The sequence below is a fragment of the Puma concolor genome, chromosome A3 (assembly GCF_028749965.1).
Source record: "Puma concolor isolate L17-30 chromosome A3, mPumCon1.1.hap2, whole genome shotgun sequence".
Lineage (NCBI taxonomy): Eukaryota > Metazoa > Chordata > Mammalia > Carnivora > Felidae > Puma > Puma concolor.
In genome coordinates, this window is record NC_141669.1 from 31,318,044 (window position 1) to 31,606,401 (window position 288,358).

Sequence of the window (288,358 nt, forward strand, 5' to 3'; positions counted from 1 at the left end):
TCCTGACTGTCCCTGCACCTCCCATCCCCAAACAACCACTGTCCTGCTTTCTGTCACGATAGATTGTGTTTTCCAGACTTTTATAAAACTGGACTTGTACATTATGTTCTCTCTTTTGCTGCCTGATTTCTTTCACTCAACTAAATTATTTTGAGATCCGTCCATGTTGCAGTGTGTTCTGATAGTTCATTCCTTTTTTGCTGAGTGGCATTTTACTGCATGGACAGACCACAGTTCTTTCTTTCCACTCAACTGTTGATGAGCCTTTGGGGAGCACCCAGTATTTTATTATCACAAACAAGTCTCTGAATATTCATATGAATTCTTTAAATGGACCTCTGCTTTCATTTCTCTTGGATAAATAGGACTAGAATGGCTGAATTATGTGGTGGATCTGTGTTTAGCATTAAAAAAAAAACTGTCAAGCTGTTTTCCAAACTGGTTAGCCCATTTTACATTCCCACCAGCAATGAATGAGCTTTCTACCTCCTCCACCTTCTCAGCAGCACTTGGGATGGTCACTCTTCATAATCTGAGCTACTGCTCTAGATGTGTAGTGCTATCTAATTGGGGTTTTTATTACCCTAGTGACAAATTACACTGAGCATGTTTTCACGTATGTATTTGCCATTCGTGTATCTTTTTTGGTGAAATGGCCCTTCCAATTGTTGGCCCATTATTTTACTTGAGATCCTTGTTTTCTTCTTTATTGACTTTTAAGAGTTCTTCATATATTCTGAAAGATACAAGTCCTTTATTAGATACGTAATTTGCCAATGTTTTCTCTCTCTCTGTGGCAGAGAGAATTCCCTTCATGTTAATTCCCTTAACGTGTCTTTGACAGGACAAAAGTTTTTCCTCTTGGTGAATCGATTTCTACTTTCACGTATGTTGTTTTTGGTCTTGTATCTAAATATCTGTGCTAGTCCAAGGTTATAAAATTTTCCCCCTATATTTTCTTCTAAAAATTGTATATTTGGGGTTTTGCACTGAAATCTGTGATCCATTCTGGGTTAATTTTTGTATACGGCGTGAGGTATGGATTGAGGTTCACTTGTGTATATGGACAGACAATTCTTCTAGCACCATCTGCTGAAAAGACTATTGGTTCCCTACTGAATTGCCTTTGCACCTTTGTCAAAAATCAGTCTTCCATATATGTGTAGATCTACGTATGTACTTTCTAGTTTGTTCCATTGAACTATTTATCAGTATTAATGATTAGAATCAGCTTTTTAATTTCTAAAAAAAAAAAATCTAGCTAAGATTTTGGGATTTTGTTGATCAATTTGTCTCCTCAACTCAAGGAGACTGTGGGACTCCTTCAGGGCTCCCTCTCTGTGTGTTGTCTGGAAACTCTCACAAGGAGTAATCTGGGGCAATTGTAGGGCTTTCCTCGTTTGTTACAATCTCTCAGGGATTATTGTCCTTTCTTTCCTGCTGTCCAATAGCTTGAAAGACACTGATTTCTATATTTTGTCCACGTTTGGATTTTGAAAAACAGACATTGTAACTTCAGGGACTTGTCATTCTAGAGCACTTTCCAGGCCTCTAAACCATTATTTCTTATATGGCAAACTCAAACATATTAAATTGCTTTTAAAACAAGTTCCTATTGTGTTCAAATGTATGCATTCTATAATATAAAACAAGTTGAGCAAGTGTACTATGAAAATCATTATTTCCTGAGACTTGGGTTAGAAGCCAGATAATTTTTTTGTTTGTTTTTAAATAGCATTCTTAAACTTTGGCAAATTAAGTTAACAGATGAAGAATTACATTATACCTTTCCTCCTTCTTGAATACTTCATATTTACACAACCTGACTAATTTTAAATTGGGAAACCTGACTGGAAAAAGAAGCTGATGAAAGTTACGAGTAGAAAGAACATTCGAAATTATTGTGACATAACTATGTTGCTGGCAGAGTCCTAAGTGGTCAGCCACTTCGAGTCAGGTAGGCATGGTGTGTGTGGAGTTCATCTGGAGCCCAACATGGGCTGTCCCAATAGTTTCCCTTTTTGAGAGAGAGAGCACACGCAAGCAAGCAGGGGAGGGGCAGAGGGAGAAGAAGAAGAGAATCTTAAGCTGGCTCCACGCTTAGCGTGAAGTCCGACACAGGGCTCTATCCCACAACCATAGATCAGGACCTGAGCTGAAATTAAGAGACAGACGCCACCCAGGCTCCCTGGCTGTCTTAACTTTTAAAAGGTTTCAGTCATGAAGACAGTGACTTTCCAGCCAAGCTACCATTTCAGTTATTTATTTAGTCTTTTCATTTGAAATGTACTTTACTTCCCTAGGGTTCTTCAGTCCTAGGAGCTCCATGTACATAGCAGTAGTAATTACTCAAATATTTATTGAGCTAATATTATGGAATCATCCAAGGGCTGACCCAAGCTTGTGAGGCCTCAAGGTTATTCAATTTGGAGAATCGTTAAGAAAAAGAATACAAAAATTCCAATACAAAATTAGGTATGAAAGCAACTTTATTTAGAATAAAAAAGACAGGGGTGCCTGGGTGGCTCAGTTGGTTAAGCATCTGACTTCAGCTCAGGTCATGATCTCACGGTTCGTGAGTTCGAGCCCCACATCAGGCTCTGAGCTGTCAGCTGGAGCCTACTTCGGATTCTGTGTCTCCCTCTCTCTCTGCCCCTCCCCTGCTCACACTCTGTCTCTCTCTCTCTCTCAAAAATAAATAAACATTAAAAAAAAAACTAAAAAAGACATCACAATAAGTTACAAAATTTTAAAAGCTGACAAATGTCACAAATACTACAAAATCCAGAAAAATAATGTATCATTATGTACTAAGGGTGCGACACACCTCGAAGCCACTTTTTTCCCCTTCATTTTGCCATGTACTATTTGTTCATCACATAATATTAATTTAACATCATTTTCTATAGAGAGGATAGAGTATAGAAAAACTGGTCTTTCCTCTAGCATGATTGATGTTTATTCTTTATTGCTGATGGTTTCGAAAAGCTCCTCTCAGCTTCACTTCTTGTTGGTAGTGCCCGTGGTGACTTCCTCCGCAGCACTGCTTGCCCAGGGTGAGTGGGCCCCGGAGGACTCCAGCCCTTCCAGCACACTGGGCTGGGCCCCGATGGTCTGTTCAATGGGTCCAGTTCTGCTCCGCCTTGGCACCTCTGATGCCCAGCCCGTCTCACCCCAAGCCATGAGGAGGTCCCGGTGAGCCTCGAAGCCTGGGTCATAGGGGGCCCTGAGTAGGGAGCCAAGCAGTACCTTGTTCATATCCTTCTCCTTGGAGTCAAAGTCAAGGTCAGAAGCTTGATACAGGCCCCAGAAACGAGCTGTCACTAGGGCCGGCTGATGTGGAGGTTGGAAGCCAACCACTGACCATCCCTGCTACCAAATCCTCCATAGGGTATGTAGTGGACCCTCTCACCAATGCTCCCCAACCCTTCTTCCTGGGGCTGAGGATGCTCCTGTGTGGGGAGGGAACAAGGATCAGGAGGGGGTGGGCACAACCCATGCAGGTGAGGTCCCCCGATTAGGAGCAGACTTGAACCAGTATTTCTCCATCTTCTTCCGACTGCCGTCAGCATAAAGGCCAACGTCTTCAGCAGGACTTTGAAGACAGCCCCCCTTCCCGTCCTCCTACCCAGTCTGTTTTCCAAGGGGGCGCCCTATACGCCCCCCGCACTGCGCATGCGCCTGTGCCCACACACGCCCTGTCTGCATTTCCAGACCGAACTGGTTGTCGTGATTCTCTTCTGCCCCCTGGCTTGGGTGTTGCCATCCTACGGGGCCACCTTCCCTCCCCCGTGCCCACTGTCTCCCCACTCCAGGCCTGGCTCGAGCGACAGAAGCGCTACCACAAAGCCCTCCTGATGCGCATGAGCAGAGGTGCTCTCTCCTTAGAATAGCAAGACACGGGTGTATGTCCTTTTTCAGCCTGACTGGCCCTCAGCTCTCCAGCAGGTTGAGGGCAGGGACCATGTATTATTCACCTTCGTATTATTCACCTGTGTAGCACGACGTACTCAATGAACATGTGTTCAGCTAGATAAGAAACACGAAAGCACTTCAAAAGTTTCCTAGGGTTCCTAAAAGAAAATTAAGGGTCATTCCACCCTCGGGTGCAATGCGACAAGGAGAGAGCAGACGGAAGGAGGGGAGAGCAGGGCTGGAAATGGAGAAGCCCTGCAGCTCAGGGCCTAGGCCGGAGGCAGTAAGCTTGAGTCAGTGCCAAGACCAGCCCTTGACTTCAGATCCATAGTGCTCTTTTACTCCAAGAACAACCCAGACATGTGTACGTTCTACTTTATTTTTTAGTGCTACAGCCCGCACTGAAAGGACTATGTACCATTACACTAGGCTTAATCATTGTGGCATTTCTAGGATCCAATTCTTGTTTCTTTTTGAAATTTTAATTCGTATTCTATTTCCAGGCCTCAGTTTGCAGTCTGTTGGCTTAGTAATAAAGTAACGGCAATGTGGAACGTAAAACGATTTAGAGCAGTCCGTTCCTGTCAACCTCGTGAGACTGAGCGTTGGTTTTGGAGGACACTTAGCCCTTCTGCTTGTTGCTAACAGATTGGGAAATTTTTTAACGAGATGATTTTTATTGCTTTAGGGACGGATCCCACAGCACGTACATATAGTGATAGCACATGTATTATGTTTAGAACATTTTAAAAGTTTTCTTTTAAATGCAAAAGAAACGCTGCTTTATAGTCATGTCCAACTTCTTAACTTTTCGAAGTGTTAGCACTAGATGTAAAACTTCAGTGAAAGCTCTTTGCTGGCTGACGTTGCTGACATCGGTAAGGACACGGCGCCCATCCTAATTTGACCGTGAGGAAACCGAAACAAGAGCAGGCTGGCTGGAGGTCACGGACAGACTTGCTGGAGACTGGACCCAGATGCCCTGACCCCCAGCCCCGGCCTGTGCCGTGAGGGCAGAAAGCAAATTCAGGGCCATATAATCAGCTTTAAACCATTTCAGGTTTAGCGCACTTAGGAACTCTTAGTTTCTTTTTCCTTTGTTTCTATTTACCTAAAAAGCGCTTACGGCAGCTACAAAAGAGTCTTCTAAAAACAAAGATAGACTTCTTGAAATTTGTGTAACTGTTAACTTAGCCAACAGCACACAAGTATCTCCCACGGTGGGGGAAATGGTTCATTGGAAGGGAAAACAGTAATTAAGATGGGCTTTAGATAGGGATGTCAGTGTCCATGTAATATAAATTCATGGGAATGTCCTGGAAGGTTGCCTTATTCTACTTAGGGAACAATTTGCATACATCTGGTTGTGGTAATTTCTCTACAAGATGTTGTTCACACCCATACTTTCCCTTTTAATTTTGATATAATTATGTGATTCTTCACAGTTCCATAGCTATAATTTACATTTCCGGCCATACTTGGTTGAGATTATGATCTCTCTCAGGGTCGCAAATCTTCCCTGCCCAAATCTAGACTGTTTCAATTTGGCCCACTGAGTTGGCCGAGAAATCTGGGGGGGAAGGGGAAGTTTCTTCGGATTTTCCCCAACACAGCCATGCATTATTAACACCCAGTCTCTCTACAAAGAGGGTAGCTTGCTGGGGGTGCAGAGGCTATAGCTGCATTCTGATTCCCCACCTTATCCCGCACTGGAAATGCTCTCAGGGCAGGGACCCTCTTCAGCATGCACAGAACCCATGAGAAATGCTCTTTCGAACCACAGTTAGCTAGACCCCAACTCAAGTCTCTCGCTCAACAGAGGAGCTAGTGAACTGCGTTGGGTCTCAAAAGAAGCATCCACACAAGCAGACTGTGCAGATCGCAGATGCCAGCCTATGGCTCAGCCTCCACCCTTGTGCAGCGCGGTAGCCGATTTGGAGCTCACTGCTCCATCACCCCCCCCCCCCCGGGCATTTCTCAGAAGTGATGCTGTCTCTCCCTGGCTCAGCGTCCTGAGACCCATTCATGAGAAGAGGGGCCTCCTCCTTCTCTTCCTACATCAGCTTTAGTGAAGCATACATTATATACAACCAAATGCGTTCATGTTAAGTGACCAGTTTGATGAGTTTGGACGAATTTATACACCAGTTTAACCTCCACCGCAATATCAAGGTATAAAATTTGTGCATCACCCCAGAAAGTTCCCTTGTGTCCCTTCCCACTCAATCTCCAACCTGCACTTCAGCCTCAGGCAACCAGAAATCTGCTTTTTGGCACTATAGGTTGATTGTCTTTTAGAATATCACACAAATGGGATCATTCTTTCTCTGAGCACATTTTTTGAGATGTGCCCATGTTATTGGGTATATCGACAGTTCATTCCATTTTGTTGCTGTATAATATTGTATCACGTTGGTATGTCATAAATAGTTCATCAACTCACCTATTTGGGGTTGTTTACAGTCTGGGGTTACTATGAATGAAGCTGATAGGAACATTCATACGCTAGTCTTTCAAAGACATGTTTTTATTTGGAAGGTGGAGGCAAAAACCTAGGCGTGGAGTTGTCACATGGTAAGTATTTGTTAGCTTTACAAGAAACTTTTTACAAGAAACAAGAAGCTTTACAAGAAAACATACTGCTTTTCAGATGACGGTACCATTCTGCATTCCCATCAGAATGGATGGAATGAGAGTTCCAGTTGTTACACATCCTCACCAACACTTGGCATGGTCAGCCTGTTTTTAACTGCAGCCACTCTAACCTAGGTATGGCGGCATTGCATTGCGGTTTTAATTTGCTCTTCCCTAATGACTTGAGCATCTTTTCATGTGCCCATTGGGTATCTTCTTCCTTGACTCAGTCGCTCTGACTAACCTGATGGCACTAAATTCGATGATCCTACAGCCAAAAACATCCTTGCCGCTTTCTAGTAGGTTGTTACCCTTTCTTCCTTGCCTTAACCCTGGCAGGACATAAGAAAACTGACAGAAGCTCTGATTTGCCTCCTGTCCCAGGGTGAGGTCATCAAAACAGACCTTCAGAAACTCCATATATAGAAAGTTGAGCAGGTAGATTGAACCTGTGGCATTGGAACACTGCTGGGAGAAAGAAGATATAAATCATATGTGTCTCTCCCTTGCTCTGCTATACTTACAGGGACCCCCCCCACACACACACACAGAGAGAGAGAGAGAGAGAGAGAGAGAGAGAGAAATAGAAGAAAGGGAGAGAGAGGAGGGAGGGAGGGGAAGGACACAGAGGGAAGTAAAGAGGCTGAGATTGAATTTACTCTAGATTGTAGTCATTCCATGTGGACCCAAACTTTTCATTTCCAGGATTTTACAAGATTCCTCCTCTGACTCCCTACTCTTGTTGACAATGTAAAACAAACCCACAGTTAGCCTGGGAATTATCTTTATGGAATAAATCAGCATATTGTTTTGAGTTTTTGCACTGCATGTATTAATTTAAAAAGAACACATGTCTTGGTTCAGTAAAAATTTGCAAAAAGCCAGACATCCCATAAAAAGAATTTGTTGGTTGAGATGTTTATCCCTCTAGCCATCTTTTCCCTTTTATGACTACAAAGAATACTTGTGTTTCTTTACTTGTCAGAATCATCTACTCGGGAAGACTTCTGGCAGTGGGCCCAACAGGAAGTCCCACTGCGCTGAAGCAGGGTCTTTATGAGGTCTGCTTCCTTCCCATCCTTTGGTCTGCACATAGGTGTGTTACCACCTTGCCTTTGCCAGAGAGAGCATCTTTCAGCCAGGATGCTCTCCTTGTCCAAGGCACGACTCAGAGAGGCTGGACCCAGGCTACGCAGGCTCACAGTCTACGCCTCCTCTGTCTTGTTGTGGTGCCTCTGCAGTTGTGGGTGTGCCTGGGGAAACCTGGCGTGTTACTGCTTCACCAGAACACTGTTTGATGTGGAGGAAGACACCTAGAGGGCCACAGAAATCAGAAGTTTCCGGAGGTAAACTAAGACCTTCCAGTGATCAATGCTTCGTTAACCAATCTCCCATCAACTGTGAAAATAATCAATATTCATAATGATGAGCCTAAAGCATTCAAGATCCCCAAGTGCTTTCTGCATTAAAAAAAAAAAAAAGCTAAATTGCATGTGGTTAATGTTAAAACTTTAAGTAATTTTGCTATAATCTTGTAAACCCATTGGTCTCCAAGCTTTTTTGATTTCATTCATTTTATCAGCTTTTAAAACATCTTCTGAACATCCTGCTCAGTGGTACACCAGGGCTTGGAAAAACCGTGCTAGGCAAAGAACTTGCATCAAGCTTGGGACTGAAATACATTAATGTGGGTGATTAAGCTCAAGAAGTCTGATCAACGGACATCATGGAGTCTGGCAAGAGGGCTTGTCCCAAGAGCATGCCTGAAGATCCATGGATGATGGCACAAATCCTGAAGGATAAGAGCATTACAGAATATGAGCCAAGAGTTATAAGTCAGATGTTGGAGTTTGCCTTCTGATACGTGACCACAATTCTAGATGATGCAAACATTTATTCAAGCCATGCTAAGAAAGCTACTGTTGATGCAGATGGTGTGCGATTGGCGATCCAGTGCCATGCTGATCAGTCTTTTGCCTCTCCTCCCCCAAGAGATTTTTTATTAGACATGGCAAGGCAAAGAAATCAAAGTCCTTTGCCATTAATCAAGCCATATTCAGGCCCCAGGTTGCCACCTGATATTGCTTGACTGTTCCAAACTATAGACTTAAGTCTTTACAAAGAAAGGCATCTACTTCTGCGGGAAGAATAACAGTTCTGTGGTTATTACTAGCGGACCAAGTACTCCCACGCTTGGCACACCAACCCCACACACCATGTCTATGTCAACGAAAGTAGGGACTCCAATGTCCCTCACAGGGCAAAGGTTTACAGTACAGAGACCCACTTCACAGCCCCCAACTGCAAAAGCATCAATTCCTGCAACATCCGCGGTTCAGAACGTTCTGATTAATCCATCATTAATCGGGTCCAAGAACATTCTTATTACCACTAACATGGTGTCATCGCAAAATACAGCCAATGAATCAGCACATGCACTGAAAAGAAAACAAGAAGATGATGACGATGATGATTGTGATAAACTATGATAATTTGTAATCTGGCCTTGATGCTTGTAACACGTATACTTGGTCTTGAATCCATTCCACTGAGATTAAACATGTATGCTGGGTGTTTCCAAGTTGTGTTGTAGGAAATGTAAATGGCATTTAATGAGTAAATACAGTTATCCTTTCTGATTGAGATGTGGGATTTTCTTTAGCAGGATTAGTAATGGTTTTTCATCAGCCTTTCAGTATAAAAAATAAAGTCGTTCACCAAATAAATAAATAAATAAATAAAAGTTGGTATCCCCTCCACATATTTATGTCCATGTATTTATAAGCAACAAATGCTAATTACTAAAATATTCATGATAAAACATACACACAGATAGAACATTTCACAGTATAGAATTGCCTCCTTTCTTGATTAAATAAGAAACTCTTGGGGCGCCTGGGTGGCTCAGTGGGTTAAGCGTCCGACTTCAGCTCAGGTCATGATCTCACACTCCATGAGTTCGAGCCCCGCGTCGGGCTCTGTGCTGACAGCTCAGAGCCTGGAGCCTGCTTCGGATTCTGTGTCTCCCTCTCTCTCTTCCCCTCCCCTGCTCATGCTCTGTCTTTCTCTGTCTCAAAAATAAATAAAAACATTTAAAAAATACAATACAATACAATACAATACAATAAATAAAAAAGAAACTCTTAACAAAATAGAAATAAAAAGATACTTTCTTCAAATGATAAAAGATATTTATCTGAGTCCATCATGCTATTAACACAGAATTTAGAAATATTTGTACTGAAGTCAGGAGCAAGACAAGGATGACATTAATCACTACTATTATTTAATATTGTTCTGGAAGTAGCAGCTCTAATTTAAAAAGACAAATAAATGACAGTATCTATTTAGAAGTAATATATTAACAGCGTATAATAAATACCGTTATTTATGTAGGTAAATTAATCTGTACACACGAAAACAACTGAGAGAAGTAGCTGAAGAACTATTTTCAAAAATAAGAGAGTTTGCTAAGACAGTGTAATAATACATCAGTGTGTAGCAAGCAATAGTTGAATAGATGGAATGGAAGGTAATGCCTTATTTACCATAACCACAATATAGAATCAAATTTCTAGGAATACATCTAAGAACTGCTTGATAGACAAGCAGAAATCTCAGGGCCCCAACAAGTAGAAAGACATACTGTATTTTGACTAAGAAGACAGCATCCTAAAGTTATCAAAGTTTCCTCAGTTAATCTACAAATGTAGTGTAATTCTCATTAAAACACCAACAAGTTTCTTTTTGTGTCCTAAAATTCAAATGGAAAAACAACAGCAAGAATAGTTATGGAGATTCCGAAGAAGTCAAGTAATGAAGGGCAACCATACCTACCAGACAGGAAAAAAAAAAAAAAAAAAAAAAGTATTATTAAGCTCTAAGAAGTCAACCAGTACTGTGAATGAACAGATGAACTGACCAGTGAAACAGAATGGAATGGCCCGAAGTACACCCAAATACACATGTAAATTTGGTGTACGATAAAGAGGGCACGTAAAATGGATTATACAGTACGTGGGCCCTTAGAAGAAAAGGAGAGTGGGAAAAAAAATGGACTAGCCTGTAACATTATTAGCCAGCAGGAGGCAGCAGCCTCCTGAGATCGATCCTCCCGAGGCACCATTGTCCACAACCCCGCGTCCGGGCATCACCCGCGATGCCCGGATCATTCCAAGTGTGCCCCACTGTGTCTGCAGCCATACACAGTAACTGCTCACTGGGAGCCCTTGCGCTTTAGCCCGGAATAGCACAGCAGGGAAAGGCATGCCAACCAGGAAGGAATTCAAGGCTTAGAGGAAAAGAAGACAAGGAGAAAGTGAAGAGCCTAACGGAAGAGCCTTGTTGATGGGCCCAACTTGGGGATAAAGAAAGAGGTGCCTATGATAGAGAATCCTGGAGATCTCATCACAGAGAGATCTGAGGTGTCATCCAGGAACACCCATCACCTGCAGGACAGTCTCGTCAGGAGCCCAGAGGCACGGCTCGGCGTGATCTCAGCAAGCCGAGTACGTGTTGTTGGGAATACTTCTTCTAGCTGTGCCAGCTCACAGGATCCCGGTGGGAAGGGCGCGAGATGACAAATGTGGGTACACTTTGCAGACTCTGATCTGAGGCGATTGTCTGCTTTGAGTTGAGCACGCACTCACCTCGCCGTTGTTACCTTCTGTTTCCAGAGGAGCCACGGACTATGCAGACCCAGCAAGAATCCAGATACCCTCCCCCGAAGGAAGTTAAGGTTGGGAGCCACAGAGTAATCGACACCCTGTCCAAAGGCAGGTCCCGTGGAGGAGCGTTGACCCTGTGAGTGTCCTGCTTTGTTTGCCTTCATCCCGGCAGGCGGTGAGGCGTCTTGCGGGACTTGATGAAAGACACAGAGCTCCAGCCAGAGCAGGGCAGCAGCGAGGCTTTCCTAGATGCAGGGCCAACATCAAAGCTCTCCTGTTCCGCGCTGACATGTGCAACTCTTGAGCAGGTCTGATAACACATGCAGAGACAGACTCTTGGGTTCCTGAGGGGAGAGAGCAGACCCAGAGATGTTCCATACCGAGCTGGCAGAGACGCAAAAGCCTGATTGGGAAAGCCATGAGGCCCCAAATCCACTGTGCAGATGGATGGCCACGGCTGCCTTGGGGGGTCCTGGTGGCTTCGTTATCTATTTCCAGAGAAAGATTAGGAAAGTGTGCAGAGCACAGGGGAAATGTGCTGCTTTCTCCCTGGGGTTCATTTGTTTTCCATAAATTGAGGCTTCCAGGGAAAGGTGGCAGGATATAAAATAAGTACTGTGCCCAGAATCGGATTCAGATCCAGACCCGGCACTTGCTCCGTGGACAAAGTTGCACGAGGGACTTAAACTCTGTGGGCCTTAGTTCCCTCATTCATAAAATGGCGCTGAAAGTTCCCGCCATACAAGATTCTGTTAGATTAAATAAATGTACGTAGGGGCGCCCGGGGGGCTCAGTGGGGTTAAGCACCCGACTCTTGACTTCGGCTCAGGTCATGATCTCACAGTACGTTGAGTTCAAGCCCCGCATCGGGCTCTGCACTGACAGTGCAGTCTGCTTGGGATTCTCTGTCTCTCTCTCTCTCTCTCTCTGTCCCTCCCCTGCTTGCTCTCACTCTCTGAAACTAAACTAAACTAACTAAATAAATAAATAACCACAAGATAATTGGCCTGTAGAAATGGGACTTTTTAGCCACTTCCCTTCTGAGGGGATAGAGATTCTTCTGGCTATTTACATCTTCCCTAGATATTTCCACATTGCTTTTTATCCCCATAACCCTGTAGTGACACAAAAGTTGCCCACACAAGTGCCTGTTGACTATTCCTCTCGATTCTGGTGGTTGAATAAATATCCACAGAGACAGGCACAGCAATGAGCCCACCGGCCGGAAGCCCAGGGGAAGGGCACGGTGGCATCCAAGGACTCTCCACAAATCCTTGCACAGAGGACATCGTCTTGCCCCGTATCCCGTGTGGCACACACACTAGTTGGGGAATCCGTGTCTGTTTTTTGGACCCAACTGGGTCTCAAAAATAGTTCAGAATCCTGGTGAGTCTTTCCTGAATTCACATAGTTTGTTCGACAGCGTTTTCCGTTTCCCGTTGGCTCCTGAGAGCCCGAAAGCAAGTCAAGGCAGGAAACCCACAAACTGCTCGTGCAAGACACCGTGTGAAACACTTTCACACTTTGGCTCTTTGAATTCTCCCCACAAGGTCATTATGGCCATTTTACAGGTGATAAAACACAAGCTCCCTGAGGCGAAATCGCTCCCGCAGTGATAGCCTGAGCTGGGGGTCGCATCTGGCGCTTCCAGAAAGAGAAGAGGAGGGAATGAGAATTTTACGGAAAGATTAAATGCCATACTTTGGAGCGTTTTGTAAGCCTGTAGAAGCCTCTGGAACCTGGCAGTTTTGGCTTCGCTTGCAAGTCTGGCGTCCAGGGCGCTGGCTACTTTCCTTCGTTTGCCTCTTCTCTGTTCTCCCTCATCCTCTTCTTTGTTTTCCATTTCTTCCCCCAGTTAGACCTTAGAAGGCATTTACTGGCTCCATTTAGCCAGCAGAAATCTCCCACGCCCAGAGGGAGGCCTTCGGGTACTTTCTGCTGAAGGGCCTCAGCCTGGACTCAAGGGGAGCCCTTCACAGCGGCGTGCCTTGCATCCAGGGGTGCAGGGAACATCTGGGCTGGGCTGCCGCGATCTGCCAGTCTCTTTCCAAGGCACTTTGGCCTTCCTTCCCTCGGGGTGTTTTTGGTTTTTCCCAACAATCAAATAAACGGAGTGTTCTGTGTTACTGGTTCGGTTATCTTGGTACATGGGGGAAGGAGCCAAGGAGAAAACTGATACTCCGTGTTATGCAAGCTGTTTTCTGGGAAATTCAGAACCGTCTCCTGTGTGGCTCAAGGCTACGGCCCGCTGTCTGCATCCTGCACTGGGGAGCCACCCAGGCGGGCAGGGCAAGGACCACCGCGTTGGGGGGCATGGTCTGTGGCTTCCTTTCATCTTCCTGAGCTGTGGTGCAGCCCACAGAAACCAACATCTTCAGCCTTTGTACACACAGCCACCTAGCAGGCGCTCGGGAAAAGAATCAAAAGGGAAAGTGGCTCGATTGCACCGGGGGCTTCCAAGAAACTCACGGGGTTGAGACTGACAGGTAGACCTCGGACAGGTGGAAGCAGACACTTCGATCTCGCCAGAGCCCCCTCTGGAGTCCCTACCGGAAGACCACATGTCATTTCTTGGCATCTCCTGTGCCAGCCATGCCCTGAGAGGTTCTGCCCGTCTCGGCGTTAGGGGATGCTCAGGCCCGTGTCCCCTGGAAGCCAAGGATTTTTGCACCCAACCTTGATTTGAAATTTTTAAGTGATAATGAAAATACAGTAATGATTTTTTCAAGCAACAATGAAAAGCTAGATGCTATTCAACACCATATATATTTAATTGTAATGCACGTGATTGTCCTGGAAAGGTCAATCTTCATGTTAGGATTGTCCTTTGGGGCTTTAGTCATTTGGAATTGTTCTCATTTTACAAGCGCAAAGACTATTGTCCAGAGAGGCTAACTTGTCCGAGGTCATACAACGAGTGAGCCACAAAAACGCGATTCTAACTCAGAACTGTCCGATTCCTAAGTCCACAGATGGGCCATGGCTGGAAGTGTGTGCAGCTTTTCCTGAGCATCCCTGGGCATTCCTGTTTTTTCACTGCTTCTCAGAAGCCCTGACTTCCTTTACTTAAGGGGCACGGTCCTTCCTTCCTACACTCCCTGCTCCTCTGATACATCATTTCTGTGTTGATGGAAACATTCACCTTCCCTTTCACCCCTATTGTTAACCAGAAGGCCCTGCCTCCATTCACAGAGGAATTAGGTTTGCAGATGGATGAGAAAGACCCCTCTTCCTCCCTTGCCACAAAATCATCCTTTTTCTGAGGCTGAACCGTGTGTTTCCTGAGGAGTCAGGTGGGACAGATAGCAGGGAAGGCTGCTGGGCTAGCCCTGCCCTCTCAAGGCCCTAATGTCTCCTGTTCCACCATCCGCCCCTGGATGCCAAGGACCAGGCCTTGCCGTGAGAATTAGAGGAGGCAAGGAATATAAACATGACCAGCACCGTGTCTGACAAGCACACAACGATCCCTACTTGCCCCTTCCCCCACTTCCTAGTATCCCCTCCTCTCCGGCTGTCCTGCCATCCTGCCCTCCCAGCTGGCTCCCCGCTGTCCCCGCACAATCTTGTCCCAGGCAGGTAAAGACCCAGCAGACCAGCATCAAGGAGCAATTGCAAGTTGGGGGAAGGCCAATGAGGGTTGGGAGGACAGAGAATGACAGAAGGCAAGTTGTGGAAAGATTGAGGACCTAATCTTTCATCACATATGGGTGACTCATGTGCAAGCATGCGTGCATGTATGTGCATGCGCATGTGTGTGTGTGTGTGTGTGTGTGTGTGTGTGTAACTCAGGGTAGGGATTTGAATTTGAGACCTTATTCCCTCCATTTTGCATATAAGGGGATGATCACTTAGAGACTTTAACTTGCACAAATTCACACATTTCTACAAACTGGCAGAGATAAGATTTGAACCCCCCAAGTTTTTTAAATGTTTATGTGTTTATTTGGAGAGAGAGAGAGAGAGAGAGAGAAAGAGTAAGCACGAGTGGGAGGGACAGACAGAAAGGGAGAGAGAGAATCCCAAGCAGGCTCTGGGCTGTCATCGAACCCTAGATTTGCTGAAGGCCCTTAGCCCCACATGACACGAACTCCATGATCCTGGCACAGCATCCCCACGTGCCACACACCCCATGACCTGCTGTCTTCTCAGACTTCACTCCTACAGCTGGCTCCTTCTGTCCTGCCTCCCCCTCTCCTCCCTCCGTTTTGGACCACCGTGGCCAGCATAGACAACGCCTGAGGATTACCTACTTTGAAAAAAGTGTTCCCTTGACCACATAGCTCCTTGCCCACATCCCCGCAGAGAGCCCCAATTTCTCTGATTCTCCTCTCACATCCCTGAAAAAGCAAGCCGTGTAACCAGTCCACTACATTGTTTTCAGATCTCAGATGTTCTCCTGGAGTCTTCAAAAGTCCATAGGGCCTCTGCCCTGCCTGACGGGGATGCAATCTCGTTTTTAATTGGGTGGATATCCCACCATGGTTCAATGTCTAATAGGGCTTCTGGTCACCTCATGATGAACTTGAAACCGAGAAAAAACATGACTCTACATGAACTCCACATACATTTCTTTTTTTTTTTTTAATGTTTATTTATTTCTGAGAGAGAGAGAGAGACAGAGCATGAGCGGGGGAGGGGCAGAGAGAGAGGGAGACTCGGAATCTGAAACAGGCTCCGGGCTCTGAGCTGTCAGCACAGAGCCCCATGCGGGGCTCGAACTCACAAACCGTGAGATGATGACTTGAACCGAAGTTGGTCGCTCAACCGACTGAGCCACCTAGGCTCCCCCACATACATTTCTTAAAGTAAGATCAAAGGACCATTTCTCTACATGGCTCTGAGTGATTACTGTAACCTCCTCACCTACTGTATTGGTATAATAACATGTTGTTCTATTGAATTATTGTGATTTATGTTGTTATCCATAGGATCTACATAAATAAAAAAAAATCAGGCAATTAATATAAAAAGACCTTAAAAGTCAGGAGCCTTCTGAAAGCAAGCTGCTATTTAAAAGACATGAGTTCAAGAAACTGAAATGTAGGGGCACCTGGGTGGCCTAGTTTGTTGAGCATCTGACTTCTGCTCAGGTCATGATCTCACAGTTTGTGAGTTCGAGCCCCGTGTCGGGCTGTGCACTGAGAGCATGGAGCCTGCTCGGATCCCCTGTCTCCCTCTCTCTCTGACCCTCTCCTGCTCCCCCCCCCACCCCCTCCCTCCCCCTCCCTCCCTCGCAGGCCTGAGCCTGCATAGGTGCTCTCTGTCAAAAATAAATAAACGTTAAAAAAAAGAAAGTGAAATGTATTCTTAATTAATCCTTGGAGATTATGCCTAAAATCATTATTTAGGGTCTCCTCCCCATGTGCCCCAACAGAAGCATCACAATTTGAAATTGAATCGTAATTCTTAACCTGAGTCTAGCTTCCTGGCCATGAGAGAGATTCACCAAACTTCACAACTCAAGGTGGACAACTCCCAGTGGCCGATGCCTAAGCATCAGAAGGGAACGAGAGAGCGGAACAGCATCCAAAGAAGGCTCATGGGTAATCCTGTGCTTTTGCCAATCTTCCACCTGGAAGAATAACCTGGAAAGTGTCACGAAGGGCACATTATTTTTAAGTGCCAAGATCGGAGATGCAGAGAGGAGGAGCATGTTGCAACGCAGCCTCGTGGGGCTGGCTGAGCCCTGGGGAGTGAGCCTCTTCAGGAAAGACATCCCCAGCCCCGGTGACGGTGACGGTGACAAGGATTAAGACTTCCTTTAGGGCATGAAACCTCATTAGCTCAGGCTTCATCAATCTGGAATTTATGCAATTAGACCAAGTCTGGTTTGATGTTTATCTTTGATTTGTCAACTCTTTCTTCAGGGTCACGCAGATTCACAGCAAAAACAAATTGCCAAGGGAGTGTTGGGGGATATGGCTGACCCTTCACAGTCAGGTGGGATGTGTCTGGAGGTGTTTGTGAATGGCAGCAGAGTTTCACATGCCCTCTGTACCATGCAGTCGAGTGGAAATGAAAATTTTGAGTGACCTTTGTATTCTTAATGATTCTCCATAGGCATTTATGAACCTGCCCCAGGATCCTTCTTTGTCTGACGGCTTCTCTGTCTTAATGTCATCACCAGCAGCTGCTGTTTCTCCTGGGGCCATTTTCTACAAACTTTTGCTCTCAATCAGTTCCCAAGGATCACAGGGACTCTGAAGTCAAGTAGAAAATGTTAATGCTACGTGGACATGAGCAGGTGGGCAGTGGGCCGGGTTCGCTAGCTGATGGAGGCACTCCCATCCTGTGGCCTCACTGGCCATGGGATTCAAATTTGTGCTTCAGAAAAATCACCATACGGAATGGATCCTCAGTCACTAAGTCCATGACTGTAAATGTCATGGGTCTATAAATGTCAAGGCTTTTTGTAATACAAAGTAGTGGCTCGTAAACCCAGTTGTTAGATATTTTTGAATGTTTATTTTTGAGAGAGAGAGAGAGAGAGAGGGCTCGCATGCTCACAAGCGGGGGAGAGGCAGAGAGACAGGGAGGCGCAGAATCCGAAGCAGGTTCCAGACTCTGAGCCATTGGCTCAGAGCCCGACAGGGGGCTCGAACCCACGAACACTAAGATAATGACCTGACCCAGAGTCAGATGCTCAACCAACTGGGTCAGCCAGGCGCCTGCAGTTGTTATATCTCAGTTCACTGGGAGATTGAAAGTAATTTGCTCATGAAAAGTGCCAACAAGCACAAATAAGGTCCCTTAAAAATAAATCAGTGAGAGCAGTTGATTTAAGATCAGTGCCATTATAATATAACTTGCTCACTCGAATTTCGATATGCTTTTTTGAGCGAGAGAAACAATAGTGCCTTCCAAATACAACAGCCCTAAGACCACACAGCCCACAGGTGGCTGTTACTGACATGTCATTAACAGCTGGGCATCTCAGTACTATTAGCCGAATGCCCTGGGCCATTTTGGAGGTGTCACGGGAACGTGAAACACGCGCACGACGTCTACCACATGTGCCAGAGCAGGAGAAAGCTTCAGACATGCCACTGAAGAACCAGCACAAGCTGTTTCCAGGGGTTCCACGACGAGCTATTTATTTATCCACAGACGCGTGAAATAGCATGTTAAACGTCGGCCCCATCTCATCCCTACGATGGTTCCCCAATAGCATCCACACACCCACCCCCACTCCTTCTGGATTAGCACCACCCCTAAGCACATCACCCTCATTCATCCCACAGGTATTTGTTGCACACACATGAGACGCCAGCCCCATCCCCAGCCCTGGAGACCCAGCAGGGAATGAGACAGGCCCTTCCATACCTCAGGGCCTCATCCAGAATCTTCTCATCCCCCTTCCCCAGTACCGTGTCTTTCTGGTCAACCCAAAGCATCTCTCTGGGCCCAGTGCGGAGCCGTTTCTAACCCTCATCTCCCCCACATTCCCTGGGAGAACTAGGTAATTTCTAACCTTTATTCCAGGAGTGCTTCGTGCGAAACTGCTGTCACATCCAGCCCACTGTGTTTGGGGTGCTTGAGTGTGTTTCCTCGAGCAGGGAGAATGAACACCACTGAATCAGGAAATGTGTTTGTTTTTATAATAGTTTTCTTTTATAACAAAATCTAACAGCGCTTAACAATGCTTTAGAAGCATCAATCGGATGTGAATAAATGATGGCCTGGCTGATCTAAATGTGTATACAATTACGCAGGATTTACTATGCTCGGCCTATAAGAATGTAAGAGAATTGCCCCAAAACGCACTTCAGAGAGTCCCCTGTGACTATATAAGAGGAAGAATTTCATTTATTTCATTGGTTGCATTGTCTTAGGCTCTGTGTCATAATTGTGAAGGGCCCCCTCTCAAATGATATAAACTTACAGAAACCAAATGGTTTGGGAAGAGGGAAATCATTGCTTTTCGATTCTGTTTTAGTGATGCTGGTGCACTGCATGGGTCTGAATTTTGCCTGAACGTAGCTGTTGTGAAAAATGCCTTTGACCTGTTTCTGTTTCCTAATGACCTCATTTGGGGAGTTGGCTCTGTGGGTTCATGTCTGTCTGTGAAAGCAGCATCAGCCTGCCGGGGCTCTGGCAGAGCCCAGGACAACTCAAGACACAGGTGAAAATGGTGCCCGGGGAAGTGTTTTGTCAACCACAAAGAGCTTGAGAAGCAAGAGAAGGTTATTATCAATATTCGTCGGTGCCTCGAGATGTTGATGGTCCGGACCAGGATCGGCAACCTTTTTCTGTAAAGGGCCACAGAGCAAATATTTCAGGCTTTGCAGGCCACCTGGTCACACTGTGTCACTTCTGCCACCGTAGCAGGAAAACATAGACAGAAAGTAAATACATGAATGTGGTTGTATTCCAGCATAACTTTGTTTACGGATATGGAAATGAGTTTCATAAAAATGTTCATGTGTCGCTAAATATTATTCTTCTTTTGATAGTTGCCAACGTTTAAAAGTGTAGAAACCAGCCGTAGTTCACAAGCTGGAGGAAAGAAGCCATAGGCCAGATTTGGTCCATGGGCCATGGTCTGCTGACCTCTGGTGTAAAACACAGAAGACTCATCTATCTAGATGGCTGGTGGCCGGGGCGGGGGGAGGGGGGGGCATTGTGGCTGGCTGAACGATAGCCGATGAAGCACTCCAGAAATATTCAAACTGCATTAGAGGCATGACAGAACTACACCAGCTCTTAGAAATGTAATTTTCTGTGGAAATAACTGTTCTCCCCATATGCCTTGTTCCTTTGACCTGGGTTTATTTTCCACTGGGAGTATTGGGTTCTCCACCTGTGAGCGAAGGCCACGTTGGTCATGAGTCAGCACCTATGGGCTCAGGGGAGAGGGTAAATGAGCCCAGGTGAAGAATCTCAGATACCCGAAAAATCACATTCAATCACTCATCATCCTACGATATAGCTCTCTAGGTCAAGACGTCTTTGTTCCACAGAAGGAAGCAGCATCAGAAGATTCTCCAGGGATTGCAATTCCCACACAGAGGTGGAGAATTCGAGAAAAACAGCTATTCAAGTGCTGTGAGTTTCCACCTGCTTTTCTCAGCTCTGTGTAAGCAGAGGACATCAGGACCAGAAGTCTTTGTTTCTGCAGGTGGAAGACTCATCCCGAGGCCAAGGTGAGGGAGAAGTAAAGGCAGAACTCCAAAGCCATGGGAACTATCGTTGTTAATGTCCTTGTTTGGAATTAACTTTCCCACCAGGCTATTTCCTTATACAGGTCCTCTCCTCTAGTTATCTCAAGGTGTTGAGTGTTCTGAGCTTCCGAAGCGCAGTAATGGGCAGTTTTCTGTTTCAGACCCACCTCCTCCAAGAAGTCTTCCTTGATTTCCTACCCTGAACTGAAAAATATAAATCTCTCCTTCCTTTGAATTCCCGCAGTACTTTATCTGTATCTATCTCAAGGCTTTTGACCCATATCTTTTCATGCTGTATTTATCTTCAGACCCACTTGCTGAAAGAGGCACGTTCTCTGAATCCTCCTTGCGCAACACGTATTTCTTATCATGGTACCTTACTCCGAGTAGACACTAAGTAGACAGCTATCGCTTGAATTAAAAAAAATCCAATATACTGACAAACTGATTCATCTATAGCAGCACTGTCCAATAGAACTTTCTGCTAGGATGGAAGTGTTTTATACCTGTACTATCCATAAGAGTAGCCACTAGCCACTCGTGGCTATGGAACACCCAAAATACGGCCAGTATGACTGAGGAGATGACCTTTAATTTTTTCAATCTTAATCACTTTAAATTTATTTATTTATTTATTTATTTGAGGTTGGGGGGCGGGCAGAGGGAGAGAGAGAGGATCTTAAGAAGGCTCCACACCCAGCATGGTGCCCGTTGTGGGGCTCGATCTCACAACCATAAGATCATGACCTGAGCCCAAATCAAGAGTCAGACACTTAACCCACTGAGCCACCCAGGTGCCCCTTAATTACTTCAAATCTAAATAGCCATGTGTGACTAATGGCTATCTTATTAGACAGCACAGGCCTATAGGACAATAATGAACTCATTTTGTGTGTGTGTGTGAATGGATTGTTTATTTAGGCAATAATCAGATCACACAAATGTTGTGTAGAAAACCTTAGAGGGATGATTGGATATTTCGCTTTCCGAGCAACATAAAGATGCCCGTTCTTATATTCTGTGGAGCGAGGTCCATTAGAGACAGACAAGAAACCACAAACAAGATGGAAAGGTTAAATTTACATTATATTAACAGGAGGTATGTGCTATGAAAAAGAAAAAAAGAAACAGAAAAAGCGGAGTAAGAGAAAGTGAGCTGAGAGTGTCTGGGAGGAGGTCAAGGTAGGCTTCATTTAGAAGGTGAGGTCTGAGCTCAGGCTAGAGGGAGGGACAGGGGGCAGGCTGGGCAAAGAAAATGGCAAAGGAGCTGAACTCTGCAGGGCCAAGTAACAGCTCGAGATCATGGGCTGGACCCCTTACGACACGGTCACAAAGAAAATGAGGCTGTGGCGGGCACTGAGGAGGGAGAACGGTTTTTATCGTGTTTTGTTAACAAAGCCTTGATAGATGTTTCCAGAACGATCTCTTGAAGTTAAAAATTAAAACTAAGTGGCAAACTGGCTCACTCCACTTTTAAGCACAATGAGTTTCTGGAAACCACACTGGAAAACACAACAGTGAAAAAATCAACTTTATTCTTCCCCCTCTTTGTCCAGCCTGTGTTTCCCCACTTTTTTCCAAGCGCTAAGAAAGCAGAGTGCCAACTGGATTTGCTCAGAGGCTGTGGAAATGGCAGAAGCAGAGTCTTAAAATGATGATTGCTGGGAAGGGCAGTGGGAAGAACCGGAGTGCACTCCTGGCCCACTGACGAGGCAGTGAAAAGTGAGGGGGGGTGGTGAGTACGACAGGAGGCATCAGAGGGGTCAGCACAGAACCTGCCAGACCCAAGGCAACACTAGCAGCTTTCTCTAAGTGTGGGGACGGAACTGTGTGACACTCTCAAAGCTGGGTGTGACCTGAACTCAGAGCTGAGTGATACAGCAGTAGAGCGAGTCACAAAAGAAAGCAATGCCCAGACACGCAATACAATTCCGGGGATGCGAGGTCCTGGACACCGTAACCCCAGGCTGCTCCGTCTTCCAAGCAAACACACTGACGTTAGAGTGGCAATCCTTTTCAGCCACAGATAGTAAACGTTTCACTCGAGGCCCAGCGGGAGAGTCTGCGAAATATTCCAGAAGAAGATCCATTAAGCGCTCCAAAGAATTCATCTGAAATCTTTTGCTGCCTGTGAAGTTAAAAAATCCACAGGCTATTTTAACTTGTATTTTTCAAAGCATAGTTGTCAAGAATGTTAGCGCCAACATAACTTACGTACATAGAGAGCCTGCTCGCTGGTAATTCTCCAGGAATTGGAATTGTTTCAGCGCTCCCAGGGGAATATGATCACGCATGAACTGGGAGTCAAAAGCAGGAAACCGTCTGGACCATAGTGATACCATGCGACAAAACCAAAAGCCAAAGCGAATTAAGGGCTTGCCAGCAACATCTGTCATTGGGTGTATTAAAATTATTTTATTTCAGACTGTGGGCTATGATTCATTAGTGACCATAGAATCAATTTAATGAGTTGTAACCAGCTTTTTTTTTTTAAATTAATTTATTGTCTGAAAACTCAGTGCTATTTCCTTCACATAAGGTGGGAGGAAGAGGATGCTTCTCCTTAATTCTCCTCCCTCATGCCACCTCCTTCAGAAAAGCTTCCCTGACTGCTCATTCTAGATTCCCCCGCTACACACATGCACACACACACACCACCTGTTCATTTTCTTTACAGCACGACAGCACTTACTATTAACTGGAATCTTCTTTCTTTTCTTAATTTATACGGAAATTTATAAATATTTTATTTATTTAAAATACAATGTTATTTTATTTCTTTCTCCACACCCACTCCACTAGAACATCAGCTTCAAGAGCTCAGAGCCAGGTATCTTTCTCACCGTTATATCCCCAGTGCCCAGAACAGTGCCTGCCACCTAGTAGGTGCTCAATTAACACTTAAGGCATTGAATTTAAATTGCGCCGAGTGGCAGGTTCCAACCCATGGCTGTTAGCTGCTCTTGTTCATTCCGGATGCTGGCGTACTACCTCCCTGTTCTGCTCTGAGAACCTGGTACCACCCTTTTTCCTCAGCCTACAGGGACTCAACACAGGCCATGACCCTGGTTCACACACCTGGACTTGACCTTCTTCATTCAGTGCTTCTACATCTGCCAGCAGCCGCTGTGCTATCTGCCAACCTCGATTCAGCTTCATTTAAGCTCATTTGGACCAACTCTCCTTTACAAATATTCTTCAGTCTATTGTAATGTACAGTTTTATAAATTTTAACACACCGATGGATCTGTATAACTATTGCCCACAATCAGAAACCACCCCGCAAAATTCCATCGAAGCTCTGTAGTCACAGCCTCCCTTCACTCCTAACCCTTGGCAACCATGATCTGCTTGCCAACACTTTAATTTTGCCTTTTTGAGACTGTCACATCCCTGGATTCATGCAGTATACAACCATTTGAGGATGGCTTCTTTTACTCAGTGGTACGCCCTTGAAATTCATCCAAGAGGCTGCACAGAGCAGTTGAGTTCACAGCTTTTTATTGCTGAGGGTCAAGTCCTTTGTACGGAGGAACCAAGGTTTGTTTAGCCAACACCTGACGCAACACACTTAGGTCATCTCCAGTCTTTGGTGATTATGAATAAAGTTGCTGCAAATATTAATGTAAAGCTTTTATGTGCACAAATTTTCACTTCTCTAGCATAAATACCTAGCTGTGAGATTGCTGAATCACACTGTACCGTTTTGGACTCCCCACCAGCAGTGTTTGAAAGTTCTAGTAGCTTTACGTTATCTCTAGCACTTGCTATCATTAGGTGTTTGGATTTTAATTTAGCTTCTATCATAGGTGTGTGGAGGTATCTCATTACGGTGCTTTTTTTTTTTTTTAATTTTTTTTTAACGTTTATTTATTTTTGAGACCGAGAGAGACAGAGCATGAACAGGGGAGGGTCAGAGAGAGAGGGAGACACAGAATCCAAAACAGGCTCCAGGCTCTGAGCAGTCAGCACAGAGCCCAACTCGGGGCTCGAACTCACGGACCGCGAGATCTTGACCTGAGCCGAAGTCAGACGCTCAACCGACTGAGCCACCCGGGCGCCCCACGGTGCATTTTTAATGAAAACTAATGAAACAGATTTGGAAATAGATGGCGTCTATTTCCAAAACAATGGCGAAAATACTATTTTTCTATAAGTATGTAAGCTCATAATTACATACATAGGTACGTACTAAGTCATAATGCAAAATAGACCTACTGTGGATTATGGTAAAAAATGTTTGAAAGCCATTGTTCACTCCACAGGATGAGGACCCAGCGTTGGCATTTCTGTTTGTTTCAGAGTGAGTTAGACAGAACCTAAAAACCTTAAATAAGCTTAACACTGAAGCAAGGAGAAGAAACTGAGATCAGATTTCAAGGGCACCGACTGAAAATGGAGTCTGAGGAAAGATGAAGGGATAGTGCTGAGAAGCAGATTTAATAGAATTCACTCATTTGTTCATTCATAATTTGCATGAAAACTATTCAAAAACAAAGTTGTTGACGCCTGGTATCTGCTTTTAATGAATGTAACGCCTGAGAGAGGAGATGTGGCTATAAATGCAAATATATCTACAGGACATATTGAAAAAATGAGCGCAGACATCTCTTAAAAAAATCGATTAGGGGCGCCTGGGTGGCGCAGTCGGTTGGGCGTCCGGCTTCGGCCAGGTCACGATCTCGCGGTCCGTGGGTTCGGGCCCCGCGTCGGGCTCTGGGCTGATGGCTCAGAGCCTGGAGCCTGTTTCCGATTCTGTGTCTCCCTCTCTCTCTGCCCCTCCCCCGTTCACGCTCTGTCTCTCTCTGTCCCAAAAATAGATAAACGTTGAAAAAAAAAAATTTTAAAAAATAAAAAAAAAATCGATTTAATGCATTATACCTCCCTACATGGTATATTTCGTGTAAAAAAGAACGAGGTCATTCCATGTGTTGGTGGGGACGTAGGTTTAAGAGGACCGTCATGCACAGCTGACGGGAGTGTGGCTCGTTGGCATTCTGGAGAGTGTGCTTACAGTCCTTAAATTACGTAGACACAGACTTGCTGACCTAACAATTCCAATCATGGGCGTAATGTGTATTGCACATTTTTCACGGGTCCGTGTATTTCACGGGACATACACGAAAATGTTCCTTGCAGCATTATTTGGGGACACATGAAGTTGGCGGCCATTTGGGTGCCCATCCCCAAGACTTGGATAGAAAAAAATGTGATGGATGAATCCCTAGGGGCAGTAGGCAGTGGTTAGAAGCCATGGGATTAGACAATATTGAAAATATTGTACTTAGAAGACTAAGCAACAGGATGAGATCTAGAGAGCACCCACACAAATTAAAACCACATGTATATAAAACAATAATCCAAATTTTGCTGGAACACATGCAAACAAAAAGTACCCATCCAGCGCCAAGAGAGGGAGACAAACAAAAGTAAGCAGATGGGAATAAAAAACAGAATTAAGAATTTTTTAAAGAGCCTGGAAGATTTTTCAGGCTGGTGGAGTCCAGGTTGGACTCCAACCTGAAGGGATCTCAGTGGCTGTTGGGTTTGTGCTATTATATTGTGCAATTTGTGTAATACTGTGTTGTTTATTTAGTATACTATTTATTTAGTTAGTGACTTTATTTAACCTCTCTATCACCTAGGAAGAGGTGCTCCAGGAAGTGATTTTCAGGAGCGGGCTTTCTGTCAACATGCCTGTCTCATTCATGCCTTGGTTTTGCACTCCCTCTGGCTAATTTTCTGTGTTTACCCTACCCAAGTTAGCCGAGAGCAGGAGAGGTTCCGACTGGTCACATGAACCAATATCCAGGGTGGTGCACCCCAATCAAAGAGAGTTCTTGAATCAGGCCACTTCATGGGCAACTGGTCCAACCTACAGATGGCCTTTGGTTCAGGCAAAGATCCCTGGCCCGAACAGATTATTAGGACTGAGGTTTTAGGCTTATAAAACAAAGCATGAGCTTCCTTCCTTCCTCCCTCCCTTCCTCCCTCTCTCCCTCCCTCCCTTCTTTCTTTCTTGTTTGTAAGGAACAGTTTGAGGATGCTCTTCTCAGAAGAGAAGAGTATTGGGAATCTTCCTGACAGTTCCCAGTGCCAGTTCCACCCTGACTATAGTGTGGAATGTGCCCTAGACAAAGGATGTGGGCCGCTGTGAAACCCAAGCATCACAGGACTGAAAAACAGACTAGACTGTCCACCCAAGCACAGCCACACAGGGAGGTGACATCTTACAGCATGAAGACAACAGGCTTTGGAGTCCGTTCATCTCTGGGAGGCATCCAGACCCTGCTATTCCTGAAGATATACTTTTGACAAGTTACATGACTGCCTCTTGCAGAGAACTATTGCGCGATAATGCTTAGCATGGTGATTCGAAGATAGTACGTGCTTGGCATGTCCTAGTTCCATTTCTTCCCCTCATACCTGACACATGTTGAGGAGTGTTCCTGAAGACCACACAGCCTGTGTAAGTGTATTGGGAGCCGCAGACATAAGCTGGTGTTTGCCGATAGCTTGCCCGTATCTATTTAAACTACATTTTCTCCAATCTTCCCCATTAAAAATAATTGCTTCAGAATGTGTTCTTTTTTTTTTTTTCCTTCCCTTCTCTGTGGATCATAACTAGCAGGTCAAAGCTGGAAAGCAGAGAGCATGTGAGTCACTGAGGTGAGGTAAGAGATTGTTAACAGCCAAATTTCTGTAGTGCTTGTGCAAAAAAAAAAAAAAAAAAAAAAAAAAAAAATGGTCTGGCTTCAAGGCTATAGAAATAACCTCTATGAGTTTGCAACCATCAGGCCTGTCTTATGCCTAAAGCCAAATGCATTTCCCACCCCGCACTCCAGTCTTTTAGTTTAGTGGATTGACTGGAGAGAATTCAAGTCTGCTGGACACTTTTGCAAACACCTGACCCCAATTACAATTTTGTTAAGATTTCACTTGGGGGAAAATTCAGTTCATTTGTCCTAAACCTTTATGACCATTTTGAAGATACTGTGTTAGCACATCTGGAAAGCGAGTTTTCTCCTAAACCAATGTATACCTTTCAGCTGCTGAAGCGATACTGTTAAAGCAAAGTATCAATGACATTGTGTGTGGTTTCGCTTCACGATTTCTTTTCCTGTGTTCACAGTAATGGGAGCTTAGGTCTGGGAGAAGTAAGAGGCCTTGGTACTGCACCCCCTGCCGTCTTGTGAGGGTTCACAGCAGAGGCCCTGTGACGTCACATCTTATACCCGGTAAAAAGGGCAGCAGAAAATATTTCCACATGGTATGTGACACAATGCTCTCATCCACCCTATTTTTACTGGACCTGAGATGTATTTGTTAGTGAAGGCACATGTGCCTTCAAAATGAATGAATGAATGTGTATCAACCGAATTAAAAAGAAAACCCTTCGGGGCACCTGGGTGTCCCGGTCGGTTGAGCGTTGACTTTGGCTCAGGTCTTGATCTCGCATTTGTGGGTTCAAGCCCTGCGACAGGCTCTGTGCTGACAGCTTGGGAGCCTGGAGCCTGGTTTGGACTCTGTGTCTCCCTCCCTCTCCGCCCCTCCCCTGCTCGTGCTTTCTCTGTCTCTCAAAAAATAAAATAAAACGTTAAAAAAAATTTTTTTAATTAAAAATTAACTCCCACTTTGCTAGGTGTTTGCTGTTGAATTGAATTTTAACTTCTGTGTTGGGTCTCATAAATTCAGAAACATAGAGATCAGGAATTTGGTAGGAAACTGAACGCTGGAAGCCTATTAAAAAAAAAAAAGCAAGCAGCCTATTACGTAATATGGGCAGATAAAATGTTCACAAGGCAACACTTTAATTCAAACACAAGTAGTAGTTGGAATGGATACATTAGGCTATATTTGCTACAACATAAAGTAAAACTTCATAACAAGATTATGAAAGTGATTTTTATTATTGGACAATGGTGTCCTGTTATAGACAGTTACAGGTACAGAATGCTTTTAATTGGGCATATCAAACAGCAAAAGATACATATGAATGCTGTGTCCCCAAAATGGATTTCACTTACAACTATGTGTTATAGTTGCTCTGTACATATTAAAAGCATAAGTGATGAAGTAGAAAAATAAGAAATGATTAAATAAAAAGCTATCATAGAGTTATAAACATCTACTAAAGTATCACACTGTGTATCATAGCTAAGAACATACAAATTAATATAAATGCTATGCAACTATTTGATCTAATATAGATCTAATAAGGAAATGTTAAAGCCATAATAACACTTCACAGGTGAAGGCTAAGTTCTGAGACATGAGAGCTTTCAGGAAAAAAAAAAAAAAAAAAAGCTTTCCGATAACCCACAAGACAAACCTGAGACATCTTTCTGTTTGGAGAAAAAGCAATTTTCTTACAAAGTCAAAGCTTCATATATAAAGGAAGCATTTAATAAACAATATACTTTATTACAATAACCTGGAGCAGATATTCTGACTACAATAGTGACCAGCAAATAGATTCCTTCTCCGGGAGCAATAAAATAAGGTTTTCTGATTAAGCCAGTAGCCTCATTATTGTAGTCTCCAAGTGTGGTTATTTTTGCTTATTTTTGGTTTTGCTTTCCTTCCTTTAACGAGGTTATAAAATATACAATCAACTAGGCTGTATTAAATAAGCCAGGTAACCTCCAAGAGCCCACCTTATTTCTTCATATATAAGCTGGGCTTTTCCCTTGCCAAAATTGTTGGATGAACTGAGCCTACACACACAAAACAAGATAACAGCACATCTGTATTTGGTTGACTTAATGAGGCGTCCAGATCGGCACACGATTGCTTTTGCTACCATACGTCTCAGAGTCAGCGGGCTAGGGCAACCTAAAATCATGGTCTCAGCCCTGCTTAGGGCAAGGGGGGTGATGACGTTTTGGAATAGCTGGTGACCAAAAAAAAAAAAAAACTGAAACACATTGGGTAAGCCTGACCTCTACAGTTGAATTTAGTTGCCTTTAAAAATAACTGGCACAGTTGTCCATATTCAAGAGGCAGCACTATGAGATTTGATTCCATGAAATTTTTGTTAACAAAATAATCCCAAATCACAAAACAGATCTTCTGTGTTGTAGATTTTTCTTAAAAGTCTACTTGGGATTTAACGTTGGCCCACAAAGTATCTTATTTCTAAATGTTCGTATTTCAACTTTCGTGCCTCAGATTAATTAATGTGGAACGCGCGGGGAAATGCGTAACCATTTTTCTTCCTTTTCATTTCTCGCTCGTTTTTCTTACCACCCCTCCACACAACCGCCAAACACTCCTTCCTTCCTCCTTTACAATTTTGATGAAAAGATTCCAAAGATCTTCATACAATGTAAGAAAAGCAAGCTTTCAGGACACTGCATGTCTCCTCTGAAGTCCACACGCAATGAAAGCTAAAGCTCTAACCTTCACTTTGTACTCCTCCGATCTTCCAGCACTTTTTTTTTTTTTTCCGTTTTTAGGATCCTTACATAAACAGAACCTATACATTTCGTTCAGGCTTTATGTTTTCACAGTTTCCAAAGTGACCACTCACTGGGTTGACCATCCTGAACAGCCCGCCTGATCTGATCAGCTCCACGGGAACATAATGGAATCTTCAAAACAGCCTCCCAAGACTACCTTCGGATTCTGACTTCCCAAACACAGACATGAATGCTATTACAAAAAAAAAAAAAAAAAAAATCATTTAAAAGAAAAACTAGGTCTGTTATGATGGGAAGTTTCTCCCTTGGTCTCTAATAAAGAGAACATCCAGATAAGTCACTGCATTTTTCACTATTCATCAGGCAGACACTGGTTACATTTCTCTGCCTTGCACAGGCTAATAATGGCCGTATTTCCAGTAACTTCGACTGGAACTCAACAATCAGAATGGCTTTACGATTAAATTCAATTTGAAGCATGCCAAGAGTTTAGAATTATGGCATATTCACTACGTCAATTTCACAAGGCGATTCTGGATTGAGGATATAATTTTAGAAAATATGTTGTAAAATAATAAGGAACACATCGTACAGACCCAATCCTGAAAGTATTCAGTTCTCATTCAAGTTGTGGATCAGAGAACAGACTTTGCTTCAACTTGGTTTTCATGATGTCGAAACAGGCTTGTTTCCTGTATCTGAGCCAAAATTGGTTGAATCGAACTTTTTGATTGGTCTTTCTTTTGGAAAGACAAACATTATTCAAACTTTACTTAACAAAAATAATACTATTTAATAATATAATAACATACATATTGCTTCTGAATAATTATATATGTATTGAATAGTATTTGGTGACTTTATTTTTAAAGTACGAGACAGACTGATATCAGTGCATTATAATCACATCAGTTAAAGCTTAGCTGGGCTGGTAAATCTTTTGTTGTTGATTTGTTTTTTGTTTTTATTTGTTTGTTTGTTGGTTGGTTTTTTGTTTGTTTTGCTCATAACTGAAATTCTGTACTTTGGCCACCAACAGAAGTATGACTTCGGCTTGGAATTTTTTACAGTTGAACAACTTACACTTTAAAATTCATCGTAAATCACTGAAACTTACTATAATCACTAAATCAGCCACTATTAAATTTCTCTGTAAGCAAATGAGTTTATGACTTTTGCAAAAAAGAAAGCATATCGGTAGGCAAAAAGATAAATCCATCCATAGACGCTAGAGCTTAACTAAACTATTTTTTATTGAAAAGGTGAAGAAAGGAATTTCTGGTCTTTACTTTTCCCTTATCACCCTCAATCACATGGCTTATACTGAAATTATCTGCCTTTGTGTATTCAACAATATATTTTGAAACTTTGCTTAATGTGATTTTCTAAGGACCAGATCTCAGCACACAGAACATCAATCTTGGATCTCACCCACAAGGGCATTTTTACTGAAACACTTCTTCATCAGGTCATTTGTGTCTATGCTTATGTGAGTTTAAATCCAAAGGATGCTCCCTCAAGAAATTATTGTTACCAGCCCTTGATTTATGCATAAAAATTCTTTGGACCCTTTAATTCTTTGATTCAAAAAATCTTCTAGAAGCTCCTGCGTAGCCCAGTGCTCGTCTGAGCACACATGTGTGAAGCTCATCATCTGGGGGTCAGCTGGTCTATGCTCACTTTAGAGGCTAACCGAGAAAGTGACACAGAGGAGCTAGAAAATTCTACTCCCTATCCCCCCAAACCTGAGTACTTCTAACATTCCAGCTTGCTTCTGGCCTCACACTGGCAGTCCTCCTCAGCTTGTAACTTTTGGACAGCACTATCGAGGAGCTCCATGGACTCTCTGAGAGTGACGTTGATTTTAAATGACTTGGGTTTAATGGTCAGACCGTAATCAAAATCCATTTTCGGGGGTTCGTCTGGATTGGCCTTGAAATTGCACTCGTGAGCCAGGATGGAAATGAAAAGAAAGAGCTGCATCTTGGAAAGCTCTTCCCCAATGCACCGCCGTTTGCCTACTGAAAAAATCATCACGCTGCTGGCCAGGTCCTTGTCGATGAAGCCGTCCTTGTCCAAGAACCGGGCTGGATCAAAGTCCTCTGGGTTAGGCCACTTCTCCGGGTCATGATTCACGGACCACTGGTTAACAAAAACCACTGTGTCCTTGGGAATGTGGTAGCCCAGGACGGAGGCACTGGTGGCGGTGGCATGAGGAATGGTGACGGGCACAAAGCTGGAGAAGCGCATGGCTTCGTAAAGAAAGGCCACGACGTAGGGCAGGTTGGGCTGGTCTTGCAGGCAGGGTAGGCGGTCTCTACCCACGACTTGATCCAGTTCTGCCTGGACCCGAGCCTGCACTTCAGGATACCTGTTTGGTTAATGCGGAAGGAGAAAATGAGTGGGGAAAAGTAATTCTTCTTTCATCTACAAAGCACATGACCATTTAATTCCACTTTCTTTGTCTGAATCAGTGGCTGAATTAACATTTCCAGACAAACAAACACACAAAAACTAAAATGGTTTCCTAATTTCTCACTAAATTACGGGATGGATGAATTAATAGCTCTGTTTCCCATAATAAGCCTCACATGGCTAATGCTCTCTTTCCTACTGTAAGTCGAAAAAAGTCTAAGTTTTCTCAGCCTGAAAAAGCTCCAGACAAGGCCAACTTCTCCATGAGGCACAGCAGACCATGCCAAGGACCCACAATACTTTTCAGGAGCCCATGGAAATGTTTTCCTTTCTTTTAAAATCAAAAAAAAAAAAAAAAAAAAAAAAGAACGTTTAGGTCAAAGAGAATATTTTAATATATAATTTTAATATATTTATCTTTAAACAAACAGTAATAAAATATCATTAAAAAGTTTTCATGGGGTAATAAATCTACAGGGGCAAAACCATCCAGGACCCATAAAAATAAAAAAGCAGCCCCCCAAACGGGTCCTTCCCCCGCCCAACACACACATCTTCCTTTTAATTCCAGCAGACACACTGCCCTCACTTCATACAAACTGGTATCCCAACAGATAAAGGTACAGATCGTCTAAATTTAAAAGAAAATTCCCAGCGTTCAAGAGATTATGGTACAAGCTGTAATGCTTATTCACTGTCGGCAATACAAATAGTACCGTCGTTTTGGAAAACAAAATCTTAGCACTAAGCAAGATGCATAGGAGTTAACTGCTCCCCACTCCTTTTTTAAACCCAGTAATCCACGTCCAGAAATGTATGTGCAGGAAACGACAGGTGCAAACATATCTGACTTCAACAACAGCCAAAATTTTCAAGAGGCAGTCAACAATGTTAAAAGAAGCGATTATATATAATGGTGTTATTACGGCAAAAAATATTAGATAACCGTCAAAAGTCACTACAATAAAGTTTAAAAGATGGGGAAATGTCCATTTCAATAAGTGAAAATGCCAGAAGTTAAAAAATAAAGTAAATAATTATTGCATCTCTGAAAAATAATTCAAGCATGTATGGGATGAAATTATGGGTGATTTAAAAAACTGCTTCATGAATAGCATACTTCAGGAGTCTGGAAACTTTTTCATAAAGGGCCAGATAGTAAATACTTCAGGCTTTGCAGACCAAACCCTCTGTCACAACCAGCCAGCTCTGCCTTGCGCTATGAAGGCGGCCACAGACAATACATAAATGAGTGGGCATGGTTGTATCTTGATAAAAAACTTACATCCAAAAATGAGCAGTGTAATTTGCCAACCCCTGTCCTACTGTCTTCGCTAAAATGAAGAAAAACGTATTCACCAGCTACATTGAACTGAAAGTGACTCCAAAATTGTTTTATTTACTTTTGCTGCCCAATTCAGTCTCTAATGAAAAAAAAAAAAAAAGGCAGTTTCAAAAGATGTTTATGGCGGGTGCAAACGACCCATCGCTCTCATTTGGGGATGTCTTCTTCCTGATCTGTTACGGACTTCTTTTTGATTTTTGCTCATTGCTCATAGTGTTTCTGGGGCCTTAATGCTGAAAAGCAATTTTAAATATACAAAAACTTCAATTTATAAAAGCAGTTGCACAGTCTAAGGACACACAGGTTGCAGGATTCTAATAAGAAAAGAAGTGCTCCTTGCCTTCCAATTTCTGGGTTACCAACAAATTCAGCACACCCCCCCCCCACCACCACCACTTCCTTGCACACCAAGAAATGCCACAACCAGGATTTCTGCTCTCTCAAGGCAACCAAAATTTGCCTTTAGTGAGACATCTGCCCCTGGAGCAGAGATGCCCACAAAACCTGGCTGCTCTGTTAAATCTAAATTTCAGATAAACAATGGCTAATCTTTTAGTAGAAGTATGTCCAATGTGGAATTTATTTTTAGTTTCTACGTCTGGCAACACCCCATGCCAGCAACCTGTTTGCTTCCTGCGTGCAGGGCTTCCTTCCCAGAGGTCGGCGACCTTAATCAACGTGGGCACTGCCGACCGGCTCGCAAACCAAGCCTGGCCCAGGGACCAGAAAAGTCCGTCCGCGGGCGCCTCCTGGATACCGTGTTTGCCTTTCGAGACGCTGCTCTGCGCTCGGTAAAAGTGACTGCTTCTCCGGTTTTTTACCCAGACACTTCTCACACTGCTAGCGCGGCGTTTTCGTTAACCCAGCGCAACCCGCTAGTTTCTGGCCGCCTTCCTAAAGCTTCCGTGCGGGTTCACGGTTGGCGGTGCCGGCCTCCGAGCACTTCCTCTGCCCAGGAACAAAGCCCGGACGCGCGGCTGGCTTGCAGCGCCGGGGCTGGGCGGCCTCGGATCTGCGCCGGTGACAGGCCGAGCCCATCAGGCTCGTGTGTTTATTGAACATATTTGCCCGTTACCCTTTCTTTCGGAAGCGTGCCAATTTTGCCTCTGCTGTGTCAGGGAGGCAGAGATCGGGGCTGATCTGCAGACACTTAAAAGATCCTGCCTTTCGGGGCTCTCACGAATGTGTCCCCACTTGGAGAGGCAGCGGGCGACAAGATCAAAGATGCGGGCCGCGCGCGGGGTCTCAGCCCGCACCTTGCCTTCCCGAGCTGCGCTTTCCGGCCGCGATCTCTGCTTCGAGAGACGGGGACCTGTCGCGAAACCCCAAACCCTGCCCAAACCCTGGGCGTCCGTCGCGACCTCAGCACATTCTAGCCTTTTCCAGGGGAGGAAAGGAATGCCCGGCCCACGCCTCCTGGAGGTGTTACCTGGTGAAAAGGATGAGCAGCCACTGCAGCGCGGTGGAGAGCGTGTCCTGGCTGGCGCCGAAGATGTCGGTGACAGTGGCCGGCACGTACTCCACGTCCAGCCGCGCGCCGCCGTCGTCGGAGCCCTCCGCCGCCTCCGCCGTCCCCGCGGAGAGGATGAAGGCGTCCATCATGTCGCGGGGGGCGGCCCCGTGCTGCAGGCTTTCTCGGTGCTTCAGGAACTTGTTGAGGACGAAGTTGCTGAAGTTGTGGTTGAGCTGCTCGAACTCGCGGAAGGCGGTGCGCACGGGGTTGGGGAAGCGCTGCAGCCAGGGCAGCACGTCCACCAAGCTGCCCGCGCCCACCGTGCGCCCAAATTTGTCGTTGTGGCTGAGCAGCTCGCGGAACTCCGCGTCGTCGTGGCTGTAGCGGCAGCCGAAGCACACGGCGCTCATGACGTTGGCCACCGCCACCACGGTCAGCGGCCGCGGGTCGACGTAGGCGCCGCCCGCGCTGCCGCGCACCAGCAGCTCCACCAGCTCGCGCGCCTCGCCCAGCACGTGGCCCTCGAGGACGCGCCGGCTGCGCGGCTGGCGCGTGCAGAAGGCTCGCATGGTGCTCTGCGCCGCGCGCCGCTGCGTCTTCCATCTCTGGGAGTACTGGCCGAAAGCCAGGCTGCGGCCGCCCGACACCACTCGAAAGGAGGCGAAGCGCGGCCGGTCGGCGAAGGCGGCGCCCTGCTGCACCAGCGCCTGGCGGATGGCGCGCTCGCCGTTCAGCACCACCACCGGGCAGTTGCCCAGGCGGATCTGGAAGACGTCGCCGTAGCGCCGCGCGAGGCGCGCGAACGAGAGGTGCGGCGCCGGGCCCATCGCCGCCGCGTTTCCGATCAGCGGCCAGGCGAAGGGGCCGGGCGGCGCGGACCCCGGCTGCCGCCGCCGCTGCCTCAGCAGCCACTGGCCCACGTGCACCGCGGCCAGCACCGACAGGAGCAGCAGGAGCGTGGTCTGCTGGGTGGACAGCGCGCTCGGCTGCAGGGGAGCGTCGGGACCGAGGCCGGTGGCCATGCTGGAGAGAGAAGGGCCAAGGCGTGACACTCAGGTGTGTAGAGAAAGGAGCGGGCGCCCCACGCCCCTACCCTCTAGGCGTCGGGTTCCCTCGCGCTGTTGGGAAGAGAGGAGGACCGGCGTGGGGCAGGTCAGGGAGGGCTCACTGGGGAAGCAGCAGAGGACGCGCCTTTCCCGAATCCCAACCCATTCCCCAAAGGAGAAGGGAAGGAGCGCGTCCTCTCAGTGACCCGGACTGTCCGTCCCCACCCCAACCCCTTCCTCGTAGCGGTTCCGGCAATTCGGGGACAACCCGAAGGGCATCAAGGCGGAGGCGCTCAGTTCCCTTCTCAGTTCCCCCTGAGGCCGGGGGAAGGCGGCTCCGTGGGTAGACTGACCTGCGAGGTGGCGCGGTTTCCAGCGGCGCGGGATGGCCGGGTCCGAAATAGGGCTGGAGCCTTCGTGGAGAGCAAGACGTCTCCAGGAAGTCGGAGGCCTCGCCTGGACACCTGCTGCTCTGGGAGCTTGAACACCCACTCTGGAGCCTCTAGGTGTCGTCCGAGCCAGGGGCGCTGGGATTGGGATGAGGACCGAGAAGGGTGCCTCCTTTGCCCAGCCCTGCTACACCTGGGGCCTCGGCAGAGCTGGGGTTTTCTCACAGCATGCGCCCTTGAGACTGGGGTCGACGAGTGGAGTCAACTCCTAGCCTTCACGCCCCCCGCTCGTCCCTGACAGCTGGGGTCGCAGAGGTGTGGCCCGTTTGCACACAGTCAAGCCCGAGGATCCGAACGCGCCACCCCTCCTGTCTGGCTGCTAAGGTCTGTGTGTAGCGGAGTAGAACCTGGTGGGGGGCGGGGCTTACGGGGGGCGGGGCGCCGGGATGGGCCAAGTCCTGGGTCGCCGCGCTCGGGAGGTCACGCGAGGCGCTCGCGGCGCTCCCCGACGGCCTTGGCTTTACGAATTTACCGTCCGCCAGAAAACCAGTCTTAATCAGTCCCTCCCGATCGAAGGTGCAGTTTCCCGGAAGCGCGCTGGGGACACCGAGAACCTGCCGGTCGCGCGGCATTTTCCATGGGAGCAGGCCTCCCTCCCGGAGCGCACGACCTTCACCCCCACCCCCACCCCCCTCTGGGTGACTGAGCTTGGTTCTCGAGACAAACCCGCTCGGAATCCTCGGGCTCCCGGGCCGGGAGAGGGAACCTGTCAGCTTGGGAACATGGAAAGCCGGGTTGTGGTGGCGGCTTGCCTTACAGCCTCCCTAGTTATTTTATTTTAACGTTCTTGCAAACAAATCGGCCCCTCGGATGAGGCCCTTTGGCATGCAAAGTTCTCCTTCCACCTCGGGCGGCGAGATCAAGAATCCCTGAAAGACGCGGGGCTGCGGCCCCGGGGCCCCGACCGTCCTTAGCACACAAAGGCCAGCGCTGGCGGGACGCAGCTGGCCGCGAGGTTTCCCGCGCAGCAAGCCACCACCCCCACCCCAGGTGGCGCCGCCCACTGCCAGGCTCGGGGCCCAGCTGGCGGAGTCCTAACGCCGCCGCTGAGCCAAGCCGGGGCGAACAGGGGGGCGAGGAGCAGAGAGAGGGAGGAGGGAGAAGGGGGAGGAGGAGCGGGAGGCAGATCGCGCGCCTGCGAACTTTATGGGGTTGAAAAGTTTCCTCTGCAGTCGCCTCCCCCTTGCGTGCGGAGCTTTGCCTCGCGTGCGCGGCTCCTGGAAAGTCGTCTCCGGTCATATCCCTCTGCGCTTCTCACGGCACCTGCCCCGCCGAGGAGGCGGCGGGGGCGGCGGCCCAGGGATGGGTGGAGGCCGCCACCACCCAGCGCGGCGCACGCACCCCGGCGGGTCAGGCAGGCGGACCAGTGCCCCGAGCGCGTGTGAGCGCGAGATGGGGACGCTTGCTTCAAAGGGGAAGCCGCAGGCGTTCGGGCCGCGGTAGCTTCCCCGGCCCGAGGCGTCCTTGCTTACTGGCTGGTACCGAGCATTTTCAAGACCCTGGAGAGAAAAGGTCTTCTCTGCCAGGCTGGGGAAGGGTGGGACGGCTGGTGGTTAACCAGGTAGGAATTGTATCTCCGGGCCTCCGGGATCTTCAAGTGGCCATGTCAAAGTTGAGTGCTTACCACGTGACTCCTCCAGAGCTTTGAGTTTTACGGGTGACGGGAATCTCTATCGTTCTATTGTGTCTCCGTTTACACATGTGGGGTTCAGAGAGGTTATGTGACTTAACCAAGATCTCACACACGCTGTAAAAATACGATTACAGCCATACAGTATAATCTTAAATGATTCCTGTTTTCAAGAAAGTGATTGAAATGCTTGCATGACCCGTGGGATGATTTTCTCCCCTCCCCATCTCTTACCGGCTATCAAGAGGTGAAGCCAGAATGTGAAGCCACCGAGTCCTTTTCTAGATCCATCAATACAAGTTTATGTGGAAGGAAATCCTTAGATTTAAAAAAAAAAAAAGGCACAAATGCCTTCTTTCCTGCCTGCCTTTAAAACAAAAAATCAGCCTGGATGGCTCAGTCGGTTGGGCCTCCGACTTTGGCTTAGGTCATGATCTCACCCTTGTGGGTTCCAGCCAGGCATGGTGCTCTGTGCTGGCAGCTCAGAGCCTGGAGCCTGCTTCAGACTGTGTCTCCCTCTCTCTCTTCCCCTCCCCTGCTTGCTCTCTCTCTCTCTCTCTCAAAAATAAACACTAAAAAAAAAATCAGCTAGAAGAGTTGTTTTAAATGGTTGTTTTTGTTTACAAAGTGAGGATTCTGAGGACCACAATGAAGAAATAGTGTGGTCACCTTTTGCAATTAAATGGATTTTGAATGAGGGAGGCCTATGGACTATGCCTCATAGCTGCCCTTGAAATAAGTGGTTAAATTTTAAAGAAGCATAAAGAGGTGTCTGAAAATCAGACTTTGTGAGAGACTGAAACCCAACAATAAACTGTCTGACCTGATAAGAAAACACTTTTTTGTAAAAGTCTCCATTCAGTAGTTTTTGAGAGGACCTCTGAAAAGGACTTCATGCACTATACTGGAGTACTCAGATCCCTGATGAGGTTGTTTTTGAGCAACTGGGTAAGTAAGCATTGGTTTCTCAGAGCTGTGTTGGCCTACACATCCTTAGAAATAAGTTTCATAACCTTATGATGTTCAGCTTTAGCAAGACCCTTGCCTAATAATTCAGTTCGAGACTGCTGAACACATCAATCTCTCAGTAGGCTTTAATTTAGTAGACGGGAATTGTCTATGGGCTAATGCCAATTCTGAGCTATCAACATTCCCGAAAGCCTCTAGCACAGTATCTCTACTGGAAGCAGAGCAAATGCAGGTTGCCTTTAAACCAAGTAAATTACTGTTTTCAAAAGTAGAACGCAAGGCTGTTCTGAAGACCGGTTAATAATTCCTGAATAATGCTGTGTAGTTTTTAGATAAACTGGATGCGTGCCATCTTTTTTAATTTTTTAAATGTTTATTTATTTTTAAGAGAGAGACAGAGTGCAAGCAGGGAGGGGGCAGAGAGAGAGGGAGACACAGAATCTGAAGCAGGCTCCAGGCTCTGAGCTGTCAGCACAGAGCCCAATGCGGGGGCTTGAACCCACAGACCGTGAGATCATGCCCTGGGCGGAAGTTGGACACTTAACCAACTGAGCCACCCAGGTGCCCCTAGATGCATGCCTTCTTGCCATAGCAAATAGTTTAAGCATAGCCTCCAAGCTGTGGTGCCTTGGGCTCAGCTCTTGTTCTAGGACATGCTTTAAAAAAGCAGAAGAACCAGGGTGCCTGGGTGGCTCAGCGAGTTAAGCGTCCCACTCTTGATCTCAGTTCAGATCTTGATCTCAGTGTTGTGAGTTCAAGCACCACATTGGGCTCTGCACTGGGTGGGAAGTACTTACTTACTAAATAAATAAATAAATAAATAAATAAATAAATAAATAAATAACAGAGGAACCAGCTGAGCCAATGCTGTCAAAAAGACAGGTCCTTATCGATCATGACAAACCAGAATGACTGGCTATACTAACACCTTCAGAATTTGCAGGCCTCAGTTTCTCTCTGGCTTTGTGGTATAGAGACCTCTGTTAGAGGACCCAGCTGGTACCTGACAGAGACCTAGGGTAAATCCAAAGTGGCCAGCCCAAGGTAGGGCCCACCCTCTAGTGAGAATCCCCAGCAGGCTCTTTAGTTATCCACACAACTTCTCAACCAAAGCCAGTAGGATTTAGGCCTGGTATCTCCTTTCAGTCAACAACCAGGGTATGGGAATAGCCCCCGCCCAAATCTCAAACTTGAATTGTTTTGGTGCAAATAACTTTCAAAAAGAACAGCTCAGCTAGAGAGAGAGTTTAAAGCAGATTGTATTGTATTGATTCCAAAGAACAGAAATCCCGCTTAAGCTTGTTTAAACAGAACAGGAATGTACTGTCTCATGCGCAGGGAAGGGTAACCGTGGTACCTTACAGGATGGAAGGATGTGGGGCTGCTCTCCCCAATCTCTATTTGCTGGTGTCCAGTTGGCTTTTGTTCTGGAGACTCTTTATGTGCTAGGAAAGCTGGCCATGAGCAGTCCTGGAAGGACTCCCAACATGCCCACCCTTGTGGTCAATTGTCTGGGTCTGGTATCAGGAGAAGAGGGATGGGGGAAGAGGGAACATGCTAGGAAGCCAGAGATAAAAGCCCCCCTCAGTCCTCATGTGCCTCGCTTCCATCCATTACTCCCTAATGGGTTGAGGGATACCCCAAACCTATTACCACCACTACCACCACCATCATCATCATCATTTTAAATCAGCAAATCAGATAGATGCATTACACCTGGAGCCAATAGCCAGGAAATGATGACCCTTATGTCATCAGGCTAGAAGTTGGTTTTCTATTTTTTTTAAAAATTTTTTAAATGTTTATTGGTAGAGGTGGGGGGGAAGGGGCAGAGAGAGAGAGAGGGAGACACAGAACCCGAAGCAGGCTCCAGGCTCTGAGCTGTCAGCACAGAGCCCAGCGCGGGGCTTGAACTCACAAACCCCGAGATCATGACCTGAGCCGAAGTCGGACACTCAACCAACTGAGCCACCCAGGCACCCCAGAGGTTGGTTTTCTTGATGGGCTTTTTTCCCTTTAGCAGAATCCCCATGTCAATTTCGTGGCTGAACCCTGTGCTCTTCTAAGCCCCTCCAAGCACACATATACACAGGCCCTGAGAGGAGAGTGGAGTAGAAGCAACGGTCTCTGGCAAGCCTTTGACATGGGGGATGCGCAAGAATCAGTAGTCAGACCCGTGCTAGTAGGCAGAGAAACAGAAATCGGGAGATGTGCCAGGTGTCCGAGGCAACTGAGAATATGGCAGAGGGAGCAACCATATGTCAGTAGGAAGCTGACATCACGTGCTGGGAATTGAGAGCATTCTTAGGAGTTCACACCCAAATCCTGTGCCCCACCTGACTTCCTTCTATTCCCTTCTTCCTGGTAATACACAGGCTAAGAAGCATAGAGCTAAAAAAAGAAAAAAAAATCTATCTCATTTCATCGAACCTCAGAAGCTATCATTGGTGGGATGCACTGTTATTTTATGCATTAATATAAAGGCAAGGGTGGGGGCTGCCATTTGTAATGATGCCACTGATTAATAAGACATATTCTAATTTCACAGACGTTAAAAAAAATTAAGTGTGTTTTAGGATCAACAAAGCCCTGTGCATGCTGGCAATGATTGGATCCTCTGCCTTTGTATTAAGTAGTAATGGTCCTCGGAGCTCTTAGAATGAGACAGGTGGGGCCAGGAGTGTTACCTACCAAAACCATCTCCCCTTTCATTTTTTAAAAATTTGATGTGAACAACTAATGTTTTCTCAATTCCATGTCAAGCGTGGGAAGAAACTGCTTTGGAAGATTTTGCTGATTTTATTGGCCTAAACAAACTGAAGAAAACAGTGCAGCTTAAGGCAAGTTTCTTAGCCCTCCTCCCCTTCCAAATGGAGTGCGCCACTAAGCTCTTTCCCTATAGTCTGGTATCAGTGACAGCCACAAAGCTACCCTGTATTGTTCCGGGTTCCCACCCAAATACTTTCATGTGTGTTTAGAAGTAAATGGGCATCAGTGTTTGCAACTTAGTCTCAAACAATTCAAGGCAAAAAGATAGGCGGGGGATGGTGTGGGGGGGGGGGGCGAGAGAGAGAGAGAATGGAAAATGATAAAGCAAACATGGTAAAATGTCCCTAATTGGAGAATTTGGGTAAATGAGAGTTCCTTGTGATGTTCTTGCCACATGTCTGTAAATTTGAAATAGTATCAAAATTAAAAGACACTCAAGAAAAAGTTAAAAGTTACTAAGAATAAAAAGTAGGAGCATGGGAAAGAAATATCTTTGTAACCTTACGATCTTACATGTCTTCTCAGTTTTTATTGAGAGTCTCTTATAAGAAAGGACAGTGAAAATAACCGCGGGACTGATGAGTCCTGCAGAGTCCTTCATCTGATACGGTTTTCTTGGAGTCCAGGGGCTAAGAAAAAATCTGTGCTCCACGGGAATGGTTTTCCTCAGCGCTATCTGATTTGACCCTTCCCTTCTTTGCTGCCCTCACTCTTTGAATGCTCTAAGTGTATCTGGGCCTATGATCTCCTCCAATTCTTTTTGAAGATAAAAGGAACATAATATGTAAACAGCTCCTGCCCTTGGTTTCACTGTGTTCTTGTTTTCAGGAGACAATCCACTTAAGATTTCCTGCACTGCATAAAAGTAGCCAGGGGTGCAGTTCTCAGATTGCTTCTTCATGCTTCCTATGGTTTCCTTCCTTCTCCGCCATCTTTGTTCCCCTTGCTCTTCATTTTTCCTTCTTTATTCTCTCCCGTTCTCCTTCCTTCCCCCTTTCCTTGGCTCCACTCTTATCCCACTTCTCCTGCATTCCCTCTGAGACCTCTATTCTTCCCTCAAGCTACCGCCATCTCCTTCGTCCCCCTCTCTCCCCACCTCCTACTGCTCTTTTCTCTCTCACGGGACAATAAAGAGTGAGAAGCAGAGGAGAGAAGAGGAGTGAAGAGAGCAAGAAAAGGGGTCAGAGAGATAGAACAACTAAGAAAAGACAAAGGAGCAAAATATCCAATGCCGGGGCTAACAGATAACCTCGGCGATCAGCTAGTATGGGCTCCCACCCAACGGGACTTTCCTGCTCAGTGTTTGTGGGGTAAAGCAGCCTCTAACTCAGGACAGTGATGACTTCAGAGGAAGGGAAGGGACGCCAAGGTCTGGGGTTGCTTCTGTACATTTGTACCCTGAGTTTTGACTATCACCCCATCCAGTTCCTGAAACTCACCCTTTTGACAGTAGGACTAAGCCTGCTGTCCACTACCTTCCTTGGTCAACAGAAAACAACTTAAAATTTCCTAACCCTTTGATTGGGCAGAGAAAATCATTAGGCAGATGAAGGATATGGTTTTTCATCTTTGTTTCCTAAAAAATGAATATTTACCAGGTTACCAAGAAAATGCATAAGACAGCAGCAAGAAAAGTACAACAAACAAACAGGCAAACAGAAATGTGCAGTGGGGTTCAGCTAACTGACGACATCTAGCCATAGGCATGCTGACTGGTACAGCTTCCCAATCTGGAATAGATTCTTGGTTGAGGATCCAGATCCCAGTCTTCTTTTACTCCATTCACCTCTTAGTTTTTAGGGTTAGATCTGTATTCCCTCACACGTTCTCTTCTCTTTCCACAAAGGAACAAAAATTCAGGTCAAGAACTGTAGTCACATCCAGGCTGAAGAAAATAATTGGTAGATAAATAACTCAAGTGGTTATTCCTCCCCTACACATTGCCAAAAGGGAACACGAGGGTTGGATAATTGTACGTTGGCTTGTTGACCATTGACCCCCAACAGGATTTTCCCATTCTACCAAGGAAGTGGTCATTTCTCAGCTGTCGCCTGTTTCTGTGGTTGGACTGCTCTGGTTAGAAAGCTCTCGATGTTGAAAGTTTCTTCCCAGTGTTACGAAAGAATGTGGAGTGAACGTTGTTGTCTTCTGCTGAACTTAGAGCTACCCTTTGGAGAGACATAAACCAAAACTAATTTCCCTTTCACACGACAGCCCTTCACATGTTTGAAGATGGCTATTGTGCTGCCACTGAAACATCCCTCCACCAACTATGAAACACCCCAGTCGCCTCCATCATCCTTGGAATAACTCGGTTTCTAGAACTTTATCCAGCTTATCTCTGCCTTCTAGACAATGCAGTTTTTCAATATGCCTAGGTATGTCCCTGCAGCTGAACACGATACTGCCAAAGGTGACAGCCTGTCTAGCACAAGGGGACACAGTTACTTCCCACCAGACACACAGTGTTTCTTTCAATACAAACTAAGGTTTGGGGACTGTTTTAAAAATCTGCATCCCACTGTTATGCCCATACTAAGACTTATGATCAAGCAAAGGCTTCATCTTTTAAGATTTGATTCTATTCTGAGTCTTTAATTGCATTTATGCAATTGATTTTTTAAAAAACTAAAAGTGAGATTTGCATTCATTCCTATTAAATGCATCTTAGGGCTTTCAGACAATGTTCCAGTTCATGGAGGCCATGCTGAACTCTCACTGACCCTGGGGGCCAGAGACTAGGAGCCGATATAGGGATCTATATGCTATATTTTTATTTGATATGTATATATATGTAAAGTATATTTTCTGTTTTGGTCAGATAGAAGTTCTTAAAACACACACACGTAGTACATAAATACATTCTTGCTGCAAATGATTTAATCAGAATATAAGAACGTGCAGGAAGATGGGAAAGCCCACACTCCCACCCCTTCTCGGATGGAACCACGGGAACCGTGTGCCTTCTGTTTCTGTATGTGCATGTGTTCGTACCTATGTGTGAATTTGAATACAAAGGAGATCATAGGATTACTGTTCTGTGGCTTTTTTCCCCCACCTAATATTGTCTTGGTGGCCACAACAGACAGTCTAGATCTACCTGATGCTTTTAAACTATTGTATAGTATTGGGGCCCCTGGGTGGCTCAGTCGGTTAAGCATCTGACTTCGGCTCAGGTCATGATCTCACGGTTCGTGGGTTTGAGCACCAGTTCATGGGTTCGAGCCCCGTGTCGGGCTCTGTGCTGACAGCTCGGAGCCCAGAGCCTGCTTCGGATTCTGTGTCTCCCTCTCTCTCTGCCCCTCCCCCACTCACGCTGTGTCTCTGTCTCTCTCTCTCTCTCTCTCTCAAAAATAAATCAATGTTAAATAAAATAAAAATATAAAGAGCTATTGTTTTAATTTAGCTTTGCAAATGTAGGAAGAGAACAAACAAAACAAAACTACTATACTTGTCTTTCAGCCCTATTCCTGATTTTAAAGCATACGCATGCTTGCATGCAGATGTCACCTCTTCTTGACCGATGAGGGAAATCCCCAGATTAAAGTCCGTGAAACGTCAGAGGTGGGGAACATTCTGGATCTCCACATCCCTACGGAAGACATCACAGAAGCCAGGGTGGGAGAGTGACCTCGGTGTGCCTTGATGTCCCCTCTGAGATGATGACAATTCTTCACAGGCCCCTGGGCACAGACCCAAATGCCTTCCGGGTTTGTCTAATCCTCCCAAGGAGATTAAAAGCAGTAAAGCCTGGGGCGCCTGGGTGGCTCAGTCGGTTGGGTGTCCGACTTTGGCTCAGGTCATGATCTCATGATTCATGGGTTCCAGCCCCGCAGGGGGCCCTGTGCTGACAACTCAGTGCCTGGAGCCTGCTTTGGAGTCTGTGTCTCCCCCTCTCTCTGCCCCTTCCCTGCTCACGCTCTGTCTCTCTCTCTCAGAAATTAATAAACATTAAAAAATATATATATTGTATATATTTACATATATTATTATATTATAATATATTTTATATATTATATATTATTTATATATTATATATTTATATATATATTTATACATATATTTATATATAAAAGCAGTAAAGCCTGCATGCCACCACTATTAGGAGTTTGGCTCCTGGGGCCAGGCACTCTTGGGTGTGAGGCCAGGCTTTCTTATCTATAAGCAGTGACCTCTGCCAGGTTATTTAACTCTTCGGAGCCCACATCTCCATGTTTGCACAAGAGAGAGAACACTATCCCAGCCACAGAGGGTACTTGTGAAGAGTTAAGGAGATATTGTGAGGACACCAGTCAGCGTGGCTGATGGTACAGTGAACTGTCAAGAGCCATTACTATTACCACTGCTGTTGTCGTTTACTCCTAGTCCTAGCAAGCCGTTACTCCTTTCCAGTAAAATCTGAGTCATGCAAGGACTTGGAGCTCGCAGGGATAAAGATGTGGTCTTCTTTTTTTTTTTTTTTTTTAACTTTTTTTTTTTTTTACATTTTATTTATTTTTGAGAGACAGAGACAGAGCACAAGTGGGGGAGGGGCAGAGAAAGGAGGAGACACAGAATCCAAAGCAGGCTCCAAGCTCTGAGCTGTCAGAACAGAGCCTGGCGCGGGGCTCGAACCCACGAAACGACCTGAGCCGAAGTTGGATGCTCAACCGACTGAGCCACCCAGGCGCCCCAAGACGTGGTCTTCTTGGTTCAGTGTGATGGCTCCCAGGGCGACACGCCCTTACCTACCTGCAAGCCTCTGAAAGCCTAGGGTGACGTGAGTCACCTGCTCCTTGTGTTTCTGAGGCAGCTCGTTGAGTGGCTACCAGCACCTTCCCAGAGCCGGCCAGGGTCAGAATCTGGCTCCGGTTGCTGCAGATCACTGCTGTGGGCCCAGGTGACGCTCGGGAAAACTGGAAATGATGCCAGTACCTCGTTCACAGAGTTGTGGCGAGGACTCAAGGAGCTGACACTGTCCGAGCCCCTGCAGGGGCTCAAGTGTCCTTTTTCTGTCGGAGGCCATTCGCTGCGGCCTCTAGACGGCCTTTAGAAGGCTGACCTCAGAGCCATCTGCTTTTGGCAGAAAGGCTCAGCACCAATAGCCAGTTGGCATTTTCCTCCAGCTCGCGGGTGGTAGCCGAGCAGTAGTCTGTCCCTCACCTCGCGTCACCCCGCCTTGGACGTGCTCCCCTTCAGGACCCCAGTGCAGAGGCAGGTCTTTACGCAGGCAGAGGCCACATTCCCAAAAGATTCTGGGCAAGGCCATGCTAGGTTTTTTTGTTTTTTGTTTTTTTTCCCTCTAAGCTCGGCTTTGGGCCAGTCCCACCATGGCTTCTGTGAATATTTTGCAGCCCTGCGGTGATGAGGCTCCGGGACGACACTCACGCAATTCCCTGCCAAGGGAAGTTGAGAAAGCACCAGTCCACGTGGTAAAAGTGGGAGAGAACTCCAGGGACCTCCCAGCGATTTGTGCAAATGAGACCATGCCATCTAGCTTCCCAGAAGCTCCGGCCCTCTGTTCCGACGTTACAGGTGTGGCTCAAAGCGGGCCGTGGCCCCAGACCTGCAGCCCCGGGCACAGCTAACAACTACACTGAAGAGGCTGAGGCCACCCCAAGAGCCAGAACCAGAAGGCAGGGCGGGGAGGCTCTCAGCGTCCCCCTTTTTTTTTTTTTTTTTTCAACGTTTATTTATTTTTGGGACAGAGAGAGACAGAGCATGAACAGGGGAGGGGCAGAGAGAGAGGGAGACACGGAATCGGAAACAGGCTCCAGGCTCTGAGCCATCAGCCCAGAGCCTGACGCGGGACTCGAACTCACGTACCGCGAGATCGTGACCTGGCTGAAGTCGGACGCTTAACCGACTGCGCCACCCAGGCGCCCCATCAGCGTCCCCCTTTTTAAAGGCCAGGGGGTGGGAAATTGTCCAGAATGCTCCCCCATCCAGATTGCAAAGTTAAAGTCAATAGTGTGTACTTTAGTGGTGACTAACCTCCAATTTTCCTCTTCCCATTGCGCTGAGTCAGTCCCTGGCGACCTGTTCACTTTAAGTGTTTGGATGCAGAAGGAAGGAGGGGCCCATCCGTTTCTGGGCTTTGAAAGCATGGCATTCTAGTTTGTTCAGGTGTGGCCGGGGCTTCTCATCACTGACTGTGCTGTCTGGGTCCTTGCTGTCTGTTCATTATTTCAGGGACTTGACGCTGTAAGAATGTGACCGAGCCCTGAGTTTCCAGGCTCCCCCCCCACCGCCAAAGGAATACCTGGGGCTATGGAGTAAGATAGAAATCTACCTCCGCAGCCAGGACACATGAGGCATCCAGACTACCAGGAGCCCTCATTTCTGTTCTCTTTCACTGCTGGGCCCTGAGCACCATACCCGAGGCAGAGCAGAGAGGTAGAAACCCAATTACACATATCATTTAGTCCAACAAGGAATAAACACACCAACTGGGAGTGCCACTGTGTCCGGCTCAGGAGGATGATCCTCCTCTCTGTTTCAGTCATAAAGAGAGCCTGTGGTTTATGCCCCTCTATTCTCTCAGGGTGCCTAACACCACAGAGCGAGTTGGGACAGAGAAAGAAAGGGAACTAATCTTCCCCCCCGCCGGTGCCAGGAACTTTTTTCTATGCTTTACATCTACTGTTTCATTTACTTCTCCTCATCCTCCTGAAAGTATTGCTGCTTTTAGCTTACATTACATATCAGGTGATTAAGGTTCAGAGGCAGTGAACTGTTTGCCCACCGTCACACAGATTGCAAGAGAGGGGGCAGAGATTTGAACTCAGGGCCGCAGGCTGCAAAGCTCATCCATACCCCAGCAGTAAAGATGCACTAACTTTCGCCTATCGTCCAGAATCTTATAGAAGCCCCTCCCTCTTAACTGTATGCTGAGTACAGACTTTTCTGCCCTATTATGGCTGCTGAGGGCCTGGGTGACGCCAAGCCTCTCCACCCACCCCCATCCGGCCAGGAGAGCTGACTCCCTTGGGGGGGGGGGGCAGATCCCCAGCAGGCAAACTATCTTGGTTCCAGTGAGGGATGCGATTCAAACCCTGTCCCTCCCCTCCCAGTGGAGACTACCCCTGATGTCTGCCCTGCACAATTTAACCTCTGTAATTTACAGTCTGGTCTTGGGAGAGCTTAGAAACTTTTCCTTTAAAACAGTGGCTGGAACATGCAGAGAGCTGGAATGAAGATTCCACATGGGTTTCATGACTAGATCTACTACACTCGAATCCATTATATTGAAATTACTATAAAATTCACACTATTCCAAATCCCCAGAAATGATGGTTTTATTTAGAAGTCAGTCAGCAAAGGGATGATTTCATAGATCCCAGTGCCAAAATCTGAGCTCAGTGCTTCTCAAATGTTGTGCTTTCAGGACCTCTTCATACTCTAAAAAATTACTGTAGAAACCAAAGAGCTATTGTTCGATCTAAGTTACATCTACCAATATTTACAATTTTAGAAATGAAAATGCAACAAAACTTAAAATATTTATTCACTGGAAAAGAATAAACCCAATACATTTATGTTAACATAAATAACATTTTTAGGGAAAATAACTTTATTTTCCAAAACCAAAAAGATTAGCAAGGGTGGCATTGTTTTACATTTTTAAAAATTTCCTTTATTTCTGACTTAACAGAAGATAGATGAATACTCATATCTGATCCTGCCTTCAGTCTGTTGTGATCCCAAATGTGATGCAGCCCCTGAAAGGACCGTGACAGAAGGAGAGGGAAAAAAAGGCAAAGAGTATCCTATGACCATAGTTGTAAACTTGTGGATCCTCAGACGGGGTCTCAGGGACCACCCACCCTCCCAAGGAGTCCCAGCACCACACTCTGAGAACCACTGTCTAAGCTTAAAAGTGTGATTTTTCTTTGTTCTTTAAATTTTTTAATGTTTATTTATTTTTGAGAGAGAGAGACAGAGCATGAGTGGGGGAGGGACAGAGAGAGAGGGAGAACAGAATCCAAAGCAGGCTCCAGGCTCTGAGCCGTCAGCACAGAGCCCGACGCGGGGCTCGAACTCACGGACTGCGAGATCATGACCTGAGCTGAAGTCGGATGCTTAACTGACTGAGCCACCCAGGTGCCCCAAAAGTGTGATTCTTCTTTTGAGTGTCTCCCCACCCAAGCAATATCGAAGCGACTATGGCCTTGATAGAGGAAGTTGGTGGGAATAGGGGTCAATTTCAGAGGCAGCAATGACCCAGCTACTGGTTTGAGGAGGAAAATCTTGGAGACAACCACCGTGTTCAGCCAGGCTGTACCTGGCTGGAAGTACCATCCATCCCCAGGGGTCTGGCTGGGACGATGCACCTTAACCACCAAGTGGGGCCAGGAAGAAGAGATAGAGTGATCCCCCAATCTCTGCTGCCAGAGCCCAGGTGATGTCTGAATGAGGCACTAGGAGATCATGGCAGAAGTTGGGGGGCGGGGGGCGGATCCTGTTCAGTTGTGGGACCGCGAGGGCCTCAGAGCCACAACCTGAAATGCAGCAGCTATTTGGATAGTGGACCTGCCAATCATAACAATGGCAACAATAATAATATACTACTAATAATGTAGAGCTACCATTTATTGAGCACTTTGAGCCAGGCAGTATGCCAAGGACTTGACAGAAATCATTTCATTAATCCCTCACAACCAACCCTTTCAGGTAACTATTAACCATAATCCCTTTTCGACAGACAGAGGAAGCAAGGCCGGAGGAATTAGAGTTATCAGCCAAAGGTCACACAGCTCCTGTGGTAGCTGAGCCAAAATTTGAATTCAGGTCTACCAGACCAGAAACTCTCTCCCAGCTCCCAGCCACACCAAGTGGGCAACCTCTTGATGGAGAACAATCAAAGTTTGAGGGCAGGAAACATGAACGTTACTGCTTTTCAGTGGATGATGCATGGGGACAGGATAGACACCCTTTCCAGCTCTAACCACCCTCTCGGAGGCCCCAGAGCCGAACTGTATTGGGGTCATCAAAGACTGAGGAAGGTGATGAGCCAAGGTGACAGCTCTGGGCGTATGGCCCCTTGCTTTCAGGGCCCTCCAATGACCCTCCTCCAACCCAACTCTGCCCCCCGCCCCCATAAGCCATCTTGCCATTGTTGCCACCAGCGGGACAAGTGTGGGAATTGGCACTCCCACCCGAACCCTCCTCCGGAAGGTCTATGAAAACTAAACCCCTTCAAAGCTCTGCCTTGCAGTCCTTCAGAGCCCTGCTCCCCAGCAGACATCTGGCACGAGGCCACCTCCACAGCCCGCCCCTTCTGAGCTCAGCCTCCCAGAGGTGTGAACTTCTCATAAACAAGCTCTATCTCCTATTCCCTGCAAAAATAAACAGGAAGATTGTATGAGAATCCTCTTCCAAGGCATCCTCCCTTCTCCCTAATCAGAGGCTCCGAGGAGTTCTGCTTTGCACGAACTTTTAATACTTTTAATTTGCGTGCAGACAAGCACAAAAGACTCAACCGGATATACCTGTTATTTCCCAATGACCTGAGAGCCCAAGTTTATATTAAGCCTTGGGTTATGGCTTAGCTTGCACGCAAGGTTCCAGGACTCCTGCAGGCAATTGAGAGGTGGTGGTGGAGAGGACAGGAACAACTCTGAAGTGACAGCACATAATTTAATTCCCCTTAAGCTTTCCAGGCGTGCAGACTGTTCCTTTTTTGTCAGCATATAACCTAAGTGATTTGTTTTACTCAGGCAAGAAATGTCTAATTTAAACCATATTGCAGCTAAGCCTTCAGTGAAGAAAGAGAGCTCCCTGCAGCTTGGCGTGTGTGTGGAGAAGCCGCACGGGCGGCTGAGGCAAAGCAAACCCCTTACAGCCCCTGCATTTCTTACCCGGGTCATGATTGGAGAAGCATGCATTCTTGGGCTCTAATCGCCACGCTCACTCTTCGTTCTCGTGCTTCGTCCCTCGTGAATGGGTTTAATTTCAGTAAGAATGTTTATAGGAGCACGTTGACTCATTGTCCTCAACGTCCTAGGTTTGGGTTCCATCTGAGCCACCGGGGGCTGTGGGACTTCATGCAAACCTCTTAAACTCCCATCACTGATTTTTCTTCTCTGAAATACAGCCGGGAGTGGTGCAGATTGACACATTTTGGTGGCGAGTAAGCTGGTTTAAGAAGGAAGAGATCTGTGCCCCAACCCTGCTTTACCCCTTACTAGCTGTGGATCAGAGACAAGAAATTTTCTCTGGGCGTCAATTTCCTCCTCTGTAAAATAAGTGAGTTGGATGAGTTGGTCTTCAAAGTTCCTTCAGCTCTAAAAGACTATATATGCCCTAAATCACTTCCAGTTTGATAAAATATCAGTAGCTATTATTACTATATTATTATTATTATCCGTGATTCCCTTCTATAATTCCAAAGAAGTCACTAGCCAGACAAATCTTCTTTTGAAGTTCTTTTCAAAAACTACTTTTATATGCCTAACTTCCATGAAACAAGGAGGATACTAGCCCCCCTAAGCCCTCCATGGTGGGATTTGATGTGAAAGTTCGGTGTCCAACTCATTCCCATCAAATTATTGAATTTCCCCTGTAGCCTCGCCAGGAGGCTAAAAAGGGTCTGTAAATACAGCCTACATTTCAAGGCTGTTCCCTCAGCCAAAATTGCCCCCTCCCTTTCTCTGCTGTGGAAAAGCCTCATTCCCTTTGGCTCCTTTCCCCATTATGGAACGAATTGTTTTCTCCTCTTGATCCCTTGAGCACTTTGCACTATTATTTCATTGACTTCATTCGATCTGGTGTTATTTTTGGTTTCATATCCAATAGATCGCTGCTCAACTAGACCTGGGGAGCAGGGACTTCGTCCTCTGTACAACCCAGCCTCGCTGCCTTCCTTCCCTCTCCCTCCCTCCCCCAGGACCTGGTATACATTCAGTGTTGGTGGAAGAATTAAACTGTTGAGCCCCCGTGGGTTTTATCACAATGGGATAAGAATGCTCCAAGGGTTAGAAGTTCACAGCCTGGGCTGAGCCGCACTGATCCCCACCCCCTCAAGGATCACTGATTAGGCTGGTGATCAGAAGGAGGATGTGGGCTTGGGAGTGAGTGGGTGGTTGGGATCCGAGGAGCATGTGTTGTGGGGTGCAGGAGAAAACTGGCTTTCTGGGGGTGAGCAAAGGTTGGCTTAGCCTCACGTGATAAGAGGGGCTACATATTCCCTTCGCCATAGCCAGGCTTAGAACCAGCTGGTCGGCCCTCCTGTTCAGAATGCTTTGTAAACAGCACCCAACTCAGATTACAGGGGAGCTTTTCTGAAATTTAAAGAACAATTGCTATTCAGTTTTACTTGCCCCAGGCCCTTCCTTCTTGTAGTATACGGTAACTCTCTTATGCACATTTCCATTTGCCCTACTCTTTGTCCAAGGTGGACCCTTGAATGCATTGATGCCTTCCTTGCCTTTGGTGTAAAGACATGTCTGGAGGCATAAAGCCCTGTGTGGGCTTCTCTTTTTCTTGCTGAATGTAAATTCTAATTTAAAACAATTTTTTTGATTTTGACTAGACAGAGATTTTGCAGGAAATCTGATTCTCATTTTAAAATGAACAAGGGTGGCACCTGGGTGGCTCAGTCGGTTAAGCGTCCGACTTTGGCTCAGGTCATGATCTTTTGGTTTGTGGGTTCGAGCCCCACATGGGGCTCTGTGCTGACCACTCAGAGCCTGGAGCCTGCTTCAGATTCTGTGTCTCTCTCTCTCTCTCTGCCCCTGCCTGGTGCTCTGTCTCTCTCTCTTTTAAAAATAAAAATAAACATTACAAAAAATAAAAATAAAAAAGTAAAATGAACAAGGATTTGAGGTCAGCCTAGTTAAGACGAGTTTAGAAAAGGTGCTTTTTTTTTTTTTTCCAACGTTTATTTATTTTTGGGACAGAGAGAGACAGAGCATGAACGGGGGAGGGGCAGAGAGAGAGGGAGACACAGAATCGGAAACAGGCTCCAGGCTCTGAGCCATCAGCCCAGAGCCTGACGCGGGGCTCGAATTCACGGACCGCGAGATCGTGACCTGGCTGAAGTCGGACGCTTAACCGACTGCGCCACCCAGGCGCCCCTAGACAAGGTGCTTTTAAACACAGTGTAGAGAGATAAGGAAGAGCTGTGTTATTGGAAAGGCGAATTACTTTCAGCAAAGCCTTTTTCCAATGAAAATGAACAAACAAAAATTTTGTAACGAAGAGTAGCAACCACCCCCCAAAAAGGTTCTGCCGCCCACCCTTAATTGTTGCCCTCTTGTGGAAGGAGTCATGGGTGCTGCAAACTTTGAACAGTTTCTTCAGAGAAGGAGCACTCTACTTGAAAAGCTGAATATCTTGGTAAAAAATATTGTAAGTAGTGAAATAATTAAGAGCTAAGATAACTGTGTCCTTGGAGTTACCTTTTTCTTAAAATATATGGATTATCTCATGAAGCAGAATCCGTGTGGCTGTTGCATGTAAGTAGCTAACAGCAAAGAAAGTTGGAATTTCATCTCTCCCAGGCTCAAGAAAAGCCAGAGGAGGAACAGAGGTCATTTGTGGTGACCGGGAGAGCACTGGGTTGGGGCTTCAATGGATGTCAGGTTAGTGTCCTTGTGCTTTAATAATTGGGAGAAACGTGACAGCCGCAACTTTATAAAACATTCCCAGAGAGTGGGAGAGCCAGAGAAGGCTGAGACAACTTCCATAAAAGCTTGGGAAGCAGAGCAGATAAAACCTGTGTGCTACCACAAGAGCAGATGGGGAAGCAACATTCCAGAAATGAAGGGGAAATGAATGAAATCTCAGGTCCCAGAGGAGAAAGGCAACTAAAGGCTGACCTTTCCCCTCCCAACTGGCCTGGAATGCTGGCTCAGAAGAAAAGGAAGGGTCGGGGGTTTCATTTCTTAAGCTGATGTCTCAGCAATGATAGTGAAGTGGGCCCAGCTGGCTTTTGAAGATGAGGAGGGGAGTGAGAAAGGTAACAGTGGCCTGTGGGGAGTGTTGAGGGTGGGGGGGGGGGGTGGGGGAGGGAAATGGACTTCTGAACCAGCATCTGGCAGCTTGGGTGGAAGGACTCTAAGCATTGAGGTCCACAGACCAAGCAGAGATCTGGAAGGGCAACAAACACAACTTTGGGGGAAAGGCAGCAGAGTGGGGAGGGGTTCTCCCTTCTGAATCTGAGGAGGGCATTTCACCCTGAGGACAGCTGAGCAGGAGGGCCAGGATGGCCACCAGCAATGCCAGGAAACGCGTGTGGTATCCACCTGACTTCCAGCAACAATTTCTGCAAAGATTGTGACACCGCGAGCATGTGTCCCTTCACCTCTGCTCTAAAAATGCCATTAGATAAATGCCTGTTTTATCAGCACTATGTGAGATTGGCTTTGTTTGTGGAATTCTGCAAGACAACTTGCAGTCATGGGAACGTCTATGTGACCCAAGGAGAAGCAGGCCCTTCTCTGAGGCCCCAGGGCCCTGGGGTTTGGAACATTTCCTTGGAGATTTTGTGAAGGGTGAAATGGGAGAGAATGTTTACCTTAGAGTAATGTCGGGGAGCAAGAATACCTGTCCTCGCAAAGGTCCTTCCAGCTGGACTAAGAATCAAACTGACATGGATGGATCAATAGGAGAAAATCAAATTTAATAGCATACATACAGGGAATCCACACAGACATGGAAATTCCAAAGACAGTCAGGCCAAATGAGGTCTGTATGCCATCCTGAGGTGAGGAGAAGGGATAGGAGTCTGGGACTTTGAAGGGAAAAAATGCAGTTGACAGGGCAGTAAGAAAAGGAGCAGGTGTTTGGTACTTAGATGTCTGCCCTGCCCTACAGATGGGTCATGCAGATAAATGTATCTGTGGTAATAACCGTTATTCTGGGAAAGATTTCCAATTTAGATTCTCCTATGCAGCTCAGGGAGGAGCAAGGACTTCCTCTTGACCTAGAGGGTCTCGACTGCTTTCAGCTCAAAATAGTCTTCACACCAAAGTGGCCCATCTTGGGACAGCCTGTCTTTGGCCCTCACAGTTCCGTCCCCTGAAACTTCCTGATGGTTCACACATTAAAAGTTGAGCTGGTAGATTGTTTCGTCTCACCGAACCACTCCCCTGAGTCTTGATAATAGGTCAGCTTAGTTGAACTCGTTTCAGAAGGTGGCGTTTCTCCAAGCTAAGCCTATGGTTCAAGTAATCAGGTATTAGATAAGAGGCCTTTCTACGGAAATAAAAGAAAAGCAGCGGTTAATGATTAGATCAGATTATAAACCTGTCTCTGAGTTCTGAGCCAGCCAGCTGACAAGACTTCTAGATGTCAGGCTCCGAGCATCTTCAGACAGAGTGAAGGCAGGCCGTGGCAATGCGACAGATTCTCCTGGTTTGTAGCTCACATGTCTCTAGCAATCTGTTGAGTGGCCCACAGTGCAGTAGGTACAAAGATTGTCTAGACATGAGCCATTGTGGCAATTTCTCTGAAGTTTACACCAAGCCATTTTATATTAAGTTTGCAGGGCTTCAAGGAAGAGGGAAGTTTTAGTTCTCAAATGATTCCAAGTCAGAAAGGTGGGAGAACATTCAAAAACATTAGTTTGGAGAGTTGTAGCCTGGCACTGGAGAACACTAGAAGAAATCAGGATTTAGGCCAGCTAGTAATAAATAGTGTTAAAATTTACTATTTACAAAGATGTGTTATCGAGACATATTTTCTCTATAATCACCCTCATTTTTACCAACGGTAGCCAGATTAACACTAGTTTGTTTGCAAAATAAGTCTAGTTTCCAAAAAAAAAAAAAAAAAGTGGCCTGATTATTTACACATATAGGCTTTTAAAACTCTGCTTTGTTGAACTTTTCATAAGGAATCTCTAGAATGAACTTTTAATAGCCTCTTAAGGCCAGAAGTCAAGCCAAATACGTGCCATCTGACTTAATCTGCAATACTTACAGACTTGGGTGAATTCCTCTCTTCTCGAGGTCCCCAGAACATCCTGAGCTTCCTGCACCTGCCAGGGAGTGACCTTCTTTATTCACCTGGTGAGGCTGCTGGGACCTTTGTAAGCAATGCACCAGGCTGATATTTTCCAAGGGGTTTTATTGGCTCCATAAAGTCAGGCTTAGTTCCTTAAGGCTGTCTGTTCATATCTGAGTCTATGCACGCCTCTCTCAAATACGACATTCCAGCCAAAGCTTTTGTAATATAACTAAGGCTTCCAATCATGTCCTGTCATAAAGAGAACAGGTTCTTGTTGAACTTAGGCAAATAAATATATTGCCATAAAAATATAAGAATACTCACTGAGAATTTCTGAATTCTGGGGCGTTCGGGTAGGGAGAAAAGATAAATGTTACAATTTATTCACAAAGGTATATTTTATCAAATTGCTATCAACTAGTTAGCCTAGAGAAGTTTTCTTTAATCTAGAAAAAAATGTATTTTTAAAAACTCAGCAAGGTTTCAAACAAAAAGTCATAAAAATTATAATTAACCTCCTTAGTTTATGCAGTTCCCATGTTATTATTAATTCTTATTCTGCTTGAATCCAGGTTTTTCACTAGTTCTGGATTTTTTTTTTTTTTTTTTTTTTTTACTTAGTTCAGTTTGATGATCTTGAGCATATCAGGAACCTGTATTCAGAGTTCTTTCCATGAATCTCCCTGAAGATGAAGCATGTTTGCAGGAAGCTTTTATAAAATCACCTGAGTAAAAGTATAATTGCCAGTAAATAATAGAAGACTTAAAAATGGCACAGTTAACGATCTGATTAGACTCATTACAATGCAGTTGACATGGAAATTTGGTTAGCTTTGGGACCCACAACACGTCAAGATAATAACATGCCAGGATGTCAGATTTTTAGGACTTTCATAAAAGTCCTAAACTTTTTAGAACACAGATTTAATAATAATGATAAAAAGAACACTGATTTTCATAGTTTACCCGCATAAATATCATCTAAGAGGCTTTAATATCACTGATTGGACAATGCTACCCATGTAATTTAGCACACCATATAAGCCTAATTAGTTTAATTTCTTGCAAACTTGATTTAATTTCTTGGAAATGTTCTAAGGGCCCCCTGTTCAGTTAGACTGTGGTCAAAAACTTGATTTTAGAATTTGATTTTGGGAAGTATATAAAAATTGATTAAATAGGATCACAAATCATTACGAAAGAACACCTAATGATACAAATAGCCAAAATGACAATATAAGATTTCACAGGCAAGGTTACACAGTGGTAAGCAAAACATAGCTCTTTTAATAAAGACTCAGTTTTCTTAACTAATCAAAGGCCTGATAAACTTAGGAAATTATTTTGGCAAAAGAGAATTATTGTTTTTTAGGCAGATAACTTAAAAGCTAAAGAAAAACTTTTGTTTACAGTTTCTCATTAAGAGCAGGCCAATAGTTTAAGGAAATTTAGTCCTTTTCACAAAGAGAAAACAAAATTTTAATTTTGCCTCAGTGTGTTTTTGATATTAAAATAAATTTACTTAATTTATCTTGATCTTAGCCAGGACTGACCACACGTAAAATTTCTTTCCAAAGATTCTTTGTCCAAAAACCTTCTGCAACGTTCTTTTTTGCATTCAGCTGTTGCCCCAAGCTTTCCAGCTTTAAATAACTAAGTCTCACTTTAGGACAAAATTATTTTGTTTTCCCTCAACAAAGATGTGTTCTTTTTCCTCAGACTTTTTCTTACCAAAAACACATATCTTACTTTCCTTGCATACAGGGTTGTTTCCCTTAATTCCAGTCATCTTAATTACATTCATTAGAATTCTTCATGCTTAGAAACCTTAATTTTTAGTGAAAACTAAATAATAAGAAGTTGCAAATTGTCTGCTGTACCATAATTCTTTAGATTGGCAAATGTATGAATATATTTCATAATTTCTAAAAAACATGTGTTTTTCCATAGTATTATCTTTCAATAAAGCATAAAGCATGCTTATTAACAGACCCAAATTCATTATTAGCTTTTCTGTAATAAAACAAAAGCAGATAAGTTATATTCAGTATAAAATGTTCATTATGTTATCTTATTTGGAGATGATCTAGATAATCGATGAATTTAAACTTACGGTTCAACCTAGCAAAATTTTAAAGTTTTAGGTTACCAAAGATTTTGGAAGCTATTTAAAAGTTTATCTACAAACTTTTTTGTTTATCTTACTGACATCTATTTACTTGTTCCTAAGGATTATGCCTAGACTACCCACAAAACTTCATGAAGCATTAGACAAAGTCAGCCATTATTCTAAGGTTTTGTTTTGTTTTGTTTTTTTCCCCTGACAAATTTGGCAAGAGAGAGATAACCTGAACGTCTCTTTTAGTCAACACACGCAGAATACAAGTTTTCTATTTAATGCTGATAACTCTAAAGATCTATTTTAATTAAACCAACAACCTTCAACCTGCTTTCTTTTCAGATATTTTCCCAAATCATATGAACCTGAAAAACATTTAGGTTAGTTTCTAACTTTCTGAGTTTTAGAATGCCCAATCCTTAAAAGTACTTGCCTTCAAACCAGCTAAAATACACCTCTTTTACAAATTAATTTTAGCAATACCACCCGGAGATAGAGAAAATATTTCACCTTTACAACATATGTGGATGCAAAAATACAAAGACAAGGTACAAACAAAATCTTTCCCAGCTTTTGCTTTTTTTTTTTTTTTTACTAATATTTGTGTAGCCGACATTATAGACTCAATTTCTAAATACTTCTCCCCTCCCTCCCAGGAGAAACTTCTTGAAGTTTGCATTTCAAGGAATGGCTCTTAGGTTCTAGAGAAGAAGGGGTAGGAGGGAGGGAGTTTACATCACAAAGACACAGAGAAAACACCCAAATTTTTTTCCAAGGTGGATATTTAGAACCTATCTGCCTGTTCTCAGATGTGATAGTTGGGACATTAGGATCCTTTTAGCAGGTTGGATTTTAAAAGGGCCTCTTGGGGCGCCTGGGTGGCGCAGTCGGTTAAGCGTCCGACTTCAGCCGGGTCACGATCTCGCGGTCTGTGAGTTCGAGCCCCGCGTCAGGCTCTGGGCTGATGGCTCGGAGCCTGGAGCCTGTTTCCGATTCTGTGTCTCCCTCTCTCTCTGCCCCTCCCCCGTTCATGCTCTGTCTCTGTCTGTCCCATAAATAAATAAAAACGTTGAAAAAAATTAAAAAAAAAATAAAATAAAAAAAAATAAAAATAAAAGGGCCTCTTCCCTGCCACCACCCTGCCTTTTTCCCTCCAATCTCAGGAGACTGTGGGCTGTATGTATATTTCAAAGGTATGATAAGATTTATCATTTCAAGGGATAGAGAAAGAATGTAAAAAAAAATGTTTTTTTCCCTTGAGTTTCAGGGTGATTTCTATTTAAAAATTACATTTTTTCCCCTTAAAATACAGGACCATTTTGTTTCAGTATCGTGGTCTTTTATAATATTCACAAACATTCTGAGAGGAATAGTGAGTTTTGGAGATGGGTAAAGATAGGTGGACTTTGACTTGCTTCTAAATTTCATTTCTGGTTTCGTAGAGATTTGTAAAATAAAAACAGTTGTCCCTAATTCCCCAAAGACCTAGATCACAGCCTGAGTATCAAAGGACTGACCCACCTTTTAAACTAAATTTGTTTCTATCAGCGAGATTTTTAACCAAAGTGGGAACCAAAAGATTTATGCCTTTGTAAAGTCTGTATAAAGCATTTTAACAAAGGCCTTTTTTCTGGATAAGCCTTTTTTCTGGCTTCTATTAGCCCTTGATTAGTGACTTTTTGCAGATTATTTCTAGAAGGGCTTGTGAGAAATTTTGGTCCTCTGTTTCCTCTGTGAAGAGAAGGTTGTGAACATAGTCAAATAGTCTTTGTGATTTCCTTCTAAATTTGGTTGTGTCTTTGGCAAGTAGAGGGAAAGGGCTTTACAGTTTAAAAAATCCCCCGCTGTTCAGGGGACATGAATTCTTTTGCAGTAGGCCCTCTCAGATACAACAGCAAAGGACATTGTATAGGAATGCCCAAAGCAGGTAGAGCCTGACTCCAGAGTCCTGGAAGGTAGGGAGCCTCACTGCCAGTCTCACGGGCTTTTGCTAAATTTGTTTTTCTAGCTTTCAACATTTACATGAGCAACCTGTGTTTTTAGAACCTAGAGGTGAGGGCGGAGTGTTCTCTGTAGATCTTATAGGGAAAGGGAAATTAAAATAGGCAGATCAACCTGGATTTTAAGAAGAGAAATATATGTTGGATATGGACATTTATTTTTAAGTCTTATTCTAATTTCTACTTTTTTATTTTGTCAAAGGAGTCCTTCAGACTAGTTATTGTACTAATAAGACAATTGAGAGACCTTCATTTTATACACACACACACACACACACACACACACACACACACAGGTATATATATAATTTAAATCTAGCCAATTTAAAGGATCCATTGTCTGGCCATTGATGAGTAGGATCTATTAAAAGTTACTCAAACCAATAAGCCTTCTAATGGCTTCACCGAAGATGCAGGAAGTGTCCGCAGAGGGCATAGATGGTGCAGCCCCCATGATTCAAAAAGTTTACTCCTGGGGCGCCTGGGTGGCGCAGTCGGTTAAGCGTCCGACTTCAGCCAGGTCACGATCTCGCGGTCCGTGAGTTCGAGCCCCGCGTCAGGCTCTGGGCTGATGCCTCAGAGCCTGGAGCCTGTTTCCGATTCTGTGTCTCCCTCTCTCTCTGCCCCTCCCCCATTCATGCTCTGCCTCTCTCTGTCCCAAAAATAAATAAACGTTGAAAAAAAAAAAAATTAAAAAAAAAAAAAAGTTTACTCCTGCAATTAGTCTAGGAAGGCAAAAGCTTTCGTTGCGTAGGCGGGAAGGATGGTGTAGTAATAACAGTGTCTCCAGCCTCCCACAAAGTCGTGGGATGCCTCCAGCCATCGACCTGCTCATCTGTGACACTGATGATTCCAGGCGCTACTGGAATTGGGCTTTCCAGCAAGAACAAGCAATGAAGGGTGAGGTGACAAAGGTTCCTACAGGCTGGGGCTGCTCATGACAAAGTCCCCTGAGAGCTGGAATGGCTGGACAAAGAGAGAGAGAGAGACTTAGATCCCCAGTCTATTTGACAGGCCGCCAAGGTGCCCCTCCACCATTCTCTGGATGGCGAAGACCAAAGAGAATGTTCTCACTGGCCACAAAGCCAAACTTTTGGGACATAAAACAAGACGAAAGGAAAAATCTTATCCAGTATGTGCCCATTAACAGTTTTTTCTGAGCCCTGGAGCCAAACTAATACTTACTTAGGAGGGATGTGCCACAGGGTTGGGGGTTTTGTGGCATTTCACAGTGTACCTCACTGCATGGAAGTTTTCTTGAGGTTCAGCACTGTGGCTATTTAGGGAATAAAATAATTTATACATATATAAGCGTATTATTTTTTCTATGTATTTAGTCCAAATGTTTGTTAAGCTAACCTGTTCCAGGGTCAACTTATCCTAACACAGGAGTCTTCTTCAGGTGGTGATTGCTCTAACAGTGTTTCCATGCTCGACCCCTGCCCGCTATTTTGTGGCTTTGTGGCTTTGGCTGAGATGTCTCACAGCAAAGTTTGTATGACAAATAATGTAAAAGACACAGGGACAGGAAAACAAAGACCATGTCTGGGAGGGAATGGATCAGCAACCAAAGAGTATTCTATCAAATTTAACCAAAGAGTCACTTAGCCCAAGGAACTAGTTTTGCAAACATTTTCTCCTGTTAATCTAAATTTACAAAGAGAGAAAAAGGACTCTCATCTTGTCATTCTCACTTCATCAGACTCCGCAGATAGAGATTCCGGCAGGTTGACATGGTAAGAAATCTTACCTTCTGCCAGCTGTGTGTCAGATGTCCCAGGAGATTTCAGCTCCAGCAGCGTCAGAGCGACTGGTGTCCAGTGACTTAAAACATCCTTTTGACTATGCCAACTGTCAAGGAGCCAGAATTCCTGTCCCCTCAAAGTCCCTTCTAGCTGGACTAAGAATCAAATCAACATGAGACAGATTAAAGGGAGAAAATCAAATTTAATAGTGTACAAATGGGGAATCCACGTAGTCACAGAAATTCCAAAAACAGTCAGGCAAAAGGAGGTATATATGGCATCCTGAACTCGGGGGAATGGAATAGGGATCTGGGACTTCAAAGGGAAAAAATGCCATTGACAGGGCAGTAAGAAAAAAAGCAGATGTTTGGTAGTTAGATTTTTGCCCTGGTATACAGATGGGTCACTCAAATAAACTTTAACTCTGGTAATAACCATTATTCTGGGAAAGACCTCCTCTAATTTAGATTCTTCCATGTAGTTAAGGGAAGGGCAAAACATTTCTTTAGAGTTCACAGGATCTTGATTACTTTCATCTCAAAATAGTCTTAATGCCAAAGTGGCCCATCTTGGGGTACCCTCTCCTTGACCCTCTAGCCAAACTCTTGGGACATAAAACAAGACGAAAGGAAAAATCTTACCCAGTATATGCCCATTAACAGTCACAACAGCACCAACCAGTGCCCCAGTGTCCAACAGGCTTAAATCTGCTGGGATAATTAGTCTTAAAAATTCATGAGTCAAGATATCCACACAGTGGACCCCACAAAGTCTGAAGAGGATGGAAAGATAAAGCCAGAAAGCTAGTAGACTAAGTGTGTGTACTGCAGAGACTTTCATCACTATGGCTATTTAGGGAATATAATAATTGATACATATATAAATGTATTATGCTTTCTATGTATTTGGTCCAAATGTTGGTTAAGATGTCTGAAAACAAATCCAGGCCAACCCCTGCCCCACCTTATTCTTATCCTAAAGGCAGTATTATGGGATATCTGAATGTTCAGAGAGGAAGATCTTAAATACACAAGGATTTCCCAATTTATCACTACATGCATGATGTAAATAAACCCCTACAGTGCTGATTTGGGTAATGTCCTCTTAACTCTGAATTATAATTTAATTCAGGATGGGGGCCTTACATTTCAGACATTAGTTGCAGCAAATTGTAGAGAAAAAGCTATGATTCATGACCTAGAAAGAGCAGCAACAGCTTCTAATTTCCACTCATCCTTGGTGTCATGTGATATGTCTCAGAAACTCATTTAAAATTGAGAAAATAAGCCATTTCTAATTGTACTTAAGTAAGGAAATAGTTCACTTCTGACTCTAAGAAGATTAGAGAATCTTTAGAGTGTTTGTTTAGAAACTATGCCAACATTTTTTTCAGAGGTACAAACCGGGCTTTCCCTTTTCCTTAAAAGAAAAAAAAAAGGACAAAACAAAAACAAAAACAAAACCTTTAATAAAGCCAAATATTTAAAAAAAAAAAAAAGCCTTCACATGCAATTATACCATATAAGGATCACTTCTGCTTTGAGCGTGAGATTTTGCACGTTATGGTATGTAACTTTGGAACAGAGACTTCCTATCTCTTTCACCATAGTCTTCCCTCAGTGCTCAGCACAAAGTAGGTGTTCAATAAATATGTATTGAATGAGTGAATATATGATATGCCATTGATCTGTATTTATTTCTTTTTGAGCTGTCTTTGTCAATTTTTGGTATTGATTTTATGTGATGATTATTGAGACAGAGAAGGGGGTGGGGATACAAGAGGAAGGGTCTCCAGGGCCAAGGACTGAGCCCTGAGGTGCTCCAATCTTCAGAGTTCATGTGGAGGGGGAGATGCCAGCAAAACAATCTAAGCAGGAGAAATGTGTAAGTTAGAAGAGGAACCAGCGGAGTGTATTATCCTAGAAGTTGGGGTGGTTGGGTTTTTCAGGAGAGTGGTTCGCTCTAGACACTGCCTCTGCCACTGGGAATCAGTCAAGACAAGGACCAAAATGTATCCCTTAGATGTGGCAACATAAAAGGAATCAGTTGGATAAGAACAGGTGGGGTGAGTGGCAGGGCTCACTGGGAGAGTGTGGAGAGTGGATGGACAGTGAGGAATTTGTGGCAAAGAGTGTAGACAACTTGTTCCAGAGGTTTTGCTGGGAAGGGAACCGAAGAGAAATGGGGTGAAGGCTAGAGGGACCATGAAAGGAGTTTTGTCTTATTTTGTTATTTTTGATTTTTGATTTGTCTGTATTTTGAGATGGGGGATGAGAGAGTTCATTTTATGCCACTGGCAATCATCCAGGAGAGAGAAGACAGAGATGATGATGAGGATGATGATGATGATGATGGTGGTGGATGGTGATGATGATGTAAGAAGGAAAGGGGATATCGCAGGACAGAAGTCCTTGAGCAGTTGGACAAATGTGGTTCAAGTGAGGTGTTAACCATGGCTAGCCACGTGGACACTGCTACAGTGAAAGAGGAAGGCAGAGACAATGGGGTTCTGGTACATAGTGCATGTGGCAGGGTTGGGGGTGTATTGATTTGAGGGTGGACAGGTAAGAGTGTTGCCCTCTATGCCTTCAATTTTTTTGCGGGGCGGACAGGTATGAAACCAGGATATCAGCTGGGCATGTGGGAGGGGAAGGGATGCAGTAGGGTTAAGAAGAAATGAAACCAATTTAAAGGACTATCTTGAAAAGTAGGAAAGCAAACTATGGAGGAATGTGTGGTAGGATTGCAGTGCTGAGGGTCCATTTGAGTTTTATCGTCACGAATCTGAATGGAGACAGACAGATTTGGGGATTTTCCCAGTACTTGTGGTGGGAATAGAAATTGTTAGCACTCTTATGGAGACCAGTATCTTTTGACCCATCAATCAGCCTCTAGGAATTCATCCTAAAGATAGTTGGACAAATTTATGAAGATGTATATACAAAGATGTTCAACAAAGTATAATTGATAGAAAATAGTTGGAAAGTACCTAAATATTCAACAATAAGGAATGGGATAAGTGAATTATGAGATATCCATGGGATGTTTTGCAGCTGTTGAAGACTATATGTCTACACTCGTAGGGATGATATGGATGGAGAGCCAAGATATGATATACTGAGAAAAAAATTGTGGTTTTCAAAGAGGCACATAGAGTAAAAACCCTATTTGTTGAACTCTGATGCAGTTGCTACAGCATTTCAGCTGATCCTACAGGGTGTACAGGAGCTGGGATGGCCCTTTCCACATGTCTGGAATCAAAGCAAGGGCCCAGAGAAGGAGTGAAACGTTGGTTGAGGCAGAGCTCTTCAATGGAGAGCAGTTCCCAGTGGGGGTGGGGTGGGGTGGGGGGAACTCAGCAGTGGACACTCCTACAGCTAGGGGGATGAGTTTCTCTGTCCTGAGGTAACATCTGGGTAGGACACAATAGCATCCATTAGAGACCTGCAATTCTAAGTCTATAGTTGTGGAGATAATGGTAATGTCTGTGGTGTAGTCCTCTTCGGACTATTGTGAGGAGCTAATGAGATAATGGATATGGAATTGATCTTTAAACTGTGAAGCTATCAACTGTGTTCTTTTTTTTAAGTTTATTTATTTTGAGAGAAAGAGAGCGCGAGTGGGAGAGGGGCAGAGAGAGAGGGTGACAGAGGATCCAAAGCGGGCTCTGTGCTGACACAACAAGCCTGATGCAAGGCTCGAACTCACGAACTATGAGATCATGACCTGAGCCGAAGTCAGATGCTTAACCGACCGAACCACCCAGCTGCCCCCGTGATGTTTAGTTATTCATTATTATCTGTGGCTCTAGCCTGCCTTTCCTCACCTTCCCTAGGCCTGACCAATCACATTTTCCCTTTCTCCTTAGTTTTATTCTTGGGTCACTGACACAGAGAAAAAATAAGAACAAGAAACAGGGTATAATTCTGAAAAAGAAAAGGTTCTGTGCTTTTCTGCCCAGTTTATGTACAGTCCTTAGTGGTCCTGTCAGGAGCCTGGGCCTTCCCGCTTGTCCAGAGGCAGACCCCCTCTTCCAGGGTGGGACTGAGTAGGGTCAGGAGAATAACCCTGTGAAGGTCTTCTTACTTCGCCTCCGGAGACACGGCCCGTGGATTATCTTGCAAAGATGGGAAAGAAAGGAAAAGTCACTTGAGCCAACCACATTTCACAGTAGCAAGAGGAAGTTGTGAGGGAAAACCAAAGCCGAAGTGAAAATCTGAAGCACGCTTGAAGAGAGGCTACAAATACCTCTCGTGTGGAGAGTCATACAAGGGGAAAGCAGAGAAAATGGAGAATATTTTCTTCAAATTTTCTTTATGGCGAATTTTGTTTTCCTGCGAAGCTAGTAAATATCTCTTAAAAGAATGTGTGTGGTCACACAAGTTGAAGGGCTGAACGAATTTCCTCCCTGCCTCCAGATGGTTTTAAATGGTAGCAGAGAGGAGGAGGAGGAGCGGTTAAGGCTCCCCACCCACACCACAGGCCTACTGTCCTGGTCCAGCTCTAGAAGGGTGAGTGCTGCTTGTTAGACCCTGTCGGTCAGCCTGCAGGCATTCAAGAATCAGAGGTTTGTGTTTCCCAAAGTGCTCCCCACCCCACTACCCCCCAGCCAGTCAGAAATGCTAACACACAGACATGGGGATTCATGGAAAACAATAGACAACAAGTGAGCAGAGAGAGAGAAAAATCCCATCCAGTCACAGGAGGGAAGAAAAAGGTCTCTCTCCTCAGATACACACACACGAAAGAGAACACAGCTGCCAGTGAAATGCTGGTGTCATGGGACTTTGGGGGTCATAGAGCCAAGCGCAGAACCAATCATATTTACTTATGCCTTGAGCCAAGGTTATGAGTAAATGTGCTTATCCCGATTGTAGTTAAAGTATCTGGCTGGGTGCATCCAGGCGTGGACTACTAGACCAGCATTGAACATATCATGGGATGGGGCACCTGGGGGACTCAGTTGGTTAAATGTCTAATTCTTGTTTTCCGCTCAGGTCGTGATCTCACAGCTATGAGACTGAACCCGATCTTGGGCTCAGGACTGAGCATGGAGCCCACTTGGGATTTTCTCTCTCCCTCTCTCTCTCTGTCTCTTCCCTACTCACGTGCTCTCTCTCTCTCTCTCTCTCTCAAATAAATAAACACTTAAAAAAATAAATTATGGGAACATGGGGGAACATTCACAATACACCCTTAACTTAAAATGGTTTAATAGTACATCGTTAACATAAACCAGTACGTTGAGTAAGATCCCAATTTCGGAAAACTAAATGAAGAACTCTCCATCTGCCACGTGAAAAGACGAGAGTGCCAGATACAAAATGTTTAAATGTTTCTCTTGGTGATGGGATTGTTTTCTTCTCTGTGCTTTTCTGGGTTTTTGGATTTTTTTTCCTCCAATGATCATGTTTTTACTGTCACCCGAGAAAGAGAGCACGAGTATAGTTTGGGGAGATTCCGTGATTGTGAACACTTCCCAAACATACATTCACATGCACACACAGTATAATATGTGGGGTGTGGGCATGCACATGTGTGCAAGGCACGCACACGGGTGCCCCAAAGCTCTGGGCTACTCCCTTCCATTCAACCACAATCCTTTTTGTCTCTGGTGAACTCTCAAACCCCACGTAACCTCAGACCACACTTCTGGAAAGATGATCTCCTAGAACTGAACCCCCAGCCTTCTACCAAGGGTTCCTGGCAGGTGGCCATTCCTAGTTGAACAGTCGTGGGGCCACCAGGGACCCTGCCTTTGGTCTCCACCGTCACACTCTGGGATGGGGGAAGGAGGAAGAGGAGAGGACCACGTTTCGCTGGCCTGCAAGTTTGCTCCTATGCCCTTTAGCAGGAGGGCTCACAGGTGGTGCTGCATTCTGTAGGATTAGAGAAAACACCTCCAGGGAGCAGAACCCTCAAATAGCCGAGCTCCAGGGATCTGAGGGAGACTCTGCCAGATGAGCACCCACAGGCTGTTGGCTCAGCTGAAGGAGGAAAGAGACGAACTGCCTGATGCTCCAGCCTTATGTTCCCATCCTCTCTTTCACACGGTCTGGATTTCTTCTGACAGTGACTGCTTCCCGTCCTCACAGGCTAGTGCCGCCTCTTCTAAGCATCTTAAAAGGCAGTTTAAACCGAACAAGGTATTAGGTGAAGGTTCATATTCTCCTGTGCTCTCTTGCTTTTGTGCCCCGTTGGCCCTTCTCCCATCCTATTGTTCTCTTGTCAAAGCCCATAAATCCTTAGCAGCCAGGGCATTGTCTTTGGGGGTTTAACTCTACCACCATCACATACCTGTAAATGATTAATAAGCAGTGTTTGGTTAATAAGTAACATTTGGCTCTGATATTAATAGCAGATTTGAAAAGCTAGACACAGCTGGTGATGATTTAGTGACACCGAGTCACCTTAGTTTTTTGTCCATTAGCTTGGAGGAGGGACTAAACACTGCCAGATGTCACCAAGCTAAAAAACAAAACAACACACACACACATACACACACACACACACACACACACACACACACACACACACAGATACAACTGGGTCCTAAGAGAGGACCTTGGAGGTTGCGTGTGTGTGCGCGTACATGCACAAGAGATTCCTGCTCTTCCCAAATGCCACCCCTTTTGTCATTTCCTGAGACCCGTAGGTCCGTCTCATTGACAATGACTCTCCGCAGCTCTTCACATCCCTAGAGCACGTACATTCTCCTGTCAGGGTTCACTGGTCGGCCATGAGTCAGAAATTAAGAATGCCCTAGGAAAGTTGGGGAGAATTGGTTGTTCAATAGTGAAGCATCAAGCAGCATTCCCAACAGGCCATATTTGTTCAGCCATATTGAAGAGCTTACTCAATGCTAAGTATTTCCAGGGACTGGGGTTACAAGAAAACTCCTGTCTTCCTAGGGCTTTGCTTGTGTGTGAGGGTGCCCTGAACAGGAACTCCATTCTGGTCCGTACAAGATGTTTGACCTTGCTCAGCTGTGGCAGATGGCTCCCCTGTTCAAGCCCTTCCTGGCACAAAGAAAAATATCTTTTTCCTAACTCTTACCCAGTAGGGACTAGAGTTCTTGCTTCAGTCAGAGAAAGGAGGTCCTTTTGTTGGCTTTTTCCAGACTGTAGTCTTGAGTTCAGTCCAACAGGATATCTCTCCTGTCCTCACTGTTTACATAGGAGCTTCTTTGGGTCAGGCCAAACTTTCCTTTTCCATCCCTCAACCTGGCTCTTCACACACTCATGGACTGGCTGCTTCTTGAGAAACTCATCTTCTACTTGTCCTGGTGTGATATTGGCTTTGCATCCATTCTTCAAGTTTCTCCCATCATACCCTCCTTATCATAAATGAAGATCCAGAAATGTCTTCATGTGTATTAAATATGTAACATATAGAGAGGGACTCCTTTCTTCTCAACAAAAATGAAAAGCTATAGGGACGATGTATCTAGTCCATTTTGACTACAAATGCTGACCTTACTGGGGAGTAGGGATGGGGGGGGAAGATCCCAGCCCACACCCACTACCTCTTAGGGGGTCCATAGTTTTTCTGTTTGCAATTCAAAGCTCCTGAAAAATGATGACAGTGAATTACTTTCCTCTTTTGAAGACAGAAAGAGACTCCTCTTTAGCAAGATCAGAGTGCTCACAAATTCCTGCCCCAATTCCCTTTTTTCCCCATCTGGACCCATCTCAGCATCTCTAAGGGCGGCTAATCTGCTGCCAGTGGTGCAGCCACTGCCAGGAAAAAATGCCTTCCCTTTTCTCACTCCACCGCTTTCTTCATAGATCAGCCCCCGTCTTCCCTTTCCACATGCTCTCCCTTCCTTCTCTTAGGAAAGAATGTGATATGTGATGGCACGTTGTCAGGCATGGGAGTTCTAATTATAGCTCCATCAGTCTGTGCGTGTTGGGGAACAGAACTCTAGTCAGTAAGAGATGACAACTTTCGCTGTGTAATTTAGTTCTTCATATCACTTCGTCATTCTGACTCCTTCCTATTTAACCAGATGCTTTGTCAGAAACTGCAACTTAACCATTTGAAGGGCTAAGAATAAAGGATTAGCAAAACCCTTTGGCATGAACATTTGCCTTTTGATTAACTTTCTCACTCTACTTACCTGAAAACCTGACAAAAGAAAGTAAAAATGGCCCTGATCGGTAAACTGTATCCAGACTGGGACAATTGTAAATACAGATTGGAAGCCATACCTTTGGGTGTCCCTTAGTGGGGTGACTCGTGTCACTGGCAAGATCTCACAGGGACTACAGAAGCTATGCCCATGGAGTATGGGGCTTCTAATCCAGGGTGACTTCCACACCTTTCTGACATAAGTCTCATTTCTTCACACCTGAGTCATCGCCTGGGGGCCAAAGACCTCGGTGGGGATGGCTTTGTGGTCCCGCAGAAGAGCAGAGTCGGTGCCCTGCATTCTGGCCTGTGCCTCCTTCTGAGTCTACTGGTGTCTGTGTGGCAAGGCAGTTTTGTAAGTCTGCGTGTTTAGTGGAGACTTAGAAGACCTCCTGGTGGGCATTACAGGGGAGGTCTTGACTTTCACGGGTTTGAACGAGAGCATTTGCTTGTGAAGCTGTCTGCACGAATCAATAGCCAAGTCATCTGTTTTTTTTTTTTTTAACAGTTGCCAATTTTTCTTTACAAATTAAAAGATAATATTGATGGGGCACCTGAGTGGCTCAGTTGGCTAAGTATCCGACTCTTGGTTTGGGCTCAGGTCATGATCTCATGGTTTGTGAGTTCGAGCCCTGTGATGGGCTCTGCGCTGACAGCTCCCCCTCTCTCTCTCTGCTTCTCCCCCAAGCCCCATCTCTCAAAATAAATAAGTAAATATTGGGAAAAAAATATAATACTTTTGTAAACATTGATACATTCCTCTTCAGGACATTACACTAAATGAAAGAAGCCAATCACAAAAGACTAATACTGTAAGGTTCCACTTATATGAAGTACATAGAGTAGTTAAATTCATAGATACGGAAAGCAGAAGGTGGTTGTGGAGGGGTGCTGTGGGAGGGGAGAATGGGGACCTGTTTAACGGGTATAGAGTTTTGGTTCTGCAAGATGAAAAGAGCTCTGGAGACTGGTTGCACAACAATGTGAATGTACTTCAAACTACTGAACTGTATGCTTAGAAATGGTCAAGATGGTAAATGTTATGTCACGTGCATTTCACCATTAAAAGAAAAATTTGACTGCATCCTCAGAATATCACACTTAAATCATACTTTCAATGACTGGGCCAATGCTAAATGTTTCCAGATTTTACTATAAGTAGTATAGGAAAAGTTTTGGGTCATTTTCCCAATACTGTCTTCTAATTGAAGTGACATACTTATCATTTGACCCCCTGACAGTTTCAGTGATCAGTCACCACCTCCCAGGTAAATGGTTACCATGCCCCTTGCTAACAGGACACCATCTAGGGGTCAGTTGTGGAACTACAGGCAACCAGGCAGAAGAAGAGTAAGGCCTGCCTACATCTCCCCACCCCGCCAGACTCCACTCCTGGAAGTACTTGGAAAAGGAGCCAGACCTAAGTGCCACCCTTTCCCCATCCTCCATCCAGTCAGTATAGTTTCCAAGATCTTGCTGCTATGAAAAAAAAGATCTCCCAATATTTACAGTACTTGAGGTTAGAATAAATAATCTTTTATGGATAGAGTACTAATATCTTGCTAATAAAAGCTTCAGCTCCTAATCCTTTGTTATTCTCTTAAAACAATACAACATCTCCAGTGCAAATAAAGCTAAAAGTTCCTGCATAAATTCTTGTACCTACTTAGGAATGAAACAAAGTAGTTTGGGAGAATGGCCAAATGATTTTGTGTTTGGTAAATTTGCTACAAGCCAGTATTGTATTATGGAATCCCAGGGTCACAGACTTTTAGACCTTAAACAGCTTTAGAGACCAGCTGGGTTAGAGACCCTCTAGAGACCAGTGATTCTCAACCGTTTTAGTGTCACAGACCCCTTTGACACTCTGCTACAAAATGAGAGGCTTTTGTCCCATGAGAGGCTATTTTACACAGAACTTTGAATATAACTTTAAAGTGTTTGTGGATGCCCAACCTCCACCCCAAGTTCATGACAGATTGAGAATTCCTGCTGTAGTGCTACCCCATCATTTGGAAGTGGGTTTTCTGAGAAATACTACATGTGAAGAAGCAGCCTAGCAGAGCGGCATTCTGCAATGGAGATGTGGCCCCACACAGAGTGGTGCTGTGTCAGAGCCAGTCCTGGTAAAACCCATTCCATTCCAGGAGGGCACATGTCTTCTGTAGAACAGCAGGCTAAGAGGGTGAAGTCCAAATGGGGGAACCCATTCAGATTCCACAGCCAGGAAAAACAAACGTTGTCTTATTGACTGAAGAGGAAGAGGGACAGGAGTAGGTGGCCATCCAGGACGGTTACATGGAGCATGAACAATGAATGACCCATGGGCTGAACAGAGATGACATGTGGGGGAATTTGGCAGCAGCATGGACTGTGAAGACAATCAAAATACAGGAATAGGGGACAAATAATAGTTAAAGTGGCAGAAGGGTACCAAGAGGTGCAGACCAAGAGCAGAGCAGATGCTATACAGAACTGCAGGAAGAAGTCTGGATTACTTGCCAGACCTCTCCCCAGGGACTTCTACAAAAAAAAAATCACTAGGAAGAACTGGAAGAAGACTGGACTTCCAATGAGGTGGGTAGGAATGTTACATCTTGGGTTCTTGCTACAAATGGGATACTTTGATTTACCAGGAAATACATGGTGGGGAAAGAGCCAATGATGATCCATTTTGGCTTAAGTTCCCTGCTGAAATGTGGCAGGAGTCACAATGGCTCCCAGGTGAGCGCTCAGCTGGCAGGGACTTTGTAGCATATTACCATAAATCTTTCTGAAGTTCGGTTCCCTCCTCTACAAAGCAGGATCGGGACTTGGTGAACACCAAGTTTCCTTCCAATGTGGAAAATCTTCTGATTCTATTGGAATCAGAATTGGAAGGCCAGGGTTGGGCTGTTTCAGTTCAGCAGATCTAAGTGAGTCATTTCTGAATTGTTTACGTGAGCACTAGCCTCTTCGCTCAAATATTCCCTTGAGGCATAATTTCTTGGATATTTGGGAAAGGGAGGATATAAGAGGCTGGAAGGAAACCTATAAGAGACTAAAAAACATTTCCTGTAACTAAGAGAGAAAGTAAAACTGATGATGGTCAGAACTGGAGTTATATCACGTTGATGGATTCCAAGAGAATACGCCACCAGGCGTGGGTCTCACTGGATAACAGAGGTGGGACAAGCTTCCAGGGTGACTGATCCAGTGGCTCCAGTCCCTCTTCCACATGATGTACAGCTCTGTGGATGGGGTCATATAGCTGTTGCAGCAGTATGGCCAAGCTTGATGTTTGCATATTTCAGTGTCCAGAGAGAGAGACTCTTCCTTCCTATGACTCTCTCAAGAGTGGGGAATTTGCTAGAAGCCCCAGCCAACTTCTCCTTGAATCTCATGAAACCACACTGGTTCACATGCCATTCCTGAACCTATCGCTGGCAGGGTTGAGGAGATTACACTCAGACAATTTAGGCGTCCCCTAAAGGAACAAGGACTACAGTGGGTGAGGGGTGAATACCTGACAAAAAAAAACAAGATTTGTTGGAATGACACAGAACAACGCTGAGCAGGCAAACATCAGGTTGTGCCTGCCACATGCTGTATTTCAAAAGTCTTACTGTATTCTCCTCTGCAGAATCACTTTTTGAAATACAGTGGGGGTGTGACCATGTTCCCCATTTTACAGATGGAGCAATTAAACTCAAGGTCACGCAGTTGGTTAGAGCTCGGGACAACAACATCCCTACTCAGAAACCAGAGCTCCTTTATGTACATTCCAAAAAGGTTTAAATTTTTGGTGTATCCTTTCACCCAGAAACTGTACTTCTGGAGATTATTGTAAGGAAATTATTATAATTCACCATATGATGAATGGGAATAAAGAGTTAAGAGATAAAGAATATCTGTCTATATTTGTGAAAAAGTGGAAACAACCTGAGAGTCCAATAATATGCAATTAGATAAATCAATGACAGTGCATACATAACAAAAGAATATCATGCTGGCTGTTACAATTAAATTGTAGGAGAAAAAGCAGTCGCAATGACCTGGGGAAACATTCACAATATATTATTACTTAAAAAGCAGGCTACAGAACTGTTGTAAAAGAAAATCGTGTCTAGAAAAGTGAAGAGATGTAATCGCCAACATTTTTTAAAGATTATTTATTTATTTTGAGAAAGAGAAGGAGCAGAGGAGGGGCAGAGAGAGGGGGAGCAAGCGAGAATCCCAAGCAGGCTCTGCACCATCAGCATGGAGCCCAATGTGGGGCTCAAACCCATGAACCAGGGGGTCATGACCCAAGCCTTAACCAGCTGAGCCACCCAGGCACCTCTGTAATTGCCAGCATTTTATCCATACTTATCTTTGCACAGTGAATAATAATAGATCATTAATTTCCTGCTTTGTGCTTACCTCTGTTTTCCAAATTTCTTTGGTAAGGATCTATAACAAAGGATTTCTTCTGTGGGAATATTATAATTAGAAAAAAATGTCTGTTAAGTTTAAAATTTTTTTAAGTGAAATAATTTTCTTTTCACTAGAACACTGATTTTCACTCATTGCTGCCAGGTATCAGAGGGTTCCACAAGGGATTTCTGGAAATTAAGTTGGGGACTAGTGACAAGAGCCCTCACAGTGGCCCGTGCAACAATCCCCACAGACCTCTCCTCAGTGCCAATGAAATCTTAGGCTAAGAAACATCATTCGGGAGGATTCTAAAATCTCTTGCCCTCAACTGCCTTCAAAATCACTGTATCCATGGCTGATGAGCGAAGCATAATATGTGCTTTGGGGACCATAAGGAGAACAAAAAGGTACAGATTCTCCTTAAGACAACACTTATGATAATAATTATTTCTGCAGTTCTTGGCACACGTTGAATGCCTAATAAATATTGCGTAAATGAAGAGATGCTAGGCCAGGAAAAATTATTTGAAAATATTAAGCAGTGAAATCACTAATTTCTAAATACTCAGCACAATCCCTTCTTCCAATTATATTTAGTAGAGGACAGAATGACTCTCATGCACTCTGCTTTTTCTGGCCTCATTCCTGGGCCTCCTGACCACCCAAGTATGCAGAGTTCTCCCACATTTATCCCAGTTGTCACAGATGAGAAGCACTTTCTTTTCTGTTGACCTTCTAGCCCCTGGTGATTCTGTCTCCTGATTATGGAAAGTACCCAGGAAACAGCATCACCAAAAAATTCACATTTTCAGCCTGAAAGCAGAACCCCATAGGAAAAACAACAACACCACCACCAACAACAACAAAAGCCTGAAGGAATTTCAGGTCCAAAGTTACTCAGGTCAGAAGCTAAAATGAACTGGCCCACCCCACATTCTTCAAATAGGTAAAGACTAGAGTCTGCCAAATCCTGAGCAAGTATCTTTAAAAAAGAGCCCATCCAAGGGTACCCCAGTGTCCGCTCTGCTTTGAAGACAAACAGCCCCCCATAATTAGAAACAGCCTTAATTACATGCCAGATGTCCATGCATCCCTTCCAATTATTTTCAGAAACATCATAAAGATCCATTAATGACAGTGTCAAATGCCCTTAAAAAAAAAAAAAATCTGTTCATCCTTGTGAGTTAAGTCCGATAGGAAAATTGCAACCTGCTTATTCCTGTGAGTTGGGTTTTGTTTTTTGAGTTTTATGATGAGCATGTGTTTGACTTCAACTTTTGTCACCAGAAATACTATCACATATTTGGTTCAGTCACAAAGAGCAGTCTTACAAAAATTTTAACCAAATGTCTTCTATCACACAGACACACACACACACACCTGAGTATACCCTGAGCACTTCCTAAAAATAAAATGAACAATCAAAAGCTCTTGGAAGCACAGGGTCCATATCACGAAGTGATAGTTCTTCTGAACTCTGCCCTGCTCAAACCACTTGGGAATATACTGTCAAGTTCTAGAAACCACACTTGGCCCATTCAAGAAACCCCAGAAATTGGAATAAACGGCACAACCAGTACGCACTTCAGACTTCTTTAGGGCAGGGTCTGTGTCATGTCCCGTCTGGTACCCAGGGCCACTGGCACAGTGCCTTATACATAGAACATGATCAAAAATGTTTGTTGAGGGACACCTGGCCGGCTCAGCTGGTGGAGCATGCGACTCTCGATCTCAGGGTTGTGAGTTCAAGCCCCACATTGGGCGTAGAGCTTACTTATAAATAAATAAATAAATAAATAAATAAATAAATAAATAAATATTTGTTGAGTGATGTGTAAGTAATGAATCCATATTTTAAGCATAACCGTCAAGAAGCACATATATTTAAGCTGGAAAATAAAAGATACAGAGGATGTGACAGCTCATTTCAAATACTTGAAGGGTTCTCGTAGAGTACAGAGGAGGGACTTCCTCTCTTTTGTTCTTTGGACCAGAACAAGGGCTACTTAGTGCAAACCACAGGTAGGCAGCATTGATCCAAGTCGTCAGTGTTTTGTGTATCTACCTTGGACAACTGTGGGGTGCTCAGGTATGTTCCAGGTACTCGAGTTTAGTGTGAGTATCACAGAGATTTGGAAGAAGACATTTGGGCTTGTGGACGAATTAATAATTTATTCAAGAGACCTTTAGGGTGCTTGGTGCCAGATGATCCCGAGAGCAAGGTATGTAGCTAACAAAAAGAGGCAGGGCTTCTTCCGTTTCAAAGCCTGCTGTCTATTCAGGAATGCAGATGAATAAACAGGTAATAATAGTAACCTCCGGTGGGGGGGGGGGGGGGGGAGGGAGGGCTGTGAAGGAGAAGTCCAGGCACCTATGATGGCCCTTGGGTGCTCAGGAAACCCTGCAGGCTTAGATCAGGTGATAACGCAGTGGAGTGGAGGGCAGAGGGGCGATGATTCAGCATGTGTAAATGCCGCAGGTCCCAGAAAAAGGACACCACGGAGAGCCCTCCACCACCTAAACCCTCAGTCTTGAAACCAACCACATTCGCCACCTTCCAGTTCTGTTCACTCTTGGCCTCCGGGAACCTTTTCAACCTTCTCCTATGTTAATCCCGCAGCTCAGCCCTGATGGCTGAGTTTTTCTTTTCAGGTTCTGATTCTCATTGCTAAGGCTTATTTTGAGACTCAATGTCTATCTCATTCCTGGTCTATCTCAGAGGGAATCAGGCCTCGGGCAGATACACAGCTCTCCAAGTTGAGAGGGAACTTGGGATATCTGATCTCAGCCAAGATGATCACTACACCAGGGCTGGATGTAATATGCTGAAACCAAGAGCCAAGCTTCAAGGGAAGCTACACTCAACCCGACCAGACTGACATCTGAAAAGCAGCAGAGCAATGAAAATGTTCTGGAATTAGATCCTGGTGATGGTTACACAGTCTTGGGAATGTACTAAAAATCACGGAAGCGTACACCTTAAATTGGTGAATTTTATGGCATGTGAATTGTATCTCAATGATAACGATTTTTTAAAAAGCAACAAGAGATGGCCACTGTAGGAGACTGAGCTTAACCTCTAATTAAACTTGTATTTACTGGAAGGGGAAGTATTTGTCTTTAGATGTATTTTTTTTTAATTTTTTTTTTTAACATTTATTTATTTTTGAGACAGAGAGAGACAGAGCATGAACAGGGGAGGGTCAGAGAGAGGAAGACACAGAATCTGAAACAGGCTCCAGGCTCTGAGCTGTCAGCACAGAGCCCGACGCGGGGCTCGAACTCACGGACCGTGAGATCATGACCTGAGCCGAAGTCGGCCGCTCAACCGACTGAGCCACCCAGGCGCCCCATTTTAGATGTATTTTTGCCACCTTTAGAAATTCCTGACAACCTATAGCCCTTTTAAGGCATGAAAAAAAATGGATTAGTGCTGACTCTATACACAGTGTATTAATAACTAAATAATTATATGTTGTCAGATTCATGACTTACCCTTTTAAACAAGCTTTCGTATTTGTCATCATGGGCAGCACTGAATTGTAGAAGATCACCTGGGGAGGATCTGAAGCTTCGTGCTGACTTCGCCATTCACCAAGACCTGGCGGGGGGCCAGGTGTCACAGAACCTCTGGGTCTCTTTTTCCTCAGCTCTGACATGAGGGGTTAGACTCAGTAGGCCCAGTTTGGCCCCAGGATCCTGTGTCTCTCCAACTTGCAAAATCTGCAGAACAACCCTGAAAGGTAAGTAAGCAAAGGTTTTTTTGTCCATTTAAAAAACTAAGGGCCAGGACTGATTAGTGTTGGAATCAGGACCTGAAGTGAGTTCACCTGAGTTCTAGTCCAATATTTCTTCCAGTGCAAGAGAAATGTGGGCCCTCCATCCCAAGAATTTTCCATCTAAGGTTATTCAGCTGGTGAGGGTTGGAGACAAGATCATAGGCTCTGGAGAGAGAAATCAGGGGAGGCAGAAACATCTGGAAGGGCCAGTGGGACCTGGGTCATGGCCACTGTGGAGGAGGTAAGTCAGGAGAGGTTGTTGGCTGAGGAATTTCATCCCCAAGAGCACCAGGAAAGTGAGAGTTGCCGGGAAACCCTGAGTTTTCCAACTTGGCAATCAGTACACAACTGAGTTTTTATAGGAAATTGCTCAGTTCTTTGGAAATTTTGTGTGGTATAAAGATGGCCTTGGAATTCTATATATGTGCTTAGCAAGAGGCAGAAACATTTTGGAACCCCTGCCTTTGGGAGGTCTGCTTGCATTATTATTATTATTATAATTACTTTCAGTAGAACTGTATAATATGAAATTCTATTGCTAAAAGCAGTTTAATTTTCTGATCTTTGTGACTTCTTAATCACAAGTAAAACCCAAGCAGAGGGAAAGTGGAATGCAAAAAGCAGTTTATTCTGAATCAAAAAAATTAGGTCACGGGCTGGCATCCAGCTAACTGTCTGTGTCCTTAGACAATTCACTTGCTCTCTCAGATCTGCAGCTTCCTCACCTGCAAATAAAGGAATTTGAGATTATCTTGTAAGCCCAGTTCAGCTCTAGAATGCTATGATCAGATACCATATATCTGGTACCTTGACCACATCCTTCCTCCTAAATCTTGGGGATCAGTCTCCTCCAGCCTGTACATATCACCCTTATTCCTCTTTGCCCTGGGAGGAGAAAGGCCAGCACCGTCTGGTGCCACTTCTAAGAAACAGCTATAGCAGGTGACACCCAGGGTCTCTCCCATGACTGTCTGCACTGCTAAGGCAAGTTACCTTGGAGCAACACATTGAGGTGGACCTTGGCTAGAAAGCCAGTATAGTGCATAGGCTCTGGAGTCAGACAGACCTGGGTTGAATCCTGAATCTGCCACATACTAGTGACCGTGGGCAAGCAAGTTCCTCCCCTGGTATCTACTGAGCACTGCGTGAAGGTAAGCTGTGTAGGCCTCTGTTACGGAGGGACAGAACAACCGTATAAAACCATAGCGAGATGGGAAAGGTCACCAGGCCGGGTTTCTAAGAGGAAATGCCATCCCTCTTTTCTCCAACATCTCTGGCAAAGTTGTCACCCAAAGGTAACAGGCCCAGCCAGTCGTGGAGGGGAGGGAAGTGATCTCCATCCAAAAGGAAGAACGTTTGACTTGACATTTGAATGAGTTACTTTAATTCTTATGAAGGAGTGGTGCAAGAGAAAGGCAAAGAAAGCGAGGGGGTAGATAAGAATCGAAGGAACAAGAAACAATAAGTGGTGAATGCGGTTGATGCTGATAATTTCTGTTTTATGATTAAAGGCATTTCTAAGCGACTTCTAACCATTTTTATCAAGAAGAGGGAATGAATTAGCTAACTTATGTTCCACTTAGAAATGCATGTGTATTTTCTCTGCATGTGGAATTTGTTTAAAAATTAGGCATTGCACGTTTTAAAATATATGGATATATTCTGGACACACACAATCCATCTGATATCATCTTTCTTCTTCTCTTCCACGTACCATTGCTTTTCCTGCCAGCTTCGGACTCAGAGCAGATACTACACCTGGTAGTTTGACACCTGGTAGTTTGTCAACCGTTGTGGAATAGCCTAGCAACTCAGAGTCTAAGACGAGTCCAGGCAGGCCTGCAGCTGCCACACTGTGATGCATTAAAACTACAACAAGTGGCTAAAACATGAGCTCTGGATCCAGATGTCCTTGGCTCAGAGTTTTACTCGATCATTTCCTAGACGTGTGACTATGGCAATGACATACTTTTTTAAGACTCAGTTTCTACATCCGTAAAGTGAGGCTAATAATAATACTTGTCTTAAAGGGCTGAAGATTGAATGAGATGGTACATGAAAAGCATTAGCCCAATACACAGCAATAATGTTCAATACATAGTTAATTACTAGGTTTTTTTTCTTTTTCTGGGAACCCTGAGATATAGACCTTTATGATTGGTCCCAAGTTCAAGGATATAGGTAAATGTAAATGTAAGATTGTGGAGGAGATGGGTTTTAAAGGATATATGCCATGACCCCTACTTTACATCCATTTAATACCTACTTTCCACTGGAATCCTAGAAGACAAAAAAAAATTTTTTTTGTAACAATCAGGAACATGATAGAACTATCAAAAGTATATTCATTTAGTCAGGCACATTGTAAAATCACAAGTAATAATTTTATTTGGCCACAATTTAAGAGAGGAAATTTCCTGTAAGAGGAAGTAAATAAAAGCAAACAAAACAAAACAAAACAAAAAACAAAAAAACCAACCCAACATTGAATGACATCTATGGAAGAACCACTAATCCAATTTTTTTCAAAACTTTTTCATTGGGGTAAAATATATAATAACGTAAAAGTTACCATCTTAACCGTTTAAGCATACAGTTCAGTGGGATTAAGTACATCCCTATTGTCACACAACCATCATCACCATCCATCTCCAGAACTCTTCATCTTACAAAACTGAAACTCTATGCCCATTAAATAATAACCCCCTATAACCCTTCCCCCACCAGCCCCTGGCAACCACCATTCTACGTTCTGTCTCTGTGATTTTGACTAATTTTAGTACCTCATATATGTGGAATTAGACACTATTTGTGTTCTTGTGATTGGCTTATTTCATTCAATGTCCTAAAGTTTCAGCCATGTTGTAGCATGCATCAGAATTTCTTTCCTTTGTAAGGCTGAGTAGTATTCCATTGTGTGTATATACTACATTTTGCTTACTCACTCGTCCATCGGTGGACACTTGGGTTGCTTCCCATGCAGCTATGAACATGGGTGTACAAATATCTCTTCAAGACTCTACTTCCAATTCTTTTGAGTATGTACCCAGAAGGGGAAATTGCTGGATCGCATGGTAATTCTATTTTTAACTTTTTGAGGAGCCACCATAATGTTTTCTACAGTGGCCAATCCAATTACTATTACCCTGTCCATTTTCACCATGTTTTCACAACACGCTCATGAAAAATTAGAGGGATGCCTGTGTGGCTCAGTTGGTTAAGCACCTGACTCTTGATTTCAGCTCAGGTCATGATCTCATGGTTGGTGAGATGGAGCCCCATGTTGGGCTCTGCGCTGACAGTGCAGAGCCTGCTTGGGATTCTCGCTCCCCCTCTCTCTCACTCTGCCCCTCCCTCACTTGTGCTCTCTCTTTCTCCCCCAGAATAAATAAACTTAAAAAATCAATCATTAAAAAAACTTAAAAATTAGAGTCGCCATTTATTATACCAAACAGCGTGCTATCCAAGACGTATCTGAAATAATGGTGCGCTGTTTAGACTCGAGTCTTCTTAAGCAGCTTGATACTGCATGGAGTCAAGTGTTCTCTGGGCCAAATCACTTCCCCCCAAACATTGCAATATGCCTAGCCTTCTCATCATATGAGGTTCCCATATGATTTCTCCACCGTTTCTCTAAGATTCAGAATGTTTTTACATATAAGCCTTCATGATCTGACCAAATCACCTGAGAAATAGGCAACAGACAGGTAGTATTATTTTCACATTATGGACTGGGAAACTGAGATCTACAGAAAGGAATAAAGCAGCCACGTTTGGAAAACCGTCTGCAATGCTGTAAAAATGTCTCACCAGACTCTTGACCACATAGATCATGACTTTTATTGCCCTCTCCCTAGATGAGATACGGATTAGTTGGAGAGAGTTGTTTATAGTTTGGCAAGCTACTAAGTAAAAGAACCTAATTTCGATGCTCCATTCTGGTGGGTGGTAGCAATAAAGGGAATTTAGGGAAGAGAAATGCTAAGCATTGGAAGGAAATGTTAGACCTGAAAGTTTTGTTTAGAATCCTACCGGATGGTCCACAGATTTAATTTAGCCAAGCATGGGTGTGGGGTCAGGTGGAGTTGGTTGAATTCCCAAGTCACCATTATGACCCTCAGTTAATGCTACTTCTTACAACCTCCTTTCCACAGTAACAGCTCAGTGAGTTAACGCGTGACTAGGGTGTCACAAAGGAGAGGTCCAGAGGCAGAGGACAGAAAAATAGCTCATTTCTTCCATCTTTCTCAGTGTTTTTTCCTCCCTCTATGTTGTTCTCATCCATTTTTCACTCCATCCCATTTCCTCTTTCTTCCCTTTCATTTCCTCATTTGGGGACAGTTAGAAGTCACAGTCTTGCTGCCAACAGTTGCGACACTCTCAGGAGTCATGGCAGCCACGAAACCCGGGTTGGACCCTGCCTAGCAGCCTTGAAGGAGTGTCTGTCTGGAAGAGTGTGGGGGAGGAGGTGGGGGGGAGGGCCCCCAGCTGTCATGTAGATCCTTCATTTTAATTTGGCTCACAATGTCTTTTGCCAAAGAACATTTAAAATTTAAGGGTGGAAAAGTCTAATCAGTCAATCTTTATTGTTTCCAGGTCTGTGTCTTTCTTAAGAAGACCTTGTCAATACTAAGATTATGTATTTAAATAGATATATCATATTTCTCCCAACAGAAATTTGGGCAAACTGACACACTGGAAACAGGGTTATCTCATAACATTTGCTTGTGTGGATATTGTGCATGTACTTGCACTCTAAGATTTAGTCTCTCCAAAATGCGGCCCGAGTTGTCTTTCCTCGTGGCTCTTTCACTCACTCCCTGCCCTGAACCCCCATCTTAGGGTAGGGGAGCATTCAGTTGCTGTGACCAGAAACCCACTGAGACTAACAGAAGTAAATGGGAATTTCTTATACTTTTGTAAGGGAATATTATGCAACCTGATTTTGAGAATTCTTCCTGTGGCCCTGAAGAGATAGCATTCCCAGGTAGCTACTCTTCCTTCTCCCTTCCTCTCAATTTTCTTTGTCTCTGAACATCTGTTCTGTTCTTCCCTCGAGTCCAGCTTCCTTCATTTATGCATGAGTGAAGATGGCTGCCTGCCTCACACGGGGAGCCACAATGTCTCATGGGTTCAGCACCTACAGACAACTAACAGTTTCAAGGCTCTTGGTGTCCCAACTCCAAGTTCTACATCAAGAGATCTGATAGGCTCAAGGTGGGTCAGATGTCCACATCTGGTTCAATCACTGACGGCCAGGGGCATCAGCCATGTGGTTGTCGCTCAGGTAAGTCTAGGTAAGCTGGGTAAGCTTCTAGAAGAAGGGAATATGGCAGCGAGGAAATGACTGGTGTAACTAGTCCAGATCCCACATCCATATTACTCTGTGACTTCTGTTCCCTTCAAGTTTGCCCTTGATGTTGTCTCTGATTGGATTTCCTTTCCACCCATGATAGGATTTATACTAGATCCAGGACCTTTCCAGGACAGATTTTAGTCCCATTGACCCGGGACACTCTGACCTACCATTACATCCTCCTGAAAGTTAGGGAGAGGGGGGGAAACTCCTGGGATATAGATGGAGGAAGATGAGTAATTCCAGCGGTTCTGGCCATGGGCACCTCTGGTGACTGTCTCACCACCATGCCGGCCACCAATGGGGGTGGGTGTAGGAAGAACGGCTGTTTTAGTCCATTTCTGTTTTTTCTTTCTTCTGCATGCTACTCTTGTCACATGGCTGGTGGAGTATGGTGGTGGCAATGAGCAGAAAAAGATGAACTAAGAGTTGCTTCCAGAATTCTCTCCATAGAGTCAATACAGCCTAAATAAATTTTCCTCTGAAAAACCTTTCCATTTTTTGCAACCAGACTAAGGATTTGGTTGCAAATCCAAAAGGAAGGAGAGGATATGGTGGACCCTTAATCAGGCACACAGCTTCCATAATGCTCTGTTTCCTTATCTATAAAAGCCTGGTGATAGAGGCTCTTTTGAGATACCACTAACTTCAAAGTAACATTGTTGTATTAGTATTATTTATAACATAAAAATGATTGAATTAATATGCCACTTTTTAGCGCACCAAAAAATATTCACTGCTGAGATGCTCTTTGGAAAAAAATCTGAGGGCTACATGTTGAGACGAAATACATATGGAAACTTTGTTAAAATGTGTGTCTCCAGTTTGCCTGTTTTTAACCAACCACCTTCCTCCAGAACATTCCTCCAGAGTATAAAATGCTTCATCAGCATGAGAGAAAAGCAAACGTTTGTAGTGATTCTCCATATGGAGGCTGTTACATAATCACCACAAAGGCACAGTTGGGTTTGAAAACCTCTTCGCACACCAGTTTTAAGCATTGACCCAGATTCTGTTGCTTACACAGGAATTGGCAGATGACTTTGGAAAAATCAATCATCCTCTGTTAACACATGATTCTTTTGGGAAACTCTGATACGACAATGGCAGTTACCTGCATTTGGATTTGGATTTAGAACCTCAAGGTGTGAGTGTGGTGAATATTCAGGAGCTCAGCAGGGTGTAAGGTTATCTGGTATCTTCTGAGCCAAGGTAGGTGGAAAGGGTTTGCAGTTCTGTCGTTTGGGCTACCTCTGACTGAAGGCACAGGCCTGGTTTGTGGAAGTTCTGAATCACATATGCCCAAATGTAATCCCAGACGCCTCCAAGTCAAAGTGATTGTAATAGGCTTAAATGGATTCATGGCATGTGAAACACAATCATGAAATGCTTATTCTTTTTCTTTTTATGTGAGTGGGCCCCAAAGAGTCAAGATTCCCTACTGTGAGAACCTTTTGTTCTTTTTTTAAAATTTAACTTTATTTTTTATTTTTTAAAATTTACATCCAAATTAGTTAGTATATAGTGAAGCAATGATTTCAGTAGATTCCTTAATGCTCCTTACCATTTAACCCATCCCCCTTCCCACAACCCCTCCAGTAACCTTCAGTTTGTTCTCCATATTTATGAGGCTGTTTGTTTTGTCCCCCTCCCTGTTTTTATATTAGTTTTGCTTCCCTTCCGTTAGGTTCATCTGTTTTGTCTCTTAAAGTCCTCATATGAGTGAAGTCATACAATATTTGTCTTTCTCTGACTTTCACTTAGCATAATACCCTCCAGTTCCATCCATGTAGTTGCAAATGGCAAGATTTCATTCTTTTTGATTGCCGAGTAATACTCCATTCAATATATATACCACATCTTCTTTATCCATTCATCCATCGATGGACATCTGGGCTCTTTCCATACTTTGGCTATTGTTGATAGTGCTGCTATAAACATGGGGGTGCATGTGTCCCTTCGAAACAGCACACCTGTATCCCTTGGATAAATGCCTAGTAGTGCAATTGCTGGGTCGTAGGGTAGTTCTATTTTTAGTTTTTTGAGGAGCCTCCATACTGTTTACCAGAGTGCCTGCCCTAGCTTGCATTGCCACCAGCAATGCAAAAGAGATCTTCTTTCTCCGCATCCTCACCAACATCTGTTGTTGCCTGAGTTGTTAATGTTACCCATTCTGACAGGTGTAAGGTGGTATCTCATTGTGTTTTGATTTGTATTTCCCAGATGATGAGTGATGTTGAGCATTTTTTTATGTGTTGGTTGGCCACCTGGATGTCTTCTTTGGAGAAGTGTCTATTCATGTCTTTTGCCCATTTCTTCACTGGATTATTTGTTTTTTGGGTGTTGAGTTTGATAAGTTCTTTATAGATTTTGGATACTAACCCTTTATCTAATATGTCATTTGCAAATATCTTCTCCCATTCTGTCGGTTGCCTTTTAGTTTTGCTGATTGTTTCCTTCGCTGTGCAGAAGCATTTTATTTTGATGAGGTCCCAGTAGTTCATTTTTGCTTTTGTTTCCCTTGCTTCCGGAGACGTGTTGAGTAAGAAGTTGCTACAGCCAAGATTAAAGAGGTTTTTGCCTACTTTCTCCTCGAGGATTTTGATGGCTTCCTGTATTACATTGAGGTATTTCATCCACTTCGAGTTTATTTTTGTGTATAGTGTAAGAAAGTGGTCCAGGTTCATTCTTCTGCATGTCGCTGTCCAGTTTTCCTAGCACCACTTGCTGAAGAGACTCTCTTTATTCCATTGGATATTCTTTCCTGCTTTGTCAAAGATTAGTTGGCCATACATTTGTGGGTCCATTTCTGGGTTCTCTATTCTATTCCATTGATCTGAGTGTCTGTTCTTGTGCCAGTACCATACTGTCTTGATGATTACAGTTTTGTAGTATAGCTTGAAGTCTGGGATTGTGATGCCTCCTGCTTTGGTTTTCTTTTTCAAGATTGCTTTGGCTATTCGGGGTCTTTTCTGGTTCCATACAAATGTTAGGATTATTTGTTCTAGCTCTGTGAAGAATGCTGGTGTTACTTTGATAGGGATCGCGTTGAATATGTAGATTGCTTTGGGAAGTATCGACATTTTAACAATATTTGTTCTTCCTATCCAGGAGCATGGAACCTTTTTCCATCTCTTTGTGTCTTCTTCAATTTCTTTCATCAGCTTTCTATAGTTTTCAGTGAGAACCTTCTGTTCTAACTGCATGGAATGAGCAAGATGAAGAGCCCAAATCAGTAAAGGCTTGTGACATCTCAGTCGACCACCCTGGTTGTGCTCACCAGAATCCACTGGAGAGATGGCCTACCTTTCCCACCCCTACCAGGAGCACTGGCTGAAAGCAAAGAAAATCCCGGACCCCCAGAAAAAAACTGGTCTTTCTCTGAAGCAGGGGCCACCAAACGGTCTCTGTAAAGGGCCAGATACTAAAATAGTTTTGCCTGTGTGAGCCTTCCAGTCTCTGTTACTCAACCTTGCCATTTGCAAGCAGTTATTAGACAAAATATTTATATGAATGAGCATGATCAGAGCTGGCCTGTGACCCACAGCCTGTAGTTTGCCAGCCCCTACAAGAGACGAACGCTTTAGGAACTAGAGCACTCTAGGTGTGAAAAATTGGGTGCGGAAAATAAGGGAAGGCAAACTTCACACAGCTGATGTCATGTGCCTCCTAAATAACCTGTGTCACTGTTGGTCCCCAGGAAGGTCTTGGGCACCAGCCACGTGTTGGCCTTGGGAAGAAAGGGCTATTGGAGTAGGAATCAGAGGATGAGTACCTTGTCTCCCCACCCCGCCCAGAGCCTCACTCTCCAGACTGGCACAATAGACCACAGTCTCCTAAGTTCTCTGACTTGAAGTGTAAGAAACACAGAAGTATAGGAAACCCCTGCCAGGCGGGGGCCCCCACCTCTGGGGTGGGGCTGACAGCAGCAGTGAGAGTTGGGCATGCACTGTGGATGCTTAGCTTGGGTCTAGTACAGGGGAAAGAGTGCTGAGCGGCACTCAGTCAACAACTTTCAAGTATCACGTCTCTTAATTGTGTTACCGGAAGTGTATCATCATCCTTTTTAAAAAGAGAAACAATATGAGCCTCTTCCTGCCAGCTCAGACTGTATCAGACAGCAGTCTTCAGAGTAGGATCTTGACATGACCACAGGCCAGCAGCTTTCCGCTTTTGTGTCTCTCCTTCAAACTGCCTGCCTCCGGCTCTGTCCTGCAAGGACCTATGCTCTCCTGACCACTTGTATGGAAGCATATCATCTGCCCGCCTGGCCCCACCAAGGATCCAGGCTGCCTGTCTTTGTTCCTACGTGGGTTGGGGGAGCACCCCCTATTTGGGACCTCTCTCCTGGGGCTCACATTCCCACTCAGTTCAGAAAAGCAACAAAGTAGCAAGTGTATGGGCCGGCTTCACATATATCCTTTCAAAGAATGTCCTGGGAGCTTCCACTTTTCAAAACATTTTCAGAAACGTTTCACTGAATCTTTTACATTATTGCCACAGGGAAGCCCCTAAAACTAAGCCTAGGGTTACAAGGAACTTAGAGGCTTCTCTCAATGTGTTTCTTTTTCTCAACAGGCTGAAGGAACAGAATCCAGGAAGGTATCACATGAATGATGCCGGAGATGCAATAAAAAGAGTGAATATCTATAGTATTAGTGGAGAGATTAAAGAGGTTGGGAATTACCCTCTAAGTTCATGTTTTAAAAGCTCATTATTTACTTTGCAAGTACTGTTTGCGCAGAACCCAAGGACAGGAACCCACTGAGCCATCCTTCCTCTGGCTGGCTGCCTTCCTGATGACCGTAAATATAAACCCCAGCAGCAGGGTAGTGCTAAACCGCCCAGTGGAAGCACAAATTGGAAAGTACAAAAAACGAGCTTCTTCAAGCCTCTGACTTTGCCAGGATCATGAATATGTAAGACGCAATGGTTCATTAGCAGACTCCAAGACATCGCAGATGCTGGGCGTGGGCGAGCGCCACTGACGCAAAAGTCAGGGTGTGTGGGACTCTTTGCCAAACTCTGGGGCCCTGTCTCTTTTGTGGCACACATGTTGGGGTCTCCATTAGGGCTGGGCAGAGGCCAGGGAGAACTCAGTGGCTGGGGTTGGGGAGAACAAGACAAAACTGAATGGATGCCTCAGAGTTCAGGATGCAGAGTCGTGTGTTTGAGAAATGTGTCTGCCCAGAGTCCTCTCCAGCTGAGGTCCTAGGGTCCCCAAAGAAGCAGGATGATGTCAGCAAAGAGGGGCCAGGAAGGCCAACCTGCCTACAAAACTTAACAGGTTCTCATAGGCCAAAGATCTCAAGGTTTCAGGCAGTGGGGCTAAAGGAAATGCAGTTCAAGACAGCACTGAGTTCAGGTGCCTTGTTCCAGGACCAACGTGGGATTTCCCTGAGGTCCTTCAAAAGAGTGCAGTTGACAGGCCTCTTGTGAAGACCTGCCTTTTTTTTTTTTTTTAAGTTACCTTTTTATTTTTGAGAGAGAGAGAGAAAACAGAAGTAGAGGAGGGGCAGAGAGAGACAGAGAGAGAGAGAGAATCCCAAACAGGCTCCACACTGTCAGCACAGAGCACGATGCGGGGCTTAAACTCGCAAACTGTGACATTATGACCTGAGCTGAAGTCTGACGCTTAACTGACTGAGCCACCCAAGTGTCCCAAAGATCCACCTTTTCATGCATTCTCCGTTCCATTCTCTTTGTTTTTTTTTTTTTTAATTTTTTTTAACATTTATTTATTTTTGAGAGACAGAGAGCACAAGCAAGGGAGGGGCAGGGAGAGAGGGAGACACAGAATCAGAAGCAGGCTCCAGGCTCTCAGGTGCCAGCACAGAGCCCCACGCAGGTCTCGAACCCATGAACTGCGAGATCATGACCTGAGCCGAAGTCAGACACTTAACCGACTGAGCCACCCAAGTGCCCTACTCTCTTTGTTTTCAAGGCAGCATAGGTTTATAGGTGAACTTGTATAGAAGCACAGCATTTATGCAAGGGAATGTTCATATTCTCTTAGTGTAATATCATCAAGAAGCTAGTAGAAATCAGAGATTACTGGATGGGGATGGGGATGAGGGTGGTGGTGGTGGTTCAGAATATGCCCTTAAAGCTGCCACAGATCTCACACCCAAGAAACATTTGGGAGGCAGAAGGGATCTAGATTCCATAGCTCAGGCTATGCGGTCTTCTTACTAGAAGTCCTATAGCCTTTCCTCCTTCTACTCCCCAAGTTGTGGTACAAGAGTCCCCCCTGCATTGCCCCGGTCCTAATGTAATTTGCGATTAGCCACAGTGCGATGACATGGCAGTGGGGCTGTTAGAAGCCCAGGATATGCTTGTCTCTCATCATGCTGCAGACTTTTGCAGACTGTTGTTACTGGCAGGGATTCCAGAGAGCTCTTCTGCTGGCCTTTCCGATTCTCCAACGAGATCCCTTACTTGGTCGGTCTGAGAAGCAGGTGTCTTCTTTCGGGACTCTTCATTTCTTCAGAGTTAGTTACAGGCAAATTCACCATTGCACTCACTGTTGTGAATGCCTGTACAGGCAAGTAGCACAAAAGTAGCCACTCCTCTGGGCTATAGGCTGTTGAAGGACAGAGGTGATGAAGACAAACAATGGGCTACCTACCATAAAGTAGCAAAGATACTCTGCCTTGGGGTCAAACACATTTATACTTCAAGCTTGGTACCGTTTCTTTGGAAGTCAACTAGTACTAATGAACATCTCTGCTTCTCAGTTTGCTCATGGATACAAATAACGCCTCCTTCTGAAGTGAAGCATGACGTCTTACTATAATGTGGCCCAGCAGGCACTGACATAGGAGGCGATCAGTGCAAGGCAGCTGCTGTCCATTTTCTTAAGTTTTCATTCGATTTAAGCACATTAGTGGGTCTATTCAGCTGTTCTGTGAGCAAAAGATAAGTTGTTTTTCAGGATAGTTTAATTTTCTAAATGAAACACTTGGTGTGTGGGAGCCAACCACTTGGGTTTAATTTCCTTGTTTGGGACGAAGCTAAAAACTAAAAAATCAGCTCCCTTTGTTTGTGGCAGAATTTCATTTCCAAATTTGTTTTTAAAATGCTCTTTGTAACATGGAGATGGCTAAATAGTTTTCCTTGTTTTTTTTTTTCTTAAAAATGAATAAAAAATAAAAACCCCCTTTTGGGTTTGAGACGAATCACACTTTTTCAGAAATGTGGCTTTAGGGTGGGAGAAAGGAAGGGAAAGAAAGGGCTCAGTGAAAATCTATTTGTCCCCTGGTGGTTCCCGGCATGTTGGTGGCTCAGTAACTCACTGACTTACCTCTTCTTAGCTTTTGTGATTCACAGGAGGGAGTCATCCTAAATTATTCTTTACTAGGATTCTGGTGTCCCTTCCTCCCTCCCTCCCTTCCTTCCTTCTTTCCCTCCCTCCCTTCCTTCTTCTTTCTTTCCTCCCTTCCCTTCCTTTTCCATCCTCTCCCCTCCCTTCTCCTCACCCCCCTCCTCTCCCCTTCCTCTTTCCTTTCTTGCTTTCTTTTTACAAAATTATGGCCATAGATACCAGCTTATCTGCCCTTTTCTTGCACACTAAACACACATTATGAGAGAAAGCGTTTGGGTTTTGTCCCCTATCTCTACCCCACTTTACAGCAAAACTCTCTGTCTTAGCTTGGGCTGTAATAAAAAATTCCATAAACTGGGTGGCTTATCGACAATGGACATTTATTTCTCACAATTCTGGAGGCTGAAAGTCTGAAGCCAGGATGCCAGCCCCGTCAGGTTCTGGTGAGGGCGCTCTCTCAGGTAGGCTGTAACTAACCGTTGACTTCTGACCTCACATGGCAGAGAGCAGGGAGAAGAAGCAAGCTCTGTCCTGACTCCTAAGGGCTCTGGTCCTATTCATCAAGGCTTAACCCTCAATTGGCCTCATCTAATCCTAACCTCCTAAGGGCCCCACTTCCTAATACCATCACATGGGTGGGGGATAGGGTTTCCACATATGCATTTCAGGGGGAAACAGACATTCAGCCCACAACACTCCTATTGTCTATAATTGCTATCTTTAATTCCTCTTCTTCTATACGGGGCTTTGAGGACTGTGGGGAAAGTGTGGTCTTGTCCCACAAGACCTATCTATGTTTATGGTGCTTTCGGCCAAAAGAAGCATGAGGTCCTTGGACATGGGGACCCCTATGTCACAGGGCATGCTCATCTGGGTGACAAGCCTTTAGACTCCCTCAGTTTACTCTTATGGAAGGTGATGATATGCATTTTCAGTTCTCCAAATTTACTGCCACTTGGCTCTAGGCAGTGGCCAATTCACCATCTACACAGCAGAGAGAGCAATCAGAGACAAAAGACCAGGACGTCTGCAACTGCCTCATTGCAGGCCCTCCTGGGCCCTGGAGCCTGCACGATTCTTTTGTCCTCCCTGGATCTCCCATCTTCCTGGCATCTGGCCTATTTCTTATTTAAGTTCCAACAGATCAGCTTCATGTATTTTGAAGCTCTGCTATCAGAAGCATGTACCTATAGAGTTGTTATATCTTCTTGATTAATTGGTTCTTTTATCAATATAAAATGCTCTTTAACACAATCCGATAATACTCCTTGGTTTTACCAAACCTCATCTCAGTAAGATGGCAGAGCTCTGTTTGAGCTGTCCCTCCCTTTACTGCAAACTGCAGACTGCCTCCAGACAGTTAGCGGGGGCAGTCAGGGTTCACTTTGTTTGTTCGCCTCCTCTTAATCACTACAAATCATGGGGCGCCTGATGTGTGGCTCAGTTGGTTAAGCATCCGACTTCAGCTGAGGTCATGATAGCGTGGTTCGTGGGTTCAAGCCTTGCGTCAGGCTCTGTGCTGACAGCTCAGAGCCTGGAGCCTGCTTCAGATTCTGTGTCTCCCTCCTTCTCTGCCCCTCCCTTGCTCTGTCTCTCTCTCAAAAATAAATAAACATTAAAAAAAATTAATCACTGCAAATTGTGCTTTCTGTCCAATGCTTGAACTTTGTTTCATGTATTTTGTATACTCCTCCCATATTCTAATAACTAAAGGCTGGGAGTGAACATCTCTGTTTTTCCCTTAACAGGTAAATTAAGCATTTTCATATTTATTGATGTGACCGGTATTTTTGGACCCAATTTTGTCATATCATCTTACATTGTCATTGCTATGAGATTGTGTCATATTTACTGAGTTGATTATTCTATTTGGTGTACTTATTTACTTTTTGGAAAATTTCTTTTGGGATTAAGAAAAATTTTTAATTTTTTTTCTAATGATTACCTCTAGTGTTAATTGCTTTTATTTTAAATTTATTCTATTTTTAAATATTAAAAATTTTTATTTTATTAAAAAATGAAAGCAATTTTCAAAAATTAAAAAACTTTTACTATCTAGTCTGTCAATTTTAAACGGTGTCTTCTGACTCCCACCTATTACTTCTAGGTGTAAAGTCAATAATCTTATTCTACTTTCTTTTCTCACTCCCTTCTCTCATTTTTAAAAATTACATTCTCGGGGCACCTGGGTGGCTCAGTCAGTTGAGCGTCCGACTTCGGCTCAGGTCATGATCTCACAGTCTGTGAGTTCAAGCCCCGCGTTGGGCTCTGTGCTGACGGCTCAGAGCCTGGAGCCTGCTTTGGATTCTGTGTTTCCCTCTCTCTCTGCCCCTCCCCCACTTGCACTCTGTCTCTCTCTAAAAAATGAATAAACGTTAAAATTTTTTTTTAAAAAAATTACATTCTTGGGGCACCAGCTGGCTCAGTCTGAAGAGCCTGAGACTCTTGATCTCGGGGTTGTGAGTTTGAGCCTACCATCATGAGTGTGAAGATTACTTAAGAATAGAATCTTTAAAAAAAAAAATACATTCTTTCTATTCTATCCAAAGATACAGTGTTTATATAACATTTTTATACCTATGTCTTCAATCTTGTATTAGTCCTCACTCTACAACATGTGAACAGCTCACCCTCAGTCCTTTTGCTGAAATGTCCCCAGTAATCTCTTGGTTAAAGGCAGCTCACTCTCTTGTGGACTCCTCAGGAGGGGCACTTGTGTTCAGTTTTCCTGAGTTCTGGCATGTTTGACCCATTTGTCTACATCCTTGATACTTGAAGAACAGCGTGGCTGGTTATCAAGTTTCTTGGAAATGCTACGCCATTTTTGTTTTGCTTGATATGTTGTTTTTGACCAGTCTAATTCTCTCCCCCTTCCAGCTATTTCTGTGCTTGTCAGGACCCTCTATGGATTATTTTCTGTCTCCTTAAACCTAAGAAGCTTTGCTAGAATACATTTCTGGGCTGATCATTTCAGGTCAATTTTACCAAGTGGACTTTTTCACTGGTTAGGTTCAGTGTGTGACTTATTTCTGGAAAGTTTTCTTGGACTATAATTTTAAGTATTAGTTCTGTTCCATTGCTTTGATATTCTTGTTCAGGAACTCCAATTGGACATGCCTTGCCTGTCTTTCATTTCATTTGTTTTCCTCTGACCCTTTTTACTTATTTCTTTATCTCACTTTTACTCTCTTGGTTGTTTTCGTGCTTCTCAGTAATGTCTTTTATTAAATCTCTTTAAATGTACTTTTCCTTAGGCTTTATGGTTTAGTTTTCAATTCTGGTAAGATTTGTTTTTTCTTTTTCTTTTATATCTTTCCTATTTCAACAACTGTAATTTCATTTCTTCTGCTTTTCTTTTTTGGTCCATTTGTGTTGTTAGGTTTTATATTTTTTATTCAAAAACATTTAATAACTCCTCTTTAAAGATAATTAATTTTTACTAGACTGTTCTGCTAAAGTTTTCCTCGGTTTCATGGAGGCTTTGGAGTGATATTTTCTTCAGCTGAATTACTTTGGTTTGCATTTTTTTTAAAAAAACAACAGTTTGGATATCATCTCTTTTTTCCTATTTCTGGTCATTTTGTGGAGGGGGTTTCTAGAGTGAAGGCAGCATCTCTTATGGGTTCTGCCCTTTTCTGTTTAGGCTCTTTAATGCAGGGTGTTGATGGTGAGGATGGGAAGAAGGAAAGGGTTTAATGTGTCTCTTTTTCCTTCAGGATCATTAATTTTATCTTATTTCCTTCTTTCCTTTTACTGCTTGTCCCTCAAAGATACCCACAGCCTCTCATCTCTTATCCTCCCCAAGAAGCAATGCCCCTCCAATGCTGATGCTTCTGGTCTCACTCATGGTCATTTCCTTTCCCTGGAGCTGGTGGTGTGAACTACCAAGTTCCAAATCACATCCAGTATTTTTTAACTTAGTTGGATTTTCTCTTTCTGGGTCTGAGATTGTCTGTGCTTCAGGAAAGTCCTTGATGCCTCTCTGCTCTTCTCAGATAGCCCTTTAATCCCCACTACTCAACTCTTCGTGGCCACAGGCTTGAAGCAATGGACACAAGAGAACTCTGTTGGCATTTGGCTCATTTTTGTACTTGCTGATGATTTGAAGCTTATAATATTCTCGGATTCCTTAGTAATGCTGAAGGCATTGTGTGTTATTTTTAATTTTCTCTCCTTATTTATTTCGTGGGTTTTGATTTTGTTTTTTGTTTTTGTTTTTGAAGTTGTGTGGGGAGATTCAAAGTGAGGCAGCCACCATTGTTTTTCATACCTGGAAGTCTGTAAGTTTGAAGTTAAGAAGCAAGAAATTAAAAACTTCTGTATTTACAAGTATATTTCTTTTTCTAGTGTTTTTTAAATTTGTGTAAACATGAGTTTATATTTGACATAATTTTTCTTCAGCTTCAAGAACTTTTTTGTGGAAACATTTCTTTTAGTGTATATCTATGGGTAAGGAAATCTCTCAGGTTTGGTTTGCCTGAAAAGTCATTATTTCACCCTTCTTTTTTAATGATTACATTTTTTTTTTTTTATTTTAGAAAGAGCGAGGCGGGGAGAGAGGCACAGGGGAAAAACAGGGGAAGGAGAGAGAGAGCAGGGGGAGAGGGAGAGAGAGAGAGAGAGAGGGTGGGGGGAAAGAGAGAGAGAGAGGGAGAATCTTAACAGGTTGCACGCTTAGCACAGAGCCCAAGGTGGGGCTCAATCCACAACCCTAGGATCATGACCTGAGCCAAAATCAAGAATCAGACACTCAACTGACTGAGCCACTCAGGCACTCCAAAAGATTTTTTTCCTGGGTGTAAAATTCAGAGTTGAGAGTTTTTCTTTTAGCACTTTAAAGATATAATACAAATTTTCAGTTAAAAGTCAACAGCTCTGCTCTCAGAGAGCGGGGAGAGTGAAAGGACGCCAGGAAGGAGAGTTGTTGAGCCCAGAAAGACAGAGCTCAGCACTGGGGATCAAAGGTGAGGGTAAGCACCATCTCCCTCTCCCATCCCCCAGCCGAAATTTCAAAGGGAACCAATTCCCATCACCAAACTTGCTTGCACCACGCAAACACCCAACGCTGTGCTTCTGTGGATCCATCCCTCCAATGGGTCTGCCTCCCTCCCAGTGCTGCAGGGCCCCTCCCAGAGGGGACCACCGATGGCAAAGGAAGCTAAGCCTGCCCCTCCCGCCCCTGTGCACCTTGTGGATCCAACCCGGCTAATATGCCAGACCCCACTGAAGCAGCACCACAAGCCTGGCAGTGTGCAAGTATCCCAGACAGGGGCCACATCACTCCACAGTGAGTCCTGCCCCTGGGAGAGGCGAAGATAAGGTACACACTAGTCTGACTGTGGCCCCAGCGCTGGGCTGGGGGCAGACACCGGTCTGACTGCAGCCCCGCCCACCAACACGAGTTACTCCAGACAGCACGAGGGAAGTGCCCTGCAGTTTGGAGTCACCACAGGGACTGCCCAAAATGACGAAACGGAAGAATTCTCCTCAAAAGAAACTCCAGGAAGTAGCAACAGCTAATGAATTGATCAAAAACGATTTAAGCAACATAAAGGAACAAGGATTTAGAATAATAGTCATAAAATTAATCGCTGGGCTTGAAACAAGCATAGAGGACAGCAGAGAATCTACTGCTACAGAGATCAAGGGACTAAGAAATAGTCGTGAGGAGCTAAAAAATGCTATAAATGAGGTGCAAAATAAAATGGAGGTGGCCATAGCACAGATTGAAGAGGCAGAGGAGAGAATAGGTGAATTAGAAGATAAAATTATGGAAAAAGAGGAAGCTGAGAAAAAGAGAGATAAAAAAATCCAGGAGTATGAGAGGAGAATTAGAGAACTAAGTGATGCAATCAAATGAAACAATATCCATATCATAGGAATTGCAGAAGAAGACAGAGAGAGAGGGGCTGAAGGTGTACTTGAACAAATCATAGCTGAGAACTTCCCTGATCTGGGGAAGGAAAAAGGCACTGAAATCCAAGAGGCACAGAGAACTCCCTTCAGACATAACTTGAATCGATCTTCTGCATGACATATTATAGTGAAACTGGCAAAATACAAGGAAAAAGAGAAAATTCGGAAAGGAGCTAGGGATAAACAGGCTCTAACTTACAAATGGAGACCCATAAGACTAGTGGCAGACCTATCTACTGAAACTTGGCAGGCCAGAAAGGAATGGCAGGAAATTTCCAATGTGATGAGCAGAAAAAATATGCAGCCGAGAATCCTTTATCCAGCAAGTCTGTCATTCAGAATAGAAGGAGAGATAAAGGTTTTCCCAAACAAACAAAAACTGAAGGAATTCATCACCACTAAACCAGCCCTACAAGAGATCCTAAGGGGGATTCTGTGAGTGAAATGTTGCAAGGACTACAAAGTACCAGAGACATCACTACAAGCATGAAACCTACAGACATCACAATAACTCTAAACCTGTATCTTTCAATAATAACACTGAATGTAAATGGACTAAATGCTCCAACCAAAAGACATAGGGTATCAGAATGGATAAAAAAAACCAAGACCCATCTATTTGCTGTCTACCAGAGACTCATTTTAGACCTGAGGACACCTTCAAATTGAAAGTGAGGGGATGGAGAACCATCTATCATGCTACTGGAAGTCAAAAGAAAGCTGGAGTAGCCATACTTATATCAGACAAACTAGACTTTACATTAAAGGCTGTAACAAGAGATGAAGAGGGCATTATATAATAATTACAGGGTCTATCCATCAGGAAGAGCTAACAATTATAAATGTCTATGTGCTAAATATGGGAGCCCCCAAATATATGAAACAATCACAAACATAAGCATCTTTACTGATAAGAATGTGGTAATTGCAGGGGACTTTAATACCCCACTTACAACAATGGATAGATCATCTAGACACAGGATCAATAAAGAAACAAGGGCCCTGAATGATACAGTGGATCAGATGGACTTGACAGATAATTTAGAACTCTGCATCCCAAAGCAACAGAATATACTTTCTTCTCGAGTGCACATGGAACATTCTCCAAGATAGATCACATACTGAGTCACAAAACAGCCCTTAATAAGTATAAAAAAAATTGAGATCAGGGGCCCCTGGGTGGCTCAGTTGGTTGGGCATCCGACTTCGGCTCAGGTCATGATCTCACAGTCTGTGAGTTTGAGCCCCGCGTCAGGCTCTGTGCTGACATCTCAGAGCCTGGAGCCTGTTTCAGATTCTGTGTCTCCCTCTCTCTCTGACCCTCCCCCATTCATGCTGTGTCTCTCTCTGTCTCAAAAATAAATAAACATTAAAATAAATAAATAAAAATAAAAATAAAAGAACTGAGATCATACCATGCACACTTTCAGACCACAATGCTTTGAAACTTGAAATCAACCACAGAAAAAAGTCTGGAAAACCTCCAAAAGCATGGAGGTTAAAGAACACCCTACTAAAGAATGAATGGGTCAACCAGGCAATTAGAGAAGAAATATCACTCTATGTTTCATATGTCTTTTACTCTCTGACTTCTTTTAAGATATTTAAAAATATTTGCTGTACAACTATTCGATTATGATTTCCTAGATGTGGCTTTCTTTGTTGTTGTTGTTTTTCCAGTCTGTTGTTCATTCAATGAACTTCTTAAATCACTGAGGTGATATTTTTCATCAAATTTGGAAAAAAACGGACTATTATTTCTTTAAGATTTTTTAAAATCTCAATCTCTCTTCTCTTTTTCCTGAACTCCAACTACATTTACTCCTGAGCATTTAATAGTGTTTTACAAATAATAGAGTCTATGTTCTTTTCATTTTCTCCAGCCTTTGTATCCTCTTCTTTTTAGGTCAGATGCTTTCTATTGCTCTGTCTTTAAATTCACTGGCCCTATCTTTTGCAGTATTCATTCTTCTGTTAAGTCCATTCAGTGAAAATTTTCATTTCAGATACCTTATTTTTCAATTCATTAAGTTCTTTTTAAAATAATTTCTATTTCTCTATAGCAGTCTCCAATCTGTCAACTTATTATGTCTATCTTTTCCTGTAAACCTATAAACATATAATGGCTGTTTTAAAGTCTTTGTTAATTCCAACATCTCTGAATCTGTCCTATTTTCTGTTATTTTTTTTCCTATGTATAGGCCACATTTTCTTACTGCTTTATGTATCTAGTAATTTTTTATTGTGTGCTAATCATTGTAGATACTTGAAATTTTCTTCTCTTAGCCTCTGTGACACAATAATCTTAGGGTTTTTCTCCTACTTCTCTGGTATTCTGTCCATCTTCTTTAAGTCTGTCCTCTTCCTGACCTTTTAATGTTAGAAATCCTCATGTCTGAATCTTATATATTGTCTTTTATCACACTACATTTTCTCCCTAAGCAATCTCATCTGCATCTTCTGCTGTAATTACCACCTATACACTGATGATTCAAAAGCCTATAAATTCAGTTGAGACCTCTCCTCTGAGCTCCAAGCTAACTGCTACTTGTCTTAATGGTACATCAAACTCAATATGTGCAGGGGAGCCCAGGTGGCTCAGTCAGTTAAGCACTGAACCTTGGCTTAGGTCATGATCCTGCAGTTTGTGGGTTCAAGCCCTGTGTCCAGCTCTGTGCTGACAGCTCAGACTCTGGAGCCTGCTTTGGATTCTGTGTGTGTGTCTCTCTCTCTGCCCCTTCCCCACTAACACTCTGTCTCCCTCCCTCTCAAAAATAAATAGACATTTAAAAAAAAACTCAGTATGTCCAGAACCAATCTCATGATCTCTCTAGCCTGCCTGTACACACACATACACACACACACACACACACACACACACACACACACACACAGTTTAAAAGAAGACTTCACTGTAATCATCAAGACATATAGTATTGGCACAAAAAACAGACACATAGACCAATGGAATAGAATAGAGAACCCAGAATTGGACCCACAAATGTATGGCCAACCAATCTTTGACAAAGCAGGAAAGAGCATCCAATGGAAAAAAAGACAGTCTCTTTAGAAAATGGTGCTGGGAGAACTGGACAGCAACATGCAGAAGAATGAAACTAGACCACCTTCTTACACCATACACAAAAATAAACTCAAAATGGATGAAAGACCTAAATGTGAGAAAGGAAACCATCAAAACTCTAGAGGAGAAAGCAGGCAACAATCTCTTTGACCTCAGTTGCAGCAATTTCTTACTCAACTCAACACATCTCCAAAGGCAAGGGAATCAAAAGCAAAAATGAACTACTGGGACCTCATCAAGATAAGAACTTCTGCACTGCAAAGGAAACACTCAGCAAAACTAAAAGGCAACGGATGGAATGGGAAAAGATATTTGCAAATGGCATATCGGATAAAAGGCTAGTATCCAAAATCTATAAAGAACTTACCAAACTCAACACCTGAAAAACCAATAATCCAGTAAAGAAATGGGCAGAAGACATGAATAGACACTTTTCCAAAGAAGACATCCAGATGGCCAACAGACACATGACAATATGCTCAATGTCACTCATCATCAGGGAAATACAAATCAAAGCCAGACTGAGATACCACCTCACACTGGTCAGAGTGGCTAAAATGAACAAATCAGGAAACTACAGATGCTGATGAGGATGTTGAGAAATGGGAACCCTCTTGCACTGTTGGTGGGAATGCAAACTGGTGCAGCCTCTCTGGAAAACAATGTGGAGGTTCCTCAAGAAAATTAAAAATAGAGCTACCCTATGACCCAGCAATAGCAGTACTAGGAATTTACCCAAGGGATACAGGAGTGCTGATGCATAGGGGCACTGTACCCTAATGTTTACAGCAGCACTCTCAACAATAGCCAAGTTACAGAAAGGGCCTAAATGTCCATCAATTGATAAATGGATAAAGAAGATGTAGTTTATATACTTAATGGAATACTACTTGGCAATGAGGAAGAATGAAATCATGCCATTTGTAGTAACGTGGATGGAACTGGAAGGTATTATGCTGAGTGGAACAAGTCAGTCAGAGAAGGGCAGATATCATATGTTTTCACTCATATGTGGATCTTGAGAAACTGAACAGAAGACCATGGGGGAAGGGAAGGGGGAAAAAATAGATACAAAAAGAGAGAGAGGGAAGCAAACCACAAGAGACTATTAAATACAGAGAACAAACTAAGGGTGGATGGGAGGCTGGGGGAGAGAGAAAATGGGTGATGGGCATTGAGGAAGGCACTTGCTGGGATGAGCACCAGGTGTTGTATGCAAGCCAATTTGACGATAAATTATATTCATAAAACAATAAAAAATAAAAAAATAAAAGAAGGCTTTGATTGTTTTTCATTTCTTTTTTAGGATAAAAATAAAAATTATTAAGATGGACTGGCTCCCGTTTGACTCCTCTTAATACGGCTTCTTCTCCTTATGCCTCTCTGTCATGCTAGTCCTGTGTTTGCCTGTTAGCTTTCATCCTGCCTCTGGTCTTTGTCTATACTCTTCCTTCTGTATGAAATGCTTTCCTCTCTTCATCATATGGTTAACACCCTCTCCTACACCAGATTAGAACTCAACTGTCCTTTTCCGGAGGAAACCGTGCCTGACCCCCCTTGACGAAATCCAACCCACTCTTCTAGGTTCACATTGGCACAATGTACTTCTCATATATTGTGTATGCTCATGCATTGTGTATTGCTTATAACAGTTGTAATTTTATACTCGTGTTCATGACTACTTCATTCATGTGTGAACCTCTACTGAATTTTGGACCCCATGAAATTGAAAGTTGTCTGTGTTTACTCACTCTTATATGTTAAGCATCAAGCATAGTATAGATGTTCAATAAATATTTATGGGACAAGTGAATAAATGAATCAAAATGCTCTTCCATTGTTCTTTTTTTAGAATCATGGTTAGATCTGTCTCTGCCTTTTTAAGAAATGTTCTAAGCAGGGGAGGATGCTGAGGGACTGGTCAAACAGCAGGAAAATCAAGTAACATGGAAACAAAATAAGTTGGTCCCTTGCAATTAGGCTTCTCAGAAGAATTCTTTGTTTCTTCCTTAAAGATGAAACTGGAATATTAAAATTGATATTTTGGTCCCAGAATGATAAACTTAAAAACCATAATTAAAACATGTCTACTGTTGAGACTGGTGGTACACTTTGTCCTTCTTACCTGTAAGCCTCAAGGAGCCACCCAAATGATTGTGTCATCAACGGGATCACAAAGCCCAGGTCTTTACCCACTTTTTTAATGCTTCACTTCTAACATACCTTTTCAAGAGATCTCCTGCTACATTGTCAAGCCTCTGACTAGGCTGGGCTATAGTTGCCTTGAGGTAAGAGGGCCAGTGTTTTTAAGGGTAAGATATAGTTTGGGATGGTATTGAAAAGGGTAATCCTGGGGAAGTGAAGGCAATTATTAAGACCAAGTATGAAACAATGCCTGGTAGCCAAAAGTGAGTTCATATCAAAAATTTCTACAGAGAGAGTTATAGCTTCTGAAGTGGGAATGTAATACATGGTCTGGGGATAAAAAAAAGAAACAAACTAAACATGAGAGAAAATACAAGGAATGATCCAGAAATTAGAGTAGATAGGGTGCATGTCAGGGGCAGAAAGGTATCATGGGACAAGTAAGGCCATGGATGTGCTGGTCTGGAACACAAGACAAAATATTACTGGTTAAGTTGGTTTTGTTGACTAGTAAACTAGATGGATTTGAGGCATTTTTATCTGTTCTTGCTCTTCATGTGATATTTTCTTCCCCTGATTCTTGCATCACTTTTGTTATCTCAGAAACACACCAGGAGCAAGACAGAAGCTCTTAGGTGGCTTATTAGTACTGGGACAAATTGATCCTTCCTTTCACAAAGACATTCATCCCTCAATAAAATAGAACTTTCAGTCAAGTAGTTGGTCCTTAAAAGAAAGAAAAGAAAAGAAAAGAAAGCATGAACTCCGTCCCTTTTTTGACTAAATACTGAGAACCAACTTGTCTATTTCTAAGTAGAAACTTTCTCTCTTTATACATGTTAAATGCATATTTTTTCTTAAAAAAAAAAAAAAGCCATTCGGCCCCTTGATTCCTGAGTTCTTGATAGAAAAACAAAATGGTCAATAGCTCATTTCAACATCCACATTTAGCTGAAAAGCTTTTGGTGATTCAACCCCACAGATGTAGGTAAAAGGTTCCAGAGAGCAAGTGGGAGTCATGAGTTTACCAAAACTCTGTGAACACATTCTTTTTAAGGCTTGAAAAATCCCAAGGCTTGCTCTTGTTTTAGGAAGAATAACTACCGGAGAAGTTTCAGGCCACTAGAAGATACGGCCCATCACGAGGAGGGCAGGGACAGCTGGGCCCAGGCCACAGTTGGCATGTCACCTGCATCCCACCTCCCTCCTGCCTTGCAGCTCTCCCCGGAGATATCCACTGGGTGGGAAGTCTGTTGCCAGAGAACACAGTCTGATGTTTTCTGTCCCTGATCCAGGAAGTCCCCCTTCCCCCTGCCACCCCCACATCCTCAGCCTGGAAACAACTTTTAGAGAGGAGAAGGGGAGCGAAGCTGAAAAAGGCAAATATCCCTGGTGGAATCTGAAGAGAGGGGCCCCTTGTTCAAGGATTTCTCCTCTAGACTTGAAAGGACACTTCAGAGTCACTCATCTTAGTTCTGATCTTTCTCAGTATGTAAGAAGCCACTAAGAAAATTTACCCTGGGAAGAAAAATTCCTGAAGCTGAGTTAGACACAGATAACTGTTACCACGTGATCTGGCATTTAGTTACCTCTGACTTTGTGTCTTCCCACTCCCCTCTGTGCTGGACTGGGCTGCAGCCACTCAGGCCTCCTTGCTGATTCTCAAACAGCTAAACATGCTCCTCACTCACGGCCTCTGCCCACCCTGGTCTTGCTCCCACAGATCTGTATGGCCTGCTCTCTCACTTCATCCAGGGCTCTGCTCAAATGTCATTCTGGCAGACACATCTTTCCTGGCCATCCTGCTCATACCCTTATTCTATTTTATTTTCTTTCATAGCACTATTTTTTACCACTTGATGCATTTTATGGTCATGTTTGTTTGTAATATAGCTCACTTGACTAAGATCCATAGAGAAGAGACCTATCTGCTATACCCACAGCACACAGTGGGTGCTCAGTAAATATTTGAGGAAGGGGAAGGGGAAGGAAGGAAGGAAGGAAGGAAGGAAGGAAGGAAGGAAGGAAAGAAATAAGGAAGGGAGGGAGGGAGGGAGGATTGTAGGGAGAGATGGGAGGGGGAAACAGAAGAATGGAGGGAGTTGGGAGAGAGGAGGAAGAAGGGGATGAGATGAGAGGTGAACAGAGAGCTAAATGGGGTCTCTGAAAGTAGACATGGGAGGCACCCAAAGAAACATTCCTACTTCATCCATTCCCTGTGCCTGGGATAATCCATTCTGAGTGGTAAAGAAATATCTTGACTTCATGTTAAATGAACTATTGGTCATATTATTGTCTTCCATCCCCCAAACCCATGTTAGCTTCTGTGTTAGTGCCTATTCTTTTGTTCTGCCATGTTAACCCTAACTAGTCCCAAGCCCTTTCAGAAAGGTAGCCCTGCCCTGATCCTCAGTCTGATGGCTGGAGACCCTTCTTCCTTGCCTTATAGAAGTCTGCCCTCCTCCGTTGTCCCCATCCCAGCCTAGCAGCAGCCTGTGCTACCTGAAACACTTTCCCAATGTCAGTTGATGGGAACCCCACTGACTCCTGTCTGCTACACAAACAGAGCCAACCCCAGCTGCCACAGTGATTTTCAGTCTTGTGCTGGATTCCAAACCTCTTCTCTTGCCCACCTTTGCTACTGCAGAGTAGACCATCTTTCTCTGTACCCAAGACATCATTAAAAGTTATAGAAAAGAGAATTTAAAAAGAAAACAATTAAAAAGTGAGATGGCATATGTGGATATATACATATGTATCATATATATATCTATATATATCTATATATATATATCTGATATATATATGTATATATCAGAAGGCCTTTGGCCTAATAACATGTCACATCAAGGCAAATGACCAAAAAAGTAAAATTTCCCAACTTACCTCCCTGAAGTGGACTCATCTGCGGAGATATGGGCCTGGATGAGGTTCTAATTACTTCCTGCCATTTAATTAGAAGGGCCTGTCAAATCCAGAGTTGACCCAGTGGATCAGTATACAGATCTAAGCTGAGGCAGCAAATGGTGATTCCCTCTGAGATGCCAAAAAAAAACCTGGGCTCCCCTAGGTAAGCCATGCCTGGCCTTGGCTTTTTGGAGGTCCTGCATGACCAGCAAGTCCTCCCTGATCTGTGCAGGCCCTTGTCCCTGACACAAACCCCCAACATTGACCTAGAACCAGTGCCAGGTGGCTTCGGCCTGGAGTTTTTCTCAGCTAGACTCACTATCCTGGGAGTTTCCCAGAAAGTCCTTGTCCTTCCACAGCCATCTCTCAGTGCAGTGAGATTGTTTGTGGGAGAAAGTTGATGGATGAAGGGTGATGTCACAAGCTGCAGCCAGGCTGTTTTTCTTGAAGGCTGCCCACACAGTACTATAATCATGCAAACTTAAATTCAGGAAATAAAATGGAACACAGATAGTTTGTCATCCTTGTTAGCAATGGAATTGATGAATGAAAGGTCCAATCATCCAAAAGTCCCTGAATTGGGTCTTCTTGTTCAAGAAGACAACAACAAAAATTGGCTTTTAAGTTGCAAAGTAGACAAACTGAACAATAAATAGTTGTTGAAATAGTTGCTTGAGCTTCATCTCCCATTCTTGCTCCTGATCTGTGGTTTCCTAACCACAGCATGCAGAGCAAGTGGAAACAAACTACCTAAATTCCGAATTATTAAAAACTGGATAAGCAGATGGAACAACTGAGAGAAGCCATATTTTCATAGTTTCCTGGGTGATTATTAAATACGATAGAACATTGTCTACTTTGTTATAGATTAGACACCCAGTCTCACTTCCAAGAAAGGCTTCAGGTGAGCAAATGGTTGCCCTCAATTTTTCACTTTCCTTTTCTATGGCCTACCTAGGAGAGACCGAGGAGTTGAACTAGTCAGGAAGTTCAGCAGTTCTCAAGACATACTACAGACAAAAAGATGTAGTTTAAAAAAAAAAAAACAACTGCTTTCTGGGGTGCCTGGGTGGCTCCGTTGGTTAAGCACCAGGTCATGCTCGGGTCATGATCTCGCAGTTCATGAGTTAGAGTCTTACGTCAGGCCCTGTATTGACAGCTCGAAGCCTGGAGCCTGTTTTGGATTCTGTGTCTCCCTTGCTCTCTCTCTCTCTCTCTCTCTCTGCCCCTCCCCTGATCTCTCTCTCTCTCTCTCTCAAAAATAAAATAAACATTAAAAATCTTTTTTAAAAAACTACTGCTTTGGGGACAAATGTATGACCTGGCCGGAAAAAGGCCTTCTTAACCATTGGATTCTAAAGAATCCAGCAAAACTGAAGGTAACAGACAGGTACAAAATTCTAAACAAAAAGATGAGTTGATATCATAAGACCCAGACAAATCAGGAAAGAATGGTGGGCAGTGACTGTCAGACCAAACACATCAATGACATCCTAACATAGATAGGCAGGTCTGAACTAGTGATACAGCAAAGTTATAATTCTGATCCAAGTATGGGGGCTGGTTCCCTCCGCCCTCCTTCTGTACAATCTGCTGTATAGACATGATTTGTTTGGTAGAGCTGTCATTTATAGTACCCTTGGCAGACTCCTCCTAAGTGTTAGAATTCTTGGGTTTGGCTTCTCTTTTTATCTCTTCTCTTTCTACCCTTCCTACCTAGATCATTCTGATGGCTTTAAATAGCATCTCAAATCTCAAGCCTCAGTTCTGAGCTCCAGAATCATTGTTTCCAGTATCCACTATCCATCACCACTTGGATGTCCCATGGACACTGTTAACATGAAATGCACAAATCTTTCACTTGCTTCCTTCTAAAATATCTTTGTCCTCTTCCTATATGTCCCAGATCAATAAATGGCATGCCCACTGATCCATTTCTCAACCCAGAAATGGGATCACATTCAACCCAAGTTCGGTCAATTCTACTTCCAAAATAGGTCTCAAAATTATCCATTTCATCCCATCCTCGCTGGCACTTTCCTAGTACAAGTCACCATAATCTTTTGCCTAAACTAATAACCAGTCTCCTTATATCCACTCTTGCCCCTTCAAATTCGTCCAGAGTTACTTCATCCATCAAAAGATGGATGATTGTGTCATTCTCTTTCAGTATATTCCCACTGAATTCAGGAGAGTCTAGTCTTCTTCCTGTGGCCTAAATACTCCAAGATGTTGCTTTTGTTTATCTTTTGCCTTGTCTCATGCCCACATTCCCTTCTGCCAGTTTCAATGGTCTTAAACATGACAAGGTCTGTTTGTTTTTTAGCTCACTTGTTTATAATATTCTTTTTCCATAAAACTATTATTCATTTTGTCATTACTCTAAATCCTGTCCCTTAAAAGTGTCCTGCAGTAGGTATGCAATAAAAATGTATTAAACAAATGTTGATGGATGCTGGAAGTCAGAGAAAAGAGCCACCTTGCATCAACTTGAATGGTTCCAGTAGTTGTTTGACTTTTGAAGAAGGAAGTATGCCAAACTATCTCCTCAATCAAAATATGCTTTTCCTGGGGTGCCTGGGTGGTTCAGTCAGTTAGGCCTCCAACTTTGGCTCAGGTCATGATCGCATGAATCGTGAATTTGAGCCCCACATTGGGCTCTGTGTTGACAGCATGGAGCCTGGAGCCCCCTTCGAGTTCTGTGTCTCCCTCTCTCTCTGCCCCTCCCCTGCTCACACTCTGTCTCTCTCTCTCTCAAAAATAAATAAACTTTTAAAAAAATATGCTTGTCCTGTTTTCCTTTCTCTCAAGGTCTGACTTAGCAATACCGGTGAATTTAATAACTATTTGTTCTGGTCACTTACTATGAAACAAACTACCCTCTCAACATAATGGCTTAAGATGACAATCATCCATGTTATTATGTTCAGATATCTTGTGGGTCAGGTATATTTAATCAGGACACAGTAGCGGTGCCTTATCTCTGCTGCACAATGCTGGAACTTCAGCTGGAAAGATTCAGAGGCTGACAGCTACCTGATAGCTGGGAATTTAAACCATCAGGTAGCTCCTTCGTTCACATGTCTGGTTGCTAAGCTGAAAGAACTCAAAGATCAGACTGCTGACTAAATACCTTCTCATGGCCTGTCTACATGGCTTGGCTTGCTCACAGCATCATGGCCTCAGAGGTCCAAGAGCTAATGTTCCAGCAAACAAAGAAAGGAGGGCTTATCACTTTTTATGATCCAGCTTCCTAGGTCAAATAGTGTAGTGTCACTTTCACCCTACTCTGCTGTTTAAACAATCACAAGCTCACTCAAATTCAAAGGAAAGGAAAGTACACTCTCTTGAGGAGTAAGGGACAAGGGCACCCTTTGGAAGAGAATGTGAGATGGGAGACATTGGCCATCTTTGGCAAATACCATCTACCACCTGTCACATGTTAAAGTACAGATGAAGAAGTACTGTCTGCTCTACTCCCTTCCTTAGCTCACCCTACCTTCCTGCGTTCCTAGTCCTAATTATTTATAACACGTGGTCAACATAACGAGAACATTTTGCATCCCAAAAGAGTGAATCCCCTGGTGGGCTTTTCAAACCACGCTAGAGGAAATAAGGGAAAAGACTTGTAGCTCTAAGGTAGATGCCCTTAGATCTTACCCTTACACCAGGTAGAGGCCCTACAGATCTTGAACTCCAAGATTTCTAGAGGCCACATGTCTGCTGATATTTATATTTTTCACACATACATGTTGAGCATATACACCTGATCCTCATTACTCATGGGTTCTACCTTTGCAAATTTGCCTACTCACTAAAATTTATTTGTAACCCCTAAATTAATATTCACAATACTTTCACAGTCACCTACAGACATGTGCAGAGCAACAAGAAATTTGAGTTGCCCCATGAGCTCATTAACAGCTGGGTCACACAAGACACTGCTTTGCCTCCTTCAGTGTTTGCATTCTCCCACACTGTACACAAGTGACCTTTTGTGGTCAGTGTAATACCATGTCTTTCACACTGGGAGTGTGGTGCTGAGGCATGGTTAATTGGTCCTAAGCACAATAAGGCTGTAACGTGCCTTACATTGAAAATACATGTGTCAGGCAGCTTTATTCAGGCATGAGTTAGAATGCTGCTGGCTGTGAGCTCAATGCTGATGAATCCATGATGTATGGTAATTAAGGTGTCTTTAATATGTGTCTTTTATACACGTAAAACAAGGTTATGTACACACATAAAACAAGGTCATTTGACAAAAATGTTGAGACCAGAGGCTCTTAGGAACCTAATTTTGTGTTTCTCCTAAGAGCAATTGTTTTGTATCTGCTAATTCAGTGTTTGCAGAGACTTTACGGACCATAACTACAATGAGTAATGAGAATCAACTGTAATATATATCAGGACTGTTGTAAGCCCTAGAGATGAAATAGTGAACAAAAAAACACAAAAATCCCTGCACTTATGGAATTTACATTCTAGAGGAGAAAAGAAGACATAAAGGAAAAAATGATACAGTATGTTAGAAGGTGATAACCATTAAGGAAAAAATAAAGCAAGGGATGGGAGATGGGGAGCTTCCAGGGTGGACTTGTTTTTTTTGTTGTTGATACTGTTGTTTTCTGTTTCATTTTGTTTTGTTTTTTTCAAAACAGAATGATGAAGGTAGACCTGAAGAAGATTCAGATGACATTTGAGCACACGAAAGAGGTATGAGGAAGCAGGTTAAGCAACCTCTGGGAGGAAAGTAGAAGGAACAGACAGTACACAGGGTGGTAATATACCTGACATGTCCAAACCAGAATGGGGCTCATGTGCCTGGAATGGAGCAAGCAGGAGATGAGGTCACACAGGTAAGAAAGTTCAGCTCAATGGGGCCTCCTAGCCCATTGTAATGATTGGAGTTTTCAATCTGAGTGAGAGACTGTCAGTAGCCTTGGTTGAAATAAGAGCATGATCAGAAGAATGTTGCAAAGATCTAGACTTGAAGGATGGTTACGGTCAGTTATGAAAAGTGATCAGAATCCAGATATATTCTGAAGGCAGAGCCAACAAGATTTGCCGCTGCATTAGATGTGAGGTTGGGAAAGAAATAGTGAAATCAAACATAACTCCAAGGTTTTTGGCCTGAGAAGTTGCAAGGATGATGTTGCCATTAACTGAGATGGAAAAAAACAAAACTGTAGATGAAACAGGTGTGAGAGAGAATATCAGGGTTTCGAGTGTACCCATTTTAAGTTGAGGTGTCCAATTAGATTTCCAAGAAGAGATATAGCATAGATAACTGGGTGTTCAGGGCTAGAATCAGAGAAACCCACACTGGTAATATACCTTTTGAAGTCCTCAGTGTATGGATGGGATTTAGAGACATGAAACAAATGAGACCACCAAAGAATGAGTGCAGGTTGGGAAGAAAGAAAGGGTCCTCGATTGAAATCCCAGGTCACTCCATTTTAAGAGATCAGAGAGACAAGGAATGAGCAGAGAAGTTTGAGAAGCAAGGTCTCCTAGAAGCTGACTGAAGACAGTGCTACCCAAAACAGAGAGTGATAAATGGTGCCATCACGTCCAGAAGTCAGATAGAATGAGGACTGAGAAGTGACCATTGGACCAGCAACATAACAGTGATATGCTGGTTAAATGCTTCACAACAGGCTCTTGGGAGGGACAGAAATCCCTAACCTGTAGTTTGTCAGTTTCCATACTGAAAATACTCCTATCATGGCTGATTTCAAGCTATTAATGTGAGGTCACTGAATGCAGCTTTTAGAAGAGATGTGCACAATTGACTCTAAAGAGGCAGTACCAGCTGGCACTGGCACACCTCTGAATGCTAATGGTATTCATTGCCTCCGAAGGCTTTGGCTTTGGCTTCCAAGGGGGAACTGCCCGGTCAAGTGTACTTGGCATGGCTGAACTGCATCACCTAGACAGAGCCAGCCAACATTTATCTTATCAATCAACGATCATTTATTGAGGACAGCTAAAGGACTTCACTGGAGGTACTAGGACCCAGAGCAGGATATCATGGTCCCTGAAGCCTAGACTCATGCTAACCTTTAAAAGAGAGAGCATTCCAACAATGAAAAAGTGTAAGGCACATCCCCTAAGCCCACAAAAAGTGCAGAGTGGAGTTACACAGCCCCAAGACAAGGAACACCAAGGACTGCCGGCAGCCACCAGAAGCCAGGAGAGAGGTGTGGAATAGATTCTCAGAACCTCCAAAAGGAACCAACCCTGCCAGGCCCTTGATTTTGTACTTCTGGTCTCCAGAAATTTTGTTGATGTAAGCTGTGGTAATTTGTTATGACAGCCCTAGGAAATGAATACAGATTGTTAGGATGACAGCATTTCTCACAAAAACATGAGAGAAAAGGAGAGGAAAAAAAGAAGATTAATAAGTATGGTCCCTGAAGCCGAGTGAAAACAGCATTCCCAGGAAGAAGGAACGATCCCTGCCCTGCTGCCCGTAACAAGTTCTGATCCTGACCTGCTCATCATGGACTACGCTGTTTGCTTCAAAGCTGTAAAGTAACCTCCCCAGTGGCCCCTGGTAGTGCCTACCCCTTCCCCCTAGTTCTGTCTTCACATGTAGGCATCAGACAAAATTCACTGCTTTAACAGAATAATACCATCATGAGCCATTAACACATCAGTTCTGTGGGAAGCAGTTCTCTGGTGATTTAATGTAGAGTGAGAGAGGAGAGAAAGACCCAACAAGAAACTACCTGGGAGTCCTGGGTGCTTGGGAATATTAGCAAGAAATGGAGAGAGGACTACAATGGAGGTGATGAAGAATAAGAATAAATCATGCTCGTGTCCTTATATTTTTGTGTTGGCTGTTCAGGGACCAAAAGCGGTCATTTGATGAATCCCATTTAAAGCCACTTACTAAGGACCTGCTAAGAGCAATACACTCCATTAGGCGGCTAGCAGAGCTGCAAAGATGAATAGATCCATCTGATAGATCCATCTTCAGGGAAGAAGGCTGACTCTCAGAGGAAGGGAACATGTATTGTCGTGAGTGAGCAGAAGGAAGAAAAATGTTACCACACCCCTCAGCTTCTGGGTAATGATGCTCCCGAAAGAGAGCAGAGTTTTTAACATTGAGAGCTCCGTGGAGCTCTTCCTTCTCCAGATGGAGGTCACGGACACCATAGCAGACTAAAGCCTTCCCGGGAATCTGGCAGCTCAGAGATCTTCCCTTAGGTCTCCTTACCCTCCTACCCATAATCTGAACAAAAGTTCCATGTGAAGGAGTTCAGGTGGAGAACCCACTGGAAGAGTCTTTGTCATTATAGGCAGGAAGAAAATGGCAAATGGGATAATTATTTGTTTAGTTCAGCCCCCTTGGAGTCCTATATTTTGCTCAGCTTTTCATGGTTTGGGGATAAAAGTTGTTTTTAGGCCTAAGGGACTCAGCTCATTGGCCGGTTTCCCAGTTCATCTTTCAGGAGTGGGCACAGCTTTGGGAGACCAGTTTTTACCCTCTGAGCTCTTGCATTCCGTCCCAAATAAATATGTATTAAGAAAATGACGCCAAGTGGAGCAAAGTTCAGGAGTGGGAGGAAAGTTGACATAAAAGCCTCAGCGACAACAGCTGGCCCCAGGAACAAATGACAGAACTGAAGGGGATATTAGTGAGTGGAGCTGAGCCAGTCACATAGCAAAGTTTTGCAGGAAGAAAAAAGGGAACAGGGAATTAATTACAACGAATTCCTCCTAAAACACTGAGAGTTGGAGGCCGCGCATAGGTTATTCAAAGGGTAACTTCGAACGCTGCAAGGTTTCAGAGCACTTCTTACAAAGGAAGCTGCAGGGATCTCTGCCAAGCATATGGAATTTCCAAGTCAAAGTCAAGGGAACTGGCTTCCGAGCCTCCTGGAAGTGGATATGTGGACACAGATGGTAGTTTTGCTTTCAGGTTTAGCGAGGAGTAAACTTCGGCTCCTTTGGTTTTCTTACTCGTCTCTATCCCCTGCTGATATTTCCCTTGGCAGAGAATGATTGCACTGACCAAGCCAAATGCAAGCAATAAAAGCCAGCAATGCTTTCTATTGTATTAACTCCAGCAAGGGGTTAGAAGGCCCCAGGACAAACATGACTGCTGTGATATTGGAGCTTCATGGTCTAAAGGGGCAGACCAGACCCTGAAGAAGTCTAGTGTGTGGAGCAGAGGCTGAGAACGGGGATCGGAGTTGGTGGTCACTCCAACTTTGTTTACTTTTGGTAACTCTTCTCAGAGGATGGTGGGCAGACCAAAAAATCATTCTGGAGAGGAAGCCAAACAAATAAATATTTCAGGAAGGCTGCAAATGAAGAGAGACTTTTCTAATAAAGCTAATTGGACCGTGGAGAGGCTGCCAAATGCTGCTCACTCTGATCTGTTTTGTTGGCAGTGAAAGTAAGTGAAATAATTGCTAGCCCTTTCTTAGAAGTGACCCTTGTTGGAAAAAAAAAAAAATCCTGTGTTTTGCTAAGTGGTCTGTCTCTGAAGAACACTGTGAGTAAAAGAGAAACTCTAGCTGTGACTTTGGCCAAGTCAGGTAGTCATGCAATTCAGGACGGGGCTGGGTCCCAAACATTCCACTTGATGCAGAAAACGAAACAGACCAGGGGGGCCTGGGTGGCTTAGTCGGTTGAGCTTCTAACTTTGGCTCAGGGTCATGATCTCATGGCTCACGAGTTCGAGCCCCATGTCGGGCTCTGTGCTGACAGCTCGGAGCCTGGAGCCTGCTTTGGATTCTGTGTCTCCCTCTCTGTCTCTGCCCTTCTCCCCTTCACTCTCTCTCTCAAAAGTAAATAAAAACATTAACAAATTTTTAAAAAGAAAAAGAAAATGAAACAGATGAGGGGAGAAGGTATAGTACAACGTTGTTGTTGTTGTTGTTGTTGTTGTTGTTGTTGTTGTATATTCTTTGGGCAGGGGCGCCTGGGTGTCTCAGTTGGTTAAGCATCCCACTCGTTTTCAGCTCAGGTCACGATCTCATAGTTCATGAGTTTGAGCCTCACATCAGGCTCTGCACTGACAGTTTGGAGCCTGCTTAAGATTCTTCTCTCCCTCTCTCTCTGCCCCTCCTCTGTTTGCATGTGCTCACTCTCTCTCTCTCTCTCTCCAAAAAAATAAATAAACAGTAAAAAATATATTTTAAAATATTAAATTTAAAATTAAAAAAAAATTTAACGTTCTTTGGGCAGAAGGTCACCACGCCCTAAACCTGACCTGGAACCGCCCATCACCTCCCAGCTATTTGTACTAAAATTAAGTTGGCCAGAGGGATGAGGTGAAAGGTAAATAAGATTCCTTGTTAGTCCATGGTTTTGAACCCAAAGTATTCTCTTGTGGACACAAAGAGGATGTGGTAGAGTCAAAAGCATTCACTGAACAGTTCCCCTGTTGTTTTAAATCAATTAAAATTGATTTAAATGTGTCTGAGGACACATTTGATGAGATAGCAAACTTGCTTCTTGCCCATCATTGGAAATCAGCGTGGCCAGTTCAAACCCCATCCATCCTCTTCTCACCAACCCAATTTCACAACAGGAAATCTGTACCCTTATAGAGACGGTATGGGTTAGCCAAGCAGAAGAAAACCTTTCAGACACAGAATGCAGAGGGCCTCTGTTATTTAATATCTCATGAACTACTCTCCTCATGATCAGAGAGCAGACCCCACTAGCATAAGTCACAGAGGAGCTGAGTTTGCATGGGGTGGAGGGTTGAAGGAAAGGTCTAGAACCAGAGTGGCATGTGGCATGGTCCAACCTAACAGCCTAAGTGAGGAGCCCTGGGAAGCGTGGGGATGGTGTGAGAACAGAGGTAGAGAGAGACAGAGCCTGTCTAATTCTTGGGTCAGCCCTGCATGTCAAAATACCCTCTCGTCAGCCAGTTTCTGAGGCTTGGCCTGTCTCCACCTGGAGACATTTCTTTCGTCACTCCTGCTTCCCTCCTGGGAGCATTACTCAAGCTGAGGAAAAGTTTGTGCTGCCTTGAACTTGAAACTAACTTGTGGCACAATCTAGTTACCAACATGGAATGATTTGGGGGGGGGCTCTGGGAAAACACTCTACTTCCCAACAGCTTCCACACCTTTGTGCCAAACCGCTTATCATTCCCGTATGGGTCACGTGCCCTTTGCTTTCTTCCGGTGATCTTCTTTATACGTGCATCTATCTTTCAACTTCCACTGGTCTAAACGTATGGCAGCATGGTTGAGGGCCTTCTGGTTCCAGAAATTCCCCGGGGGGGCTGCTACAATTTGGATGTGCTGAGGATGTGGAAATGTAAAGGCATGCTATGCTCTCTTACTGAGAACAGTCTGCTATCAGAAAACACCACTCATTTGCTGTAGACCTGTAAACTGAGGAAGGCGGGCTTTTCTTGACGTATTATAAACTGGTCCAAAGCTTGCCTGGTTAATTAGGTTCGTTACAAAAATAGGTTAATTGCTGCTCCCGGGACGGCAGCCCCTCAAGTGCCCTGCTCCTCCCTCCTCTCCAGTTCCTCACCACCACCTCCAACCCCCACCTGGGTTCTGGCCCCCTTTTTCTCTTATTTGGATTACCTACTCAACAGCCTCCAGATTTGTCTGCTACAATCCCATCATTTCAAGGTGGTGCAGTGTACCTATTTACAATGCAAATCTGACCACGTTTCTCTCCCACCTCAGGCCTCCTTCTGCCCCCCTGTTTCCTAGAAAAGAACATCTGATGAGGCCTGCAAACCCCTGCCTGACTCTTCAGTGCCACCTGTCACCCTCCTGCTGCCCTTCAGACGAGCAAGATGTCCCTTACTGACACCAAGCTATTTCTCTGACTCTGCTACTGCTGTCACCTGTGCTCCAGGGCCACTTCTGTGCCTCCCTTGGCCAACCGCTTTGGGTCAATGAAGACTCAGCCCAGGAGACTGTCCCTCGGCCGAGGCCCCTTCTCCTCCCTAAATACCTTGTATGCTTTCATCACAACACCCCCGTGAGGTATCATTATGAACTGTTCAATGAGTCTCTCCTCATTTCTTGACAGCAGCGAATGGATCTCATTCATTGCAACCCCAACATCTAGGCCAGTGCTTCTCAACTGAGAGGTATTTTTTTCTCCCCAGGGGATATTTGGCAATGTCTGGAGACATTTTTGGTTGTCATAACTGGGTGGGCGGTGCTACTAATACCTAGTGAGTAGTAGCCAGGGGTACTGCTAAACACCTACCAATGCACAGGACAGTCTCCCACAACAAGAAGTTATCAGGCCTCAAAATGTCCATAGAAACCTTGATCTAGAACAAAGCACACATACCTAATGCTGCTTAATGGAAAAAAAATGTGAATATATGTCACTGAATCAAACTCTGCTCTCAAGCAAGGTCCGTGTGATAGTTATTAGGTTGAGAGAAGGAATTCAAATGAATGTACTCCTTCTTTCATGATGATTTAGTTTAAGCCTGATGTCCCATTGTGTTCTGAAAGTTCGGCTCCAGGAAAGATATTTCAGGAATCAACTGAACAAACAAGAATGGTATCTTGGGACAGTTCTCTACTAAGAATTCTTAACCTGGAATAGAATCATAGAATGTCAGAAATAAAAGGGGTTGTAGAAACCACCCAGTTCAACCTACCAATTTTATAGGTGGGGATTCTAGGTCCTACTTGATAAAGTGACTCACTCAAGGTCACCTTGCTAGGAATGATGGGAGTCTGGGAGCCAGTGGAAGAATGGCCCGTGTTGTGACTTCACCAAAAATAAATATAAGACTGTAGGGCCCATCTATGAGTCTCTAATAGAGACTGGGACCAGGGTGAGGAGGTGGAAAGGGTAGGGTGGGTGGGGGGGGGGTTAGATTTGTCCCCTTGGAGAGATAAGGACAAGAGAAAAATATAGAGAGCTGGGAAAGACACTTTATAATATATCTTGGTTTTCTGAACTTCCAGACCTTTCCTCAAAACTCATGCTACTGGATTTGATGTCAGCCTGGTGCCAAAGTCTATACCTTGACACTTCAGATCACACACAATCCAAACCTTTCCACCTGCCAGTGTCTCTCATTGGAAGCAGCATTGATATTCTGGGCAGGACAATTCTTTGTTTCAGGACTGTTTGGGATCCCCAAATGTCTGTTGTATCTCCAACCATGATCATTAGAAGAGAAGCCTAAACATTTCCAAATACCCCCTAGGAATATGGTACTGCTTCTCCTCCCTGACCTTTCAATCAGGAACCATCAGTGACCAGATGGCAGAGTCGCATTTTTATTGAGCAAAGTACATCTTGGTTGGGACAAGAAAGCAATCAGAATAGTAGACTAGAGTGGTCTTAATAACCATCTTCATCAAAATGACCTGTGGAGTCTGCTAAAAATAAGATTCCCACCTCAGGGGATATAATGCAAGAATATATATTTTGAGCAGTTTCACCAGGTGATTCCTATGTACACTAAAAGGTTTGAGAAGCATGCCTTGGCACTAGCTCTGAACCTTGCCTCCAAGAAGAACCAATGTTTAAAGACACCACTGCTTATATTCCACTCTTAGGGATCCTGAGTTTATTTGACTACACTGGGGCCCTGGCATGAGATGTTTTAAAAGCTCCCAATATGATTCTGATATTCATCTAGGATTAAGAAACACTATTACTAAGGAGTATTGCAAAATAAGATGTGACCACAAATTCATTTTCCCCTTCTTTCTTCTGAATTAGATACAAATAACTTAAGACTCAACAACTTCTCAACCTTGGTTGCATCCCCCAAGAAGCTTTATAAAATCCTAATGTCCGAACCATACCACATACCATTGAAATAGGAATTTCGGGGGCGCCTGGGTGGCGCAGTCGGTTAAGCGTCTGACTTCAGCCAGGTCACGATCTCGCGGTCCGTGAGTTCGAGCCCCGCGTCGGCTCTGCGCTGATGGCTCAGAGCCTGGAGCCTGTTTCCGATTCTGTGTCTCCCTCTCTCTCTGCCCCTCCCCCGTTCATGCTCTGTCTCTCTCTGTCCCAAAAATAAATAAACGTTGAAATAGGAATTTCGGGGGATAGGATTCAGGCATCAGTATGTTTAAGGGTCGTCAGGTGCCTCCAATGTGCAGCCAAGTTTGAGAACCACTGACTCAGAATATTTGCCCGTATTCTCCCATAATATTCTGCTCTTGGCTTCTTCTATCTCTCCTCCAACCTCTGGGCTTCCAACGTCTGAGAGAACTTGTGGAGTGGGGGTTAGATGAGACTGGTGAGGGGATAAAGGGCAAGATTTGGCCCGTTCTTCTTTCCACTGAATTCCTGGCTATCACTTATCTAGCACTCTGGGAGTAAAGGACAGTGGAGAACCCTCCAGATTTACTGTTATATATTTCCAAGAGGAAGATTCTTGAACAAGCACCAAGCTTGTTTTTTTTTTTTTTTATTTTAATCTCTGTTCTTCCCAGAGGTTTCTAAATATCATTGTAGGATAAAGATTTCAGCTTTTATTCCCCCCCAACATTTCATTTATGTGGCACAAACAGGTCAAAGAAGCAACGGAAAGTTGGAAGCCATTCTCTTCTAATTAGCAGAAGTCATAATGGCTGAAATTACTTTAGCAGTAACAGAGCCAGCACAAGCACCTGGAATGTTAATTACTGTCACTGGTAACACGACTGCTTTCATAACTAAGAAGGATTATTAATATGTCACCGCTGCAGTTAGGACTCATAAAAGACTTCCATCCCATGTCTATTTGGGTAATGACCCCCAAATCTGCCTTTGCGTGGATTGGAAGGTCCCATGTGCCCTCCCCCCTTTAAAGAAATGCTAAATCTGACCTCATTGCTAAAGGCAGAAGAGTAACATGAACATAGAGATAGAGATGCCTCCTCTTTGACATGTTTTATAGTCATGTCAAAACAGGGGCTGCCTGTACCCCTCATTTTGCCAACTCCAGCCCAATTTGTTGCTGCTGCTGCCTTGAGATGTAAGGGAAGATTGTTCTTTCTATGCTAGGCTAGTCCCCAAGTGCTCAGAATAAAACTAAGTCTGGAGTGTTCTGGCTCCTAGGGTTAGGTTCTTTCAATACACATACACATGCATGTGTGTGCGTGCACACGCAGTGCTTGCGCATGCGCGCGCACACACACACACACACACACACACACACACACAGGTTCTCTCTAAGACATATCATTTGCATTGGGCTGGTGGATCCTGGTGTTGAGTTGGGAATCACTGGTCTACACGCTTCTTTCCTCTTACTCAGTAGTCCTTCCCTGCCACATGGTCTCACTTAGGACCAACTCTGATCATCAGATAGTTTAGCAAATCTGAACTGCAAATCCTTCCTCCTCCAGGAGAAACCCTTCTCCTTGCGTAAACTTACATCAGCAAACAAAGATGAGGGTAGGGAGGGAAGAGCACAGGGTGACAACACATAACAACAGGATCTAAATCTAAATCAAAAATGTCCTCCAACAGGTCAATACTTGCCTGAAAACTGCAAACCCCAAAAGGGATCACTCAAGTAATTCTTCCCAGAATTGCAGGCATTTTCTACCCCAAATGACCTCTTACAACTTAACATGGTGGTTACAACTTAACATGTGGTTCCCACCACTTACTATTTATTGAGCATTGTACTAAGCCCTTTACATATGAGATCTTAATCTTCACATGACCCAAGGAGGGAGGCATGACATCACTATCCCCACTTAAGAGGCTGAAATGTGCCCAAGTTTACTCAGCCAGGAAGTGTGAGAATCTGAGTCAAGGTGTGCCTGGATCTGGAAATACACACCATTAACTGCTGTGCTTTATGCATTGGCTCAGCCTGCTATTCTGACTGCCAGTACTGGCCAACCTTGCTTTCTGCCTATCATTCCAGTATGTGTCACATGCCCTTTGCTTTCTTCCTGTGACCCTCTTTAAACACTCATCTATCTCTCAACTTCCATATAGCTGGATGTGTGGCATGGTCTTGCCATTTTTCTGTGCTTTTATCATAGTTTCTGTCATCACATTTGTTGACCTCCTCACTCTTACAGTCTTGGTTTAGTTCTCACTGAGATGGGAGAGGTCTTTATCAACCAGTCTCATGGTTCTTTAACTAGATCCCAGCCATGGCATCCTTGTGTTCTATTCCTTTTACCAGTGCCCTGGTACTATAAATATCTAGAAGCTAATATTCCAGGTTTGTTACAGGTACCCCCTTTTCTCTTCCCTCTACTTCCCTGCACTTGTTTTCCCAACCACAAACTTAGATCCAGTTCTCCAGAGGTTGGGTCAGAAGCACTTTTTTGGCACCAAGAACATTAGGAAGTAGTAGGTCTGCCAAACACCTTTATTCTCTCCCACTTCAAGGTGAGTTACTTGTCTGTCCATACTCTTCTTAGACTAACCATCTAAATGTTTTCACTACCAATTGCATTGCACAATTGTGCACTATAGTGTTTTGTACCTTCCCAGTACCCTGATTGTGATTTAGGGAATCATCTTTGCCTGACTTTTAGTGTATATACAATCAATCTATGACCTTGGGGTGGACATATGATCCAGACCTTCCCACTCAGAATATGATCTCTCATTGGCCAAAGGATTGGCTCAATGATGTAGACAAATAAAGCCAATAAGAATTAAATCTAGACTAGTCTTCAAGCAACTGGAAGAGATTCCAACTCTTTACTTCTGGACTTGTAGTCATGAGGATATAAGCTGAAGTTGCTGGCAGCCACTGGTCCACAAAGAGTAGACAGTCTATGTGAAAAAAGAAGAAAGCACAGCCAAGAATTGGAGAGTGACTGGATCCCTATGACATTGTCTGAGGCTTTGAACCCAGCCATGACTCAAGCATACCCATAGACTCTTCAGCTACATAAGAAAATAAATTATCTTTTTGTTTAAGCTGGTTGGGTTGGTTCTCTGTTACCTAAGTGAAAAGGTTCACAATACAATATTCTTCTCATGGGTCATTGAATGATTCCTCATGCAAAAGAATAATCCAGATGCTGTTCTGGGATAGACTAGTACAAAAACATCTCTCTGATAATATACACCTTTATGTCCAGAATCTTGTAGACACACGAGAAATGGCTTTGTAAATAGTAAACCAAGTACTGATCAAGTATAATATTCATATACTTTAGTGTGCATTTGAATTTCTCAGTATGAGAGTTAACTGAGGAAGCATAGAAAACATATAAGGCTCTGGGTACTGATTCCCAGGGTATGCTAGAATGGGGTGTTAAGGGAAGAGGCTAGATTTGGAAAAGATAGAAAGAATCAATATGTATTAAAAATGAACATCTTAATTTTGCCTGAGGACATGTTTCCATTAACTGGCTTTTGGACCTGAATCAAGAGTAGCAGAATTGAAAACTTAATAAAAACAAAACTCATGGAGAGAAAATTTTTCATAATAGCCCAAGTGAAAGTAATGACATGAGCTAATCCAACTTGAAGTTTAAACAAAGAAATTACTCCATGCAATGGGACTGCTTCATTTTGTTTCAGAACTAAATACCATGAAGTAGACTGTAGGTCAGGGAACCTGGCCTAAATACACTAGAGGATGGGAGAGATGGAGATTAATTACTCTGCTAGAGGAGACAGGGAAAAGGAACAAGAAGTTCTTCCATGGCAAACGACCATAAAGCTTTTAAAAAGAAGTATTCAAATAGCACTTCAACCCATAATGCAAGTTATGAGAAGCTTATTGGGCAAAATGTTGTTGATTTTTAAAATTCACTGAAAAACAGTCAATTAAATTTTTTATTTTCTTTTTATGATTGATGCACCTGACTTTTCAGGACCAGCGCCTATCAATTGGCATTCAGATATTAAGGTCAGTGGGAAGATGAAACATTTAAGCCTTCCTTTAAGGAAGGTAGTCTGCCACATTTTTCATGTCATTGTGCACACAGAAAATGACAATAATTTTATGGCATAATGTAAAAGGACTCAGTCATTTGAGGAAGAGATTGCTATCCTGGGCCACCCCAGGTCCACCCATATCCCAAAGACAGGAATACCTCTTTTCCACACAAGCAAGCTGGGTCCACCAGTTAGGAAAGTGAGTCAAAGACTCTCTGCAGGGGTAAGTCCACACTGAGGTCACATGGAGAAGAGGACAAGGCACTGAAGTAGAGGGCAAAGACTGGCACTTTGGTTCTAGCTCTGCCAAGTGCAGGACATTGGACAAGGCCCTTAGTCTCAGTGAAACTTACTCTGCTTACACATAAAACAGGTTTAAAGATATCTTACATTCCCTACCTTACAGGGTCACTAGGATCAAGAGTACCATGTTCATGACCATAACTGGCAAACATGGAGTGCTAGAGAAATGTATGGCATGATGATGCTGATGGGTGTGGTAATGATGTTTTCTCCCCACCCCCACCTCCAACTACTCAAGACTTCCAGGAGTCACTTTCTCAAGACTTCCAGGAGTTACCCCGCAATGGACAAGAACTGACACTGAGAAGAACAATAAGCTGCTGAAGAGAATGACTGGGAGCATAGAGTGTGGGAAGCTAGTCTGCAGCTCAGCTTTTGTGTTGGGCCAAAGAGCTAATGGGGTTTTGGCTTCGTGAGCACCTCTGTTGAAACTCCCTGGGGAATTTTGCTTTATGAAATTCCCAGCCACATAGGATCCCACTGGGTTGGTGATTAGGAGCCTGGAGGGCTCTCTTTTCGATGAGAAAATGTGTTTGAAGTCTGCTGGGAAGAGCTGTAGGAGGGAGTTGGGGGGTTCTTCCCTGACTCCCACTGTGCATTGACAGAAGCTGCCCCACCACTGCTTATTGCCAATTCATTTGGTCTCCAGAGCCAAAGAAAATATATTTGAAGTGAACTCTTTGAATTAGACCCATTTTTCACTAGGATCAACAGATGGTAAAATATTAATGAACAGGTGGGTTGCACAATACTTCCAGACTATTTTAGATCGGTTTTTACAGACTAAGTTATTAACACCAGAGGTGCTGACATATATTCCAGTATAGTTAGCCGACCCAGAAGTCATTGATATCAGCACAGAGCAAGTTCAGGACTATCGAACACAATGTCTACTTTACCAAAAATGGAGTAGTAGATAAAGGGACAGACTGAGATTGCATGCAATTCATCTCTGCAGATAGAGACAGCTAATTTTGTAAGGCATTTCCAGCAAAAGCTGTGACAATGGCTACTGTAGAAGTCTCTACCTTTCTTTTCTGCCTGGGAAGGGTATTCTGTGATATTTACTGGAATAAGAAGGGATGGAGGAGGTGGAATAGTTCCTCTGGAAGTCACATCTACAAACGGAACAAATCCTGGAGTCCCTCAAATTTCCATCCATACAGGAAGTTACACAGAAGGAAGTATGGCCTGGCAGCTAAACCATTCCAGTCTTGAAGACACATTATTCAGTAACACTTGTCCAGAGCCTCTCCTCTAGCTCACAGTGCTTCACATGCTCTCCATTACCAAACCTTAAATCTCTTTTCCAGCCCCAAACACTCAGTAACATGTGTGGCCCTTGCTTATATCCGGATTTGAGCAAATCAACTTAATGCAACAGTAGAAAGACAATGAGGGCAAGTTTCATTTGGATGGTGTACAATATGATACCAATAAACTATTTTTAGTTTTGATAGATATGGTGGTTATGTCAGAAAATACCCATATTTGTAGTAATGCACATCTTTTTTTAAGTTTATTTATTTATTTGGAGAGAGACAGAAACAGTGTGAGTGGGGGAGGGGCAGAGATTAAGGGGGGGAGAGAGAGAGAGAGAGAGAGAGAGAGAGAGACTATCACACAGGCTCCACACTGCCAGCGCAAACCCTACAGGGGTGGGGTGGGCAGGACTTGAACTCATGAAACTGTGAGATATGACCTCAGCCGAAACCAAGAGTAGGACGCTTAACTGACTGAGCCTTCCAGGAGCCTCTGTAGTAATGCACACTTAAATACATAGGTGAAATGACACAATTATGAGATTTGCTTTAATACACGTCAGCCGAAAGAAATGGGAAGGAAGGAAAAAAGTAGAAATGATGCCAAAGAGGGAACATACTGACAATTGTAGAATTTGGGTAACTGATATTTGAAGTTCATTATACTATTTTCTCTAATTTCGTATATGCTTGAAATTTTTCCCAAGACAATTCTTTTACAAAAAGAGAAAGAAGAAAGCAAATACAAATATTCTCAGAACATGATAAGCACAGGCAAAAATAAGTCAGATAAGGGGCGCTTGGGTGGCTCAGTCCATTAAGTGTCCAACTTTGGCTCCGGGCATGATCTCATGTTTCATGAGTTTGAGCCCCTCATTGGCTCTGTGCTGACAGCTCAGAGCCTGGAGCCTGCTTGGGATTCTGGGCCTCCCCCTCTCTCTGCCCCTCCCACGCTCACACTCTGTCTCTCTCTCTCAAAAATAAACAGTAAAAAAATTTTTTTTTAAATAAGTCAGATAAATCTATATTCAAACAACAATAAAAAGAGATATTTTACAGATAGATAAGTTCATCAAACAAACCTGATGTATTTGAGGACCATTTATGAAATCATGGGTCAACAGGGCACTGTGTGATATATTTCAATACAAAACCCCAAAATTATAAAAACAGGATCATGTGCACAAACATCTTAAGCCTTTATCATTCTTTTTCAGTCTGACTGGCCTAGCCTCACTCATAAAATATTTACTAAATGCATATTCCTTTTAAAATTAGCAATATACTATTGAATTCTTTACTTAAATTTTTAAAGAAAGACTTTTCAAAAACATTCAAATCAAGTCAAAAACAGTATGAAGTGAGGTAGGGCTCTGAAGAGAAGGGAAATTGAGTTAAAACTTTTCAAAACAGAATTTAACCTCATATATTTAAAGCGTAGCTTTCTGGCAAGATTCATTGTTTTCCTCCCAAGCCCTCCGGGCTGTGGCTAGCGTCTGGAGGAAAGCATTGCTACTCATAAGTGGGGTTTTAAGAAACTGGCATGGATTCTGGAAGAAGCAGCCATGGCGGGGGGGGGGGGACTTTTTTGGGGTCCTCAAATAGTTTAAAGACAGCTGACATTTACATCTAACTGCTGCTTAAAAGACCAAGTTTCATTTGAGAACATTCAATCAGTTGGAATCGACTACCCCATCTTGTACGAGACAAGGCCAGTGTACAGTCTTGCGTCCCTTGTCCCTTGGAAGCAGACAGCTCAGAAGCAGGGAGGCCACCGGGAAACAGGCTGGGTGAGCAGAACGTTGCTTGAGCCAGAACACTCAGATTTTTTTCTGTTTCTCAGGGTCACAGATATTTTTCCAGCTCAGGCTCTTATTTGAGCAAGACCGATATCTTGATCTAGCCAACTGATTTAGTGGAGAGTTAGCTCAAATTGGTTTTTAGCATCTTGTTAGCTGAAGGGGAAAAGGAACACTTGAATGTTTCAGTTTTCACCCTGACATGGAGATGTGAACTTGGGCGAATGAGGATTCTTCCAGCTGCAGAGGTAAGATGAACACACAGGCAGCTTTAGGACCCAGAAGAAAGGGAGGCATCCTGCAAAAAGGTGTGGTTATGGGCTGAGACTTTAGAAGGAGAGAAAAAGAAACTATCTGAGTTAGACCTTGAAGGACAGGGAGGGTGAATCAAATAGTAGTTATGGCATAAGCCAGCTCACACAGGCCGTAGTATAGATAGAGAGGCTGTGGGGAAGAGTGCAGAGGTCCATCTGACTATACACAGGGTAAATCGAAGGGAGAAAGAGATCAGAAGTTTAGACAAGTACTTTATGGAAAATCTGGAATGCGGGGATGGGAATATTAGGTGTTAGGTAGCTCCTGGGTGGGGCACTGGGTGTTTGTTAGACATGATGGGAGCTGCCTTGAAGGTAAATCCAGCCGTGGTGAGGAAAATGAATTGGAGTCATCAGAAGACAAATGGTAATAATCACCCCTGTTACTGAGTTTTTCTCTGGTGCTACTTTGTATATATAATCTGACTGAATTCTCACAGCAAGAGGTATTATCCCAATTTATAGATGAGGAAATTAAGCAACTTGCCCAAAGTCGTGCAGTTGATAAGCAGTGGAGGCAATATGCTTACTTCCTCTAAATCCCTGGACTCCTTCTTAAGGAGGCCAGAAGGGGTAGGAAATGATGAGGGTCCGAACTAGGAAGGCGGCAACAATGATGAAAAAGGGAGATCAAATTCTTTTTTTTTTAAATGTTTATTTATTTTTTTGAGAGAGAGAGCAGAGGAGGGGCGGGGGCGGGGAGTGGGGGGATGCGGACAGAAGATCCAAAGCAGACTCTGTGCTGACAGCAGAGAGCCTGATGAGGGGCTTGAACCCACGAACATGAGATCACGACCTGTGCTGAAGTAGGATGCTTTACCGACTGAGCCACCCAGGAACCCAAAGAGCTCAAACTCTTGAGAAGAAGAACTGAAAGACTTAGCAAACAACTGCCTATGGAGGGCCTTGATGTGGAGCCTGGGTAGAAGGAGAAATGGTACTGTGGCTAAGCTAAATAAAGATACCAGGAGAAAAACCTGGTGTGGGACAAAACATTATTAATCTGCTTTTAGCTATGCTGAGTTTGAGATACCATTAGAAACTTCCAGTGAAAATGTCCATCAGGCAGTGAGAAACAGTTTGTCTGCTGAAGGGAGGAGATGGAGGTAGAAAGAAAATCTGAGGCATTGCGGGCAACTTGTAAAGCAGTGGAAGGAAACCAGCCAGGTTTTCTGTTTCTTTTCTCTCAACTCAAGGGTACAGATGCCTTTTGAGCTTTGTCAGCCACCACCACCCCCAAACCATCTACCCCAATTCAGGAATGAAATGCAGAAACGTAGGACAAAATTTTACACGTGGACACACGGAATAATTCTCTGACCTTCTGTTGTTGGGTAGAGTTGAGGTGGCTTCAGTAGAAGTGTGAGAATTCTAAGTAAAATGATAAGGGGCAACCCACTCTCTCTACCTTGCCCTCCACCAAGATAAGCCAAGGGCATCCGTCTTTAGACCTCAAGTCCTGGTCACCGTCCCCAAGAGCCAAGCCACCATGCACGCTGCCCAGCACAGGCATTGAGGGGCTAACACAGGTCAGGGAGGACATGTGCCCTGTTTGGGGGTGGGGGAAAGGTGAGGCTCAAAGCTTGTAGGCGATGCATAGCACCCCTGAGATTCTTTCTGAAAATATCCTAAATGACAGAGAGCGTGGTGGAAGGGCAAGATTCCACTGTTGGATTCCCCAGCAGGTTCCACAAATGAATGACAGAGTGTCAGTGGGCGTGAAAGTGAAATAAGCACGGAAGGAGTTCGTGCAGTCTCCTTCGGTCAGGGACCAGGGCTATCGCCTCATCACTCTTTCACTGATGGACACGTTCTCATCTCCATCCACCCTCTCCCTCGCCACTTGCCTCAGGATGTCACATGTTTCCGTTGTGAGCACACAGGGGTCACGGTAGGACAACTCTCCCACCATGAACTTGAAATGACAGGAAATCAGATTGCTGGATAAGACCAAAACTTGAAAGTCAATGCTGATGAATCAGGGAAGAAATACGGGAGGGAGACCGCCTGAAAGAACAAATGTGTTCCTGGAACTGCAAGACTTGACTGGATTCTGACTGATGAGATATCTGAAGAAAAAAGGCATCCGTGAGAAGGAGAACCCTGCTCAGCTATGAACAAGGCAATTGCACTTGGTAAATTTTCCTGAGTACCGACTAGAGCCAGCAGTGAGCTCACATTCTATTGGAGGAGACAGAAAATAAACAAATGCACCTATAACCAAATGTCAGGTAGTGATTTGTGTGTCCCAGGTGGAGGATCTGCAGAGCAAATGACAGTGGCTGGTGCTTAGTGGCCACAGCAAGATGTGCCCATTCGAGTTTTGTGGCAGATTTCGGAGGCATGCTCGGACCTACAGCCCCAAACTTGGGTCTCCAGCGTTTCCTGGTGATATTTTGACCTACTAATAGCCCTTCTGTTGATTTCCTTCTGTGTGAATTTCATGAAGACACACACAGAGAAAGGAATACATATCAAGAGTACGCAGCTCGATAAATTTTCCAAACTGAGCATACCTGTCTAACCAGCACCCTGAACCCCTCTCATGCTCCCTTTCAGCTCTTTGTCCACCACAGGTTAACTACATACTGATGCTAACACCATAGATTTGTTTAGCCTGTTTCTGAACTTAATATAAATGGAAATACATACTGTCTGGCTTCTTTCACTCAATATTATGTCTATGTAATACATTCATATTGTTGTACGTATCAGTAGTTGGTTCTTTTTTTTCTTCATGGTAAATTTTATTGTTTGAGTATATTATGATACATTTATCCATTCCATTTAAATGGAAGGTCATTTCCATTATTCTTTTTTTTGTAAGTTTATTTATTTATTTTTAGAGAGAGAGCACAGGGAAAGGACAGAGAGAGAGGGAGAGAGAGAATCCCAAGCAGGCTCTGCACTGTCAGCTTGGAGCCTGACGTAGGGCTTGAATTCACAAATGAAATCACGACCTGAGCCAAAATCAAGAGTTGGATGCTCAACCAACTGAGTCACCCAGGTGCCCCCTATTCTCCTGATAAATTCTTTTTCTGTTTAGAGCTGTTAGAGCTAGTTTCTAATGTTTGCAGCTATGAATCCTGACTGACACATTTTTGTTTTAATTGTAGATTGTTATTGAGTGGGAAAGTGACTGAAGATTTTCTGTAGAATTTCTGTAGAAATTCTTTCTTTTTAACAACGCTATGAAGACATGGACTTTTTCTTCCTCAGCTATTTGGCAAGGAACACAGCCCACTCTGTCTCAACAGTGAGGTCAAGGGATCAACAGTAACATTCTTCATAGTTAAAACTGAGTTCCTGGCTTAAATACAGTAATTTCTGGAATAGTAGCTATAACTTGGGGTCTCTTTGGTTGCCACACAAATTGGTTAGAAGGCTGTCTTTGCAGGGGCCATGAAATGGCCACTTCTGGGTATGTGCCTCAGCAGTTATAGTGGCTTCCATCTTGATTGTGCAATAGGAGAGGTTTTGAGATTGTGGTTTTGGTTTTCTTCACATCCCCCCTGGCCCCAGCAGCTGCTCTTGGGAACTCTAAAGAGCATTATTAATAGGGTAATACAATCCAGTGAAGAAGAAAATGACAGACTCAATAAAAGGACAGTCATTACCAGTTATTCATTCATCAGTGGGATCTTCTCATTTTCCACACAGACAAGAATGCCCCTCAATGTGGGAGTCCACCCTGTCTGAGCAGGGCTGTAGGAGAAAAAAATGGCCCACTCTGCCTTTTCCTCATTTTCCTCTCTGGCCAGTCCATATCAATTGTGGAGGCCATCATTCACAGCCTGATTTTCGAGCAATGAGTTGGGCCAGCCAGTAATTGTTCCCTTTGGTTATTCAACCCAGACGCTTGTAATCACCATGGCAAGTACTCACTGAGCACTTACTGTCTGTACCGGGTACTGTGCGAGGGACTCCACGTGCATACCTTCTTCATTAAAGGCCAACTTCTCTATCTGTGCTCTGGATACCATCCTTTCATCCTTCCCGAGGCCTCTCCTCCTGCAGTGAACATGAACCTCTCTCTTCTGTACGTAAGCAGTCACTCCCTCTCCCCTGGATCATTTCCACGAGCAGCCATTTCTCCCTCTGGGCACACTTCCATTCCTTAGCTCTTTCACAACACAACTTCCTGAAAGAATTATCTATGGTCATAGCCTCGCTTCCTCATCTCCCAGTTTTAGCTCAGCCAACTCCAGCAGACTTTCCTCCTCTCCCTGCCACTGAATCTGCTGACTTCAAGGTCATGAACGACCTCCTTTGGCCATCCAAAGGACATCATCACCTCTGTCTTCATCTTACTAACTTCTCAGTAGTGCTTGATCACTTGACCACTCCCTCCTTAAAATCTTCTCTCCCCGTTTCCATGATGCCATTTCTCTTTTCCTCCTTCCTAACCTGCTGCACCACCTCTGACTTTTTGCTGATTTCCCTTTCTCTGTCTAATCACTATGTGTTGGAATGACGAAAGACTTGGTCTGGATCTTCTTATCCTGTCCATCTATATACCCTTTTCCTAAGTGAGCTAATTCTATCTCATAGGGATTTTTTTTGTTTTAAGTTTATTTACTTATTTTGAGAGAGGGAGAGAGGCAGAGAAAGAGGAAGAGAAAGAGAACCCCAAGCAGGCTCTGCACTGTCAGCTCAGAGATGGACATGGGGCTCAATCTCACAAACCATGAGATCATGACCTGAGCCGAAATCAAGAGTTGGATGCTTAACCTACCTAGCCACCCAGGCACCTCTGATCTCATGTTTTTAAATACCGTCTACATGGGGCGCCTGGGTGGCGCAGTCGGTTAAGCGTCCGACTTCAGCCAGGTCACGATCTCGCGGTCCGTGAGTTCGAGCCCTGCGTCAGGCTCTGGGCTGATGGCTCAGAGCCTGGAGCCTGTTTCCGATTCTGTGTCTCCCTCTCTCTCTGCCCCTCCCCCATTCATGCTCTGTCTCTCTCTGTCCCCCAAAAAATAAATAAACGTTGAAAAAAAAAATACCGTCTACATACTGATGATATTCAAATTTAAAATATCCCATCTTGATTACCAATGACTCTTCCCCCAAGCTCAAGCCCCTACATCCTACTGTCTGCTCTGGATCCCCAATGTCTAGGAAGCATTTCAAATCTGGTGTAGACAAACAAGGCTCTTGGTTTCCCCATCCCCAGCTTTGCCTCCCACTCTCAATAAACAGCAGGAATACGCACCCTCTTGTTTAAGGCAAACATTTAAAAATTATCTTTAAGTTATCTGTCCCTCATTTTCCCAAGTGAATCACCAGCAAGTTCTGTTGGCAACAGCTTCATATCAACAGTTAATTATGAGTCTTGTATTGCTTTTCGTTTGACCAATTAAAAGAAAGTTGGGAAGATGGGGGGAAACACCCATGTTTTCTCATAGTCTTCATAATCACCATTTTAATAGCTGTGTGATGTCTCACTGAGTGGACGCATCCTGATTTCCTTCACAGGCCTCTGATGTCACATCTTCACTTCTTCTCATATTTGACTTTCATGAACAATTGTGCAGCAAATACCTGCATGCACATACAGGTGTTGTGTTTTTGTTTTTAAAATAGAGAAGCTGATATTTTAGTTCAATATAAGATCACTGAGTGGTTGCCTTAGCAGAGAAGGAACTAATATCTAAACCCTATCCCTCACAATTCAAAATTCGAGAAACCAAGAGTGGAGGAACCGGTGTGACCTCCCAAGGTCCTGTGGCCAAGAAAGGCAAGGAGACCACTGAGGCACAGGCCGTGGGGAAAGGGAGGCTCAGGCTAGTGGTCCAGCTGTAACATGATGGATGCTTGGGTTCCTCATGTAGCTGAGACTGAAGCACCTCTGGGCCCAGCCACCCTGTTCTGGAAAGATGTTGTCATTCTGGGAAGGATGAATGAACAATGACAACACAAGCATTTGAGCTGGAACCTTGGGCGCCAAAATGTTGAGACTATTAAAAAGCTCAGCGTTGGGGCGTGGGATTACATTTCAAAGACAGCTCCTGTGGCAAGTGCTGAGGCTAACAGGGACGTCAGTCTGACCTTGGACGTGGATGCCCTGGACCACTTTCAATAGGAGAGCAGGTGGTAATGACAGAAGCCAGAGTAACTGAAGCTGGAGGCTCTGCTGTGGTCTCATCCATTTCTCTTCTTTTCTGACCCTCTTTGGATTGACGAAAGTGCCCAGTATTCCTGACCAACAAAGCAGACTGTAGGAAGCCTCAAAAAGTCAACATTCGACTTCCTGCTAATAGAGCATTGGAAGTTTAAGCCCCTAACTAGAAAATGGATATTTGCACCTTCACATTGTGGCTCAGGCTTGCATGTTACATGCAGGATTCTTTCCTGAGGCTATATTCCCGGAAAAAGGATTACCGATTCAAAGGACATGAACATTTTTATGACTCTTGGCCAAAAGTACAATTTTTTTCAAAAGGATGCACTAACATCCACTTTCTATTTCTCCACACCCTCTCCAGAGATGAATAATTAAATGGATTTTTTTTTTGTGGTCAAAACCAAGAATTCTTTTTTTTTTTTTTTTTTTGAGAGGGTGGGGAGAAGAGGGGGGAGCGGGGCAGAGGGAGAGGGAGAGAGAGAATCCCAAGCAGGTTCCATGCCCAGTGCAGAGCCTGACGCAGGGCTTCATCTCACAACCGTGAGATCATGACCAGAGCTGAAATCAAGAGTCAGAGGCTCAACTGACTGAGCCACCCAGGTGCCCCAAACCAAGAATTCTTGAGAGGAGCAATCAGTGTGAGAAGCAATGGCCCACAGAGGAGTAAGTGCCCTTGTGAACACACTCATTGCTACTGGTTCTGAAACGTACGTTCCCAGGCTACTTCCCACATGCCTCATCCACTCTCTCAGGGCTTCCCTTCTGCGACAGCTGGGTTGGGTTCTCATGCCCTCACCCTCCCTTCTCATGCTCGTTAAAGCCAGCACAGGGGCAGCTATGACATCAGTCCCTTACCTCTTCATGTGGCTCTAAATCAAAGTATTGCCTCTCTTTTTTTTTTTTTTAATTTTTTTTTAATGTTTATCTTTATTTTTGAGACAGAGAGAGACAGAGCATGAGCGGGGAAGAGGCAGAGAGAGAGGGAGACACCGAATCAGAAGCAGGCTCCAGGCTCTGAGCTGTCAGCACAGAGCCCGACGCGGGGCTTGAACTCATCAACTGCAAGATCATGACCCAAGCCGAAGTCGGACGCTCAGCCGACTGAGCCACCCAGGCGCCCCAAAGTATCGCCTCTCTTAAGCACATGTGTGTCTCTTAAAGACTGAGGAATGAAAAGCTCTCTGTTAAAGGAACTTTGAGCTTAGATGTCCCAGACTGAGAGTCCATCAAAAGCTGGACCTTTGACTCGAAGGGCAAAGGACCTCATCAGGCTGTGATTTGAGAAGCACCAAGAGGCCAGAGCTTCAAAGTTGAGACCAGGAAGATGAAGTTGGATTAGGAGGCTCTAGGTGCACCAGAGGAATGAGGTGGTGGGAACCAAACCTGAGATGAGGAACTAAAAGTGGAAGCCCCCAAGGCTGAAAACATGGTCCACTGATGTCAGCATTTCGCCCAAAGCTGCTCCAAGGTGAGCATAGCTCACTTGAAATAAAAACCTGAAAGTTGTTTTTCACTCCAACAAATAAAGAGCAATTTAATAAATACTCGTCAATTATTTTTTTATAAAACGCACGTAAAGCATGAATGGTTTTAATCTTTTATAGTCATGACAATAAAAGCTTTTAGTCCTGTTCACGGTTCTATCGTTGCATAAGCCTGGGCAAGCCTTGCAATCCTGCTGGCCTTGACTTTTATTTATGAGCTATAGACAATTACACCCTGCCTAATGGCTTGGGGGGCAGGTGAGGATGAGGAGGGCAAATTGAGTGTTTAAGCTGAAAGTCAGATGTGTTCTTTAGTGGTTGATGCCAAGCATTACCTATGATCAAGGTCTAATCTTGAGGAGTTCAAGATTAAATAACAGGTAGACGTGAATGCCTTGAGCTCGTTGTCTCGTGTCACGGATGTGTAGTTAACAGCCTACAGCCCAGGTTTGTAAGATACTAATGGGAATATAACACAAACCCCACAGAGAGTAAAGGACAGAGGAAACTTAAAAATAAGAGGGAGGAAATCAATGATATTTAATTTGGACATGTGCCCCCCAATGCATCTGGAGAAAAATCAACAAAACATAGATATCAATGGAAAACCTAGAGAGATGAGCCATAATTACTCTAAAAAGATATGCAGACAGGAAATTGGATAGGAGGTTAGAATGTTGTTTTAGGCTGCACAGATGGCCTTTTGTGCCTGCAAAGGGAAATTTGTTTATCTCTGAATGATAAAATGGAATTGTCTATAAAATCAGGCTAAAATTTGCCATAAGCCATTTCTCAACTGCAGGGGTTTCTGTATTCTGTAGGTCAGTCCACGATCCTTGCAGAGACATGGGTGCAGGAAGGGGGTCAGGTTTACGGTCAGACATCTTCGTGGAATCTTTGCCTTTTGTAGCTGTGTGTGTTCTAACTTATCAAACCAATGGGTTTCATTCAAGAAAACGAAGAGAAAATATCTCCCGTTCAAGGTTGTTGGAAGGACTACAGATAAAACAGATGAAGTTCCTGGCACATGCAAAATAACAAATAAATGTCAGTGAATGGCAGCACCGTGAGGAGAAATGAAAGTGGACTCCTGAGTTTTCAAACTCCACCCATCACAGAGTCTTTCTCTGCCCTACCTGGTCCCACAATCCAGATCCCTGCACCCGTGCTCCTCACCCGCAGCCAGCAGAAGCTCTAGAATTGTTCAACAGGAGGGGCTGGGAGATGATGGAGACTGGGCCAGCCGCTGGGATAATGAGTTGGAGCTGAGCTTACGTGGGGGACGTGCTTGCTAGCTGCCCCACTCACCAGCCGCCACCAGCAGCTCCCAATCCGCCTACAGGGTTTTTTAAATGGACTTGACAGGATCAAAATCTAGGTTATTTTCCTCTTTAAACTATCCATTTTTCCAGTGGCAAAGTACAGCACTTTCTTAGTGTCTTCCTTCCACAAATCATGATGGGATACATTTTCAACACAGGCTTTGCCAATTGTTTTTCAAATGTTGTTGCACATAATAATTTTAACCACAAGCTTTCTCAACGGCTTTATATACTTGTTCATATGATAGTTTTGGCCACACGCTCTGCCGCATGCTGACTGCTAGTGGTTTGAAAAAAAGCTGTTAGAGATGCGGGCCCTTGTGCCCCCACTGAGCCACCTGTTGGCACCGCCACTATGGTGGCGGTGGAAGTAGTTCCTAGGAGGTAGTTCCTCCTCTGGAGAAAGTAGTTCCTAGGAAAGCAGGAATCCTTTCAGGCAATACCCTTGACTCTGATACCAAGCTTAAGGGGATGTGCTGCATTCTCAAAACAGAAATAGCAGCTGTGTCCATCAGAACCCTCAGAGACCCTGAGATGTGGGGGAGGGGAGCAAGGGTGAGGTAGAGGGAGGCTGGTGGGAAGGTCTTACCTCCCTGACTTTCCCTATCCTCAAGCTCTTTATGCTGAAAACTGCTGATGCCAGACAGACTCTGGTTTGGGTTGGATGTTGATGTGCTATGCATGAGTCAGGATCTCTAGTCCTCACCCCAAAATGACACCATGTCGAATGGCACTTTGCCCTCTGCCCTCTTAACTTCATTGGTTTCATATAAATGCAGTGTAGCCTCTGGGTCAGAGGACTTTTCAGAAAGGGATGACCAAAAATAAATAAAGCCTCTGTGCGCGCAGAGGAAAGGAATGGGTCAGAGCGATAGGCCAAATATTGAACTATGAGAAAAAGCAATTGGAGAAGTAAGAAAAAAATGGAACTCACAAGTTGTAAGTTATGACTGACTTCTCAAAAGCTGGCAGAACACTTGAAGCCAGAGTAGAGAATATAGAGAAATTCATAAACGGTCTCTATTTTAGCTAAAGTGAGGAAAAAGCATGAACTTCAAGTGAAAATAATGTTCAAAGATGAACACAGGGAGCATTAAAGATGTGGAGGAAATTAGGAGCAGAGAGATACACGCAAAGAGAGACTAGACGGTATTTTAAGCAGTGGGACTCAAATAAAAGTCCACACACACAGATAAAACCAAAATATTTAGTGATTTCCTTTTCCTGTGGTCAGCTTTAGAATCTACCCCAAGGCCATTTGCTTTTGTGGTTATTCAGATTTTGTTTCTCTTCTTTCCACCTCCTACTGTCTAGTCCCTAATCCCCAGAGTTTGGGTAGAAGAAGGGAGAGGAAGTGAAATTCAAATCTGTGTTTGGCCTCTGTTCTTGGCCTTTTGGCTGAGAGATGTGAGGGGGAAAGAGGTGTCTGTGGCCAGAGTGTGGTTCCTAGACTGTGTGGGTGCTGTTTGTTTATTTTTGTGTTTAGCTGCTCTACTCATATTGCCCCAGTTTACCACATCAAGAACTGTTTGGGCAGGAAAGAGAAAGACTCAACAAACATTTGTTGAATGGCATGAGTCTGCTTTGCTCCCTCTTCTTTAACCTTCCTCAGTGGAGTTTATCAAGTTCCCAGTACAGAACACGTGCTAAAGTCTGATTCAGTCTGTTGCCCATGATGCGCTAATCGCCAGTGGGACACAAAGTGGTCTAAAGTGTGCACCAGCGAAAGATTTTATGTCAACAACAAGGTAAATACGAGAAAGTCTAAGCTACTCAGGAGCATAAGCTGTTTTCAAATATTTCCATATGTAGTTGCTTGCCAGTGAGAAACATGCTAAATACCAATAGCATTTCTCAATTCATTAAAGCAGACCAGCGGGGCCTCACCCTGGGAGTGCTGAGGACCCTTTCTTAGCCACTAGTTCATGTACATTACATATACATGTTAGTTATAACCATGCATCCTTTCCATAGTTCTCAATATTTCAGATCATTCGCTAACCTGGTCTGCCCTTCAGTCATTCCAAGCAAGGTTTTATCATTACCTACAAAACTATGCAACAAGGCAGGGAGCAGTGTGTTCCTCAAATACTGACTGTTTCTTTCTCCTTGTTTAATCTGGAAAGGACCCTCCCCACCCCACTTCCCCAAAATCAAAATTCTGTCCTGCGAGATGACTTAGGGCTGGATGAAAGATAAAAAGGCAAGGGTCTCTGAGGTCAGTGAGGATTGCAAATTGATTTGGAAGAGGAGAAGAGATCCAAGAAGTTGAAAAGCCCGGCTCAATGTGGGAAGCCTCTTCTCTTAGAACATGGATCCCAATTCTCTTCCAGTTCCATACAAGCTGGGTATAACCAGCAGGAAATTTAAAGTCCCTTTCAGGTTGTAGCCCATGACCTGGGGAGAAGCTCTACTCACCAGCATACATCTGGAAAGGCACCATTTTGCCACATTGGGCTCCCAAAGAGCCCTGCACCTTGGGTGTTTTGAGAGAACCCCAGGTTCCATAGGAGAGATACATTTCTTGCCTCCACCATTGATGGTAAGCATTTCTTCAGAGTCATCAAAAGAAGACAGGCTTTTTTTTTCCTTTGAAAACTTGACAGGCAGCAAAGAGAAAAAGAAAGACATATACAATATTCCAGGAATCCCACATTTTTAGAGCCTTTTCATCTGTGAATCTACTTTCCACTGAGCTCATGTCTACCTTCTGATGGGCTTACCACTCTACCCCAAATTCAAGTCAGTAACTTGTTCAACTTTGACCAAGAGACATTTTTAAGAAAAGTCCCATAAAAGCATAATATTTTACATATGGCAAAGGCAGTCAATATCTACATAAAACTGATAAACATGCATGATTCCAAGGGAGAAATTTTCCTCTCTGTATTATCTATGATTAAACTTAATATGGTTTATATATCTTTGGTCAATGAATCATCTCCTCTGATTTTCATCCATCCTCTTCACCATTCTTGGGAGTATGGGTCATACAGTCTCACCATCAGTAAGTCAGGGATACAGGTTAGGGCAGCTTTAAAAAGTCAAATTCAGTTATTGGAGCACAAATACATGACTATATGATGACCTTCTGATGGAGGTGGTCATTAGGTCCTGGGTTAAGAAATCCTCAGAGAGAAGAATAAGGGAGCACCAGGTAGGTTCTGGTGTCCCTATATGACTTGACAAAGCAGTGAAGAGTAGATGTGACTTTCATCCATTCATCCCCCATTCTCCCTCCTCAAGCCATTCTTGTCTTCTTCATATATTCTCACCTGGTTCTTCCTGACCCTGAGTCCTAAAAGAAGCCTAATTTCACTTCTAGATCTCCCTCCATGAAAGTAAAGAATCAATACAAACTGGATCTACTTCTCCTTTTAGAAGTTAGAGGGATTTCTAGCTGAAATCCACACCAGATGAGATGGTCTTCACAACTGTTAATTCTTACTTTGAGCACAGAATCAGCACAGAATGGGCCATTGGATATGTAAAAACACCCCCAAGTCACCCAGTGAAATGGACAATACTTAGAGCCATGGATACACTGTCTACATACCACCTTCAAATGAATCTTTATTCATTTGTTTAGTCGACAGCAGGAAGCCAACTGCTTCACTTCGGCCCAGAGTGGGGAATGCTAAGACACTGAACAAACTGCATGCAGTTTTCCAAGCTTCAGTAAATTCGAATTAAAACACTGACTGAAAAAGCCCCCAGTACTTTTACATGTTGAGCTGTTGTTGAAACCCTTTTTTCACATGTGATGAGCTCAGACGCAGAATGTTTTGACTCAAATTGCATAAAGGCTTGGCAAAGGCTTGTGGGGAGGAGCACCCTGTCACAGAAAGCAAGAGAAAAACAAGGCTGGGGCTCGGCACATTCTCTCAGAGCACACAGGCCACCGTGGGCCAGGGTTTCTGTTATTAAAAAAGCAAATAGAGACTTCTCTCAGCACAGCACTAATTCCCAGGTTACAATAAGTCAACAGACACTTTTGTCATGGCTTCCTGTTACAGAGTGTCCCAACAAAGTACATCCTTGATGGATTGACATCTGTTCTAAAAGGCAGAACAATTAGACATTAGCCAATATCTGTTTCAGTTATGTTAAAGTCACAAATGTTTAAAACGGCCATCATTTCAGAGTTGACCGCATGCAAGATACATATTGCTTTAATAAGTTTATTTAACATCTGGAAGGGATATACATTTTGCTGGGACACACTGTTCTGAGGAGTTTATAAAGGATGCGGTGCTCACAGAGCCCAGGGTTGTTAGCACTGACTCTGCTAGCACTGGTACTCCCCAGCATAGATGCCTACAGTGTGGATCTAGCTGCAGACTTAGGCTCAGATTTCAGTGTTTCCTGAGAAAAGTCCCTGGGAAGGACTATGAACACAGCTCATGATAAAGTTTTTGCCCTCAAAAAGACCGTCATTCTATTCCTGTGTTTCAGTTGAAACTGTAGGAAATCCAGGTTAAAGAGCTAGATGGCTGCAATGAATGGACCACACAGAATGCCATGCTGAGCTATGTACACTTTGTTTTTCCATTAATGGGGAATCCAGTAAAGTTTTAAAAGTTTCTTTGGGTACACGAGTCCAGCAAGAGAGAGGAAGACGAATTCAAGAGAGTAGACAATGTAGGGAGATGTAGGGAGCAATTCAAGGCCTCGAAGTGAATAATGCTGGGAAGAACAGGAAGGAAGGGAAGAAAATAAGAGACACTTCAAAAGAAGAAGTGATAGGGGCACCCGGGTGGCTCAGTCAGTTAAGCATCCGACTTCGGTTCAGGTCATGATCACACAGTTCATGAGTTCAAGCCCAGTATCGGGCTCTGTGCAGATAGCTCAGAGCCTGGAGCCTGCTTCTGATTCTGTGTCTCTCTCTCTCTGCCCCTCCCCTGCTCATGGTCTGTCTCTTTCTCACTCAAATATAAACATTAAAAAAATTTTTTAAATAAAAAAGAATTGATAGACCCTGATACTGAGCAGAATTCCAAGCAAGAATCTTGAAATTCACCCTAACTGGATCTGCTTAGTCACATGCCCACCCAGAACCAATCACAATGACCGTGGAGTCAAATATGCTGATTGGGGTCACATGCTCCACCCCCAGAATCAGGTTCTGTAGAGACAAATGGATCCCCAAACTGAAACGAGGGCTAATGGGCAAAAACTAAATAGAAGCTGCAGGATTAACCCAAATATCTACTATATATTGTTTGGCTGAATCCTTTTCTCTTTGTTTCTATTTATGACTTTTCTGTTAGATACGATTAAGTGGTTTGCCCAAAAGTTTCAAAAATGTATTATACAGAAATCAGAACCGCTGTACTCACCATAGTGTTGAGAAAAGAGAGCAAGTGTTTAACAAAAACTTTTGAAAGGGTAAGAGGAGTGACTAGAGTGAATAGATTCAAATTCTAGACAAACGCAACCCAGTCTTTGCCCCTGAAACATATTTTAGGAGCATCCTCTAAAGCCAGGTGAATTCTGAGGCTGCCGTGTTCTGCATACTTTCTCCCCTGATTCAGTTGTGGGCTGGGCTGGTGGTTGATGGCTCTACAATATGAGGCTACTTGTCACTCTGGAATCAGTGATGAGGGGTGTGACAAGGTTTGGTGTATCTTTGAAAATTACTTAAAAATGACTCCTGGTTTTGATTTTTCTCCCTACACTATTGCATAAGAAAGTCTTTAGCAACCAGTGGTACGTGCTTCTGAGAAGCATTGACCACAAGTGTCTCAGATTCAAAACACGTATTACTTTGTGGAAAGAAAGGCACCACCCAACACACAGACCCATCCTAATTTTGAATGGACTTAATTTCTGGATTCTAGACACTGCCTCACAATGCTATTAAAAACAATAAAAGAGTCTCATTAAAACTCCGGAGGCTGAGCCCACGAACAGTGACTAACGGAGTTCCTAAGAGAAAGGTATATGGACAGCATTTCTAAATTTTGAGCTGGCTGGCTGGCTGAGGCAGATGATCTCACAGAAGGAATGGCTTTCAAAATATCTGACACTGACCAATCAGGGCAGACAGCCAACCAACCTCAATGGTCACTGATCTTACATGCTACCTTTCCTCACCCATGGACTGGGCAGACCTAAGAGGGAAACAAACACAAGGCTGTGTTAGAGCAAGAGAAGGCTGCTCTAAATGGGGGAATGGGAAGCCAGCCCATCCCTCCTAATTCAAACCGTTCCAAGGAGAAGACACTGATGAAAAGAAGGAGGGAAAGAAGTTGAAGCAGACATAAGAGGTGGCAGAGACGGACAGTGATGAAGCAGAAGCGGGGAAACAGAGGGAGAAGAAATGAACAGAGGAGAGCAGGAAGGGACACGGACATAGAGGAGCAGACTGGGAACAAGGAAGAACAGTGAAGAAGTCCAAGGAAAGGGGAGGCTGAAAATTCAGCCAAGTAGGGGAGGAAAAAGAATGATGATGAAAGGTAAAGCAGAGAAAGAGAGGAGCTAAATCGTGATGAAAAATGGTAACGTTTCATAGTGATTATTGTCGCTCATACCATATAATGCAGGGGTCAGCAAACTTTTTCTATAAAGGGGTAGACAATGAATAGTTAAGCTTTGTGGATGGTACAGTCTTTGTTCAACTCACAACTCCAGTAGCTGGAAAGCAGTCCCAGACAATAAGTAAGCAAATGGGAGTGGCTGTGTTCCAGTGAAACCACAGAAACAGGCATTGGGCTGGATTTGGCCTGTGGATCATAGTTTGCTGACTCCCACGGACGAGGGTGGTTCTGAAATTTCTGGTACCTCCACAGTGCCCAGCATGACACAGGCACAGAAAACTAGAAAATATTAGAACTTCCTGGAACAGCCATTTTACAGCACCCCCCCCCCAAAAAAATGGTCAAAATAGCAGCCATTTTCAATGGCTTTTTAATAACTTTTAACCTACAAAATGACAGTTTCCTGTGATTCAACCTCTCTGCTGCTTGATTGGTCATTTGCTCCCTGGCCCGTATGATACCCCCATGGTCTCTCTCTTCCAGATAGATCCCATGACAATGTACATGGAAGAGAAGCACTAGGTGGCTGATTCAGAGCCATATTCAGTGCTGGCTGTTAAGCTTTCAGATTGGCAGAGTTCTCCATCCCCTATAGGTCATGGCTCCACAGAGTTTCAATCTGGGTCCCAGTACTGCTTCAGACATCAGAACCAAAAACCAAAACAAAACAAAAACCCTTTTTGTCTCTTTAATTTATACCCTCCCCTATTTCCTCCCGTTTGGCTCCTAGAATGCCTCTAACTTAACTGCAGATCTAGGTTCATCTCCAATCACCATTAATTTCCCTAAGGGGCCTATGGTGCTTGGGAACAGCTTCAGTGATGGGAGGTAACAAGGTGTAGCCGATGGGGTTCCCCTGGGTGTTGGAGCATGCTTAGCTCTCAAGCTCAGTATCAGAGAGGTAGGGGATTACTCTGGCCTCAGGCTCAGACTTCTGACAATGACCTCACATTCTCTTGTTTTGTGATTGCGAAGAGCACCTTGCAGCCCCTGACATGGACAATTCTCGCTTGGCCAAGGGTTTCTGTTTGGGGAAGCCAGAGCCACTACTCTATGGCCTCTGAGGCACCATGCAGGTCATGTGAGGTTGATTCTGTGGCTGGTTTTCTTTTGTTTATTTTCATTTGGTACCTAGCACACTGGCCATCCTTCCAAGTTTGTCTTGGCTCCTGACCTCAACCATTCTTCAGCCACCAGTGGTCCTTCTCCCATCATTTCCCAGGGTAGCACAAGCCACCTTGTGAATTACCAGAGTAAAGAAATGGCCCAAGGGACATTGTCTTGAAGCCACACAATTGCCTGTAAGTAAAACCTGATGATGCCAAACATTCAGAAAAGGAAAAGGCAGCACGGGTCTAGCTTGACCACCCGATCTGCATTCCAAGGAGAACGAACACTGAGCTCTTGTGGGAAGGGAATCCTAACGTGTTACTCTCCTAGTCAATAAAGTGCAGAAACCCTTCTGTAGGCATTTTGCCTCTGCAGGAAAAAGTCCAGCTTGTATTTAGGAATGAATGAGTGTGCATGGGTGTGTTTGCATGAGCATATTTGCTTAAAAACATTTTCTAGTAACTGCTGACAACAGCAACCCTAAGCCACCAGACACGCGGTTCTCCCCATCTTGAAATGGCCTGTTTGCTCCCCAGAGAGGCAGCTGTGATGCTCCAAAGAATCATCCATGGCCTCCCCCGTCTCTGAAATCTACATGCCCTGACCCTTACTCCCCGGCCTCATCTGTCTTCCCAGCCTCTCTGCTCCTGTCACGCGAAGTTACTCAATACCCAGTAGGAACTAACCAGAGCCAAGGCACCATGTTCCCACAGCTCCCATCTTGCCATTCACTTTGTGTGGCTCGGTTCCTCTGCACTGCCACCACAGGGCACAGAAGGGGAGAGAGCTCCACATTTCCATCCCCAGCTTTGGGAACCAGATCATTCCTCCTCCTTTGTCCTGCACCAGTCACTACTGCCTCTGGTTGAACCCCTTCCCCACACCCTGCTATCTGCAGCCCAGCATGTGCTATTTTTTTGTAACCAAATCTCATGGCAGGCTGCAGGCAAACCGGTCATATCATCAATAGAGCTTCATCTTTTTCAGTCTACTTAGAGCTCAGGTTTAAATCTACCTAACTAGCTCTTTTATCTGCATTATCTTCCATACTTTTTTTTTTTTTTCTCTTTGAGGTCTTAGTTGATCCCGTTTGAAATGGTGGAAGAAAGAAGCTTTGTTTAAGATAGTCTGATTCACTATACCTTTCTCATCTCTGTTTCTTCCTTTGTAAAAGGACTACTTCCTTTGTAAAAGTAACTACCCACTTGAGAAGGGCCCGCTGAGCCCATGCATCTGCAGGGAGCGTATACTGTGCCACTATCCATCCAGACCGGAGCGCAGCATCACCTGCAAGCTTTGCGAGGCCATCTGCCCCGCCCAGGTCATCACCAGAGAGGTCCAGCCTTGGACCACCCGCTATGATAATCCACCCGGCCAAGTGCATCTACTGCGGCTTCTGCCAGGAGGCCTGCCCTGTGGACACCATCGTCAAGAGCCCCAACTTCGAGTTCTCTGCAGAGACGCACAAGGAGCTGCTGTTCAACAAGAAGATGCTCGACAACAGGGACAGGTGGGAGGCTGTGATCATGGCCACATCCAGGCCAACTACCTCTACCGCTGACGCCGCACACCCAGCCGGCCTGCCCACAGCACGAGCTGCCCAATGAAAGAGCTCTGCCTTCTCCCCCTACCACCACCCCTACCCCCCGCCAGAAAAAGCATTGCCTCCTTTAGCAGTTGTTTGTTTCCATTGGTGGGGCCATCCCGAGATTTTTTTCTCTTAAGAAGTGAAAGATTACCTCTCCCTCTCAAGAATGCTAGATAATTCATCAGTGTGAAACACGTTCCGGAGCCAGCTCTCTTGTATTCACTAAACCCTCCTTCCCACCTGATTAATAAATATGACTGCAGATGCCACTGGGTTCCTTCTGTTCTTGGAACAGATCTTACTTTTCCAGGGACGGGGTGGCTGACTCACAGCCCCCTGTGCTGCTTCTCTCCTGCTTGTGATAAAACAAACACAAATCAATAATTGTTTTAATGTTTATTTACTTTTGAGACAGAGAGAGAGAGAGAGAGAGAGAACAAGCAGGGGAGAGGCAGAGAGAGAGGGAGACAGAATCAAAGCAGGCTCCAGGCTCTCAGCTGTCAGCACAGAGCCTGTCATGGGGCTTGAACCCCCAAAATGTGAGATCGTGACCTTAGCGATCATGACCTGAGTCAAAGTCAGAAGCTCAACCAACTCTGACAGCCAGGTGTCCCACAAATCAATACTCTGAAACACACATGTACTCAATATTTTTTAAAAGAACACTTACATATACTAATAAACTGTTCGATTACATTCACCTCTCTTTTGTATTAAAACTATGGTTTTTACATGCTTATTGCTCTAGCGTATTATTATGAACGCATCGCCTTTCACTGGCTCACCCTGTACCAATTTGCCATCATTGTATTCATTATTTGATGTTCACATGTCCACAGCCGGGCGAGTAGAAACTCCATCCAGCACCGTACTGATACTCTTGAAATCCCTTTGTTTTCAGGCCACAGCAACAAGATGCTGTTTTTTGTGTGTTTTTTCTTCCTATCCTACAGCCGGACTCAACCAACTTCCAAGAAATCTGATTGCTTTGAGAACAGAATAATATTAGAAATGACAGTCCAAACTTCTCACCTGTGTGTTGCAGAGAAGTGCCCAGCCTTTAACGACTGTGGCTTGGGGCCTATTTTGTGACACAGCCAGGAAAGATGTTTTTGTAGGGTAGGAATTCATACTGATTTTCCTTGTAGAGCATATTATGTTGCTATAGGTTTTAGTCAGCCAAGGTCTCGTAAGAAAAATAGAGTGACAGTTCCTAGATAGTCCAAAGGTAGGTAGTTTTCCAGCTAAGCAGTGAGGCAGAAGCCCCCAGAGATACCTCCTCCTCAAGATAGGGGCACACAGCTTTGCACGGACCCTAGAGAGAGAACAGCAGGGCTTACAGCTTCCTTGATGGCACCGCCTGGCTGCCTGGTTTCCTCCCAGAGCTGCATTTCTATCAGGATTAACTCTTCATCTCCACTTTGCTGCTTTACTCCACCTTTCTTTGCCAACCAGCAGCCTTAGTGCTGCTTGTAGGGTGCTCAGGACTGCAGGGGTTTCTAGGACGCAGGATTTTCTGTTTTCAAACCAAGATAGTCCCAGGCCAACTGGGATGAAGTGGTCACCCCATTGCCAGTGACCTAATAGCAGGACAGCTGAAGGAGTTCATCACTTCTGCACTCTGCTCAGTAGAATACTGGAGGACAGAATAAAAATATGCTTGGGATTTCCATGTAAGGCAATCACTCATGTGAATTTAAGAGTCATGCTGCAGTGTAGACAAAGTCTCTAGCTCATCCAGCCAAGATAATTACATGCAAAGCTGGAAGAGGTTGAGCTGTTTAACCTAGAAAACACATAGCTGTGAACAATTTTCTCATTCAAGAAGCTCTGGTCTTCTAGCTGCAAAGCCTGGTTTCCCCTTCCCTTCATCAGAGGACCCTCTAGAAGGTAGGTCTGCAAAACCAATGCAGGATAGGAGATTCTCCCGGAGGGAGAGGTACAGGGAGTAAAGCCCCCGGACGCTGTCTTTATTACCCACAAACACCCTCTCTCCTTACCCAAAACACCCCCCATCTCTCATCTTTGTGGGATCTCAAGGTCCTCAAGGTCCTTTGGATTCTAGAATCAGCCATTTCAATACAAGGCTTATTTTTCACTTTGAAACGTGAAAACTTGAAACCCAGGGAATATTATTTTATACAATGTCAAACTGAATCTCCTCATTGCAAGATACCATACCACTGGATTTTGGTGTGCAGCCATCCACTTGAAATACAAATGAACATGAACCTTCTATCTAAAATACGTCTTGGGGCGCATGGGTGGCTCAGTTGGTTGAGCCTCTGACTCCTGATTTTGGCTCAAGTCATGATCCCAAAGTCGTGGGATCCAGCCCTGCATTGGGCTCTGCACTGAGTGTGCAGCCTGCTTGAGATTCTCTCTCTCTCTCTCTCTCTCTCTCTCTCTCTCTCTCTCTCTCTCTCCTTCTGACCCTTACCCCCACTCACTCTCTCTCTCTCAAATACATACATACATACATACATACATACATACATACATATATAAATACATAAAGAAAACACTTCTTCATGAGATTTTCCATGCATCAAATAATTGAAAGCCCAAACCACTGGTCAGGTTGTAAAATCGTGAAATTCTCTCAATTCTGAGAAGTAGTTTAAAATTAAACCGAAAAAAATGCCTTACAGTCTCTTAGGAACAGACGCTAGCTGTGGTTTGTCACCCAATATTGAAAAAGCTATGGAGAAAATGATGACCTTGTGTAAGGTGTGTGCACTCTTCCTTAGAATTCTTCCCTCTGAAGGGAAGGTCAGAGGGCCGATCTTGCTGCCCCACGTGGTCCCCACGTGGTCCCCTCGTGGCTGGGAAGTACCCATTCACCACCAACTTTACTTCCAAATACTAGTTTACCATAGCATACTTAATTGTATTTTCTGAAAGAAGTACCTCAATGTTGTATTTTGGCACGAGATAACTATAAACATACAAAAGAAAAGGGTCCCGAGTCATTTGGCCATTTATAGACACGGTACTTGGTGGGGGGAGGGGGGGGGCGGGACTTGAAATTCTATGTCTCATAAATTAAAAAAGTCTTCTGTAAGAGCTCTTGTTGAATTATAGCTGACAACAGCATGAACAGCCTAGTCACGCCACAGAATTCTTTCCAGATCCAGCTTCATAATTCACCCTCTCCCATGAGGTCTTTATTATTACATTTAGAAGACTCTTCTTAATAAGGGTCACTTATGGGATCCTAACTGGGGATGCAAGAGGGAGGAAGTTTAATAGCTTTTCCAGGAGTCATGACATTGTAGAAAACAAATGCTGGATTTTAAGACTAAAAACTTAGCACTGAGTGCAGTTTCCACCAGAAACTAGATGTGCTGCCCTGGGAAAGCTGCTTGCCCTCTCTGAGCTTTAGTTTTCTCATCTGTCAACTGTTCAATGGGTTCAGTAATTTGCAATCCTTTTTATTATTTTCTAAAATCCCCTTTAGGTATTGTGAGAGATGGATGGATGGATGGATGGATGGATGGATGGACAGACGGACAGACAGACAGATAGATAGGCAGATGATGGGTGGGTGGGTATGTTATGGGCTGAACTATGTCTTCTTAAAATCCATTTGTTGATGTCTTAACCCCCAGGAGCTCAGAATGTAGCTTTGTTTGGGTCTTTAACAAGGTAATTAAGATACAAGGAAGTCATATGGGTGAGTCCTAATCTAATAGGACTAGTGTCCTTATAAGAAAAAGAAGTTATAAGAAAAGCCGCCTGGGTGACTCAGTCGGTTAAACATCTGACTTTGGCTTAGGTCATGATCTCACAGTTCATGGGTTCAAGCCCTATGTTGGGCTCTGTGCTGACAGTGCAGAACTTGGAGCCTGCTTCAGATTCTTTGTCTCCTCTCTCTCTCTGCCCCTCCCCCACTCATGCTCTGTTTCTCTCTCTCAAAAATAAATAAATATTTTAAAACATTTAAAAAAAAAGAAAAGGAAAGGAAATTAGGACACACACACACACACACACACACACCAAAGATGGCCATGTCTAAGCCAAGGACAAAAAAAAAAAAAAAAAAAAAAAAAAAAAAAAATCAACCCTGTTGATATCTTGATCTCAGACTTCTGGCTTCCAGAACTGTGAGAAAATAAATTTCCGTTGTTTAAGCCACTCAGTCTATGGTACTTTGTTATGGTCGACCTAGAAAACTAGCATAGGTATATGGATGGATGGATGGATGGATGAATGGATGGATGGATGGATGGATGGGTAGGTGGATAGATAGATAGATAGATAGATAGATAGATAGATAATGTGGACCAGAAAGACCTGTTGTTACTGAGGTTCTGGAGTTCAAAGTTAGCAAACCAAATAAGGAGCATCTCTTGTAATGCTATTCTGGCAGAGTCAACAGTTTCTGTGTAGATGTGCTCTGTATTACAAAGATTTTGGTTGCACTTTTCAAAATATAAGAATACCTGAGAACCCCACATCCCCACTTTTCCAAGCCACCAACTCTTTCTACAAGCTCCTAAGAAAACTATGAAACTAGGAGACTCCAGAGTGATGTAAACTCCTCACTGCCAACTGGACCTTGGGCCTGAGCCTTAGCTGATCTTGGCTGATCTGCTGATCTGGGCTGGACATGAAAACAGAAAGGACTTCTGTTGCCCAGAAGCCTTGAGCAACCCAGACCAAAAGCAGTACAGTGGCCAACTTGGCCCCTTCCCTAAGGCTCACACTTTCACCTGGTGGCCTAAGGTCTAACAGCTTGAAAGAGTCAGGAAGAATGAGCCCAAAAAATAAGAGGAACAAAAACTTTCCTCCCTGGGACTGAGAGCAGCTGTCCTGAGTCATCCTGTGCCCTACCCTGTTATTGCTTGGCCTTCCCAGAACAGGATGCTCCCACACGCAATGTAGCCCCAAGCCCTTCATACCCCTCCAGAGGCCTGGGTAGCAAGATTCTAAATGTGAGGGAAAGGATTCAAGAAAGAAAAGCCAGGCTCAATGGCATAAATAAGTAAATTCCTTTAAACTCCCCTAAACTCCCCCAGTAATATCCTCCCCCTTGATACTGATCACACTCCTTTTCTCCAACCATAGAGCTGTGGAGGTGGGGTGGAAAACCCAGAGAGTGACCTGATAAAAGCACTTTGTGAATGCAAATAAGAGGTCATTACCAAGAGGTTTCATTACCAAGATGTCTGTGTTTTTCATTAACAAATATTCAGTGCATCTCGATGCCAGGCACTGTTCTAGGTGCTCATCCCACTGGAGCTTACATTCCGGCCCTGGTACAGAGGGTAAGAATAAAGTGTGGCACCTCAAAGCCTGGCAATAATTAACTATATTACCTATCTTCTGGATTCCAGCTGTCCCTTATGTGAATCATTCTTTTTGTGTTGTCTGAGGTTAGCATCCTCTGTACATCTAGTCCCCTTTGAAGCCCTCTGGAAACAAGGCCCTGCTTCACACACTGCTGGGCTGTCAATAGCTCCCAGCCCAACACCTACTCACATGCAAGTTGGTTAAATGTTTGTGGAAGGAAGGAAGGAAGGAAGGAAGGAAGGAAGGAAGGAAGGAAAAGGGGGAGGGAGGAGGGAAACTTCTTATGGCTTGCTTCGGGAGACTTCTTACTTACTCAAGGAAGAATTAACTTTTAATGATACCTTTTGAAGTCTCCACATCACAACTGCCATCTGTTCATACTGTGGACCAACCCAACTGAAATGAACTTACGTTTTAATGTGACATTTTGCAGAGCAAAGAATAAATCAGCAAGGGGCTCTCAGAAATAGACCATACCATTATATCACCAAGAGTGATCATTTCAGCAGTCTCTGACACTGCATGCCCTTAATATATGAGGCAGTCATTGGAGGGGCTTTCCCAAATGCTATTGTCATAAACAATCAGATTAATATAGGGGATTTTTCTTGCATTTGTTTGGAAACACTTCATCCTGATGTAGAACATTCAAGCCTCACCGCTTACAAATAAACTCCAGGCTTTCCTCTCAGTTGTCCCTTAGCCTTCCATCTCACCCCATCTGAAGCAACAAGCATGCTTAATTTTGCTTTGTTGCCCTCCTAATATAGAAAGCAGTTCAGGTCAAGAAACTGAGAGAATGTGAGTGCTGACTCTATATGTTTTTGGTTATTTGTGGTTTCCTGTGTACTTTCTCTAGTGTAGACTTTCCCCCCTTCATTTCCTTACCCCTCAGGCCCTTAGGATTGTACGAGTTTATTTTTCTAACCTTAAGGGAATGGATTCTTAACTTATTCACAGCCATGAGAGGCCTACCAGATTTCAACAACCACAGAATTCCATCAGGAGTCAAGATTTCCCAATCACAAGGCTGAGGGGCCTTCCTGGGGCCATTGGGCTCAACACTGCCTCCTCACAGGGCCCATGGGCCACCCAAGATGGCTAGCTGGCTGCGTCATCCTTTTTCTCTCCCAGCCAACCATCTTGGAAAGAAAGAAAAACGAAAGGTCTCTTTGAACGTACCCATTTCTTTCCCAAATAATTGTGTTTAATAAATCCCTTATTAGGCCAAATCCAATGCACTGAAATATGGGCGGAGCATGGCATTCTACACAAAAGGGGTTTGAAAACAGCCAGTAGCTAGTGTGAGGAAAGCACATGTGAAAAGACCTGGTGAGGAGTTTCCCATCGGTGGCCAGAGGTCCACCACTGCCTCGCTGTTTGCAGATTTGGGCTGAGCTATGCCTCACATTGTTCATGTAAAGAAAAAGCGGCTGTTCTCCCTGAGTGCCCCTTCCCTGCTCCAAATGGCTGCGATCAACAGCCCCAAGACCCTAATTACCACAGCCTATTAGAAATAATGAGACTTACATGGCAGAAGCCAAGGGTAAAAGCGACATCTCACAACACGAAAGGTTAATATCAACATATACTGCCAGTGAGTGCAAAGGGCACGTCAATTGGTGGCTCATTACCGCGGGTTGACCCATGGGGAAAGTGTCATTCCGAGGAGAGGCTCTCTCAGGATGTGGCAGCAAAAGTTACAAAAGATAAGGACTTGCCTGTGGAACACGCTGAACTAATGAGAGCTGGAAATTGTTTGAAACATCCCGATGACCTCACAGATGGGGGATGCTGATTAAGGTGGCTACATGAGGCTCCTTTCTTGTCTGACAGCCCATTGAGAAGCTTTGGTGAGATGTGACTAACCGGCCGTGAAGGTGTCTCCATCTTCCCTGACATGGTCCATGCTTTGGGCAAAACAAACATGAAAAATAAGTCTAAACCGACATGCATGTTTGAGTTTCGTTTTCAGGGACATATTTTGGGAAAAGAGCCCTGGTCGGGCTGTTAGCTATGATTCCTTTATGGCAAAGGGGGTTTGTGACTACTTGCGTGACTAATCGCATGACTGCGCTGGGGGTGAGCCAACGGCAAATTTAGGTCTTGAACACTTGACAAAACAACTCTACTGTTCTGGGGGTGAAATTCTATGGAGCTTCATGTGTAATTAAAAGAAAGTTTCACAAGAGTCTATACCTCGGTCATTCAATGCTGATATGTGGCACAAAGAACGGACTTTGCCACATCAAAATACATCCGTGAAACAATAGGGAAATGAAACCAGATTTTTGTTTGCTTTGCCAGACGTTTTCTGAGACAGAGACGTTCGAAGAAGAAACCCTGGAGCTCTCTTGACCTTCATTTAGAGCCTGAGACTCTGAAAAGAGATCACCATTACTGATGTTCTGCCCCTCTCTCATTCTACGGATAAGGATGAGAGTGGATCTCATACTGCTTTTCTTAATGCCTTCTCTAGAAAAGCTGTAAGTAATGCCTGCCCATTTACCACGTCACTTAAAATTGCAAGAATCATTCATGTCTTGCAAAAAAATAGTCAGATCTCAGAAAAAGAGCTTATCACTATATTCAATAAGGTCATACAAGGGTTTTTATAATGCGATTTAGGAAACTTTTATTGAAGCATTTCTAACTGGTTGTACTAGTCACAGATTGCTTTATAACAAATTATCACAAAACATAGTGACTTAAACAACAATTAATTTTTTTAAGTTTATTTATTTTTTGTGGGGGGAGGGGCAGAGAGAGAGGGAGAGAGAGAATCCCAAGCAGGCTCCATGCTGTCGGCACAGAGCTTGATGAGGGGTTCAATCTCATTAACCATGGAATCATGACCTGCGCTGAAATCAAGAGCTGGACGCTTAACCAACTGAGCCACCCAGGTGCCCCAACAATGAACTTTTATTATCCAACATAGTTTCTGTGGACAATCGCATAGGGTTGCATTAAGATGTTGACCAGAGCTGTGATACTGTGTGAAGGCTTGTCTGGGGCTGGAAGATTTGCTTCCAAGGTAGCTCACTCACATGTCTGGCAAATTAGTGCTGATTGTATTCAGGAGGCCTCAGTTCCTGCCACATCCTCTCTATACAGCTACTTGAGTATCCTTACAACATGGCCACTAGCTTCTCCCAAAGTGATAATTCAAGAGAGAGAAAGATGGAAGCCACAACTTCTTTACTGATCTAGCCTCAGAAATCATGCACCATCATATCCATAATATCTTAGTGATTACATGACTCAGCCAATATTTGATGCAGGAAGGGACTACCATGGGTGTGAATATGAGGAGGCAAGAATCTTTGGGAGCCATCTTGGAGACTGAATACGACACCACTTTTTAAAATACTAAAAACATATGGTTAAAAAAAATGTAAGGAATGCGACTGTTGATCCAGTCAACCAGAATTCTTCAAAGGAGACAAAACCAAAAAACAAAAAGTCCATGATAAAATTTCTGAGAAAATATACTCCATTCAACTAAAAACATTTTTCTACTCATGTATATCTATACTTTGTGCCTTTAAGGCCAAAGTGAAGAGATGAATTAAGAAATTATACAAGGGGGCACCTGGGTGGCTCAGTTGGGCGTCCAACTCTTGATTTTGGCTCAGGTCACTATCTCACGGTTCATGAAACTGAGCCCCGCCTTGGGCTCTGCACTGACAGTGTGTAGCCTGCTTGGGATTCTCTCTCTCCCTCTCTCTCTCTCTTCCATTACTCTCTCTCTCTCTCAAAATAAATAAACATTTTTCTAAAAAAGAGATTAAGAGAAGTTAATCTTTATAGATTTCTTTTTTAAAAACTTTTTTGGAACAATTCTTTTGGCCTCAAGAGCAGGATTTTTTACCTAAAGCATCTAGAAAATGTCACAGTCTCCCTTTTGAAGTACATATCCATGGAGTGGTTTACAATCATTTACCAATGTGCCAAGCACAGAGAATTCAAGAGGAACAAGATGGAGAAAATCAAAATTGGCTAATCCATTTTAGGGAGAGACACCCTCTTTGGGGGAATGGACTTGATAAACCTACTGAGGAGTCCCTGTGAGTATGGATGTGACCAAGGTTTATACATGTTCTATATATATTAGAACTAAACTGATTTATAAAATTTATCAATATTTCATCTCATAAAAGAAATTCTAATTTACTTGAACCACTTTAATGAATTAACTCTTCTTGTTTCTCTATAGAATATTATAGACTTGTTCACCTACTTCAGTATGATCACAAAATTAGATATTCTACGCTTTAATTTATATCAAATTCCTATTTTCTGAAAAAGAATTACAACTTTCTTAAACCTCTTTTCTTTCTGACTCCCACCCTAACTTCTCTGATCTAAATAAATGGAGAGATGTAGCATGTTCAGAGATTAGAAAACTCTGTATTATTAAAATGGTAACATTGCCCAAATTCCCTCCAAGATTCAACACAATCCCCATCAAAATTCCTACAGGCATTTTTGTAGAACTTGATAAGCTAATTCTAAGACTTATATGGAACTTCAAAGAATCTAGAATAGCCAGAACAATTTAAACAACGTACCAAGTTTAAGAACCTAGTCTACTTGATTTTAATACTTACGATAAAACTGTGGTGATTCACACTGTTGGGTATTATTTAGGGATAGATATATAGATTAATGGAAAAGAATAGAGTCAGAAATAGACAAAGTGATTTTTGAAAAATATGCCAAGGCAATTCAATGGGGAGATGGAAGTCTTTCCAATAAATGTTCAGTGAACTAAGTATCCATATTTTAAAAATGTCAATCCATACTGACTATAATACGCAAAAATCAACTCAAAATGAAACCTGTAGCCTAATGTGAAACCTGAAACTATGAAACTTCCAGAAAACACAAGAAAAATATCTTAGCCCTCGGGCCAGCAAAGATTTCTTAAATATGACACCAAAAGCATTACCTGTAAAAGATGAAATGTTGACAATTAAACTTTATCAAAATCTAAAACTTTTGCTCTTTGATCAGACACCAGTAAGAAAATAAAAAACAAATAAAATACTGGTAGAAAACATTCACAACACATTCACATCTGCTAAAGAACTTCCATCCAAAAAATATAGAGAACTCTTAGACTTCAAAATGATATGAACAGACTCTTCACCAAAGAAGAGATATAAATGGTCAATAAATACATGAAGAGATGTCCAACATCATTAAAACTCATTGTGGCAAATGTATAATAATGCAAATTACAACCATAATAAGGCACCACTCCACACACATTGGCTAAGATTAAAAACACTGAGCACATTAAGTCTTTGCAATTATGTGGAGAAACTCTTACACACTGGTGACAGGAATATAAAATGGCACAATCACTGCCAAAACAATTTGGCAGTTTCTTAAAAGTTAAATATACACCTACCATGCAATGCCCAATCATTTCACTCCTAGGTATTTAACCAATGAAGCAAAAAATGTATGTCCACACAAATACCGTACATGAATTTTCGGTTTTTGTTGTTAATTTTTTAATGTTTGTTTATTTTTGTAGGAGAAAGAGACAGAGTGTGAGCAGGGGAGGGGCAGAGAGAGAGGGAGACACAGAATCTGAAGCAGGCTCCAGGCTCTGAGCTGTCAGCACAGAGCCTGATGCAGGGCTTGAACTCACGAGCTGTGAGATCATGACCTGAGCTGAAGTCAGACGCTTAACTGACTGAGGCACCCAGGCGCCCCTATACATGAAAATCCTTAGCAGATTTATTTGTAATAGCAAAAAATTAGAAACAATCCAACTGTCCAACAGGTAAATGGATTAATAAATGGTAGTATATCCATACAAGGGAATACTATTCATCAAGTAAAGGGACGATTCATTGATATACACAACATGACTGAATCTCAAAATCATTGGACTAAATGAAAAAAACCAGGCCAAAAAAAAAAAAAAAAAAAAAAGGCAGACAGATGGGCTCAGGTTTCAATTTCATCTGGCTATGCAACATTGAGCTGTGACTCACTCTACTTGCTTTAGTTTTCCCACCTGCTAAATAGCAATAATAATACCGATAATGATTAATAATAATAATAATAATAATTGCTACCACTTATTGAGTACTTAATATGTTTCAAGGTCTTTACTTGCAATATCCCCTTGAATCCTCACAACTCCGTGATATTTGAGATAATGCATGTTTAGTACTTACCACATGACTCAACAAATTATAGTTATCATTTTACTTTCTTACTGGTTTCTTGTTAATATTAAATAAATATATGTTGAGACCCAACTATGTTCAGGCCCTAAGGAGAGATACAAAGATAATAAGATTGCATCCCTACCCTCCAAAAACTAACAATCTACGACTGAAATAAAAACATATACACAGGTAACTGTAACATGAGTAGCATTAAAAGAAGCAAATATTGGGGTGTCTAGGTGGCTCAGTCAGTTAAGCATCCAACCCTTGGTTTCAGCTCAGGTCATCATCTCACCATTCATGAGATCAAGTCCCACACCGGGCTTTGCGCTGACAGCATGAAGCCTGCTTGGCATTCTCTCTCTCCCTCTCTCTCTGCTCCTCCCCTACTCGCATGCACATGTGTGCGCTATCTCAAAATAAATAAATAAACTTAAAAAAAAAAAAGAAACAAATATGGTGCTGTGAGAGAGGATCATGGGAATTCCCATAGAGGAACTAGTGCTTAAGCTGTATGGTGGCACCACACCAGCAAAAGCTGCTAAAGCTCCAACTCCTTGCCTACTATTCAGGCCTTCCAAGATCTGACCTCATTGCTCCCATTTATTTTCACACAACTTGTGCTCCACTAATACTGTGCTATTTGCTGTTCTTCCCACACTCCTGCTTTCTCTCTTCATGCTATTATGTCCAGAGTTTCTTTGTGCCTCAGCTACCAGGCTTTCCACTCCCACCTGGTGAATGTTCAACAAGCAGGAGATGAGGGTCTATGTTAGTAGCTGACAGGAGGTTACCAGAGATAAACATACGTGTGTCATTCACTAAAACAGTCATGGATAATGATAAAGGGAACGGAGTGAGAAAGCTAAGGAAAGAATCTTGGGGAATGCTTACCCGTAGGCATTGGAAGAAGAAAAATAGAGAAAGAACAAAGAAGTAGGAAAGGGTCAAGAAATACATGCACATGAGCCAAAGCAGAACAATGCTTCAAAGAGGAGAGGAGCAGCTAATAGCAACAGCAAATGCGCTGCAGTGGTTAAGAGCATGGACTTTGGAGCCAGAGCTTCTGGGTTCGAATCTCCATTTCCTCATCTGCCAAATGGGGCTACAAATGGACACTACCACATTAGGTTAGTTCATCTGAGCACTGCTAACACCTGCTTATATAAACAGCCCCAAGAAGATGAGAAGTGTAAGGAAGACTGATGGATTCAGTAGTTAGGACTTGAACTGGAGCCATTTTTGGAGAGCACTGGGGGAAGGGGGCAGAAGTTTGGTAAGAAAATAAATACTAAGAGAGTGAACCAATGATGAACAACCAGTATCCCTAAGACCACAGGTGAATCTTTCTAACATGACAAAAGGGTCTGGTCACCTTCAACCTCTCCAGTTCCTAAGTACTCCCTTGTATTCCAGATATGAGAGTGAGGCTATAGGTCAGCCAGGGTCCCCATTTGACAGGGACCTCCAAGCAAGTGGCCCAGGAAGAAACAGTGGTTTTCTCAGTTGGCTGAGGAGTCTGAATGCAGCCATACTTCTCTTCTAGAAATAATGCCAGGGTATAGTTTCTGTTTCTCAGATTAAGAAGCTTCCCCATTAGAAACCCATCCCAGGAAGGAGAGAAGAGGAGAAATCCTAGACAATTGTTCATAAAGACTGACATAACGGTTCTCTCCAAAGCTTCTTTTCCAATGATGCCCTTGATGGGTAGCCCCCATGGTGACCTAAGTTTAGCTGTATTAACATATTGATGTATTGATGTAAGTATTGATGTAACTAAGTATTGCTCTTGTCCTAACTTTCCTGCTACTTCCAAGGGACATCTCAACCACTTACATCACGTCCTTCAAAAATGCATCTTTGAATGAGATACACTGAATTTCTCTGTGCTTCTACGTTTTCTGTGAGCAATCAAAAATGTCTTTTTTATGGCATTGAATTCTTTAGAATTTATTAGATTCATTGAAATCCCTACATCATTCAGGGGGCTTTTGTTTCAATGCTGATAGTGACAGAAAAAATATGTGAAAATTAGAATGAGTATCTTCATCCTGTATGCTCACAGAGGGATCCAAAGAAGCCAAAAACACATACTGAATAATAGATATTTGCCTTCTCTGAAAGGTACCATTGTATCTTTAGATATCTTGCTGTTGCAAGAGTTAGGGTAAGCAGGTTATCCCCGTGACTTTGGACAAGTTAAGTTCATCAGGGTTTCAAGTAAGAATAAGACTGGACCACAGAGAACTAAAGTAGAAGCCAGAAGAGATGATGTTATGAAGAAATTGCAACTCTGAACACGGAGCATAAATTCCTATATTTTTTCCAGAAAGTGTCAGGGCCACAAATCATAAAACTTATTTTAAAATACCCTTTAACCTAAAAATCTCCCTCCTAAGAATTTATTTTAGGGGTGCCTGGGTGGCGCAGTCGGTTAAGCGTCCGACTTCAGCCAGGTCACGATCTCGCGGTCCGCGAGTTCGAGCCCCGCGTCGGGCTCTGGGCTGATGGCTCAGAGCCTGGAGCCTGTTTCCGATTCTGTGTCTCTCTCTCTCTCTGCCCCTCCCCCATTCATGCTCTGTCTCTCTCTGTCCCAAAAATAAATAAATGTTGAAAAAAAAAAAAAATTAAAAAAAAAAAAAAAAAGAATTTATTTTAAGGAAGAAGTTCAAGAGAGGCCAAACAGAAGCTATATATGGTAAGATAATTTTGTAGTGCTATTTCTAATAGGAAAAAAAAAGCGAGAGTAACAGACAATGGACAAAGTTTTGTAAAATAGGATGTTAACAGAACAAGTATTAGTGACTTTTCAAATGGTAATTATGAAGTCTACAAACACACAGGGAAATATTTTCCATATTTTAAAATATGATAAGGAAAAAAAAAAACCAGGACATAAAAATGTGCATACACTGATTACTAATCCATAAAAGATTATATGAATGTTGGCAAGAAGTGGAAAGTAATATGTAAAAACGAAAAGTTATGTTAAGATGAGATTATGAATGGATTTTTTTCTTTTCTCAAAGATGTGTCGACTTCTGCTTCCAGGAAGATAGAATACGTGTAATTTTCTGTTCTTCCCACGAGCTACAACTAAAAATCCTGTACATTGTATATAAAGCAAACATAAGAAAACTCTGAAAGGAGGAGAGAAGAAGGCAGGCCAGCTAGGGATGTTAAGACCCACGGAACAACATGACGTGAGTTCCATGGGCTTTCTCTTCTCCATACACCCCAGACTTGGAACCGAAGAAGCCGGCAGCCCAGAAACAGCAACAGGCGCAGACAAAAACAAAACAAAAAAACAACCAAAGACTGCTGTCTTAAGCCAAAGGGCTAGGAAAGGGTGGCCTAGAAAGCCAGAAAAGCTTTAGACAATTTAGATAATTATCACTCTACTCCAGCCGAACACCACAGAAAGAACTGTGGGCCCACCCTCACCCACACGTGCAAAGGCTGAATGAGAGCTGGGTTATCCACTCTTGCCAGGTTGTATCGAGGCTCCCCAAACTCCTGACAGGGTGGTATTAGAGAAGACCAGTACTTTAGGAAACCAGTATTTTCATTCCGACTGGCCAATAGTATACATCCCCTTCCCTCCCAACCATTGTGGGAAGCCTGGTTTTCCACTCCCACCTGGCAATAACATGGCCCCACCATCTACCCCACAGGGTAGTGTCAGAGTCAGGTGGACAGTCAGGACCTTATTTATCCCCCAGGGGTAATGGGGGGGGGGGCCACACCCTTACTGTAGCATCACTAAAGACTACCTTTAGTGAAAGGGAGAGCTGGAGCTCCCTCTCCTGCCCAGCAGCCATGAGGAGCCACTGTGGCAAGTGTCAATGAAGGCTAAGTGGGGACTCTGGACTTCTACCTCCATTGGAAGTAACAAAGCAGTACTCTCCCCTACCTTCCTCTGCCAGAGTGATGTCAGAAAAAGCCAGCTACAACGGATCATTTCAATAAAATCCAGGGTCTCATAATTAGGAAATGTCCACGTCTGGGGGCACCTGTGTGGCTCAGTCAGTTAAGCATCCGACTTCAGCTCAGGTCATGATCTCATGGTTCATGAGTTTGAGTCCCGAATCAGGCTCTGAGCTGCCAGTGCAGAGCCTGCTTGGGATTCTCACTTCTGTCCTAGCTCTCTGCCCCTCCCCACTCGTGTGTTTTCTGTCTCTCTCTCTCTCTCAAAAATAAATAAATAAACTTTAAAAAAAAAAGTCCACATTTTAATTATAATCACCCATACTACCAAGTACCAGGAATGTCTCTGACTAGATGAAAAAAAAACCATCAAGGATGCCACCATGATGAGAAAACTGTTAAAATTATTGGACAAAGATTTAAAAGCAGCCATATGTAATGCCCAGAGCAGCCACTGAAAAGCTATACAAGAGATATACTTTCAAACACTATAGATAAATCACTACAGAATTCTTTAAAATGTTTGAGTAACCCATAGGAGGGCAGAAAAATGAAAAACAGAACAAACAGAAAACAGAAAAGAAAATGGCAGACTTAAGCCCTAATATATCAATAATTACATGAAATGTACAAGGTCTAACTATACCAATGAAAAGACAGAGGCTAGCAGAGGAGATTTCCAAGCATGATCCAACTATGTTCTGTAAACAAGAAACTCATTTCAAACATTACATTGGCAAATTGAAAGTAAACCACATATGAGATGTCACTAAATACCTATCAGAAAAGCTAAATAAAAAAAACAGCAATGATGCCAAATGCTGACACACATGTGGAGAAACTGAGTCACTCATCCATTACTGGTGGGAGTGTAAAATGGTACAGCCAGTTTGAAGACAATTTGCCAGTTTATGAGGAAACTAAGCATTTAATTTTCTTATAAAACTAAGCACTTAGTTTTCTTTTAAAACTAAACTATCCCAAAACTTAGCAATTGTACTCTTGGGCATTTATCCCAGAGAATCAAAGACTTACATTTATACAAAAACCTGCATATAACTGTTTATAACAGCTTCATTCATAATAGTTCCAAAACTGGAAAAAACTCAGATGTCTTTCAATGGATAACTGGTTAAAAAAAAAAAAGAAGAAAAGAAAAGGAAAGAAAAGAAAAGAAAAAAGAAAAAAGAAGAACAAACTGTGGTAAACCCATACCGTGGAATATTACTCAGCAATAAAAAGAAACAAACCATTGGTACATACAACAGCCTGGATGAATCTCTGAATTATGCTAAAAGGGAGGAGTCAGTCCCAAAAGGCCACATACTGTATGATTCCATCTATATCCCATTCCAAAATGACAAAATGACAGAACTGGAAAACAAATGAGTGGTTACCAAGGATTTAAAGAGGGGATGAGGGTGAGGAAGAGGTGGGAATGGCCCTAAAAGGGCATCAGGAGAGACCTTTGTACTGATGGAATGTTCTGTATCTTGACTGTATTGCTGTCTGTATCCTGGTTGTAGGATTGCCTTGTAAGTGCTGGAGATGTTTCCTTTGCGAGAAACTAAGTAAGCAGCACACAGGATCTCTCGGTATTATTTCTTACAAGTGCATGTGAATCTCTAATGGTCTCAACATAAAAAGTGTTTTTTTACGTGTCACACTCTTTTTTATAGGAGACCCTTGGTATTTCAGAATAACAGATCCAAACCTTCAGAAATCCCCAAATACCAGGAAACGGACATGCTTGTGCAGGCTTTCTCCCACATCACCTTTCCCACAGAATCACCCATCCTCATGCATCCTCGGTCCTCCCCACTCAACTTGTGCTGGAGCTCACCCCTCCCTTTACGTCCATTTCCGCAGCACGACCCTTGTGACCCGAGTCACTGCACCCACGAACAAATTGGGAGCCCTGGTGCTGCTTCAGGAAGCAACAGATGCCCGGTCCTGGGCTGCTCAACTCCATACCTCAGTAAAACGCCAAATCGCTGGAAAGATTAGTGAGCACCGTGGTGCTAAATGCAGAGGAACCAAGGGCACGCCACGTCCTCATTGTTTTTTGTTTGTTTGGTTGGTTTTGGTTTTTTTGTGTGTGTGTGAATGAAATGGATCATTGGTGTCTGTTCAGATGTGCCAACCAGGTAGAAATGACACCAGGTAGAAATTATTCAGAAGTGAAGCAAATGAAGGTCTCCCATTTGTGGTGTACTCTCAATCAGAAGTTTGCTTGAATCTTTCAGTGGAGAGTTACAGCCAAGACCTTCATCTGATTCCATCTGACTTACAAGGTAAACACCAGTCATACCTCGCTACCAGCTCCTTACATTTACCTAACGTGTCCTCTTAGCCCAGGCTGCTGAAACAAAAATACCAGACGCAGGGTGGCTTATACACAGCAGACGTGAATTTCTCACAGTTCTGGAGACTGAAGTGCCCACGTGGCCGGGTTCCAGTGAGGGTTCACTTCCTGCCCTCTCCCTGTAACTTCGAGTGGCGGAAGGGACTGGAACACTCTCTTGGGTCTCCTTAATAAAAATCCTGATTATTATTTTTATAAAAGAAAAACCAGGATCAGAGCCTCGCCACTGTCAGAACCTCACGGTAGCACCCAGAGGGGTGAGAGACTCTGGAGACAATAGGGGGAAAAAAAGAACGAATCTTCCTGTGGAGTCAGACTGACGAGGTGGGGGTCCTTGACAAGGGCAGGATCAAAAAGACTGCTTAGCCAGCACCTGTTGCAACCGTGCATGGGGCCCCGTGCCTGTCAGCGGCTGAAGGCCCTCTGAGCACCTCCCCCGATGAAGTCCCAGCTGGATGCCGGAGCTGTTTTTTTAACCCTAACAAGATCTGTCATTAAACGTTACTGGAGCCTGACTTTGCCTCTTTCCCTCCAGGCCCCGCTAGTGGAGGTCAGAGGTCACACCATCCATCCACACAGGCTCCTGGGCCCCAGCTTTTGTTCACCAGGCCTCATAGTGATGATGGGGAAGCACTCTCTTGGCCCTTGGAGGCCATACAAGAAACCAGCGAACCATGGTCCTTAACGAACTGGGCCCCTCCACGGCCAGCCGGCAACAACCACTTATGATATTTACAGCCTTCTGTCTGCACAGATTAAACACAGGGAACAAAAAATGGAACTCCTTTGTCTGGTAAACTTATGTCATTCCTTGTTAAGACAAATTGAGAACAAAACTCGATTTTGTTGGGAAACGTTTGCTTCTAAAGACAGTCTTGGATGAGGATAGGAGCATTTCTGGGGACAAGGACATCTTGTACAATATTATGAATAAGTGACTGTGTTCTGATAATTTCACAAATACTTTAGCTGTATTGTTTTCTAGCAACAGAATATATTTTGGCCAAGAGCACTATTTCTCACTTGTTCATTGGCAATTAGTGTTGTAAACAGATACCTCGTGGGCACATTCCTCAGCAAAGAATCAACACCACAGCAACATGATCTTGGCAGCCCGAGTTATCACTTTTTGTTTGAAATGTAGACATTTTTCTAAAGATCCGTCGGGGCTTTGGGTGCTGAGGTCGAGGGAAGGGTTCCATTCACTGTCTTTGCAACTTGAGAACCATGGATCTAGGGACAATATATTTTGGCAGAGAAACACTTTTTATTTTTCCAGAAAAAGCATATGCACAAACCCAGTATGTCAATTTAAACCCAGAAGTGCTTTTAAAAAAAAATTTTTTTTTAATGTTTTTATTTATGTTTGAGAGAGAGAGACACAGAGCACAAGTGGGGGAGGGGCAGAAAGAGGGGGAGACACAGAATCCGAAGCAGGCTCCAAGCTCTGAGCCGTCAGCGCAGAGCCCGACGCAGGGCTTGAACTCATGAACCGCGAGATCATGACCTGAGCCGAAGTCAGATGCTTAACTTACTGAGCCACCCAGGCGCCCCCCAAGAAGGGCTTTGATTTACACCAAGTAGGAGACCAGAGCTCCCCTGACCTGCAACCCCTACTTCTGGTGCCACCCCAACTCCACTGCCCCCACCCACGGTATCCCCTAAAGAGGCTCTGCAGAACACAGCTGAACAACCACAGCTCTACCAACCGTGTCTGGAACTAGTTGTCAGAAGACCTGGGTGCCTAATGGATCTTCCACAAAGTTTCTTGAGCTGGGAGAAGCCCCGTGGTCTCACTGTGTCTTCGCTTTCTCATCCAGTAAACATGGCTTCCTTATTCCACTGCCTAATGGGACTGTGATCAGTGTTGAACAGAGAGGACAACGTGCTGCTAAATCCCTGGCACTCTCCCCCTAAGGGGTGGGAATTGCTGCTCCTAATGGTTGTTTTATAGACTAACTTGAGACATAATGCACACATAACTCTCCCGCTGAAAGTGAACAACTCAATGGCGTCAGTATATTCACAGTGTTCTAATCGTCACCACAGTCCCCATCAGAACGTCTTCGTCACTCCAGAAAGAAACCCCGTACTCACTGGCGTCACTCCTCATTTCTCCCCACTCCCCCACGGTGCCTCAGACTTTCTGTCTGCAGAGATCTGCCAATTTGGAGATTTCCTATAAATGGAATCATACACTATATGATCCTTAGCAACTAACTTTTATCATTTAGGGTTACTTTCAAGGCTCATCACTACTTCATGTCTTTTTATTGCCGGGTAGTCTGTTGTGTGGATGTACGCTGTTTCGCTGAAGGACGTCTGAATGGTTTCCATGTTTGAGCTATGATGAATAATGCTGCTGTGAACATTAAAAACGTCAACAAGGTTTTGGTTTTGCATTTTTGCATTTAGTTTTTCATTTCTCTGACTGTATCCCTAGGAGTAGACCTGCAGGGTTACATGGTAAGTCCATGTTTAACCTTTTGAGGAGCTGCCAGACTGTCTTCCAAGATAGCGTACCATCTCACATTCCCCCCAGCAGCGTGTGAGGGTTCAGTCTCCCCATATCTCTGCTACACCTGTTAGTATGTACTTGCCTTTCTGATTATAGCCATCCTGTAAAGATTAGATAAAGTAGTATCTCCTTGTGATTTTGATCTGCATTTGCCTAATGACTAGTGATGCTGGGTATCTTTTTGTGTGCTCATAATGGGTCTTTACATTTATTGTTTCCTCTGTAGAATGTCATCCTATACACTGCCCAGGATAATGGCAGGCAATCTAACAATGGAAGATGTCTGGACAGATGGAACTCTGCAAGCGTCAGTTGTTTTCTATGTCTGTCAAGTGTACTTTTTATTTGAAGACTTGAAATATTTTTACTTAAATTATGACATCGACCTATCTCTCCCAGCATCCCTCTTACCCCATATTCCTCTTACGCCATTACTATGCCTTAAATTGACCAAACTCTTACAAGAAAGTTTCTCTACAAAATTCTCTGAAAAACAGATGAGCTCTAAAATCAAGCCAATAACTCACTTTTTCAAAAAATCCCAGCATACCAGGTCATCTGAATTTGACCAGGCTGCCACTCAGTCCAACCCTGGCAGGTGCCATTCACGCAGTCCTCCGTGTGCCTGGAGCCCCCTGGAGCTGTACAGTGCTCTCACCCTGTGAGGCAGCTCTCCCTTCCCTCACCCACCCCACCCGCAACACACCTTTAATGGGGTGTGTCTTTGAGAGTTGTTGTTTAGCCAATCATGGCAGTGATTTGCACTGACCTAAGGGGCATCTGCAAGGTGGCTGAGTCAGGTGAAGAACAGAGTGAGAGTAGCCATCTGGATCTGTTCTGTCCAGCTAAATGTTGATTTCACGGGCTTGCCTAGAGCAATGGTCACCCCAACATCTACGGAAAGCTCTTCCTCAGTCACAGCTGATTGGTAAAGGCAGCCCAGAACAGCAGGTAGGAGTAAGAGCTGCCTCTGGTACCCCAGGAGTCTTCATCCAAATATCTCCCACCACCTGCCAGCACTGTCATGTTACAAAGACCTCTTCACCACTCTGAGTCTGTTTCCTCACCTGTACAACCGTCAATACCTTGTTCAAAGAGTTGTGGCAACGAACAAAATACCGTTTAATCCACATTTCACAGAGTGCTCAGGACATAGCATGTCCACAATCAAAGTTGTCATTACAGTTATATCTTTAACCAATAGCCCATTAACGTGCAGGGGTTTCTTGCTTCTGGCTCTTTACCTTGACCGTCTCCTCTGTCCAGAACACCGTTGCATACACTGCCTGGGTCATTCCTGGACTCACGTTTGTGTCAAAATGAGCAACTCCAGAAGTAGCACATGTTTTAGCAGCACGGCTGCCATGAGCCAGCACCTGCTTTTTGCAACTTGGTTGTTCATAAACCGAAAAGGATGCTGCTGGGGCATCTGGGTGGCTCAGTCGGTTGAGCGTCCGACTTCGGCTCTGGTCATGATCTCACGGTCCGTGAGTTCGAGCCCCGCGTCTGGCTCTGTGCTGACAGCTCAGAGCCTGGAGCCTGCTTCAGATTCTGTGTCTCCCTCTCTCTCTGCCCCTCCCCTGCTCATGCTCAGTCTCTCTCTCTCTGTCAAAAATAAATAAACATTGAAAAGGATGTTACTGCTGTTCCTCTTGCAATGGCACAGAAGGCAAAATGAGGAATTCTTTGCTCCTTAGTTTATTTATTCAACAAATCCATACTGAGCACCTCCTCTGTGCAAAGTGGAAGTGAAAATTGGAATTAAGTTATGGTCTGTGTTCTCTAAACAGTGCAGGGGGGAAGGCCATGTGGTGGAGGAGATATAACATTAATCATAGCTGTGTTCCAGTAAAACTTGTTTTATAAATAAACAGGTGTCAGCCCAGATTTAGTCCATGGGCCATCATTTGCCAACACCTGTTCTAGAATATCCTTAAATTCTGCTAAATTTTTTTAAACATTATTTTTTTAATATGAAATTTATTGTCAAATTGGTTTCCATACAACACCCAGTGCTCATCCCAAAAGGTGCCCTCCTCAATACCCATCACCCACCCTCCCCTCCCTCCCACCCCCCATCAACCCTCAGTTTGTTCTCAGTTTTTAAGAGTCTCTTATGTTTTGGCTCCCTCCCTCTCTAACCTTTTTCTTTTTTCTTTTCCTTCCCCAAATTCTGCTAAATTTTATGTTATAATTAAAATGCAAACATACGGTTTAAAAATCATCGGGGCGCCTGGGTGGCGCAGTCGGTTAAGCATCCGACTTCAGCCAGGTCACGATCTCGCGGTCCGTGAGTTCGAGCCCCGCGTCAGGCTCTGGGCTGATGGCTCAGAGCCTGGAGCCTGTTTCCGATTCTGTGTCCTCTCTCTCTCTGCCCCTCCCCCATTCATGCTCTGTCTCTCTCTGTCCCAAAAATAAATAAACGTTGAAAAAAAAATTTTTTTTTAAAATCATCTTACAGAACTCTTGGACTCTTGAGAAGTCTATGGACTTGTTTGAGAAAAGCTTGCCTAAGGAAGCCATAATATAAGCACACAGACCAGGAGTGCAGAACCATGGCCCCGTTTGAAAGACAATGTATACACCATAAAAATGACCTCAGCTGGTCTCTGAGAATAGAGGCTTGGACTGACTACCATGTTCTCTATTAGGTCTAGTAAAATCTTAGCAAAGGATAATGCTCAATACGTGACCATTTCATGAATCAAGTCAAAATCAATAGAGGATTTCTGGTCTAAGCACGGACATCGAAAGTGCCTGGACGTCATCACCACTGTCCTCGAAATAAGAAAAAGCAGCCGAGGGGGGCCTGGGTGGTTCAATCGGTTAAGCAGCCGACTTTGGCTCAGGTCATGATCTCACAGTTTGTGAGTTCAAGCCCCGCATCTGGCTCCATGCTGACAGTGCAGAGTCTGCTTGGGATTCTCTCTGCCCCTCCTATGTGTTCTCTTGCACTCTCTCTCTCTCAAAATACATAAATAAAATTGAAAAGAAAAAGAAAACGTAGCTGAACAAATTGAAAACCAACCACTTTTCTTGGAAACATCAGAGAGTTGAAATCGCAGGGCAAACCACCATCCTGAAATTTGAGGAGATGGGTGAATATGGAAAATCAAAGCTGAGATCAGTTCACCTGAAGCAGAAGCCACCAAAACCAGTAACCTAAATGGTGATTTTAAAGACTTGATGGAAACTGAGTATGCACTTCTTGAGATTTAAAAACACTTGGGAATCTAGTTTTTGTGTTTAGGGGATAACCCTACACTTTCATGGTTTTTATCTCAAGAATTCCTACCATGTTCTCACAGCGAAGACTATAGTGTGAAAACCCCTGTTTCCAGCAGAGGGAGGGGGGAAGTAACCATTTTTTAAAACACACCAAAGGAAAAGTAACCATTTCAAAATAGACTAAGAGGAAAATACCATTTTGAAATATGCTGAGAGTATTCCCTGTAACAAAGGCCTGTGCTCAAAGGGAAATTACTGGAGCCTTATCTGACTTAGGGGAAGAGAAAATAGCCAATTCCAACTCCCTCTAGCCTTGTCCCACACAAGAGGAGGAAAAAGGCCAAGAAATGCTTTTAAAGGTCACAGTCTAGGGACACAGGCCCCACTAAAACACTGAAGTTTTTTAATCGTAAGATGGTAGAACACCTCCCCTCTCCCACACCCAACTGCCACATCACTAGGGCTCTGGTAGTGACTGGGGCATACAAATGAAAGAACTGTAAAACAAAGACCTATTTAAGAAGGAGTTCTTAGGGAGACATGAAGGCAACAGGAGAGGGAGGGAAATAAGAAAAAATAGGGGGAAATGAAGCCTCTGGCACCTACAGTTACAGAAGACACTAAACATAGCACAGCTTCAAGCCAGATTACCATAAAACCTCACACTAAAAGCCTCGATCTTTACCCAATACATCGTGCCCAGCTTTCAACAAAAAATTCAAAAACATACTAAAAAGCAAGAAAAAACATAGTCTGAAGACACAAAGAATGTATAACAACCAGACTCAGGTAGGACATCGATTTTGGAATTATCATATACGGAGTTTAAAATAACTATGATTAATATGTTAAGGGCTCTATGGGACACCTGGGTGGCTCAGTTGGTTGAGCGTCTGACTCTGGCTCAGGTCATGATCTCACGGTTTGTGAGTTTGAGCCCCACATTGGGCTTTGTACTGACGGCTCGGAGCCTGGAGCCTGCTTCAGATTCTGTGTCTCCCTCTTTCTCTCTCTCTCTGCCCCTCCCCCACTTGTGCTCTGTCTCTCTCTCTCAAAAATAAAATGTAAAAAAAAAAAAAAATTAAAAAAAAAATATACACACACACACACACACACACACATATATATATATATGTATGTATGTTAAGGGCTCTAACAGAAAATTAGACAATATGCAAGAACCAATGGATAATGTAAACAGAGAAATGCAAACTCTAAAAAATCAGTGAGCTTGAAAATATGTCTATAGAAACCTCCCAAACAGACATGAAAAGAGAAAGAATGATTTTTTAAAATGGAACAGAATATCAAAGTACTGCAGAACAACCACATAAGGTAGAATATATGTGAAACAGAAATATGAGAAGGAGAACAAAGAAAGGAACTGAAGATATATTTGAAGTAATAATGGCTGAGAAATTCTCAAAATTAATGACAGACACCAAACCACAGAGCCAGAAAGCTTACAGAATACCAAACAAGATAAATATGTAAAAATCTATACCCAGATGTATCAAACCACAGTAAATCAAAGACCCAGGGAAAATTACAAAAGAACAGAACACTTGACTGTAGAAGAATTACACTGGGCTTCTCTTCACAAACCATGCAAGCAAGAAGACAGTGAAGTGAAATATTCAGTGTTGAAGGAAAAACCATCAACCTAGAATTCTGTACCCAATAAAACTGTCACCAGATAAAAAAAAAAAAAAAAAACCTCCCAAAACTCAGCAATAAGGAATGAACAACCCAGTTAACAAATAGGCAAAAGATCTGAACAGACACCTCACTAAATAAGATAAACAAACTTTAAATAAATATATAAGTAACATACAGATATTTATTGAACACAACAAAGCCTTTATTACTTGACGGTACAATGTATATCTCCCGAACAGAGTATAGTGTTTCCCAAATTTGTTTGAGAAAAATATTCACTCCCACCACCCACCTCCTGCTCTATTTATCCATTTTGGTGTAGAAAAGAGAATTTCATGGACTGGATACCATCATTTGGTACACACTTTGAGAACTGTCACTAGGGAATGGCAAATTAAAACAACAGTGAAACTCATGTGGAATTTAAGAAACAAAACAGATGAACTTAGGGGAAGGGAAGCAAAAAATAAGAACAGAGAGGGAGACAAACCATAGAGACTCTTAAATACAGAAAACAAACTGAGGGTTGCTGGTGGGGTGCTGGGTGAGGGGAATGGACTAAATGGGCGATAGGTATTAAGGAGGGAACTTGTTGGGATGAGCACTGGGTGTTCTATGTAAGTGATGAATCACCAAATTCTATTCCTGAAATCATTATTACACTAATTGTTAACTAACTTCAATTTAAATTAAAAAAATTTAAAAACAATAGTAAGATACCACTGTACCCCTATTAGAATGATTAAAATATAGGGGGAAAGGGCACCTGGGTGGCTCAGTCAGTTAAGAGTCCGACTCTTGATTTTGGATCAGGTCATGATCTCACAATTGTGAGATCGAGCCCTGGGTTGGGCTCTGTGCTAGGCATGGAGACTTCTTGGAATGATCTCTCTCCTGCTCTGCTCCTTCCCCACTTGCTTGCTCGCTCGTTCTCTCTCTCTTTCTCTTCAAATAAATAAGTAAACTTTAAATAAAATAAAATGGGGACCTGACAGTACCAAATGCTCCACATGAATGCAAGATGTTTATAACAGGGAACCTGACTGTGGGGAGGAATCATGTATGAAAACTCTCAAGGATTTGCTCAATTTCTCTGTAAATCTAAAACTGTTCTAAAAATAAAGCCTACTATGTTTTTTAAAAAACCAATAGAGGTAAATTGAGGCCACATGGAACATTCGCAGGGTAGAAGAATGAAAAAGATCAAATAGGTTTAAAGCCAGAAGAGACCTTAGAACTGGTCATTTGTTCCTCCAGTATTTGCTGACCACTTACAAAGTATCACTCTCTGTGTGAGGCACTCTGTGGATGATGAAAACAAGACAGCCCCGCACAATAAGTGAAAAATGCCAAATGATCCCATTTTTTGATAAGTATGTGTGTCTGGGGGTGGGGGTGGGGTACAGAACTCTGAGAGGACGGTCACTAAGGTATTAACAGTAGTTATTTCTTGATGGGCTTGTGTTTCCTCTCACTGGTTCACATTATTTCATAGTGTTTATTTCAAGCTTGCTTTGCTGCTGTCACAAGAAAATAAAATAATAAAAGTCATTTTCCTTTATTACTTGGAAAGTCATCCTCCTTTATTCTAAGGAGGCCCCCTTGGAGAGTGCTCCCAGGTGAAGGTGAAGTTGGGGCCAGGAGTGTGAAAGCAAATGAAATGGGGCAGGGTGGCTGGGACAAGGGCCTGTCTCACAGGAGAAGTACACAGCAAGAGAACCCCATGTCCTGAACGGAAGTGTTTTTGGTCGCCCAGAGGACAGATCCCGGTGGCTTCCAAGGTGCATTTCACTCAGTGGCAGCAACACTTGACCACCAGTAACCACAGCCAAATCTGCGATCCTGATCGTTTTTGACACTCGTTCATTTCCACTAAGCTGTCTCCACCACAGTGTTCTCCAAAGGGTGCTTTATAGAAAACTAGTCCCCAAGATATTAGTAGGTGGGCTTCTGTGGTTAAATGCTTTTGATAAATACTGGATTGAATTAATGAATAGCACAAATACAGCAGAATATATCAAAGCCTTTATTACTTGATGGTACAATGTGTTTCTCCAGAACAGAAGTGGTGTTTCCCAAATTTGTTTGAGAAAATAATTCACTACCACCACCCACTTTCTACTTTATTTGTTTCAGCGGAGGCAAGATAATTTCATGGACTAGATAACATCATTTGGTACACATTTTGAAAACTGTCACTCTGCCATATGTCACATTAATGGTTCATGGACCACAATTTATCTTGTTCATCAGTATTCCCACATATCTCCAGCAGCTAACACATAGAGGGCTCTACGTAAGAATTGGTAAATATGTGAATAAATGAATTTCATTACGAAAAACTGACTTGGGGTGCCTGGTTGGTTCAGTCAGCTGGGCAGGCAAATCCTGACCTCAGGTTCATGAGCTCAAGCCCCATGTTAGGCATAGAGCTTACTTTTTTATAAAAGGGTTGGAGGCATGGGGAGAAAGAAAAACTGACTTCCCACAAAGCTCTACACTTGCTGTATTTCTTCTGGCTTGTACTTTCACTTCCCTACAAAGAAAATAAATCACCCAGGATCACAATGAACTGCCCAATCTGGACAGTCCATGTAGGCATGGAAGTAGTCAAAATCAGATCTGCTCACCGGGACTGTCTTTCTCCCAAAGGTTCTGCCACTTGCGAACGAAATGCTCTCCCTAGCCGAGAGTTAGGGACAAACCAACGCAGACGGGTCTGTGGTTCATCTTACCAAACACTTTCAACAAATTCGACTTACTTCATAAGAGTCAATTGGGAAAGACCTCTAAACAAAACAGCCACTTGGATTATATGAGGTGAATGCATGACTGTCGAAGCAATGAAGACTTGTCTTTTCCACTTCTCCATCAAGAGATTGGGGGGGGACATGCTTTCCCCATGTAGCCTGATAACAGCTGTGCTGGAGGATGACTTATACATGGATTACAACCAACTGGAGTCAAGAAGAGGTCACCCACAGTCTCATAAAAAAGAGTTCCCCCGGGGCGCCTGGGTGGCTCAGTTGGTTAAGCATCCAACTTCAGCTCAGGTCATGGTCTCATGGTTCATGAGTTCGAGCCCCATATCTGGCTCTGTACTGACAGCTCGGAGCCTGGAGCCTGCTTCGGATTCTGTGTCTCCCTCTCTCTCTCTGCCCCTCCCCTGCTTGCACTTTGTCTCTCTCTCAAAAATAGATTAACATTAAAAAGAATTTTTAAAAAAGAGCTGTAATGTGTGTGTTCCTCCAGATATTTCCCTGACCCCAAACGCTCAGCCATTGTGGTACTTGATGCTTCTGTCTTCTGCAGGCTTCTGTCCTTGAACAACAAAGGTGCTATTGCCCTCATTTTTTTATTTTTAAGGGCTGAAGAAACTCGTTAGCCCCTCTAAATACAACAAAGGAAAACTCCATTCAGCCAAAAGTTCAAGCCTAAATTTTAAATCTAAATATTTGAACTGATCACTGATGTCCACATGCTACAAAATTATAACTTCCTCTTTTTAAAAACCCTGCTGATTGTACTGTAAGTATTCTAAGCAGAATGCCTTTCAAGTCTAGAGCCATTTTAAATTCTCAAAACTTTACATATGCAAGGAAAGCAAACTGAAAGCGAAAGTCAGTAAGTTTCCTCTTATTTCTGAGATTAATTTCAACCTCCCCAGTTTTCTGCACTCCTGCCATGGTTCAGACTACTAGATGCGGCAACAATGAGGGATTTCCTAAGTTACACAGGAAACCTGGACTCAATTACTGCAGAGGGATATGTGCCATTTCTAAGTTTGTGGTTTGCTTCCCTGTGTTTAAAGCAAAGGTTATTAGACACTAATGCTGCACAGATTTTCTAAATATTCTGGATTGCCAATGGCAGAGCCAGATGTGAACCACATCAGGAGAGACATGCGTGACAGCGTTTTCCTAAATGCTCATGATGAATTATAATTTGCAAAGGGGAAAATTGCAGCTGTGTGGTGCCAGGATCACTTCTTCCAAATACTATTCTTCTCAGGGTATTTTCTCCTCAGGGACAGTAGAGGCTCCCTTTTGTGTGAAATCTAAAGAACAGTATCAAAGACCTCAGTCATCAGCCTGCCCTACCTTTAGGCTATCCGAAGGGTGCGCCATACCCCCAGGACAACCTCTTTACTCTCTTCCTATGTATTTTTGTTTGTGTGGCTGTCTCTGTCTGGAACCCACGGCTCTAACATCCTTCAGAACCTGGCTCAAACCTCATCATGGTCAAGGGGACTCCCGTCTCCAGCCCCTCTCCAGGCTCATCATTCCCCTGTATTTGTCATTCCCTGTAGTTATCTATACTTGTCATCATGACTATTGGTAGTGGCCACTGGAAAGTCTGGCATCACATCCATGGCTCCCTTAAAGCAAAAGTGTGGAATGGACTCCCTCGTGTGTATTTTCTATACTTCCTCTTTCCTTCCTTCACTTCATGCTGTGTGTCCCCACCCTTAATTGGATTTGCCTTTTTCATCCCTTCTAAAGTGTTACCTTATTCTAGCTTCTCTATTTTCACATGATATCTTAAATCATCTCTGGACTAAAGTGGAGTGTCCATGTGAATCTGTGGACTATATTAGCATGCGTTGTTCTCTCAGCACATCCTCCGTGAGTGCCTAAGCTCCCACCATTTCACATACTTTGCCAAGGAAAAACTGATGTCAGAATCAAGTTATCTTCCTGTCCTAGTTGTCTTCTTGTATCTAGTTACCTTTGATGTTCTAATTTTTGAAACTAACTTTTTTTTTGTTCCTCCTTTGATTGAAGGATTAAATGTGCAAGACCTTTTATATATATTATCTGCAACCCGGAATTATCATCCCATGTTATACATGAAGAACCACATAATCAGAAATGTTAAATGGTTGGCCCAATGCCACCCAGCTAATAAGGTAGAGTCGAGACTTGAACCTCAGTCTACCTGATTCCAAATCCCTTGACTCTGTAGCTTCTAAAAACCTTTTAGGTTTAGTACAAACCAAACTCCATGGTTTGTACTAATTGACTGTTGAAATATGACTAGGAAAACTTGGTCCAGAATTGAATAAAACCTTAGAGGCTAAGCTATTGCAAGTTGAACTTGTAAAGCTGGTACAAATTGGCTTCATAAAGAATATGAGTAGATCCTAAGCAGATCTGTCTGGGAAAGATAAGACATACTAAAGTAACCAAAACACTTAGGATATGGGGTAAAGAATCCAAGAAGAGATGCCATGTGCTGATGTCCAAGTTTGGATACAAAGAAAGAATGAATGAGGCACACTGGTTTGGATTTAGACGCAGGGCAAACTGATCTAGCTGTGCAACCATCCCAGCAATTTTAGCCCAACCCTTGGGTTTCAATAAGGGTAGCCTTGGTGGTTATTTCTTGAAGGAGTCTGACAAAATGGAATAGACATTTTATATCTGAAGCCAGAATACAAAATCTTTGTTCACTGAGAATCTATACACGTTACCTTCTCTGTAACATTTTCCCTAACTCCTCCCTGGTATTTCATGTTTATGTAATATTTACCACATGGTATTATAATGGTGTATCTATGTCTGTCTTCCCCACTAGAGCTTCTGCTACTCAAGGGCCATAATATAATCTTTTGGAAATATCATACATATGTCACTTCTTCCCAAACTGATCTAAAGACTGGATGCAATTCCAGTAAAGCCAAATAGAATTGTTGAAGAACTTGACTGATAATTCTCAAATTTATATGCAGGAGCAAAGACCTAAGAACAAACAAGGCATTCCTGAAGGGGACTATCAAGATTCATTACAAAGTTGTACAAAGTTGTCTATATAATAAAGACAGTATTGTAGTGGCACAGTTATATACAAATTGCCCAATGAAATAGATGAAAAGGCCCAGAAACATAGAGAGAGAGAGGAGAGGAGGGTGGATCCTTGACATACGACAGAGAAGGCATTGCAAATTGGCAAGGAAACAGCAAATTCATTAATAAACAGTGCAAGACCAATTGGTTTTCTATATGGAAAAGAAACCCTGTAATTAGATCTTGCTTCACACCATGCAGAAATGTCAAATCCTAGAGGATTTAAGACTTAGATGTAAAAGGCAAAACACTTAAAATTTGGAAGACAATGCAGGAGAATATCTCTAGAACCTGAAAGTAGTGAAGGTTACTTTAAAAAGTACAAACTGCATGGGGCGCCTGGGTGGCTCAGTCGGTCGAACATCCGACTTCGGCTCAGGTCATAATCTCACGGTCTGTGAGTTTGAGCCCCGCGTCGGGCTCTGTGTTGATGCTCGGAGCTCAGAGCCTGGAGCCTGTTTCAGATTCTGTGTCTCCCTCTCTCTCTGCCCCTCCCCCGCTCATGCTCTGTCTCTCTCTCTCTCTCCCTCTCTCTCTCTCTCTCTGTCAAAAATAAATAAATATTAAATGAATGAATGAATAAATAAATAAATAAATAGTACAAACTGCAGGACACCTGGGTGGCTCAGTTAAGTGTTAAGTTTGTTAAAAGTCCAACTTCAGCTCAGGTCACGATCTCGTGGTTTGTGAGTTCGAGCCCCACATCGGCTTCACTGCTGTCAGCACAGAGCCCACTTTGGAACCTCTGTCTCTGTCACTGTCTCTCTCTCTCTCTCTCTCTCTGCCCCTCTCCCGCAATCTCTTGCTCTCACTCTCTCTCTCAAAAATAAATAAATATTTTAAAAATAATAAACAGTACAAACTACAAAAGAAAAAATAATAAATTCAGCTGCATTCAAATTAAGAACATCTGTTTAACAATACATCCCATGATGATGAAAGTGGTCAGAAACCCCACAAATCAGGAGAAGATAATTTGCAACATGTATGACCAATAAAATGTACATAAAGACGGTTTACTTTTTTTATCTTCTAAGTCCAATAAATAAATGAATAAATCCCAATAGAAAAATGAGCAAAAGATAGAACTAGGACAAAGCAGGAAACATGACAGGCCCCCAAACACATGAAGGGACACTCAACCTCATTAGTAATCAAGGAGACATTCAGACACCATTACTTTTCACCCAGTGGATGAGCAAATAAGAAGTCCCAACACTGTCAAAGTCTTGGTCGGGGTGTGAATCAACTGGAATTTTTATACATTATTGGCAGGAGTCAACTGGTACAACCACTTTGGAAAAAATAAGCTGAACATTCACATACTTTATAGCCTAGCAGTTCTACTGTAAAGAAATTCTTGCATACATGTCCAAGATTCATGTGATTCTACTTCTAAGGATAAATCCTAGAGAATCTCTTGCACAGCATTTACATATAGGAACATTCTTAACAGCATTGTAATAACAACTGCAAATAACCCTTGTCCAAAGTGGCCAGAGAATGAATAAACAGTCATTTATTCATGCACAATAAAATGTGAAAAAAGCAAGTGAAAAAAAGACTGGGTATAGTAAAATACCATTTTTTAAAAATTTTTTTTAACGTTTATTTATTTTTGAGACAGAGAGAGACAGCATTAACAGGGGAAGGTCAGAGAGAGAGGGAGACACAGAATCTGAAACAGGCTCCAGGCTCTGAGCTGTCAGCACAGAGCCCGACGCAGGGCTCAAACTCACAGACTGCGAGATCATGACCTGAGCTGAAGTCGGACGCCCAACCGACTGAGCCACCCAGGCGCCCCGTAAAATACCATTTTTTAAACAAGCAAAAAATACACTATTTGATATTATATATGTATGTGATAATTTGGTTTTTTTAATATTCACTTTGAGAGAGAGAGAAACAGAGCGTGAGCAGGGCAGGGGCAGAGAGAGAGGGAAACACAGAATCCAAAGCAGGATCCAGGCTCTGAGCTGTCAGCAGAGAGCTTGTTGCAGGGCTCGAACTCACAAACCATGAAAGCACGACCTGAGCCTAAATCAGATGCTTAACCGACTGAGCCACCCAGGCACCCCAATAACCTATTTTTTTAAACCAAGGGTTCACAGAAATCAAATTCAGAATGTTGGTTACTTCTAGAAGAAATGATCAGTCATGTGATTAACAGGAATTCTGAGAACGCATGAGTGGGGGCTTGTGGGAGGTGACATCTGAGGGAAAGGAGGGCAGGGATTTCTGCAGTCGCCATGGATGCACTTCCTAGCAGCCCAGCTTTGCGTGACTGACTTTGTTAGCTAAAGGTGTAGAATTCAAGAGAAAGGAGCCAAACCCTATGAGTGTGTCTTTGTTGCCTCCGGAGCAAGGAATTGCCTGGATCTGTGGTTTGGCTGTGGAATGAGCAGTGGAAGCACTTTCTCTTCCATTATATCTGCATAATAGACTGGCTGATCCCACGCCATATTACTAAGCTCCTGGCAAGCCAAGTGGTTTCCATGTTACTTCACTGACAGCTTCCCTGAACTTCAGGTTTCCCTAGCTCCTGATTCCGTGTGGTGAAAATTCCCTCAAGTATCATTATTCTTTGTCCCTTATGTTTTTCCAGACCTTCCCTATCACCTGAAGGCTGAGCCAGATTCCTTGGTTGTAGGAAATTTGCAGCCAGCCTCCTTCTCCAGCTCTTGTCTGGAAGAATCCTCAGCAAAGGCTCCTAAAGCAAAGCTGTGGGAGTGCCACCCCCCCCCCCCCGAGTGATGTTAGGTCCAAGGTGTCTCAGGGTGCCCAGGTATCCCTGGCAGCAGTTAACAATAGCCAAGATATCTGACTTCACCTCAACACTTTCAGGATTGTGTTGACAGACCCAGAATTTTGAGAATTTCCATCCAGAAATGTAATATATCTCCCCCTTTATTCAAATGCCCGCTCAAAAAAGCTTCTCATTTTCTTCACCAAATTCTATTCATTTCTCAATAACTATATTCCTAAGAATGCTCTGTTTGGGGTGACTTGGGGCAACAATCTATTGATTTATAGACACCTGCTGGCCACTAGGGGTTCCAAGATGGCCACCCTTCATTTACTGAAAACAAACCACATTTCTCCCGTGAAGAAGCACCATCTTCCTGCAGTTGGTTTAAGACCAGGAGTTTGCTTGTAATTTCCCATTTGTACAGATCTTCCCCAAGGGTATGTAGAAAGGGCCCTACCCACTTGCAGTGGAAGCCAGAGCATGGTTCCTCACACTTCAGTAATGTCAAGAACAGATGTGACCACCTAGTCACCATCCTTGACCCAGGCTGCCTTAGTTACTACACATAGGAGGCGATGTAGGCAGATGTCAGGAAATGCCTTATTCGCAGCTGAGCTCCATGAGCCACACTTCTTAGGTTGGCTAATGCCCTCCCTCTGCAGACCAGCACACCTTTCTTTTTTGTTTTTTTTTTTTTATTTTTTTTTTTTATTTTTTTTTCAATGTTTATTTATTTTTGGGACAGAGAGAGACAGAGCATGAATGGGGGAGGGGCAGAGAGAGAGGGAGACACAGAATCGGAAACAGGCTCCAGGCTCTGAGCCATCAGCCCAGAGCCTGACGCAGGGCTCGAACTCCCGGACCGCGAGATCGTGACCTGGCTGAAGTCGGACGCTTAACCGACTGCGCCACCCAGGCACCCCTCTTTTTTGTTTTTAATAATTTATTGTCACATTAGCTAACATACAGTGCATACAGTGTAGTCTTGGTTCAGGAGTAGATTCCCGTAATTCACCACTTACATACAACAGCCAGTGCTCATCCCAACAAGTACCCTTCTCAATACCCATCTCCCATTTTCCCACCCCCAACTCCTCACCTCCATCAACCCTCAGTTTGTTCTCTGTATTTATTTTAATTTTTTTAATGTTTATTTATTTTTGACAGAGAGAGAGAGAGAGAGACAGAGAGACAGAGCATGAGCAGGGGGGAGGGGGCAGAGAGAGGGGGAGACACAGAATCCAAAGTGGGCTCCAGGCTCTGAGCTGTCAGCACAGAGCCCAACGGGGGGCTCAAACTCACAGACCACAAGATCATTACCTGTGATGCCTCCTTCTCTGTTTGTAACTTATTTTTCTTTCCTTTCCCCTATGGTCTTCTGTTAAATTTCTAAAATTCCATATATTTGTAAAAACATATGATATCCGTCTTTTTCTGACTGGCTTATTTCACTTAGCATAATACCCTCCAGTTCCATCCAAGTTGTTGTGAATGGCATGATTTCATTCTTTTTCTTTGCTGAGTAGTATTCCTGTGTGTGTGTGTGTGTGTGTGTGTGTGTGTGTGTGTGTATCACATCTTCTTTATCCATTCATCAGTTGATAGACATTTGGGCTCTTTCCAAAATTTGGCTATCGTTGATAGTGATGTTATAAACATTGGGGTACATGTGCCCCTATGCATCAGCACTCCTTTGGATAAATTCCTAGTAGTGCTATTGTTGGGTCATAGGGTAATTCTATTTTTAATTTTTTGAGGAACCTCCACACTGTTTTCCAGAGTGGCTGCACCAGGTTGCATTCCTACCAACGGTGCAAGAGGGTTCCCCTTTCTCCACATCCTTGGCAACAACTGTTTTTTTCCATGTTCCCAAATACAGAACCTAACCTCGTGCCTAAAGGAACCAGAAACAGACCAGCAAAGAAAGCCCAAAGCCAGCAAAAGAAGAGAAATAATAAAGATTACAGCAGAAATAAACAATATAGAATCAAAAAAGGAATAGAACAGATCAATGAATCTAAGAGCTGGTTTTCTGAAAGAATAAACAAAATTGATAAACCCCTAGACAGACTCCTCAAAAAGAAAAGTGAGAGGACTCATATAGATAAAATCACTGATGAAAGAGGAGAGATCACAACCAACATCACCAAAATACAAGCAATTATTAGAAAATACTATGAAAAATTATATGCCAACAAACTGGACATCCTTGAAGAAATGGACAAATTCCTAGACACCCACACACTACCACAACTCAAATGGGAAGAAATAGAAAATTTGAACAGACCCATAACCAGTGAAGAAATTGAATTGGTTATCAAAAATCTCCCAACAAATAAGAGTCCTGGGCCAGATGGCTTCCTAGGGGAATTCTACCAGACATTTAAAGCAGAGTTAATACCTATTCTTCTTAAGCTGTTTAAAAAAATAGAAATGGAAGGAAAGCTTCCAGACTCATTCTATGAAGCCAGCATTACCTTGATTCCCAAACCAGACAAAGACCCCACTTAAAAGGAGAATTACAGGCCAATATCCCTGATGAACATGATGCAAAAATTCTCAACAAGATACTAGTAAACTGAATTCAACAGTATATTAAAAGAATTATTCACCATGATTAAATGGCATTAATTCCTGGACTTCAGGACTGGTTCAACATTAACAAGTCAATCAACATGATACATCACATTAACAGAAGAAAGGATAAGAACCGTATGATCCTATCAATAGATGCAGAAAAGCATTTAACAAAATACAGCATCCTTTCTTAATTAAAAACCCTCAAGAAAGTCAGAATAGAAGGAACATACCTTAACATCATAAAAGCTCTATATGAAAAGCCTACAGCTAATACATTCGCAATGGGGAAAAACTGAGAGCTTTCCCCCTGAGATCAGGAACATGACAGGGATGTCTACTCTCACTACTGTTGTTTAGCATAGTTGTTTAGCATAGTTGTTTAGCATAGTGTTGGAAGTCCTAGCCTCAGCAATCAGACAACAAAGTGAAATAAAAGGCATCCAAATTGAAAAAGTCAAACTTTCACTTTTTGCAGATGACATGATACTCTACATGGAAAACCTGATAGACTCCACCAAAAAACTGCGAGAACTGATCCATGAATTCAGCAAAGTCGTGGGATATAAAATCAATGTACAGAAATTGGTTACATTCCTATACACCAATAATGAAGCAACAGAAAGAGATATCAAGGAATCCATCCCATTTACAATCCACCAAGAACCATAAAATACCGAGGAATAAACCTAACCAAAGAGGTAAAAGTTATGTACGCTGAAAACTATGGAAAGCTTATGAAAGAAATTGAAGAGATACAAAGAAATGGAAAACATTCCATGCTCATGGATTGGAAGAACAAATACTGTTAAAATGCCGATACTACCCTAAGCAATCTACACATTCAATGCAATCCCAATCAAAATAGCACCAGCATTCTTCTCAGAGCTAGAACAAACAATCCTAAAACTTGTATGAAACCACAAAAGACCCTGAATAGCCAAAGTAAAGTTGAAAAAGAAAACCAAAGTTGGAGGCATCACAATCCCGGATTTCAAGCTGTATTACAAAGCTGTAATCATCAAGACAGTATGGTATGGGCACAAAAACACACAGACCAATGGAATAGAACAGAGAACCCAGAAATGGACCCACAAATGTATGGCCAACTAATCTTTGAAAAAGCAGTCTCTTTAGCAAATGGTGCTGGGAGAACTGGACAGCAACATGCAGAAGAATGAAACTGGACCGTTTTCTTACACCGTACACAAAAATAAATTCAAAATGGATGAACAACCTAAATCCATTTCAAAGCAGATGAAAGACAGGAAACCACCTAGAGGAGAAAACAGTCAACGACCTCTTTTACGTCAGCCGCAGCAACTTCTTACTTGACATGTCTCTGAGGGCAAGGGAAATAAAAGCAAAAATGAATGGGACCTCATCAAGATAAAAAGTTTCCACATAGCAAGCAATCAGCAAACAATCAGCAAAACTAAAAGGTGACCTACGGAATGGGAGAAGATATTTGCAAATGACATATCGGATAAAGGGTTAGTATCCAAAATCTATAAAGAACTTACCAAACTCAACACCCGTAAAACAAATAATCCAGTGAAGAAATGGGCAGAGGACATGAATAGACACTTTTCCAAAGAAGACATCCAGATGGCTAACAGACACATGAAAAGATGCTCAACATCGCTCATCATCAGGGAAATACAAATCAAAACCACACTGAGATACCACCTCACACCAGTCAGAGTAGCTAAAATTAACAAACCAGCAAACCTTTCTGATTTACATTGCCTCTCCTGGGCCTTCAGGATGCATGGGCTCTCTGGATTTGAAGCCAGTTTTACTTGGGTCTATAAGGCCTGATTTATAGATGATGCATGTGTTTGTGTTTTTTGTTAAATTGAGTTTTTCATTTCCAACACATTTGGGCTTAAACTTCTGGCTTTTCATATTACTGATCCTGACAATCCACCTTTAAGATCTGATTTCACGGGAAATGCCATCCAGGAATGTACAGAACATCTGTTGTGTGCAAGAGGAAGTTGCCATTTGGTAGACCTAGGAACAAGAGGTGGGCAGGAAGAGGCAGGGTTTCTAAGGCTGGGGGAGGCTCGCTCAGCAGCCCTCCAGTACTTGCCCACCCCATCCTTGCTTGGTTCCTTTGTCTTTTGAAGAATGCAAAACAGCCAACTCCTCCTAAATGGTGTCATTCATAATTCTGCAGAAATCTTCCCTTACAATTCACAAAAATGACATAGTTTTAGCAGTATTTTAATTTTTAAAAGTACCAGACATCAGGGTAGAAACTGGAAAGAGTATTGCATATGGATTTCAAAGAGCTATGCTCCACTCAGACCTTAAGACTGCATACATGACCTTGAGCAAGTCATGTGACCTCCCCATGCTTCATCCCATCCGAAAATGGGAACAGTAATACCCACCTTCTAAGATTGTGGTGAGGCACAAATGACTTTGCCCAAGAGTTGTATAAACACTAACTATTATAATTTTACTCTAAGAATATTAGTAGATGTCCCATAAATATCTTATTTCAAGACAACAATTATTTAGCGCTTATATGCAAACAGAATATGAGAGATTCTGGTAACACAAAAACGATAGTAATACTAGTTCCTATTTATTGAACACATACTACATGCCAGACACTTTGCTAAAGTCTTCACAGAAAGTATCTGTAATCCTCAGGCAGGTAATAGCATTCATCCATTTTTACTGAAGGTAAAAACCATGTTTAGCAAGTTTTGGTAACTTTGCCAAGGTCACAAGGCTCCTAAGTGGCAGAGCTAGAGTTCAAACACAAAATGTCAACTTTTGAGCCTTATTTCAAGAAGCTTCAAAACTATCATGAAAAGCAAAACCTATTCGCAAATAAGACATGTTCATAAGTAAATAAATAAATAAATAAATAAATAAATAAATAAATAAATAAAATTCACAAATTTAAAAGAAACAAAGAAATAGAAGATATATCATGGGTAATACCATTGATTACCCCCAACATGTGCTTTGTTTCCTGGCTCTGGGTCTTTGTGGTCACACCTCCCTTTGGGGCACATTTTTTCTCCTCCACATTTTTTGTGCCATGAAGGATACTTCATGGCACAAAATAACATGCTACTTTGTCCATGAAGTTTTCCCAAATTCTCAGTTCTCCCTCTCTCCCTCTGGCTCTTTGTTTACAAGTGGAGGAGGGAAAGGATGTCCTAGACAGCGGGAGATATGGGCAAAAAGGCCCACATCCTAGGAGACAAAGCACATATCCAGGTAGTATATTTGTACAGCTAGAACATAGGAAAAGTAAAGGTACACATGGCCCAAAGTAGGGACTGATCATTGCCTCCTAGTATCCATTTGCAACTCTTCCTTTTGTTAAGAAAAACCCAATTTTATCCCAGCACATGGCTACCCAGCTAGAGGGTACAACTGCCAGCTTCTCTTGCAGCTAGGTACAGTCATGTGACTAGGTCTGAGCCAACAGTGCATGAACTGACATGACATGCTAAAACCCTGAGCTAACATCCTAAAGACCAAGCCCCCTACCTGAGACCTCTCTTGTTCCTCTTCTTCCCGGATGCAAATGGCAACAAGTAGAGCCTTGGACCCAGATATGGAATCCATAAGTGAAGGATGGAAAAACTGCCCACCACCTGGACACTCACGTCTAGACACATGACAAAGGAATAAACTTTTATCTTATTTATGTCATGGTATTCTGGCTTCTTGTGCGACCTCCAGAATCACAAATGTGTGCTGTCCACACCAGATTTGATACAAGACCCACCTTTATAGGGTCCTGACTCCATGATATATATTTGGAAAATAGTTCACAGGCAATAGGAAGCCTTTTTTTTTTTTTTTTAACTTGAAACATCTGTATCCACACAGTGACCTGGTGCCATGGTTTATCTTTCTTAAAGAGCATTAATGTATTAATGGTAAGCCTTTCTATCAACTACATTTCAAATTATGTTAGCTAGAGCTTGAGGTCAGGACAACATATTTGTCTAGATCTCATAGTAGAGGGCTGTACTGGCTTTATTGAAAGAGTTTTGCTTTCAAGAGTGCAGAAAGGGAAGAGGAAATACATAGAGACATGAGGAATGCGTGTGTCGGAGACAATTCTGCCAAAGAACTGTTTGCCCATAGTCTTCAGTCAAATTGCTAGTCCCAGTTATTCTGGAATAGGGTGACTCTCAGGAGGGCACAGTCTAAACCAGTGGTACCCAACTAACATCCACCATCTTATATCTTTTATGCAAAACACAGTAAGCAATTAGATTGAGACCTAGAGTAAGATCTCATCTATGTGTTTCTTTAAAGAGATGGGTATTTCAGATAAATCAATTTTTTCAGTGTCTGACGCTTAATTTCTTAACTGTTTTATCATTGGCCAACAGCAATTAAATCCATGCTATGGTTCCCAAGATGATCACAAACAAAACTTTAAACACATGTACTAAATTGGTGGCAGTAATTATCAGAAGGTGAGTGCCTGAGTAATCCAGAACATGCTTGCTTATTCCTTTTTAGATTGTCATTATAAGAGAAATACAAAATGTAAGCATTTTCTAGAGAATCTGGGGCCAATCTATACCTCTCCTGTGTGAGAAATTCAGGTGTAAGTAGCCAACATTTCGAGGCATGTGGTCTATTAACTAATCATTGGTCTTTCATAAATCTTACCTTATAAATGTATGTTCAAGATATTATTCAGCATGTGTTGTACATTAAATATTTCTACCACACAGACTTATTCCTCATGGGCCTGTGGTGAGGGAGGAAAACTTTAAGTGAAAAGCAAAAATGTGTAATTCTCAAATTACACCTACAAGGAATCAGCAAAAAGTCAGGATACTATTACTTGAAAGTAAAACAGTGAACTGATTTACAGGACACTTGCATTCCTGGAAAACTCAATGTATTTTATTACCATGTAAAAAAGTATTTGTATTTCTATGTAAAATGGAGTTCACATCTAGGTTCAAGCAATGGCCAGTGAGTTTTTTACACTAATGTGCCATGGGACATTCGAAAGTTGTGTGGGATGTGTAATAGTGTTTGTGATGGGCAGGAAGGTGCTATGCATGGCAAGGTGACCGCTTAACCGACTGCACCACCCAGGTGCCCCCGACTTGATCTATTGGTCAATTTATACAAAGAAAAAACTCATTTTACAGAAGGCAAAAGGGGAGGAGTCTATTCTGGGTTATGCAGACTGGTAGTGCCTCTTAATCATCAAAGCTCTCTGTTTTCTTATCATTTTGCTCAGATTTTTCATTTATATCCTCCACACTATATTCAGCAGTATCTGTTTTCCTTCATGTTCCATCCAATATAGCCTTAATTTTAATCATAGGTTTTTCTGCTTTTTTAAAAATTTCTGGGTTCTGTGCTTTTTGGATATGAGAGATGTTTGACAGCTTTCTCTAGATCCTTTACTATAATTGGTCTATATAGATATTCTATCTTCTCTTGAATCTTATTTGGTAATTTATATTTTACACATTTAAATTTCAGCAACCTTTGTTATTGCAATACATCTCCCTGATCTTTTATATCTCTGCTTTGGGCTCTTGATTTGATTATTTTTGAAATTAATTCCAAAGGATTTTGTCATAGGTTTTTAAACAAACTTTATTTTTTTTTAGAGAAGTGTTAAGACCGTAGCAAAATCAAGTGGAGAGTACAGAGAGTTCCCACATGGCCCCCACCCCCCAACATGCATAGCCTCCCCCACTATCAACATCCCACACTAGAAGTGGTATGTTTGTTACAATTGATGAACCTACATTGACACATCATTACCACCCAAAGACCATAGTTTACATTAGAGTTTACTCTTGGCATTGTACATTCTATGGGTTTTAACAAAGGAATGATGATGTGTCCACCATTATAATATATAGAATAGTTTTATTGCCCTAAAAATCCCCTGTGCTCCACCAACTCATCCCTTCCACTCCATAGCCCCTGACAACAACTGATCTGTTTATTGTCTCCATTGTTTTGCCTTTTCCAGAAAGTCATATAGTTGGAATCATATTTCAGATCGGTTTCTTTTACCTAGTAATAATGTGCATTTAAGGTTCCTTGGTCTTTTCATGACTTGACAGTTCTTTCTTTACAATCACTGGGTAATATTCCATTGTGTGAATGTGCCATCGTTTATTTATCCATTCACCTACTGATGGCCATCTTGGTTGCTTCCAAGGTTTGGCAATCACGGATAAAGCTGCTGTAAACTTCCGTGTCCAGGTTTTGGTGTGGACATAAGTGTTCAATTCATTTGGGTAAATACCAAAGAGTAGGATTGCTAGATTGTATGGTGAGAGTATGTTTAGTGTTCTAAGAAACCAGCAAATTGTCTTCTAAAGTGGCTGTACCATTTTGTATTCCCACCAGCAACGAATAAGAGTTCCTGTTGCTCCACATCCTCTCCAACATTTGGTGTTGTCAGATTTTGGCCATTCCAAAGCGCAGTCATCATTTTTACCAGCGAGACTGCAACACTTTTTCTGGAGTGTGTACTTTGATATTTGTTTTTACTTTTCCTTTCCTTTTTTTTTTTCTTGTAACATCTTTGTATATTCCAAGATTCTGTGATGGTTCCTTTTTTGTTACTTTTTATAGAAACAGGTGATATTTTTCTGAATCAGCTTTTTGCTCTCTTACTCATGTTACTTCCCTGCCCTTAATCAACCACTTAGGCTGAAAATAGCAACATGGAAGGAAAGGGAAAAAATGAGCCCTCCCCTGTTCCTCTTCCTCTTATGCCCTCCTTACTCATCAGAAAGCCAAAGGTAGAGAGCGTGAGGACAATGTGCACATATCAAGAATGGGCACCTGGGTGGCTCAGTCGGTTAGGCCTAGGATTTCAGCTCAGTTCATGATCTCAAGGTTTTTGAGTTCGAGCCCCACATCAGCCTCTGTGCTCACAACCTAAAGCCTGCTTCAGATTCTGTGTTTCCCTCTCTCTACCCCTCCCCTGGCTCACACTATCTCTCTCTCTCTCTCAAAACATTTCAAAAATTTTTTTTAAAAAGTTAAGTGCAAACAGCTGAGTTAGTTGTGTGCAGTGCTTCTGCTGTTCTGCTTAAAACAAAATAATACATGTGCACGCGCAAGCTACAAAACATGAATTGCATGATTTTGCCTATAATTTCAATGCTCTTATAGTTTATAATTTATAACTGCCATTACACAATATAAAGATGAATGGTAAAATTCATGCTAATAATATAAGTTTTAATTGGTCTTTACTTAGAGTAACATTAAATAGTAAATGAAAAACATCATGACTATTCGAGAGAACAAAGGAGAAAGGAAATGCTTTATATTTTTAAGACCTTGAAGAGTCCTTTTCCCCTGATTTTCGAACAAGGACCTTGCATTTTCATTTTGCCTTGGGCCCAAGAAATTATGTAGCCAGCCCTACCCAGGAGGTTCGAGCTGAAAAGACTTTAGGGATTATCCAGCTCACTCTCTTCATCAGACAAGGAAAATGAGGCCCAGAGAGGAAATTAAAAGGGAAGGGTGAGATTGGAGGAATTTTCTCCACCCCCAGACTTTGAGGAGTGAACTGGGGCTTCACTGAAACCTGCTCAATCCCCAGGGACCCACACCTCTCTGGTCTGTCCCTGTCTAGGTTTTCTGGCACCCAACGCCTCCCACCATGATCCTGGCATTCCCAGAGCCAGACTTGTCTCCAGGGCTCGAAGACAGTGGAGTCAAACTCCCTCATTCTGTGTGTCTGCTGCCTATTCCGGCCACATTCGCAACGTCCTGGATTCCCCCCTAGGCATCACGAGCATACATTCAACAGCCAGACAAGACCCTCTACCACCATGTCCTGCCAGCCCTGGGCACTTGGGGACTTCCAGACGACATGTTTTCTATTCTTGGGAACACGTGGCTTCTAGTAAGTTCACAAAACCTTTTAAGTTTGGAAAATAAACTGTCAGAGATGGAGTTTAGGGGAGCACAGGGGGTCCTGATGCGGTGTCCTGAACCTTCCAGCCTTTGACCAATTTCTTCCCTCCTAAGAAGACATCACAGAGGGGAGAAGAGAGTGCTAGGAGAACAGAACCGGGAAAGATGGCATGTCTTTTCCTACAGCCCTGGTGGTGTCCTTGCTGTGAGGCTTGGAAATGTTGACTTCGAAAGACTTGACAGAAGCAACTGACTGAATAACTCATAGAACAAGAGCCTTTTATCAGATGTCCTGTCCTCAGGTAGCCCAGACAGCACCCCCGCTGTTCACGAGCGTGCGCACGCGCACACACACACACGCCTTATTTTTACTTCTTCAAGGAATAAGAAAATAGACACTTTTTCTCAAATTACAGTGAGATAATTTTACCCTCCCCTATACCCTAGAGCCCAAGGCATTCCCAAACACAGTCGAGCCATGTCTGAAAGGACGCCATGTACCGTTTCATTCCTTTCGGTGCAAACATGAGCTTGAACTCCACCCTGCATTCCCTCCACCTACATCAAAACCCTAAAAGGATATTTTCTTCCAGTGATAGATTTCCTGGGACTTCTTCAGGTTGCCTGAAAAGTGTTTCTTTCTAACCAAAACATCTGGGCACCGGCCACCGCCAGCTGTGGAGCGCTGGAGCAGATTGGGACCCTGGGCCTGGCACCTGCAGCCGGGAGCCAACACTCCCTCTCCCCGCTCTCAGGTCCGCCGTGCCTTCTCAGGGAATATTCTTCCCTCCCGCCATCAGCTGCAGGTTTCACAATGAAAGACCACAGCCTCTGCTTCAGTGCTGTGGGGTAGTTTCAGGGTCTACCTCCTCCCATCCGCCTTTCCCGGATCCCACCACCCCTTCAGACACCCACCACCCCTTCATGACCCGCCCTTCCCACAGACCCTTTGTTTCCATCAGATTCCATCGACTCCTGGGCGCTAAACTGCAGACTCCCATCACTTCCTGAGCTTTCTTCCCGGGACTCGGAGGTCAGTCCTCCTGCCTGGTTCTCCCACTGCCCTGCGGGAACCAGTTCCACGCAGCTGGGCCACTACACCTACCTCTCTGCTCTGAGGAATGTTCTGGAGGATCTGAGCAAAGCCTGTATTGTAGCACATTATCTTCCTCTAGTGTTTGCTTCGCCCACTGCCTGGAACTCAGGAATAATGACTTACTTTTCTCTGCCTCCCCCAACGTCCAAATGATTCGTGCGGGACTGGCACATAGGGCCTGGCGTCAGGGAGCGCTCCCCACCCCACTGCCAGCTCAGCGCTCTCTGTCAACATACCTGCACAAAGACCCAAGAATACGTGTGCTGGTAAATGTGATTTCAGTTCGATGCCTGTCTTCCAGCGTGTTCCCAGCGCCCCTCCTCCATCACTGCCAAGGCCACAGCGACGTTGTCACACCCTGGAGATCGAAAAAGCCACGTGGGCCGCTCTGCCCAGCCGCAGGGCTCCAGGGGGTGTTGGGGCACTTTGAACCAATGCCAGGATGACTTGTAATTGAAAGCCTGCGGAGAGAGTCACGAAGGAGTTCATTATTCTCCGCCCCCGCGTGCTTCTCCGGACCCTGAGCCTGGGCCCCAGCCCACCTCCCACCAGCCTCCGAGCACCTGCCACCGGGACCCCCGGGCTCAGGGATCTACACCGCACCGCCCGACCCTCCTGACCACCCCTCCTGACCACCCCGGGGGTGGAGCACGGTAGAGCAGAAAGGCCAGCTGAGGCGCAACCAGTCTGGACCGGTTCCCTCCTGGCTTATCTGGGGGGCGGTAAAGAGGCGGCAGGGTCGGGGAAGGGCTGGGGGCCGCTGGGAGAGTCCAGGGGGGAGCCTGGGCTGGGGGGAGAGGGGTCCTGCTTCCCTCCCTCCTCCGCACTCGGCCTGAGCTCCGAGGCCTCGGACGCCCACACACAACTACCTTGGCTGCAGAGCCCTTTCTTCCAAAGACCCTTCCCAGAACCCCAGAAAGAAGAGCCCACGTGTCTGCCCTCCGCTTTCACTTCCAGGAGGCCAACGTGTTTGCATTTTACTTTCCTTCCTCTGCTGCCTTCCACTCCTGACCAGCAGAGGCACCTGGCACCTGGGGGCCCAGCGTCAGGGGGAGGCAGCCTGCACTTGCCCGTCATGCAGAAATGTTTACGGAAAGCCGTAGAAGACGGGCACATGGATGGCTGCGTTAGTCAGAGTATTCCGTCCCGTGAGTGGTAGAAGCCCACTACAAACAAGCTTAATTTAAAAAGGGCTTTATTGGAAGGATTCTGGAGCATCCGGACACGTATCTCGGTTCCCCGTGCTAGAATTGGGCCTCGATGCCATGAGGAGCCCTCCCTTTGTCTCTCCTCTCTCTTTACCTCACATGCTTTCATTCTGTCCAGTGGACATAGGCTTTTTCTGCCACCAAAAACAGGTTCTCTGGAAGCCTCGCTTCCGATCCCTCCCTCCAACCTCTTGGGCTAAAATGCGGCCTCTCTGAGCTCTCCTCAAATCACTCCTAGGAAAGGCCTCTGATTGGCCCAAGCTCTGTCATGTGCCCATCCCTGAGCCAATCACTGTGCCCCGAAGGAGGGACCCATGCCCCCTCCGTGGGCGGGCGAGAGCGGGGAGTGCTGGGATTGACAGCCGGTCGGAACCACGGGAAGGGGGCGCTGGAGGAAGTTCCCCCTAAGAAAGAGGAGCTCCTGTTAGGTTGAGGACGTTGAATGGGACAAGTTTTTAACATTTTGACAAAGGCTTTCTTGGAAACAGTGCCTTACCCAAAAGAAATGGTCCGAGGGAGTTCATCCGCAAGCATTAGAGACTGGGGCAAGGAGAGCCTTGCAGAGCCCCTCCGACCACCCACAGAGGGAGCCATCTACACTTCGTCCCTACACAGCCGGAGCTAAACCCCACCATTAGCTGGGAGCATGTGTGTTGCTTTTCCTTTTAAACTTAATTCAACTTGAAAGGGCTCTTCATCTTATCTTGTGCAAGTGAGCAAGGGAGAGTGTGTTGGTTCAGTGGTGCAATAAATAACCTCTCATTATGAGAAATGTGATGCCTCAGTCCACTAAGCCATTTGGTAACCATAATCTGACATTACAGAAGCTTTCCTTGTGAGCCCAGAGATATCTGAGCCACTTCCCTTTTCAAACAACTTCAGCTAATGGCTTTCCAATGCTATTAGTGGAATGAGTCCAAGCTATCTTTGATTTGTGGCCACTTGATTGGGTCCTGAAAGGGGAGGCTCAGCTTTGTGAGGGGGAATAATTGCCTGGGAACACTGCAGAAAGATACAATTCCTGTGGAGTCGGAGGGACCACAAATTTAGAGAAACTTAACTCCTCCGGGAAGATGGAAACATTTGTAAGGGTTTCTCACTCCCATGCAGGCCCCTTCCTCACCCTGACCGCTCACTTCAGCCCTGTCTGCCTCGCCAATTTTCCTGACTCTGGGAATGTTGTCTTAGAAAGGAGGGGGTCTTCTTGGATCCTACGACACCAAGCCAGGAGCCATATAGAAAATGATCCAGCTGCACAGCCTGGCTTTCAGGTCAAACCTCCATATCCTCAGGCAAAATGTCAGCGCTGGGAGTGCACCTAAGCCTCTGCCTGTGAATTTCAAACTGACTCCAGCCATTGCAAGGCAGTTCCAGTGGGAGGGCGGCAGTGTGCATGACTGCAAAGTAGACCTTCTCTTACTAATAGGAAGAGAGACGCCATCTTGTATAGCAAAGTTGCCAGACCACCTGTATGCTTCTGGGCTAACCTGCAGGCCCGTTTCAGGAGTCTTGGAACCCTGTGATCTAAAAGGAAAGGACAGTAAGGCACAACACTGTGCTAAGCACTCACAGGTTGAAAGAAGGAACACCAATAGGACAGCAAATGTTTTGACATTGGAAACCCAGCCTCATTTGCAGAACCATGACAACCAAAGGTTATCTCGAGCTTGGAAGGGACTTTTTCTTTTGAATAAACTTTTGACTTTGGAATAATTTTAGATTTACAGAAAAGTTACAAATGTAGTACAGAGAGTTGCCATATACCTTTCACCCACTTTTCAAAAATGTTACCATTTTTCATTATGCTGCATTTGTCAAAATTAAGAAATTAACATACCATCAACTAAACTCCAGACATTATTCAGATTTTCACCAATTTTTCCACTAACATTCCAGGATCTTAGACTGCATCTGGTCATCATGTGTCCCTAGTCTGCCCTGATCTGTGACACTTGTTCAGTCTGCTTTTCCTTGTTTATCATGACTGTGACAATGTTGACGAGTGCTGGTCAGATGTTTCATAGAATTCCCTCCATTGGGATTGTCTGATACTGTCTCATGAATAGATTAAGGTTATGGTTTTTGAGAAAGAATACCCGAATGTGAGTGCCTGGGAGGGATTTTTTAAAGGACAAGTAACTCAGAAGTTATAACCCACCTGCTGTCAAACCAAATCATATTTTGTTTGTTCTAGCTGTATTTTTAAGAGATTGTGTGCCAGTTTTGGCCTGAAATTTTTCAATTCAGATTTCTAGCTTCTCTTTAAAAAATAGGAAGAGCTGATGATGCTTTCCCAGCAGTCAGAGATGGGTGCAGAGAAGCAGAGCTCCTCCTGCTTGGCATGTGTTCTCTTTGGACCCCACCAGTCCCATGGCCTCCCCAGCTCTAAGGCCCAGTATCAGCTGCCATTGGTTATCATATCCACGGTGTTGATCTTCTTAAAGAAGTGCTTTCTACATCTCCATCACAGATGTGACAGATGGCTCCACACTTCAAGAGAAAGAAAGCCAAAGCAAGAAACGTGGTAAGGTGATTCTCAAGGAAACTGCATTTTTCCTAATAATGGGAAAGGGCATGAATGCACATTCTGAAAAATGCATGTGACTTTTTGTGACTCTTGTCCACACGACATAGACCTCACCACTTATTTGGCAGCAGAAAGGAGGGATGTGGGTCAAGAAGGAAGCCAAATATAAGAAAAGTAGATGGGTCACAGGAGGGATGTTAAAACCTCCACCTGTCCTAACTTCCTCCCAAGATCCTCCCAGACCAAATTCATGTCACCACCACCATTCGTGCTAATCATCTACCTAGAACAGCTATCTCTAGTAGGGTCTGCACATCCAGGCCTAGCTTGGGTAGAGATTTCCAATACTTCCAAGCCCACCCCAGAAGAAGACCTGTGAGCAAAGAGAGTGTCTTCCATGTCTTTTGTATCCTTCCTAATGTATGACTCGTTAGAGGCACAGTGAAGGTCGGCCTGATTTCTCCACTGCCCACCCCTGCCATCCATGAGTCAGACATCCCTTGCCAGAGCAAGCCTGGATTGGTGGGGGGGGAGGGGGGGGCGGCGCGGGAATTTGGGCGAAAAGAGTGAGCACTGAACCGGGAGTCAGAAGATCTGGATCTAGCCTGGATTGCAGTGCTATGTGGTGTCAGGCAAATCACTCAACCCCTCTGAGTCCTAGTTATCTCAACTGTCAAATCAGGTGACATTCTTACCTGCCTTGCCAACCTCTGGATTTCTGTGATGTGTAAAGATGATCAAGCTACAGAATAATCTTCCTGACTTGTACCCTTCACTTCCACGCACAATTTATGTACTTCTTTACTGTCCATCGCAACCCAACTCTCTCCATCAGTGCCCTTCTATCACATTCCCTGCTCATTTGTTTATCCTGCAACCCCACTCCTAATAGAACTGCCTGGAGGACAACATACTCATATTGGAACATGGAACCTAGTACTGTGGTACCTACTCCTGTTCTTGGTACAGGCCATGTCATCAAATGTTGAATGAATACATTAAGCAAGCAAACAAGAAAATTAACATAGTGTATGTAAAAGCACTTTGTAAACTACTGGGCCTTATTTCATTGTGAAGGGCTAGGGATGCTATCAAGGTAGTTCCTGGGTAGCTGACCTGATCTACCAAGCCCCCTTCTCAGAAACCTCTTCTGGCCCACAGCCGATCATTACCCGACCATGGCTTTTGTTCAAAATTGATTGGACCAAGCTATTGGCTGACCGATCTGTCAGTCTATTGGCTGATAAGCTGCCAATCAGGCTCTTGCAGTCTTTGGACTGTCACAGAGATTTTAAAAATCATGAAATGAAAGTAGGTGATGGAACAGAAGTGTTATGTAGAGCCATGACTGGGCAGCCATATTGGTCCAAGAAGCCACCAGAGACAGGAGATGGAGAAATAGAGGTGAGAAAGATTATCTGAGGCTTACAACTAGAGAGGGCAATCTCTGTTCCCAATATTCCAGTTGTGTTTTCAGGCCGGCTGCACTTTTTGTCTTGTGCTTGGATGTCCAAGAGATTTTCCTTTGACACTGTATAATAAATCCCTCTGTTTAAACAAGGAGTGGGATGGAGGTTGGAATATCTGTTCATTTTACCCAAATAATCTTTATTTAGACACTGAGCAAACAAGACATAGTCTCTTATTAACAGATACAAACTTACCTACAGAGAGAAAGAAAAAGACACCGATGAGGGCTAAGACATGAGCGCTTACCTGCATCAGGGATAGGTCAGAGGGCTTTCCTGGGGCCCAGGACAGACCCTGAATCCCAAAGTTGATGATAGGAGTGGTACTTCCCTGAGAAGCCTCAGAGATACCGCTCCCTGATGAACAGAGGAAGCTGAGCCATAAGCTAGCCAAAAAAAATATTCTAAAGAATGAAGCTTCAGCCTGGCATGTCATTGCTGGAGTTGAACACCAACAGTTAGTGGCCAGAGCAGGAAGCCTCGCGGGATCCTCTGTAGAGATTGACTGGTTCTAAGGGCTGAGAATTCACCAAATCAGGAGATGGCTAAGCTCATAATGGGCAAAAGTGCAAACAAATCGTATGAGCAAAGCGACAAAACCAGGAGGAGACATAGCCAACTTGGGCCTGGCCAGTGAATCCTCGTAGGAAAAGATTCCTCATCCAGGAACTGTAAGTAACTCAGATGGTGTTTGTCATAAGATTATGAAACACTGTGGAACTTTTGTTTCCTGTGATTTGTCTGCCTCAGAAGAGCTAATGTTTATTGATTTTCTTTTGTAAGAGGCAGAATCATCAATTTGGTTTGCCAGTATTAAAAATTCTCAGGTTTCCAGAGAAAGCTCGAACCAAAAGAATTGAAATTGGGGTCTCTATATTGGTTTTGCTGTTATTCACAGAGTAGTATAATGACACTCTTCACAAACATCCAAAATCTGATGCCTTTCAAATAGTCAGAAGTTGAAAATGAAAGAAGGAAATGAGCATTTACTGAATACCAAATATATGTCAGGCACTGAGCTAGGCCCCTTTACAAGACAGAAGAAAATTTGGGGCTCCTGGGTGGCTCATCTGGCCAAGGGTCTGACTTCAGGTCCTCATCTTGCAGTTTACGGGTTTGAACCCCGTGTCGGGCTCTGTGCTGACAGCTCAGAGCCTGGAGCCTGCTTCAGATTCTGTGTCTTCCTCTCTCTCTGCCCCTCCCCTGCTCATGCTCTGTCTCTCTCTCTCAAAAATACATAAACATTAAAAAAATTTTTTTTCAAAGACAGAGGAAAATTTAATCCTTGCATGACCTCTTAAAGTTATTATACCCATTTCACTGAGGAGAAAACTGAGATTTAAGGAAACTAAATAGCTTGTCCAAAGTCCCACCTATAATATGGATCCCAACTGAGATTCTGACCCTTGTCTGTCTGTCTCAACTTCCTGATCTTTCCGTGGTACAGACTGCCACTCTGAGATTGGCCTCCCCAGGGCCTTAGTAATCTAAACGTCTGTGAAGAGAAATACTTTGGCTGATTATTGAGTCCTCGCTCCTGATCTAGTTTTTATGACAGTCTTGGGCCAAGAATATAGGAAAACACTGAAACTCCAAACTTTTATTGATATTGCCTTTTTTCTAATGTCATTTTAAGGTTTGTATCATAAATCTATCTGGAACTTATTTTTCAGTAAGGTGTGAATGAGAAGTATAGATTATTTTGTCTTAATGGACACCCATGTACACGTGGTACAATTGATTTTTTTTTTTAATCTTCTTTCTCCCACTGAATTGAAAGTCCTGTCTAGAATTCATTATGTTTCCATATTCACTGGGTCTACTCCTGACTCTCTTCTTTCCATTGATCTATTTCAGCACCATTTCCTGGCTGTCTAAATGTTGTAACTTTGTTTTAAGTTATACTACCTGCTAAAGCAAGCCATCCTTCTCAGTTCCTCTCAGACATTTACTCTTGCACAGGAACATTAATATCTTTTTGTGTAACTCCCTCCACCTACTCAAAATAACGATTTTTATTCCATTACATTTTGAATTAAACTTGCATATTAATATGGATTATTAATAAAGATTGACTTTTTTAAAATTTACTTATTTATTGTGAGAGAGAGAGAAAGAGAACACAAGCAGGTGAGGGGCAGAGAGAAGGCAAGACAGAATCTCAAGCAGGCTTTGCACCATCAGCACAGAGCCCGATGTAGGTTCAAACCTACGAACCGTGAGATCATGACCTGAGCCAAGATCAGGAGTCAGATGCTCAACCGACTGAGCCACCCAAGTGCCTCAAGGATTGATATTTAAATTGCAAATTAAATCTTATGTTGGTATGTATCTCCATTTCTAAATCCTGCCTTATGTCCCTGGACATGATTTTATAGTTTTTTGTTTGTTTGTTTGTTTGTTTGTTTAATGTATGTCTTTTACCCATTGCATCAGATTCATTCCTAAGTATTTTGTAGTTTTTATTTCTAACTGGATATGCTTATTTAGAGACAAGCTACTGACCTTTTTGTATGTTTATCACATCCAGCCACCTTACCAAATTCTCCTTTTCGTTCTAGTAGGTTTTTAATGTCACTAAATTCTGAATATATATTTATATTTCTGCAAAAAAGAGAAATAATTTATTTGGCTTTCCTCCAATATGTTACATATTTGACTGCTATATTACATTAGTTAAAACTTCCAAAATATACTTAGTAATGGTAAAAGCTTTCAGTGCTATTTGTTCCTGATTTTATTTTATTTTATTTTTTTTGTTCCTGATTTTAAAATAGCTTTACTATTTCATAGTTTGATATCGTCATTATCATGTTAAAAATGTCTTGTCCCATCCTTATTTTACATGGGGCTTCTTATTAATAATTGTTGCTAGATTTTATCAAATGCCTTTCACCAACTATAGTTATAAAAGATTTTTTCCCTTTTAATCTAAATAGGAAATTATTTTGATAAATTTCCAAATCTTCAACTATCTTTACATACCTGAAATAAACTTGACTTAATTTCCTTTCATTCTTTTTACAATTTGCTACTGAATTTTGCTTACTATTTTTTTTTAATATTTTAGCCTTTACATTCATACGTGAATTTGTCTAGTTTTCTTTTTTCTACCTTTATCAAGTTTTAATATTAATATTATTGTGGGAACTATTTCTACCTTTTTTCATTGCCTAGGATAGTTTAAAAATAACCCACCACTGTTTCAATAGATGCTGACACAAAACTCCTGGATCAGATGTAAAAGACAGGATTTTGTTTGTTTGTTTGTTTTAAATATTTATTTCTTAATTCATTTATTTATTTATAGGCACCTGGATGGCTCAGTCAGTTAAGCTTCCAACTTCAGCTCAGGTCATGATCTCACAGTTAATGAGTTCAAGCCCTGTGTCGGGCTCTGTGCTCATAGCTCAGAGCCTGGAGCCTGTCTCAGATTCTGTGTCTCCTGCTCCCTGCCCCTTCCCTGCTCACAAACTACCTCTCTGTCTCTCCGTCTGTCTCTCTCTCTCTCAAAAGTAAACATTAATATAATAATAATAAATATTTATTTACTTATTTATTTATTTTGATAGAGAGAGGGTTGGGGAGAGGGGGACAGGTACAGAGACAGAATCCCAAGCAGACTCCACACTGTTCACACAGGACCCAACACAGGGCTTGATCTCACGAACCGTGAGATCATGACCTGAGCTGAGACCAAGTGTCGGGCACTTAACTGACTGAGCCACCCAGGTGCCCCAAGACAGTATTTTTTTAAGTTTATTTATTTATTTTGAGAGAGGAAGAGGGAGAGAGAGCATGCAGCATGAGTGGGAGAGGAGCAGAGAGAGAGAGAGAGGAAGAGAGAGAATCCCAAGTGGGCTCCATGCTGTCAGCACACGGAGCCTGACCCAGGGCTCAATCTCACAAACTGTGAGATCATAACCTGAGCTGAAATCAAGAGTTGGACGCTTAACCAAAGAGCCACCCAGGTGACCCAAAAGACAGTTTATTATTCGCAGCACTAGCAATAGCGAGAGACCAGCATGTGTGTGCCAATCTCTGAAGCCCTGATTCCCACAGGCAGCGTGAAGAGGACCAGATGTGCAGTGGTTGGATTACAGGAGCGGAATCCTGAGTTTAAGGAACCTGACTGTTTTATAATGGCATTAAGCATACCTGCTCTTTGCTCCAGAACGCGACACACTGTCTATCTTCCAAGGTTGGAAGAAACTTGCCCTTTACTCTGAAGGACATCATTATATCTTTCATAGCTGCTCACAGTACAAACCTCTATACAAGATAGTCCAGAATAAGGAGCGGCCAGTAGTCCACTTGCAGATGTTTAAAAAGGTAAGAGACCCATAAGAAGTTATTTCCCAATGGTGGATAGCTGAGGCAAAAAAGGACAAAACATTGGTGCTTGTTAATTCTTAGTCATTGGCATATGCATGTCATTATATTATTTCCTGTATTTTTCCATATTTCTATAAACATCTGCCCCAACACACCCCCCCCAAAAAAGAAGCAAGAACTGTCTAGTAGTGGAATGGCTGCCTCAAGATATGGTGAATGTTCCAAAAAATATGAGTGACTTCCCTTAGGGACACTGTGGAATCCTAAATTAGTTGGGTGCGTCAGAGTAGGGCCCTTCTAATTCAAAGAATGTAGAATATTAGATGGCTAGATTGGAAGGCATTTCAGAGTCTATGTAGCTACTCCTATCTATTTCCTCTGCATTTCCATCATATTCATAGGTGGACCAGGGACAGATGATTAGAAATCACATACCCACACCCACACACCCACACACCTACACATACATTTTAAAAAGAACTCATGGCTGGGATTATCCATGTTTCTTAATCTCTTTAGTGTTTCCTTAATGAAGTCAGTGGGAAGACTATTATTTATGCCCCTAAAGTATTGGCATATGAAAAATGACATGGGCACACGAAAGTCAATGACAAGCAAGATAAACATGGCCCTGTTCCACAGAACTTCCTGTCTAGTGGGGAAGATAAATAATTCCACAGAATATGAGATGTGACTCACTCTCACATTCACTAGAAATTGACTTACCCCCCCCCCTTCTACTCCCCCACTCCCTCTCTAGGGAGCCATAGCCAGGGAGAGTTGGTGCGATTTTCTTGTGTTTGTCCCATAGGGAGTAGCAGAACAGGAGGACAGGAAAAAAAGGTGTCTGCTCAGGTGATTCTGCTCTCTCTGACTCAGATTTTCCTTTTCAAAGGAAACTCTAATATCTATCTTCATACCTCAAATGAGTATCTATCTTCAGACCTCAGATCAATACTGATTGCCTAAAAGCACCCAGCAAATCTAGCATAGCATTAAAAAGTCCAAAATTAGAATATTCTCTTGAGGTCTTTGCCCCCAGTTTAACACCCCACATCCGTGATCCTTTCTTTGTCCCTGCCCCTCTGATATCATTCTTGAGGTCACAATAGTATGTAACACACACATGCACACACACTCATACGCACTCACATACACACACGTTTGCTTTCTCTACATTTCTAAAATTTCCTCTTATTCACTGTCAAAATCTGAGGATGGAGAGCTACTGTTGCTGAAATAAGAACAAGATTAGCTAATTGGGAATCACGGTTTCTTTACCCATTCTCTACAATTAAAAATAAAAATGCAGCTACAGTTCAATCTGAGCAAACACCTAAATGAAAATTCAGCTCCACAGAAAACATTAAATTAATATTAAACCCATTGAATAGTCTTTATTTTTGAAAGCATCCAGAGTAGAATTCCTTCCCTTAGCAAGCTTCTCTCACGACTATTCCAGAAAAATACTGATTCTGAAAGATGGAATGTTTCGCCTTTTCCCAAATTTCGTACCAGAGGTACCCAAAGTCAGAGGAGCAATGAGCAAAATGCAAAACCAGACTCTAGTTTCCTTCAAAAACTGAAGTCACAATTCTAATCTACAGCTGAAATGCTAGGACGCCACAACCGATTGTGAAAGGCGGCCTTCATCTGCCCCCTGCTGTACTCTACATAAATGACAGGACTTCCTAACAGCAGCAGGAGATGGGGCCAAATTTGGGGGGTGCTTGCAGAATATAAAGGCTGTGGCAAAAGGGGCTGTGCCTGTGGTTCAGCACCGTGCTCCCAGCATGTAGCAGAGGTGGAATACACCAGGCACTCAATAGATACGTGCCAAACGAGCAAACATACAGGTAAGAAAGATGGGCTTACAGCCTCTGCATAGGCATAATACCAAAAGCATATTGGCCCAAGGAAAAAACTAGTGCAGATGTTTTGTGATTCTACCTTCACAAATGTTTGAAATAAATTGGTAGCAATCAACATGGCTGGTGTTCTCTCTCTAATAATTCCATTGGGCTGATCAAAATAATAAAACTGGAATATTCAGGCTTCAGGATAAAAGTAGATTTTCTAAATGTTACTGCCAAGAAATAAATCTTTGAGAGCTTAGGAACTAAAAGCCGTGAGATTAAAAAAAGAACGAAAGAAAAGAACACATATGATTTTCTCCAAGATGGCAGAACAAGTTGAGATCATAAAGTTCTTTGTGTTATCTTTCATCCTTTTCTCCAGGGACCCCTGTTTCTACCAGCCTTCCAATGATTATCCACATGTCTCTCAAGGATTAGTGAAGGCAAGGATGAGACAGAGAGGCATCATCTTTAGTTGGAGGTGGATTTATTGAATATGAAATAAGTCATGCTAGGGCTGACTTTGACATTTGATACATCAGTATACCTACCCTGGAGAAGCTTAGGTTTCATTGAAGAGTCAGCAAATAAGTATATGCAGAACAGTTCTACAGGAAATATAATCAAGTGCCATTGGATGTGATGTAGAAACTGTCCAAGAGCTGGGGCGCCTGGGTGGCTCAGTTGATTGAGCGTCCAACACTTGAATTCAGGCTCAGGTCATGGTCCCAGAGTCACTGAGTGTGGAGCCTGCTTAAGATTCTCTCTCATACCCTTTGCCCCTCTCCCCTGTTCACATGTTTGCTCTCTCTCTCTCTCTCTCTCTCAAATAAAAAATAAAAATTATAAAAAATAAAAATAAATGCCCTGATGAATTAATGAAACCCAGTGACTCAGCCTAGATGTGCAATTCTTAAAGGATTAAGAGGCAAGGTAAATGGATCACCCTTAATTTTTGAGGAAATCTGCGAGATCTATCTAGAGCCTGTGCCACACAACTAGGGCAATGCCCATGACAAGTAATTTCAACTTCTTGTAGTGGATGGTCAGGGACTTTGGCCTCATGAAGATATTTATAAGATAACTAGGAAAATTTGAATGCTGACTGGCTATTCGATACTGTTATTCTTTTAGAAAAATTAATAAGAGTATTGAGGTTGCCAAAAATGAAAGTCCTGATGTTTTAGAGATACATACTAAGATGCTTGAAATAATGGAATATCTGACACGTCCTTGAAAACAATGGAGTCTGGGGACGGAGGAGTAGCAGCACATAGATGAAACCGGGCTGGCTATATGCTGGTCACTATCTAATCTAGATGACAGGCACATGGAAGTTCATTCGACTGTTCTACTTTCTTTATGTTTGAAAATCTTCATAATCGTGTCTTTAAGCATCTCTTGACGGACTTTTACATTAACTCTTCATTTGATCTCCTCTGCCCGGCACCACACCTCCTCAAACAGGAAAGATATGACACTGTGACATTAAAAAATGTCGACGCACATATTGACACCACAAACAGCCCTGAAGTAACATCGTTGACATTTACTCAACAACTGCTGTTTGCCGACACGTGAGAGTCAGCTTCCCTGGGAAATATTACTGGAGTCAAACCAGTGTGAAGCTTACCTGCATGCATGGTACCTCCTGCATTTCTTGCCCCTCCCTGAAGCCTTTTCTCCACTATTCTACCTACATTGCCCTTGAAGGATTTGGGAGAGTTTCGCTTAATGTATGTATAGTATCTTTTTAAGCATCGAAGGTATTTGCCAACTACGTGTAGTTAAGTATACTTCATATAAGACTGTTCTTTTCAATATTAAGTTTATCCATTTACTTCTCAAGACCCTTCCAAGGTTGTGATAATGAGGGTGTTTTCGTGACCATTTGCTGTGGCAGAGAGATCTGCAATTCTTTCATCTAATAGCTCTTTAAACAGCTTAACTGTATATATATATAGTTTTTTGGTTTTTTTAAAGTGTTTACAGGGCACCTCGGTGGCTCAGTCAGTTGACAGTCTGACTCTCAATTTTGGCTCAGGTCCTGATCTCACGGTTCATGGGATCTTGTTCATGGGATTGGCCCCACATGATCTGCTTGGGATTCTCTCTCCCTTTCTCTCTGCCCCTCCCCTGCTCTCACTCTCTGTCTCTCTCTCTCAAAATAAATAAACATTTTTAAAAGACCTTTTAAAAGAAGTGTTTACAGACAGTTCAAGTAGTTAATATTGTGTTCTGACTCAACCAGGCACTCTCCGAAGAGCTAGAAACATGGCAGTTGGACAAAGAGAATCCCTAACCTTTAGAAGCTAACATACTACTATAGGAAGACCTATTAATACACAAACAAATAAGACATCAGGTACTGAGGAGAAAATACTAGAATAGGGTCAAGCAATGGCGCTCCTGAGATAACAGTGGTTAGGAGGTGCCTCTGAGAAGGTGACTAACGTTTGGGTTGAGATCTGAAGGATGAGAAGGGAGATCTGGTGAAAAAACGTTCTTGTGGAATAAACAACAAGCATCGAAGCCCTGAGACGGTCTTAGTGTGATTAAGGGTAGAGTCACTTCTGTGGCGGGAGCACAGTGAAATGAGGAAAAAGATGAACTCACAGAGATATGCAAGGGCCAGCTTCTCTGCCATGGTAAGGAGCCAGAGGTTTATTTCAGCAGCAAGGGGAACTCCCTGGAGAATGAAACAGCAAAGTACGATTGATTCTCTCTTTAAATTTTTTTTTTTTCAACGTTTATTTATTTTTGGGACAGAGAGAGACAGAGCATGAACGGGGGAGGGGCAGAGAGAGAGGGAGACACAGAATCGGAAACAGGCTCCAGGCTCTGAGCCATCAGCCCAGAGCCCGACGCGGGGCTCGAACTCACGGACCGCGAGATCGTGACCTGGCTGAAGTCAGACGCTTAACCGACTGCGCCACCCAGGCGCCCCTGATTCTCTCTTTAGAGTAAGAGTGGTTCCGACCACTTTGGGGAGAACAGACGGTAAGAAGGTGAACAGACCAGTTTGAGCCGAAGACGGAGGACAGTGTATGACCAGAGTTGGAGCAGGGGAGCTGGAGAAAAGAAATCAGATTGAGGATATGTTCTGAAACAGAACCAATGGGCCTAGGATAGGTTGAATGTGGAGATGACAGAAAGGGTAGAATCGAAGAGAACTCATACATAGATGTTGACTGAGACAGAACACTTCCGAGTGTACTAGGTTGGCGTGGGGAGAGAATCAGTAGTTCTACTCTTGGCATAAATTGGCACGGACATACAAATGGAGGTGTGGTGTAGTTCAGTACAGAGTGCGGGTGGGAGATACAGATGTAACAGTCACCAGTGTAAAGATGGTGGTTATGGGATCCAGCAAAAGACACTGAATAGGAGACTGACGAGTGAGGTAAGAGGAATAATCATGAACGCGTTTCAATGAGGGTGTAGTCAACTATATCAACTATATAGACTGCTACTGAGAGACTCTGATATTAGATTGACCGTTAGCTTCGAAGATGTCTTTTGTAATGTTAATCAGAACTGTTCCCATAAACTGGTGGAGACAAGCCAGCTTGGAGTCAGTTCAGGTAAGAAAGTAGAGGCAGTCTGTGTATATAAATCTTTCAGAAAATTTTGCTGTATAGAAAAAAAAAAAGGGACTGTAGCTAGAAGGGAAAGGACAGGATAAGGGAAAGGTTTTGTTTGTTTGTTTGTTTTGCTTTTTTGAAGTTGGGTGATATTAAGGAGTGTCTGGAAAGCCCAAAGAAATGATGCAGTAGCAGAGAATTTGATGATGCAGAGAGATGCAAAGAAAAAGGATATTTGCAGGATCAAAGTCCTCAAGAAAATGGATTCCGGAGCACATAGAAAAGAGTAGACCTCAGACATGAACAGGGACACCATCCATTGTGTAACAGAGAGAAATACAGAATCATCTGGGCACATTTAGAGTCACGCTCATAGATCATTCGTGGCAAGATAAAATTATTGTCTTCTTGTATGGCTTTTTCTCTGTGGGATGTAAGGTGAAGTCAGCAGAGCAGAAGTAGAGGAGAGAAAGGATTTTAATAATCTGAGGAGCAAGAAGATATAAAATAGCCCCTCAATTTACCAGAGAAGTGTGGTCAGGTTGTTGGGCAGGACCGAGTACCCATTTCAGATCTGCGGTAATGCAGTTTAAGGAACATTAGCCAGCAGCCTTCTGTTATCTCCTCCAGCAATATTCAGCTGCTAGAGTAGAGGTACAGGTGCCACAAAGGGGCGAAGGACGTGTATGAAGGAATGTGTGTAGTGCTGGGCCACTGCACCATGGAGAGGGAGAAGGGGGTGACACGGGATGACACGTACGGAAAGCGGGGCCAAAGGAGGAGAGAGATTTGAAAGGATCAGAGAATGTCTTGAAAGGGAATCCGAGGGGCGCCTGGGTGGCGCAGTCGGTTAAGCATCCCGACTTCAGCCAGGTCACGATCTCGCGGTCCGTGAGTTCGAGCCCCGCGTCGGGCTCTGGGCTGACGGCTCGGAGCCTGGAGCCTGTTTCCGATTCTGTGTCTCCCTCTCTCTCTGCCCCTCCCCCGTTCATGCTCTGTCTCTCTCTGTCCCAAAAATAAATAAACGTTGAAAAAAAAAAAAATTTAAAAAAAAAAAAAAGAAAGGGAATCCGAGAAAGGCTGACAAGTGATTGCTGTCAAAATTCTAGATTTGGGAGGTGGGGAATTCTACAGTGGGAGGCTATGACTTATGAACGGGTGGAGATGGAGGGGGAGGAGATATCCTGAGAACTGAAAACAATTGTGGGATGGGTGGAGTCACGTATCGGAGGTGAGGTTGCCAAGAATGACCACAAAAGGGGACAGCGCCAGCATAGTGGGTAGGATGCCCATGGTACGTTGGGGTGACGAGTGGAAAATTCTGACAACTGTGAAGAAGCTGTTTCGTTTGTTGTTGTTCAACAGAGAAGATTTGAAGTCAGCCATGGACTGCAAGGACAGGGAACTCTCCTTTAGGACCCGAAGATCACAGGGTGTGGGGAACACCAGCCTCGGGCAGGCTGCGTGGCAGACATTGAGCTGGGGAGTGGAAAAGGAAACCAGGTTTCAGTTCTGGAGAGATGTGAAGAGAAAACACACACAGAGATAAAGTTTTCGGCGAATTCGCTAATAACAGACCCTGGATTATACAGAGTGCGAAGAAAGGGGCAGGAAGGCAGGGAAAGGTAAGGTTGGGGTAAGAGCACGTGGTGGTTCTCCGTCCTACCTACACAATAAAACCACCTGGGGGAGGGAACTTTTAGGACAAGGGGTCACAAGCTCCAGGGGTGCGGTGATCCTGATACACAGTCAGAGCTGAGAACCACTGGCTCAAGTGATATGTGAAGCAACGTGAAGATAAATGACTTCATTTTCTGATGTCGAATGGGGGAGACGCATAGTGAGGCCTGATGGGGTTGGCCCTGGAGCCACTGGCGCTGGGACCGTAGTCTCAGGTACCGCTGGGGAAGACGTAAGTTGCTACGAGACTTCTAGAGGGCAGGGATTTTCTAATTCCAGGAGTTTGTGCCCATCTCCTGGTTACTAGCAGAGACCGGCACAGGATTGCAGGTACAAGGTCATCCATGGCTGTGTTATTAACACACCGAACATGAAAATGTCAAAATATGCAATGTTACAAAACTAGATAAAGCGTAACAAAAATAAAATGTAGCCATTAAAAAAAAAAACTTAGAATATGATCTACTCTCATGAAAAACGACTCATGATATATTAAATGGAGAATGCAGTTTCAAAAAGGCGTTACGTAGAGCACGGTACCAAATGAAACGGGACGGACTTTGACACGCTAACACGGATAACAGACTGGAAGGCCTTAAAAAAGGTATCGGTGTTCATCTCTGACAAGTTCAAAGTACTTCATATTTTCAAAATCTCTTGCACACATTTTTTTACTGATGGGGGAAAAAAGACTTTTGGGGAGCGGGGGCAGATTGTTTAAAGAAATGGGTTTACAAGCAGTTCCAATTCCTACTGTTTACAAGTGGAATTTGGTCTGTCTGGCCCAACCTGTTCCTAGTGGCAGGAACAAGACATGGGCTTCGAAGTATTAAGAAAAACTATCCCCAACTTGGAAATAAAGCATAAGACAGTACAGCATGTCCTTGCAAATTCATACAGGGGCATTGTTTAACATACCTGCCAAGGGTATTTCTTAATGTTGGGCAGTGGTTCTCAAAATGTAATCCAAAGACCCCTGGGAGTCCCCAGCATGCACTTTGGGGATTCTAGAAGGTCCTCCTTTTCCAACTGCATAACCATGTGAGGCCAGATTTTCTTCATATACTTCAACCAAAACAACATATTGTAACATATGAATGTGGAGGCTGATATGAGAATCCAGCTGTCCTCTAAGCCAGTTAAAGTGTTCTATTTGCAAACATGTAAAAGAATGCCTATACACACACACACACACACACACACACACACACACACACACATATGGAGCTATTTTTCATATATATATATGGAGCTATTTTTATTTTTATTTAAAAAATGTTAACGTATGATGGGTTTATTTTTAAATTAATAAATATTTAAGCTTTTGTCTTAATTTGCAAAGTAAATATTGACAGACCATTTGGGGTCCTTTAAGCCTGTAAAGGGGTCCTAAGACCACAAAGTCTGAGACTCGCTGATCTTTGCTACTTACTCTGAGGAGCTCAGATCCCTCAGCATACTGGTTTCCAAACCCTTCCCGGTGGCCTACATAACTCCCGTTGCTCCAATGCTTTGAACCAGCTTCGCCACCTTAACGATTTCCTCATTAAGGAGGCAAATAAATTTGACAAAAATTCATTATGTACCTGTATGAGTCATGTCTGATTTTCTGAAGATTATACTTTGATAGAGGTAATCTCTCTGCTGATTTATGGACATTGGGGGATTTAGCCCTGGGGCTCTTTTCCTTGCATTCAAAGGCAGATGAAAAAACAAACAACACTATGAAAAGTCTCATCCATCTCGAACATTTCCCTAATGAAATAAGAAGACCGCAACGATAGCAGTACCTAGCTTGTTACCCAAGGAAAGTATCTTAAAAGAGAGATTCAGTCCAAAGCCCGCGAGGCACAGTGGCAATGCTGAAAGAAGGGCTGAGGTAAAGAATGGGTCTGCATGGGGCGCCTGGGTGGCGCAGTCGGTTAAGCGTCCGACTTCAGCCAGGTCACGATCTCGCGGTCCTTGAGTTTGAGCCCCGCATCAGGCTCTGGGCTGATGGCTCAGAGCCTGGAGCCTGTTTCCGATTCTGTGTCTCCCTCTCTCTCTGCCCCTCCCCCGTTCATGCTCTGTCTCTCTCTATCCCAAAAATAAATAAACGTTGAAAAAAAAAATTTTTTTTAAAAAAAAAAAAAGAATGGGTCTGCAACTTGGGAGAGACGAGATCCACCTTCCTATGGGAGAGGAGTACACTTTTCACCTCTGGTCAACATGTCCTTCTCTACTTCTCCACCAGCCTCTCAGCTAAACAACCGAATACAAGAACATCATTTCACGTCTCTGCAGAAAGCTTTCCTAGTCAGTATAAAAACTGCAGGAGAGATCTATAATCCAACTACTCCTCTAACACGACACTGCTCTAATACTGGATCTTAAGCTTCAGTAGGCATCAGAATTATCTAAGAAGCCTATTAGAAATACAGATTTAAATTCATAACCCACTGTGTGAGGGGGGTCAGGGGTGCGTACGTGAAACAGGCACTCCAGGCAATTCTGATTAAGAAAATAAATAAAACCATACTTTGAGAAACTACCCTAAGGCTATTAAAACTGCCGCTTAACTGATGTCTTCCAAGTCGCGAAGAGTGGTTCCGGTATCCTCAACATCTAACCGCCAAGTCCGCCCACGTGGGCCCTCGGCAATCTTGACCATCTGTGTTTACAGTTCTCTCCCGGGGCCACATCCACCGTTCCCACACCCGCCTCACCTGCACTGGAGCCCGGCTGTGTTCCTCCTTGTTGATCTTTTTTCCACTTCCTTCCTCTGCCTGTGGAGGACGATGCGTGCTTCTCGTTGTGATAAGGTGGGCAAGTACTTGGCTCTCTGGACTCTAAAGCCAGGCCCGGCTTCCGATCCCGGAGGCACCCCCTTGGTAAACACAGACAACGTCTTTGAGACTCAAGAGGACTCCTCTATCAAAACGAAGGATGGGGCGCCAGGGTGACTGTCAGTCGGGCATCCGACTCTTGATTTTGGCCCAGGTCAGGATCTCAACGGTCCTGAGATCGAGCCCCACGGTCTTGAGATGGAGCCCTATTTCGGCTCTGAACTGGGTGTGGGCCTACTCGGGATTCTTTCGTTCCCTCTCTCTGCCCCACCCCTGCCAGGAAGGTAAAGAGGACCCACCCCAAAGTCATTACCCCAGCACTGGCGGTATTTAGATGTTAAATGTATTAGTTTGGGGGTTTTTGGATTTTTCATTTGGTTGGTTGATTTTTTGGTTTTGGGTTTTGTTGTTGTTGCTGTTTAGCCTCTTGTAAGGGCTTCAGTCCTCCCAGGAATCCTAAGCGTTCTAAGCAACATCAACATTCTTAGAGAGACACGATAAATGTAAGAACAACTCTTAACTCCTTACTGCACAGGCTTGTGAACCAAATTTTGGAACAACTTAAAAGAGCAGATACTTAAGATGCATCAGATCAAATCAGTATAACTAAAGTTCTAAAGATAATCCAGATCTGTTAAGGGTAGACCACACTCACCCTACGCCAAAATTATTTTACCAGGTATTTTTTAGTTAATAATCATGTTCCTTAGCATTTTGAGGCCAAGAGGAGAAAACACATGGATATTTAGGAGTCCACAGTTGCCGAACGACAACCTGGTTCATTTACAGTAGATGGTACAAGTATGGGAGGTGAGTGGAGGGGATGAAGTGGACCAGTCCAACGCGTGTTAAAATATTCCGTGCATTTGCCATGCACAAGAATAGTGGATAATGTGAAAGATTAAAGAATGCATAAAGTATCGATTTATTCTTTCCAAGGAGCTTAAACTAGTTGAGGGACTTACTGACACTGCATTTTTTTTTTTTATAGACAAGATAGCAATGACCATCACCTTCTAAGATTTATCCTGTTTTTCTCTTCAGGAAGCAGAAGGTATAAAATTAAAAGTAGGTAGGATTGGGAAGATAGATGCATTTTTCTCGAACATCATGCCCATAAAAAGGATTCAAAATAGGTTCTCACCCCATCCTGAGAGCAACCCTGAGGGATAGGCATTCTCTCCATTTTATAGACAAAGCAGCCGAGGCGAGGCTGTTCCAAAGCGCTTACCCAAATTCACAAGTGGAAAGCAGGGGTGCTGGGGTCAAAGTTTTAACTCCAAGGTCTAGCTCCTCTTCCTGGAATTGAAAGGCAAGTATTCTTCCGAGTTTTTTTGGTAGTCTTCATGTTTTGTGACTGGGAAGTATACACGAAGGCCCAAATGAGCCCTTCCCCCCCAAAAAAAAAGTTAGTGATGGCCAAGCTTCAGGAAGTAGTTTATCTGACTCCTGGCCAAATGAAGGCAGCACGTGGAGCCTTAGAACAAGAAAAATTGAGAGTGCACATTTTCTATTCTTGTATGTGCTTCCCAGACACCCTTCACATGTTCTTATTGGGTTCTCTCACCAATCCTGTGGTGGGGAAAACGCGTAAAAAATAAGAAAGCCACAGCAGCAATCCAAGGTCTGATGTTCTCTCCTCAAAACCCCTTCAACCCTCAGAAGAATCAAAGCAATCATGTGAGCACTAAAGAATTACTTAGTGGCTTAGGAAAATGTGTTCTAAGGGCGCAGAAAATCACATACGGGGTCATTCTATTTTTGTGTAAAATAAAAATCAAGAGTATACTTTACGCACCTACAGATGTGTCGATAAGCATGCGGATGATTTCAATAGCACACCCAGGAAGTTACCTTTGAGGTGCACAATCAAAAGAACAGGAAAATTCCACCTCTTGCTTCGTGTCTTTTAAGAGTGATATTACAGGTGATTTCCACCTTGTTTCAGTATAATAAAATCATGTTTCCTCCACCTTTTGGTGCTTCACAGAATGCCACCAAGACAGAGCTTTCTTCTTGAGTTAGGAACATTACTCTCTGGGTCTGAAACTTCTGAAGGATTGAAACCCTGGAGGCGTGTGCTAGCATCCCGGTTTGCAAGCCTAAGGTGCCCCCAGACGCTTTTGTGATAACGTGGTTTCCTAGCTTCCTCACAGGACTGTTGGATGAAAAGTGCGAACATACGTGGAAGTGCTTCACTGGGTTATACAAAGTTTGTGACCCCCTCTTCTTAACCTGCTTGCATTTATCTTTGGGCACTTTTGACCTGGCCAACTGCTAGCTTTGGCTCCAAAGAAGCCAGAAAGTCACAAATCTAAAAGAACATACAGGACTTGTTCAGTTGCACTGAAGGATGTCAAGGGTAGATCAGTTCCTCAACCTAAACTCCAGCAAAAACCCCAAATTTGAAAGGGGATAAATCCCTAGGATCTAAGACTTGGGTGGAGAAAGTAGCAATTCTCTCTCCTGCTTGGTTCAGCTCTACTTTAGCTTTGTTTGCCCAGGAGCCCACTGGAAGGCTCCCCAAAGTTCTGTGACAGAGGCTCCAGACGGAATGAATCCAAGACAGCCAGCCATTTGGTTAGCAAACCCTGCGAGACTGGTAAGCGCCGGCTGCCAGGCGCACAGCTGACAGCTCTCTAGGCTGATTTTTATCATCATCCCGCAACTGTGATGGGAATGGTAAAACACTTAGGTGCACAGGTGGATTCTGATCAAAGTTTGGGAATTCAGACCACGAATGAAGCCTAATAGTGTGGAGATCAGACACAAGCAACCTCCGTTAGCAGATACACGGCCGATCAAAGAGCCAGTTCCCGCAAGTGCTTTAAAAAACTTTGTGAAGGGCCATTTCGAATATCTATACAGGGCACCACTAACAGCAGCAGCATCGCCGTGTTTTCTGACCCTTGACGGTATATATTTTTAACAGGTTTTTAACCAAGTTAAGGACAAACCTTTTCTTTTTTGATCCCATAATAATGAAACGTTACTGACACCAACAGCACTCCCATCTCCAGCAAGATGAAGCCCCTGGTCTGCCCCATTCCGGAAATAAAACAACTAAAGCAAGTCCAGGTCGGAGTTTGCTGAAAACACAACGCTCACCAGCGAAACACTGCTATTCAAGTTCACAGATAGAGTATGTTCAGGCAAGTGAGGAAGACCGACCGGCTAGCTATCTTCAGGAGAAATGTGTAAGGCAGACTCGGTAGGTTGTAAACGACTGTCCGCTCCACAAAATTACTTGGGTCTTAACCAGGAAATCACTTGTCATTAAGTATTTTTTAAAAACCTACCTTATTATGTGGGTTACTACAAAATTGTACCACAGAAAACATACTAACACCCAAGTTATTTCAGCCAATAGCTTTGAATTTGTCTTTAATCCCTTTTATTGCTCCTTAATAGTGATTTTCACAGTCTTCCAGCTGACACCGAAGTGTTTTTTCTTGGAATCCTTTATAGAATTGTATCTTCTTTGTGGAAAACACATTCTCCAACAAGAAAAACTAACAAATCCATGGTGTAGATTTCACAACTCTTTTTGTTTTTTTTTTTTAAGTGAATTTGTGTGCCTTTAATTTCAGAAGAATTGCTATTATACAACAAACCTTTTATTTTTTTTCATTCATAAAAACAGTCCACAGCATTCATAAAACAGGATGTTAGAAGAAATAAAAAGACTTTTCAGGTGGATTCATTATGTTTTAAGAAGAACAGATGAGTCAGTAGCAATTTAATACAGATGGAAACAAATACAAGCCATATAAAATCAGGATTTGAAAAGGGGGGTGGGGGGAGATATATCAACCAAAGTAAATTTAGAGCTTTCAGGCATGCAACTCAACATCTGAATTTTCTTCACTTAACAACCAAAATAGGTACTTTAATAGGTGTTTATAAAGAAGGCTACAAAAGAATTGCAGAAATGTTAGCCTTACATGTAACAAGAAAGAAAAGAAAAGAAAAGAAAAGAAAAGAAAAGAAAAGAAAAGAAAAGAAAAGAAAAGAAGGAAGGAAAGGAAAAAGGAAAGGAAAAAGGAAAGGAAAAAGGAAAGGAAAGGAAGAAGGAAGGAAGGAAGGGAGGGAGGGAGGGAAGGAAGGAAGGAAGGAAGGAAGGAAGGAAGGAAGGAAGGAAGGAAGGAAGGAAGGAAAGAAGGAAGGAAGGAAGGAAGGAAGAAAAAGAAAGAAAGAAAGAAAGAAAGAAAGAAAGAAAAAGAAAGAAAGAAAGAAAGAGAGAGAGAAAGAGGGAGAAAAGAAATGAACAAATCCCCAGCTACACCTAGGCTAATCACAGTTCAGTTTTCCCTAACAGAGACAGACAAAGAAAAGTGAGTTTTACAAGCTTTGCTTTGGGTACAATACCTTAGAGCTCTCACTTGGGTGTTTCCTGCTCATGCTCTTTTCAGTATAAACAAATATGGTTTATGTAATGGAATACATACTTGAAGGATTCCTTAAAAAAGAATCACAAGTTTCATTTTATATATACAACAAATTTTTAATTATGTACTGAAAATAAATTACAGGAAATAACTTTAAAATGCAACAGAGGACAAAGTCACGATAAACATTCCCATTGAATTCCCTTGGGGGGGGGGGGGGGGGGGAGACTGCAGTGCTCAAGGAAGATAAATATCACAAATATATCAAAAACTTCAAATTGTCTATGCATTCACACACTGACATGAGCCACAAACATTCCTTCACAGGGACTGCACTTAGCCTACCACAGAACCAGATTTTGCCATAAACTACAAAACTTTTAATACAAAATCGTATTTATATATTTATAATTCATATACATGCCCTATCTGTGGTTTTAGAAAATAAAAGCTACACACTGTACAGACACTCTGAACTCATAGCTGTAGGCAACATTTTTGGATGGAATTTCTCCCCCAATAAAATTAATGGCATATTTTATGTACACGAAGGCTAAACTGAATAAAGACAGTTCAGTTTCCCAGATATGCATCTCCTTTTAGGGCAGGTTTATAAATTTAAAAAGGCAAGACAAATGTACACCTCAGAATCACTTTCTTAGCTACAAGAGTTGTCATGTAATTTCTGTGAGACTTCTGACACATGCATTTATGTAATACTGGTATTGAAGGCAGTAAAGCAATATATACTTTTAATGTAGTGGCTCAATAAAGGCTTCATTGTCATTCCGATCTGATTCTTGATACAGTGATTCATAACTTCACTAGAAATTAAAATTTCAATGGGACACTGGTGTTAAAGAGACTCTAAATAGATTTCTTAAAATATTTCCCTGAAATATCCTTTTACATAAGACAAATTTCATTAACATTAGATTAAGTAAAAAGGAAAAAAAAAAAAAAGGAAGAAAGAAAGAAAGAAACATGGCACAAATGTGCATGATAAACTAATGCTCCTCAGCCAATCTCCATGTCTTAGGAGCCAAGAACAGAATGCTTAAAACCAACAAACAATTTTCACACTCTGTGGCAGCCATCTGTGAAGCCAGTTATACTAAACTACTTCTACAGTTGATTGTAAACTTTGGTTTATTTTTATTTGAGTTCTCATTGTACAGCAAGCATGAAAAAAAGGGAGAGTGGAGTCCATGAGGAGATGAACTGTCAGTCTGTCTTTAATCTGGCATGATGAGACACCTGGTCAGTCAGGCCTGCTTTGATAGAGTTTGTGACAGACTGCCTTATGTTTTCCTCCATCAAATTATCACCCAGGGGCTTCAATACCTGTGGTATGAGAGATGTGCAAAACAAATAAAAACATGAGGTAAAAAAAGAGGTACATAGAAAAATAGATATAAAAATTCAATTCAAAGCAATGAAGAAAATAACCAGGAATGTGGGAAATAAAAAAGATGCTTCTCCCCAAAAAAGCTATGATGCTACAAATAATGCAGTTAGACATCTTATAATGCAACAAAAATTACTTTCCTCCTACTCAAACCATTTACAATTCCTATGAGATGGACGTGCGATTCCATACCCTCTATGCAGCATCAAATCTGGTAAGTATACAGCATTTATGCAGACCGGCCCAGACGGTCCTGCTAATTGTCCTACATGTTTAAGGGTGAACAACTTCAGATAGAGAAAAAAGTTAAAAATACTGTCTAATTTTTCTTCTTGTTATTGTTGGATGACAGTCTCTGTCGCTGTGCTGATGAAAGAGCACGACGGACCATTCGACGTCTAGTAACTTCAAACAGTTTGGAAAACACCTAAAACATGGAGTGACTCGTTAGGACAATGACTCAGAGCGCCTTGAAGTTAAAGCGTTTAAGACTACAAGAATCTGCGACTGTGAGTTTCTCACCTTCCTGGGACTCCTCTGAAGCAAAAGAAAAGAGAAATGCAAGAAGATTTAGGCAAGGTTTGTTGACACAGCACATATCTTCTCTGACTAGTGATCAACCTACCTCAACTACGCTGGTAATTTTACACTTTAGACTCTTCCACTTAATTGTTTTGTAATAATGGCACCTCTAAAGTCCTAGAATCAGTGCTACCGGAGCATGATATAGGAGGATGACTGGTTTTCAAATGAAGACATCGCACAATGATTAAAATTCATGCTGCAGAAAATTAGTGATGGTCCACAATTTTAAAGTAGAGAATTTTTTTTAAAAAAGCGAGGCTGCAATAGCTTTTAATCCATCCTCTATTAGAAGATATCAAAGGAATATCAAGAGTGAGGTTTTTTTTTAAATGAAGGGTTAAATTTAACAAATATCCAAACACAAGCTTCCAAATCAGATCCAAATTTCTCTAAAGAATAAATACAAAATCCAAACTAATATGGCGGGTCACTTCATAAAATAATGACACTGTTACAAGAAAAGTCAATGCCCAATCAACCTTCATCAAAAAAATGATTCACTTCTTCCGTCTTTAAATTTAAAGGCAAAACCAACATGGACCTGCATGTCCTAGACCTCCAAATAAGCCCAGTACTTCTTATGCCCAGAAGTGGTATCTGAAAATGCCTATTATGCTGTCCATCAATACTAACTGCAGCTTTCATTCTGATCCTTGACATGATGCTCAAGTATTTCACGATGATCATTTTAATGACAACATCCTTGAACGGAATTTTCTGAACCCGGGGAATTCCAGCACACAGGTGGACATTCAACATGGCTTCCCTTAGTAGATTCTTGTCAGGCCCGACTTTGAATTCTGGTTTGAGGTAAAAGATTATGATTTGAATTCTGGTTGAAGTCAAAGATTACGATTAAGAGAAGCTGGTTCTCTGTTTGTGGCGCTTTGTTTTGTTCATTAGTGTTTCCATAGTACGGACAGCAAACAAAATTCCTTTGGTAAAAGAAATCCCTATCAGGTTGTTCCATCAGTAAATCACCACTATCTTCACGGAAGGCAACAAAGACCTGAATATCAATATTTTCCCTCAAATATAGGCATGAATTGCTTCTTGCCAGGGTTAATAAGACACTTCTTTTGCTTTCTTAAAGCACTGCACTTCCAAATTTCTTTCTTACACTGATTATATTTTCTTTCCTCTAAGAAAAAAGTCCGTAGAGACTCTGGCCCTGCCCATTGTCTGGTATAATCAGGCCTCTGACTAAGAATCTATCCAAAGATATGACAGATTTAAGCCAATCAAAGCACACTAAAATTATGACTTTAAGGAAAAAAAAATTACTCAGTTCGTACTTTATATTCAGATTACACAACCATAACCAAACAAAACAGAAAACAGCCTTCTGACATTCCTCATATAAAGGAAAAGGAGGTGTGCGAATACTGCAGGAGAAGGGTAGGGAAATGTCACAGGGATGAGATTAGTCACTGAAAAACCAAAAGATAGATACCAACCTGTTCCCATAGTGTTTCAGCAATCTGATCAATCATTGTTCCAATTTCTCTGAACTCCCCAGAGTATTTTACATATGCCCAAGTACAAAGAGATGTCAGTGCTAACCCCATGACAAGGTTACACAAGACGGCTATAGAGTTTAGGCCAATGAAGCCGGTCAGTCCTGAGATTATGTACATAGCAAACATGACTGCAAACAGTGTGGCCGGGGTACGAGCAGCATAGAAGATGTTTTTGCCATCATTGTGCTTTATCAAGTTTGCATAGGTTTCTTCAATTTCAGCTTCAAGCTGGTCCTGATAACGATGGCAGAATTCATCTCCGCCCATTTTTTTTACTGAACGAAACTGTTTGATCGCCACTTCCTTGAGATCCAGGTGTTTTCGCTCCAGATCTGAAGGTGCAATGTAAGGCTTGTCCCCACCACATACCTGTACAGAGGAGTACAAGACAGATGACTGGCTAGAAACAATTCACGCTTAAAAAACATTCCCGGTTCACAGTTTTTAGTCTCAAAAAGTCAAGCCATCTACATGGTTCAGTTTTAAACTTGTTCATAATATCTCGTACATAATCATAACCTATTTCTTGTATGTTTAATGGACTCGGGTAAAATAAATTCTCCAAGTATGACTAATACCAGTAAAGACAAAAAAAAAAAAAAAAATCTGTACCCGACTTCACAAGACTCTGGGCAGAGAGTGGGTAAAAGAGAACACATAAAAAAGGTCCTTTAACGTTCTAGTTAGCAAGTTTAGCACAGAAGTTGTCATTGGCCTTAAACTAATATTACATCAGAAGCTGCTAATAAGAGCACTCTGAATCATGCGTCAAAACTATTTTAGTACGATTTACGTAGTAACTTGCCACCTATATCGTGCACTCTAAACGTGAGAATTATTTTCTTAGTTATTTCCAGCAGAGATGATGAAGGGGAATCAGTGAATGATGTATTGTGACAGTACGTAAGGAGCACAAATTATTTCAATTATTTAACTGTAAAAATCCTGTCTCACTTTAGTGTCAAATGTAAATGTTGGTTACAAACCTGCTCCATACTTTTGCAATAGATCTCTCTTGCTCCCGCTACCGCAGCAAGATTATTAGCTTCAGCCGTTGCCTAGAAAAATAAAACAAAATGTGCCAATTTTTTGCAAAAAATGCCCAGCGGCTCTATAAATTCTGACTAACACAATAAAGTCTATAGAGTGAACAAGTCTGAAAATGAACCAGAGACAACATTATCAACTTCCAGTTTTCCTTTCCAATGGAAGGGATATAGTAATGGCTTCTAATGGGACTGCCTGTCCAATTTTGTTTTGCTTAGGTTTGTTAAAATGGGTTTGTAAAAAAAAAAAAAAAAAAAAAAACCACACATGCTCAGGAAATTGTAGAGAATTAGACATACCCTAAGAAGTGTCAAGTCTCCAGATGTATAGAATTAAAAATTACCCATATGCTTGCTCTCTCATATCAGTATGACACAAGAGATTTTTAAATCCACAAAACTGCTTACTACAGGAGTTTTAGAAGAAAATACTATTCAATCTGCTATAAAACTGAAAAATTGTCCAAAACAGCAAATCTTAAAAAACATAAACTAGATATGTATCTGAAAGAAATAAAACCTAAATTTGGGTGAAAAATTAACAGTATGAACACAATGAAATTAGTAAAATTTAGTAAGAAGTGACGGACATGAATGAAAAAAAAATAAACTTAGGTTAAAATAACATTGTCCCCAGGGGCGCCTGGGTGGCTCAGTCGGTTAAGCGTCCGACTTCGGCTCAGGTCATGATCTCGCGGTCCGTGAGTTCGAGCCCTGCGTCGGGCTCTGGGCTGACAGCTCGGAGCCTGGAGCCTGTTTCAGATTCTGTGTCTCCCTCTCTCTCTGACCCTCCCCTGTTCATGCTCTGTCTCTCCCTGTCTCAAAAATAAATAAACATTAAAATAACATTGTCCCCAAAGAACACCTTTTAAAAAAGAGAGAGAGAAAAAAGAAAAAAAAAAAAAAAAAAAAAAAACCTGTATGTACTAGAAGCAGCTCTAAATCATTAATACCAAGATGAAATAAGCCTTACTAAAAACATTCAATGTCACAGACTCAGAGAAGAGAAGAAGTTTGGTTTAGACAGGCCCTTATTAAGCTATCTCCTGCAAGAGGAAGTTTTCTACACTTCTCTAGCAACTTTATTTCTGATGGCCTATGTGTGCAAGGTCTGCAATCATAGAAAAACTTCAGGACCCATGACCCGTATTGACTTAAATATCTGAAATTCATTTGCGTGCAAAGAAGCATGATCCCACTTCCAGCGTTTATCTCTAAACCAAAGACTCTTCTCCTTCAAAAATAAATATACGTACAACACACACACTACCTGAAGCATGGACTTTGGATGTGGAAGTTCCTCTCCTTGATAAATCTTAATGTAAGCCTAAAAATATAAAAGACTCTTTACATTGGCAGGTTAAACAATTGGCTCTAGATTTCTGAAGGGAAAAAAAAAATCCATTAAATATAAAAATAATTCATACTTTTAAACATATGCTAAATAATATCCTAGAGAGATGTTTCTAAATAGAATTCCAACGTGCATAAAAGTTATATTTAAAAGTAACATATACAATGCCACCCACTTTATGAAAAGGAATCCATAATTCTCCCCTACTGTTACTGTTTTAAATGTTAGACATTTTTACTCAATATTTCACTTCAATCAAGTTAAATGATATTTCAGTTCAAGAAAAAAATTACCTAATTTGTGCTCTAAGAGTAAGAAGGAAAGATGACAGTTTTTAACAAGTCCATATAGAAATTGTTCATCTCAACTTTCTACTGACTGAATTACTTCACAACTAACCAAAAATGCTATGAAAGTGACCAACTGTCCAATAAATGACCAAAAATACACTCTTAGTTAACTATAGTTTCCCTTCCATCTACCCGTAACTACTATGAATAACTAGAACCCTGATAATGGTCTTGCTCTGGCAAGCAAGCTATGAAGACTAAAGAAGAGCAGAGAGAGAGAAAAAAATCTACAAGTAATTGGATTCAGAAACCAGTTTGATACTTTCAGCTGCTCCTATTAAGTCCTCAAGAACTCAGAGAGAAGGCTCTTTTATGAGAACTCAAGAGGCAGAATGCCACTCCCCATATCCACTGTCCTTCACAAATGAGAGAGTGGCATTACAATTAATTACATGGTGAATGGCTCTTCTTCTCTCCCTACCAGGGCTGGAGGAAACGGAGGATAATCCCATAAACAAAACCACCGTCTAGAACATACAAGTTGTCTGCTATCATTTTAGATACCCTTAAAAATTGGTACAGCCAATGCAAAGAAGGGAAAATTATAAATTTCACTTTGTTGCTGTAAAATAAAGACAGGAAATTTCTTGTACATACATATGAGTTTTAAGTCAGCTATATTTCTAACTGAAACCAAGTCATTTAACGTAGCAGTTTTCCTACCTTAAAGTATTCTACAAGATCTCTACAAGTGACTTTAGATCCACTTATCTCTTTTTCTACCAAATTCTCAGGGGCAAGCAGTAATGGAACCAGATTTCGAAGCTCTCGCTTAAAGTCTTCATCAATATCTAGTGGAAACGAAATACAAACCAACATGTTAGTCAAAAGAAGAAAGAGTAAAGAAGTCCCCACTGGTAAGAGCTAATAACATTCTGTTTCATGAAATGACAGTGTATACACGATCTATTCCTCGAGTACATTCATTTAAAAAACCTTATCCAAACACATCGTATCTCCTAGGAAAAAATATACTCTCCCCCTCCGCCCCTGTTCCATTTCCCTCATGCCCCAGTAATTCTTTCAGGTCAAATAATAAATTGTGGACTACCACAATAAATTCCACATTAGTATTGACTAAACTATCCTTTTCAAAAGGCAAACAATTCATGAAATTATACTAAATTTTAATACTAGATTTTGTTTTCCAGCCATTCTGTAAAAATTTCATTATTCCTCCAGCCTTTTGCCATCATGCTCAAATCCGAGGACATACTCAAAAAATTACATCATCCCTAAAACAGAGACTTAAATCTGATTACATGAATACGATATATTCATAAAACATTTTACAGACTACAAACAGATGAAATACTGAAATGTTCTCAGCCTTCGGGATTTTTAGGGCACCGGTGATGAACAACAGACCACATTATAAAATACACTAATCCAAACACTACAAGTCTACAACAGCCCAATGGAAAGCTAGACAGACCACACAGAGCATTAATATCACCTCATTAACAATGCATCAAAATGTCTTCCAGTAGAAGACAGAAAATTTAAGGAACCATGTATTTTTTTTTAAAACTCTCAGCCTCTAAAAAATAAATTCTGATTTTAGCAAGAATGGGAATTCCCACCTTTCAATCTCCCATCAAAACTAGGATTAGTTGCAACTTTAAGACCAGGATGTGGCAAAAGGAAGCAACCAAGATTTGAGAAACAATTGTGAATGTGCTTCCTTACATTCTGTAGCTCTTCATGTTGATTTTGTTTTACCTGAGGGCAGAAGGAGACAGCGTAAAGGCACAAACAAGGAAAAAAAGTTCTCAAGAAAACACACACACACTCACAAGTATGCACACTTAACTCAGATGCTACTCCAGATGGGTGTTTTTTGACAATATAAAATTTTACTGAAGATGCATTTCTGACCCCTTTAGTAAGACCCCACCCACTTTTGTCTTAAAACTAGAAAATATGTTTTTTCCCATGTTAAATATGAAAAAATACAAATGCACAAATAACTAATCAGAATATCCAACACCAGACTAAAAAGTAGTGGCTGTGGTGTACAAACCAGTAAATAAATGAAGGATTTGCCTTTAAAGTATTTATAACAGCAAAGAGAAAAAACAAAGTACTAATTTGCTAATAAAAAGGTTAGCCCTTGAGCAAAATAACAGCTCAAGTGAAAAAGCTCCAATAAAGTCCAAAGAACCTCTGAAACTTACTGGAATTTCAGTACTTACTCCAAATGATTATTTATGATTGATGCTAGTTACCAGTGTTTTGGGAAGAGAGACTGCTATGTATTTTCTGGAAGAAAATCCTAAACTTAGACTTTTATTTAATTTATTTGTTTGTTTTTAATGTTTATTTTGAGAGAGCAAGTGCATGCAAATGGGGGGGGAGGGCAGAGAGACAGAGAGAGAGAGAGAAAGAGAGAGAGAGAGAGAATGAGAATCCCAAGCAGCCTCCGCACTGTCAGCGCAGAGCTAAACACAGGGCTGGATCAAACCATAAGATCATGACCTGAGCAGAAATCAAGAGTCGAGCCACCCAGCCCCTCAAACTTCGATTTTTTTAGTAGCTACTTATCCCAATATAACTCATATACTCACTCAGACTCTTCTCAAACACCGTTTAAAAAAAAAAAAAAATGCACCATTTATAACTGACAAAACCTGGAAACTACCTAAATCTCCATCAAGAGTAGAATGAAGAAACTGTTGTCTATTCATGTAATGGAACACCGCATAGCAATGAGAATAAATGAACGAAACTACATGCAACAATATCTCAGAAACATAATATTAAGCAAAAGAAGCTAGACACAAAAGAATACATGTTGTATGTGGTTCCTTTCATAAAAAGTACACACAGCACCTGTCAGGTCAGGACAGTACCAGAGGGCTTGGGGGTCAGTGGATGAAAATGGGTGCTGTTACGCACCTGTGTTCAGTTTGTATAAATTCATCATCATCTGAGCAGTTTCCTGTATCATGTCAATGAGATAAAAAAAAAAAAAAATCTTGTCTTTGAAGTACATGATTCTGAGTTGTTAACATGCCTGATGTGCTTTGTGTTAATTTCTTCTGAACAAACCAGAGAAAACTCTGACGGCTGAAATTATCTCTGACAACAGGGTCTAGAAATGCCTTTCAAAAAACCCAAAAATGAGGAATTGGCTTAATCTCATTTTAGTGATAAGAAAATTATATTATACTCCAAGTTTTTGAATGTGGTTGAGAAACTAAATGCATCATCCTAAAGGGAAATAAAATTTTATTAACCAAAAAAAGATGACCCTTCTACTTATGAATTTATGGGATTTTCATGTATTCTTTGCGTATGTGAGTAGGTGAGTAGTATCTGACCTGAGGGTTTCCCCAAGTACTTCCAGGGGAGGGTAACTTTAGGAAGAAAGGATCATGTTGGTGAGGTTATTCTTTAGGAATGGCCTTGGTGTAGCATATTACATGGGCCAGGAGTCCGGATATTTGGGTGCTAGTCCCAGTTATCAACAATTAGTTAAGCGACGAAAGGTACGTCACTGTTTTGGGTTCCAGTTATATTATATATTAAAAAAAAGAAGGGTGAGGGCACCTAGGTGGCTCAGTCAGTTGAGCATCTGACTTGATTTCAACTCAGGTCATGATCCCAGGGTGGTAGGACCAAGCCCCATATCAGGCTCTGTGCTGAGCATGGAGCCTGCTTAACATTCTCTCTCTCTTCCCTTCTCCCCCTCTCCCCAGCTTGTGCACACTCTCTCTCTCAAAATAAAAAAAATAATTTAAAAAATTTTTTAAATAGATGATGTTTAAGATCCCTCTTCTAGCTCTATATGCTGTCAATCTAGGATAGTGACATCTCTTTGGAGAGAGGGTCTCACATCATCTGTGTTCAATATATGCACACTATATTATCCAGGCTGTCCCAAATGTTCAGAAGCTCAGCTGGGCCAGAAAGAGACACACATGCAATCTAAGTAAATTCAAAAAGTTAGTCTCCTTCAAATTTTTATATTTTGAGTACTGATTTACAGTTGGTTCTAAAGAGAAATACTTGTTCCTTAGTTTCTATTCAAGGGCATTGGCCTCTTTGGCAGAAATACGACCAATTTACTTTTCATCCATTCTGTATGGAGCCACCTGGGCTAACCTGGGACACACGATTTATGCCAAAGACATTGAGAGACTGGAAGTCTAAGCAGTAGTCCAGACAGCCCACTCCTTCATCTGGCTGGGTGCTTATGCTCTCCTCACTGGGAAATGGGGGTTTACCTGCAATCTCTTTTCAAGGAATTGTTTTCCACCTTCCAAACCATATGAATGTTCATAAGGATAACTCCAATCTCGAATCAAAAACATTAATGTCTATAGAAAGAAAACAGTGGAAATCATTTCTTACAAGATTTTACAAAAAAATCACTACTTTAACAATTTAACAATCACTCCCCTAAGAATTCCTTATCAAAAGTTACAGTAACCAAATGGTTAATACTGCTCATATGGATAGCAAGGGCTTCTCTCAGCCAACAACACTCCCAGCCCCTATACCAAGCAACTGCCTCCATTTGAGAACTTCATGGTATGTAAAGAAAGAGCCACCACAAGCAATAATACAGGGTCTTAAAAAATGAACAAAAGGCCTAACAGGGCATACAGATCATAATTTTAATTTTTTTTTTTTTCAACGTTTATTCATTTTTGGGACAGAGAGAGACAGAGCATGAACGGGGGAGGGGCAGAGAGAGAGGGAGACACAGAATCGGAAACAGGCTCCAGGCTCCGAGCCATCAGCCCAGAGCCCGACGCGGGGCTCGAACTCGCGCACCGCGAGATCGTGACCTGGCTGAAGTCGGACGCTTAACCGACTGTGCCACCCAGGCGCCCCCAGATCATAATTTTAAATCAAGGTTGTATAACTAAAAGACCAACTAATCTAATTTTAGACTGAATTTTTTACTCATATGTGCTTAGGAGTCTCAATCTCAGCCCCTAAGTATTTAGACCAGTTCTTAGCTGTGCGTGGCTGGATGCTGAACAGCATTTCTGGCCTTCACGCACTATGCCAGTAGCATTAACCTCCCTTCAAAAACTGTGACAACCAGAAATGTCAAAAATTATCCCAGGTCAAAAAAACTGATATAGGCCAAATGGAGTATATTTATCCATATACACAAAAAAGCCATAAGCTGCCCAGATATTTCATAAAAGTGATCACTTGTGCCAGACAAGACTGAGGCAGAATCAATGTAAACCCACCAACACTTGAGAATCACCAGCAATGCTGTCACACAGGAAGAATTTCAGAGACTGATGAGCAAACCGGGTGGAGTCATTCCCACCTCCTATAACACAACTGACTAAATAGTACTAACGTCAACTTATAAATTACACTTACTTCAAAAAAGAAACTATCTGAAATTAACTTTGTTTTTGTTTTGTTTTTTTTTTAAATCTCTGTCATGACAGGACTCCACAGAAGCAAGCATAACATATGCTTCTCAAATAACTCCACCCAGGTTAATTTCTGACTTAATATTCTGTACCTGACATTTTAAAGGAATAAAAAACATATGGAGATTGAAGAGGTGGAGGGAGGGGACAGGTCTAATAAATTCTGGAACTTTTCTACATGAAACCAAAATAAAGAATAACAGGACTAACCTCAACTTGTAATATACCACAAAAACCAAAAACCAAAAAAAACCCAGTAATATTATTCTGTAATAGTTTACCATGTATACAAGAAATTTACATGACTGTCTAAAGTTTAGGAATTAAATAATCTCTAAGAGAAAACACTAACCACTTAATCTAAGTATTAAGGATCAAACTATATTCATTAGTTCTATTTCCTATTCTGTGAGCCTACTGCTGATCAGGTGGTAATGACGTTAGTTTCAACTCCATTGAATCTGCTGCTAAAAATGAATTTTTTGTAATATCCTCTTACCTTTTAAGTATCTTCAGACTTAAAAGACAGGTGGCTTGATAGCTATTTATAGGTAAGTTTTTAAAAAGGATAAAATGCTTATTTACCTGAAATGGTTTCTGGTAGATTTCTTCCATCGCAAGTCTGCCGTACTCTGTAAATAACTATTAAAGCAAGTTATTTAAAATAACGCCCCCAAAGAGACTGAAAGAAGATATCTGTAAAGCCTTTCTGTATCAGACATCAGAGCCTTTAAAATCATTTGAAAGTTAAGCACTTAATTTTCTAACAGACTGGGCATACATTAAAATTTCTTCTAGTTAAGAAGTCATACGTCAATTTAAACTCATATAATATTCAATCTTCTTATACTAAAATGGGCTTCCAGATGGAAAGTCACGATTAAATAAGAATTATATTTTCAATTCTTTGGCACACATTCTTTGAGAAATACATACTTGCAAGTGTTGAAGATCATCTTCTTGAATATTCTGAGACAAATTATATACCTGTTAAAACAAAATAATCTTTTTATTCTTTTTTTTTTTAATACCCAGCTGTTTCTAACTTTACTTGCAGAAATGGAGGTTATTTTATAACCTTAGCACAAATGAATCATTTAGCCATTAGCTTAACCAGTGGCACATGAAAAGGATTTTCTCTTTTTTCCTAACAGGATAAACATTAAGGGGGAAGCAGTGGTAGGAAATTAGGTAAAAATCATGAATACACACATAAGGAAAAGTGGCAGACTAGAAAGTGGCAGACATTTTTAAAAGTATGTCACGTAATAAGGTTTTTTTCCTCCTTTTCAGTTTCTTTAATGTTATAACATAATCATTTTTTTAATAGAGTGAAGATTGCTTTCACAATTCTTTTTTTTTTTTTTTAATGTTTTTTTATTTTTGAGAGAGAGAGAGCATGAGCAGGGGAGGTGCAGAGAGGAGAGGTGGACAGAGGATCTGAAGCAGGCTCCATGCTGATAGCACAGAGCTCGACGCGGGGCTCGAACTCATGAACCGTGAGATCATGACCTGAGCCAAAATTGGCCGCCCAACTGACTGAGCCACCCAGACGCCCCCCACAATTATTTTTCTAAGTCAATGAATATGCGGGGCATAATTCTACAAAGATGTTTTCCTCCCTGGTATAATCACAGTGTGAGTGAGTGAATGAGTGTATTTTATAGTTTATATGTAGTTTATATTTGTTTATATATTCATATTCATATATTCATTTATATATTCATATATTTGTATATTATATTTACATATAGTTTATATATATAGTTTATAGCTTACATAAGTAGTTCATAGTTATTTGGTGGGTGTCTCAACTACCACAAACTCTAATATGGCTCTTTTTTTTTTTTTAACTTTAAGTAAATCGTTTGTCTAAATAACTTAAAATGAAAATTTTACCAGGCTGTAGTAGCTGAACAAGTAACAGTAGGTGGCACTCTTTCCCTTTCTAGAATTTTTTAGGAGGCTCTCCAAGGCACAGAGCCCAGAGCTGAAGGTATAAGTAGTGTCAAGGAAGGGAAACTGGAGAAAAGACTGTATTTGAAAAAAAGGTCCAATCCTTCTGAGTCAGGTTAAAAAGTGACATAGGTCATCACAGGAGAAAAGTGGGTGTCCACAGATGTCACCTCTGCTGAAAGACAACTTATGTCTAAGAAAACGGGGTTATTCCAAAGACAACAATTTGTTCTAAGGGCAAATAAGTGATAATCTAGCTGAATCACTCAGAGGTCAAGAATATAAACAGCCAAAATAGGCCAGCAAACCTAAAATGACATTCTCAGCTGACTAACTCCAAACATGGTACTTAAAAAGTAATTAATGACTGAGATGATTATACTGGAGCCAAACTTACAATCTAAAAGCATGACCAACCTATTCTTACCCATAGGGCCTTAGCTTTTAGAAAACAGGTTGAGATACTTTCATTGTGAAGGCCAGGTTGCAAACAGCAAAGAGAAAAGAGGATCTGTTTACCTTAGATCATTAGTACTTAGCACATGGACTCTTACTTAATAGATGCTCAATAATCATTTGTTGAAAGAATAAATGACAAGAGGATTTGTCATTTATTTATCAACCAGATAACTTATGTAAGGAAGAGAAATGTAGTCTCAAAGAGGAAGAAAACAATAATAAAAATAATTTTAACCTTTGTTACTTATTGTTTACAAAGCACTTTCTTATGCATTATCTCATTTAGATCTTATTTCTACCTCCACACAACAATCACAGCTAAGATGGATAAAATCCTCATTTTACAGATAAGAAAGTGGCTGAGTGGCTCTAAGTGGTTATCCAAATCCAGGCCTCCTACTATCATAAGGTTGAATATATAAACAAGAGAACACCAAGGTACAAGCTTCAGAGCAGAGAATTCTCTTATATTATATTTTAAGGTAAACTACAGAGCCAGCTAATTCGAGGGACACAACGATTGGCTTCTGCCTGCCTCAAGGAAATGGGAGTTGTGCCACCTTGTAGGATTAAAAAAAAAAAAAAAGAAAAAAAGTAGAACAGAATGGAGAAAAGATACTCTAAGGGTTCCCCCCAAAGTATCATTTAATTGGTAGTAAGAGAGCTTCCAGCCCTATGATAAACAGAAGCCAAGCTGAAAAGTACTCCTTTTTTATATGAGAATAACATCCCAAATTCCCTTCCATTCTGATAGCTATTTCAAATTGTAGAAGGAAGGAAATGGGAACTTACAGAGACCAGACATGTGTTCGGAATATTACCAGAAAAGAAAACCAGAAAGCATTACAAAAATTCCAAGACACTGTGACAGAATCACTTATGATCTACCATCAGTAAGAAACCTCTATTATCTCAGAAGGAGCACATATTTCTAATATTTGCATATACACTTCTGGATACATCATCACCAGCTAGGGCTAACCACCTTACTCAATAATTCATTTTTCAGTCAGAGAAGCATCGACCACAGATGATCTCACAAAGAGACAATAAAGAGATATAAAATGACATGTGGTGGTTTAATTCAGTCCATCAGTCTAAATTATACAGAAAAGAGATGGCCTAGCTTGAAGAGACAAGAACTTGATACAATACCAAATACAATTAGAATATAGAGTAAGTGAAAACCAGAAGGGATTTTATTACCCCTTTCTAAATTAAACGGGTCCTATAAGTCCTTAGTGTATCATAGAAACATCATATACATTTCCTAAGTTAAATATGAATTAATTCTTATGCCGCTATTACCATTAGTTCAAATAATCAAGTACTAGTTGCCATACATGTCAAGAAGAAAACTAAGGTTAATTACTTGGGTTTTTTTTTTTTTTTAGTTGGTTAGCCAAAATATAAAAGATATGTTGTACACCTTACTGTATCTGGGAACCACATGACTGAATTCAATTAAAAATAACATGCAATAGCTTTTCCTTTAAAAAAAAAAAAGGCATAGATGCTATGATGAAAAACCAAAGGGCCTGGATCTTGGTTTATTACTTCCTACATAACCAAAGTATGAAATTTCACATTGTGAGCCAGAATAGTAAGCGTGAAATATACACGACCAATGAGAAATGTAAATAACTCTGACTTTAATCCTTTTTTCTCGGGGGGGGGGGGGGGGGGGCACCTAATTAAGCAGCCGACTTCGGCTCAGGTCATGATCTTATGGTTTGTGAGTTTGAGTCCCACATCGGGCTCTATGCAGACAGCTCAGAGCCTGGAGCCTGCTTCAAATTGTGTCCTCCTCCCTCTCTTTCTGCCCCTCCCCCACTCACACTCTGTCTCTCTCAAAAACATTTTTTAATGTTTATTTAAAAAAATTTTTTTTAATCCTTTTTTCTCCAATGAAAAGGCATTTTGAGAAAAAGCAAAGGTATTAGGACTATCTGACCCAATCATAGCACAGCACTTCATGTCTCACCTGGACCGAGCTAGTCATGGTGCTCAGAGCGAATACCGTTGCGCAGTCTTTGATAGTTGACTGGCTATCAAAGGCACCCTGGGTATCCATTAGCAGCACAGCCACCTAGGAATTTAAAAGTTTAAAATACTAAGTAAAACACTCATCAGTAATGACTATTAAAACCAAATTTAAAATGATAAATGTCGTTTATAGCAGTATTATCAGCAATAGCCGAACTATAGAAAGAACCCAAATATCCATCAACTGATGAATAAAGATGTGTGGACACACTAGAATATTACTCAGCCATCAAAGAGAATGAAATCTTGCCATTTGCAATGATGTGGATGGAGCTACAGTGTATTATGCTAAGCAAAAAAAGAGAAAGACAACTTATGATTTCACTCATGTGGAACTTAGAAGAAAGGAACATAGAAGAAGGGGGGAAAAAGAGAGGGAGGCAAACTGTAAGAGATTCTTAACCATAGAGAACAAACTAAGGGTTGATGGAAGGGAGGTGGGCAGGGGATGGGCTAAACGGGTGATGAGTATTGACGGCACTTGTTGGAGTGCCTGGGTGGCTCAGTCAGTTGAGCATCTAACTTTGGCTCATGTCATGAGCCGGTTCATGAGTTTGAGCCCGACATCAGGCTCGCTACTGTTAGCACAGAGCTCACTTTGGATCTTCTGTCCCCCTCCCTCTCTCCCCCTCCCCTGCTTATGTTCTCTCACAAAAATAAAAACAAACTAAAACTAAATAAAATTTAAAAAAAAAAAAAAAAAAAAAAAGGAGGGCTGGGGCACCTGCGTGGCTCAGTTGGTTAAGCATCCAATTCTCAGTTTCAGCTCAGGTCATGATCTTACAGTTCATGAGTTTAAGCCCCACATTAGGCTCCACACTGACAGAACCTGCTTGGGATTCTCTCTCTCTCTCTCTCTCTGCCCCTCCCCTACTCACTCTCTCTCTCTCTCTCTCTCTCTCTCAAAACAAATAAATAAACTTAAAACTAAGGGGAAAAAAAGGAGAGTACTTGTGATAAGCACTGGGTGTTGTATGTAAGTGAGGAATCACTGAATTCTACTCCTGAAACCAGTATTATACTATATGTTAACTAACTAGAATTTAAATAAAAACTTGAAATGAAACCAAACAAAACCCAAAGAGACAAATAAAAAAATATATAAGAAAATAAAATGAAATAATGTCAAAATCAGCAATTAAGTCAAGAAAAGTACTCTACGCTACATATCTCACACATTTTGACATAATCCATAGATGTGATGTTAAAGTTATCAGACATTAATAGCTCTGTGTTGTTTTGATCTTTAGTATGAGAAAACAGTTCAAAAAAGAATATGGAAGGAAAAAAAAACAGTAAAAAATATAAACAGAATTTTACTTTTGTTCCATTAGGTCTGTCAATCACAAATACTTCATTCCAGACTTGTATGCCTGTTGTTTCTCTTTCACAACCACCTCGCCATGTAAAGCCAGTCAATGGTTCATTGTTTCCACCAATCCAACTTTGAGAATCCTGTTAAAGTCAAGCATAAATGTAAAATAAAACACAAGAAATAAAGAACTGAGGAGAAGTGTAAGAAATCACCCATTGTTTATTTTATAGATGAGGCAAGGCAGGTAAGTAAGTCCAGCAAGATAAGATACACGGTAACATCACGCAAGTAGTTACGAGAGCAATCCCAAATCCCACCTGAGGTGCTTTGTCTTAGAGAGATGTGGTCTCCTACAAACCTGAACCTTCTCAAATCTCAGATTTTTGCTGTCTAGATTTCTATATAAGTGAGGCCACACCCAGTTTTTCCCATTTTGAAAATTTCCTATGTTTAAAAAGCATAAAAAATAGATGCCAGCTATTGTGACATCTTCTTGTACAGATAAGCACAACTCAATTCCAGAGAGAATGGCTGTCAAAAAAGCACCGCTCTCTTAGAATAGCTTATACTAAAAATGCTTTTCACACTGCCTTAATTTTTCTCTTTAAAAAATATCTACTTTAAAAATAACCACAAGACTTGCTTGGACCCGATTCAAACACTTCAATTGTAAGAAGAAAAAAAAAAAGTCTTTTTCAAAACCAAAAGGGAAATCTGAACTCATGCTATTTTACTAGGCGGTGCTAACTCAGAGTAAAAATGATTGTGTGGCATGATAACAGTATTGTGGGTAATACTAACAATAACATAGTTCTTATCTTTTAAAAACTCAAGTTTATGGTGAAAAATACGCTTCATATTTGCTTTAAAATATTGCAGCAAAAAACTAAAAGCACAGAGAGGAATACAGATGAAAGAAGATCAGCAAAATGTTGACACATCCAGTGGGATTCATGATGTTATTCTATCTTTGGATATGTTTAAAATTTTCCCCATAATAAAATGTTTTGTGTTGTTTTTTTTTTCAACGTTTATTTATTTTTGGGACAGAGAGAGACAGAGCATGGACGGGGGAGGGGCAGAGAGAGAGAGGGAGACACAGAATCGGAAACAGGCTCCAGGCTCTGAGCCATCAGCCCAGAGCCCGACGTGGAGCTCGAACTCCCGGACCGCGAGATCGTGACCTGGCTGAAGTCGGCGCTTAACCGACTGCGCCACCCAGGCGCCCCTAAAATGTTTTAACTAAAATCACAGGACTAGGGGCGCCTGGGTGGCTCAGTTGGTTGTTAAGCGTCAACTCTTGATTTGGGCTCAGGTCATGCATGATCTCACAGTTTGTGGGATCAAGCCAAGCCCCAAGTTTGCTTGGGATTCTCTCTCTCCCTCTCTCTCTGCCCCTCCCCTGCTCACACTCGCTCGCTCTCAAACACTTAAAATAACATAAATTAAACTAAATTAAATAAAATCACAGGGCTAAATGGCTCTAATTAAAAATTGTAAAATAATATGAAAATTAAAATACTTGTAAGATAATTTATCTGGAAAAGTAAATCTTGGACATAATACATGAGTACCTTTGACAGATATCAAGACCTCTATACTTTAGCATACTTAAAGCCCACACAACCTTTACTCAAAGTACCCCATAGGAAAAATTCCTTTGTTTCAGAAATACTTCTGATAAGCTTAGATACATAGTTCAAAACAAATAACAAAACAACTCAAATTAGGAGTAAAGATGTTTAAGGTAGGCCCAACGAGGGATGCAGAAATTTATGAAAAACAGATAAGGCTGGGGAAAAAAAGTGCTGTCCAGGCCACCACCTAATGTGAAGATCAGCCTTAAACTTCCAACCATCTGTAATTATTCCACAAAACTCCCATCCCCAGTAGGTTACCAATTTTATCAATCACAAAATTCTCTTCTTCACCTTTCAGAACCTTCAACGTAAGTCCCTCATCTCTCTGTTGGTGACAAGGCTGCCTCATAGCACAACTCCATTCACACTATATACTAAGGACCTGTGCTTCAGAAGGGACCCTTCACGGGGATTAGAAGATTAATGGTACCCCCTAAACAAGCCCAGTGGGGGCTGTGCCCCTGGACTATATTTTGGAAGCTCCAAATAGATTTTCTTACACCTCCATGCTGTACTCTCCAACCCATTCTTCCGTAGTCATTTAATTTTCCCAACAAGCGATGGAATCATGCTACTGTCCTAAAAAAAAAGCCATCTGTAGTTCTTCATTTACCTATAGAACTATCTGGAGATCTGTTGAACATAACCAACCTTTACTTTTCCTATCTCTGCTCCCAATATTCCCGATAGTCCCCCTAACACACACACATAATTCCTGTTGCTACCATACCTAAAAGGTCACTATTCCCAAATATTTAAGTTGTTTAGTATAGCTCTATCTTTTCTACCTGTTCTCTGCTTGAACTGAGCCAGCAATTCAAGAAACTCCCAACTTTTCTGAACTCTTAAAGAATATTATAACTACAGATGGTTATCTTTACACAGCTTTACACTGCACTTCTTGTGTGAGTCTTAAGAGCACAGGCTATAAATTCTACCTGTTTACCAAACTGCTCCTACCAAAGTATCTCAGCCCATTTTTGGCTCTCACATGTGGATTCTCATTCCGCTAACAATGTTGAAGTGGCACTAAACAAACTGATTATTTTTAAAATTTCCAACCTACGTAAATAACTTAAAAGAATCTACCCTGTTAGAGACATCTGTTTTCATTCTACATTTTACTTATATTCTCATATAGGAGATAGAGAAATAAGATAAATAAGTTCCATGAAGAAGGAAGTTTTGTCTGTTTTTTTTCCTCAAAACATAGAACCACATTTCCATGACAATTACGGGCTTGTAGCAGGCACTCAAAATATTTGTTCAAGGGGTGCCTGGGTAGCTCAGTTGGATGAGTGTCTGACTTTGGCTCAGATCACGATCTTGTGGTTGATGGTTCAAACCCTGCACTGGGCTCAATACTGTCAATGTGGAGCCTGCTTCAGATCCTCTGTCCCCCACTCTGCCCCTCCCCTGCTTGTGTGCACACACACACTCTCTCTCAAAAATAAATAAAATGTTAAAAAAAATTTTTTTAGGGGCACCTGGGTGGCTCAGTCAGTTAAGCGCCCGACTTCAGCTCAGGTCATGATCTCACTCACGGTTCATGAGTTCGGGCCCCTCACTGGGCTCTATGCTGACAGCTCAGAGCCTGGAAACTGCTTCAGATTCTGTGTCTCCCTCTCTGTCTCACCCCTGCTCATGCACTGCACTTGCTCTCTCAAAAAGAAACATTATTCAATAAATGAATACATAAGAAATTTTAGTTATTAAGCTTCAATGTGTTCCTTTTTGAGCATAAGTAAGAAATATGGAAGAAATATCCCTCTTACTATTCTTCAAAATAATTACACAGACAAGACAGTAAAAATAAACTTTCAGAAGTAGAGATGATTAAAATCATAGGCTAACACGGTTGTTAATCTGACCCTCTCTAAAACGTTAAAAAGAATTGGTGTCTCCAGGGGTGCCTGGGTGGCTCAGTCAGTTAAGCATCCAACTCTTGATTTCAGCTCAGGTCATGATCTCATGGTTGGTGAGTTCAAGCCCCCCCCCCGATGGGCTCTACACTGTCGGCACAGAGCCTGCTTGGGATTCCCCGCCTCTCTCTCTCCCTTTCTTTCTGCCCCTTACCACTCATGTGTGCTCACTCTCTCTCAAACCTAAACTTAAAAAACAAAAAACAAAAAAACAAAAAAAACTGGTGTCTCAAAAAAAAATTAGTGTCTCATAAAAAAAAAATCTATTATCATCTTTTCTTAGTTTACCCTGTAACTAAACTGATCTGATCAGTCAATAAAAGGATCAAAGAAAAGGCAAATCAGAGAGCCTAGCTAATACCAACTAATAAGTTTTGCTATTTTTAAACCTGAAGTTAAGAAGTCTATCTCTGTATCATACTAAATACTGGTAACTTACATAAAATGTGTTCATACATTCACTCAACAAATATTCATTGAACACCCTACCATGTGCCAGCTACTGTTCTAGGTTCTAGGGATACAGCAGTGCATAAGAACAAACATTCCTGCCCTCCAGGAGCATTCTAGTTAATTCTAGAAGCAGCCTCACTGATACTATTTGTCGTAAATTACTAAAAACAAATCTAAGAACTTGAAAAATAGTCATCTGGTACCATTTAGTACTGTGGAGGCAAAAAAAAAAAAGAAAAAAAAGCCTTAAAACTCAAAATTCCAAAAATAATCAGTCCTCCAGTAAAATTAAAAGGGAAGATCTTTTAGAATAAACCTCAATGGTAAAAAGTAATCTGAAAACACCCGAACTTGAAATACCACGAACAAACATAAGCCCTTGCCAAAAAGACTTACCAATGTAACTATCAACATAAGAACCCCTACCTACTCTAAATAGTAAGACACAAATTCTTACTTCACCATAGGAAAGATAACATTCCTTGGTAACAAAGTGAAACAACAGCTAGGTAAACTTTATCCAAAGGATAAAAAAAAAATGCTGATTGGAAGGTGTATGTGCCCCGCCCCCCCATGATTACAGCAGCATTATCGACAATAGCCAAATTATGGAAAGAGCCCAAATGTCCATCGACTGATGAATGGATAAAGAAGATGCGGTATGATATTCAATGGCGAATATTACTCGGCGATCAAAAAGAATGAAGGGGAGCCTGGGTGGCTCAGTCGGTTGAGCATCTGTCTTCAGCTCAGGTCATGATCTTGTGGTTCGTGGGTTCGAGCCCCACATTAGGCTCTGTGCTGATAGTTCAGAGTCTGGAGGCTGCTTCAGATTCTGTGTCTCTGTCTCTCTTTCTCCCTGCCCCTCCCCCTCTCGTACTCTGTCTCTCAGAAATAAATACATGTTAAAAAAATTTTTTTTAAAGAATGCAATCTTCCATTTGCAACAACACGGATGGAACTAGCATGTATTATGCTAAGCGAAACAAGTCAGTCAGAGAAAGACAAATATATGACTTCACTCATATATGGAATTTAAGAAACAAAACAGATGAATATAGGGGAAGGGAAGCATAAATGAGATAAAAACAGAGAAGGAGGCAAACCATATGAGACTCTTAAATACAGGGAACAAACTGAGCGTTGTCAGAGAGGTGTTGGGTGGAGGGATGGGTTAAATGTGGGATGGGCATTAAGGAGGGCACTTGTTGAGATAAGCACTGGGTGTTGTATGTAAGTGATGAATCACTAAATCCTACTCCAGAAACCATTACTATACTACATGTTAGCTTGGATTTAAATTAAAAAAAAAGAAAAAGAATATCTTAATCTTATAAATCTACCTCATTTAGGAGGTAGGTTATTAATAACACCCAAATGAGTGGATAGAAAAATATACACATTCTGACCACCAAGCATCATTTAGTGTTTTCACTTAAAATATGTAAGAATACTCCGCAAGTTCTAGAACAAATTAAGAAGCATTAGAGTCTTAAAACAGTTTAAACTGTCTCACATCTTACCTACCCCCATGTCCAATTCCTCCCTTTAGGGCTACACAGATAGATAACATTATGACTGACCCAAGTCACAAGCTCAGGCAAAGGACAAGTCTATTAACCTAGGTACGTACTAAAGAATTTTAAAAACTTAGTTAAAAGATGTCCTTGACTTTGAAGACATTATGCTAAGTAAAATAAGCTAGCCACAAAATAACAAATACCTTATGATTCTACTCATAGGCAGTACCTCGAGTAGTTAAACTCATGGAGACAGAAGAAAATGGTCCATGGAGGGGGAGGGGAAAAATGGGAGTTTCGTGGGTATAGAGATTCAGTTTGGGAAGGTAAAAAAGTTCTGGGACATTAAAAGAAAGGAAAACTACAGATCCATATATCCCATGAGCACATATGTAAAAATATTCAACAAAACATTAGCTAGTTAAATCTAACAACATTTATTAAAGAATTATCACCACAGCTAAATGGGACTTATTCCATGGGATGCAAGATGGACTCGATATTTAAAACATTAATCAATCATATCAAGAAGCTAAGAAAAATCACATGTTCATCAATAGATACATAAGAAGCATTTGACAAAATCCAACATCCGTTCATGATAAAAAAAAAAAGAAACAAAAGCAAACAAACAAAAAACCTCCCAACAGACTACGAATAAACAGGAACTTCAAAAAAACTCCTACAGCTGAAGTCATACATAATGGTGAGAACCTCACTGCTTCCTCCCCTGAAGATTAAGAAAAGAGTAAGGATGTCTTACCACTTGTACTCAACATCGTACTGGAGGTTCTAACCAGGACAGTTAGCCAGAGGTACTTCAAAGAGAGAGTAGAGGTACTTAGATTGGAAAGGAAAAACTAAAACTGTATTTACAGGTGACATGATCTAGTATACAGAAAACTCTAAAGAATACACTAAAAAACTATCAGAACTAATGCAGGAATTGAGCAAAGTTGCAGGATACAAGATCAACATAAAAGAAATCAACTGTATTTCTATAAGCTTGCAATGAATGATCTTGAAAATGAAATTAAGAAAACAATTCCAAATGTAAAAGCATCAAAAAAGGAATAAATTTAACAAAAGAAGTAACACATACTCTGCAAATTATAAAGATCTAAATAAAGGGAAAAACATCCCATGTTCATGAACTGGAACACTTAAGATGGCAATACTCCTCAAGTTGATCTTTCATGTTCAACCCAATCACTAACAGAATCCCAGCTAACCTCCCATAGAAACTGACAGGCTAAATCTAAAATTCATACGGAATTGCAAGGGACCAAGAATAGACAAACTTACTACAGAGCAACAGTAATCAAGACAGTACGGTACTGGCATAAGAACAGACCTATACAGACCAATAAAATAAAACTGAGAGTCCAAAAATAAAATTGAGAGTCCAGAAATTAGTTTGATCAACTAATTTTCAACAAAAGTACCAAGACCATTCAATGGAGAAAGAATAATCTTTCCCACAAATGCTGGGACAACTGGATAAGCAGATATAAGAGAACTGAAGCTAGATCCTTATCTCATTTCATTAACATGATTATATACTAATGTATTATAATTAGTGAAATATTATATATTAGTATATATTCATATAATTATAGCATTGTAAGCCAAATGGTGGAAAACCCAAATATCCATTAACTGATAAAATGTGGTATATCTATACAACAGATTATCGGGTCTTAAAAAGGAATGAAAGATGATAATGCTACAACACAAACCTTTAAAAGTGCTAAGTGAAAGATGCCGATCACCAAAAGACCACATATTATATTTCATTTATATGTATGCACAGAACAGGCAAATCTATAAAAACAAAAAACAGACTGGTGGTTCCTTAAGACCAAAGGTTTGGGGATGGTGGAAGGGGAAGTGATAGCTAAAGGGTACAGGTTTCATTTTTTTCACTGTGAAGGGAAAAAGGTGTTCTAAAATCAATTGTGGCGATGGTTGCACAACCCTGGGAATACACTAAAAACTCATGAAACTGTGTGGTTTAAGTGCATAGATTATATGGTATGTCAATTATATCTCAATAAAGCTGTTAAAAGAAAAAGAAAAAATCAAATATATTTAGTACACAAGCTTAACAAAGACTCCCAGTCATACAAAATCCACCCAATAATACTACAAAAGTCTAGGAGGAAAAGGAAGGTCCATTGGAGGTTCTGCTATATATCCATCTATAGTGCAATATGTCATAAACACTATGGCTTAAATATGCTTTTTTTTTTTTAAGATTTTGTATTTTTAAGTGATCTCTACACCCAATGCAAGACTCGAACTTACAACCCCAAGATCAAAAGTAGCATTCTCTACCAACTTAGCCAGCCAGGCACTCCTAAACTTGCTTGCTTTCTTTTTTTTTTTTTAAGTTTATTTGAGAGAGAGAGAGAGAGAGAGAGAGAGGAGGAGGGAGGGAGGGAGGGAGGGAGAGAGAGAGAGAGAGAGAGAGAGAGAGAGAGAGAGAGAAAGCATAAGTGGGGGAAGGGGAGCGAGAGAGAATCCCAAGCAGGCTCTCTGCACTGTCAGTGGAGAGCCTGGTGCAGGGCTTGAACTCACAAAACAGGAGATTGTGACCTGAGCCAAAGTCACACACTCAACTGAGCCACCCAGGCACCCCTCAACTTGCTTCTTCATGAAAGGATTATGGTGAACATTATCCAAAGTATCTACAGAAAATGCATCCTATTAGTTCTTTTTTAAAAAATGTTTCAAATAGTGAGAACGAAACATTCTTGAAGTAAAACTCGTGAGTTAAGTAGTAAAACTGTCTGGGAGAATAAGGGAGGGAGGCAGGGGGTTAATGACTTTAAGAAAGTATTTCTTGGGGCATCTGGGTGGCTCAGTCAGTTAAGCATCCGACTCTTGGATTTTGGCTCAGGTCACGGTCTCCCGGTTGTGAGACTGAGTCCCATGTTAGGCTCTGCTCTGGGCATGGAACCTGTCTGGGATCCTCTCTCTCTCACCCGCTGCCCGGCCCTGGCTTCTACATGCTCGCTCGTTCTCTCTCTCTAATAAATAAATAAATAGATAGATAGAGAGATAAATAAATAAATAAATAAATAAATAAATAAATAAATAAAATAACGTATTTCTTCACCAGAGACCGTTAATATAAAAGAAATTTAAATTATACAAGACTGTTTAACTCCCTGAATGTCTTAAAACTGTGTTTGAGTAATCAGTGTTTATGTTAACCATCTATTACGATATCTTTTAATAGATGACCTAAATAGAATCAAGTACTTTAGAAATAGTAAATTTTAACTTAAAAGGAACAAAGACTTCAGAATGGAAAAAGGTCTGCTGGAACAAATAATTTATGTTCTCTCAAGTCCTCATATGTGATGCCATAGTATCATATTTTTGATGAAAATACAAAACAGGCAGTACATACATTTGGGGCTTAAAGCTGGAGAGCTGTTTGAAAGACTACAAATGACACAACACTTTCAGGGAATAGATTCAGGAATGCACCCGAGAAAGCCTCTCCTAAGACAGTGCTATAAGGACTTTGAACAATATATTGTAGACTCCTCTGCTTCTGCTTCCTCCAGCTTTGGTAACACTTGTTGAAGTTTTTCTAACTGAAATTACTCACACTAATTTTAAACCTGCACGTGAAAGAACAGATTAGTTTCAACGCAGAAATCAAAATCTAGGAGGAAAAGAAAGCCAGTGAGCTAATGGAAAAAAGGTAGTCCACAGTCCACATAACTTCTATACTCACTCCTTAGCTTATATTCAGGGATAAAAATAAGCGAACCAATTTTTATTTTCCTAACTGACTTAAAATTCTGATCAAATTTGGCTGGCTTCTCGCATAGGCAAAAATAGTAATAATATAACACTTAAAATTTCCACAGCTTGTTACATAAGTTACATACATTGCTTCACATATAATGAGTGAAATTCACAAATGTGAATGCAGTTAAAGTAATAATTAAATGAATAAGCTATGTTTCTACAGTAAATATGGTAACAGTTTTATAAGCATGACCCTGTATAGAGTACAATGATGACCTAAAATTAACACAATGCATACCTATCAGAATCGCTAAAGTTAAAAAGACTGACAATACTGTTCATAAGATGTATAACAAATTTAAGTCTCTTACATTGCTCAAGGAAGTGCAAATTGGCAAAACCACTTTGGAAAAAAATTGTGGCAGTCCCTAGTACAGTGAATTGGGCTTTATGAACCTAGCATTTCTACTCCTGGTTATATACCCAACAGAAATAAGTGATTATGTCACCAAGACTTGCACACAAATATTCATGGTAGGTTTATTCATAATGGACAAAAATTACAAAGAACCCATGCGTCTTTCAAAAGAAGGAGTAAATAAATCGGTATCTTCACCCAATAACCTACCACTCAGCACTAACAAACAACAATTACTGGATCATGCAATAACATGGATAAATCTCTTAGATTCAATGTTGAGTCAATGAAATCACACACAGGAGCGCATACTTTATGTAAAGTGCTTCATGTAAAAAGCTTTACATTTATGTAAAGCTCAAGGGTAGACCAAACTAATCTATAGTGATGTAGATCAGGATGGTGGTGGACTCTGAGTATTGGAGATAGTAATACTCGGCAGGGGAAATGAGAGAGCCTTCTAGAGTGCTGGTAGTATTCTCCTTCTTGATCTGAGTGGCAGTGGTTACAAAAAGTATAGGTACACAAAAATTTACTGGCTATCCTAAGATTTATGCACTTTATTATTATATGCAAGTTATACCACACACAAAAAACAAAAGAATAAAATGACCCTAGGCAGAACCTTTTAAAAATACTGTTCATCCTCTAAATACATTTCTTTCTTAAAAAAGGAACATGAAACAAACCAAGTTTTCCTTCATGCATTCACACATTTCTCACAAACCCCACATCTCAGACAATGTTAGCCTTAGGGAAAAAAAAGGGTGAAATCAAGTTCAATATCCCATATGGCCAATTTGGAGATATTTGTGCTTTTGGCAAATTATATGTAGCAGCACATATGATCTTTAAAAACTGTTCTTGGGGCGCCTGGGTGGCGCAGTCGGTTAAGCGTCCGACTTCAGCCAGGTCACGATCTCGCGGTCCGTGAGTTCGAGCCCCGTGTCAGGCTCTGGGCTGATGGCTCAGAGCCTGGCGCCTGTTTCCGATTCTGTGTCTCCCTCTCTCTCTGCCCCTCCCCCGTTCATGCTCTGTCTCTCTCTGTCCCAAAAATAAATAAACGTTTAAAAAAACAAAAAAAAACAAAAAAAAAAAACTGTTCTTACTCCTGATCTCTGGAAGCAGTTCTGGGAGCAGCTCTTTAAATAATAATAATAATAATAATAATAATAATAATATCATCTACAACTTCTCTTAAAATGTCTTTAGCAATTATGTTATAAATGGGGTCAAAACTCTTTACTCATCAAGCATATAGATACCAGTGGGCAGCAAAAAAGTTACCAAGCATGCACTCCTCTTGGGCTATCTCAACTTCTGAAGTAAACAGTGAAAAGTAAACACTAACAACAACAACAAAAAAACAGTTTAGTGTAGGTAAAGGATCAAACATCATTTTACATAGTAGTTTTAAGAATAAAGGCTTTAGAATCAAATTGCCTGGTTTATATCTCAGCCTCGCCACCTCCTTTGAACCTCATTTCCTCAACTATCAAGCTGAAATACTAACACTACTGCATAGGGTGAATGTGACTACTGAGGGAAATAATACCTATTTAATGTTCAGTAATCAGAATACCTAGAATTCAGTAAAGATTCAAAAACTGTTATCTTAAAAGATAATCTGGGGACACCTGATTCCGGATTTCTGCTCAGGTCATGATCTCAAAATTCGTGAGGTAAGTCCCACATCAGGCTCTGCACTAACTGCAAGGAGCCTGTTTGGGATTCTCTCTCTCTATCTATCTTTGCCCCTCCCCCACTTTATCAAATATAAATAAATAAGCTAAAAAAAAAAAAAAAGATAATCTGCACTTCCTCATGGAACAATACATCATCTTGGAAGTGCTCTTACCCAAAAGTCAAACCTGAGTCTGATCAAGTCCTTAGATTTAAATAACAATTTACAGCAAATTCAAAGGACAAAGGAACATGTAAAAATTACACTAATGGGATAAAATCAGCAAATCCAGACTGGGAAACTCTGTAAGACCAACAGTCAGTTTCTTCAACAAATAAACTGCTAAGAAAAATAGATGGAGGGAAACCTAAAAAAAAAAATTAGAAACACTTTAAAGACAACCAATCACAATGTGGACCTCATTTAGTTGGCTCTTGACTCTAAGCAAACTGTTAAAAATGAAAAAATTAAAATATCTGAGTCAACTGGAAAATTGATTCCATATATTAACCTTATATATACCTACCTTAAGGAATTATTTATTTTTATGTATGATATTACTGTAAGGTCCAAAAAACCCGTCAAACTGAAATATTTACACATGAGATGATATATCTGGACATATTCACAACAATATAAAAGGTATAGAGTGAGTTGGCATATAGATGAAATGAGATTGAGAGTTGATAACTGTAAATACATGAGCATTCATTATACTGTTATCTACTTTTACATGTGTTAAAAATTCTTCATAATAAAGTTATTTAAAAAAAAGAGAGAATGATACAAAAGTACAAGCAACTCTGTACACAATTCAGACTCTTTCTTTATCTAGCGCGCCTGGGTGGCTCAGTCAGCGAAGTGTCTGACTTCGGCTCAGGTCATGATCTCAGGTTCATGAGTTCGAGCCCCGCGTCCAGCTCTGTGCTGACAGCTCAGAGCCTGAAGCCTGCTTCAGATTGTGTCTCCCTCTCTCTCTGTCCCTCTCCTGCTCACACTGTGTCTCTCTCTCTCTCAAAAGTAAATAAATGTTAAAAAAAAATTAAAAAAAAAAAAAACTATCTAGAAGAGATCAGTTAACAGCTCTCACCAATGCTTAGTGTTCAATATACCAAGTATTAACGTTTATATAATTTAATTCTACCAAATTCAGTTTTGACCTTCCTAAACCAACTCCTAAAACTGAAATTCCTTTACATGATAATTTGATCAGCATTTTTCTAATAATTCCTATTATCACAGGAGTTATCTACTTTGGAAGCTTGGGATTCACAAAAATCAGCTCACTAAAACTTATGAGATGAAAGCAAATATCCACCGACAGTTAAATGAATAAATAAAATGTGGTATAATCACATAGTGGACACCAAAGCAACAAAAATAATGAACGATCACTCCATGCGAAAAATGGACACATTTCATAGATAGTTTAAAGAAATAAACCAAACACAAATTCTTATGACGTGATTTCATTCATGTGAAGTTCAAAAACCAGTCTGGGGTACACAAGAGTTCAGAACAGGGGTTACCGTCTGGGGTTAGATATTAACCGGGAGGGACATAACCAGGTGGGGGGGGGGACAGTTCTAGATCTTCATCTGGGTGGTGGTAATAGGGGTGTATACATATGTAAAATTTCAGCAAGCTACACACTTGAGATTTGAGTACTTCCCTATATATAAATTATACTTCAGGGGGAAAAGAAGGGAAATTCAAAAGAAGAAGAAATACATTTGCCTAAACTACATCCCCAACAACCAAATCAGCATTAGAAAGGGAAAGACACAGAATACTTGAGAGTCTATATATCTATTTCACAGGGAAAAGTCTCCCTCCCTACCAATGCTGTCTCTCATCACAGATTTTCATCTCTTCTTGTGTAACTGCCTACTTTTACACATGAAATAGGGTTTTTTTTTTTTAAATATGGACATAATAGATCTAACAGTTTGCATGTAAACTTTAAAAAATTGTTTTAATGTTTATTTATTTTTAAGAGAGAGAGAGAGAGAGCAAGCAAAGTAGGAGCAGAGAGAGGGAGACACAGAATCTGAAATAGGCTCCAGGCTCTGAGCTGTCAGCACAGAGCCCGATGAGGGGCTTATATTCACGAACCCTGAGATCATGACCTGAGCCCAAGTTGGATGCTTAACTGACTGAGCCACCCAGGCGCCCCTGCACATAAATTTTTGTAATTATTTCATCTATAGCTTTTTAAGAATGACTTTTACAAGTAATAAATATTCTACTTACAAATTGTTAGTTTCACTAACAACTTGAATTTTTGTGGTATTTCTCATATACGGCATTCATAGTAAATGTCCTAAGTGATATCTTTGGAAGTTCAAAAGGTCTTCTACATTATGAATCCAGTAAATCAGCAATTTTAGTCACCTTCTGTTATATTTCATGGTTAGAGTCTAACTATAGAATTGATTAACTCCAACATACATAAGAGAATTTTATTCTAGAAAAAGGTTTAGTTCACCTCTTAAGCTTACAAAAGACTAATTTCTTTCCTCCTATACTTTAAAAACAACCTATTTTCAAAATATAAGTAGCAATTCAAAAAAAGAAAACTGTGTAGAAAGCTGTTTCCTTCACAAGAGAATGAGAACTAAAAGTCAGAATTTTCCCCTATAATTTAGAAATGTTTGGTAAATGTTTGGGTGGCTCAGTCAGCTAAGCATCTGGCTCTTGATTTCAGCTCAGGTCATGATCTCACAGTTTGTGGGTTGGAGCCCCACTCTGCACTCTGCACTAGCAGCTTGGAACCTGCTTTGGATTCTCTCTCTCTTTCTCTCTGCCCCTCTCCTGCTCCTGCTGTCTCTCAAAAAAATTAAAATAAAAAAAAAAAAAAGATTTGGTAAAAATCTCAGAATAGTCTTAGTTTTAAGAACTACTGAAGTTTTTGTTTGTATCCAACAGAAAAGAGCTCATGTTCATGTGCTCTTGTGTTACGATTACTAACTACTTAAAATGAAAACAGTCATCTATTTCTAAATCATATGTAAAAAATTTGTATTTAGCTTCTTTAGTGAACTACACCCTTACCCAGGTCAATAAAAAGGACATATGAAGTCAATATAAGCCATGTTCATCTCCTACCTCCCTCAGCATCCCACCTTTGCAGGCAGATAGGTTAATGAAATAAATTCAAAACTATCTCCTTCTTTAATTTCATTCCCTTAGGAAAAGCATGACCCACCACCAAATCAGTGTTAAACTGAGGCATGTCATCCCAAAACTCAACAATGTTTAATGCCATTTTCAATTAACAGAATAAATTATTTATAGCATAAATTCTCTATGGAAAGCATATCAATGAAAATTAATAAAGATGTTTCAGCCTAGAAGCCACTAACCAGGTGTGACTCAGGCCCTCATAACCTTCCCATGGCTTCAGCGTCTTCCCCAGGAAAAGAACTGCAAACACATGACACATGTGTGGACTGCTACTCTCCTCTGAACGACCACTACTAATTGATCAGAGATGGATTCAGAAATGGCACCTGAGGTGAAACTTATCTGTCATTGCTAGGCAAATGATCTAAGCTTCTTTCCCCTTTGAACATTCTGTCTGTGACCTACTTGGAATCAAATACATTTGCAGGAACAGCTCAGACACACATAAATATGATATATACAAGCTTACTTAAGGAGTCAGAACCTCAAATATCATCTTTAAAGGCACAGTCTTTAAAAAATATATGCCACTATTCATTTCTCTATTTCAGATGTAAAACTGGGAAATAACTAAGTCTAAATGGATGAAATACTGTATCTTTCTCAATTTGCTAAACATGTAAAATAGTGTCATTTAATATGAATTACATTCCTGATACTCAGGCATTCCTGATGATGCCTAAAGAGATCCCTACAAAAAGAATTTACTGAAAAGCTTCCTGGAAAATCAACTGTTACTTACCTTAAGGCAGATGCATACACACCCAGTTTCAGATTAATATAGAACTCATAAAGGTGAGCACCCTGACAAGAGCTTAATTACATAACTCTGTCAAAGTGTTATTTCTAGCATCTTCACGTGGCTTCTGAATGTCAAACGCCATGTAAGGAAAGCCCTTTCTTCTAAATGCTCCACTCCAAATTTCCAATTCCTTCTTCTTCGTCCCTATCAAATTCCCATTCCCTCAGCCCAACTTTCAACTGTTAGAAAAACACTGATTTAAGTAAAATTATTTTTTGCTTTTTTTCAGAGGAAAAATTCCAAAGTCAGGAAGGGGGAGGGAAATAACAATTGCCTGGTACCATCAAAAAGTATTTGGAATCAAATATAAATTTGATTTATATTTATTAAAAATAAATCAAGTATAAATTTATGGACAGAGGGAGATTCAATGATCAAAACAGAAAATAAGTGCTTACAGCAGGCTAGTTAATGTTAGGTGAGGGAGACATGGTAACCAAGAGAAGACCCATTCCTGACAGAAGTTAAACTAGCCAGGAAAAACAAGTAACTAAAGCAGTTTCAATGAAACAAATGACTAGTGCCATGAGAGTTGGGAGAAGGACATAATATAGTCTTAAAAATCAGAGAAGGCCTCAGGGCACCTGGCTGGCTCAGTCCTAGAGCATGCAACTCTTGATCTCAGGGTCATGAATTCAAGCCCCACACTGGGCGTGGCCCTACTTAAAAAAAAAAAAAAAAAAAAATCAGGGAAGGCCTCCTATGAAAAGATCAGCCAAGGATATAGCAACATTTGAGAAATAACATGACACAGCTGAGGAATTGCAAAAACTACAGTATACCTGACACAGAGAAGCAAGATATGAAACTCAGAGATTATCGAAGACCAGGGAAGCCACACTAAGGAACCGGACTTTATCTCAAAATGTAATAGTCACTGAAGCTGACTTATTTGAAAGAGCACAGATGTACTTCTACAAAAGTCTCTATCAGCCTACTTCACCCATTATTGTAAAGGTGATCAAAAAAAGGGGAGGCGTGAAGAAATAACCAAAAGGGAGAGAACAGTGTATCAGAGGCTTTAAAATATACTCAGACACCTTGGGTTAGAGCTACAATGCCTGTAACATAGATGCTCAGTCACATGCATCCATATGGACTGCACGCAAAATGGAATTATGGAGATGAGGAAGAATCAAGAACTCAAACGAACTTAGATTACTGTCTTAACTGAGAAGTCTTAGCAAGAACTGGATTTTTGTAAAATGAAAGACACAGCTCTTACTGTGTTTTGTCTATTATTTTTAAACAGGGTTGGTTGGCTGTTTTTTGTTTTTAACTGGGTTCAATTTAAAAGACACTATTCACCTTGTTATACATATATCTAAGCATGAAGTCCAGTAGAAATGATTTCCCTTTACGAAAAGCTCCTGCCACGGATACCACTACTATGTTAAGATCTCGTATGTGTTCCTGTAGCAATATCTGCTCCAAAGCTTCTTCATCGAGCTCAAAGTTATGGTCATCTTCATGAGCAAGAACAATCTGTACTGGACATGGTTTCTTCATAACCTCATCAGAGTTTACTAGGTCATCATCTTCATGATTCTCACCTAAAATTAAAAAAAAGAGAAAAAGGTTACTTGAATTCCTGCATTACAAACTTCTCCTAAGGGATCACAACTAAAGCAAAATTTCAAGTAACTTCCCCTTTGTTACAGATCATCTGCAAAAAGTGATATTCAAGTACATATTGGATTTCTCACTGCCTCTATAGTAGGACCAAGAATACTGGTAAGATTTCCCACTATACACACAGATAAGCACAATACTAAGTATAGCCTCTACTATTAAGTCTAAACAGCTAATTGTGAACAGTAGCTGTTTCTTGAGCACTGCATTATTCTATAAACAATTTCTGCTACTGTATACACACTGAAACCGGATCTATGCGAGGGGAGGATGGGGGGGGGGTCAATTTTACCTAATAATTCAAATTCCAATTTTCCTGGTAGGCATTTCCTGGATATTATTCCAAGTTACAAAGATTAAAACATATGAATTGTAAACATTTTTCACTATGAAACTTAAATGGCTACGCTAGGGTCCTAAGGAGTTTCTAAAACCGACACTAGTGGTAAAGTTAATGAGTCCCTAATTTAGTAAGAGTAACCTAATAGTACAGCTTCCTTTATTAAAGCAAAGCACAGGATTGATGTTCTGTTGGAAAACACAAAATGAATAGTCAGTGAGGTACAGAGTTATATCCTATAGTTTCATCTGCCTCTGGGCTCTTACAGACCACAACCACCATTTCAAATTACCTAACTCCCCAAAACAGGTATATCAACTCTTCCTTTGTTCACCCAGCACACCAAAACAAGGTAATCTTTGCAGAACTTTACTGAATAGTAATGAAGAAATAACAATAAAACACACAACAGCAGGAGATGCCTGTGTCACACTGACAGCACAGAGCCTGCCTGGGATTCTCTCCCTCCCTCCCTCCCCCTAAACCTCTCCTGAGCACACACATGGTCATTTGTTCTCTCTCTCTCTCTCTCTCTCTCTCTCTCTCTCAAAATAAATAAACACTTAAAAAAAGATATGCAACAGCAGAGACAAGTTTCTAAAGTTTAGGTTTCTGTCCTTTTAATAAAACAAAACAAACAAAAACACCTAATAGCTAATTTCAGAGACTTCTATCCCTTGTCAGGCTTTCTTCCCTATCAATTGCTTGATCCCATGTAGCCAAATCACTGGTAGGGACCTTATCCTCCCCCACCCCAACATTTTTAAGAGACTCTCCCCTTGAGTCTGTCTACTAAATGACCCTTTGCAATCTAAGGAGACATACAGTATCTACTGTGTTCAGTGCAATGACAGTCCCTTCTCTCCCAGGAGACAGCCAGTCCACTGAGGAGTGGCATATTAGTAGCCAACACGGCAAGAATACCTCATCCAACTAACCACTATTCTTAAAGATTATACATCTACATGGGGCGACTGCGTGGCGCAGTCGGTTAAGCGTCTGACTTCAACCAGGTCACGATCTCACGGTCCGTGAGTTCGAGCCCCACGTCGGGCTCTGGGCTGATGGCTCAGAGCCTGGAGCCTATTTCCGATTCTGTGTCTCCCTCTCTCTCTGCCCCTCGCCCGTTCATGCTCTCTCTCTGTCCCAAAAATAAATAAACGTTGAAAAAAAAAAATTAAAAAAAAAGATTATACATCTACATTCATGGCTCTTTTTTTCCCCTAGAAAGAAATATCTAGCTTGTTTGATTTGCAAAAACTATGAGAGCCTTTTCTTCCATCACAAGGCACCTTTAACTGAACATAGCAAAAGCAGCAACACTATTTCAAAATGTGCTACAAACAGTGACAATATAAAGAGCAAGCAATTTCAAAGGAGAATCATTGGAAGTAAAAGCAATCAATATTTAATTAAAGATGATATTGTCACTTCCAGTTTCAATGGTATACAAATACAGAATGGTACCTAACTGGTCTCCCTTTTTGCTCCCTCCTTTAAACCAATCTAGGGGCGCCTGGGTGGCTCAGTTGGTTAAGCGGCCGACTTCGGCTCAGGTCATGATCTCACGGTCCATGAGTTTGAGCCCCGCGTCGGGCTCTGTGCTGACAGCTCAGAGCCTGGAGCCTGTTTCAGATTCTGTGTCTCCCTCTCTCTGACCCTCCCCCATTCATGCTCTGTCTCTGTCTCAAAAATAAATAAAACGTTAAAAAAAAAAAATTTAAACCAATCTAAATTCCACAGAGTAGTAACAAAATAATATAGATAAATGTGATTGTTATTAAATTACTCTCCTTGAAATCACTGTTACAGAGCATTAACAACTAAAATCCTACACATACCTTATAAAATCCTGTACTCACTGCCAAATCTCTCCTGCCCCAAATACATTTGGTGCTACTCTTGCCTGTGTAAACTACGAATAGACAAGCTAGCCTTTTTTCGGATTCTTATGCTACTAAAGCTCTTTCTAGACTCATATTTCACTGAGGATATTCCTTTGTCTGGAATATTCTTTCCATGTTGTTGCCCTAATCAACTCATGCTTATTCCTTAAGCCTCCGTTTAAACATCATTTCCTAAACGTCATTTCCTCAGGAATATCTTTCCTAAGGTTCCTAATCAAGTTTAGTCCTCCTATACTCCCCTAATCTGAATCTACCCATCATTTGAATATTTATGTAAATGCTTATTTATTATAGGTCTCCCCCTCTAGACTGCCAATCCTCTGTTTAAAACCCTCAATTAGCTTCCCACTGTAACCAGAAAATATACAGAAAAAAACAAAACTCTGAAGGTCCTGACCATGACCTCCACAGTCCTATGTGATCTGGCCCTCACAATCGCAATCGGGACCTCTTTCTGTTCCTTGAACAGGTCAAACCTGTTTCCCACCTTAGAATCTTTGTCCTGTGTTCTCCCCTGTCTGGAATGTTCTGTCCCTAGAAACTCATGTGGCTTTATCTTCCATCATCTAGGTCTCAGCTCAAATGTTCTCGTAAGTGTGGCCTTCCTTGACCATTCAGTCTACACACCCTTCCACATCACTTTAACAAAACAGGTTTTGTGGTTTTTTTTTTCCATAGTCCTTTTCAATATCTAAAATAACCCTTTTTCATTTGTTTACATTTCTGCCTTATATCTCTCCCTCCATAGAAAGTATATACCACAAAAATAAGAATCTCAATCATCCTGTTGGTCACTCTATCTCCCAGCACCCCGAATAGTGCTTGGCACCTAGCAGGTGCTTAATAAATATTTCTTGAATGAAAGAAATTTACACATTTTACTCAGGAGTTTTATACCCACCTGCCCCTAGGTATTTTACAAGCAAATCTGACAATCACATAACTAGTTTGGGAAAATACTTCCAGCAACTCAAGAGTAGTATATTTACACAAAATTACAGTGAGAAGTATGAAGTTCTACCAATACACTAATTAAAAAAAAACCCAAAATGAGTAAGTGCTAAAATATCACAATGACCAAATTTGGAGATTGCTGATTTTGTTAAAACCAACAAACAGTCTTGTTCTTACTGTAAAGAAAGCATTAGTTTCTTAAAAATAAAACAAACAAGGGCCCTTGGGTGGCTCACTTGGTTAAGCATCCAACTCTTGATTTCAGCTCAGGTCATCTCATGATTCGTGAGATCAAGGCCCACATTGGGCTCTGCACTGACAACACAGAGCCTGCTTGAGATTCTCATTCTCTGTCTCTCTGTCTCTCTGTCTCTCCCTCTCCCTCCCTCCCTCTCTCCCTCTCCTCCCTCTGACCCTTCCCCACTCACTGCATTCTGCTTCTCTGTCAAAATAAACATTAAAAAATAAAGAAAAACAAACCACTTGTTTTTAACAGTTATTAACTTGAAATTTCACCTAGATTGGTTGACTACAGTTACCATGTAGCCAATTTTCTTTTATTAGCGTGGATAAAGATAGGTACCTCAGATATACAGGCAGCAGGTGTCTACGTTTTTGTCACCATTTCTAGGCTACAGACTTCTAAAGTGAAGTGCAGCAAACATGTTTCAAAAGCATGATGGAGCACAATGACACGGTTCACTAAGTTTACTCCCCCACCATGATTTCTCTACCATTTTTGTACTAACTACAGACACAGTACTTCATTCATCAAACACTGATATAAGCAACTAAATACAAGAATTGTACATTTCGGGGTGCCTGGGTGGCTCAGTCGGTTGGGCGGCCGACTTCGGCTCAGGTCATGATCTCGCGGTCCGTGAGTTTGAGCCCCGCATCGGGCTCTGTGCTGACAGCTCGGAGACTGGAGCCTGTTTCAGATTCTGTGTCTCCCTCTCTCTGACCCTCCCCCGTTCATGCTGTGTCTCTCTCTGTCTCAAAAATAAATAAACGTTAAAAAGAAAAAAATTAAAAAAAAAAAAGAATTGTACATTTCATCAGACTACCTGTAAACATTAACATTCAGTGATTACCTACAACTGGAAATCTTTTTAAATTTAGCATTGCTCTAAGATTTTAAATTGAAGTTAAATGCTAGGCAGAGAATAGTGATTTTATTTCCATTTTTCAATGCCAAAAAATGACTGAAGTAGACTTCGACCACCCAATAAATTTTCCTGATTCACTGTTTCAAGTCAGTTCTCCCCCACTCTACCGCCTAATGCATCTTTCAAGGTCAAAGCTGAAAGATACCTACAGCAGATCAACTGTTCCTCAGCTATTTCCCCATACTTAACACTAAGTATACTTAACCTATTTGCCACAAGGCCTACAAAAAGACACTTGTCTAAGTGAAAAAAAGATCAGTGGTTGCTAGGGGTTGGGGGGGAGGAGACACGACCAGGTGGAGCACAAGGATTTTGACGGCAGTTAAACTATTCTCCCTGATGCTACAGAGATAGACGCAAGGCATCATACATATGTCAAAACCCACAGAATATACAACCCCATAAATGAAGCCTAATGAAAACTGTGGACTTTGGGGAATAATGATGTGTCAGTGAAGATTCATCAGTTGTAACAAAGGTGCCACTCTGGTGTGGAGCAGGGCAGCTGTTGGTTGGTGTGTGGGGACAGGGGGTGATGTGCACTCTGTATTTTCCACTCAATTTTGCTATGAATTGCTCTAAAAAAAGAAGTCTATATATAAAAAAGACATTTGTCTTTTTGATTGCTCTTTAAACACACTGATCTTAAATCTGCCAAATTCATACAGTCAGTATACATTCCAACAGCAAAATTTACACTTCAGAACTGACCTAGATCCGTCTGCAAACTTCAGGCATAATTACACACTAAGGCAATATAAAGATGCTAGAAATCTGCATTACAATAAAATGTTACTAACGTTACATTATTTCAGCCCAAAATTAAATTTGTAGAGAGAGAACCAAGTAAGGAGTAATTCACTTCTCAAAAGCAATGAAAGTATAGTTACTCAAAAGCAATGAAAGTATAAGTTATTCACATTCCAACTAAAAACTTGAAACAAATTCTTATGGAAAGTAGCCTGCATTCAGTCTACTCAGTCTATTTACAAAAATTAGCAGTTTGACAAAAGCAATGTTTTGGTGTCCGGCACCTGCCCTCAACATTTACACCCTACAACCATATGAAAACAGTATCCAAGTATTCAGAAGTTTATTCTAGCACGTATTTTTTAAAGCCTTAAAGAGTTCATACCATGGCAAACCTATTTGTAGGAATTTGTTGTAAGAAAATAAAGATGCTAGAGGCATCTGGGTGGCTCAGTTAAGCGTCCAACTTTTGATTTAGGCTCAGGGCATGATCTCTCGGTTCGTGGGTTTGAGCCCCGCATCAGGCTCTGTGCTGATAGCTCAGTGCCTGGAGCCTGCTTCAGATTCTGTGTCTTCTTCTCTCTCTGCTCCACCCCTGCTTGCACTCTGTCTCTCAAAAATGAATAAAGGTTAAAAAAAAAAAAAGAGTACAAAATGATACAACCACTTTGAAAAACTTTTTGGTAATACCGTATAGAAAGTTAAACATTTTTCCCCCCAAAAATCTCTATGCCCAATGTGGGGCTTGAACTCACAACCTCGACATCAAGAGTCACGTACTCCATTGACTGAGCCAGCCAGGAGCCCCAGTTAAACATATTTACCATACAACCATCAATCACACCCCTAGGTACTTAAAAGAGAAATTAAAACATTATGACAAAAAAACCTGAAAATGAATGTTCATAGTAGCTTTATTCATAATGACCATAAACTGGAAACCACCCAAATATCCATTTACCGGAGAATGCATAAATTGTGTTAAATTCATACAATGGACTATTACTTAGAAAGGAAAAGAAATGGGGGCGCCTGGGTGGCTCAGTTAAGTGTCTGACTTTGACTCAGGTCATGGTCTCGCGGTTCATGGGTTCGAGCCCCCTGTTGGGTGCTGTCCTAACAGCTCAGAGCCTGGAGCCTGCTTCTGATTCTGTATCTCCCTCTCTCTCTGTCCCTCCCCTGCTCACGCTCTGTCTCTGTCTCTCAAAGGTGAATAAATGTTTTAAAAAAAAAAAAAGAAAAGAAAAGAAAAAAGGAAAAGAAATGAATTACTGAAATACACAATTACTGAAATACACAATAAATCTAAAAAGCTATATACTAAGTGAAGGGAGCCACACACAAAATGCCATACTGTCTGAGTCTACATACATGAAATTCTAGAAAAAGTAAAACTACAGTAACAGAAAGCAGATCACTAACTACCAACAGCTGACAGTAGGGGAAGAGAAACTGACTACTGCTACAAACTGAATGTGGGTCCCCCAAATTCATATGTTGAAGCCCTAATCCCCAATGTGATGGTATCTGGACGTGGGGCCTGTTGAGGGGGGGTAATAAGATCCCGGGGGTAGAGCCCTCATGTACGCGATTAGTAAGAGACTTGAGAGAGAGAACCTCTTTCTCCACCTGTGAGGACACACAAGACAGCCATCTGCAAACCAGAAAGGAGGACTGAAACCAAATCAGCTGGCACCTTGATCTTGGGCTTCCCAGCCTTCATAACTGAAAAATAAATGTCTGCTTAAGGTGCCCAGTCTATGCTAATTTGTTATAGCATCCCAAGTTAAGACAACTATAATGGGGTACAAGGGAACATTTTCAGATGATGGAAATGTTCTATATCATGATTGTGGTGGCGGTGATGGTGGTTACAAAACTATGCATTCATCGAAACTCATCAAAAGGTACTCAAAACTCAGTGAATTTTATGTAAATAATTTCAGTATGGCAGATTTTGAAAAAAATCACATGCAGCCTATTCCCCTTAGCACTTTCATTTATTAAATGAGAGGATAAAGCAGTACAACCAACTTATTAATCATTTTCCAGAACAAAAATATTCTAATTAGTATTGTCCCCATCAAGGAATATTGCCCATGAAGGTTATACTCCAATGTGATGAAAAATTAGAGCTGTCCAGGGGTGCCTGGGTGGCTCAGTCGGTTAAGCAGCCGACTTCCACTCAGGTCATGATCTCATGGTTTGTGAGTTCGAGCCCCTGGTCAGGCTCTGTGCCAACAGCTCAGAGCCTGGAGACTACTTCGGATTCTGTGTCTCCCTCTCTCTCTGCCCCTGCCCCATTGGTTCTCTGTCTCTCCCTCTCTCTCAAAAATAAATAAATGTTAAAAAAATTTTTTTAATAAAAAATAAAAAAAAATTAGAGCTGTCCAATAATTCTGACATTGCTCAAATTCAATTTAAAATGTTTTCTCTTGACCTGAATTCAGGAGCTGGAAAATATAATTTTGATTGTCTCCAATGGTGAAAAACGTACTCCTCTGTAAATGAATTCCTGTGAATCCACTACCTCATCATGCCAAAATATTTTGGTTAGAAAACAAAAAGGTATATGGGTATAGAGGAGGGCACCTTTTGGGATGAGCACTGGGTGTTGTATGGAAACCAATTTGACAATAAACTTCATATATTGAAAAAAAAAATAAAATTCAAAATAAAAAAAAGAAAACAAAAAGGTATTAGGAAATTACTAATGGTTATTTTCTTAAAGAACTCAAGACAGCTGTTCATACTGGGGAGGAAGGAAGGGCTTTTTTTTTTAATCCTACAAGTATTTTAAGCATCAACAGATTATACGTATGCTTTCTAGAACACATGTTTAGAAGATACATGAGGACATTCAAGTTCTAGTACCTATGGCTAAAAATTAGCCTCACTACTTAACATTACATCTAATATATCACTCACAGGGGTTTTAGAGATTAGGCAGCCAAATTCACTCATTTTACAGGTAAGGAAAACACAGGACTAGACTTCTGTTTGCAGGGAGAACTGGGCCAGGTCTTATTAGTGTTTTTCCTCTCCAGCAGGGCTTCTCAAACTTTAACATGCATATGAATCACTTGAGGATCTTGTTAAAATGCAAATTCTGATTCAGTAAATCTGGAGTGGAGCCTGAAACCGCATATTTCTAATTCCAAAGTGATATCAACACTGCTGGTCTCAGAACCTAATGAAGTACCAAGGATCACCGTATTTTACAGGTGTTAATATGTAAACTAATTTTATTTTGTAGTTTCTACCTATGTTAAAGTTTTCACAGAAGGAGAAAAATTTTCAAGCCAAACTATAATCCTGTATTCTTCCTGGGAGACTGCTATTATTCTGATGTAACTAACCTCCAGCCTAGCCACTGAGGGTTCTAGAAACAGCGAAATAAGGCAGTGAACATAGATATCCCTACTTTAAAAATACAAGTGCAGAAAATGTTTTAATATGCTGACATGATATATAGCTGGGGTTGAAAATTATTGGTCTGGAGCCATCATCAGTCACCTGGGTGAGCTATTTATTTATTTATTTATTTATTTATTTATTTTTTAGAAATTTATTGTCAAATTGGTTTCCATACAACACCCAGTGTTCATCCCACAAGGTGCCCTCCTCAATACCCATCACCCACCCTCCCCTCCCTCCCACCCCCCATCAGCCCTCAGTTTGTTCTCAGTTTTTAAGAGTCTCTTAAAGCTTGGGTGAGCTTTTTAAAACAGTGCTGGGCTTCCCTCCCTCTCCCCCAGACAGAGGCAGCCCAGAATAAGATTACTGACACAAACTTGGACTTCATTAATATAGTTTTTTTTTAAAATGTTTATTTATTTTTGAGAGATACAGAGACGGAGCGTGAGCGGGGAAGGGGCAGATAGAAAGGGAGACAGAATCCGGAACAGGCTCCACGCTCTGAGCTGTCAGCACAGAGCCCAATGTGGGGTTCAAACGCACAAACCGGAAGATCATGACCTGAGCCACCCAGGCGCCCCTAATATAGTTTTTTTGAAAAAGAGAAGCAGCTATTAACCAGTCAGGTCCTACAAGAAAACGTTTTAACTATTTGCTCCTATAAAATAGCGTTATTAAGAACTCACAAAGTTATTAAACTTCTGTCATGTAAAATGGGAACCAGAATGCAAATTGCAAAAATAAAAACTTCAAAGATTCCAGAAGATCTATTAACAATTTCAGGTATCAGATACTTTCCCACACCAGCTCCGCCTGTTTTGCTAATCATTTTGCTAAAAATGCTTTTAAAGTGTATCTAATGTAATTCATCTCCTTCCTTAATTACTGTCAAATCAGGAGAGAAACAAAAGTTGTTTTCTTAGAAGATTCACATATTATTTTTCACTTGAAAACTACTGTTTCCACAGTAACCAGTACTGATGTCACAGAATTTCTGTTGTTCCCATTTAAAGAATACTGAGGCATAAAAATGTTTTTATGAATTCATCTAGATTAAGAAAAATGTAAAACAGACTACAAACATATAAATGCGAGGTTTTTTTCCGAAAGCTTATAACCAAATATTAAGCACTTAAATATAAGTATATTTTGAGATCAGAAAAACACTTTTCAACTGAAGTTAATTTAAATTAGATTTTTTTTTATTTTTAAAAAAAAAATTTTTTTTTCCAACATTTATTTATTTTTGGGACAGAGAGGGACAGAGCATGAACGGGGGAGCGGCAGAGAGAGAGGGAGACACAGAATCGGAAACAGGCTCCAGGCTCTGAGCCATCAGCCCAGAGCCTGATGCGGGGCTCGAACCCACAGACCGCGAGATCATGACCTGGCTGAAGTCGGACGCTTAACCGACTGCGCCACTCAGGCGCCCCTAAATTAGATATTTTAAATGAGGCTGCAGTTTATGAAGTCAATTTTGTTAGCTAGTTAAGAGATGCTAGAATAAATAATGGCTCAGGGGACTCTAAGCAACAACGTAGAAATTCAGAAAAATTCTGTTTAGGTTCTGCAACCTAAAGTCCTAAGGTTTTTCTCAATTTTCTTCTAAAGTTAAGTCTTGTGGAAAATCTCACCCAAGACACCCCCAACGGTCTCGCATCTGTTCTTATGTACTTTTTTTTTGGCGGGGGGGATATACACTTTTGTTCTGTGGTCCCAGTTGTTAAAGAATTAGAGTACGAAATACTGAAAAAAATGTTTACCGAAGTTATTTATATGCTAGAGGAATTCTTACACATATGCACAGGAAGAGAAAAACAAGGTTTATTGTTCACTGAAGAACTGTTTGAAATTGCAAAAAAAATTTTTGAAACAATCTAAATATTCATAGATAAATAAACCATGAAATAGAAAACTGAAGTTAATAAGATTTAAGTGTGTATACATGGATAAACTTCAAAACCAATGTCAAATAAAAAATCAAACCACAAGTACATACTTTAAGCCACTTACTAAAAATTTTTAAATACAGCACAGTATTGTATATTGTTTATTTTAAAAATACATATATGTTATAGGACTATTAAAAAAACAGGAAACATGTATACCAACTTCAAGATAAGTGTGTGTCTGTGGAGGGAAGGAAGAAACGAAGGAAGGCTGCTTAACAGACCAAGCCACCCAGGTGCCCCAAGCATCAAACTCTAGATCTCAACTCAGGTCATGATCTCAGGGTTCCTGAGTTCAAGCCCCACATAGAGCTCTGTGCTGACAGCACGGAGCCTGCTTGGTAATTCTCTTTCTGCCCCTACTCCATTCATGCTCTTTCTCTCTCTCTCAAAATAAATAAACTTAAAAAAGATTTTTGTTTAAATAAAAATAAATAAAACTAAAAATGGGTGCACCTGGGTGGCTCAATCAGTTAGGTGTCTGACTTCAGCTCAGGTCATGACCTCACAGCTCATGGGTTCGAGCCCTGCATCAGGCTCTGCGCTGACAGCTCAGAGCCTGGAGCCTGCTCTAGATTCTGTGTCTCCCTCTCTCTCTGCTTCTCCCCCGCTCACGCTCTGTCTGTCTCTCTCAAAAATAAATTTAAAAACATTTTTAAAAACGATTCAAAACAATTAGGGCATATACAATGCATTAGATCTATGCAATGAGCATTTGGACATCTTTAGTATTTTTTCTATAATTTTTAAAAACTTTATTTATTTGAAAGAGAGAAAGAGAGCAAGTGGGGGAAAGAGGCAGAGGGAGAATCTCAAGCAGGCTCCAGGCTTAGCACAGATCCCATGATGCTGGGATCATGACCTAAGCAGAAATCAAGAGTTGGACACACAACCAACTGAGCCACCCAGGCACCTGTCTATCATTTTTATAAGTTTGAAATAGGTTATAACTGTTTTCAATGAAGTATTTTGAGTTACTTCAGAATTTACTTCCACAGAAAAAGGAACTTATACTTATCGAATGACTCTATGACTTTAGGCCAGGCACTGTGACAAGAATCCTCTCAACAACCCTGAGACTTAGCAATTATCCCCATTTCAGAGAGATGAAATGTGGACAAAGAAGTTGGGGCTTGGGGGCTTTTTTTTTTTTTTTTTTTTGAGTAGGCTCCACGCTGGGAAGTTATTTATATGCTAGAGGAATACTTACACATGTGCACAGGAAAAGAAAAACAAGGTTTCTCGTTCACTGAAGTACTGTTTGAAATTGCAAAAAAAAAAAAAAAGTTTTTGAAGCAATCTAAATATTCATAGATAAATAAACCATGAAATAGAAAAAACTGAAATTAACGAATATGATGTAAGTGTGTATACACGGATAAACTTCAAAACCAAAATGTCAAATGAACTCACGACCCCGAGATCAAGACCTGAGCTGAGATCAAGAGTTGGACAACTGAGCCACCGAGGTGGCCCCTGGACAAAGAAGTTTTTTAAAAAGAAATTCAAGATTCTACAGGTAAAAAGTATACACACTGAGACTTCTATTTAGGTCTTTAATTAAGCCCATGCTGTTTCCTCTATACCAAACTGCCTTTCAATGTTACAGGATAATGTTTATAAAAATCATTGTTCCCAGTGATGTATAGTCATAGAAAGGACACTGAAAAACAGCCCATATTTTTAAATAATGTTTATCACTTAAAACAAATCCCTGATATCAGTTCATCTGTTCTCATGAGTAAAAAATGACAAGTACAGATTATGTGTGGGCTTAAAGGGTTTGATTTTGTTTGGGAGAGGTGGACTTGTATATATCTAATATTTGAAAGAAATTTCTAGATCCTTAAAGTTCTAGATTAAACTGGAGTTCTGGACAAAAATAATAAGAGTAACCAAAATAATCAAAACTACAGAAAAACAAGTCTCCCTTGACAGATCAACAGGGGAAATAACTGCTACAGCATAGTCAGTCCATCCATAATTTAATTATAGCTGGGCCTGAGTTATACTGCCAATATTTAATTAGCCAAAGCTACACCATAAAACAATGAGTCCCATGTACACTGAAGCTTAAGAACCACCTGGGTGGCTTGCTTGGAATACACTCTTGGATCTCACCTCCAGAGTTGATTAAGCTGATCAGGAGCAGGGTCCAGAAATCTACATTTGTTACTAGCACCCCCACTAACAACCACCAAGGTAATTCTAATGCAGGGGGTTAAAGGATTAGAAGTGGGGGTGCATTAAGTCTTTACCCCTTCAACAAATATTCACTGAACACCTACAATATGGTTCTAAGAATTGTAAGATTCACTAGTGAACAAAATTAAAAAAAAAAAAAAAATCCTGCCCTTAGTTTATTACATCCTAAAGATGAAGAAATAGAAAACAAATACATGACATCAGCTGGTGTCAAGCACTACAAAGAAAAATAAAGCAAGTTAAGGGAAATGGAAACAGGGGTTGCTACTTCGTACAAGAGTGGCCAGGCAATGCTTCCCTAATGAGGAAACATTTATTAGAGCAAAGAACTGAAAGAAGTAGATATCTGAGAAAAGAAGTAAAAACATTATTAATAACTTTCCCACTCTATGAAATAATGTAATGTACAAAATAAGTATTTTAGGTGTACCTTTTACTGGAGAACAGAGGAAAATACTTAAGAGTGTCTACTCTGGATTCATAAGTACATAATATCTCTTTAATCCTCAAAATCACTTTGTTGGGTAAGCTAGGAGTTTCCTCGTTTGTATAAAGGAGGACACTGAGGCTCACATTAAGCAATTTGCAAAGACACGTATTTCCTAAGTAATCAAATCTGGATACACACTCAGGTCTTCGTCAAATTCATCATCTTCCAACTATGCCAAATGAGCATGTTTGTTGAATAAACACAGAGCTGAATACTTACGTGCTCAAGATTTCTAGAAAGCTGAAAAAAAAGTTACCAAAAATATAATTTGTTTAAAAAAAAAAAACGGAAAAGGGGTTTACTTCTCATCTTTATTAACAAATCTTGGCATATAGCTATTTTTCCCTTTTCCCAAAAGTTTCCTTGTCAAAATTTAATCATTTATACAGTCAGCAAATCATTTATACCATCCCCTAACATGTGGGAAACAATTTTTTTTCTTCATAAGCTTTCTAGAAGGGCAAGTTTTAAATTGCAGATTTTTAAAAGATGAGATGCAGGGACACCTGGGTGGCTGAGTTGGTTAAGCATCCGACTCCATTTTGACCCAGGTCATGATCTCCTGGTTCATGAGTTCAAGCACTGCATCGGGTTCCACACTGATGGTGCAGAGCCTGCTTGTGATTCTCTCTCCCTCTTTCCCTCTGTCTCTGCCCCTTCAGCACTCTCCTCTCTCTCTCTCTCTCTCTCAAAATAAACTTAAAAAAAAATTTTTTAAATAAAACATGAGACGCAATAAAACTGTATTTGCCAATCTTCAGTAAGACATGCATATACAGTTACATGTAAATAAATGTGTAATTCATTGTTTCTTATGGTACACAGTGTGTCATGAATAAGTGAGAAAGGTCCCCCACCCTACCCACTTCAAGCTAGTAGTAGACAGCAAGGCATTATACTCTATACTTGAGAAATACAATTTGCTGATAATGGTCCTCACTCTTAAGGCTCCGACAAAATAAGTGCAAAAGAACAGTATAAAGAAAGAGCCATGTTCGATTATTTAAACTAGTGTATCAATGAAGACATCCTGGAGAAGGCTGCATCTCTCTGAGCCCTGAAAAGCAGATTAAGGCTAACCTTAAAAGTTTAGGGTAAGAATACTGGGCATCATCCTGAGAGCCATGGAAAATTTTGAAGCAGAGGAGTGATAGGATCAAAGCTGTGTTGCAGAGATAAACCAAAAGTGATGAGTGAGTAAGATGTATAATGAGAACCTAAAAAAACAGGGAAATCAGATATTAAGCAACTAGAAGAGCCAGAGTACAAGGTGAGAAGCCCGAAGTCAGAAGGTGACAGTAAAAATAGAAAGCAATGAATGCAAGAGCTAGCCAGTTCTTCAACATCCTTCTCTGAACTAGGCAACTGATAACACTAAATTATTCCATATTTTTATAAGGAACATATTCTTTTCTTATAAGTCTTTAAAAAACTATGGTGCACTAAATTTCCATTTCCAAAAGTAATTTTGAAACGGTTACTCTAAGGTTTTCTAACACAGGGATCAGGAATCCATCAAAACCAGAGTAGGTTTCCTTAACTCAGGCAAACAGTTTAATCTGGCCCCAAAATTAACTCAGTAGTAAGTTAAAAGATATTAAATCCATAGAAAAGCGACTGAAATTTGGGATAACCAGTTAGCAAAGGAGTCCTTAAAATACATACACAGGGACCCAAGCTTAAATTTAGAATAAGGTTTTTATGACAAATCTCAAATAGGTATCTGCCAAGACTCTGGAAATAAGATGCTACATTCCATTTTGTCACAACTCTCTACCTCAGATGGCTCATTATAGGAGCAGTTAAAAACAAACAAACAAACAACCAAACAAAAAACAAAAACAAAAGTATACACTCAAATCCCAAACTCGGCTCAATACAGGCAAAATTCCTACTACGAGAACAGCTGTAAAAAGAAAAGAATAGTGCCAAAACAGACAAACATCCTTCTAAGTAGATAAATGTGACTAATTTGAAAAAAAAAAAAAAAGGAATAAGAAAGTCAGAGGTTCTCAATATATTCTCCTTTCATCCTTTCTCTAGTTTGGCAACTTTTAGAGTACATGTCAGAGTTTCTTGTGGTAGATAAATACACATGGCTCAAAAACAGGGGTAGCAGGGTGGGGCACCTGGGTGGCTCAGTGAGTTAAGCATCTGACTCTTGATTTTGGACCAGAATCTCACAGTTCAGGAGACTGAGTCCCACGTTGGGATCTCTGTTGTCAGCACAGAGCCTGCTTGGGATTCTCTCTCCCTCTCTCTCTCTGCCTCTCCCCAGTTCATGTTCTCTTGTGCACTCTCTCAAAAAATAAACAAAAATAAATAATTTTAAAAAATAGGGTTAGGGAAACATATCTCCATAGTTTTTAAGAAGTCACATTTGGGGCTATTCAGACAGTTTTTCCAGGAACTATCCAGTTAGTTAAATCAATTCTTTGCTCAACTTGGCTATAAAAACAGCCCACATTCTCTCTTTTTTAATGTTTATTTATTTTTGAGAGAGACAGAGTGCAAGCAGGGGAGGGGCAGAGAGAGAGGGAGACACAGAATCTGAAGCAGGCTCCAGGCTCTGAGCTGTCAACACAGAGCCCAATGCAGGGCTTGAACTCATGAACTGTGGGATCACAACCCGAGCCAAAGTCAGACACTTAACCAACGGAGCCACCCAGGTGCCCCATATTCTTTTTCTATTACACATGCTCTGACACCATTTGATCTTTCAGCTACCACTATCTAATTGCTTTTAAATACTTTTTAAGCATCCCTTTTAGAAAAATTCTTAGAAATAGACAAGTGCTGGGGCGCCTGGGTGGCGCAGTCGGTTAAGCGTCCGACTTCAGCCAGGTCACGATCTCGCGGTCCGTGAGTTCGAGCCCCACGTCAGGCTCTCGGCTGATGGCTCGGAGCCTGGAGCCTGTTTCCGATTCTGTGTCTCCCTCTCTCTCTGCCCCTCCCCCGTTCATGCTCTGTCTCTCTCTGTCCCCAAAATAAATAAACGTTGAAAAAAAAAATTAAAAAAAAAAAAAATAGACAAGTGCTTAAACTATTTTGTAAAAAAAAAAAAAAAACTTACCAAATACTGCCTATCTTCAAACAAGTAGGATATCCTACACTCGGCCTCCTAGGACCCACTCATTCCTCAAGGCCTGACAAAGCCCACCCTCACACACAGGGGTTCCTACTTCTGAAATTATAAACTTAATGATAAACTTTACTCACAAATATGCATAAGGTCTATCTGATCTCCCAACTACATGAAAGCTCAGAACAGGGATCTGTTCTACACTTTTCCACACCGGTACTCAGTACACACAACTGAAAAGCCCTTTCAAAAGGTAGGTGTTCAATATGTCAACTGATAGCATCAAGGGAAAAAAAGCTAGTTCTTTGTCTAAAAATGGTCTTCTATCAGCCTGCCCTACTCCCCCCCTCTTTTCTCCCAAAAGAAAACAAGTCCCAGCCCTTTCAGGCTCTCTTCATCCTGAAGGGGTGATAACTTTCTTTGTATAGTCAATATATGCCAAGTGCTTTTAAGACATTATCTTTTAATCTAAAAACTTCCAAAGTAGGTTTCTTTTAGTTCAGGAAGTTGAAGCTTGGTGGTGGGACAATATGAACGCAGCTCCTAAGCTAGGAACTTCTATCACACTATGGGCACCAAAGCAGATGCACATACTCTGTCATTAATGAGTCAGAAACAAACAATATCTCAGGAAGAATTCAAAACAGTTTAAAAAAAAAAAAAAGAGAGAGAAAGAAAAGAAAACCCTCTAGCATACCTAAAGATTCAGAAGAGACGAGCATCAGTAAAGGGACAAGTTGCCGATTTATTTAAGAAAAGCATTCATATGGAGCCATTTTAAACATTTAAAAAAAAAAAAACAACACTATTCGCCAACCCCCTTCCCCACAAAATTAAAAAGCAAATATGAAAAAGAATTTCTTATACACAACAGGACTTTTACAAAATAGTAAGAGTAACACTGAGATGGTCCAAGATTATAAAAATGCAATTAATAAAAAGTTCTGAGTTCACACTCTGTTACCATATTAAAATTTCAAGATCAACTGTAATCAATGAAATGCAAATGCAACAGTAAGGTCCTCATTTTTACCTATGTGTTGGCATTCATTTTTAAATAACAACATCCACGTGTGAACAGAAGTATTTGTAAACAAGTACAAACCTAATCCAAATGAACACAGAATATATGGTAACAACCTTTCCAAATGATTTGCTGATGTGTCTTCAATCTTGAAAACGTATAGGTAGTTTGACCCACCTACTTTTAAAACCATATCCTAAAGGTCAAAATTTATCTACAAAGATGTTTCGCCAGCATTGTTCACAAAAAAATCCCCACTTTTAATGCCACTTTAAAAATCATGTTGTAAAGATTATTTAATCACACAAGGAAATACAATATGGAATGAAAAAGTGAATTACAGGGGCACCTGGGTGGCTCAGTCGGTTAAGCGTCCGACTTCGGCTCAGGTCATGATCTCACAGCTCGTGGGTTCGAGCCCTGCTTCAGGCTCTGTGCTGACAGCTCAGAACCTGGAGCCTGCTTCGGATTCTGTGTCTCCCTCTCTCTCTGCCCCTCCCCCGCTCGTACTCTGCCTCTCTCTCTCTCTCTCTCTCTCTCTCAAAAGTAAATAAAACATTAAAAAAATATTTTTTTAAAGAAAAAGCAAATTACAAAATTACAGTAAGATCCCAATTTTGGAAAAATTAAATTATGCATTCAAAAAGGATATATACTAAAAGATGTACACTAAAATGTTAGCAGTACTTACTGATGTAGAAATGTTGGGGTTCAGGGCCGACGGCCAACAAAGAATCTTAAGACCTCTTGAGTGCAAAAAGGGGGTTTTATTAAAGCATGGAACCGGCTCCATGGGCAGAAAGAGCTGCACTAGGGTTGTGATGGATGACTGATTACATACCTTCAGGTTGGGAGGGGGCTTAGGGACACTGCAAGTCTCTAAGGAATTTTGGAAACAAGGTTTCCAGGACCTTAAGGGGGCTAGCTACTGTTAGGAAAAGTTCATTTATTACTGTCTAATAAAACCTTAGTCACGAGATCCTTGAGATGTATATCAGTGGGCCATATACTTGGAGGATGATTGCTGACATGTATTTGGGGGGTAGAGATAAAAGAAGTTTCCAAAGGAGTTTTTATATGTTAAAGTAGACTTACAGAATCCTCTAGGACCCTAGAGATCGGGATAATGTTAAGCTAATATTGCCTTTTGCCCTTAGCAAAGTGTCATCATTGAGGCAGCTGAGTTCCTAGAGGAAGGTCACTATGCCTGTCTCAAAGACTTGTCAATGGGCTATAAGTAGCAAGGAAATTTAATTTTTTCTTTTGCCTTTGTTTCCCATATCACTTACCACTAGTTGATATTATTTTTATTTTCTTCTTTTTTATTTTATTTATATTTTCCAAAGTCTATAAAGATTTACTGCTTTTGAAATTTTACAAAAATTAAAACTTTTACAAGGTATAAATTATCCACGACTTGTATTAGATTAAAAGCTCTGACCAATCACAAGTTCAGCTATAATTTAAATGCAGTACATTTCTATCTTAATATCTAACTGTAAGACATTTGGCATCAACAACATTGTTCAACCTTTCTGAGAACTTCTAGCCTACACTTCAGAATTTGATAAACAATACCCAAGGCCACTGCCATTCTCCTGCAATAAAAAGTCTCTCAACTCTAAACAAAATTTCCACAGTTCATATTGACACATCTATTTTAAAATTAAAGGGCTGATGAAAAGAAAGCGATTTCTGAAGATGTGATTAACAAAGGTCTTCAAAAAAAATCTCAGAAGAAGGATGATTTCGTGTCAAAGTTTCCCTACAACTTACTTCAAAAAAATCAACTCCCTCCCATTCTGATAAAAGTGAATTTAATCCAACTTTTAATATCTCATGAACCCATTCATTCAAATATGAAAAAGTAGCTCATTTAGCATTTCAATTTCACCCCCTTTAAAAAGTTTCTTTATAGAAGGCTTTAAAGTTTCTAAAGTGCCTTCACAGACTATTTAACAATCAAAAAACAAAAAACAAAAACCCTGTAAATTTGCTTAAGTTTACTAGGGCAGATATTACCTACCAGGAAGGAAAAAATGTTATTATAGAGCTAGCATTAAAACCTCCATTCTAAATTAAAGCCTCCATTCTAAATCCATTCTGATGATCATAAGAAGTGTATAGAATTCAAAAGTTAAGTCTTTGGTTAAAATAATATGTCCTAAGCACTATCCATGGCTCTACTATAAATGATTATTACATGTAGGGGGAAAAAAGCTTTTAATGGGATTCACAATTTGTATAATTTCAAGTCAATCATTCTTGAGGCACTCTTGGGCATAACAGACCCGTTAGATTCTACACATTTACTGTCTGAAAAGTCAATGCACTCCACTTGGAAACTGCCATGACCTTAACTAAGAAATTACTTCATACTGAATCTTATAATTGAAATAGACAATTTCAGGGGCACCTGGGTGGCTCTGTCGGTTGAGCCCCCGACTTCAGCTCAGGTCATGATCTCAACAGTTTGTGAGTTCGAGTCCCGCATCAGGCTCTGTGATGACAACTTAGCTCCTGGAGCCTGCTTTGAGTTCTGTGTCTCCCTCTCTCTCTGCCTCTCCCCTGCTCACACTGTCTCTACCTCTAAAAAATAAATAATCTTAAAAAAAATTAACAATTTCAGAAGACTGTTTTGCCATATGATTAACTGATTCTCTAAAGTGCAAGTTTATTAAAATGAAGATGGCTGAGAAATATGCATGTATATTTTTATCTTATAAAAACTAACAAAGATCTTTCAAGTCACCTATTGTGAAACTTAACTTTTAGTTCAGAGTCTCATCTTAAATACTATACATTATAGTAATAACTACCATCAACAGAATGTTTGCCGGTGGGTTAAGAGCATTTATCACATTTAATACTTGCAATACCCCTAATCATGAACACATTATCAGCATTTTACAGATAAAGTTAAAAATGCACCCACTACCCTTGCTCAAAATAAACCTTTGCCCACACTGCAGTGAAAAAAAAATTAGAAGAGACTGATTGCAAATATACACATCTATATAACAGCATAGTCGAATTGGCACATTCTTACATGTACATTACTGTCTCTTACACACAGACAGCTTTACAAGTTACAGAACACTTGTACCTGTCATCTCACTTGTTCCCACAACAGCCCTATCATGGGATTATCATCACTGCTGTATGTGCGGGGCTTCAAGGCTCAGAGAGTTTAAGTGATGTCACTCAGCTTTTGATTCCTCATTCTTTCCCACTGCACTATCTTGCTTCTCTGTAATTAAAGAAACATTACCCCCACAGAGTATTATGCAATAAAAAGATGAAATGTACTATAGATCCTTGATAAGCTCTTTCAAAGTTACATAGTTCACCAACAAGTTACTAGAGTTACTGGTTATTTTGATGCCAGTCACAGAAATATAATTTGTATGAATAATTTCTATTAAGATAGTACATTACCCAGGCATCCCCTAGATCCTACCTGTACTGGTCAGAAAACTAAACCCCAAATTAGTCAAAATGTACACTATCTCCTTGGGAATATAGAGAATGTATAAATAAGTCTTTCATGACTTAACAATTCCTTCTAATAGATATCATCTGCCCATAAAACCGCCTACCTACAGCCATTTATCCCACAGTAGATAGTGAGGGTGGCTACTTAAATACACATTTTACAAAAATCTACCTAAGTTTAGCAAATATATGTACACCTAAACACAGAGAGATAGGATTACCAATAACTTGAAAAATCATTTGTAAAATAGTCATCTTGGCTTTGCACTTCTGAATATTTTGTATTTGTCAATGTACTTAATAAGCAAAGTTGTTCTACTTCGTGAATTCTACTTCTTTCTATGAATTCTTCTTTCTACCTTTTCCCTTTCTACTTTAAAATCTCCTACTCCACTTAGTGACTTGCTCTATCGTTACTCATTAACTGTCCCAATCCTTAAACAACTGAAGTTAAAATTGTTGAAGGAAAAGGCACTTAAAATGGTTACTCTTTCTGTCCAGCTGTATATAAGTCCAATGTCTTAATTAATCTAGATGATGCAAAAAAGAATCTCCTGGTAGAGAAACGACATGTACAAAATTGGTGAAAAAGGTTTTGGGGTTTGTTTGTTTGTTTGTTTTCAGTAGGGTGGGGGGGAGGGCAAGCTGGATTTACAAGTCACAACTGCTTTTTGTCCTGCCTATCCTTCAGGCATCCCTAAGGCTCACTATGAAGATGACAGAAACAAACACAAAATCTTCGAGTTAGAAGTTGATCTGACACTGACATGAAAGCAAGCACTGATTTCATATGAATGTTGCAGAGGTGGTGATGATTGGAGAAAACAGTTCCCAGATTGTAAACGTTAACTGAAGATACTGACACAATTAAAAAAAAAAAAAAATCACTAAAGGAATGTATATAATATTGCTCGTGTTTTACAGTAAGAGTTGTTGCTCTCAGACTGCGTAAAACAAAATTTATTCATGTTTTCTGCATATTAAAAAATCCTATTGCGGGGCGCCTGGGTGGCGCAGTCGGTTGAGCGTCCGACTTCAGCCAGGTCACGATCTCGCGGTCCGTGAGTTCGAGCCCCGCGTCAGGCTCTGGGCTGATGGCTCGGAGCCTGGAGCCTGTTTCCGATTCTGTGCCTCCCTCTCTCTCTGCCCCTCCCCCATTCATGCTCTGTCTCTCTCTGTCCCAAAAATAAATAAAAACGTTGGAAAAAAAAATTAAAAAAAAAAATCCTATTGTATCAACTGGTAAGCTATTAAATGCCTATAAAACTAAAAAAAAATCATTAGTATGATTTCAGACATCATTCAACAGTTTTACCCTGGCATTTCTAATTATGCCTGTGATAATTTTCAAGGAAGAAAGACCCATACTCTCCTCCAAGTCTACAGGGGTAAGAGTGCCTCTGAGTAGTTTCTGTGACTGTAGACAAGTCAAAATCACTCCCTCCAATGGGATGTCTCAAAGGCAGATTTTAAGAAAGAAAAAAAAAAGATCAAAGCAAGATGTTTAAAGCACTTTATAAAATATCAAGGATTATCCTATTGCCACCATATTTTCAGACTGGTGGAGTTTTTTCAACTACTCACTTTTGAAGCTATAGAGAAAGCCCTCAACCATTCTTCTGTACTAGAGGTGATAGGGAACAGTAAAGGATAGGAAGAAACTTAACATGGGTAATGAATTCATTGGGGGATCAAGTTCAGCAACTCAATACTCACATCTATCTTCCTTAAGTTAAATAATGCCCAAGAAAGTTAACATACCTGGATTTTAGAACCCTAAAATGGTTACACAGAATACCATTACATATTTTTAAAGAAAAAAAAAGGGGGGTTTCCCTGTAGCCACCCCAGAGAAAACTTCTGTAAAGCAATAAATCACCGTTACAAAAAAGTTTGACTTCCACTCCCATTCCTTACATTTCTGTCTCTTAACTTTGAGAGCCTGCCAAAAGGCTTTGCTCACAATCATGTCAAACAAGTATTTGAAACGAGCATAAACAATTTTTTAATGCATCTTGCTAAAAAGTATCGTGATTTAAAAAAAATTTTTTTTTTAATATTTATTCATTTTTGAGAGACAGAGTGCGAGCAGGAGAGGGGCAGAGGGAGAAGGAGGAGACACAGAATCCGAATCAAGCTCCAGGCTCTGAGCTGTCAGCACAGAGCCCAACGCGGTGCTCGAACCCACGAACCGTGAGATCATGACCTGAACTGAAATGGGACGCTTAACCCACTGAGCCACCCAGGCGTCCCTCTCACAATATGTCTTGAACTCCAGCATGGAACGATGTGACAGTTTTCCAGGTACTCTTAACAACTGTCTAATACTAGACAGGTGGAAAAAGCACAATTTTGGAAAAGGTCTAACAATTTCAAGAAAGTTACTTTCACTTGTGAATATTCAAAAATTTTATCCTAAAGTTAAAACATAGTGGCAAACTAAAATCGAATCCCAAATGGACACACTTGACTTAAGGCCAGAATCTCATTTTAACTCACAGTTTATTTTCCCTATAATAAATGCCTCTTAACTGTAAGGCAGATCTTTCTTCACCAAATAAAGAATTTCCAGGAATTTTGAAACACCTTACTAAGGAGATTTAATCACATCCACAGATTCCTATCATCCCACAAAGCCATTAAAATACAAGAGTACATAAGTACTTTATAAAGATCGTACATTCCTAAAGAGAGTAAGCATTTCTCTTAAGAGACACAAACCACCTTCGTATAAGATTGAGCTACTGGAGTGGCACCTGACTCACCCCAACTCAGTTCTTCAACTTTACTTATTCAGAAAGCAGAGGGAGACAAAGAGTTGCTTCTACAAAGTCAAAAACAGATGAGTCCCTACTCATTCACAGCCTGTCTGCAAGGACTTTAAACACAAATCTTAAGAAGTTTTTTTTGGATTTTAATGTAGTATTGAGAGACTTCAGAGCAAATTAGCAGGTTTTAGGCAGTCATTTGATAGGTATCGTTACCAAGTGAAGGGCTACCTCCAGAGTAGGAGGAAAAAAGCACACAAACACCTCTGAGTAGCAGACAGAACATTTAATAAATAGTGAGCCCTATTTATCAACTCTTAAGAATCACATCTCTTTCCAATGTACCACAAAATAAAAACAATGTTCATCACCATGACTAAGTCATAAAGTTATGCTTCTCCTAATAAGGCAAGTACATAAAACACTCTGAAACTACATCTAAAACGGTCACCTTAAAAATATATATATATAAAGCACAAGAGCTTACACACACACACACACACACACACACACACACACACACACACACACTACAGACCCCTAGGATCCAAAAGATCTAAATTAATCAATCCATCAGCATTCCAAAACTAATTATTTGAGAATTCCAACCAGAAGAGATCTAAAGCAAAACCCTTCTTCTCTGGTTGTATTTTGGTTTTTCTATGTAAACAGTTCTGTCAAGTGCTTTTTTTGGCAGGCAATAATAAAATAAACTTTATTTCCTGTTCTTTATCCCGTATCAAAACTCTAAAGTTTATCATCGCCTCTGACATATGGTCACCACGTCCAAGGGTTACTATGAATGATGAAATACATAGTTCACATAAACTTTTCTCTTGAAGTGTCTTCATGGATAACATCTTATCAAAATGTTTTACATCTCATCTCACTAAACCTTTATCAGATTGTGGAAAGAGGAATCTGAAGAACACAAGTTCACGTTTAGTGTAGTTTATAAAATCTTCTCTATGCCCCGGCCATACTTCCCTAACCGTAAGCTTTTACTGTTTATAAGCATTTGAAAAACTTCATGCCTTTAAGTACTATCAAAATTCTCAATCAGGATTTCAGGCGTTCGGTTCACACCACAGCAAAAGATCAAATGCTGAACTCCTAAAAATAGGGGTGTTAGGAGAGGGACACACAACACTCCGCTGCCAAAGCAAATGCGTCTTGGAGGGGGCAGGGGCGCTCCTGGTACACGTACAGTAGGAGCTCACATTCAGCAAAACCGGGGAGCGAAGGATCAGGTGACTTCACACCACAGACCTTTCAGTCTGATCGGGCCTCACTACCGTCTGGGTGACTAGTAAACGGCTCACAAGCCTAGTTTAACAACTAAATCTGGACTTGCATCCTAGCCACGCGCAACCGGCGGGAGTGGGTTCGGGGGCCGAGGAGCCCCGGAACGCGAGCCCCGGGGCACAGCCCTGGTCTGCGGACTGCGGTTCCCTCCTGGAAGGGTGTCTGGAGAGCTTTCCGACCTGGCAGCGAGGTGTCTGCTCCCCCCACGCGCTCTGCGTCCTCCTCCTCCGTGGAGCCCATAAAGCCCTAGCCACTCCGTCCTCCCTTTCTGAGACAGAGGGCAGCGAGTGCCCGCCGGCAGACAGATCGCCCTGCCGCGTCCGGAGCTCTCCAGCACCCAGCCGCTGCGCCGCCGACTTCCCAGCGCCCCCGGCCTGCGGCCCCGGCTCAAGGCCGCCCCCTCAGGTCGGGGCGGACGCGGCGGCAGCCACGCGGCGGGCGGGCAGGGGGCCGGGCCGCCCGGGCGCAGACGCGCGCGCCGCCCGTTCACCCGACAGCTGCGGGAGCCGCGGCCCGAGGGCCGCCCTTTCAGGCCGCGCGCCGCGGGAGCTCGGGGCGCGGCGGGGGTTAGGCCCCGCGGCCGCCAGACGCGACGGCGGGAAGAGAGCTGAGCCAGCCGCGAACGACGACCCCGCCGCCTGCGGCCGGTGCCCGCGGGTCCGAGCGGCCCGCGCCCTCTCCCCACCGGGACCCTGCGGCCTCCGCCCCGCCGGCGCGTACCTAGGAAGGTCGTGGACGAGACGTGGTTAACCCCGGTGTTTGGGTCGCTGGTCCGCCGCCGGCGCCGCAGCCCCTGGTGCGGCTGCTGCCTCCGCGCTGCCTCGTCCCCCTCCGCCATCTTGTACCGATTTAAAATTAACTCCCCACTGACGTCAAACGCCGCCGCCGCTTTATCAACCTCCCGGGAGCCGGCGGGACGCTGGCGGGTCCTAGCGCCGCCAGTAGCCAGCGCCTCCTTGTCCTCCCCACGCCCTCCCCCGTCCCGCCCATCGGCGCCTTCGCTCCGCCTCCGCCCTGCCAGCCTCCCTGCCCGACTGTCAGCCTGTCCCTAGGCTTTCCTGGCCTCCCGCTACTGGATGGGATTGGGCGGCGCCCCCACCGCGGTCACCTGGCATCCGCACGGCTGCGAGCTCAGTACCACACCCCCTTAGCGCTGGGCTGGCCTGTGTGAACGCAGAAGGGATCTCCAGAGAACCAAGTCCCTCCTTCCCAGTTCAGTAACCCAATTCTTTTTACAGCTCTTCTTCATAATCCTTAACTCGTGCCCTGCACGTGCGGTTGCTTTCGCACGCCTTTTTCTCTTTTTTATCCGCCACCTTCTGTGGGGGATACCACCCTACCTGCCTTCCTCCTAAGCTATTGCTCTGCCCTGCTTTTCCTCTTGATCTTTCCTCGCCCAAGTCCCTAATGTTGCTTCCCCTCCAGAGACCATCCTATGGTTTATTTGCAATAGCTCCCATCTGCTTATGAGACCCTCCCCCCTATCTTCTTGACTGCATACCTTTTCCTGCCCCTAGTACCTTGCAGGGACAAGCCAGAAAGCATTGTCATCAGAAAATGAATTGTAGTAGGTCCTTTCCTAACTATGATGAAACCTTCTTGTGAGGATCCAGTGATATCCTCCAGAAAGTGCAGGTCACTTTTTAAAATAAACACCAGTCCGTGGAAGCTTCTGTGAAACACAGTCTCTTTTCTTTTGGATTTCTACTACATCACCAATGCATTAAAAACTCCTTTTCCTTGGTAAAGACAGGCGTCCAGGTATCTGAATTGCTGTCTTGTCCACGTCTTCTCAAAAGTCTAAATATCACGGCCTTACCTCCTGCACAATCTCTTGGAAAGCACTGGTGTCATGAAAGCTTCAGGGTGCCATTTTAGAGGAGTTTTCATTGGGCTGTCTGTTTATTCATCTGTTCTCTGTCTTTATGGAAAGGGACTTGAAGCTCCTCCTGGACTTCCTAACTCCCTGCATCCTGGTTCAGTACCCCTGGGGCAGCCTAAGCTCAAGCCATAAGCCTGGCCTGATGATGGATTTCCTTTCATAATCTCCCTATGCGGCATCTATCTAGTATTGCCAACAATCTGCTTTCTGCAAGGTATCATCTTGGGCATGAAAAAAGATGCAAAAGTGAGTATTTTTGCAGTCAAAGAATAAACTTTCCGTTAGAGTCAGCAGTGAACTCACTACTGGGTGCACCCCCATCAGGAACCCCCAGGGAGTTAAGGCTGCACTCCTCCTAGTCAATCGACCTAACTGGTATCCTTTCCACGGTCAGACACTATATTAATGTCATAGAATGCTACTACAGTGCCCCGAACAGGCCCACACAGCTCCCGACTTCAAGGAGTGTCGAGAAGCTAAATGCAAGTACAGTCAAGAGACTGAGCATTGTCCCACGGTCGCTTCATATCTGTGTGTGTTGGAAAATCCATTCTTTGTTTTCCCCAGTCAGCTATCCCTCTTCAATTTCTCATCACAGTGAAACCTCAGTGTTACTGCAGACTTGTCCCTCCCCCACCCTCCTTCTATACCAAGCGTGTGTAAAGTCAGTCTTGACTTCTAAATCTCTGTCCAGTTCTCCTCTCTGTCCCCTCAGACTCCCTCTTGATTCAGCACTCATCGTTTCTTTCCCACTACACCGAGGTGGCTTGTTGCTGGGGGCCCTTCTGCTGTGGGGCCCTTCTGCTGTGGGTCCTCCACGCAGCCACTGGCTTAAGTTTTCTTCCATGCAAGTTGGGTGATGTGATTTCTCTGCTCAGGATAAAGTCCAAACTCTTCAGAATAGTTGGCAAGGCCTTTCATGATTTGGGCCCTAACTACGTATTGAGCTGCGTTTTTCACTACTCAGTCATTTATTCCTCGTTGTTTTCATTTAACAAATGAGTTCTAACACTGTTGTGTGTGCTGAATGACGAGTAATGAACAAGACAGACAAAATTAGTTTACTTAGGTTTTTTTTGTTTTTTTTTCTCCTTCCTACAGCCCACACAGACCCCTCCAGTATAAGAAAGTGAGCTCCAGGGGCTCAAAGATCTGTCTTATTCAGGGGTGCCTGACTGGCTCCGTGGTGGAACATATGACTCTTGATTTCAATATCTTGAGTTCAAGCCCTATGCTGGGTGTAGAGATTACTTTTAAAAAACTCTGGTTCTACCACTGATTCACCTAATGTTTCAAAACCTCCAGGTCCTCATTTTTTATAACCATTTAAAACAAAATTCTTATGGGCTCAGATGAGTGGGTTGCAGAGCATTTTTTTGACTGCTAAATAGCTAACATTTATGAAATGTTTACTGTTCCAGCCACCCTTCAAAGTACTTATCATGTGTTAAGTCATTTCATCCTTAAAACAATCCTGAGAGGTATATGCTGTGAATATTTTCATCTTACAGTTAGAAAAAACTAAAGTTCCAAGAGGCTTAAAATGTGCCTAAGTGTCAGGACTGGCCTTTGAAGAAGCCTAGGCAATCTGGGTCCAGAGTTTCTGCTCATATCCATTGTGATAGTGTTCATTTTACACACTGTGAATTCGTGGAAGGCAGAAACCATAGCTTATCCACAGCAGGTACTTTGGGATTCTGCCTTCCGTTAGTGTAAATTGTATTAAAAGCTGTGTCTTCCAAATACACAACTTTCAAAATCTTTAAATCCGATGAACAAATGGGCAAAAGATGTCCACAGACAATTTGCGACACAGGCATTATAAAAATGGACCCTAAACATGCGAGAAAATGTTCAGTTTCGCTCATAATAAGAGAAACTCAAAACAACATTAAGACACCATTTCTCACCCATCAGTTTGGCACAAATTCAAAAGCTTATGATTACATCGTGTTGGCAAGGACATGGGGGAAAACAGGCACTCACACACTGCTTTCTCACTAAAAATGCAAAATGGTACAGCCCCCATGGAGAGGAACTTGGCATTGTCCAACAAACTTCATCCGCATTTACACTTTGACCTGCCAATCACACTTCTGGGCAATAATTCTGAAGGCACAACTCCAATAATACACACACACACACACAAATTGCACAAGGTTATTCACTGCAGCATTATTTGCAGTTGCAAAATATTAGAAACGAGCTATCCGGGCATAGGTGATGAGTTAAATAAACTATGATAAATACGCATAATGGGGTAATTCGTTGCTGTAAATGAAGAAAAGAAAGACCTCTATGAACTGATAGGGAGTAATTCCCAAGAGATATTCTTACATGAATAAATCAAACTGCAGAAGAGCATCTGTAGTATGCTACCTTTCGAGTGATGGGGAGAAATAAGAAAACGTGCGTGTATCCACTTACCTGTCCAAAAAGAAGCTCCGAAAGGCTAAACAGAAAACAATAGTTCCTTGAAAGGGGGGTGCGTGGGGAATAAGGCAGAAGGAATACAGAATGGAGTGATGCTTTTCTCACTATACCATTTTATATAGTGTTGACTCTTGAAAACATGTTTCACATGATCAAAAAATTAAAGTTGGGAAGGGGTTTCTAAAACCAAAAGCAAACCAAATAAATGATTATAAAAGTATTTAAATGAATAACATAACCACACTGAAGAGGAAAAAAGAGCCAACTAATCCAAGTACTTTACAAACATAGAATCAGAGTATAAACATTTCTCAATCTTGGTCAGGGTAGGGGGAGAACAGCAAACAAATCCTGAAGCCTTTTTAGTAGGCTTGTTTTTGTAGAGGTATGGGCAAAGCAATTCTGAATCTATTTTAGATGTATTATAGATTGTAGTATAGATGTATATAATATTGATATATATCATCAATCTATATAAATATATTTCTATAGTATATAAGTGTATTTAGATATGAGTAAATATATAAACATATTTTAGCTGAATGATAGATGAGTAAATGTGTTGATATTGTTGAGAGCCAGGGTTCTCAGTGTGGAAGAAGGGTCATACAAATAATGAAAGGGGGATAGCAAGGTGAATCCTATGGGATAGACTAAATTGAAGGTATTGATATGGACTGAAGCTTTATAAAAATGAATACATACATGTGTGTATGTAAGTGTAAATGTGCATATATACATGTATGCATGCGTACAGATTATATATGTATATGTACGTGCATATATTTCCTTTTCCTATCCACAGAATATGCCTATAAGCAAAGACACCCAAGTAGCAATGATCATACCCAATACCCAAACTTGGTCTCTAATATGATTCCCTACTGAAAGGAAGCAGGAGTCCATAGAGAAATCACTGGTTTCTGAGCTAGAACAGGGTGGGTACAAGATGATACATGAGCATCATTTTGTGACAGAATAAGGAGGTACTCTAAGAAAAAAAAAAAGATAGGGCATATCAAAAAGACACAGAAGGGTCTCCCACTGGCCAAATTTGAAACAATTTAAGGACCAACACAATTAAGGACTACAATGAATTATAGAAAATAGAGAAAATAAGAATCTATGAGTCTATACCAATGACAGATTAGATAGATAGATAGATAGATAGATAGATAGATAGATAGATAGGAGGTAGACAGACAGATGAAGGGAAGACTCTTGTCTACAGTAGAATGCTGAGGGTCAACTGGTAAATGTGGAGACCGTGCTAGAGTTAAAGACTCATCAATTTGCAACCATGACAGCAAAGATTGGGTCAGACAAGAATCATCAATGGATACTAAATCTTGGGGTGAAAATTTGACAAATCTAGGGTCGAATATTTGTGTGTCTTAAAGTTTCTCTTCACATCTGCTTATTAATTGCAAGAGAAAAATAGAAATGGAAATTAGACAACACTTTAACTAGGTGATTAAAATTAACATCCCCAGCGGTGCCTGACTGGCTCAGTTGATAGAGCATGTGACTCTTGATCTCGAGGTCATGAGTTCAAGCCCCATGTTGGGTGTAGAGTACTGAAAAAAATATTTAACATCACCAGTGAGGAGGCAAGTGGATATCATGTGCCTCCACATGTGATGCCCCGAGAAAAACACAGCATCGCTTATGTAGTATGCCAATCTGGCATGAACCTAACCATGAGGGAACCTAAGACAAACCTAAAACAAGAAACATTCTATTCAAAACGGGGAGGGGGGGGCGGATATTTTCTTCAAAAGCATCAGTGTCATAAAAGAAAAAGAAGGACTGGAAATGTTCTAGATTAAAGGAGGCTGAAAAAGCATAACAACCAACTACATCAGATATTGATCTGATCCTAGCCTGGATCCTGTACAGGAGGGGGAAATGCTATAAAGGACACTATGGAGTCAACTGACAAAATTGGAATACAGATGGTAGGTAAAAGTACCATATCAGTAGTAAATTTGTAAAAGCATATTCTTATTTGTAAAAGCATTGTAAAATGCTTTTACATTGTACAATGCTTTACATTGTAAAATGTAAAAGCATTTCTTATTTATATAAAATACATACAGGAGTATCTTAAAGAGCCTGCATGTATAAAATTTCTCCTCAAATGGTTTAGAAAATATTAGAGACAGAGAGAGAGAGAGACAGAGAAGAAGAAGAAGAAGAAGAAGATGATGATGAAGAAGATGATGAAGAAGAAGAAAGAAGAAGAAGAAAGCAGAAACCAGAAAGGAAAAAAGGAAACAATAAGGCACATGGGGCAAAATATTTGCAATAGTGAATCTGGATATCAAACCTATAGGTGGTCAATATTTATTATTATTCTTGAAACTTTTCTGTAATTTTAAAATTATTTCCCAAATTGATTTGTTTGGGTTTTATAATTTTAAAAATGTAAAAAAAATTTTTTTAATTGTTTCTTTTAAAGGACAAAACATATCTCTTTAATTGGATCAAAGATCGATCAAAACTTACACTTCATGTCTCACTATTCAGTTATTAAAAATAATCACCATTAACAACTTAGTGGCAGAAGAAAATTTTTATAATGTCAAGGAGGAAAAAAGTGGATTACAACTATGTAAAGACATGTATGGACATAGAAAAACTGGGAGGAGGTATGTTAAAAACTGGTAAGATGATACAGGGATTATATTTATTCTCTATTTTACAAATCTTCTGTAGTCCTGCTGTATTGCCCAAAATATTTTAAAAAATTACTTTGCAAGTGGCTCATTTGGGCTTCTAACAAATTTCTGTGATAGAGGATAGAAGAGATCTTGATTTCAAGAGGAAGTGTTTAAGTTGGACATTCTAATGTCTATGACTTCCTTCTCGGAAGAAATCTTAGAAAATATTTGCACATGGGGCACCTGGGTGGCTCAGCCGTTTAAGCGTCCAACTTAGGCTCAGGTCATGATCTCGTGGTTCATGAGTTTGAGCTCCACATCAGGCTCTCTGCTGTTAACACAGAGCTTGCTTCAGATCCTCTGTTTCCCCCACCCCCACCTCTGCCCCTCTCCCACTCACTCTCTCTCTCTCTCAAAAATAAATAAATATCTAAAAAAATATTTGCACAAGTTAGCAATAATAGAAAAATTTTAAACAGGGTAACTAATGGCCCAACATCTCTCAAATTCCATTTCTGATATATAGCTTGTTCCTTTTATATAGAACACAGCTAAAATACCTTGGGATATTCTTCACAGCTTATTCTATGTCTCTAGAACAGAAGGAAAACTCTCAGCATATTCTCGAACCATCCAGTCTGGATTTTCCAGCTGATTCTGATTTCGTACATAATCCCCTATTATGTATGAAATCGTGCATTCAGATGTTCAGTTGTGAATATGTCATCACTATGCTTTTGAGGAGAATTGGAGAACTTCCTTCCCCGTTTCCTCTTCTCTTAATAATTACTCACTCCCTTTTCCTTTCTTACAGGACCTCTGGAAATTGCTTGATTTCCCTGAAAAGTTGAACAGGAAGAATAAAGCTGATATACAGAAAAGCCATGGACTCAATCTAAATATATTTAACCTGAATCAGGAGTCTCTTCCAGTTGTCACATAAAACGAAGGAAATAGCATTTCCATGTTTGGCAATATTCTTTGAGTAACTAAGGTTGTCCGAGGGTTCTAGGTCCCGTTCTGGGACCTGAACCACCACCACAATCAAAGAATAATAACCCTTTCCCTCATCTGGACATCAATGGCAGGATCTTTATCAACTTCTAAGTTGCATCCTCCTAACATCTGAGTGACATACAGTTTAGGATGCTTGTTTTGTCAGGGCATTTTCTGCTTTATTATTGGCCTGAAGAATATAGTATTTTTTTTATTTTTTAAGTTTATTTGTTTATTTCGAGAGAGAGCACGTGCGCGTGCACAGGAGGAGCAAAGAGAGAGGGAGAGAGAATCCCAAGCAGCCTCCGCACTGTCAGAGAGGAGCCCAATGTGGGGCTCGAACTCACGAACTGTGAGACCATGACCTGAGCCGAAATCAAGAGTCGGATGCTTAACTGACTGAGCCATCCTAGCACCCAAGACTTTATATTTTTTTAAAGACCAAAGAAAGAAAAAAGCTCTAAAAGGATCATTCCACAAAGATTTATACATTGTCATTTACTCACTAAAAAATTGCCAAGACACGTAGAAATAAACAGTTTATAAGCAGGACAGCATAGATCGTTTGCTAAATTAAAGCTGATATAGTCAACAGAAATGCTACTGCGGTCTTTATTGACCTGTAAGTTTACCTGAGAAGTCATTTTACTCTCTACTGTTGTGCGTAGGTGTTCTTTTGGAAGATTCAAAACGTCATGTAATAGAGACGTTATGGTTTTCCCTCACTTCAGTTTTAAGAAACCCAATTCTGTCAGTCTGGTTCCCCATGTGTTTCCCTTTCCTTTCCTCCGATATATTTTTCTCCTTTTGGTGTTCTGTGCATCTTGCCCCCCACCCCCACCCCCACCCCCAGTCTGGGGTTACTATGCCTGAATCAAGATGGGCCAAATCCTTATTTTAAAAAAAGAAAGAAAAAAGCCTTCTCAGAGACAAAAGGCAGTGATTCCTAAAGAAAACCTCCCACTCTCCTATCTCAGGGATTCTTGCTGAGTTTTCTATGGAAGGAAAACACAAGGTACCGAGAGTATGAGAACTGACGGAAACTGACCTTAGGATCTTTTTCACCTTCATGGAAACAGTGGAAGGTGGAAGGACGGTTCCTCCCAGTAAGAAGTAGAGATTTGGATATCCAGTGGCCGAAACTCTCCCCTTGGTTTAGGGGGCATGGGATGGATGGGGCAGGGTTCATGTCGGGGAACAGGTAAACCAAGATAAAATAGTGGCTGCAATAGAACAGGTGTTGGGTATTGCTGAGGCTGACACGAGACGACTAACTCTCTGAGAGTGAAAAAGTTGTCTGCGTTAGGAGCACCCTGCATCTACAGAGAGACCTTGTTATGTCATCAGCATTGTGTCTCCTAGAAGTGTAATTTAAGCTACGCCATGCTTGCGAGCTGCCGATCCTTCACGCGAAGATGTTCTCTTTCTCGCGCAAGACTCGCTGACAGAAGATGAATGAGCCGTTTCCCCGCGACCACGTGGAGTTCTGCGCACAGACGGAGTTGCTTCAGGGCCCAGCTGACAAACAGAAGAACAAGGTTGGGGGACTGGCCTGGGGTCTGGCAGCGTCGGGAGCACTAGGAACCACTGAGCTTGGCCCAATCACTGCCATCCCTTGGTGGACTCCACAGGCTCAGCGGTAGTGGCCACTGATTCATGCCGGAAGTTGCACGGGACTGTGGCTAGAAAACTGCTTGGCCACCATGAGGATTTCTTTGGGATTAAACATTTTGAGGGAGAGGCCAGAGAGGAAATGTTTTGCAGCAGAAGAGGGAAACCAGAGTGGATGTAGATAAGCATAGGGACTCAGGGTTACTGATTGGCAGGGAGATTTTACTTAGATTCAAAGCTGATGAGCCAGGGTTGTTTGGTTATATTCTACAAGGGAGATCAAACCAAGGGGTGCCTGGGTGGCTCAGTCAGTTAAGGTATGATCCTGATCTTAATTTTGGCCCAGGTCATGATCTCATGGTTTGTGGGTTCGAGCCCTGCAATGGGCTTTGCACTGATAGCATGGAGCCTGCTGGGATTCTCTCACCCTCTCTCCCTAGCCACCCCGTCACCCGCCCCGCTCTCTCTCTCTCCCTTAAATAAATAAGTAAACTTAAAAGAAGAAAAAGGAAAAAGGGAGAGCAAACCAAGAACATTAAAGCTTCCTTGAGGCTAATACTTGCCGAAGCCTGGACGTGAGTGCATGCTTCTCCAACACAACAGTGTTTGTCTCGTATTTGTCTGCATCTTGAAAGGCAACGGCTCCATATGGAACACTGTGGGCAATTGGGTTTCCCTTGGGCTTGCTGCTTAATAGTAGCTGTCCATTTTTTCTCCAGAGCGAGAGGGAAACAATGACCTCCGCAACCCATATCGATCCCGAGAGAGAACGACTTGAACTGGGATACGTTAGCATCAGTGTGGCTTAGTGAAAAGAACACCAACTTTGGAGTTCAGACCCCAGCTCTGCAGGTTGGGTTTATAACCTTGAGAAGGTTAGTTAACCTTTCTGACCCTCAGTTTCCTCTGCTGTAAAGTAATGGTTTCTTCTTAGCATTTTTGCCATGATTACAGATAACGTAGATCAAGTATTTAGCCCAGTGGCTGGCACACGGTAATAAATGGTAGCCATCATGATTATTGCTCCAACGAAGCAGCTCTTTTGAGTCTAGGAAGAGACTGAAAAGCAAGGACACAATTAATAATAATAGTACCTATTCAGAATTTCACTTAATCTACAAAACACCTGGATGAGGCAAGTATTATTGGCATCACCAGCCTTTTACAGAAAAAGAAACTGGGGTTTCAAAAGGTCACATAATTTGTTCAAGGCCACATAACTTGCAAACGGAAGAGCTGAAGTTCAAATGCAGTTCTGTTTGCCTCCAGGGCCTGTGTTCTTAACCATGTATCTCCGGATTACACACTGGTCTAAAGGCTAGGAGCTGAAAACTCTATAATCAGAAGCCATTTGTACAGACCACTAAGTAGCTAGAAGCAGCTTGTGGATGTCCAGGAAACTGTTTCAGGTTGCTGGAGTGGAGGCAGACGCCACTCAAAGTCCAGGACAAGGGCGTCCCCGAGCACTCTGAGAAGCACGCTCCTAAATGCAACAGGACCATCTACTTAAACGACCAACTTCTACAGAATTCATAGGTATCTTGTAGTCCCTAAAATAGTCGAATAATAGGAGCCACAAAAATCCAAATCTGTGAACTAGACTTGCTTGAGGATATTTGGGAGAGCAGAAAGAGCCCGGTTTTTAAATGAAGATCAGCATGCAAGAGAAAAGAACACGGTCCGGAACTCCTTAGGAACTATTATCATATTCTATAACATCTTTTCAAAAATAATAACAAGGAAGTGAATGAACCATCATGATACAGAAAACGTGCTTGTGGCTTGGGGGGAACCCTGCCATGTGCTTTCAATTCATCTGAGAACAGGGCAGGAAATGATACCCTCCCCAAGCAGAAGCAGCCTATCTGGGCACACCTAACATCACCACCATCACCCCCAGCCTTCAGGAATGCCTTTGAAGTCAGTGGGAAATCCAGGCCTCCCTGAAGGAATTGCATATTTTAGCTTCTTTTAAGATTAGGACATTATCTACATTGGCCTTATAACAATCAACATATTTCATTTGTAACTGGAAAGCAGCCAAACCTTTCCTATCTCACACCCAAGCTTAATTCCAAGCTCCCAAAATCTGACTGGCTAGTTGGCAGACAGAACACTCCACCTTGACAATGTCCTTAGAATTGATTGTCCTTGTTGTAACCTATGTAATCCTTGGATTCACTGCCACCGGAGAAATTTCATTGTTATATTTTGACAGATCTGCACCTCACCTGATACAGCTCTCCAAGCCCCACGTCACTTCTCCCCTCCCTCATATTCTTGGGAACTATCTCCAAGTACAAGTGCTCAGAATGTGAGCTCCTCCTTTCTATTTCCCATAACCATTCTTTCCTGGAGCTGAGATGTCAGCAAGGAATGCCACTGGCACTTGATCGGCCTGGCAAATATTTATCTTTCAAGCTTGTCCTGATCGTCCTCCAGGAAGGTGAGATATCATAAGACATAATGAAATAACTGTTGTTTTAAGGCATTATGTTTGGGAGCTATTTGTTATACAATAGATAACGAGAATGCATGCACATGGTGTGATACCAATGCATAAACATATATATGTGGCAAAACAATAAGCAAATATGTAACAACAGCAAACACTGAATTCAGGGTCATGGTAATCACTCTTTGGTAAAATTACTTGCTTGCTTCTGCTGTCTAGAAGAGTGGGTTTTAATTTTTTGTTGTCGTTGTCTTGTTTTATTTGACAGGAATACAAGTGTGCAATGGCATTCATTTGCAGGACATGTTCCCATAGGCGTGCTCAAATATCCATTGGTGGCCACTGTCAGTTAGACTACTGGCCATGCAGCACCCATCAGGAGCCGATCCAGGATTTGTGGTGCCTAAAGCATCTACGAATTTGGGGAACCTCTTTAAGAAAACAAATTCTGAATCAAAATTAGATGTGAAAGTAAATATTTATGTTTTAAATTTTTTTAAGTTTATTTAGAGATAGAGAGAGAGAGAACTAGAGGGGGAAGGGCAGAGACAGAGTGCAAGAGAGAATCTTACGTAGGCTCTACACTGTCAGCACAGAGCCCCATGTGGGTTCAATCCCATGAACCATGAGATGGTGACCTGAACCAAAACCCAGGAGTTGGACATTTAACTGACTGAGCCACCCAGAAGCCCCATAAATGTTGATTTAGAATGAGAAAAGAGGGGTGCCTGGGTGGCTCAATCGGTTAAGCATCCCACTTCAGCTCAGCTGGTGATCTCACGGTTTGTGAGTTTGAGCCCTGCATCAGGCTCTGTGCTGACAGCTCAGAGCCTGGAGCCTGTTTTGGATTCTGTGTCTCCCTCTCTTTCTCTGTCCCTCCCCTACTCGCACTCTGTCTCTCTTTCTCTCTCTCAAAAATAAATAAACATTAAAAAAAAAAAAAGAATGCTAGAATTGAAAAAAGAAATCACAAATTTTATAAAGCTAACACATACCACAAACATACAGAAAAATATTTTTATTAATTAACTTTATGGCATACATTTCCAATAATTTTTTTCTAAAATTTTCTAAAATAAGAATACTTTTCGGGGTGCCTGGGTGGCTCAGTCGGTTGAGTGACCGACTTCGGCTCAGGTCATGATCTCACGGTTTGTGAGTTCGAGCCCCGCGTCGGGCTCTGTTCTGACAGCTTGGAGCCTGGAACCTGCTTCCGATTCTGGGTCTCCCTCTCTCTCTGCCCCTCCCCCTCTCATGCTCTGTCTCTCTCTGTCTCAGAAATAAACATTAAAAATTTAAAAAAATAATAAAAATTAAAAAAATAAAATAAAATAAAAAATACTTTTTTTCTAAAATTCAGTCTTTGGCTCTTCATAATATACCAATTTAGGGATATCATTTTCTGAAGACAAAATGGAAAGACAATTTAGTTTTTCTTCTTGCATAGTTCATAAAGTTCTTATTTATTGATAGTTTTAAAAAATCTCTGTCAGCCTTGAACATTTTAGTGTTGATGTCATGTGAATTTTTAGGATTATTGTCAAATTCGGGTAGATCTCTCTCAGGTCTCTCTTGTGCAGGAGTGTCAGATTTCAGGGCATATCAAGTTTTCTTCTCAGTGACTAGTCTCAAATACTCTGAATTGAAAACGCATGTGGCATTTATAATTGCATATGCTGCATTTTGCAGCAGATTCTTGACAGGGGAGAAATTCCACTTCTCATCATTACTGATGGGATCAAAATCTTCTTTTTATGATTTTACCCATCTCGTGATTGGAAGGATTTTCCCCCTAGACTAGGTTTCTTCTGTACTTCTCAAACAATGTTTTCCCTCTGCTCTCCACATACGGTTGGAGCTGGCCACTGTAGGACTCTTCTACTTCTTTTCTTTTACATGTTCCTATCACCTTTGAGTTGGAGAACGCAGGACTAGAGAGACAAAGGGTATATGTGTCCTAGTTTGCTCCTCTAGAGCCTGTATCCAGGAAGTGGAAGTTAAATAGATTGAAGGGATTACAGGAAGCAGAGGTGGGTTTTCCACCCTCCCTCATCTGGAACTCAGGAGGGACCTATGGCACAGAGTGGACTTGCTCCTTTAAGAAACACTCACAGCAGATTAAAAATAACGGTGCATGGGGGTTAGGTGGCGATGGGACCTGGATGTCACCACAGATACTATGAAGGACCAGTAATAAAGTTAGCTGAGTTGGGAACCAAAGGTCATGACTGTGAGTACAGAGTGTTCAACCGAAACCAGGAATCAGATGAAGGTTGTAGCTGTGATTCAGACAGGCATGTCTCACCAAGGTGACCCGAATCCGCAAAAATGTGTGTTGGGTCTTGGACACACAAAGAACAAAGCACAGGCAGACCGACTGCAACGTCACAGATGAGTGCAAGGTGCCCAGTGACCCGACTGGCCAAGCCGCCTCACCACAGAGCCCAGCAAGACCCCACACAGAGCACTGGGACACAGGCACGTCCACGTCCCCCACCCCTTGCCAGACGGCCACCTGAGTAAGCTTTCCACTCTGTCTGCAAGCCTCTTCCTTAAGCTATTATTCTAGGGGGGAGTAGAAACAATGGAGTCTAAGACACCAGAGTCAGATTTCACATCACGGGAACATCCCCGGAATCCTCTAGTAAGACTTATTAACAACGTCTATCAGGTTCTTACATACGTCTGGTAATTCTCATTACCATAATAAGATAATATATTTATATCACTTTTTTTTTCAATTGAGCTCCACGATATCTCCAAATCTGAGGTACTATTACTATCCCCGTTTTTATTTGTTTTTGTTTTTATTTTTTAATGTTTATTTGTTCTTGAGAGAAAGAGGGAGAGCCCGCGAGCTGGGGAGGGGCAGGGTATCTGTGGATACTACACTAGGCCACCCTGGCAGAGGCCAAGTACATCCAAATCCCATACCCATTCTCTGCTCCATTCCAGAAGCCTCTGGAGCATCTTAAAGGTAGGCTCACTCCCAGCACAATGTGTGTTGTGTATTTTAATCCATGGAAATTCATCCTTAGAAATAACCACACTTGCTATGGATAACCCAGAAACTGAAGCAGTAAGGGCTCCGGCTTGCAATTCTGACTTTGTGACAGGATCACCTGAAAATGTATATAAGCTTCATGTACCTTCGTTGCCATAAAACTGAAAGGGGAGGGGAGGCAACCTGCTACTATCACTTACAGACTGGTTGGTCCATTCCCCCTTGAGCAAGTATCCGTGCTCGGCGCACCTGTTTGCCCACCCATGCCATCTCCTCCAGCACCCCGCCCTCAGCCTCCGCTTCTCTCAGAGCTCTTAAGGACAAAGCCACATCCTTGCTGGTGCTGACAGGGCCCATGGCGAGAGCTAGGATCGCTG

The 288,358-nt window shown here is 42.3% G+C and overlaps 2 protein-coding genes, 2 long non-coding RNA genes and 1 pseudogene across 10 annotated transcripts; 2 read left to right on the forward strand and 3 right to left on the reverse strand.

The window, feature by feature from the left end:
- Positions 1-7,464: 7,464 nt before the first annotated feature.
- On the forward strand, positions 7,465-9,192 carry LOC112864211 (transcription initiation factor TFIID subunit 9-like; annotated as a pseudogene).
- Positions 9,193-28,268: 19,076 nt separating this feature from the next.
- Positions 28,269-36,545, reverse strand: CYP1B1 (cytochrome P450 family 1 subfamily B member 1). Of its 2 annotated transcripts, none has more exons than XM_025927377.2 (3): positions 36,412-36,545; positions 34,989-36,035; positions 28,269-32,170 (listed from the first exon to the last, which is right to left on the reverse strand). In XM_025927377.2, exons 2-3 carry the CDS (start codon positions 36,032-36,034, stop codon positions 31,555-31,557), a joined length of 1,662 nt encoding a protein of 553 aa, XP_025783162.1. In that variant the 5' UTR covers position 36,035; positions 36,412-36,545; the 3' UTR covers positions 28,269-31,554. The 2 variants fall into 2 exon arrangements, with proteins under 2 accessions (XP_025783162.1, XP_086556516.1); XM_086700390.1 differs by having other exon boundaries at positions 34,989-36,130.
- A 12,324-nt stretch (positions 36,546-48,869) lies between these two features.
- LOC147582338 (uncharacterized) lies at positions 48,870-55,208 on the forward strand. The gene is made up of 2 exons (XR_015248993.1): positions 48,870-53,710; positions 53,941-55,208. It is a non-coding gene; the product is annotated as an uncharacterized LOC147582338 (long non-coding RNA).
- A 249-nt stretch (positions 55,209-55,457) lies between these two features.
- On the reverse strand, positions 55,458-191,161 carry LOC147582339 (uncharacterized). Of its 2 annotated transcripts, XR_015248992.1 has the most exons (5): positions 191,041-191,161; positions 189,975-190,199; positions 78,691-78,931; positions 56,780-57,055; positions 55,458-56,454 (listed from the first exon to the last, which is right to left on the reverse strand). It is a non-coding gene; the product is annotated as an uncharacterized LOC147582339 (long non-coding RNA). The 2 variants fall into 2 exon arrangements; XR_015248991.1 differs by having other exon boundaries at positions 55,458-57,055.
- Positions 191,162-214,741: 23,580 nt separating this feature from the next.
- ATL2 (atlastin GTPase 2) lies at positions 214,742-273,812 on the reverse strand. 5 transcript variants are annotated; one of them, XM_086700392.1, is made up of 14 exons: positions 273,658-273,812; positions 247,759-248,003; positions 231,063-231,197; positions 229,681-229,785; positions 226,218-226,268; positions 225,867-225,923; positions 224,103-224,195; positions 221,457-221,595; positions 220,537-220,664; positions 219,440-219,496; positions 218,110-218,181; positions 217,061-217,492; positions 215,541-215,555; positions 214,742-215,445 (listed from the first exon to the last, which is right to left on the reverse strand). In XM_086700392.1, the coding sequence occupies exons 1-14, from the start codon at positions 273,773-273,775 to the stop codon at positions 215,338-215,340; spliced, it is 1,755 nt and encodes a 584-aa protein (XP_086556518.1). In that variant the 5' UTR covers positions 273,776-273,812; the 3' UTR covers positions 214,742-215,337. The 5 variants fall into 5 exon arrangements, with proteins under 5 accessions (XP_086556518.1, XP_086556522.1, XP_086556519.1 ...); XM_086700396.1 differs by lacking the exon at positions 273,658-273,812 and adding an exon at positions 273,009-273,638; XM_086700393.1 differs by lacking the exon at positions 215,541-215,555 and having other exon boundaries at positions 214,742-214,954.
- Between the last annotated feature and the right edge of the window lie 14,546 nt (positions 273,813-288,358).

Bases quoted from the DNA above. Each gene is read 5' to 3' on its own strand.
- CYP1B1 (XM_025927377.2), bottom strand. From the start codon at position 36,034: ATGGCCACCGGCCTCGGTCCCGACGCTCCCCTGCAGCCGAGCGCGCTG. The intron at 32,171-34,988 runs GTAACACCTCCA...TTAACCAAACAG, and splicing joins CTGCTCATCCTTTTCACCAG to GTATCCTGAAGTGCAGGCTC.
- ATL2 (XM_086700396.1), bottom strand. From the start codon at position 273,177: ATGGGCTCCACGGAGGAGGAGGACGCAGAGCGCGTGGGGGGAGCAGAC. The intron at 221,596-224,102 runs GTAAACCCCCAT...TTCTGCCCTCAG, and splicing joins TCCTTGAAAAGAGATTGCAG to GTAAAACAAAATCAACATGA. The intron at 217,493-218,109 runs GTTTGTAACCAA...TCCTCTGTACAG, and splicing joins ATTGCAAAAGTATGGAGCAG to GTATGTGGTGGGGACAAGCC.